Source organism: Stereum hirsutum (assembly GCF_000264905.1).
Source record: "Stereum hirsutum FP-91666 SS1 unplaced genomic scaffold STEHIscaffold_3, whole genome shotgun sequence".
NCBI classification, from domain to species: Eukaryota; Fungi; Basidiomycota; class Agaricomycetes; order Russulales; family Stereaceae; genus Stereum; species Stereum hirsutum.
This window is the reverse complement of record NW_006763133.1, coordinates 1,081,082-1,340,088: the sequence shown is the minus strand read 5'-3', so window position 1 is coordinate 1,340,088 and position 259,007 is coordinate 1,081,082. Positions and strand designations below refer to the sequence as shown.

Below are 259,007 nucleotides of genomic sequence, written 5' to 3'. Positions count from 1 at the left end.
GTATTGAACCATCTTCCTGTTGGATCCAGTTCTGCCTCTGTACGCTCCCTTCTTATCAGCACATTCAAAGATAAAACTAACACCCCGTTCAGCTCATGACTCTCGCCTGTATCAGTACGTTTTCCCTGTTCCCGCTCTCTTATCATCTGCACCCTATCTAACACAACACCCTTCAGCCCTGATTATTCCCGCAGCGTACCACTCTGCCCGCGTCGATACCAACCCGGACGACGAGTACTCAGTCATCCCGTCTACCAATTCCACTTCTGATATGGTCTCGCCCATGCAACAAGTCCACGACCTCGATAAGGTGGGCCAGAAGGGTCTGTTGACGATCTCGAGGGGAACAGCGCTCTTGCTTTTGGCGACTTATGTCGCGTACTTGGTCTTCCAGGTACGTATACCCTTTCCTGGCAATATTCAGTATAAACACTAATGTCGTGTCTGTGACGTGATTGTGGTGCTGGCGATGTGGCGTATGTGGCGTATGTGTGGCGTGGGATAATAGTTGAAGACCCACCACCGACTCTTCCAGCCTCAGGTTAAGAAGGCTCCGGCGGCCCCCACTGACGAAGAGAATGGAACTCTGTCTCCTGCTGGTGTTCAAGCTCAAGCGGAGGACGAAGCGGAGGAAGAGGAGGAGATTCCGAAGATGAGCGTTGTGGCTGCTGGCGTTGCGTGCGTGTTTTTATCCTATTCATTCTTTTCTCTGCTGTTCTGATGGTGTTCGTGAATGTGATTTTGTATAGCTTGTTGAGCGTGACGATTATTACTTCGTTCGTTGCTGACATCCGTAAGTATAATATTGATCGTAGTTTACGAGAGGAAGTAAATACTCATCTACCATTCGACAGTCGTTGCTTCCATCGAAGAGACCGCGGACAGATATAGTATCCCCAAGCCGTTCATCGGTCTTATCCTTCTTCCCATCGTCGTACGTCCATCTGCTCTCCTCTCCCGCAGTCAGGTAATGTTCATTTTGCTCTGGCTAACCACCGTCGTATCTTTTTGCAGGCTAACGCAGCGGAGCACGTCACCTCTGTCTGGATGGCCATGAAGAACAAAATGGAGCTCACAATCGGTGTCTGTGTGGGCAGTTCGATCGTACGTGGTTTCGTTGTGGCCGGTTTAAACATAATGCTGACCTGAGGTATTGTAGCAATTGGCGACGTTTGTCGTTCCGCTCTTGGTCATTGTTGGCTGGATGTACGTCGGTCTCCGTTGTTCGACTGGTGCTTCGATTTACTTACCTCTCCTCTTGCATAGTTCGGGCCACGAGCTCACCCTCTTCTTCGCCAACTTCGAGGTGCGTACTCTATGATCACATTCCTTCGTAGCAGTGAGCATTAGCTGATGATCTTTCATACTACTGTAACGCAGACCGTCGTGTTCTTCGTCTCCGTCCTGCTCGTTAACCTTCTCATCCAAGATGGGAGGTCGAACTATATGGAAGGCTTGATGTTGATCGTTTTGTATCTCATTATCGCTATCGCTTGTGCGTATCTTTCTATCCTTGCCTCCCTGCACCACTGAAACTTTTTTCTTTACAATAGTCTGGGTCTCGGGATAAATTGCTCGACACTTAAGAGATCCTCTCGCTTCGGCTGGTCGACGAAGCCACCACAAACTATCACTCACTTCCACAGCGCACCAAATATCATATCCAAGAATCGGTCTCAATCGACCTAACAAACATCACAAACGATGCGGCCCCATTGCCACATCCCTCATACCTGCCCACGCTGGCACTCCCTTTTTCGTTTTTAATCCTGCTTATAGTTCACCGATCATTACTATTCCTTTTGTTTATATCGCTCCAGCTTTGCGCTACCTTCCTCTGCGAACCTCCATCTCATTTTCGTTCCTTCTGCTCGTATCCGACGCCGCTGATGATCGATGGACTCCGGACCGTTCCTTCTTGTGCTTTCCTGTGATTATTCTTCTTGCTCCTCCATATCGTACTCGTGCTTCGCTTTCAAGCTGCTGGCAGGTACATACACGTACATACATCCGTATAAAGTCACTTACCTACTTGCCGTGCCGTCTTATTGATGTGTGGTATATGCGTACTACTTACCAGGTCGACCTTTTGATTCTTCGTCTTCGTCTTTCTACTCCTGTTTGTGTCGTGGTACTGATACTTGATACTCGTAGTCGCACTACGGGACAATTCTGCTAGAGGCTAGAACGGTTCGACGACATCAAATTCAGTAGTATGAGTAGGCTGTCGTATATCGAGCCCGTCTATTCGTCTAGCAGAGTTTTTGCTCTATTTATTCTCCGATTCTCCGATTTGGGTTGTGGCGCTGTGGCAAATTGACCGTGACTGGTTTTTGGGAGTCGGTAGGCCCGGGTAGCTCGGTAGGTCTCTTGGGGTCTTGCTGTGTCCGACGGCAATGCACTTCCTTTGACGGTTGCTGTAGTCGATGGGATGCGAAAGCAACCAAGTAGGGGCGCATTGATATTTCACGACACAGAAACCATCAAAAATTGAAGCCGGACCACAGAATCAATCACTGGCATCTACGCCTCTTCGGCCGAAAACTGGAATGGATCCATCATCTCCTCCATCTTCGCCTCCATCTCAGTATACGGAACTGGAAGAGAAGTGGACAAGCGATGGTCGAAAAGCGCGCGAAACTCCTCCTCGAAACCCTTCATGACGGGATACGTCTCTGGACCCCGACCGCGGATGCACAAGAAGAAGTTTTCCGGCTCTGGTTCGTCACCTGATGCTGTATCGCAATACCCTCTCCAGGTTGCCTCTCTCTGATTCTCTGTCAAACTCTGGTCATCGTACGGAGTCGTGGCCGCGCGCCGTGTTGACTGGACCTTGCGCTCGTTGCTGGGGTTTGCGCCAAAGTCCATGAGGATGACGATTGTTTTCTTTTTGACGCGTGTCTTTCTCCCCTCGCGCTCGACGACTATAGGTGGTATGGTGAGACCCTCTCCAACCTTCGGCGACTGAGCACCTTCCTGAGCAATCGCCTTCACTCCAGCAGCACCCAAGTAGTCAGAACTGTACGGCTCGTCGAGGGGACCAGAGTATGTGGGAAGAAGCAAGTCGATATTCTCCTGGTTCTGTGCGCATTGAAGCGCGGCACCGGCGAAGAAGGCCCACTCCAGCATGGCAATCGGTATTTCGTCTAGCGGCTTCTTGAGAACATGGAAGTGCGTCCAGTGAACGGCTAGTCCATGAGAGAGCTTGCGAAGTTCTGCGACGGTCTCCTTCGACTGTTCGTCGGGACAACCATAGTCGGGTCCAACGAGAGTCTCGAGGAAGTCGGCGAGCGTGATCGGAAGAATGTGTGTCAAGCTGGCGTCCATGAATCTTCCGTCGTGGACGGACATGGCGGCCTGGTCCCTGGCGAGGATGAGCAGGAGGCGAGTACAGAGCTCACCTTGAGCGCCGCGGTCGAGGATCACGCCCTCGAGGATTAGCTCGTCGAAGAGATACGCCAGCGCCTCCCGATAGCCTTCCATGTTCTCAGTCAGTGCGACGGCTGCAGCGAGGGCGAGCACTGGCTCCGATGGTGCTTCCGTCTTCATTTTGTCCCCAAGAATGGAGACGACCATGCGCATATGATCGCTGACTGCTTCGACCGCGAGTCGTCTGGCGGTCTCGTTGTCGGCGAGCTCGAGGGCGACGCGTGAGGCGAAGGCGGCAAAGACGTGATGTTGATTTTCGTGGTCGAAGATCGGAGCCCCCCTGCGCACGTAGAACAACTTCTCTCTCGCCATGTCCATGACGTCCTTGGCGTTCAACGTAGACCAATACTGTATGGACCAGATGTCAAGGTATGGGTAGAGTAAAGCAACAGGGAGGTTTCTAGAAAACTGACCGGGCGACCAAACATTCGAAGATGATCAGTACCTAAGACCTCCCTTGCGATGTTGACCGATATGTGACGCGCCATCTGGTTGAACCCGAGATAGACGAATGGGCACAGGAACGTTAGCGGCTTTGTTGGACCGAGAGACTCGGCATGTGTGTTCGACGGCCCTTGCAGGAAGGGTTTGTAGTTCGTATCGAGGAGCAGAAACCAGATCTCGATTTTGATGCTGAGTGAGTCCACCGCATTCAATATCCGTTGCATAGCATGGAGTGAGATGCGATTGATAGGGAGCGTCACAGCGTCGGAGCCCTCGCCAAGCGCACTACACTCGTCTATAGCAATGAAGAACCGACTTCGTTCAAGAGCGGAAACGTTGTCGTTCAATGCTTCAAAGCCTTCGGCACAGAACTCGGTGACGAGCTTCTTGTGCCAGTTTGGAGAGCGTGATCGATTCTGTTCGGTAGAAGGTGTAGAGGAACGGGAAGAGGTCGAGCGAGGCGCGGTAGGCTTAACACCAGCCATCCATGCCCGTTCCTGCTTTAGCCACGCCTTACGACTCTCTAACTTGTGATTCGCACGCTCCGTGACCCTTTGCATGTACTGTCCTCGCACGTCTTGTTGTCTGGATCCAGGTAGAACATAGTCCCAATTGGCCAGTGCGGTGGCGGCGGTGAGGTCCATTGTTTCGGCAGCAACCTCGGCGAATGCTCCTAAGAAGGCGGCCGCGAGTTCTTCACCCTGAATCACCAACATGTCCCGATGAGCTCGCAGTCCCCCAAGAATGGAATCCTGAAACTAGTAAATACCATATAGTCGCCGTCGCAGTGGTCATCGAAGAACGCTTTCGCGGCCATATCACCGGGAGGCCAGCCAGAAGTGGGATCAAGGTTGTCTCGAAAACAAACGCTGATGAGGCATTCCTAGGAGGAATGATATATATATATTTTGCGGGAAAGCATTACATCGTTGCTAGAACATAGACCGAATCTTGACTCTTGAAGTAGTGAGACACTGACCTGCTTCGCGAGCTCCTTGATTAGACGTGATTTGCCGCATGCACTAGATTGCAAGATGGGGATGACTCGACCGTAATGTTGTTTCGGGTCATATTCCTCGTGGCAATGGTGCACGACTTCTAGAAACCGCTCCAGTGCGTCTCCGACGTAGGGCTGACTGAAACCCCACTCGAGCAGGTATGCTTGTTCCTGCCTGTAAAAAGAGCGACGTTGGACGTCAGTATTCCTACAGAATATATGACTTATCGTGACTTACACGGAGACTTGCCAATTTTTCGTCTTCAAAGACTCATCGCGCTCTATGAACGCTCGAGTCAGCCGCCCGTCCTCTTATTCCGGCGTGTGATGTACGAAAGCAGAAACATACCGCACGCGAGGAGCAAGAACCTCGCTGAGGAGTCGCGGTTATTAAGGAATATGTCACAAGAATCCACCCTTATTCGTCTCGGTTCCCCATCGAGAAAGAGAGCGGACTCGAGTTTTGGAGGTGGAGTACGTTCCGCGAGCCGTTCACGAGTGAGCAATACCTGCACATCGCCAACCAGAGCTTCCAGAATCTTATGGCCATTGGAGCGGCTGTGATTCGTGACATTCAGTGCTAGATTGTAGAGTTTTTGGACGTTGGGATTAGAAGTTTGCAGCCAGCGGGACACATCCTGTTCAGCCTGCTCCGAGTCCGAAATTTCTGCGTTGAGCGGCCTTACAGTATCATTGGAGCTAGCGCTCTCGGTAGAGGCACTGCTGTGAGAAACCATGTCCTTGTATGCGAACCAGAGATGAAGATTGCGAAAAGGGGGACCAGAGGTGTGAGGAGAGGGGTGATGGTGGTTCGTTGAGAAGCGGAGTTGTAAACGGCTCGAACCTGTTTCTCGATCTGGCAACGGCCATATGCGGCAAATTATATAAGCAAAAAGTTTGAGGGCCGAGCGTTCGGGTCGCGAAAGCTTGACTTGCAGCTCGTTTCCTTTCCTCCCAGTTACTTCGTTCTCCGGCTAGTATCTTCCTCACATTATCTCCTGGGCCGAAAGCACGCACTATAAACAGACACGCTCATGGCCTCCATTCTCAAAGCTCAAAAAGTCAACGAATCAAAACGTCAAGGCAAGCGCAAGGCGGACGATCTTGATGTTGACGGTGATGTCCCCATGTCTACCACTGTCAACGGAGTGGGTGAGGAGGAAGGAGAGGGAAAGGTCGTGAAGAAGGTGAAGAGGAATAAGCAGAGGGTGTTGTTGCTCTCGTCGAGAGGCATCACGCATCGGATGAGGCACCTCATGAATGATTTGGAGGCGCTTTTGCCGCACGTTAAAAAGGGTGAGTTCGTTGGTCGTCTTTTCCTTGGTCAGGCTCTGACCATAGTTTTCTACCTTTGCACCTATGTATCTGTATAACGACGAAACACAATCACTCGTTGTACTCCATGCCTCACCCCTGCGACCACACCAGACTCAAAACTCGACTCCAAAAACCAACTCTCCCTCCTCCCCGAACTCGCAGACCTCCACAACTGCAACAATACCCTCTACTTCGAAGCCCGTCGGCACGAGGACCTCTACCTCTGGGCGGCCAAAACGCCCAACGGGCCCTCGGTGAAGATGCACGTCCAAAACGTGCACACGATGGACGAACTGAAAATGACCGGAAACTGTCTGAAGGGGAGTAGAGGGCTGTTGAGCTTCTGTGGGGGCTTCGAGGAGACGGAGTGGGGGAGGTTGATTAAGGAGATGTTCACGCATGTGAGTGACCCCTTTGTTCCTTGTTTCCCTGGTGGCGAGATGGGCTGAGTTTCTATTTTATGGCGGGATGGCACTGTGTGGATGCAGATATTCGGTGTGCCTCCTCAAGCACGCAAGGCGAAGCCGTTCATCGACCACATTCTCACCTTCTCGTTACTCGACAACAAAATCTGGTTCCGCAACTTCCAGGTACGCGAGTTCACCTCTGCCGTCAACTAGCCAACACACTGACGCATCTTACTTTGCAGATCATCGAAAAGGACCCATTACAGCCTAACGGGCCCCCACAGACCTCCCTCGTCGAGATCGGGCCCAGGTTCGTGCTGACGCCGATCCGGATATTCGAAGGCGCGTTTAGCGGCGCGACGGTTTTCTCGAACCCTGGTACGCCTTTCTTCCTTGTTCTTCTTTCCCGACGCTTTCCTGACTTGAACTATCGTGGTGACTTCCTTTGTAGAATTCGTATCACCGACTGTAGTGAGAACAGCGATGAGGAGAGAGAAGGGTGAGCGGTATAAGGACAGGAGACAGGCGAAGGAGGAGAGGACGGACAGGAAGGTGGCGAGGGCATTACCGGAGGATGAGTTGGCGGTCTCGAAGGTCTTTGCTTGAACCCTCTCTCTGTAGGTCGGGTTGCTTGCGATTCGGGTCTGGCGTTTGCTGTTGTATGACTTGCTTTCGTGTGCTACATAAATGGTGGCGCAGCACGACGTGACCTTCTACTCGCGATGTTTGAGTGTTCGATTTTGACCCAAGTCGATACAAGTTTCAGACACCGAGGGGGCTTATTCACAAGACCACGAAAATGCAGTATGTAGATTCTGCATGTATTCGCGAATGAAGACCTCAACGCGCAAGAAGACGATTCTTGTTTCAAGAAAGAAGGAAGAAAGCGACCATAAAGCCCAGATAAATCTCAAGATATAATAGTAACCCAACCCTCTGCACATTTCACCTCCTCGTCACCAAGCCAATGAGCGACTTGAACTCTCGAGATCCTCCCCTCTAGCTATCGATCTCGCCTCTCAATCGTCGAACTTGAAACTATGCGTTTTCATCTAATAATAACAAAAAAACAACCGACCCCGAAAAAGTCAAACCAGTCAGTTTGGCAATCCAAGCGTAAAGGGAGGTCAGGGAGGGGTGAAGGGTAAAGGGTCAAATAGAAAAGGGGAAAGGGGAGAAGGGAGAAGGGAGAAGAAGAGAGGATGAAACGCACAGTGATATCCCCACCCTTATAACTCCCCCTCTTCTTCTTATTCTTCTCCTTCCTGAACCCGTCGCCCCGCGTCACGATCAGATCGCTACTCGCCCGCGCCCCATAATCGTTCATGTCCGCGTTCTGTCGACGGCCGATAGAGTTTGCACACGACGGTCAGATTGTCAGCATTATAGATTATACAACATAGATACGGGCTGTGGAGAAGGGGGAGGGAGGGGACGGAGGGGTGAGGGGAGGAAAGGGGAGGAGGAAAAGGAGAAGGGGAGAAAGAAGGAGAGTAAGGAAAAAACACACACCCTCGACTCGAACGTATTATCCTTCAACCTCTCATCATGAAAAACGACCTGATCGACCTTCACCCTCTGAAACGGCGTATTCGTCTTCCTCTCTCCCTTCACCTTCCTTTCACGCCCATTCTGCGGCACTGGCGTGACTGATGCTGATACCGACGCGGACGTGACGGCGGAAGTGGCCGCGGTGGTGGGGGCGGAGGTGGCGGAGGTGGATGTGGTAGCGGTGACGGTGGCCGTCGCTTCACCGTCTTCGGTGGTTCCTGTGCGTCGTTTCTTGGTGGTGACGACTACCGGCTGTTTTTTGGAGGTGCGTTTGTCGCCTGCGGTGGGCTTTTCGGAGTCGGAGTCGGAGTCTGAAGAGCTGGAATCCGAGGAGGAGGAGGACGAGGAGGAAGAAGAGGAAGAGGAGGAAGAGGCGGGTTTCTTGGCTTTAGTTTTGGGGGTGGACGTGGTGGTGGTGGTGGCCGCAGAAGTAGTGGTAGTGGTGGCGGCACCTTTAGTTTTGGCTGGTGTGGATTTCACAGGTGTTTTCTTGGTAGGCGCGGAGGATGATGCAGAAGAGGAGGCAGAGGAAGAGGACGACGATGACGACGAAGAGTCGGAATCGGAATCAGAACCTGCGGCGGGTTTTGTGGTGGTCTTCGTGGTGGTCTTCTTAGTGGACGAGGCGGAGGAGTCAGAATCGGAATCGGTATCAGAGTCAGTGTCAGAGCTCGAGCTCGAAGAAGACGCGGTCTTTGTCGCTTTCTTTGTCTCTGTCTTCTTCTGCGCCTTCTCCGCCTTCGTCTTCACGACCTCCTTCTCCTTCGCAGCCTCCTTCTTCTCCACGGGCGTCACCTTAACCACCTTACCCTCATCCTTACCCTCAGCTTCGCTCTCGCTCTCACTCTCACTCTCACTATCCTCCGAACTAGAACCCGAACTCGACTCCTCACTAGAATCCGGTTTCTCAGCGGCAGATCCAGAAGAAAGCGTGTGGCTCGAATCTCTCGCCGGTGTTTTAGCCTTTGGCGTGGGCTTTGGCGTGGGCTTCGGGGTGGTAGCGGGCTTTGCGGGCTCTTTGAGTGTTTGCGTTTTAGGAGGGATAGGTTGTTTTTTGGCGGAGGGGGAGGGGGAGTCTGTTCGATGATGATGGAGAGGGGGTGGGGGCGTAGGTCAGAATTGGGTTCTCGAAAGGCATTACAAGATTATGATTGAGAGGCAGGGGAATGTGGTGCGGTGGAGGATGATGTTAGAGTAGATGTGGCGTACGCACCAGAGTCGGAATCGGAGGACGAGGACGCTGCGAGTGGAAGAAGGTTGTTTACAAAAGTGTTGTTGGTTATATGATGAGTGACGAAGGACGTACAGGAATCATCGGAATCCGAATCTTCGTCCGAAGAGTCGCTGGAGTCTGAGCTCGAGCTCGACGCAGCGGTGACTGCTACTGCTACTTTTGTTGGCGCAGACTTGGTGGAACTGTCATAAAAAGAAATGCGTACAAACATATCAGAATTTGACGTTATCTTCGAGGTGTACGAAGACAGAATACGAAAGAGGGAGGTAAAATATTTTGGATTTTGGACTGTACGTACGTCTTCGCCTTGAGTTCCTTCCATTCCTTCACGATAACCTCAAGGGATGGATGGTCCGCGGTCGTAACGTCGTCCTTGAGCACGACAGTATCTTTGGCGGCTTTCTTGAGGGCTTCAGCCGCCTTTTGGTGTGATTTGGAGGTGAGGAATGTATATATGAGGGAGTAGGTGGCTATAACGAACGAAGAGCAATGGGATTCAGTCAGAACAAAATCAAAATTGGTTTTGAAAACGGGGACGTACTGGCGAGGTTGCCGTCTTGCGCCTCGTTTTGTGGCTCGATTATCTTGGCCATGATTCGCAAAGGGGAGGATGAGAGGGTGGCGAGGCTGAGCGCTGAGGAGAGGAACGCGGTGAACAAAAATTGAAGTCGCGTTCGGGGTCAAAATCGAGACAAATCGGGTTTACGTACGCCACAGCACCCGTTCCTGTGGCGAAGTCAGCGCTTTGCGACTTGTATCAACTTTCAACTTCACGCACAACCACAACTACAACTACAACAAGATGGCCACAATCAAGGGTCTGCAACCCAACACCGCTCGTTTCGACGGCTCGCCGCTCCGCATCGCTATTGTGCACGCACGGTGGAACCAGACTGTGATTGATGCGCTCCTCGAGGGCGCGGTCAAGAAGCTGAAGGAGGCGGGAGTGAAGGATTCGAACATCGTCATCCAGTCTGTCCCGGGCAGCTTTGAACTTCCCCTCGCTTGTTCGCGGTGCGTCTCCTCTCTCCTCAATTATCATTCGCGTTCTTCTCTTATTTATCAAACTACACGAATACAGCGTGATCGCAGGCTCGCACGTCCAAGCGGGCGCGACGGCCACAGACCTCCTCGGCGGCCTCACCATGTCCCCCACCGCCTCTCTCTCCTCCCGCTCCAACACCCCCGCACCCACGACGCTCACGATGCCCAACCAGCCGTTCGACGCCGTGATCGCGATCGGGGTGCTCATCAAGGGCTCAACGATGCACTTTGAGTACATCTGCGACTCGGTCTCGCACGCGCTCATGCGCTGTCAGATGGATACGGGCATTCCGGTGATATTTGGGGTGTTGACGGCGTTGAATGATGATCAGGCGTTGGAGAGGGCGGGGCTGGGGAGGGGAGAGTCTAAGGGGCATAATCATGGGGAGGATTGGGGCGCTGCGGCGGTGGAGATGGCGTCGCATACGAGGAGGTGGGGACAGGGGCAGTTCTAGGTGGGATTAGGACTTGGATAAGAAGCTTAAATATGGACGCAGATGTACGAATGAGTCTGTCGAGATTATTCGATGTGTTGTAATCCAGCTGTACTTCGTTGCTGCATGGCGGTCTCTATGACTTTATCATTGAACTCGCGCCACCGCCACAATGGCCAAATGAAGTCATCTTGGACAACCGTCCACCAACCAGAATCACGACGTCCACCTTGGTATCCACGGACACCCACACCACACTCAATACGCCGCCTCGCTGATATGTATGTGCATGCTAAACATGATTTCATCCACAACATGTACTAGAACTCAACCTGTAACCTCTGATAGACCCCTTTCATCTGAGTCTCGCGCTATACAACAGGTAGCTTGCCACCGTCTGCCAATATGAAGAAGAAGGTAAGGAGATATACTGCAGAAAAACCGTGGACCCTTCCCCAGCAATGCTGATTGACTCGAAAGGTTCTCCTCATGGGGGCGTCCGGTAGCGGCAAGACCTCCATGCGCTCTCTCATCTTGTTCGTCCCCGCTCCCTCATCTCCCTCTCCCTCTCTTCCCCACTCCCCTCCTCACACACCTCCCACCTCGATGCATGCAGCTCCAATAACCCCGCGTCCCTGACCTCCCGCCTCGGCGCCACAATCGACGTCGAACAAAACCACGTCCGCTTCCTCGGCGACCTCATCCTCAACCTCTGGGACTGCGGCGGCCAAGACTCCTTCATGGACTCCTACCTCTCCACCCAGCGCTCCACCATCTTCCAGCACGTCGGCGTCCTCATTTATGTGTTTGAGGTCGAGTCGCGCGATATGCCGAAGGATTTGGTGTACTACAGGGACTGTCTCGAGGCGCTGAGGAAGTATAGCCCGCAGGCGAACGTGTTTTTGTTGGTGCATAAGATGGATCTGGTGGGTGGGGATGAGAAGGGGAGGAGGGCGATGCTGGAGAAGAAGGGGAGGGAGTTGAGGGGGGAGAGTGGTGGGATGGAGGTCACGGTGTTTGGGACGAGCATTTATGATGAGAGTTTGTACAAGGTCTGTCTCTCCCCCTTTCTCTCTTTCTATCGTCGGCTCATCGTGTTGCTAGGCATGGTCGAGGATAGTCCACACCATCATCCCCAACGCCGAAATCCTCACCCGGCACCTGACCACTTTCGCCCGCAACTGCAGCGCCACGGAAGTCATCCTCTTCGAACGCACCACCTTCCTCGTCATCGCCACCTCCGCACTCTCCCCTTCCTCGACTCCCTCTTCTCTCCTCGCTTCATCACACCCCTCCTCCGTCTCCGGCTCACGAACGCTTAACGGCAATAGCAATGGCAATGGCAATGGCAACGGGACACCAAGCCTCTCATCCCCACCGTCCACCTCACTCTCTTCCTCCGCACACAACCACGACCCAAATCGCACTGACATCGACCACGACTCCTCTCCCTCCCTCTCCCACTCCCTCTCCCCCGACTTGGACACGGACACAGACACAGATAGGGACAGGGACAAACACAAGCTCCTCGCGACGCGCTACGAGCGCACCTCAGAACTCATCAAAGCGCTCAAACACTCCTGCTCGCGCGTGCGCGGCGATCCGTTCCATTCGCTCGAGATGGAGTTGCCTGAGTTCACGGCGGTACTCGATGAGATGACGAAGAATACGTATGTGTTGGTTATTGTGCATGATACTAGGATAGGTGAGTTTTTTGTTTTGTTTTTGGGTCGTTCTTTTCGATGTTTGGATCGTTGAGCTGACGTGGTGGATTTAGAGAGAGCGGCGTTGAAGATTAATATCCGATTAGCGAGGCAGAAGTTCGAGGAGCTGCAGAGCGATTCGATCTCCTGATCACTGGCGTTGCATTTGTTTGTATCTTTCTTGGGGAGCCTAGTCTTTGTTGCTCGTTTTCGCTGTCTACATACACGCATGGTACAGTACGTTATCTTGTTTTTATCTTGCTAATTAGATGGGTCGTTTGGAACTTGGACTGCTCCTGGCATGGCATGGAATACACTGAGGGAGAAGCCCTGCCGCACCGTGTTTTCGAGCCTACCGTGTCGGTACCGAAGCGTACATAGGTATGTACGTATGGGTGTATCGCTATGTTTTGATGGTCAAATTTAGGCTGATTGACTATCGTTCATCCACAGATGCTGTTCACTGGCAGGTCGAAACTCCCGCGTTGATATTGCACGACGAGCAATCTAGCGCCTGCCATAGCCATCTCCGCAAAGCGTACAGTCGCCGAATGACACTAGTCATGCCCTTCCACTCGTGCTCGTCATCTAGTGATATCGTCTGCACTGCGACAAACGCCCGTCATGCCATCTCCACAAAGCGTACACTCGCCATGCTCTTCCACTCGTGCTTAGTGGCTTCAGTTCTGACTGCTCACGCTCGTCGTCAAGCAGTCTGCACTGTTGTTCTAGCGCGTTATCTGTTCCTGTGGCTGCAGCCTATCGTCAACAGAGTTCTTGTCGTCAGCGTCAGCGTAGTATCGACGAACGCGAGTCACTGGCAGACGCCTAGTTGACTGTTTAATTTGCACTGTCTCCACGAGCAATGACAATCTAAGGCCTCTCGCCGTGTCAGTGGCGCGTGGTCGCCGTATCTTCAGCACGGGTGAGTTGCGTGATCGCTAAAGATTTACGAGGATTGATTGCTGATTGACCATATACCAGTGTACGTGCATCTACTGGCGCTATTCGAAACACTCGCTTTAATATAGAGCACACGTCTAGCGCCTGGCCGACAGTGTCATGCTATTTCTAATGGCGCAGAATCGCTCGACGCATATATTCCTCGACCCAGTGACTTGAGCTCTGACCGGCCTTTCACTCCAACGTCTAGCCATATCTTCCATGCTACGACAAACGTATCCATCCAGCGCCGTCCCTATCCTGTGGCCGCAGTCTCGTGTCTCAACAGTCACGATATATATTGATCTATATATGCATACGTGGGCTACACCGGGCATGGGTGGTCAGATCAAGGTGTACCCCGCGGCTCGAGCACGTATGTTGTCGATGAAACGGGATTTGCGACAGATGTGGCGTCTAGCGACTCCCTTAGGCTGGCATCAAAAATCCCTTTGTGTGTCGGGCCTCGATGATCGTGATCAGCCCGGGTCTTTTCCTCTTTTTGTTGATCTTGCAGGGTCGAAGGTGAGCCGCCGCCGCCGTGGTGGTGGTGGTGGTGGTGTGCAATGTGCAATGCGCATGTCGTGTTCACTGTTTCATCTTTCATCCCGACGCGTTGATACGTTTGTCTAAGGCTGATCATTCTATGTTTTTTTTTGGGAGAACGAGGGGGCATACTAATCGTTGATTGAGTCCTAAGATAGCCACGAGTCTTTTGGGCGTTACTGCTACACTCCATATGTTCTCTAGCGTTTCGTGTTGTCAGGGTTGGAGCTACTATGAAACCACCCCCGTAGGCGAAGCGGTGCACCGACGGTTGGAGTATATCTTCCTTGTGTCTGTGCTTTCATGCCCGTGGTCTCCGTAGGTCATTAAAATCCCCACTCACTCGTTTCTCTCTCTGTCTTCCTTGGTTCTTGGTCCATACGAAGTGCAAGGCGACTCTGCATTCCTCTTCGTGAGAGCTGGGCTTTACTTTCGGTTTTCTTGTTATCGGATACTATGTCTGCGAATTCTACGGATCCAAATCTGCAGTTGGATAAGGATTTGGGCAAGGCGCATGCTACGGCACGATCGTTGGAGACTGAGATCGTTGCACTGGTGGTGGAGACTGGGCTCTATGGTTCGTGGATGCATGACGTCCGCTAAGGCTCTTGCTCATACACAATATCACTGATACAGGAGCCTTCATCGTCCTATTACTCTACGCAGCCCACATACTCCGGTTCGTTCTTCATTCCTCTCCTCTTCTTCTGAATCCCAACCACCCACTAACGCACAACTCGATATAATTGCAGACGGAAACAGCCCCGGACATGGGCCCACACGGCCATGTTCCTCACCTCCGTCCTCATGTTCTTAATGTCATCCACGCTCTGGTCGCTCGATATCGTGAACATCATCCTGCCGATGCGTCAGATATTCGATAAGACGGAAGCGGGCATCGAGAAGAGTTATTCAAATTTGAACCAGATCAGGTGGTTCTGGCAGTCGTTCGTTTTCACCCTCGAGGTGCGTACTACTTCACGCTACACAGCTGGCCTTCGGAAGTTGACTCGGATGCGTTTGGTTGAGCAGTTCGTGGTTGGAGATTCGGTGGTGACGTGGCGAGCGTGTTCGCTCTGGAACTATCAAAAACGGGTCGTTTTACCCTTCGTGATTTCATTGGTCGCTTGTACCGGTCAGTCCACCTCCCAACGCCCACATGTTATCTCAGTTTTTTCTTGTTGAAACGCCGTTCTAATCTGAGCGTGTTTCGACAGTGACGGCGTTCGTCTACGTAGGCTGCGTAGCGGACAACGACTGGAACTACCTCAAAAGACCGGCCTCGTGCCAAAACATGGAAACCGCGAGTTTTTACCTCTCCCTCGCGATCAACGGCCTCGCGACGTTCGCGATCGCGTTCAAAGCCTGGTGCGTACAATTTCCATCCATTCCCAATAACTTACTAAGTAGGCACGACGTTCTGATCACTGATAACACGGATGGTGAACAGGCAGTTCAGAAAAGACATCAGGAATTTTAATCCGGGACCGGGACGTTCGAACGAGCGGGCTCGGCGGTGGACGTTCAGCGAGAGGATCATATTGTTGCTCATCGAGTCGGGGATGATTTATCTGGCTATTTGGGTATGTTTTATATTATTCGCTCAATTATGCGTTTTATATGCATGGCTGATGTGATTACTGATGTGGATAGTTGTCTAAACTTTACACCTATATCCGCTCGCCATCGACGGGAACACTCCCAGGAGAGTTCGCCGTGTCGGTGTTGAACTCTATGGGAAACCAAGTCGTCGTACGTCTCTTTTTTCCCCTTGACACCCTCCGTGTCCCCGCTCGCATCACGACCATCTGACCAATCATTATTTGTCCACGCGGCTACAGGGACTCTACCCAACCATCATCATCGTTCTCGTCCACCAAAAACGTACCCTCTGGGACGTATCCAACATCTCCTGGACAACTCCTACCCTCGATACTACAGGCTCGCCTGGTCAAATACAAGCAGGAAGCCGGAGTTGGGCTATGCGGCAGGTTTCGGAGGTGGGGAATCAGACTTCGGTGGTGACGACGATGCGGTTCGGAGATGGAGGGGAGGGCGAGGGCGAGGGATCGGGCGAGTCGGAGCAGGATTCGGAGGTGAGGAGCGGGACTGATTATGAGGTGAGGGAGGAGGCGGAGAAGAGATTGGCTTGAGTGTGCTTTTTGTTTTCTGGGTTTGGCGGTTCTCGTACTGGGTTCAAGTTATAGGATTGTACTTCAGAGTTCGATCGAGTATGTAAGATAACGGTTGATAGTTGTGAGACTCCGGTTAGTCTCCTCCATTCAATGCGTGAGGGCGAATGAACCACCATAGAGCCCAACATCTGCTGCAAAGCACATACGGGCTAATAGCGAGTTCGGTTCTCGAAGAGGCTGCGAAAAAAGCCTCTGGTTTCAATTCCAACGAACCGTAGGCGAAATCTGACTGGCTCGTCTTGCTCACAAGCAGGGGGGGCCGAAGGTGTACATGCGCCTCGAGGGTGACGAGCGGTCTCCGACTGCAGAGTGTCCGTTCCTTTTGAAGGAAAAGGGCATATGAGTGTCCCAGACGTGCATGGATAGGAACGTTGTCGCCATATCGAAGCCGGTGGTGTCTTGCGGTGGCGCATACTGGTACACATAGATGGCTGGGTCTAGGGGGCGTAGAACTTGACAGAAGGGAAGACACTGCGCCGTGACGGTATTGGGAGGTGCTTATTATATCCCGGGCCATACTGAAGACGGTTGAGCATCTTTCAGGGAGCATCATCGGCCCAACATATAGATATTGTGCTTGTGCTCGAGGCGTTGTTTGCTGTCGAGGTGAGGAAAGAGATTAGTCTCCGCACAGGACCCGCAGCAGACCGTCCACTGACGAAGTTCGAGGTCATGAGAATAGTACCCGGTTCTGGAATGAGGCCATGACGGTGTTGTAGGAAGAGGTACTTGACGGCTTCTGAGAAGCCAGCCACTGAATGTTTAAAAAAAGCTGCACATTATGGGTAAGAGCTCACCGAAAACCGAAAATATGTCGTCAACGTCCTCCGCTCGTGTGTTTCTGTCCTCACGAACCTCTGCATGCGGCCGTAGTCAAGCTCAAACTTCCAAATTTACCATGTCATGCGGCGAATACTGACAACCTCGCACCGAAATCAATCCTATATCGAGTATTGATCAAGCTCGATGATCGTCAGATAACCGGGGAAGGCAAAACGAGCACCAATCCTCTGTACCTGAGTTCGCCTCGAAGCCCAAGATACGCTAAGACGAGAAAAAGATCGCCAAACGGAGAAGTTTGAAGGTCCAGACCTCCACCACATTCACTTGCTGCGCAACGGAGAATCAGGAAGGCAATTCATAATGTGTATTAACGCTAGAAATCCAGGCTAAGAACATGCGATGAAAGACAGACAGATGGGAAGATAGTAGAGAAATGTACACCACGCTAACGAGCCCCAGTGCCGTCAATGAGCAGCAAAAGGGAGATACGGAGGTGCAGTCTATGCCTTGCACCATAACTTCATCTCCTGCGAGGTCCTCACGCAGCAGTTCATCGTCCGTGGAAGCGAGCGAACACGACGAGTTGCCAAAGCATGAGGGGATGAAAGACGAAAAAGTCGCTCGGCGCGCGACGTCTTCCGAGAGGTTTAGGGCAGGCTTCGCCACACTACTGGGTCGTTGCAAGGTCGGTGTGGCGTTGTGGCGAACACTCTTCAGGCAGAATATTACAGGAAGCTTGGAGAAGATGTCCGAAAGCCTAGACTGGTGAGCGATCATTTCGTCCCGTATGTTCTGGACGTAGATTGGTCAATACAGTATCGGTCAATATTGGTTTGCGGTGGCGGATACAGCGGAACGCTGTCTGTTGTGAGAAAGCACCTGAAATATTTGCAGAATAAATGTATCGGCCGAGAAATATAGAATCGTGGAGTAGAACATGCGAAATAGGCTGACGGAGGAGAACTGGCGGAATAGGGGAAGGGTACGGAGAGCCAGAGGAGTGGCGCGAGTACTGGGATCTCGGCCTGGGGACAGTACTGACGCCGCCCACTCGACTTGCTCTTTCCTTCCGACCACCACATCCTCTCCCGGCCATGCCTTTCAAACTGTCAGCTACTCTACAAGGGCATCAAGACTCTGTGCGCCTTATTTCGTATCTTATTTTTCCGGCTACATGCTGACCAGAAACCAATCCATTCTATAGCCAAAGGCCGTCGCTTCGCCTTCTCCAGATCTTATCCTCTCAGCCGCTCGTGATTCGACTACGATAGCATGGTTCAGGTCATCACCACTTGCCTTCACCCCACAAATTTCCTTTCAGACTGTGAAGCAATTTGTCAACGCCGTCACTTACCTCCCAGCTACTCCGGATGTGCCACAAGGTCAGTCTCTTTACCTTGCTTTATACTCCACAGCTGATGGAGCGTGAGAGAAGGTTATGCTGTGTCGGGTGGGCAGGATGGTACAATCAACATCTGGCCTCTTGATGGCAGCTCTAAGGAGCCCTCACACGTCTTACTCGGCCACCAATCCAACATCTGCGCTCTCAATACCGGTACAGATGGTACCATCATCTCAGGATCTTGGGACGGGTGAGTGCTTGTCATCTTTCATGGTAGTCGTGGCACAGACGAAGGGTGTAAGCACTGCAAAGGTCTGGAAAGATTTCCAGCTTGTGTACAATTTGAAAGGGCACGAAGGCGCTGTATGGGCCGTACTCGCACTTGACGATGATCAATACTTGACCGGTGAGTCTTCAACCCCTATTCACCCGTATTCGGAGCAGTCGAGCTAACTTCAACTTCGAAGGCGGTGCGGATCGTAAAATCATCCTGTGGCAGAAAAACAAGGCGATAAGGATCTTCAATGGCCACAAAGATGCTGTTCGTGGTCTCGTCCTTATAACCGACATCGGTTTTGCTTCTGCCTCAAACGACACGTACGTCACGACGCCTCTTCCTATGGCGAGAGAACTAATGGCCATATAAAATAATTGCAGTGAAATACTTCTCTGGACCTTCGATGGCGATATAATACACAGCCTGAAGGCGCACACAGCTTACATATATTCTTTGGCTGCGCTGCCTTGTGGAGATATTGTCTCTGCTGGGGAGGATCGTACGGCGCGTCTATGGCGAGGTAATTGTTCTGTTTTTGCTGGGATCATATGCGCACACTTACCACAGACTACAGACGGCGAATGCGCACAGACTATCGTCCACCCCGGTATCTCGGTGTGGTCGATCTCAGCCATGCCGAATGGTGACTTCGTGACGGCCTGTAGTGACGGCCTGGTACGCGTCTTCAGCGAACATGAGGAGCGCTGGGCTTCTGCGGAGGATCTCAAGGAGTTCGAAGAACAAGTTGCCAACTCAGCTGTCCCTTCGGCGGAGGTCGCAGGTGTTGACAAGTCTAAACTGCCAGGAGAGGAGGCCTTGGCCAACCCAGGTACGCTCGCTAGATTTCTTTCAAGACAGGCCTATGTTTTAGACGCTCACTCTACTTACTTAGGCCAGAAGGATGGACAAACTATGATGGTCAGGGAGAACGGTGCCATCATGGCGTACTCGGTCGGCCCACGTCTTGTTTGACCCCACATATGTCGAACTCATCTATTTTTTGTAGTGGGACAGCATGAGCCGCAGCTGGCAGAAGATCGGCGAGGTCACAGGCACGGACAAACCAAAGGCTGGCGAGAAGGTCAACTACGAAGGCAAACAATGGGACTACGTCTTTGATGTGGCTATCGAGGACGGTGCTCCTGCTCTGAAACTACCTTACAACGTCAGCGGTATGCATCCTAATCCTCTCTTCTCATGTGACTGTTTCCTTACGATGCCGTACTGATATGGAACAGAGAACCCATACACGGCTGCTCATCGCTTCCTGGAACGGAACGGCCTGCCCATGCACCACCTCGATGACACGGCACAATTTATTGAGCGGAACACTGAAGGGTTCCGACTAGATGCACCTGGCGCCGTTTCGGATCCTTTCACTGGTGCGCACAATACATCGAGGCCTCCGCAAGACAACGGATCCCTAGCTAATTTATGTGTCACAGGTGGTTCACGATACGTGGCCTCAGGAAGTTCGGTCCCAACAGGTCCTCAGGCGAGCTACTCAGATCCATTCACTGGCGCATCTCGTTATGTCGCTCCTAGTGGCGGGGGCACATCATCTGGTGCTTCGTTTTCGGGTGGAGATCCGTTCACTGGTGCTTCGAGATATGTCAGCCCGTCGATGCAGCCGCCGACTCCAGCACCGGTGCCGGCACAACCTAAGTCTATTATTCCTCGTGTGAGTTTTCCTCTTTGACTCGAGCGATCGTGATGGCTAAATTCTGATGTATAACGGTTATTTAGACAGAGGGTGTGTCGCTGAAGACGGCGAATTTGCCCGCAATGAAGAGCAAGATCTATCAACTTAACGACGACTTGGCCCACGAAATCGTAACCTGGCTCTCCACCGTCTAGCGCCCTCGACTTTTGGCTAATCTTTTGCCATTCCTTTTCCCGAACGGTTTAGTCAACAGCTTCACTTGTCTTATACCCCGAAGAGAAGAAGCATATCGAAGATTGTTTTGCATACCTCACCGAGGCTACCGACGAGCGTACCAACAGGCCACCGATGAGGAAATTGCAAGGCGCCCACATCGAGACTTTGGTGCATGTCCTGCAACGTTGGCCTGACGTTCTACGCTTCCCAGGTTCGTTGCGCTCTTTCCTTTTGACCCTAACTCGGTCTTCCGCAACCCTCTCACTACTGTTCTGGTCGTATGTTTATAGTGATCGACCTCGCTCGCTTGCTTGTCGGTCACTGTGCTCCATTAATCCAATCGTCGGGAACCAGAGACACCCTCTTCGACGCACTCTTCAACGCCTCAGGATGGCAGAGCATTCTTCAGACGCCACGGACGAAGTCACACGACACGAACATTTTGTTGTTATTGAGGACGTTGACGAATGCGTTCCAAGAGAAGACTTTGTTCCAAGACGGGGTATGGGCGGCGAAGGTGCGTGGTCTCCATTCCTACTTTTCATCTATTCCGTCCAGGCCACTCCGAAGCTTTGAGAGGTGCGGTAACTGATCACATTTGGGCCGCAGATTTTCGATACGCTGTTTGCAGCTCCTCCAGAGAATCTGCAGAAGCAGCAGAGAGTGGCCTTTGCGTCGATCCTGTTGAAGTGAGTTTTCTTTCCTTCCCTTACCTTCTTCAATGCCTTCCAACCATTCTTGCCCACAGCTTCTCTTGCATCTCATTAGAAGAGCGCGTGGATCCTACGATTCGGGCGAACCATCTGAGGTTGATCGATAAGGTCCTGAGGGTCGAAAGACAGGAGAGCGAACCTGCATATCGGGCGTTGGTAGCGCTCGGGAACGTTGTAAGGCAAATTTCAATGATTGTGCTCTGCGAAGTGGTTGAGCTGACCGCGCTGCTTTTCCTTCCTTTGTGTACTCCTCACCTCCTCCCCTTTTCTACACCCATTCCCTCCCTCCGTCAATCCACCCAGCTCTACGCATCTAAGACACAGAACAACCCACTGGACGATGCGCTCGCTGCAGAACTTATGGACGCGGTACTGCAAGTGCCTGGAGAGCTATTAACCGAGGACAGGGAAAAAGTAAGATCTGAAGTGCTGGCTATCTTCGAGCAGTGAGGACGGTGTCCCGTGTCCTGGGTGGTCAATACGTAGGGAGAGGAGATTGGGGACCCGCCGTTCCCTCGGTTTATATGGGATACTCTACAAGAACGGACGGTAGACATCGCTTTTTACTTGTGGGCTAGGTAGTTGACTCTTATACTCCTGGGCTGGGTGATTATATCGGTGGGGATGGTGCTTGTTTCGTAGGTGTGGCAATAGGGCACTGAAGATAGGACGAGTGTATGGAATGGGTGCTGATAATTTGTATCTTGCGAGGTTTGGGCATTGTGATTTGTAGCTACATAGGGCTTGCGACGTCGCGGACAGTGAGCGGCGGATGTCGGCATAGTTCGAGTTCTCCATATATTTCATGGATGTTTTATTCGGCAGACGCCACTGTGGCACAAGTACGCGAAGTTCTGTGAACCTCGATTGAATGATTGACCAAGGATTTGGGGAGATATCAACTTCAATGAACGTGAGCAAAGGGTAGCTTTGCGGTGCTAGTCTATTCCGAACGCGCACATCAACGACTGAGTTATAGCGTGCTGTGGGTCAAGGAAGGCTCTTGCATTATTTAGTATTTCGAACTCTGTATCTTGCATGTTACAATGTCCATGAATTCGCTTGTCCAAACCATACAAAGGTCATAAGGATACAGTATTTACTTATTGATTACTTCGGCGCAGATTCTTGCTTTATCGACGACATGATCAAAGAAGGGTTTCTCCTGAAAACAAGAGTCAGTATACAACAGAGGGACAAGACTCCACCGGAAGGCTGCGTACCAAGCGCAGCGCGAACGAGTGAACAGCCGACCGCGACGGTGGCTTGCACATCCTGGGCATCCTTGAGTGACGGGTTGACCTCCTGGTGAAATTGACAGGGACGGTTAGAACCCCAATGAGTTATGCAGGATCCATACAACGCACCATCAAGTCCACGGCGACCAGCAGTCCAGTCTCAAACAACCTCTCGCAGATATAGTGACCCTCTCTGAACGTCAGCCCGCCACGGACAGGCGTTCCAGTACTCGGTGCCACGGTGGGATCCAGCGCATCGACATCAAAACTCAAATGGATAGGTTTTTCCCTTCCGGGGTTCACCCTGTCAATCGCCATCTCGACAACCTGGCCAATGCCATACCGGTCGACCTCATGCATGGAAAAGGCCGCGATGTTATGTTTACGGAGGATAGCTTTCTCGCCTGCGTCGATGTCGCGAAGGCCGATGTAGGCGAGCTTGGAAGGGTCGAGGTGGACAGAGTCAAGCCATTCGAAGGGGGTTTGTTCCGTGGAGGAGGCAATCTTGGTAGAAGACGAGTCCGCGAGGGAGCAGAGGAAGGCCAGGGGCATGCCGTGAATGTTCCCTGAGAAATGTGGCGCTCGGGGTCAATAACATGGTGGGTGGCACAGTTAGGGGTTTGCATACCTGAGTCTGTGGTCTCCGGGGTGTTGATGTCGGTGTGTGCGTCAATCCATATTACACACGCATCGGGGTACTTCCTGCAGCCCAATGAGCCTAGGAGTCTGCGAGGGAGTATTTTATAAGTAGTGGACGTACGACAAAGTTCCAGCAATGGTGCCCATCGCCAACGAGTGATCTCCTCCCAAGGTCAGAGGAAGCTGTCCTTGTTGCGCATGTCCACCGACAGCTTTCGCCACAGCTTCAGTGACCTTCGAGACTAGCCGAGGGTTCTTCAACTTTCCGATCGGAGGGTCCGACTCGGCGGAGATGTCCTCGAATTGGTGATGTCCGTCGAACTTGACTTGCCATCCAAGCTCGGTGAGCTGTTCAACGAGGCCCGCGTCGACGAGATGGATAGGACCTTCGTCGACACCAACCTTGGGCTGCATGGGAGATCAGACTGCCTGTTACATTCGTGCCGAGTTCTTTCTATATGCGCACCTGACCACCACTACGTGAGGAAAGAAGTTAGCGATGTGAGGGCCACTGAGTTAAATTCTTATGACGCACCTGAAAGGGCATCCCACAATCTTACGCCACAAATTCAGAGGATGAGCAACGAGCACGACTCTCTCACAGCAATAATTCAGTAGCACTCACGGCGACAGTCTTAGGGTCAGAGATGAACTTGAGATTCCCGAGAGAAGCCATGGATGTGTATAGAGCTACAGGTGGTTGCAAAAAAAAAAGCCAAAAAAAGGATGCGACGGGCAGGAAATAAGGGGAAAGAAATGGAAGGAGTGTAGGGACAGTCCAAGGATGGCTGTCGACTTTTATAGGGCGCTGACTGCTGGCAAGGGGTAGATCCGACAATTCCAGGATTTGTTCAGCACCGAGTTTCGGATTTTGTTTTGCGGCCACGGCCGAAGCGGGGGCGCCTAATATTCCCCACCGGGCAAACCGTTCTAACTCATACCGTCATCATCGCAGTAGTCGACTGCTCGTCCTCTGCGCAACGCTCCTCATAATATGGCTGCTCCCGAAGTCTACAACATCGCCCAAGTGCCCATCACAGGACATGCCTTCAACGCTGATCGCAGTCGTCAGTCGTCCCCCTAACCTTGCCACTCTTGTCTGTACTCACAATATCGGTGCAGAGGTTGCTGTGAGCTTGAACTCGAATGACGTCCAAATATTCTCCCGCTCTAGCCACGACTGGCAGCCCACCGAGACGCTCTCTGAAGTATGACCGTCCCTTAGCACGAAAAATCTCGCCATTGGTCCACATGTCTGACAGCTTCTTCGCCGGATTGTAGCATGACAAGATCATCACCTCCATCGATTGGGCTCCTAACTCCAACCGCATCGTGACCGCTTCTCAGGATCGCAACGCATACGTGTGGCAACAGACCCCCGACCCTCAGACCGGTCGTACCATCTGGAAGCCCACCCTCGTCCTACTGCGGATCAATCGCGCCGCAACGTTCGTTCGGTGGAGCCCCAATGAAGACAAGTTCGCCGTTGCGAGCGGTGCTAGGTACGTGCATGTTCGTGGTGGTTTTGCCAAGTGGTCGCTTCGGAGGCGCTGGTGCTGAAGCAATATCTCTTAGGGCTATCGCCATATGCTCGTTCGATCCGGACAACGATTGGTGGGTTTCGAGGCTGCTCAAGAAACCCATACGTTCTACCGTCCTCTCCGTCGACTGGCACCCGAACAATGTCTTGCTCGCTGCCGGTAGTGCAGACATGAAAGCGCGCGTTTTCTCGGCGTACATCAAGGATGTGGACAAGAGGTCAGCACGTCTGACAACTATCGTTTAAATCAGATCAACTCACTCGTCTTTACCTTAGGCCTGCTGCGACCGTCTGGGGAGAGAAGCTTCCGTTTAACACGATCTGTGGCGAATACACCAGCCCCTCAGGCGGTTGGGTTCACGCCGTCGGATTCTCTCCTTCAGGAGACGTTCTTGCCTATGCCAGTAAGTAGTTCATCACAACCTCAGAGGTCAAGGTACTAACACACTTCAATCTGCAGGTCATGACAGTACCATCACCATAGTCTACCCCGCTGGTCCTGCCTCCTTCACTATCCGTGTCAACTCTCTTCCCTATGTGACTCTGACCTGGACTTCCGAGGACGCCATCGTCGCCGCGGGTCACGATTGCCAGCCCACACTCTTTTCCGGGTCCGAGTCTGGTTGGCAGGCCGTCGGCTCTCTCGACGATACCACCGCCCCCAAATCAGCTGGAAGCGGTCGCAGTGCTCTGGGTGGTGCATCCCCTGTCGGAAGGCTCAACAGCGCTGCCTTCAACACATTCAAGAATGCAGACTCGCGCGGTATTGGCGGTGGTCCTGGTGGAATGGGTGGAGCTGGTGGTAGCGGCGATACTGAGTTGTTCACGGTGCATCAGAATACCATTACGAGCGTGAGACCGTATGAAGGCGACAGGAGTAATGTGACGAAGGTGAGTACTAGCGGAGTGGACGGAAAGTTGGTCGTTTGGAATGTGAATGCGGTAGGCGGGCTCGGTAGCAAAATGGGCGGGTTGAGGTTGTCGTAAACGAGGACTTTACTGTACGCAGTACCCGAATTCTTTGAATAGACAACTAAATCTAATTGTAGTTCACGAGGGATGTAATTGTGTGAATTTAACGTTACGACGTGTTTTCTTTTGCTACCATCAGCTTGAGAAAACTCTCATTTCTTTGAAATTGTCATTGTTCAACTGACGGCCACTGCGGGTGGCACCACCATGAATTTCAAATAGTCGGTGTCATAGACAAAGCGCGGGCCATATCTGGCGCAAAGCTCGGCACCGAAGCGCGCGCGTGACGCATAAAACGCGTGCCGAACGCGTCCTCCATTCCCTCTTTCCAACCACCACCATCTCGCACCGTTCAACATACACGCGACTCAACTTGCTCAAACGCGCATTCATGTCGGAGCATCAAGCATCAGACGCGATCTCGTCGCGTACGAGATCGCGTAAACGCGCACCCCCTGCCCAACAAGAATCTGCTTCCCCCTCTAAACGTCGTCGCCTGAACGGGAATGACGCGTCAAATCAACAACAACAGCCCGGCCCAAGCCGCCCTCCACGTTCCAACACGAGTCGCGCTCACCGTTCTTCCAAGACTCGCGCTCAAGGACCACGCTCTCCTCCTGCAGCACCTGCTGGGAATGCTACTTTCCGGTTGTTCCCTGCGGTCTGGGATCAAGCGACGAGCGGTTCAGTTACCAACCACACCTCAGATCCTGCGCTCCAGCCTGTGCCCGCTGCTCAACATCCACCCCTTCCACTGGACCCCAACCCTCCTCTCCGCCGCGTGCAGCCTTTGCGCGCTGCTAAGAAAGATATCAAAACTTCTGTGTTCCTGAAAGCAACCAAGAAGAGCATGGCTGAAAAGAAACGCGCCCCTCCTCCTCCTCCTTCATCTCCACCTGCACCTGTTCAAGATCACACGAGCGCCCGGACACAGCCCATTCCCGAGTTTCTTCCTCCACCAAACGCTGCCAAAGATGGGACCAACCACGTAAAAGCTCGATTTGCGCCAATTCCGCCTCCCTCGCGTGCAGGACGATCTGGAACGCCATCAGCTCCTCCACCCCGTACCCCCGTCCGTAGCCTTCGACCAGTACCTCAGCCCAGACGACCAGGCAAAGTTCACTTCACTCCTCCACAGGGAGACAAGGGCTTCGTCCCCCCTCCCCGCCAAGCTGGCTCTCAACGCCGCCGCGATACCGGAGTGACACCTGCTCCTCCACCCCGTACCCCCGTCCGTGCCCTTCAACAAGTCCGAACTGGCTCTAAACGCGGCCGCGATGACGCAGAGGAGCCCGAGGTACCATTGCCAACAAAGCGTACACGACTGTCTGAACGCCGTCACGATACCGGAGTGCCATTCGCTCCTCTGCCCTGTACCCCCGTTCGTGGCTTTCAAATCCAAACAGGCTTCAAACGCCCCCGCGATGTCGTAGAGGAACCCGAGTCACCATTGCCAACAAAGCGTACACGACTGTCTCCACCACTAGAGAAGTCTTCTGTACAGGCTCTCGTAAATCCGGTGCGTCTTGTTCTCTCGATCCTAGGAGATGCGAGACCTGACCAATTTGCGGCATCCTGCGTCGCTCGACGGCATGTAGGCACCAAAACAAACAGTTACTGAAGGATCAGACCTGCCCAAGAGACGCATCAACTTGAAGGAGTACGAACTCATCAAAGAACTTGGTAATTCTAATATCTTTGGGCTGCGCTATTCTGTCGTTGACTTCATTGTGTTGAAATAATAGGCAGAGGCGCCTTTGGCTGCGTTTATCAAGTTAGGCATGGCAAAAGCGGGCGACTGTACGCCGCCAAATCTATACGTATAAACAAGTTCTTGTGGGTGAGGACCTCTCTCTAGCATTCCATGTGTCTTGCTCGTAATCTTGACTTCTGCGCTATTCCAGCACAAGCACACCAAAAGGGAACCTGAATTTCTGCATGGGCTGCCTTGGAACCCCTTCGTCATGGGATACATCGACTTCTATGAGGACGGCCTCAATTTCTACCTCATGCTCGAATATGGCTCCAACGGCGACCTGTGCGATCTCATGGATTCCCCTAGATTTCAAGGTGGGATGCCCCCGGCGATTGCGACATTTTTTTTTGCCAACATCGTTTGTGGGCTGGATTTCCTCCACAGAAACGGGATCGTACACCGAGGTCAGTGTTCAGTGTCAGTGTTTCTGTCAGGTGGTGTACTCACGTCAGCTTGACGATCTTCCATTAGACATGAAGCCCGCCAATATCATTATGAACGGGAACGGCTACCTCGCGCTGACCGATTTTGGCCTTGCTCAGTACCAAGATGACAAAACCGACTGGCGCTTCGGTGGTTCCAGTACGTATATGGCACCTGAAACCCTCAGGGAACTCGTAGTAGAGCCTGCGTGCACCGCCGTCGACTGGTGGGCCTGCGGTATCATTCTCTACGAGTTGATCGCCAGGAGACACGTAAGTCGTTATCCACTCGATATGCTCGTTCTGGACATTGATGTCCTCTCTCGTAGCCATTCGGATTCGAGGGAAACCCGGACGACGTAAGTTGACATCCACCCGATATGCTCGTTCTGGACACTGATGCCATCTCTATCGGTAGCCATGGGGATATTTGAGAGACCCTGACGAGGTTGCGCTGATAGACGATATGGTCTGCCATCACGAAAAATTTCACAAGTTCACGAAGGTAGTCGTCTGGGGAAGGCATTTGAGGAACCTCATCGACAGGCTACTCAACAAATCTGCGGCTCAACGGATTGGGTTCTATGGGGCGATCGAAGTAATGGAGCACCCCTGGCTTGCAAATGTCGACTGGAAGAAGATGAAGAAGCAGAATTATGTCGTGAGTCTTTCGTATCCTTTCCTCTTTCCCTTGCTCGTCTCCTCTTCCACGAGACCCACCCATCGTCACATCATTCCAAACCTTGTTGCCGTGGCCCATCATCCTGGATGGCTTGCGAGACCGGAATATATGTAGCCTGCAGAGGACTGACGCACATCTCTCCGTTTCTTCGCAGTCGCCGTGCGTACCTGAAAGCAAACCTCCCACGGAGAATTGGCACGAATACAAGCGACCCGAGCAAAAATTCATCCCCGGTATCCCCCTTGCATCTCTGCCTCCTAAGACATTCAAATCGGACGACAACTACTTTGATCACTACTGGCCCGGTCCACGCAGCTAGATCGTCGTCGTCGCAGGGTTCACTACAGGAGGCACCCTCCACCCAGGTTTCAGCGATGTATCCCCCTCCTACCCGACGCCATTCAACTCTCATCTGCCAACACTCTCACAAACCAGACTGAATCCTCCATCATACATCCCCAGTCTCGATATACGACCATGTCCTGGCACAGTCCATCTACCGCGATCGTCTGCTGTCCAGCGTATTGCATCTGCAATGCCTGTGGTTCGTGTCGTGTACTTCATACATCCCCCCACCCTTTTCCTACATTTTTTTGCTACATTATCCTCTGCTTTGCTTTTTGCTTTCGGTTTGCAGGCTATTTTGAACATATGAGCATTACAGACACAACCGTCCCTTCACCTTTTTCTTCTCGCGACGTCATGTATTGCTGCTAGTGATACTAGCAGCATCTTTCATCCCTGTATCTCGGTTTCCGTCGCCCCTATTCTGTTTCTGATCGCTTGCACCCTGTTTTGCCATTGCTTGTATTGTGTTTTATCGCTGCTTCTGTCCTGGATTCCCGCTTGTGTCCTGGATTCTCACTTGTATCCTGTATTTTCGTTTGTATTTTGCATCCTCGCTGCTTGTATCCTGCTTTCTCGCTTGTCTCCTCTTTCCTCTCGGCTGCTAACGTTTATAACAAATCAAAGGATTTTGGGTAGCGGCCATGCATGTCGCAAACCCTATCCGACCTCATCCTCGTTTCTGTCTGGCTCTGGATTATGAGAACTAGCGAACGAGTTCAGAAACTCATCGTCGACAAGCTAGTCATACTCCGCCACCACCAGCAAAGCCTCGGCCGACGCCCTTATTGTCTTTCCAACCTGCCCTTCAACGTTCAACCATGTCACACACATGTCCACGTCGATCTCACAGGAACCATCACCGTGACCTTGCCTCACTGCACCCAGCACCACCGATCTCAATAGGATTCAGATCCACGACGTCGGAAACCCTTGACCATGGGTATCTACGGCGCATCTCCATTGGCTACAGGCGGTCATTGGTACACCATCATCACCCGGAGGTGGTGATACCCACGATGGATAGTGAACACGCCCGAACCGCCTGTCCGTCATCTCTTATTGTTCTTACCACCCGATTGTTGACTTGCAAATCAACAACGCCCGATCATGATCACCAACTGAACGAACCTAGCCTTCCTCATCCTCGTGTTATAAGCACTCCCTCAGTAACAGCACCAGCACTAGTAGAACGTCTGGAACCGAACCTGAAGAGCCTTTCGTACTATCGGTCCGTGGAGGAGGTAGAGCAAGGTCAGGATTAGTCTGCGTACAGGGTTAGCGTGGCGTGCACGACGTCGTCACGGTCGTCATGTCCTGAGGTTGTTCTTCTTTTTGCTACTCCTCCCGCTGCGCACGGTTATTGTCTGTGGTACTGCTGGTAGCAAGACGCAACGTACCGATGTCGTGATCTCGGGTCCGCGAGTGGTGCACTGGAGTAGGTTAGGTCGAGCAGGGTTAGACAGGGGCTGAAACTGAAGAATCGCAAGGGTCAAGATTGCGTGGCACTCGGACGCGAAAGCTTGAGCTACATAGCGCCCCCCGTACAGGGGCCAGGGTAAGGTAGATACATCTGAATCCACGACCTGTGATCACCAGGGAGGCGCTAGAGATATAGCGGGGGCTAAGTAAGAGAGTAGGAGTAGAAGTACAGTTCCATCACAGTCTAAAGAGCATTATCTGGCAGCTGAATAAGATACGAAGAAAAAAAGTCCAATACAGGTCGAGTCAGAAACGTCGTCGTTCGTCATAATAAGGAGAGCCAGGTCGATACAAAGCGAAATAAGCGCACCTCTGTCCGACAATGAACCAAGCTGACACAAAAAGTTGTAGAGTACAGCAACAAAAGGAGAGCACGTAGGATACCTGCAACGCGGTAGAAGCGCGCCTCGAAGAAATGCGAAATGCGAAAACGTCGGAGAGCCAGTCCCTGCGAGGGGCAACGAAGACAGAGAGTTCGATGCTCAAGAGGAAACCGGTGCCACAACCCTGCCTGTTGGACTCGCAGACTGACGGTCGCGAGAACGACCTCGTGCCGGTTGGATCTCTTCCTCCTCTTCCTCTTCTTCGTCTTCTTCCATCAGCACATCGTCGTCTTCAGACTCTTCTTCAGACTCCTCCTCTTCCTCCTCCACGACCTTACTGTCCACAATCGGGGGTATCGGACGTGCCGTCCCCGGCTGCAACCACCTCTGATAATACGTCCCCAAGAACGCTTTAATCGCCATCGGCATCCCCAAATACTCCACATTACTCGCCACTCCGGCCCAAAATATCTTCTTTTGGTGAAGCGCCTTCTCAATCTCGTCCGTACGACCGAAGTACATCCACGTTACGAGGTAGTGGAACGATGTTGGGTCGGGGACGGGGAGGAAGATCATGGGGTGGTGGGGTGGGGAAGGAAGGAGACGAGGAGGACGTGGGATGGTTTGGAGGGGATTCGTGGGGGTTCGCGAACGCGGATCGGGTGGCCCACTTCCATTTGGACGGGCGACGAGTGGTCGAGTGGTATTGATGAGGTCGAGGGGAGAGGCCCCACTGAAGAGGCCTCGGAGAAGTGTAGATTGGGCAGAGAGGTAGTCGATATGTAACTGTAGGTCCGTTGACTGGTCAGTGGCGTATCATAGTCATTATGAAAGGGAATGCGACGTACCCGCATGAGCACCCGTGGAGGCTCCATGTTCAGCGTCGGCGCCGTCACACGCCTCCCGAGGCCGGCTGGATCGTACGAGTTGGTCGCGATCTCATTAAAAGGCTCATAGAGACGGATGTTGGGGTCTTCTGTGAGTTTGCCTGCCGATATAGGATGTACAGGGAATACTGTGGGTGGCGTAACGAAGCGTCAGCCACAACTGAGAGACAAAGGTAAAAGACTTGGTTCTTCGAACGCACTAATAGAACAGTCGGACGTCTCGAGATGATTCCAATAACGAGGGGCAAGCTTGTGAAGAGAGTCGATGATGTACTCGAGTGGGACGCCAGCGAGTGCTGGGGGCGGGAACGGTCTTGGAGCGAATGTAGTTTTGTGGGGAAGAGCGGAAGCGGAAGATGGGCCTGCCATGAGCTGGGTGCAGAAAATACGCTCTGCTATCGGGTTGGAAAGTTTAAGAAGGGGGACAGGGGGCGCGGTTTATTTAATGGCAGACAACAAAGGACGGCTGGCGGGAGACAGGAAAGACAATTGGGGAGACGCATGACGGCAGGCTGGAATCGAACAAATCCAGGTCAAACAACACATTTCTGGTATCTCCGGTCCACGCAGCAGGCGACGGAGCATTCGCTGCAGCGCCTTATGCGCACACCCAAAGCGAATTTCGCGGGGGGGTGGAATGATCATCAGATCGTTGGCAGTCGAGGAAGAAAGGAACGACCGCCGGGGCTCAGCCCGCTAAACTCATTGTTCTCTCCCCCCAACAGGTTTATTGTCTTGCACCTCTCCATGCGAGCCTCGTGCTCCCCAAACCCGTTGTAGTGTCCTCGTCTGAATTACATCCCGATCGTGTTGCATGCAGGAGCAGGGCAGGTGCACTAAGCTTTACGTGGTAAGTTGTCTCCGGTCCATTCGCTCGTTGAGGAGCACCGGAGGGGTATGACACTCAGGGAGCTGGCGGAGGAATGAAGCGCTGTTCCCGGCGTTCGACTCCATCCATCACTCGCCCAAAGCACTATCACTGAGGGGCACAGCTCCCATGCACAGATAATCGGATGTTTTCTCATTCCGCGACAGTCCACTCCTATTGCTGTCCGTTCCTGGGGGACAAAGTAGCCCGTTACCGGACGAGAGAGATACATACGCGTCCCGCTCAATATGCCGTACTCTACCCAAGTTTCTCTGTCGACTTTCTTCCTCTCCTCTAGAGCTTCACACATCATTGTCTGCCATCTTAGCCTGACAACAACCATTCACTCGAACTGGGATCTGTATACCTGTGAGAACACGGTGAGAACTGGCGGACACTCTGATTCAATCAAATTACCTACCATCGTCAAGCGCCCCTTTCCTTATTGTTCGACTCCTCCTCGGCGCCTAAAAAGAACGCGTCGAACAGACTCATTCGTGAGAGTCGAGATCCGATCCCTAAAGCCTGAGGCCTGACATCTTCGGAGTTCATACAAAGTAGACTAGCAGCTGACACTGACTCGATTGGAGGCTTGTGGTCTCGAATGGGGGTTCGGTGGCATACTCTGCTAATAACAAATGAGTGAAGGGGAAAACAAAGGTGTAAGCACTCGGGAGAAGCGCACGGACCAAAGGAAAAGGCCACATGATAATTCTGCGAGAGTGGAGGCGCGAGGTGAGATGCATCTGTCTGATGGCAAGAAGAGACGAAGGGAGAAGGGAAGGGAGAAGCAAGCCCGTCTTTCGGCCACCATGGACGAGGCATAGCAACCTTTCACAAGCTCAAAGTTATGTGTTGTGTCCCTGCAATGAGGTCAGGTGTATCAAGACAATGAGTAGAGACAATTCATGAGAATTACAACGAAGATAGCTTCTTTCGAAGCCACCTGTGCGAAGTGTAATACATGAGATTCAGCATGCACTTTGCTGCAACAATCAGGGTTCGCGACTGCAGCAGACAAAGGATATTCGGCAAGAATAGAGTGGAACAAATATGAGTTTTGGTTGTGTCTACACCATGGGATGCGTGATAGCAAAGCAGACGCTATCACGTCCATTAATAGATGATGAACAGGCCAATGGCTCTGTGACGGTGGAGACGGACTGGTGCCTATCACACCCGCCGACAATCCATCGCTGAGCCCGGTTCCAGGCAAGCTTATTGATCGTTGATACTTGCGGTAGACAAAGCTTTTGTGGACCGAATATCATCAAAAGCTAGATCATGTTGGAACACGGCGGATACCAGAGGTAGGTCAGACCAGAGGTAGGTCAGATGTCGCCGTAAATGAAGAAGTGAGCTGCATTGCACGTCTCACGCACGAGACGGCAATTTTTCGTCGTGCATCATGAGTGCTGCAAGAGTAGTGCGGCAGTGATACAACGCGGTCGACGATGTCAAGAGCGCCATAGATAGTGCGGCGCGTCCTCAGTCCTGGTCCTTGCGAGATCCTAGATTCACAGTCCCAAGGTCTAAGGACTTACCTCGTGTATGGACAGTCTGATCTACCAGATATGTGTGCCATAGAGGATCTATAAAAATACACTGTACCATTGTACAAGTCCGAAGTGTGCATACATAATCATTGTGAGATGAGAGAGTCGGACGGTTCGTCGGATTGCGCCGTTCCACTGTGGTCTGCATAGGCCTGCTCGTTGACCACACCCCATACTGATGCTTTGAACTGATTCCGGCCATAAAAAACGCGCCTTCAGAGATTGGGTCGCGACGACAGAGCGAAGATACACGCACCAAAGTGAGAACCAGGCCCATCTTCCTTTCTAGCACTCGCAACCTCTTCAACATGCCCTCGTCTGGAGCTTCGCTCAGTCTGCGGGTCTGGGCCACCAGCTGTTAATATCATCCAAGAGAATAGCACAGTCGAAGACGCGATGGTCAAAAGTCAACAAAGAGCATATTTTGATAACGTGTGTTGTACGTACGTCCTTGATGTGTTGGTTTAGCTTCGCGTATTCCCAAAGGATATCAGCCTCCACCGGGCTCAAGGATGGGTGGTCCTCGTAGGGATTGACATCAAATATGGTATTTTGAGGGGCGACGGCTGTCATGTTGGTGATGGTGGCATGAAATGAGACGTGTGGCCAAAGACGACGGAGAATGGATGGGAGGAGAGAGCAAGCAGTACGGTGGTTGTGGCACTCGAGCGCCACATCACAGCTGGATCCATATCGGGGTACCTGCTTATTGTTGCTCGGTACTCGCTGACGCGGTTGAACACGAACGTCGACATCGAGAGAAAGAAAGACTTGTGACCGGTGAGAATACCCATCATCTTTCTCTACGTTGACTCATACTTACGAAAGAATTGGCTGGCGCGAAAACGAGGATAGTATCCGGCATTTAAGTATTCCCCTCGATGAACTCACAAAATATCTCAGACTCGGAAGAAGATGACACTGTCTTTACCTTTTCATCTGCGGTGCGTGAAACATTATGAGGTCCCTTCGATCAACACCGCTGCTTATGCTTGCACGCAGCCTAGGGCACTTCCTCCTGACGCACGAGCTCGAGAAGATGAGTTCCGTCTGCAGAGCCGCGGCAACGCCACAACTCCCATCCAGCATCTGCCTAACGAGATCATGTCGGAAATATTTATGTTTTGGGCCTATGGCGGTGGGCCCTCTCGAGGTCGGACTGCTCGTCATCTCAGCACTGTTTGCACGGGATGGAGAAACATCGCCATCACCGACCCCCGTCTGTGGACTCATCCCAATCTCATCTTCCGCGGATGACGCTTGACAGACGAGTCGATCACTGTCCTCGAGGAGATCTTGCTCAGGTCACAGCCCTGCAAATTTTCTTTGAGACTCAACTCTCCGGATCCACAAACGCCAGGCTTGGAACGCATATTGTTAGCGGTCATATCGAGCATGGAGAGGCTAGAGAGCCTTACGATGGTATTGCCAGAAACCGCACTCCAAACACTCAATCAATTTACACAGGAGTCGCGCTCTCTGCCAGCCCTCAAATTCTTTAAATACGAGTCCAACTTGGATTCCCCGGCCGACCTGGATGTCGTCTTTCCTGTCGCGCCGGTGCTTCAAAAGGTCAGGTTGCAGTACCGGACTCGCGGTATAGTTCGTCATTGGACCATGCCATGGCACCAACTCACCACTTTCAGATCTCACCGACTGTTCTCTTCACTCAGTGAAGCGCGCGACACCCTACTCGCCTGCTCTTCCGTCGCACATTGTACGATGTTCTACATCCCTTACCCAGATCCGGGCGAAATCACATCCCCTATCCCACTACGCACACTCCCGAACCTTCGCGTGCTGTACATCTCCTTCGACCACGCATCGGAATGGGACAGAGCCGCGCAATTTTTCCAGCCAGTGAACATGCCATCCCTCACCAAACTCGAACTCTCTATCAATGATGGTTCGAATGCGCGCGAAGTCCCGCTCCTTTGCACAAACTTGTTCTCGAGATCTGGACCTTCGTTGTCATCCCTCCGTATCGACGGCGTCATTTTCGGCGGCATCACCGAAGTCACAAATATGTTTCAGCTCCTGCCTGCCCTCGAACACTTCCATTGCGATGGGTGCCAGATTTTGGACCACAACTTTTTCGAGGCCCTCTGCTACCATGGCCCCAAGGGCCCTGTCCCATTAGTTCCGTGTCTGAAGACGCTCAGTGTCTACGAGGAGCCTGACTGGATGGAATACTCGCCAAGAGCTGTCGTGAGAATGATACAATCCCGATGGTGGTCTGACGCGGAGTCCGCGAACGCTCCCCCAAATATAGCGAGATGGGAGCGGGTGCGATTGAGCAGGGGTGGTGAGGAGCTCAAGATGGGCAAAAAGCTACAAGCGGTAATTGATAAATGTCTTGCAGAGGGTTTAGATGTAGACCTGTCATAGAGCTTTGGTGAGCGACTCGGTTATTCTTGACGTGTACATGTCCTGATTTTGAACTGTGTCAGGATTGGAGGAGTATGCAATCGTGGATTCGTAGTGCTCGATCTTTCAATGCTCAATAACGATCACGTTTTCTCAGTCGTTTGCACATAGCAAAGAAATTGCAAGTTTCTGTAAGTGCTCTGTTACTTGCGCCATAGTCCTAATGTCTGAGATCATATACGATTTCTGAATTTCCAGAGGGCGGCGACTAGCTATGAGCAGTTCATGCCAGAGAAGACCCCTATGGGGTTGTGTGTCGTGATTGCGTTTTTCGACTGTTCGCGCAAATTTGCGAAGCTGTAGCTCCAACAGAAGAGGAGGTTATAGCTTTTGATGTCATTCGTATTGTCGGCGTATATTGAAGTCAGTCTAACAAATGTGACCTTTGAGGGCATAAGTACTCCTGCAAAGACCGCGCTATTCATTGTGTGTGGTGCTTTGTGAATCGCCCCTTTTGCTGTCCCCCCTTGAAGTGGAGTCAGGTATAAAAGCTTTTATGTAGTAAACGGTTCAGAAGTACCCGCTACAGATAATGGTGACGAGTCTGGCCATGAATATGTTTGACAAAAGGTAGGAAGGAAGGAAGGAAGTTATATTCAGGGTACAAAACGGGCCCATGAGGACCAATACCCCTATCCGTAGCAACATAAGTACCGTTACACTACTTACGGAATCCACCAGGGAACCTTTACCGCTGTGATACCTACAATATGCCCTGATACATAAATATCTACGAGAGATATCAGGCCTCTCACGGGATCCAGAACCTGGGGAAAAATTCTCAAAGACAAGGTTACTGCTACTCCGACTCGATCTCCTCTATCAACGCTCTTGGCGGTACAAAAAGGGGAGTCCTCTCGAACACTCGTAACACATTACTGCAAAGCCTCCCTAGCACGCCCGCGAGCTCCGGTCTAAGAACCATGAACCTCAACTTCTGCGAATCCTCCCACAAGTCCGCACGGTGTCTGACACCCGAGGCACAGATTGGTGCCACTGTGGCAATGGTGGGAAATCTCCCACGACCAAAAGACGCGACAAAAAACGAAGGCTCCTCAAGCTTCCAAACGGCCACCTCCCGCAATATACGCGTAAGGTAGACCGCCTATGACTTCCCTAGTAGCGGATTGATAGTCTGATACTCGTGCACCCAGAAATTCGCTTTCCGGATTTATTTTCACCGAAACAACCTCCGAATGACGGAAGAAAACGATAAAACTCAACTTGAATCTGCTCAGGTATGCTTCAGTTTCAAACTTCGTCGCTCGAAAGGTCACCCTGTTCATATCCTCCTTCTGAACTGTCTGCCAGCTCTTGTCAGATTCACACGCGCGAATGGCTTTACTTTTGGCAGGAAACACCGCGCCTTCCGCAGCGGAAGTTCAGTACGTTCAAACGCTGCTTATGGACGGTGAGGCAGAGCTCGCTCAAATCCGGCGTGCAAAAACTCTGCTCGCGGCGCAAGAGCAAGCGGTACTCGAAAAGACGAAGACGTGGCGCACAATATTATCTCCTATTCGAAGACTTCCATCCGAGATTTTCTCCGAGATTTTCACATTCTGGCTCTTTTCGTATTTGTCGGACCAGCGCCGCAACCCACTCTTTTTGTGCAGCATCTGTGCACAATGGCGCAGGATCGCGTTCAATACTCCTCGTCTTTGGACCCATCCGGATCTTTGCCTTTTGCCCAAAATAGACACAGACGATGCCTTGACAATCATGGAAAGTTTCTTGTCACGATCGCATCCACACTCCCTCAACGTCTCGTTGACGTCGAAGACCCGAGGTATTCGGGGAATCCGCCTTCTCCTGCAACCTCTTTTGACCTGTACGGATCGGCTTTCCGACCTTTCCCTATGTTTCCCGCGGTCGGCTCTATACCCGTTCCACAAAAACACGCCTACCCCTCGTTCTTTCCCCAGACTAGAGACGGTCAAAATCGATACCAGCTATTGGGACCCATCGGAACTGAAATTTGTAGTCGATTTTAGCCGTTCTCCTCGACTGCGAAAGGTGACGTTGAGCTGCAAAGACAAGTCTCTGCTAAGCATGGTTGCTTTTCCATGGTCACAACTCAAGGAACTAGATTGCTCCAATATATCCAATTCGCCAATCGAGGTTCGACTCATGCTGTGTCAATGCTATTCGTTAGAACGTTGCAGCCTTGGTACCATACCCGCCTACGATCCACAGGACGCAGTGCACCTTCCCATTAGCACCTTACCACACCTTACATCCTTCTCCGTGGCCATAGACTACGGTGGCAACGACGAGCGTAGAGCAGCGCCATTATTCCAACCGATCGACATGCCGGCCCTTGCAGAGCTTGACCTCACCTTCTCCAATGAGACGGAGCCCTTCGAGAACCCACTCCTTACTCAATACCTCTACTCTCGCTCAGGAGCGACCTTGACCACCCTACGTCTCGACTCGGTGCTGTTCAACGACGGGGGTGATGTTGCCCTCGTGCTTCAGACACTACCCGCACTCCGGATCCTTTCCGCAGACCTTTGCTGGACCGCCAACGATGGTTTCTTCCACGTCGTTCGATATCGTGGCCCTCAAGGTCCTCCACCGGTTTGTCCTCGCTTAGAGGAGCTTCATCTATATGACGGGACGGACGACACAGATCATGTTTCAGTTTGGGGGTTGAGCAGTATGATAACCTCTCGTTGGTGGTCGGATGAGGAGATGGCTGCAACTCAGCCTCCGGTAGCGAGGTGGAAAAAAATCAGTATTTCCTGGGAGGGTGCAAAACTGGATGTCGACGAGGACTCTCGGGCGATACTCCTTCAGTGTCGTGAACAAGGTTTAACCCTCGATGTCAACTTTTGAGCTACACAGTGAGTGAGATCATGATCGTACGATATGCATGCTCAGATACTGAACCGATAAAACTGTTCCAGGCCCGCGACGAAGTTCGCATGAAACCAGAGCTATATTCTTTATAGACACATTCGTAGTATTACACCCCACAAACAAGCAACATCTTCTCTTGGTACTACTATTCGTTTCACGTTCACCAGGCAGCAAGCACTGTAACTACATCCGTAGACCGATATCCGAACGAAGCAGAGCACATATTGTACATTAGACCAAGCAATTACCAAGAAAACCGCAAAAGCCAACTTGAACGGGTCGAAACACGAGCAAATAAGAGAAGGTCAGGGGCCCACATTCGTACACTACAGCAGCTAAAGTAACGGAGATTCAGATGAACGAAGTGAACAGGATGAGGAATGGTGTAACAGGCATTCGAATCGGTGGGTCTGGTCGGAAGTCCGAGCAATGCGAGTCCTGCTCCTACCGTCCAAGTCCGTTCGAAGTGATGTGATGTTCCTTGTCCGTCTGAGATCTGAGGTCTGAGAGCCGGGAGCTATGACACTTCGGTATGTAGCGAGCAACGAGCGAGCACTAGTAACGCTACTATATACGTAAACCAACGAAGATCGAAAAAAACCAAACAGTTAAATGAAAAAGGCAGAAGCGAATGAATAGATAGGCAGCAGAGAAGAAGACCGGCGAGAGGGTAGTGGACGCAGATCCAGAGCTTCAATGGAGGAACGGAAGGGACAGCAACTGACGTGGAAGGGAGGCAATACTGTACCGGTACTAGTAGCGGCTGTAGCACGTAAGTAACACACAACAAACATGAAGCCCAACGCATTAAACTCTGGAAGAAAGGGAGAGAAGAGAACAGACGTTCGGTAGCGCATTGAGGGGCAGGACGAGACTGAAAATATATAGGAGAGGAGACGAAGCGAAAAGGGAGGTGCATAGTGATGTTGTACATGATTCATTCATTCGTTCATTAGACGCGAGGAGCATTTCATAACAGGACGAAGCGGCAAAGAAAAGAGACGAAGCGGGGAGAGGGAAGGGGGGCAGATAGACGACTCTATATCCAAGGCAAATTGTGAGAGAAGAGAGGGAAGAAGGACACAGTGTTGATGAACGGATGCATCGTCCTGCAAAGACAATTACACAAGAGATTACAGCATTCCACGTCCGTTTTCCTCGTACTCTTCCTGTGTCCAAAGCAGGAGGTCCGAGTCCGAGGCAGTCTGAAACGAAAAGGCACGAAACCGTCCACTCCACACCCTAGGAACGGGCAACACTCTGCGTCACACTCTTCGACCCCACCCGCTCAATACATCATCACTCCCTACCGCATCATACCAGTTAACTCTGTCACCTTATGCACCACGACACCTTACGCGTTGAATCCAGGTACACCACCCATGTTTGCGTACCCAGGCTGTCCCGACATACCAAGGCCCATGCCCGGCCCACCCATAGGCACCGGACTCGGGTTTCTCATCACGCTCTGCATCGCGTGAGGGTTCACGAACGCTGAACCCATCCCCATCTGCATCATCGGCGCCATCTGCTGCATCCCCGGCATGGGCTGCTGACCGTAGCCACCGACGAGCGCGCCCGGGTTGTTCATGGCGTAGGCATTTTGCTGGGGTGGGGAAGGCGAGCTTGGATGCGACATCGGAGGGGAACCGGGGGTCTGTTGCTGAGGCTGTTGAAGCTTCTGCATGGATTGGAGCTATACGGCAGAGAGGAAGAAAGAAAAAAAAGAGGAATATCGGAAGCGTTAACGGACGAAAAGCGTGATAAAAAAAGGAATATCGACCTCATAGAAGGCGAAATCTTGGAGAAGAGACGTCCGGGCGGGATGGGAATGGAAGATACGCAGCATCTCCTGGCCGGCGTCTGCCATGAGTTCTTGGGTATCGCGTGAGTTGGTCACAGGCTTCCTCTCTTGCGTGTTACTAAACAAGGTATGATGAGCGATTAACAACTCCCTCACTCCGAGGATGACGAGGTTATGACGGTCGTCGATAACAGAGATGAGGAGCGTATGAGCGCGAAAGAGGTAAGACTGACTTGAGCCTGATGTGGCGCAGATTGGCGTTTGGAATGTCGCGGACAAAGATCCATCGCACTTTGAAGACACCCTTCCACTTATCGGATGCCCACACGGTACTGCTCCGAGTGTAATCGACCTGTAGAAGTGAGAAAAAGAAACCGAGAGAGATATGAGTCACATCACATATTAAGGTGAACGTGGAACGGGATTTAAGTTGCGCCAACGTACCGGCGTCAGCATTTCGGCCATGCCGCAAAAGTGACCGCTAATCCGAACCCCGTGGGTCTCAGTAAAATACACGAGATGTCGAAGGCCAAGAAAGACACCGACCTCGCGTTCACACTGAAGAAGAGATAGATGGGGCCTCTCGCGGCCGTCTCCTTGAACGCCTTGTCGAGCCTCTTGTTTCCAGGATCCGTCGAGCTCCAAATCTCATACTTGAGAGATTTGTGGACGTCATCTTCGGTGTAAGACTTGATAACGAAATAGCGAGCCTGCAGGGAGGGAGAGAACAAAGTTTAGCGCGGACACGAGTAGTCAGCAGTGACGAAGGAATAAAGAGCGAAAGGACTCGTGATGACTCACATTGACGGGGCGAATATCAAAGTTAGTAGGGTTATACCCTTTCGTAGCAATGAGAGTGGGTACGTCAATAGGAGATGTAATCAACCCAGGAGCCTGCGCGCCTGGTAGAGCACCTTGGCCCTGCCCGGGACTCATGAGGCCCGCTCTTGAGTTCATACCCATACCCTGATTGACATACTGGCTTGGAATGGGCGGTACATTCGGGACATTCTTGTTCTGCTGTTGTTGTTGGTAGGCATACAGGTTCGGGTTGGACGTTCGGCCCTGCAGGACCCGCTCCTTCTGATCCCACGCGCCGGAAGCGGTGAATGCCCGGTCGTCACGGTCATTGGGGCCTCGAGATTGCTGCACGTTGTTCTGCGGTGGGACTCCGTGGCCAATGGGTGGAACGTAGGCGGAAGCACTAGCTGGACCGGAGGAACCACCTTGCGCGACGTTGTTACCGGCATTGAGATCAGTGACGAGCTGGAGCTTGCGGCCATCGGGACCCCGAGAGGCGCCATTATGGTCGTACCCGTTCGATGGGCGCATCCCGGGCATTTGCTGAGGAGGTGGCTGGTTGGGATTGAAGCGCGGAGGGTGCGTAGACTGGCCACCAGGGAATGCATTGGAGGGATAAGCTTGCTGGTTTTGGTTGTTGATGTCTAGGGATGAAAGGGCTCGCTGGACGTCATCGATAGCAGCGTTGCTGTTGGTGCTATTGGCCAAGCTCGAAGTGCCGGGAGCACGCCATTCTGTCCCTGGAGTACTCCAAGGTGAGCGGCCGCCAATAGGGCTAGTCGCGTACTGACCTTGCGTGTTAGCCGCAAAATACGAGGGCTCATCCTCCACGGAGCCCTCGACGTAAACCTCCTCCTCCGCGTTGGTCGGGCTCGGGCTCTGAGGATGTTCGCCAGGTGCTCTGATGGAGGTCTGGAGGGTGCCTGCACGCCTCAGGCCAGACGTTGCCATCTTCCTGGGACCACCGGTGGCCGCACCATAGGTTAAGCTCTGGTGCCTTCGTACGCCAGCCGAAGCTGCGGGTGGGGGTGAAGGTATGGCAGAAAAGTGCGGAGACATGGGTGACGGGCCGGAGGATGTCTGGGAGTTGCTGTCGATGCCCTGGTGTTGTGCGGGATCGACGGACTGATAAGCAGCCTTGAAGATTTCAGTAGATGGTTTCGTGCAGGTGAAAGGGATGAATAAACATACCTCTTCCTCACTTCTCAAACCTCTAAGATCTCTTTCCCAGTCGTCCTCCTCGCCCTCCTGGCCAGCGATGGCCGAAAGGCTGTTCAAGGTGCGGGGCGTCAAAGTGCCCGACTGACGGGTGGCCTGGCCATACGCTTTGTAGGAGAAGTAGTCAGCGGAGGAGAATGACCAGGGGGAGACGGCCGTCATGATGGGGAGGAAGAAAGAGGGACAGGGGAAAAGACATAAAACATAAAACGTGCCCGGTCGGGAGGAATTGGTTATATAGAAAATGCGAACCTCGACTCGGATTGTATCGTGTCGGGAGTGAGCTTTGCCGATGGAGAGAGGATCCCTTGAGTTCTCCAACGACACCGACGGCTCCAACCCAGTCCTGGTCGACGACCTCATCGTTGTTCCACCCCTCGTCGTCCTGAGGTTCCTCCGAGATAGTGCTTCTGCCTCCTGCACGCGCCCGAGAGGTCGCTGTGATGGTATGGTGGCGCCTCACGCCCGACGAAGCGGACGTCGCACCAGGCGGTGGAGAGATGGGATGAGGGGGCGCCGACATTTCCGTTGATAATTTTTGTGAATATAAAGGATGAAAGTGAAGGTGGTGGAGAAGAAGAAAGGTGATGAAGAGTGGTTTGGGAAGCAGCAGGCGTTCTCTGACGACAGAGCAACCACTTGGCGGATTCTGCCTACCACGCGACATGCCGGCCCGCAATCAAATCGATCACCCAAGCCATCCATCCCCGCACAGCTCCCACTCGCTCCCGACGTCCCTCCAGAGCCACAACATCAACCGCAGCCCGTCAAAGACTTTTTTTCGGGTCCTATTCGTATTACAGGCTCGCGTGGTTTTTCTGGGCAATTTATTCAAGTTTACCACACCATGTATTCGTCGCTATCTCCCAATCACCTCCTCGTGATTCCCCACAACCCACACAGCGGAAATTGCACTGATATATGATGCTCGCGGAGCACATCCTGAACACGCACTGGCTCCATCGATGACCTAACAATCAAGAGACATCGACCAAGCATCGTATTCTCATCCTTCTCGGGCTTCATCTTCCTCTTCCGGTGGCGCAGGCTGTAGAATCCTGTGAAACGGCACAGATGTCTGTACGACAGCCATCGCTTTGAATCCGACAAGGATCCGGTTCGCCGCAAACCGCATCAGGGTTCTGTTATAGGGGCTTCGGTCCATATACAGCTCGTCATCGCCACACGCCCTCTCCACGCCGAAAACGTGGTGTGGTCCCGAATAGCAAGGCGTTCACAGACCGCACAATACCGTGACGCATGCATCATGTTCCACAAGCATTCGAGTTGTGCTACTCGTACGCTGAGCTGTAAAAAATGTGGCGGAGTGAAAATGTACCTGGGGCTATACAGCCGTGGCACAGTTGTGCTTGCCATTTCACTTTAACTACAGCTCAAACTTAGGCATCATATCTCCTTCCGTTTGGACGATGGGCGCCGAGTAACGTTAGGGTATACGGATGCAAATCATCTGTCTCTGGCATGTGGAACAGAATTATCAGGATGAACAAGGAGGGATGCAGGCAAACAAGACCCGAGCAAGGGACTCTTCGTTGACCAAAAAAGCTTGATCATCGGAATGTTTGTAGGATAAGATCACCGCCTACTGATACAAAACAAATCTACAACCATAAATTAGCCGCATGTAAATCCTGCTCTACAACCACCCATCCACTCATACAACAAAAACTCAGCCCTTCTTCACGAAGAACTTCGCAATCCCCTCCTCAGCGACACCCTTCTTCCCGCCCTCACTTTTCTTCGCTGTCTTCGTCTTCTTCTTGGGCTGCTTTGCGCTATGATCCTTACTCTGTAAATTAGGCCTGAGGTTCGACGAGATGGTAAGACTCGGTCCGCTAGCTCTAGAGAGTTCGAGTGCGACGTGGTAGTCGTCGTGTTCGGAGCGCAGCCTAGCCAGTTTTTCTTCGCGTTCCGAGGGAGTATAGGACATATCGTCGGCGTCGCCCTCCAGAGAGATACGTTTCCGACATCGATCGCACATGAAGGAATGTGTCGAAGGCGATTCACTTGAGTTGTCCTGTGGAACGTTGATATCGTCTGTAGCATTTGACGGGGCATCGTCTTCGCTAGTCTTCAACTTGGAACTCGAACCAGATGGACCCGGCGACGACGATCGTTTCCGCTTGAGTACCGTTGCTGCCGAAGATGACGATGGCTTCGACTTGACCTCATCCTTGCTGCCTTCACCAGCACTCCCAGGCGGCCGAGCATGAAGAAACGCCTCAATGCCCTTCTGTCCATGCTCTACCGCCTCGACTCCTGTGAAGCCCATCGCGATATGACGAACATTGATGGGCACGTCCGGTTTACCGTTCGGTGATCCGACGAGCTCTTTCCAGAGTTTAGTTCCCGCGGCCACGACAACGTCAACGGTGAGGTTCTTGGTGAAAGCGAAGGCAGTTTGCCGCGATCGTGAGGGCTCCCACCCTATAAAAAATGAACAAGAAGCAATGAGCGAGCAAGTTGTAGGTGAGACATAGTGGCCTGACCACTTCGTATATGCACGACTATAGTCTTCGGCCACACGTCGTGCTCCATTCGTGCTTCGTTCAGTCGCAACGCGAGTTCTGCCGCAAGAACACGGAGCCAGTGAGGTCCTTCGGCGACGGTAGTGATCGGGCGTGGTAGGTTCTTCGACGCCATCATCGACTTTGCCATGGATGGCTTCTCTTTGACTGAACACAAATCAGGATCAAAATCACATAAAATCGATAGTGAGAAGAACGAGAGTTACCCTCAGATCTATCGATTCCTCTGTGGCCGTGTCAGTGAACAATAGATCCGCAATCCTCAACAGAACTCACCGCAGAATCTCATAGACCCATATCGACTCCTCGCCGAACTTGCGCTGCATCTCCTCTGGACGCGATGTTGGTCAGCCTGGATCCACAACGAGAGCGATAGACCCACCTAAGCTGATCGTCCTATATCGAGCAATCACAACGTAAGAACACTAAGATAGAAGCAGCGATGTGAACGAAACGTACAACAGATCGCCCACAGTAGACACGTCGTACTCGTCTGCCAGAGCTTTCCCAAGCTTTCCGCCTAGAAAACGAATCTGATCGAAGATCATGAGTTTCCTTTCGACCGTTAGATGTCACTTCAACTCCACCATACCTTCTGAAATTGCATAGGCTGTAGATAGTTGGGTATTGCGGCATTTCGGAGGACGCTCTGATCGACCCATGAGTCAATGTACGACCATGACCCGGGAATGCCTGCTTACTTGGCTGTCGTACTTCCTATATGACGCAGTCAACTATGAAAAGTAATGTTAGTTCGGTATTGAGACAGTCAACGAGTCTGCTTACCTTCGCCAGAAACTTGTTTCGAGCTATACCCTACGAAACAAGTATTCGCTGAGTGCGCTAACACGGTCGTAGTTTAATGAAGTAAGGCAAACATACTGCCGAGGTGGTATACCCAAGCTGTTCGCGGACGTCACCTCGTATTTTGTCCATCAACTCGGCCGCTATGGACAGGGCCACATCATGCCATGTCGGCGCAGGTTCCACGTCCTTGTCTTCTTTATGCGATTCAGCCTCTCTATCTGTTTCCGGAGCATCTACCACAGTTTCGGAGGACTTCGAGGGATAGATGGGTATGATATTGCTCTTGCTGTCCCAGGTTATTGGTGGTGGAGGGGGAAGGACGGTATCAAGTCCATCGGGAGCATCGGGTGGTACTGTAGCAAGGTGTGGGTATCGTTCGAGAAGGATCTTCCGTACAGGCCGGCTGAAGTCAATGAAGGCTTCATCAATGGAGGCCTTCTCTTTGAGGTGGGTTAGCTACGATGCACACTTGCAGTCGGGTGGCGGGCGTACCTATTTCTCCCTCGGGAAGGCCTTCTTTAAATATTGTAATAATCTTAGCACTCTCTCGTCGATAATGATCCAGTGAGACCTAGAGAAACACGACGATGTCGTCTAAATCTCTCATGCCGGCAAGCAGACCTATAAAACAACGAACCTGGTGGACCGGGGCCACCCTATATGAGCAAGCAACGAATAAAACCATGACACAAACACATCACTCACCTTATGTGTACGGGTATCAGGCTTGTCCCAGTACCCAGGCTCAGGATCCCCCTCCTTATATGTCGCGACGTGAACCACCACCAACTCCGGACACTTCTTCAACGCATCCGCCACCTTCGCCATTCTCGTAATCCCAAACTTCCGCGCCGGATAATTCACAGCAATGAGCGCATCCCACTGTCGCACCACGAACGGTTTCTCTGGGTCGATTCCAAGTCTGCGTCGCTCGCATGCAGCATAGAACGCGTCGCTGTCGCAGAGCGCGATGACGCGAAGGGGATCGCGAGCACCGATGGGAGGGGAATGGAGGTGGCGATAGGTTATGGGAGGGTTGAGGTCGCTGAAGTCTTCATTTGCAGAATCGGATTCTGAGGCTTTGGCCTTGCCTTTCCAGAAGGATGATGGCGGCTTGGATGATGTTGAGGTTGACATTGTTCGGTGATGCCAGTGACAAACTAACGTTATGTTGAGTACAGTGGCACGCGTGCTTCGGCTATTCCCAGGCCGGTGCCACAGTGCCACCCAGACAAGGGCCTGAACCGACTTGGATATGCCCAACTTTCCATACTACTCACCCAAGGAATACGACACAACGGGAGGGTAGTTATCACTACGATTCACTTGACCCTGGACGGCTCAGCAGGCTACTCATGAAAGTCAAGATAGTAATTAAATTCGACACGCAAAGAACTTGTACTACAACAACAGTTTGAGTACACCTCTTAAACTTGCAGAGACTTTGCAATCAATGCAACTGCTTGCTGCAATCTGTCCGCCTCCGCCGTCGCCAACGTCGCATTCCCCTCGATCGTGATCGCCTCGGTCAAAGCTGGTAGCGGTGTCGCTCCGTACCCGAGCCATTTGCCAGGTGCGATCGCGATATTCTGTCCCACAGCCAATTCAAAACACATATAAAAGGGGGGGACAGCGATCGAGTACCCAATGAGCATGATGGTAATTAATTTGTAGAACGAGACGGGAAGACGAACCTTGTACCATTCCCTGCCGACAAATCCGTCCTCGACGATGAAACCGCGCTCAAATGATGCGAGTTTATGATTGATCTTTTGGACCTCCCTCGCAGCCTTCATGAACTTCCTCCCAGGCCCCCTCCTATGTTTATGAGCATGGTACTTGAGCATCGCACCACCGTGGTTCTCGCGCTCGTGAGCGTGCACGATGTCTGGACCATGGTTTCCACCGGCATGCATTTCCGCGCACGAATGCCCAGCGAGCAGCCCTTTTCCCTCGTACTCATCCCTATGGCCCGTAAAGATCCCTTTGATCTTCCTCCACACCTTCTTCAACCAATGCTTGCGTGCTACCCTCCTACGCCACCTGCCAACGAGGTGGTCCAAGCGAGCCTCCGCCTTGACCTTGGCCTTGTCCAACTCGATACTCGCAAGCTGAAGTCCATGAATCGCCGAACGCAACGGAGCGAAATCAACCGTGACAGCGAACTCATCGGCCAAAAGTTCGACCCTGCCCGCACCGAAAGAAACGAGTCAGCAAAATATATTCTCCGGGTAAGGACGAGAGGGCAACGACGAAGAAGAAGAATAATAATAATAATAATAATAATAATAAGGGGGAAAACATACTTCTCGAGCTGAGCCTCGAGCTCGAACGCATAATGCGTAGTATTAAACGGCAAGATCGTCGAATCTGCCATCCGGAGGACCTGCAGACCAAGATGCTTCGCGATCGCGACATGGCGCGTGAATCCCGGATCGCCATAGAGCTCCAACCACCTCACGGAGTCGAAGATGGAATGGTAGTGGTATACGGCGTCGCCTGGTCCTCCCCCAAATCCGTAGTTCGTGCTCGCAACCTATGTGCAAAAGACGACCGTCGACATTAGCATGGCTAAACTCAGATGCGACACGAATTCAATGACCGGGCGAAGGAAATGCGTACCCCGATGTGCTGCAGGAACACAGTGAAGTCGCTCCCGGAACCGAGGTATCCAACACCGATGCTACCCTCCGCGGTCCTCATCCTCTCGTCGGCCTGTGCATGGACCAAATCGTCGCCGGGTTGATAGTAGGGACCGTTGTCGGTGCGTGCGTCCCAAAGAGTGCGAGTGGGGTCCGTAGGATGGGTGATCTCCTGGGCGGTCGAGCGCACAAAGTGGGCGAGAGAGGGAGACCCCTGTGCTTCGAAGCGTGAGCCACCGACCGAAACATCTGTAAGGGGCAAGACATGATAGGCTTAGTGATCCGAGTAGAGTTTTAGATCATGTGGAAAGGCGTACCAAGATTCAGGTATGCGACGACGTGCTCGTCGATCCAATCCTTGAAGTCTTCGCCCCATTCCGTACTGCCAACAAGCCCGTACTGCACAAGGGATAGGTGGCCATCAGACACACATTAGCCAGGTGAATAAAGGGGATAGCTACCTCTTCGGCATCCCAGCTCGCAAAGACTATGGTCCTCGTGGGCTTCCAGCCAGCTTTCAGAAGGACGCCGAAGCCTCGAATGATCTCAGCAACTGAGGCGGTGCCGGAGGTAGGGTCAACAGCACCAAGCACCTAACGCAGAGGCCAAAAATCAGCCAAATACTATTTGTGACGTCCCTGGAATGTTCACCGCACCCATGCATCTCGGTGGTTGCCCACAACGATCACTTCGTCCGTCAGATGTCCAGGGATCACACCCATTGTGTTCCAGATAGGCATGACCGTGTTGTTGACTGAACGCAAACCAGGTGCCGAGCATCAGTTATTCGTACTATAGGGCGGACTCGGAGGAAAGGAGTGCACATACCATGGTTAACGAGCTTCACTGTCCTGTTTGGTCCACCTTCCTCGATCTCCTTCAAGAGGACTTTTGCGTTAGCCCACGAGATCGGAATGCTCGGAATGAGAGGGATGTTTTCTCCGTCCGTACGAGTACTGTTTTCGTAGGCCGGGTATCCAGGTGTCGTCGGATCTCCGGGATACAGCTGAACGTACTGTACTGAACCACGTTGAACAGAGTTCGGGTTGCGTGCAGGGCCATAAGGATAGCTGTAATGAAGACAAAAGGTGAGTGAACGTTATGAGTGAGCTAAGATGTGTACGCACGCTTTGTAGCCGTTTTCTACGATGACCGAGCCGTCATCTCTCGGGTCTGAGTATATCAAACAGCCAACAGCACCCAGCTCTTCCGCGCCTTTGATCTAAAAGGTGGAATAGTAAGGTAAAAGACTATGCGAATAAAACGAAATAATCACCTTCAAACCACGCAGATTCGCACCGTAACGAGCGATGGCGATGGCCCCAGTAAGATTCACGCCTACAATCCGACATAATCTCATCAGTCTACGAGCAATACCCCCACGCACACATAATACTCCACACACCTTTCTCAACAAGCGCATCATAATCCGCCTTCGTCCCATAATTCACATAAACCAACTTGCCCTCCACCTCCCCGCCTCCACTGAACCCATGAAAAGCCGGAACCTCGTCCCTCGCCTCCCACGCATCCCTATCCTCCTCATCCGGCACCTCCTCCAACTCCGCACTCCACTCCACAGTCTCCCCATCCTCTCCAAGGATCTGCAAGCTCCTATCCAACGGCGTATTCATGATCGGATAATACACGTCGATCCAAGCATTGGGCTCCGTGAGGGTTGGGATTGATAACGTCGCGTTACGAGAGGCATCGGTTCCAGCAGGAAAGAGTGGGAAAGAGGCGGGCTGAGAGATGGAAAGTTCGGTTTGGAGGAGGGATAAAAAGTCTTTTGCGGTTGTGAGGTCGCCAGAGGAGCCTGCGCGGTGTGCTTTTGTAGCATATTGTCGGGCGACGGACAGTGCACTTGCTTCGTTGGGGATGGTTCTGAACAGCGTACAAGGTGAGGGTGGGAAAAGTAACAGAGTGGGATATAGACGAACAGGAAGAGTTCCTCAGCCTTCTTCCCGTGCAGCCCATGCTCGACCTTCCCTTGATGAACAAACCCATGAGACTGTCCTCTGAATGCAACTTCATCCCCAGCATGCTTGAACACCCTGGTAGTAGCATGGAAAACAAAGCCAGCGAGCGCAAGAAATACAAGAAGTCGGCGCACACGACTGCGTGGTTGTTCAGTTCTAGCCAATGTGTGTGTGATTCTTAGAGGCAGCCCCGGGGTCGCAAGGACAGAAACCCGTAGACCGCCTTCCTCGAAGTCAAGTCGTTTCTCTAGCTGGGCTTTCTCGCCGTCCATGGTTGGAAAACGGGAGGAAAGAGCGGATATCGTGAGTATGTGTGCATCATGTGAATCATGTGGGTTACCGTTGGGATGATGAAATATGATGAAATGTCTCTCAGTCCTTATCGAGACAAGGACTTCGACCGACCCGGATATTCCCAACTTTCCATGCCACTCATCCTCAAAGCAAACGAAGCAAGAAAAGTATGGCTACCCACCCAATCTACTCGACTCTGGACACCAAAACACCCTACGTGTAAACAACAATGCAGTAGTAAATTCGACGTGCGAATAACATATGATCACGACAACAGTATTTCTGCATCTTAAATTTGCAGAGACTTTGCAATCAACGCAACCGCCCGCTGAAGCCTCTCCGCCTCCGCCGTCGCCAACGTCGCATTCCCCTCAATCGTGATCGCTTCCGTCAAAGCGGGTAACGGTGCCGCTGCGTACCCATCCAATTTTGCAGGTGCGATCGCTATGTTCTGTTCCACAACCAAGAAAAAAGAAATCATTTACTGGTGAGCATATTGGCGAATTATTTGTGGAAGGAGGCGACAAGACGAACCTTGTACCATTCCCTGCCGACGAGCCCATCCTCGACGATAAACCCACGCTCAAATGACGCGAGTTTATGATTGATTTTTTGCACCTCCCTCGCAGCCTTCGCGAACTTCCTGCCAGGCACCCGCATATGCATATAAGTGTGGTCTTTCAGCATCGCGCCACCGGCATGCATGTCTTTCGCGCATGAGCGCCCAGCGAGCAGCTCCTTCCCGTCATCCTCACTGCTATCATCATCTCTGTCGCCTTTGAAGATCCCCTTGATTTTCCTCCACACCTTCTTCAACCATTGCTTGCGCGCCACTCTCCTATGCCACCTGCGAACGAGATGATCTAAACGAGCCTCCGCCTTGACCTTAGCCTTGTCCAACTCGATACTCGCAAGTTGAAGTTCATGAATCGTCGAACGCAATGGAGCAAAATCGACAGTAATAGCAAATTCGTCCGCCAAAAGCTCGACTCTGCATATACCGAAATAAAATCAGCAAAAAGGACTCTCTGGGTACGGGCGATGAAGAACAAGAGGCGAAAAACATGCCTCTCGAGCTGAGCCTCAAGGTCGAACGCATAATGCGTCGTATTGAACGGCAAGATCGTCAAATCCGCCATTCGGAGAATCTGCAGCCCGAGATACTTCGCCATCGCGACATGGCGCGAGAATCCCGGATCGCCATAAAGCTCTAGCCACCGCACAGAATCGAAGATGGAATGTAAGTGGTATACGGCGTCGCCTGGTGCACCCATGAATGCATAGTTCGTGCTCGCAACCTATGTGCTCGCAATGACCACCGGCATCAGGATGATGTACACACCACACCACACGTATTCAATGACGAGGCGAAGAGGAAATGCTTACCCCAATATGCTGCAAGAACACGATAAAATCGCTCCCGGAACCGAAGTAGCCAACACCGATGGTACCCTCCGCGGTCTTCATTCTCTCGTCGGCCTGTGCATGGACCAGTTCGTCGCCGGGTTGATAATAGGGACCGTTGTCGGTGCGTGCGTCCCAAAGAGTGCGAGTGGGGTCCGTAGGATGGGTGATCTCCTGAGCGGTGGAGCGCACAAAGTGGGCTAGAGAGGGAGATGCCTGTGCCTCAAAGCGTGAGCCAAGGACAGAAACGTCTGTGAAAGACCAAGTGTGATTAGACTTGTGACGCGGGTCAGTGTTCGATGATATCGAGATACGTGCCAAGATTTAGGTATGCGACGACATGTTCGTCGATCCAATCCTTGAAGTCTTCACCCCATTCCGTACTACCAACAGCCCCGTACTGTGCAGGGAATAGGTGGCCATTAGATGCACGTTATCCTGGTGACCAACAGAGATAGCTACCTCTTCAGCATCCCAGCTCGCGAAGACTATGGTCCTCATAGGCTTCCAGCCAGCTTTCAGAAGAACGCCGAAGCCTCGAATGATCTCAGCAACTGAGGCGGTGCCGGAAGTGGGGTCACCAGCACCAAGCACCTAAAGTAAGAATGGTAGAAGAAAAATTAGCCAAATGATCTTCGTGATGACCTTTAGAGTGTGCAACGCACCCATGCATCTCGGTGATTGCCTACAACGATCACTTCATCTGTCAAATGTCCAGGGATCACGCCCATTGTATTCCAGATAGGCATGATCGTGTTGTTTACTGGACGAAAATCAAGTGGCGAGCATCAGTTATCCGTACTGTATAGAACAAAACAAGAGATGTCACATACCATGGTTCACGAGCTTCACCGTCCTATTTGGCCCTCCTTCCTCGATCTCCTTCAAGAGGACTTTTGCGTTAGCCCACGAGATGGGAATACTATGGTGCACTCCACTTAGTCACCACCAAAAACGAACAACGGGCCCATATCGGTCACAGCCGGACTGACTTTACCGCCAGTTCTTATTCCTCTTGGGAAAAGGCTTCTTTTCATGAAAGGAAGAGATCCCCAAGACAGAATCTCAAAATAATAAAAACTGACGGACTTATAAAATCTGGGGGGACCCATTTGGCCGTTCCCTGCCAAGTAATAATATTTAACTCAATTGTTTATTGAATTAAATAATCCAATTAAAGTAACATTGTTTTTAAAGTATGCGCCAGGAATTTTCTTTCGATAAACTGGATTTTCGCCCCCGGGCCAAGGAAATTGGCCACTGTTTATTCTTGGTGGTGACTAAGTGGAGTGCACCATAGGAATGTGAGGGATGTTTTGTCCATCTATACGAGTACTGTTTTCGTAGGCCGGGTATCCAGGTGTCGTCGGATCTCCGGGATATAAGTGAATGTACTCTACTGAGCCGCGTTCGACGGAGTCCGGGTTGCGTGCAGGGCCGTGGGGATAGCTGTAATAAATATAGAAGGTAAGTGAGGATTTTGAATGAGCCAGGATGTGCACTTACGCCTTATAACCGTTTTCTACGCTGACCGAGCCGTCATCTCTCGGGTCTGTGTATATCAGACAACCAACAGCACCCAGCTCTTCCGCGCGCTTGATCTAGAAAGCGGAATATTAAAGTAAATATTAGGCAAATACTGTGAACTGCTCACCTTCATACCACGCAGATTTACACCGGCACGAGCGATAGCGATAGTCCCAGTAAGGTTCACGCCTACAACAAACCCATCAGTTTACGACCAACAACCCCCATAAACATAATACCCCACGCACCTTTCTCAACAAGTGCATCATAATCGGTCTTCGTCCCATAATTCACATAAACCAACTTTCCCTCAACCTCCCCTCCCCTACTAAACCCATGAAACGCCGGAACCTCGTCCCTTGCCCCCCAAGCATCCTCATCCGCCTCATCCGGCACCTCCTCCAACTCCGCACTCCACTCCACAGTCTCCCCATCCTCTCCAAGGATCTGCAAGCTCCTATCCAACGGCGTATTCATGATCGGATAATACACGTCGATCCAGGCATTGGGTTCCGTAAGGGTTGGGATTGATAATGTCGCGTTACGGGAGGCATCGGTCCCAGCGGGAAATATGGGAAGGGCGGCGGGCGGAGGGATGGAGAGTTCGGTTTGGAGGAGGGATAAAAAGTCTTTCGCGGTTCTGAGGTCGCCTGAGGAACCTGCGCGATGGGCTTTGGTAGCATATTGTCGGGCGACGGCCAGTGCGCTTGCTTCGTTGGGGATGGTTCTGAACAGCGTACAAAATGAGGATGGTAAAAGTGACATTGGGATAGAAACAAACAGGGATAGGTCCTCCGCTTTCTTCCCATACAGCCCATGCTCGGCATTCCCTGAATAAACAAAGGCATGAGACTGTCTTCTGAATGTAACTCCGTCCTCAGCATGCTTGAGCACCCTAGTGGTAGCATGAAAAACAAATCCAGCAATCGCAAGGAGCACAAGAAGTCGGCGCACACCACCCCGTGGTCGTTCAGTTCGAGAAACACTAGCCAAGTTTCGTGTAGGTCCTAGGGGCGGAGTCGCAGAGACAAGGGCAGACTCGGAGACTCGCAAACCCCCCTTCTCGAGATCAGTTCGCTGCTGGGCTTTTTCGCCGTCCATGGTTGAAGAACGAGAGACAAGAGAGAATGCCGTGAGTATATGTGCTCATGGGCATCATGTGGGTTCTTTGTTAGTGATGGTCGTTGGCGAGATGACTCGAGACAATGCAAGTCAGCCCAAGGCTCCGAGTCCGAGTCTGTAAGTTCGTCGAGTGCGCCACAGGAGAGGCTCGCGCCACATTGCGCCACACAAGGATCAAGACTTTAGACCTTCACATCGAAAATCTGCGCACGTCAGAAACAGTCGAGCTCAGAACCTATCGTAGCATTCATATATTTCCAAGGAGGCAGAGTGAGCCCTCTTATTATATAGTACAGTAAGAGACGTAGAACAAGGCTCGTGTGCAAAGAAACAAATAAGAAGCTAATGATACAGTCATACAGACGCGAATGCCAGTGTTCAGATGTGCCGCGTAGTACGCATTCAGAATCACAAGAAAATAGCGTAAAATAAAATTGGAGTGCGTGTGAGTCCAGCGAGATAAATCAAGATGATAACGTCCATAAAAGAAAACACCCATGCAAGACATGCAGATAGATCCCGGGCGTAGAAACGGAAGACGATAGGTGAAAGTGAGATGGTGAGCTCAAGGCGGGACGGTCTTGTCGAGGACCTTCTGCGAGGCATCGCCCCCCGCCTCGTTCGCCTCCTCGAACTTGCGGACTTTCTTAGCCCATCGCAGCCCGCAGGCGTTACATAGCGTCTTTGGTCCTTGTGGACCCTAGAAGACGATAAACAAGACAAAAGAGGAATCAGCCTTGGTCGGCGAGGCAGGATGGAAGTCAAGACGACACGAACCTTTCGCCACTCAGGTGAATCCGTACGTCCACAAGTAACACAGACATACTGGTCCGTCATATACACTTTTTTCGGCTACATCAGATATAACACACCAAGTCAGCCTCTCACCACACACAACCTCCAAAACGCCCGAAACAACCGAAACTTGAAAATCAAGCGAAGAAAAGAACTTACCCTCTTCGCCGCCCTCCTCTCGTCCGCATCATCCTCCACCTGCGGCAAATACCCCACCGCACTTGCCCCGTACCCATGCGCCGGTACCGAATGGTAATAAGACGACTGTGCGTACTCCGGGGCGGAGTCGAAGCCAAGATTGGCCGCGAGCTGGGAGGACATGGCTCCGTTGCTGAAGGTGAGCGAACCACGATTGAACTGATTTTTGGACAATTCTTGGGAGCGAACGCGGAGGGCCTGTAGACGTTCTTGGAGCCGTGCGTTCTCGACTTTCAGCTCAAGAAAGGTGTTCATCCTAAGCAATTCTGCGTGTTAGCGCTCTAAAACGTCAAGGTAGGGGGATATAGGGGGTACAAGAGAAAACGGGACGATGGGGTAGCGGGACGTACATGGCAGTATTACGACTGGGATAAGGCTTCGCAACGGCAAAGAAACACTTGCATTCTTCCTCTCCGGGTAAGAAGTGAGGATATCCCATGATCTCGAACAGAACCTCTTTCTGTGGCACCGTATAGTCTGAACCACCGTAGTACTCCGACGTGCACCTCAGTCTCGCATACGTCAGGAGATCCTTCTTCTGCGATATCGACTCCGAGAACATCTCTCTGAAGCTATCCTTGTCGTTCGCTACATCCACCACCACCGAACGCCACAATCTCAACATGCGCTCCAATGTTTCATACAGCAGAGTGGGTGGAAAAAAACGCACCATTCATAAGATCCACCAAATCCCAATCGACCAGGTCCTCATCCCTCGAACCCAACAACTCCTGAACCGCATGCCCACAAAACAAAATCTTACAACTCGTCGAAAGCACAAGTATGATCGCCTCGCTCAACTCCGAAACGAGCAAATCCGCCCATTTCTTCCTCTTCATGAACTCGAACGCAGGCGGCTGTTTCTGCTGCTGCTGTTGAACCGCGGTGGCGCTCTGTGCCTGCGCATGATTACTACTGCTGCTTCCGTGACCGCCTTCACGCTCAGCCGGCGGTGCTGAACCCGAAGAGAAATTTGACGGCCCTGCGCGGGCATTGGCGTTTGAGCTGGAGCCGGAACCCATGGCGGAGTGTAGGGAGTTGGAGGAGGACATGGTCGAGACAGGAGAGGGGGTGAGTGAGGGCATGGCGGGAGGACGGGAAGGAGGACGTGATATATGGACGCCGCAGAGTGGAAGACGCCTAAGGTTATAGGAGGCTCCCACGGCCTAATTCGCTCTCGATCGAGCGGCGTCTTCAAAAGGAAATATACGCTCAATTCAGTCCGCGCATTCCTTCACACGCCATTTGTCCTTTGCGGCGAAAGTGGTCACCGCTTGGTCGCCGCACGCGCAGGCGCTGGATGGGAAAGCGACAGAATAAACATTATTCAAGACCTATGTACTGGTGGGTACATTACCAGTTCGTAAGAAGATGGATGTGCAGTCAAAAGAGACAACCTGGACCCAACATTGTTACAGTAACATATGCATACAAGAACGAGGAGTACGGGAGAACCAAGAAAACAAACAGTCGAGACCCTTGGCTTGTGATGAACGATTCAGAGGATGGAGGTATCAAAACCAAAAAACGGATTAAAAAAGAGAGAACAGTGAACGCGCCCGCCCAGGTACCATTCTTTAAGTTATGTGTCTATCTGGCCAGAAGTACGGAAACAGAATTGGAAAATAACTTGTCTAGATGATGCAGTAACCGCCGTCGACGCGAATATCGGCACCGGTCATGAAGCGGGAAGCGTCGCTAGCGAGGAACACGACGGCACCCTGGATACGCAAAAGGGTCAGATGGGGCAAAGACGATCAATACAGTCGTGCAAAATACGCACAGCCAGATCTTCAGGGTCGCCCATCTGAAATGCGAGGCGCTATGTGAGCGCTAGAAGACGATGGGATGAAAGTTAAAAACATACCCTGCCCATGGGTGTGAGACTCTCCCAGGTTTTCTGAAGAAGGATATGCCAGGTCAGTTTCACTGTGACAAGTGTGGCCAGCGAACGCACCTTTAATTCTTGATCGTGGCTCAAGATAGTCTTCGTAAGCTTGGTCAACATGTAGCCAGGGCTAGATTCGAAGATTGTCAGTCTGAGAACATCGAGAGACGATCATTGCCTTTACCTGAGCGTGTTCACACGAACACCCTTTTTCGCCCATTCAACGCCGAGACTGGCTGCCATGTGCTTGACGGCTGTAAAGTAGAGCGACAAAATCAACACAGAATCAACACCTATGGATACAATACATACCGGCTTTGGAAGCATTGTAGGGCGTTTGCGGCTACAGTACAGTATCCGCCGGTTAGACTTTAAAAATACCCCGGAATAACCCCGGAAGATAAGATTACGTGCCTGCGGGATGTTGACGATCTACATTCCCAAAACAGATGACACGTGGGGCGGCAATTAGCGAACCACCACAACGCTGACGTCATAGATGTGGGGAAGAGGCGGGGAAGGCGGGAAATGTTGGAATGATGGAGGACATGATGCAAATGAAGACGTACGCTACCACTCATACTCGCGACGAGGACGATGCTGCCGCCTCCTTGCGGTATCATGTTGCGTGCAGCCTCGCGCGCGGTGAAGAAAGCTCCGTGCACGTTGATATCATACAGACGCTTGATGCGGTCGAAAGGGTAACTGATGAAAGCGGGCCATGGGATCAATAACTGGTTCAGGAGCTGCGCCGTGGAGCGCCTAGCGAGAGTACTCACTCAAAGGCAGAGTAGTTCTCCACGATACCTGTGGAAGACCAGCGTCACGTCATACACGCGCGCAACGTCAGAAACAGGGTGGGGACGGTAATTTTACTGGGGCACAGAACGCACCAGCAGAAGCGACGACCGAATCAAGGCGGCCGAACGTGCCCATCGTCTCCGCAAACGCTTTCTGCACCGAGCGCTCTGACGAGACATCGCACTCAAGTCCAATGAACTTGAAGTCCGACGGCTTCATATCGCTGTTAACTTGGAAAGTCTTCAAAAAATGCCCAGGCGCCACGCATTCGGTCGAGGGTTTACGCACGGCAAGCGGAAGCAACGAGTTCCTCGGCGGCGGCTTGAGCCTCTTGCTGCTTCAGGTCAACAATAGCCATGGAAGTACATCCTCTGTACGAGCAGAGAAAAAGGAAGAGAAGACGCGATGAACGTGTCGGTCAGCTGGCGACCGTCGTGATCATTGAACTGTTGATGACGCACGAGCGAACGAAAGCGCGACAGAACTCGTTCCCTAACCCACGAGCACCACCAGTGATCATGCAGACCTAAGGCAGGGATAGCAAGCCATCGCGAACGAGTCGCGTAACGGGTGAGCCGAAAATTGTTCAACGCGGGGGAAAATCGCGGTGAGGGTTGTTGAAACCGAACAGACCTTGTTCTCCATCGAGAAGTCAGAAAGAACTTTTGGGGCGGTGCTGCTGAAGCGGGTCTGGAGAGCATGGCGTTGTGAGGAACGGATGGCGAGGGGTAGGGCTCTGCGGGCAAGAATGGCAGACATTGTGGGGGTGGAGTCGGTGGGAGAGAGAGAGGGATGAGTTGGCGAAAGGCGCGGGCTGAGACCGGATTTATTGCGACGGGACGGTCCGTGCGCCCGGGTTGCTGTAAGGATGAGGATTGGACCGTGCCCACCGCTCCATGACTGTCCGCCTCCGTGCTCGGCTTTGCGGTTCTTGCCAATATCCCCAGCTGAACCAGCGCTAGCCGCACAACAATGTGCCGTGGATCAACAACCCCGACAATTTGCAGTGCAACATGCGGGGTACTGTAACGGTGTTCGAAGCGCGAAACGATCACCCTCCCGCGCTTCGCCCCCACCGTCGTCTGGGAAGATCTGTCGAAATCCGTATCGCCGTGTTTTACAAATAATACTTTGTTCATCTTGACGCTCGCGAGCCATGAGTGATATAGGTCAGTGAATAATAGTCGAGGTAGCTCCAGGTTGGTACGTAGGATGTAGCATATAGTAACAGCGCCACCATGCATGGGGGCGCCACATAGATGTAATAAGCGAGAGGCGATCATATGCAGAGGCAGAGAAAAAGAAACAGGGAACGGAAACGAACGTCGGGTATCCACGATTCAGCGCAATAGTAATCCAGGGAGAGAGAGTAAGGTGGCGGGCCATAGTCCGCGATTGATCAAAGGTCTCCAAACGAGAGTCACGATGAATTCTCATCGCGCCACAAGAGTGGTAGAAAAGAAAAGAAAAAAGGGAAACGGACCAGTAATACAAACTATCAAGTAGAATAAACGAGAGTCGTGACGGCCTAAAGGCACGCAAGTAGATCATAACGATAACGGCCAGAACACAACACCAACGAATAAAACGAAGATAAAAGAAGAAGGCAAGAACGAGCAGCAGAGGAGTACATGGCAGAGATAAAGAGAAAGCATGAAAAGAACAAGCGATGGATCATAGACAGACAAACTTGGACTTGCGTTTCTGCAACTCTTCCATTCGACTGTCGAGCTGTTGTCGCACACGATCCTTCGCACGGCGTTCTTCCTCCAAGCGACTCTCAAGTGATTGCTTCTCCTCCACGACCGACCGCCGCACGTTCGCAACCTCGCGCTTGCTATCTTGAAGCTCTTTACGCAAACCATCGATCTGGTTGTTCAGCGTATCACGCTCTCGGGCGAGCTCGGTTGCTTGCATGCGAGCTTTGCGGACTAAGAGGGAATACGAGTTAATATATGATGTTATCCTGACGTCAAACAAAGGACACATACGATTCTTCTCAGAGTCACCCAACGAGGTCTCCAGCGTGGTGACGAGATCCATATGAGCCTGCAGGTCACCCTCACAGTGTGTGAGCTGCTTGTTCAGCGTCTTGATCATCGCCTCCTGCTCGCTGATCTGCTTCGTCTGCTCCTCGAGCTGTTGCACCATCTTCTGGTCAGGGCCGGGCTGAGGGGTACCGAGCGAAGGCGTGAGCGACGTCGCCGGCGAATCAAGCTGCGACTCCCGAGATGAACTGATGGACGAAAGCGAAGGGTGGGCGTTGTCGTTGTTAAACGACGAGAGCCGGGGAGCAGGGGGTGGAGGTACTGAGGGAGGGGGCGTGGGTGGAGGAAGCTTGGAAGGTGAGATACCGTTGAGACGACTCGTGAACGACATCCCACGCTCGTTGTGGGGACGAGGCGCCGACTCCGGCGCCGGAGGAGGAACGGCCGCAAGCTTTTCTTGGAGCTCTCGTACAGCCTGCTCCTGTCGTGTCTTCTCCTCCTGTATGGCATCTTTCTCGTCCCGGACTCGCTGAAGAAGATTCTGAGTCTCGGCGAGGACGGACCGATGCTTTTCGAGCTCGTCGACGAGCGACTCGCGTTTGGAGGCCTCCTTGGCGAGGACCGTGTGCTCCGTCTGTCCGCGTTCGACCTCGGCCTTAAGTTGCTCGATCTGCTTGGCCAGTTCCTCGCGCTCGTTGTGCGCCTCGGAGAGATCATGCTGAAGATTGGTCATGATCTCGGACTGTTTGCTGAGAGCGGACTCATGAGCCGTGCGTGTCTCTTCCTGGGCCAGAACATGTTCCTCGACGGCGGCCTTGTACGAAACGAGCTCATTGGCTATGAGATCGTGGTCCTTCTTCATAGTCTCGCGTTCGCGGGCATGTTCCTCCTCCATGGTCGCAATGACGGATTTGACCCGTTCCTGCTCGTCCTTGAGAAGCTGCTCATTCTGGGCTCGCGCGTCCTCCAAAGCCTGTCGGTGAGCGTCCTGTTCGGCAACGAGCATAGCGTTCAAGTCGGCCATAGCCTGTTCATGCGTCGACCTGAGCTTCGCAGTCTCCTCTGCATGTGCCTGTGCGAGAGCTGAGCGCTCCGACTCAGCCTGGGACAAGGCTGCCTCGAGAGCCGCCTCGTTAGAAGCCTTGAGCTGGGCGATCTCGTCTTGGTGACTGGCCTCGACCTCCTTGAAGATGATCTCCTGCTGCTCCTTCACCGCCAACAACGCTGCCTCAGCCTCCTCCTTAGCCTTCGACGACTGGGAAGAATGGTCCTCTTCCGCCTTCGACAATGCCTCGGTCAAACGGCCAAGCTCCTTCTCAGCCTCTTCCTTCGCTTTCGACAACGCCGCCTCATGTTCCGCCCTCAGTTTCTCCAATGCAGTGCCATGTTCCTCCATCGCAGACGACAAAGCCCTCGCGTGCTCCGCATGTGCCCGCTCGAGATCTTGAGCGAACGCAGCCTCCTTCTTGGCGAGAGAAGCGGCATGCTCGTCCTGGAGGCCCTTGATAGCCGAAAACTGCGAGGACTCACTAGCCGCGAGCGAACCTTCCCTCGCCATCTCCGCCTGCCTCATTGCGTCCGCATGTTCATCCTTCAGACGTTCCATCGCTATCGACGAGTCCTCGATCTGTCGCTGCAGCGCCTCAGCGTGCTCGGTACGAAGCTTCGTGAGACCATTATAGTATTCCTCCTCTGTCGAAGTGGTGCGCGCGGCGGCCTCATCGTCCTTCTGCTTCAAAGCCTCCTCGTGCTTCGCAGCGGCATCCTGGAGAGCGGCTTCGTGCTCCTGACGGAGTTGGTCCAACGTCGCAGTGGCCTCCTCCAGACGACGACGAAGCTCCTCTTCGTGCTCGGCCTTGAGTGCACCGAACGCCTCGGAATGCTCCTGGTGTGACTTCTCCAAATCGGTCGAGGCCTGTTCGAGCTGCGAACGAAGCGTACCGAGCTCAGAGTCGTGCTCCTCTGTCATGCGCGCGATGAGCTCGTCGACTTGCTGCTCCCTGACGCGAAGAGCCTCTTCATGTTCGGAGCGAAGCTGCTCGACGGAAGCAGCATGCGATTCCTCCAGCTGCTTCAACGTATCCTGTAGCTCGGCTTCACGAGTTTCGATCTCCTGGAGCTTCTCGAGGTCGGCTTCGTGTTTGACCGTGAGGCTCTCCATCTCGCTCGACATATTGAGGGCCTGTAAAGACAGTGGTTCGAAAAGAATGGCAGAGCAAAATCAAGCCAGGAGCATCAAGGAACAGGAGGAGGTGAACAGACGACCAGCAATTTAGGTGAAAAAACGGTCTGTTAGTGCCGGGTGTATATAACAAGCCAGGAATAAGCGGCCGGATAACTGAATAACCGTACCTGGTCGCGAGAAAGCGCGCTTAGGTCGTCATGCTGACGTCGAAGTCCAGTGAGCTCATCATTCAGAGTGTCGACGACCTCTCGATGCTGTGATTCCTTCTGGGCCATCGCTCTGCAACCGGAGTTGTACGTTAGTCAGGCGTATCACTGTCAATAAAACAACCATGGAAATGAATGCGTACCTCATAAGCTCGTTCAACCGTTCCATCGTCTCTTCAGCTTCAGATGCAGAAACAGAGTCCAAATCACTACCAATCTTCATACTTGACTTGATCTCGTCGAAATGGGACATCGTCTTCGGGGACAAAAAGACGGTGTTACCATCGCCGTTGACCGACTCAGAAGCTTCGTCAGGTGTGGATGGTACTGTTGGCGCCGACATCGAGTCGGATGAGGCGGCGACAGAAGCCCCGTTCTTCTCTTTAAGCGAGATCTCGAGATGCGCGATTTCCTGCTCGCGCTCGCGAAGGACATCCTGGAGGCGCATGATCTCCTTCTCGAGGCTAGGTACGGAACGCTCGTGGGGGCTGACGGTGAGGGAAGGTAGGGAGATGGAAAGGTTCGGACGGAGCGCAGAAGTCATCGAGTTGGTAGGGGAGTGCGCGCTACTTGTGCCAGTACTTGACAAGGAGGCTTTGCGCGAACGCGCTGAGGAGAGCTCCTGCGAAAGCGATTGAGATTGCGAGAGCGACCTGTGACAATAGATGGCTCAAAGGTCAACAATGTTTGAGATAATGTCGTTTAGTAAGATAAGGCAAAATTTACCTCGAGTGGAGCGACTCTGTCGAGGCCGCCTGTCGGAAAAAAAGCCTCCTTCCGGCGGAGTTGGTGGAACCTTCTGAGCTCTCCCTTATCCGCCCTCCAGTCATCCTCCTCCGATGCGCACCAAAGTCCACCGAATTACGATCCGGCGTCTCCAAAGACGCAGAAGGCGGAGCAGCACCGCTCAACTTCAACTCCTGGATTTGCGCCGCCAAGTCTGAAATCTCGCGCAACGCGTCGCGGTATTTCCCAGAGACCGAGGAAAGGTCGGCGAGAGTGGCCGTATGAGTCTGCTGCAGAGCAATCATCTGTTCCTCGAGAGAAGAGTCCTTAGGTGTCGTTGATCCCGAAATGAGGCTGGTGGTGCTAGCCCCGTTGACTGTAAGATTCGCCTTGAGATCCTTCTGAGCTTGAGTGACCTCGTCGACGACGCCTCCGAGTCTCTCTCTCGCCTCTCCAGCTTCCTTCTTCTTGGCCTCCCACTCCTGCATCTTCTTCTCCAATTCCAAGACACGCCTTTCGCGCTCTTCGAGGTCCGTACGCCAGGCTTCTCCGTCCTTTTGAAGGTGCTCTAAACGTTCTTGGAGAACTTCGACCTCGAGTCTTCGGCGTTCGGATTCGTCCTCGAGCCTTTCCACGGTATGACGAAGAGAAAGGACAGACTCATCTGCACGGGCTAGACGAGACTCGAGATCGGCGATGTACTTGGTGGAGTGAGATTCAGTGTCCTTGAAGCGAGCGAGCTCGCGCTTGAGGTCGCTGATGGAGCCGCTGGACGACATGTTGGATTCGTCATACTGCTTGATTTTCTCTTCGAGGTCGTGCACGTAAGCCTGTAAAATGTCTGCTGTTAGTAAACGCGGAAGAAAAGTGAACAACCATCGCATACCTCGGTCGAAGCCTCGCGTTCGGTGAGCTTCGCCACACGAGTCCTCAGCTCCTCGACATAAAGCTCTGTGGCCGCCTTCCTCTCCGTGATCTGGTTCAGCTCTTCCTCCTTCTCCTCCACCAACTCGTTCGTATGCCTCAGTGCCGCTCTATTGAGACTCAGCTCGGCCTCCATGGCACTGATCGTCTTCTCGTACTCCTCGATGACAGGGCCAACGATCTCCTCGTACTTGCTCATACCGGGGACAGCCCCAGTAGTGGAAGAACGATGGTGCTCGCCATGCTCCTTCCTCAGCCTATTCAGCTCCTCGTTCCTCGCCACATACTTCTCCCTCAACTCCTCGTAGTTGTGCTGGACCTCATTGAAGTTCGCGAGAGCCTTCTTCAAAGCCTCGCCGGATCCTTCAGAGTTACCGGCGCTCGTGCTGACGGTGATCGATCCCCCATCTTTGATCGTCTTCATCTCCTTCCTCAGCCTCGTCACCATGCCCTGCAACCACTCGACGTCATCCCAACCTTCCTCCTTCTCATTGATGACCGCCCTATTCTTGATGTTCCTCGCGCGATTCGCATACTTTAGCGTGTTGACCGTCTCTGCGGCGTTCCACTCCGCGGCACTGACACAGGCAATCATGAGTGTATGGGCGTTGCCTCCGAGCGAATCTTGCAGTAGTCGAGTGAGTTTGGAGTCGCGATAAGGGACGTATGATGCGGTATGGGATTTAGCCCGTGAGGGGTCTCCAAGGGCAGAGATAACGTTTCCGAGGGCGAGGAGCCCGCTGTTGATAGAAATGCCCTCTTTAATACGGTCTCCAGCCGCTGCAGTCCGTTTTAACTGCAAAAGGGGTCAAAGGACAAAAAAAGATTCCCGAAGCCCCATCAGTCATTCGCTTAAACTTTCATGGCGGAATGGATGGCGTACCCGCTCAGAACCTGCCAGGTCAACGAAATGGAACTTAGAAACAACGGTCGTCCACTCGCCCGCATCTTCATCGACAGAAGCTCGAGAATCGGTCGCAGAGTGCCCAAGAGCGCTGGATGGTCTCAGGCCCCCTCTCCCCATCGCGGATGCAAAACTGGGGGTTCCGGGGCGGCCAAAAGTAGGAGAACTAACTCTGTTGCCGGACGAAGAGCTAGTCCCGCCGAGCACTGATCCGGGGCGGCCAATGCGAGAAGGCGAGCGGCCAGTGGGCGGAAGAGGGGAAGGAGAACGCCCAGATTGGGCGGAAGCGCCGGTATATTTACGCTGAACGAGGGTGAGGGAGAAGATGGCATGGGAGCGAGAGGACTGAGCGTTCATGTCTGTTTCGTTCGTCCGTCGGATGGAGGTTCCCTGACGAATCAGACTAGGATAGATATGATAATAAAGAACATAAGTCAGCAAGGACAATCTCGTATGCGGGAGGTAGGAGAAATAACGCACGTCATGACCTCGCTGGGGCTCCGGACGGTAATCTCGCGAAGACCATCCCAGATGATAGAGCCGTCCTTATTCTCACGAATTTGAACCTCGCGTCTACCGCCGCTAGTGTCGCTGAGGAGGTCGATGAGGTCCTCATTATATACTTCGATGAAGGAGCCCTTTATGGTATAATTCCAGGTGTTTCCGCGCTCCTCCTTGACCTCGCGCGCGCGTTGAAAGATTGTGGAGACGGCTCTGGGGATGATGCCCATGCCGTTATTAGGGTCTGACGGGTCGGCGTCAAGGTCGATGCCGGTCATGGTGAAAGTCTTGCCAGAGCTAGTCTGGCCGTATGCAAGAATTGTACAGTTGAAACCTTCTACGAAGCGGGACAAGAGAGGGAGGGCCGTAGTGGTGAAAAGGGCATGCTGATTCGATTCAGGGCCGTGTACCTGGTCGAAAGTAAAGACCTGCTTTTTGGCGTTCGCGGCGGAAGATGCTTGGGGGGAAGCAGAGGATGCGCCTGTGCCAGAGGGTGCACTGGCAGTAGGGTCTACGGTGACCTGAGTATGAGAAGCAGCATGAATGACGGTGCGTTGAAAACGAGCGGGAATGGATATCGCGTCCTGGCTTGTAGGCGGCCGTATACGCAGCGCTGGAGGCAAAGGGCGTGCGTGAGCGATGTAGAAAACTGCTTTAATGTGGGGGAAAATACTGACCGACTTGGACAGATGTTGCCGCCGCTGAGCTGGACGACGACGGCGCCATGGTAGGATTGGCGGGGACGGTGGGGGTGGCTAAGGAGAGCGTTCGAACGTCGCCAGTCGAGATGCAGACGGCCACTTCCGGTCGTTGCCGTCACAGAACGCGATCCTGGCCCGGGTGGCCGGCGTGCCCTTCCTCCCCGGAACCGTTTCCGCCGTTCCCCTGCTTTCTTCCCTTCACCGTCGTCCCTTTCATCGTGCATCATGTCTCTTTTCACACACCCCAACTTGTTCTTTCTTCCCGCTTTCAGATACGTTCCTCGTCATTGCTCGTTATGTCTTTCTTGGTTCTCCTACTGTCCCCGGACGCCATTCGCCAATGGCATCATTACTTCCCATGTTTGCGGATGCATTTCCATGGAAAACGTCTCTATCGGAGTCTACACCGCCTACAGTTTTATCTCGGTCAGCAAGCAAGTCGCTATATGTCTTCGTTGTCATGGGCACACGACACTCAAACTCAGCAGCTACTTTGGCGACTGCCTAGTAGGACCAGCTAGTCGACTTCTTTTTCTCTCAAACATAGCCTTCTGGTGCTTTTACTCCCTTGGCGACTCTTCTTGTGGGAGGAATCATCACATCGGCCTCCTTCGGCTTTGTTGATAGCTATCAGGAGTGTCACTTCGGAAAGGTCACTCTTCGAATTCTCATTTATCCGTTGATGAACTTGCTTTGAGACCGTGATGATCATCGACGAGGATAATTATACCGACATCAGTGCCTGCCTGATTCTATTGACGGAACTTGAACCTCGTCGGCTTCAGATCAACGAAGTTAATGAAGTCCGAGGCCTTGTTTTGAAGGGTTGCGTTGAGGGCCACAACGGTACATACATGCACAAATTTTACTATACTTACACGTACCGCCCTCGAGGATCAGCCGGCTTGTCAAATAGAATACAAAACGTCAACGATGTTCATCACACTGATCCGATAGATGCTGTCGTCGAACAACATGCAAGTCTCGAGAGCTGAGCGCCTCAAACCGTTTCAAAGCGAAGGTCACATTCCGTTGCGGAGGGTGGCGTGTTGTACTAGCACCATGCAGGCAAGCTTGAAGCTACTTACGAACCCACTCCCATCAGCGAGTGACTTGCTCCTGAACGTTGAACTCTACGGTACCCGTGGCGACTATACCACAAGTAAGGTGCTGTCGATCCTAGTGAATATGGTGACCATAACGGTGCTAGCACCGCCATGACGGGCGTCCATTTGACTTGGGATTTCGAGGCCTGATGGGTCTGCGCAACCTCTAACTTGGCTTCCTTATACTTCCTGCTCTCATTCCCTATTTGCGTCATTTTCTACCATCGACCAGAAATGACAGGAACCGTCCCGACCAACCTCGATATCTCGGACACCAAGGTAACAGACTGGAAATACGTTGCCGAAGGCGGCGCCACCATCGTCTTTGCCTACATTGGACCTCTGCACCCATTCTTCACTGGAACAGTCCTTCGTCTCCGAAAGATCAAGCATCATAAATCCCATCCCAATGATCCTGAGAAACCAACTGTATCTCCGAGTTCGTTTCATGGGAGAGGTGAAGAGGGAATAGGGGCAGAGGGAGAGGGAGCTGGAGCGCAGCATGCAGAAGACGAAGAGCCGGATGATCCAATGATTGCATTCCAGGAGCAAGTTATCGGAAGGCTTATACCTGAGCAGTTCTTGGTAAACCTCAGAGTCGTGAAGTTGGATCGAGAGTGGTTAACAGGGTTTGCCGACTATCATGATGGACCAGGAATCGAAGAATCCGGTGAGGAAGGCGGAGGAGGTGCACGTCCCGCATCGAGGAAGAACGTCGACGGTATTGATGTAGGCAGGCAGAAGGGTGTGTTGGCGGATAATTTGGTTGGTGGAGAGGGGATGTGCACGATTGAGATCAAGGTGAGCTCTCTGTTGCGTTCCGCCTCGTAGTCAACCTGCCGAGTCTCGTTTCGGAACCAGTTTCTTGTTTCTGATGGACTCAATATTCTGGAGGAATGCGATCTTGGCCACTTGAACTTGGGCAAGAGAGTGCTATGTGGCCCGGTACTTTTCTATTTGAATGGACATTATTTCTCTTTTACCGGCACCTTCCAAAATCATCCCACTCGCATCGCTATATCTTCCCTTCTCTCGCTGACGCGCCATCTCTCTTTCTCTAGCCAAAATGGGGTTTCCTTCCCTCTCCGACTCACCTCTCCGATACAACTCTTCCCATCAAATCTCAAACCTGCCGCACCTGCATGCACAACTCCCTCCGCCTCTACAAGGGCCACCCCGCCGCATCCAACTTCTGTCCTCTCGACCTCTATTCCGGCGACGAAAGCCGCGCGAGGAGAGCGCTGGAGGGGTTATGGGACGATTGGATGCGGAGCGAAGGGAAGATCAATAATCTGAGGGTGTTTGCTGAGGGTAGAGTTGTCAGGCCTGGGGTGGAGGATGACATGAGAAAGTGGGCGGAAAATATGATTGGTTGGGCAGGTATGGGCTATGGTGCCAGCGGCAGGATGGACATCTGGACCATGAAGGAGCAGTTCATGAATCTTTTACTTCCCGTTATACTGGCCACACCGGTCTTCCGACTTCTCGCCACACTCCAGCGCACACTGGATCCGCTAGACCGCGAAGGCTACGTCGCCCTCCGCCAATTCGTTCAATCGACCACCTCCACTGAGGCTTCCGCCTCGCCTACTTCACCGGAGTATTCTGCTCTTCAGGCTACGGAGACCGAGCCCGATCTCAACGAATGGAGGTCATTCGTGGATGCTTACCTTTCCGCTCATGATGCGATGGATCTTCACTCGCCAACGTCGTCAATGGAGTCGCTGAGATATTATACGTTGGCGTATATGCTTTCTGCGACTTTCAAAGATTGCTCGGTCGTCGTCCGGATCCTTCCGCCCTCTCAATCAGTCTCTCTTCCTTCTTCGGCGACGCTCTCTCCACCTCTACAATCCTCGAATACCACGGAGGCCTCTGAGAAGACTATCGGTGGTAATGGGGGCATGGAGAGAATGGTGCAGGTGAAAGTGATTGATTTGGACCCGAAGACGGTGAAGAAGATCACGCAATGGGAAAGGTTGGACGAGGAGATCGTGGAGGCATATGCGAATGTGCCGGTCGATGAGCGGAAGGTTTGTCAGGACTTCATTCGGTGAGGTCTGCATGGTATAGCTTTATCCAACGATGTATTATGTTCACATTTTTGTATCTCTCATTGACTTCAGAGGCTTATTTATGAGTATCTACGAGACTTTGCAACTGATCCGTGTCCCTGTGTGCATGTGTGCGATCGTTTCCATGGGCCACAAAGTTCCAGAGCGTGCATGTGGCGGCGAGCTTGCGAATCTAAGCGCCGCTTCTAACCATCATATAGGCGCGACACCCGTTCCATGTCTTCTCCCAAACCGACTCCACCAGTACTTCACCCTCTAGTAGCATGTCTACTGCTCAAAGCGTTCAACTGGAGACGGTCCCTCGCCTTGACCCATCTAGTAATCCCATGCCAGCCGTGCGTAACTATTTCGTTATTGGCGCATTCTTCTTAGACTGCTCTCCATGACTAAACCATTTTATCACATAGTATTTCAAACCAATAGAGGACAGCTGTCCGGAGACAAAGGCTCTTCCCCAAGACTATAGACCCAACCACAAACTACTCGCAAAGAAGTCGAAAACCTATCGACCACCGGGCAAGCTCGTCTACGGCTTCGGGGTTGACTACCAGGACCTCATCGATTATGCTGCTAAACACCAACTCATACCCTCGGATGTCACGGATGTTTTCCGGAAGTACACCATCGCTGCCACCGCTGGCATCGACCACCTGCGAAAACTGTGCAGATTCTACGACATTCGGTTAGATCTGCCGGTCTCCGTGCAGTACCAGCTTGTACTCACGATGTATGACAACTACTCGATCGACGATCGCGAGCTCGAATCTGAGGAGGAAGCGGATCTTATTCGAATCCTGCAAGAGCAGTTGCCTATTTGCTGCACACAAAATCCGAGATGGTTTTTCGACCGAATGGATAGCAGGAACGGCGTTTGATGAATGCTCCGTACGGCTTTTACTCATGCGGACTCTGTGGTTCACTAAAGTATTTGCTCTTAGTCACACGGAGGACCATGCAATACCATATACTATAGAGGGGCCCATCTAGAAATGACACCCTTCCGTGACCCCTCCCGCCAGTTTTACGCTACTTAGATCTAAGATAACAACGTACATATTCAATTGCGGCGGAATTGGCCATAAAATGCTCTAAAACTTGCTCTAAATATCTCTACGGTTACTGCCAGCCATGCGAAAGGGGTTCCACAAAAAGAGGATTTCGATGCGTCCCCCTTGCAATAACTTGGTAGAGTGTGTCACGTGAGCGCGTTGCCTCTGCCTGTTACTGCGCGACGCGTCCTGGCGCGGTCCTTCCGAAACCACCTTGACCACTAACTACTATGTAGCACCATGTCTGCCGCTCAAACCACTCAACTGGAGCCTGTCCCTCGTCCTTGCCCATCCTATCCCATGCCACCTGTGCGTAGCTATCTCGTTATTGACGCGTCCTTTCTAAAATATCTCCACAACTAATCCCATTTTATCAAACAGTATTTTAAACCCATAGAGGACAGCTGTCCAAAGACAAAGAATCTTCCACAGGATTATAGAGTCGACTACAAGTTGCTACAGTCCAAAACCTATCGACCACCGGGAAGGCTCTTCTACGGGTTCGGTATCAACTACCAGGACATCATCGATTACGCTGATAAGCACCAACTCATTCCCTCGGGTGTTACGGAAATGGTGGACAGGTACAGCATTGCTAGCAACGTTGGCCTCAACCACCTGCGAATGCTTTGCAACTTCTACGACCTCCGGTTAGAATTGCCTGTCTCCGTGCACTATCAGCAAATGCTTGCATTGTACGAAAACTACACTATCGACGATCGCGAGCTCGATCCTGAGGAGGAAGCGGACGTCGTTCGAATTCTGCAGGAGCAGTTTCCTGTTTGCTGCACGCAGAATCCGACGTGGTTCCTTGACAGGATGGATGGCAGGAACGGTGCTTGATCACTGGTGCGTATGGCACTCATTCTGGCGGATCCTGTGGCTCACCAAAGTCCTTGTACTTAGACATCCGAACGACCATACCATACCGATATACGGCCAAGATTCAGCCCCCTTCAATTTCCTATTACGCCCGTTCTGTAGTGTTATGCTTTGTTTCTTGTTTTCGTGAGACGTCGACTCGCCATTGCGCCAAGATACCTGTGTATTATAGCCTACCTCCATTACTTGTGCCTTACTTCCCCAAACCGTGCGACAGATCTGGTGCATGGGTTCTTGGAGTGATCTTAGAGACAGGAGATCCAAGCGCGAGCGCCTTTCATCAGCTCGCAGGTACGCATCCGGTGGACGTCCTTGCTGCAGCGTCGATGGTCGGAGGGCTCTTCGAATTTGATCCGTACATTGTACGAGCTGTCCATCATTCTGTCCTGACATTTGCTCCCGAAATATCTGTTCCGTTCTTCACAGTCGTTCCGGTAAATAATGAGAATCGGGTTTTTGTGAGTTGTCCGTTTTGCTCAAAGGTCTCTGGGCCACACCCCTAGTGCCACCCAACGGAAACAAACAGTGCGGGGTAATATGAAATTAGTCAGATCGAGACGAACTTCAACAAGATCCGGACGCGGGGTACTAACCGAAGCCCCTGGCTCTCATCCTGTCCATCCTCAGCTCGGCATACTCGCATACAATATTGCTTGTCTCTCAGCATCACCTTTAAACCCCGTTATCTTGAACCTGAAGATGCTAGCATCACTTCGTCGGCGAACTTCTACTCACCATCGTCTGACAAGCCCAAGCCTTTCGAATCGGACACTTGGGGCTCGGATACCTAGGCGTTTCGCATCGACGTCAACTTATAATGTCCACATAGCTGGATTATACGAGGAGCAGACCGAGGTGTGTCGCAGACTCTTGCTCCGAATATACACCCTCTCATTCTTCAATATTCTGGGTTAGTTCCGAGAAGCTGTTGCTGAGTTTGCGCAGAAAGAAGTTGCTCCGCGAGCTGGTGAGATTGACAAGACGAATAACTCTCCTATGGTATGTTTCAGATTATAAGCGTGGTGTACTACTCTGTCTACTATCATGAACACCATTCACAGGATATATGGCCCAAGCTCGGCGACATGGGTCTTCTCGGTGTCACTGTATCTCCCGAGTACGGCGGACTCGGCCTGGGTTACTTCGCTCACACTCTCGCGATGGAAGAGCTCTCTCGGGCCTCAGGTTCAGTTGCTCTTTCTTACGGCGCCCACTCCAATCTCTGCGTCAACCAGATTCACAGACATGGGACGGAAGAGCAGAAGAGGAGGTATCTACCACCATTGGTGAGCGGGGAGAAGGTGGGAGCGTTGGCGATGAGTGAGCCCGGCGCGGGGAGTGATGTTGTCAGTATGAAGTTAAGGGCAGATAAGGTGGATGGTGGATGGAGGTTGAACGGGAATAAGTTCTGGTGAGTATTTATCCCTGAGCCTACGTCTCTGGTTTATGACGAGTGAGCGGCGTCTGACTGACTGCAATGTTATGTGATTCCAGGATTACTAACGGGCCTATCGCCTCGACATTGGTGGTATACGGGAAGACTTCACCGGAGAAAGGTTCTAAAGGAATTACAGCCTTTATCATCGAAAATACGTTCAAGGGCTTCTCGACACACCAGAAGTTGGACAAGGTTGGTATGCGAGGGAGCGACACCTGTGAGCTGGTATTTGAGAATTGTGAAGTTCCAGAGGGTGAGTTCTAATTTTATTAGCGACCTTCTACAGTCTAAGTCATATATTTTCAGAGAACGTGCTCGGTAAGCTCGACAAAGGCGCTGCTGTACTGATGTCTGGGCTTGATCTCGAACGCCTTGTTCTCAGCGGTGGGCCACTGGGGTATGTTCGCTTTTGAGCTCAATTTACTGTGCGACGTACTTGCTCACGACGATCTCTGGTCTCCCGTGCCCACAGTCTCATGCAAGCAGCGTTTGACTACGCTGTTGAGTATGTCCATGACCGCAAACAGTTCGATCAACCAATTGGGACGTTCCAGCTCATGCAAGGTATGTGTCTTCTCACGTCCTGTCCTACTTCATCGACTGACTCTAATTCGCCTTCTTCTGGTAATCCAAAATATCTCAAAATACTCACTCTCATAACTCCACAGCCAAGATTGCGGACATGTATACGAGCTTGAATGCTAGTCGATCGTACGTGTACGCCGTGGCGCGAGCTTGCGACAAGGGCCAGATCAGCCGACGGGTGAGTACTGAACTTCCCTATGTTTACTTGTACATACGTATATCTGCTCTCGTATCTACGTACTGACAGTTGTCATGCCTGTAGGATTGTGCTGGTGCAATACTCTACTCTACCGAGAAGGCAATCGAAGTGGCTCTCGAGGCAATGCAATGTCTAGGAGGAAATGGATACATAAATGGTGGGTACTGATCATAGCCCATAAATTTTGAAACCTAGGAGCCCTTAACCTTTTGGTATATTATAGACTATCCTATGGGGAGAATATTGCGGGACTCCAGGTTGTACGCCGTCGGTGCAGGTACTCAGGAGATCAGAAGGATGCTCATTGGGAGAGAGTTTAACCAAGAGTTTTTGCGGCAATGATGGGGCGTTTCATGTCGAGGCCTACCAGAAATACTCATACACTCTTTTTCTGGACGTCCTTGTATACCATGCATAGTATAGACTGTACCATCCTCACCGTCCCATGCTAGAACGCAGTGGCACCAATTCAAGAGCTCTCGATCATTTAGGTCAATTCAGCGTGTGGTATGTCAAAGAGTAGACCCGTTTCAATGCTCGGTTCCAGTTTTTTAGATGTGAAAGAGCTAACGAAGAGTTACTCAATAGAGCATGTTCATGGAAACTCCGTAGGAAATCCAGATGTGAAAAGATGTGCGCCACAGTGGCCCAACTCAAGAAGGTGATCAGTTTTATACTCCGCTAAGTTACAAGCCATTTACAGCCACATCGCCCTCTTCGATGCGAACTGCCAAGTGCTCAGTACATTTTCCACGCCTCCTACTGCACTCACAACTGAGCAAACCTGGACTAACCGACAGCGCGACGTTCTAGTAAGTAATATGAATGCTTGTACTCCAGCGAATAGCTCTCCTCAGAACTCCTCAGAATGATGTTAAGTACTTGTGCAAAATAGTGTTACAAATCCACCGGGAAGTACAGTATACGTAGGTGCCGACGAGTCCTTGACTGGCGTCAATATCCCTCGAGTGTGTATTGGTTCCCGATATCCGCCGCAGGCTACTAATTGGCGACATGCTATCGTTGGGTTTCTGGCGCCTACTCCAGTTCCCGGAACGCTCAGGTACTGCTAGATGGGGCTTTCCATCTGATCCTGCGACGTAGTATCGTTACGCCTCACCTCATGTGAACAGGCACACAGTCAACAGTAATGGACGAATGGTGTTGTACTTCCCGGTCGCGATTTTGTCCGACTGTCTCCTGGCGGTAACAAGGACGAATCTCGTTGTTATCCTCTATAACGTCGGTTATGGCCAGCGCTGGATATTGCTAAGCCAACTCCTTCGGCGACTTCTTGATGGTGAGTGTCTTCATTCGCCGTACCCATTCACCCGCAATAGTTGACAAATTCAATGTGTGTGTGCTCCCTGTTCTCAGAGAATCTGCGTGCAAAAGTTACTGGTGAGGTTGTCTACTTCATGCCTCGAGCTACAGACACAATGGCAGACTGAATCGTCTCTATCATTTTTAGGATGCAATTCTGGACATGCGTTGCCTCACCCGCAGTGACAAGTCTTGCCTTCTCTGTTCTTCCATTGTGCGACTGCCGGCTCACGTCTTCCTCCGTGCTTACTCGGAAATCTAACTCATCACGGGTCGAGCACTTATAACTGCTCGGGGCCGCTGAAGATTTCTGTGATGGGCGTGGTCTTGAGAATGTAAGCTCCAACATATTTTTACACTTCTCACTTCTGTGAACTTGAAGCCATTCTCCAATGTGATAGGGTCAGGAGACGAAAACTTCCGCTCAGCGATTGGTCCAGGCTATACTTCGGCAAACAAATAACCCCAGTACGATACGTCTAGCCTATGGTGAAGCAGCCTGGTATGGTCTCTGGCGAGAGAAAATAACAACCGAATACTTCAGACAGCGCTTACACGTTCAGAGTAACCAGTTTTTTCATGCTCTGCCCGCGGAACTACAGGCTCTCAGCGCCAGTGAAGTCAAGACCAATCGAGGAGATCGGCAGTAACAGAAAGGATTTTCTCGACACGCACAGATTTGTTATCGATGTATGTGCCGAACGGAAAGCATCGATAGTTTACTCGGACGAGTCAATCGTTCGGAGGTGGCTGCGCGCTACCAGTTCTGAAGGGGAACAGCTATGAATAACCACAAGTGTATCTAATTTGGGAACACTGGTACGTGGTTGTCTGGTGAAACATACTAGTAAGTTACTATGAATAGCTTCTTAGCCGCTTTCACGATAACTTAGTGCTCCTCCTTGTAGTGTCCACTACAGAAAACACCCGACTCGCAACGAACTCCTATCGAGCAGCTCCCGAGTGGCGCTGCGCTGGTCTAGGAGACATTCGGACGATGTGGTAATTCATGAAAATTGTAGGGGTTTGTTTCGCTAAGACTCTGATGGTCCAGCAGTCTCCCGGGACATCTCGGGATTTCCTTGGGCTTTGTTCAAGAACCCTGATCACATTATGGTAATTAAAGGTATCGTAGCGCTGGGGGTGGAGCGGGCTCTGTCTCCCGACTTCAACCCAATGACTGTAGTAGTTGGGCCTAATTGTTCGGTGTTCGTTCTCCTCCGTAGCACCTACTTGTGACATAGTCACGAATGAACCACCCAGCAACGCCGGCTTGGACCGTGTACCATTATTTCGCCTAAAATCCAGTTCCATAGCCCCTGGACGTATAAAAGTCAGCATCGGATTCTCAGAATTTTACTTCAGTCACCCCACTCCCTCCTCTACGATGTTGACCCTCTCCCACCAGCTCTTCTGCGTCGTCTCCCTCGCCATAGGAGCTTATACTGCCCCGGCAGCTACTTCGTCGGACGCGTCGCTCTCCATCTCCGTCGAATCTTCCTCGACGGAGACCGCTAGTGCGTCGGCTGCTGCAGAAAGTCCTAGTACCACAGTGTCTCTTGCACCTACGGCCCCTAATGGGCCTCTGTACACGCCTGGGGCAGACATCCAACCAGAGCCTATCAGGGGAACTCTCGGTGGTACTATCCTAGGGCCACAGAACGCAAGTTTTTTGAATCGTCGATCTTATTGTTTATTCATTATGAATTTATCTCTAGATTGCTATCGACCAGCAGAATCCCGACATGCTTGCGCCTCCTACGACCGATCATGGGGACGTGTAAGTGGTGAATCGTCATGAATATATCAGGACCTCACTAACATCCGAGTATTCAGGCCGAACGCCAAATGGCCATTTAGTCTCAGTCACAATCGACTCCAAACTGGAGGATGGGCTCGACAGCAGAACAGTAAGGTCTACATTCTCGGTACCGTCGTATCAACTCTGACACATATACTTTCTACAGTTGAAGTAATGCCTATCGCAACTCGTGAGTCTTGACTCTTGAATAGCTCTCAAGACTCTGCATGATCTCATATCACCATGTGTAGAGATGGCCGGCGTGGATATGCGATTGGAACCAGGCGCAATTCGGTATGGTATCTGAGTCCATTTAGATGACAGCCACTGAACAACTTGTTCTTTCTCGCAGAGAGTTGCACTGGCACACAAGCTCTGAGGTGAGTCCGTTAGCTGACACATTAGAATGAGATATTGTGTTGCTACAATTTTTGTGTACTAGTGGGCTTATGTCCTCAAGGTTCGCCGCTGTCCCCATCTTTCTTCTTACCCATATATTAAATGATACAAGCCAGGGATCCACCCAAGTCACCGCGGTAGATCAAAATGGCAAGAACTTTCTGGCCACGGTGGTAAATAAAGATTCCTCGAGCCAGGCGTCCTCCTGTAGATCTGATGAATAATGTATCATTTGCAGGAACCTGGAGACCTTTGGTACTTCCCACCCGGTATCCCGCACTCTCTCCAGGCCACGAACGAGTCGACCGAAGGCAGCGAGTTTTTGCTGGTATTCGATGATGGTGCCTTCAGGCAAGGCATCACTTCGTCATTTGTTTGAGATGTGATACTGATCAGAATACATGGGTATATGATAATTAGTGAAGACGACACCTTTTTAGTACGCACCAAGTCACCCAATTCCCAACAGTTCTCGTCCTCACCTTTCCCTTTTTTTAGCTTACCGACTGGTTAGCTCATGTCCCGAAAGAGGTCATAGCCAAGAACTTTCAGCTCGATATTTCCGACTTCAATTCCCTGCCAGGCGAAGAACTGTACATCTTCCCAGCAGGTACGAGCACTTTCTCCCCCTTGAATACCGTTTTCTGACTTTGGACCTTGTAGAGCCTCCTTCCCCCGATGCAGTAGCGCCTTCGGACCCGTTGGGCCAAGTACCTCAAGCCTTTTCCTTCGCCATGTCTAAGATGAATGCTACGCAGCTGAGCGGTGGGACCGTCAAGATCGTGGACTCTACAGTCTTCTCCGTTTCAACTACCATTGCCGCCGCGGATGTTACAGTCGAACCCGGCGCCATGCGGGAGCTGCACGTAAGGACTCGTATATTACTTTCCCCGAGTGCAGAGATGATTTATATTTTGTACAGTGGCACCCCACGCAGGACGAGTGGTCATTCTTCATGTGAGCTGCCATCTTCTTCGGCGTCCTCCTTTGACTCAAATTTTCTACTATAGCGAGGGCACTGGACGTATGACCATCTTCGCATCCGACAGCAACGCTCAAACCTTCGACTACGAGGTGAGTGGCGAGACCCCTGGAATCTTGTCGCTCTGCTCTCTTATGCTTTGGTTCATGCACAGGCCGGGGATATTGGCTACGTGCCGGCTACATATGGTGAGCACCTTTCGCAGTACTAGGTTTCACAGTTACCATCATGAGCTTATGCTTCATGCTCTGCTCAGGCCACTACGTGGAGAACGTCGGGAACACTACTCTCCATTATTTGGAAATATTCAAGACTGGTATGACGCTCCCCGCTTCCTTGAAAAACAATAATATGCTGACAGTGGCCATTCGATAGATCGCTTCCAGGACGTTAGTCTCGCCCAGGTGAGCCCTAGCATCATCATTAATATCCTGACATGAATCGCAATAGCTGACCAGAACTCTATATAGTGGTTGGCACTTACACCTCCGGCTCTAGTCAAGGCTCACCTTGGGCTGTCGGACGAGGTCATCGCGCAGTTCAACAAGACCAAGCAGGTCGTCGTCGGGCCTCGCCACTGAGGATTGGGACTCGCCGTCTTGTTCACTGGTGCTTCACGCGAGGATGACGTGAACGGTGAGGCTTGTGACCTCAGACGCGAAGCATAGAATATTTCTGTTTAGACCATTCAAGTTCCTTCGTCATGTTGCAGATCTTTACTTTTATGCCATTTGATGTCCCTCACATGAAGTGAGAAATGTCGATTGTGTAAGAAGAACTTGACGGTTGACGGTTATGGAACTTTTGAGAAAGTAGAACGGTCGTTGCGGGGAGAGATGCGTGGAAAGATGGGTTCGAGACTGAGGACAAGGCGTTCAACTTCTGAATATATCGACATCTCTAAGAATAGCTCAGGCCCTTGAATGGCAGCACGATTCCCTTAGAAAGTGGCCCGGGACCGGAAAGCCATCGCGCGGTGTTCAAGAGCACTAGCATGTGCCCGTGCGTCCGCACGGCTGCTTGACAATGACAATATTTTGATAGATAACGAAATGTCTGAGTGTGATAATTTTACGCTACCACAAACCATCGAGTACTGTGACCCGAAGGTTTTTGGCTCCCGTGCTCAAAGTAATGCACAGTTGTTTTATGCGCCACGAAATGTTAAGCACTTTGGCCCGAAGGTATTTTAATGGTTTGGCCCCCGTGCACCGTTGACAGAGATGCATTTGGCTCCCGTGCTTGAAGCTGTTTGACTCTTATGCTCGAAGGTTTTTGTCCCCATACTCAGGGATGTTTGACTCCCCGTCTTTCATCTGCAGTATGTACAGAGACTTGAATTATTTTGAGGCCCGAGTCTCGGAGCCACACTGGAGGCACAGCAATGTTCGCCACACAGTTACTTGTTTATACCGCCACGTTTCGGCCACGTGGTTTGTCTCCACGTGGTTTGTCTCGAGACAACTGCCTCCACATCAAGTATTAGATTTACGAGACATACCGTAAGTATAAGCAGTGAAGCAACTTTGATTGCAAATATTTCAGAATCGACTTGTGCTACATATGTAACTCGTATACTACTCCAGACCCAGTAAACACAGTTTTCCCTACTTTAAACAACAGACTACGTACCACCCTTCTTCTTGACCACGTTAATCACATAAAGACACAGGGGAGGTAAGGGGAGGGGAGAGAGCAGAGCAGAGGGCAAGAGACGTAAGACGTGAGTCGTGACAACGTACGAGAAAGAGATGGAAATCATTATGGATACAGTAGCCAGAGGCGGACGAGCGAGACGAGACGAGAAAGGAGCCGAGAAGAGCCGAGGAGAAGAGAAGTAGGAAAAGTGAAGACGAAACATCATAAGGTATAGTAAGCAAAACAGAAGAGATCCGAAAGAAAGACCAAGCACAGAACGAAGTCAATGTCCGGGTCTTCGAATGATTAGAGTGGCTGTCATGCCGTTTGAAAGTGGGATGAAAAAGACGTAGACCGTAACAGGGGGAAGAAACGGAACAACGGCAATATGTCGAACTAATAAAAACTTGCGTAAGATGAGGACAACGATGAAGACACAAAAGACGCCAATTAGACCAATAGACAATGCAAGACGTATACTGTACCTATATCCATACCTGGACCCATACCGGCGAGTCGCGACGCACCACATATTTTCGGTGGTCAACCCCCGAGCTTCACCTGACTATCAGATCCACGATATCAGATATCGTAAACCTGATAATCATACAACAGCTTATCCCCCCAAAAGTCAACCGTACAAGCCCCCGCGTCCGCCGTGCTCCCATTCCCGCCGAGCAAAAGCGCAGGGATATCGGTCGTCGTCGCGGGCGCCCAGGTGGCGTAGGAGCCGGAGGTGGGATTGGGGTTGCCCGTGTTGAGGAAGGCTTTGTAGCGCGCTTGCATCTCTGTGATGAGCGCGGACTGTGCGGATGTCGGGGACGTGACGGTGCCGAACTACAGTCCCAGAAGAATAATCAGCATACCAAGAATTTAAATACGGCAGGAAGACTCAGAATGAGAGGAAATGGGGGAAACATACCACGATCTCGATGTCGTCCTGATGACACACCACACCGTCCTCCGTACAGAAGCTCACGTCCTCATTCCCGGGATACGTTGCGCCGACGACATAAACGCCCACATACGCACTCGCCCCATTGCCCACCCAATTCCTCGCCATCGTCCAAGTCGCGCACCTCCATATCTGATCCGTGCCCAACGTCTGCAACGTGCTCCTCGCGTCCGCTTGCTGCCCATCCGCCAGCACCGGGACCGTATACTCGCTCGCACTGAGAACCGTGTCCGTCCTGCTCGTGAACGTGCCCTCGACGACTAAATCGTACGTCGACGCGGTCATGCTGTCGTCAAAGCTGCCGTAGATGGTGAGACCGGCTTCGTCGAGGACAGTGGTGAGGAGGATGGGCTTGGAGACGGAGGGAAAGGTGGCGGTTAGGTCGAGGGGGGTGGTTATCAGCGTTCCATCGTGCACGGGACGCATGGGTTCGGAGGCGGTGGCGGATTCGTCGAGGTTGACGGCTTCGGAGAAGAGGGAGCCGGAGGCGCTGAGGATGTCGGAGGTGGAGAGGGAAGAGAGGCAGGATGTGTCGGTGCTGGAGCAGTTGAGTTGGGAGTTGAAGTAGCTTTGGAGCGTCGTTTGTGTGCTCGTGGACAGGAAACCGTAGTCCTGTGGCGAGATGTTAACAAGTGTGATATTGAGCAGTGTAGCACCGGATAGGGGCTTACCATGGGATCAGATTGGAGGATAGCCGACTGGAACAGGGAGTCGGCTGAGGGGGTCGCGAGGAGAGCCCTGACCATGTTCGCTCCGCTGCTCTGACCGGCAGCCGTGATCTTGGATGCAGAGCCTCCAAAGCTAGGAACGACCGTCTGGAGGAATTTCAACGCGTTTATGACGTCCCCGAGGGCCATATTGGTGCTTCCATCAGGTGCGTTCCATCCGAACTGCGGACAAGAGAATACGAAGCAACATCGAAGTCGTGATATCAGCACCAGCAACGACTTCTTCCGAAGACAAAAAACAAGAAGACATCAGAAATGTAAGAGAACGAGACGTACCGCTCCGAGACGATACTGAATGACCGCGACAATTGAACCCGTTGCCGCAGCGAGATTGGAGCCGTCGATACCAGCCTGCGTAGCAGATCCCTGGATGAAAGAGCCTCCGTGGATCCTGCACACAATTGTGCATGAGACCCTAGAATGAATAGGATGGAGACGGCTGTACGTACCACATGAAGGTCGGTACATCGCCCCCGGAGCTCAATACCGACGAGGGAACGTAGAGGAGCATGGACAAGCAATCCTCCGAGTAATCAGACGCATCCACGCCCGACTGGGGGCAAACCAATGGTGAAGCCGACGCGTCCGTCGAGTTATTGCTGTATCAAACGTGAATAAATCGCAGGCAACCAGAAAATATGGAGTTCACGTACGGAAGCTCCCAAGTCGTCACGACGGACGAATCCTGCCACCTCTCCGCCGAAGCGTACTTGACGGCAAACCTAACAGCAGACGAGGACACCGTGCCGGTCGCGGTACCGAGTGGAGTCGTGACGGTCGTTCCGGACGAACTCGAGCTGCTCGTCGCGCGCGTACAAAGCTTGGTGTACCTTTCGACAAGAGGAAATAGACAGAGAAAGTCCAAGCCTTCAGAGACCGTCGGTAGGGACAAGATATCTGTCTTCTTGCTACTGCTGCTGCTACCACCAGTATTCCCATATTTGTGTACGGGTGATGCGACCGTGGCCGAGAGGAGCAGGAGAGCAGCGAAACAAGGTGTTAGGGCGACCATGACGAAGTACGGAATCCGTGCTGGTTGACCAGATGACAGTGTCTTCTCGGGTGCTGGGGCTGAGTCTTCTAATGGAGCGCGTGCTGAACACTTTATATCGGACTGGAAGGAGTGGCGGCGGCAGTCTCGTGCCTGCGAGAGTCTGGAAGAGGAGCGAGAATAGGACAGGTGAGGAGAGAAGATGCGGCGATAGCCAGCCTCATTACGAGCTCAAGTAGCCTCCATCAACAAGTCTGCACGCGTTCGCCACTCGGAGCAACAATGGCATCCGCCAGAAACGGTGAGCGCTCTCACGCTCCCTCTCCTTTGTTCCCCAAACGGCAACCCGCACAGGAACAGTTCCTCCTTTCCGCTAAGCCTTTTCCGTCAATATGTTCAACTTCCACACTCCAGGGCCCCCACAGCTCGTTTTATCTTGACAGCGTGTTCGTCCTGTGGGTCCGCGGCGGGGGCGAGGCACGTGAAGGCACGCACCGTGCATCGTGCTCGTTCCTGCAGCTCTCCCAAAGCTGCCACATTCGAGAGGCACGCAGAGTCGGGTGGAATCTTTCGCGGTGAAACGCTGCGGTGAGTGGCAAAAGAGCGTCCGTCGGTCTCGGACGGCGGATGTAATTTCCATTTTTATTGCGCTCAATGAAAACCAAAATTACTTCCGCTCTTACAGCGGTTTGCAGAATCGTAGTCGCACCCAGATTTCTCGCAGAGAAGTTTGTGCTCCACTCGGAGCTGTCTCCGGCCATTCCGACGGGCCACTCTACACGGGGCCACAGTGCTCGTCCTCGAGCCAGCCTCGATGCTGCCACTTAAATATTGGGTTTTAGGACTGTGAGTGTGTCAACAACACACTAGAATCACTTGTACAATTTTTGAGATGTAGATATCTCGAAACATTGCTTTACAGTGGAGGGTGGCCCGCCGCCAGAGGACGGTGGTCGTGGCGCTCACAACCTGTTATGGGAGTCGGTTGCGTCAGAAGAAGCCGCAAGCGCCATCGCAGAAAAAAGCGACTGCGACTACGATTCTGCAAATTGCTGTAACTCCTTCTGTCGCTCTTCCCCTCCTCCGAAGCCCCGTTGTCTATGCGTTATGCACTAATCCGAGTGTTCTATAAAATGGTATATAAATAGTAGAGATTATCTTCAGCCAGTGGTACCAGGCCATCACGATTTTAGCCAAATGAAAAAGCAAATCATGCCGATAGAGAACTTTCAATCAATCATCACTCCTGACATACCCCTCCCAGAAGCATCTCACAGTCCAACATACCCATATGAAGCATTATTTATGACTATACCCTCTCACCTTCAGAGGCACATAGGCTTCTCGTACTTATGCAATTATAGCCCCTGAGGACGAGGCACACGGGTGAACGTTTTGAAAGTCTGAAGGCCCGAGCATCGCCAGAACTGTCCGACAAACATCTTTGTTGAGTTCACAGTCGTGAGGAGCCACCACGTCCAGGGCGACAAACATCAAGCGTCAACTTGGACATGGCCAAGGATGCTTTAATTCAGGCATAAGGAGTCGATGGTTACCTAAGAGCTGGGGCCATGTCGTCGATCCTTACAACCAGCTTGCTAAAAGGAGAAGACAGCAGTTGGTCGTAATGTACCAGTTTTCAGGTCCCAGCACCTACCTCAGGCCCTCGGATTTCCCCATGGCTTTTGTGAAAGCAATCCCTAGGATGCGGGAAAACCTCAGGAGCACACGAACAAGACCAGATGTGTAGGTCGACATGGTGACTCCGAGTCTTAAGCTTAACTTTGACTTCGAAGCCTAAGTTAGAGAAGTTATTCGAGGGAAAGATGAAATCACGATGAATGCGACGGGCGCTCCACAAATGGCCATTTCCTCACCCTGGGGTTGTTTGTTAGTGAATGGTAGAACAAACAAGGCTGAATGAGCGGTATGTCACACCACAGGAACGGGAGTTGAGGTACTTACCACAGCCCCTATGTCTCGGAAACTCATGTTTTTACCAGGCGTACGCCGAAGCTTTACCGCCAGCGAGAGTTGATGGGAGACGCTCCTCGAGGTCGCCACTGAACTTCTCAGGTATTAGCATCCAGAAAGACACACAAGAGCGCCCTCGGGGACATCATGATCGTCCAACTCGCCACCGTATTCGGCTATGTTTACAGTCTTGTACTCCCAGCCATCGACGTCGACGCTGGAATTCATGGGTACCTGCATCTGCTTCCACGCCCGAAGACTCCGAGAGACGATCAACTGGTATTGATGTCCCGTTTCAGGGAGTGATTGTTCTGTTATTGGTGGCGGAAAGAAATGATATATCGAGGAAAGAAAGATGTCATATCTGCCATCGTAGCTCTAAAATATCAGTGGCGTGGTGGCACAGCGTCAGTGGCATGTGTATATGTGACATTGGATGTCCAAAGTTGATGTCCAATCTGTTCGGGCGGCTGCCGAGACGTCTACGAGTATGTCCAGCGTAAACCTCCGAGTTTCTACCACCTGCCCATAAGCAATCACAGGAGGTAGTAGAAAACCGGGATTTCTGACGACTCGGAGAGCGGGATCGTGCCCCTCATGAGACAGACATATCTGACGCTCGCAGAGGGTATTGCATGTAATTACACAACTTGTGTGGCCGTCAAGACGTCCTGAGAAGTCATGGTGGTTGAGCGCGAGCGACAGAGTATCTGTTTGTGGCACAAAGCAGTGACATCCAGTACGACTGGCGGCCTGCCAGGCGTCGCGAGCCTGAGTCTGAGGACTGATGTGTGCATATGGGGGACATGGGTATGCTATTCGGGAGGGCGTATGGTATGAGAAGGTCGGTGTTTTGTTCTGTATCCAGCTGCTGGAAGGAAATGAGCCAAAGGTGCGTACCACGGAGGTCAAGCCTGTTCCAACTCAGTGAACCTGAGGATTAGTGACGAACGACAAGGCAACGCAAGAGTATTACACGGACAGCCCGGATAAACAGAGGTCTAGTATGTGCTGAGCCCAACAAGCGACAGTTACAGACAGTCACTGCTGCAGACTCATGCACGAAACCTTGACGAAACCTGTACTAGTTGGACAGGGCTCGTCGCGGTGTGGCGGGAACAAGAATGCCTGAAAATGCCCAACAAACCCCTCTCGCTGGCCACCCGGCGTTTCCCGAACACACTATGGCCGGCCCTCCACAACCTTCGACTCTCAAAATGTGCGTTTGTCTCCTCTTACCCTCACAACCTCCCAGAATAACATGAACATGAACAACCTGGCTCGTTTGCTATGGAGATAGCCTGACGGTGGGCTCGGTGCTGGGCTCGATACGTGACTTGTTTGCGAAAGTCAAATCCATTGACGCGAAGCATGGCAAGTTCGACCTCGTCTTGTGCACGGGCGATTTCTTCGGCGCCGTGAAGGAGGGTGAGGCAGATGATGAGGAAACTGAAACGAAACAGCTTCTGGAGGGGAAGCTTGAAGGTCTGTCTCGTCCGGCTATAGTCCCTCGCGACCACGTCTGACGAGTGTGTGATATCATGCGTAGCTCCTCTGCCATGTTATATCATGCAGGGAGAGCTGCCTCTTCCTACCTCCGTAATCGAAAAGTTTGCAAAGACTAGTGGAGAGCTGTGTCACAACGTGTTCTTACTTGGTGAGTATTGTCTTCTGAACTACGAACGCTACGGACTGACATGCGAAAGTACAGGCAAGTCTGCCACATTTACCACGGCGGAAGGTCTCCGCATAGCTTGCCTAGGCGGAACGTACGATCCCAAGATCTTTGAGGCCTCCGAAATACCTCACGTATGTCTCCGTTCTGCTTCTACACTAGTTGGATCCTGACTCTCGCCACAGGGTTTCACCTCGCCCTACTTTACCTCCCAAACCGTCTCCAAGCTCCTCTCCAACACCATCTCTTCCTCCTCCGCTAAATCAAAAGGCGGAAACTCCTCCCTCGCATCCATCATGTCTTCTGCCGCCACATCTTCCACTGTCGACATCCTCATCTCCCACGTCTGGCCTTCATGTATCACAACTTTCTCGTCCGCTCCGCTCCCCTCGCCACAAATAGCTCAAGGGGGCGCACCGCCCGTAGACGAGCTCATAAAGAAGATCAAGCCAAGGTACCTTTTCAGCAGCTGTAGTAATGGTACTGGTGGTCCGCCCATGTTTTGGGAGAGGGAACCATTCGTGTGGGATGATGAAGGTGGGAGAGTCTCGAGGTTCGTGAGTCTAGGTGCGTTTGGAGGCGAGGCCCCTACGTCAGGGAAGAAACAACGGGTACGTTTAATCTGTTCCTCGTTTTCATGGAATGGACGTGTTGACAAGCTTGGTCTGTATTTGGAATCCAGTGGTTCTACGCCTTTTCAATACCGCTCCAGTCTGCAACGGCGACGGCGAGACCGGCCAATGCTACTCTGAACCCGTTCACAGAGGGGCCGTCTCGGCCGCATAAACGACCTTTAGATATGGGCGATGGAGAGAACTTCCGGTGGGGAAACAATGTCCAGAAACGAACGAGAACGGGTGGGTTGTTGTGCTTGTTGCTCTGGCAGTCTCATCTTCTCATTGCTGAAATATACATCTATTAGGGGAACAAGGGCAGGGACAGAACGGTAAACCTCCGCCTGGATATGTCTGTAAAAGGTGTGAATCCACGGATGTGAGTTCCTTTCTCTGGTCTTTTGCTCTTGCGCTCGGCCTGGGAATACGAGGCGGTACTGACTCTCAGACCTGTGCTTGTTGTTATAGCATTTCATCAACGACTGTCCGGAAAGGTCCAAACCTCCAGAAGGTTACATTTGCAAGATCTGTAACACGGTACGTCCAAATCCCGTGCCTAACGCGTGCTCGTGCCTTGTTCCGCATCCAGATTTGACAACTCGTCCTCCCTTTCCATGCATGCTTTCTTCCTTACCTCGTATGCTCACTAATTCTACGTTGAAACTCTTAGGCAGGCCATCTGGTCCGAGACTGTCCCACACGCCACAACCCAGGAGACACAGGCGGCCGCAAACCTCGCGAAGGCTACGTCTGTCGCGCCTGTGGGAGCGAAGCCCACTACATCGAAGACTGTCCCGTCATCTCCGAGCGTCGGGCAACTCAACACCAACACGGTCATCATCAGCACGGACAAAGAAGAGGACCGCCGAAAGAGATAGGTCCATCGGAGTGTTGGTTCTGTCTCAGTAACCCGAGCCTCGCGAAGCATCTGATCGTGGCGATTGGGAATGAATGTTATGTGACGTTGCCGAAGGGGCAGATCATTCCTACTCACAATCGTGGGGGTGGAGGTGCAAGCGGTGGTGTGCCGGGAGGAGGGCATGTGCTTATTGTGCCCATTGCGCATTTCGCGACGTTGAGCTCTATACCGGGGGAACTTAAACAGCCTGTGTTGAACGAGATCGGGAAGTACGTATTAGTTACTTGCACTATCTTCGCACTCTTGTGGCTGACGGCTGCACCGTCTATCGACGTTTAGGTACAAATCCGCTCTATGGACCTTCTATGCGAAACATAACTCTGTCCCAGTCTTCTTCGAGGTCGGTCGAATTTCCGCAAAAGGTGGCCACTCGCACATACAAGTTATCCCCGTTCCGCTATCGCTCAAGAACGAGGTCGAAGCGGCTTTCATCGACGAGGGTAAACCGGTGGGGATTGAGTTCGAAGTGGAGCAGGCAGATGCGCCCACGCCAGGAGAAGAGAGGGGCAGCTACTTCAGAGTGGAGTTGCCTGCTGGTGATGGAGAGAATGGAGAGAGGAGGTTGGTGTATTGGATGAGAGACGGCGTGCCGTTCAGCGTGCAATTTGGAAGGTTAGTCATTCGATCTCGCTCTGGTTATTGATATTCAAGGCGCTGATCGATGTGAATGCTGATGTGAACAGGCAAGTGCTGGCAAAATTGCTGAAGATGGAGGAGAGGGTGGACTGGAAAGCATGCATACAGTCTGAGACGGAGGACAGGGAAGACGTTCAGGCTTTCAAGACTGCGTTTGCACCGTTTGACCCATCTATGTAAAAGTCGATGATTACTTTCAATTGCATCTTGTTTCGGCCCTGCGAAGAGCTGGGTAGGATTTTGTATTAGTTGTCGGTTTTCTCAATTATAAGTTAAGTTTGCGTACTCGAGGACGATATGTTGAATATCAAAGCCCCCGCTAGTGGCCACAGCGTCAGAGACCTCCCAGTGCCGTTGGATTTTGAATGAGCTGTCTCCGACAGGTTGGCCCACATCTAAGCTGAAATCGGCCAGGTTTTGTTCCTCCTCGGTTCCGTTTTGTGGCCCAGCAGTGCTTTAAAACGCAGAGTACCTAGTGCGTTGAAGATAGTCAATTTATCTTGAACCTACGCATTTATGGGTGTTATATGGCCCTGTTGATCACCTAAGTAGGCATATCGATGACTTGGTAGTATTTTTACAGTAAGATATACAGCCGGAACAACAGCATCTTGTCCGAGTGTGGCGCAAAGACCTCGTCCACCATGCAAGCTATTCTTCCACGGGCTCTTCATCCCCTTCAGGCACTGAGCCCTCATCCTCTTCCATATTTTCGTCTTCATTCTCGTCATTATCCTCCTCACCATCTTCATCATCTGCTTCATCTTCATCCATGGTCGTATTCATAGGTTGTGGAGGGGGGATTTGCTGCTGCTGTTGCTGCTGCTGTGGAGGCACTTGCTGTTGCCCACCTTGGTGTTGATTCGCCGTCGCACCGCTAGCCATCTTCCGTGCTTGTGCTGCTCTTTCAGCCTCCTCTTTCTCGCGATCTATGGGAAGAAGGATATCCAGGGCGAGGTCTTTCCATCTCAGAGTACCGTTTGCACCCCCTCCGCCATACCCCATATCTTCAAATAATGCGCGCGAAGTCGGGTCGTACGGCACCCGAGGACGAGAAGCGGGGTGCTTAATGTGGGTAGGATCGCCATAGGGGTATGATGGATGCACATGTGAAGGCAGAACTAGAAAAGTACGAATATGCTGAGAGTGCCACCTTCACGTTCAGGTTGTCGAAGAGACTCACCATCCGAATCGTCAGGGTTTGGTGGTATCATGTGCGAGGGGATATCCATCTCTGATGTATTGTGAGCTCTCAGCGTCTGCAGAGAGGGCATGTATATTATATCTACCTTCGTCAGAAAGGTCACCTTTGAGATACTCGGGTGTACCGACGGTGTCTATGACTTTGAGCTCATTTGGTGTCATGTGCAGGTAGCAGTATGTTAAGTCCTAGGATACATATAAACGAGTCAGCTAATGTGCTGGAACAGTGATACTACACCTGACCGTCATGGTTTGTAGTGAGGCGAAACGCGACCTTGCTCCAAGTGGCGTCACGGTACGCGAAGTTCAAGTTGATGGTCGGTGTTCCGCTTATCGCCGGCGACAGTGGAAGGCGGAGACTGAAATGAGTTTGAACGACTTGCCCCGCCGGGCTCAATAAAAGTCGAAATCCAGCTAAGTAATTGAGCTGACCAGCAACCATAGGGTCTTCGACCAATCAATTTTGAACTCGTATGGTACTATATGAAAGAGAACGTTCTGATATGCTAGGTGTACTTTGATACATACAGATAATGTAGGGGTGGTGAGGTAGTATGTAAAAGAATAATAGTCAAGGTGTCCATGCCGCTTGCAAATCTCAATCGAGCGATGGTGAGGGAACAATGGTGTTCACCGTCGATCGTGCATGTAGACAGGTAGGTTCGTCAAACCCCTCCGGGTACTGGAGCACCATATCACCTTCTCTTCCGGCTTGGTACTCCCCACTCTGGCTGCCCTGAGAGCCTACACCCCGTTCATCCTCCCGAACGCATGTGTCCAGTCCTCCAGGCCTGTCTGCCTTGATAGTCTCGGACGACGTGATGGTTCGGCCATCCTTGTGCGAAAGTGGCGGCGGGGACGTATGATCGAAGGGAGAGGGTGCTCGAGAGGGCCATGGGTGCGACTGTGGCGCCGAATCGAGGGTGTTGTCGTGCGAGGGATCGTGGACTCGGATCAGGGTGGGATCAGCCTTCATAATGACAGCGCTAAGGGCACTTTCAAGGGCTTTCATCGTTTCCGGAGAAGTCGGCCTGGAGTACTCAGAGGAGTGTTCGGACGAGAAACTGAAATGAGACTCGGTGGTCGAGGAGGGGCTAGATATCTTATGTTAGTTCTCTGCGGTATGAACGGCAGGTAAGAAAGACTTACCAGGAGCTGGCAGAGCTCTCACTGCTACTCGTCCGTCGCACATTGAGATCGGTCGTTATGATAGGGTGGAGCATCTTCGCTACTGGGTGATCGCTTGCGGCAGCGGTCTGAGAGACGTCGATAATGTCGTTGAACATGGAGCTATACGAGTGGGAGTCACTAAGTCCGCGTAATGCGGGGTCGATCACCGACTCTACCCAATCCATGTTCTGCCCTTTCGGTTCAGGGAGCGCCAATGCTGCGTCCTGAGGGGGTTCGACTACGGCGGAGAAAGTGGGGATTTGGTGATGAACGAAAGCTTGGCCGATAATTGGCGGTGCCGGGGGTGGCACGGGTTCGAAGGAACGACCTAGCGAAGCGTTCGTAGGGACAGCATCCGTGGACGCCCACCGTGCGAAGAGTACTGGAGGGGCGGCGTACGGGTGGTGTTCGGTCTTGGTCTTACGAAGACGAGGTCGTTTCTCACCGCCAACACCCCTAGTACTACGAGTACTCTTGCCAGATGTGTAAGTGCAGGGAAGACCGCGAGACTTGCACCGATCGCAGAGGGGGTGGCCGCCAGAACACTGTATACCACGCCGAAAGAAATAAACATGGGTGCAAGAAGGTAAGAAGAACCGGAAGACGCAGCGACGCACCCTCACTTTGCGCTCGCGGCACTTGTCGCAAGCTTGATTGACCCTGATGACGGCGGGTGGGCGACGGAAGTATGAATCGACCGCAGAGGCATCGTCGTTTAGTGCATTTGTCATGGAGGCAGGTTCTGGGGGTGTAGTACCGTCGGCGGGTTGGCTGTGCAGGAATAAGTAGGATTGCTCTGCAGAGGGCGGCTGATGAATGGTGTGGGAGATATTTGTGAAGTAAGAGTGTCGAGCGAGATGCGGCGGCTGGGGCCCGTCCATAGTGTGAGGGTCTGGTATGAGATGCTGGCCATGCTGATGCTGAGGAGCAGGCTGAATGTCTCTGAAACGATTGGAAGGAAACCAGGTGATGTCCGGTTCAGAGGAAGGCTGGCTGTTGTCGTATGTGATAGATTTCCACCCGCCAGGTTCCACGCCAAATGCAGCGTCAGGCGAAGGGTACGGGATGGGTTCGTAGACAGCTTCAGACGCAGCCCGCTGCGTAGTGGATGCATCGTTAGACGGCGACATGGTGTGGATGGGAAATACGCAAGGTGATCGAGTATCTCGTCGCGACAGACTCGATGATAGCCGAAGAAAACTATTATTGCGATTACGCAGGGGCCAGCGAGAGGTAGGGTGTGTGCACCGTGAAACTTGAAACTGAAATGGACGAAGACTGGAAGGTGTGTTACGAGAAACGCTACAAGGCAAGGTCTTTGCCGAGTTGAAATGCAAGTTGAACAGCGCTTCCATCGCAGCTCGAACGGGCGTGATCTTGTCGATCACGGATTCCTAATAAAGTGTCCAGGGATAGCTTCCCCATTCAATTTCGCAAGACAGTGGAGTCCAAAAAAGCAAGTTGAGTTTCTCGAGTTGTTAGAGTATGTATGCCTGAACATCGCGCGACGGAGCACTTGTCCATCAATCGTAGGTGTAGCAGGAGACAGGAGGACACAAGAAAAAGCACTGAACGCTTGAGTTCTTGAAAGTCCGTGGTGAAGAGCGCCATGTGGCTGACCGCCAGCTGTTGTGTAGCGGAGTGATGCGGAGTATGAAATCTGCCTTTTGTTGATTTCAGCCACTGTGGCACTCCTCTCTTTCTGCGTTTGTATCTGAGCTCACCATATCATAAGGCCATATACACTGGGATGTCATGTCATGATTCAGATCAATGGCTTGCTACATCTTTTCTAGATATCATCGTTCCCGTCACGGCGCGGACTGCAACCATCTTCAGACTTGACAGATGCAAACGAAGACCTCGGACAAGTTGCTCATCCAGAAGATCAGGATTTCGCATTGAGAGTTATTGCCGTTGGGCATACATACTTTTCAGAGCCAGTGAGAGTTCAAGAGGGGTGAGCAAAATGTATATTTGGCACCAGTAACGAGAGCCACAATATTAGTCGGAGCGCTTTGAATGTGGCCAAGCGCGTCATAGCTGAGCTAAAAATAGGTTGCTGTGGAATCAAATCGCGATGGAGGATGCAGCAACGGGGCCGGCAGCTCGCTCAAGTTCAAGCTTCATTTATATTCCACGCTCTCATCATATATAAACATCCAAAGTTGAACGTCTGCCCTCAACCCATCCATCTTTCTCTCCTCCCTTCTGCCCCCAACCACCACCGCCAACAATAAATCAGCTTAAATCCCGACATCAGTGCCCAAGCCCGCCAAGCCTGCACCATGTCTCAGAGACCGACGCCGATCTCTTCTCGTTCCGGGACACCACTTCACTTTAAGGATGTCGTATGTCCAACTTCCGTTTATCCTCGGCAGTCGATTGAATGCTCACGATCTCCGACTCTACTGTATCGCGCTGCACGCTCGTTGACTTTGAATCCCACCTTGTCCTCATACCACTGGCAAACCAATAATGCGTGGTTTAAACAACCTCATCCGCCGACGCTCGACCGCGACTCCCAATGGCAATAAAACCACGAAAAATCAAACCGCCAACAACTCTGCGGAAAATGTGGTGACGCCAACGATGTCAACGACGACGACGACGCCTGCTCCAAAGGTGCTGGACGTGATCAAGCAGTTCAAGGAAGACAAGGACTCGGAGGCTCATCGGGTATGTATACACTCATTCACTTCCCTGCAGTCGTTCAACTTGAGAGAAGGACTTCGGTGCTCACGCCAAGCCACACCGAACTCACCACGCTAACTACTTGCCCGCCATGATCTATTTCACTTCGCTTAGATCTTCCGTGAATCTGCGGGCCACAAAGCGAAGGCGACTCTCCCTCAGACGATCAACCCAGTGCGTCTTGCCCGCCGTCAATTTGCAGCATTTCTATTGATACCATCATTATTGTAGGATGAGGAGACCGTTCCGGGGATCTTGCATCCTGGTTCGACAGGGGTCATCTATTGCTCTGACCGAGCCATGGCCAATGGTTTTAGCTACGCAAAGTCAGTCTTGGTATTTCTCCATAATGTATCATGTAGCACCTGCTTAGTACGCTGTCGCTTCGTGAAATCTAAATATAGCGCACACGAGTGGGCTAATATGGGACAGGGCGCCCCGGAAGTTGGACCTATTCCTGGTGCTGCTGAACGCCCGACGCATATCGACTATCCTCTCGACGCGCTGGAATATGGTATGTCTCAGCGCTGCATTGGTTTCGAAAGGAGTAAATAGCTGATCTCGACTTCATCTAGCTCCCACGACCGGTGTAAAAGGTTGGGATTCCTCGTTCCGATATTTCTGTTCCCCATCGTTAACGTTCCTTTTCTCTGCAGAGTTAAGGGTTAAAGTGGCGGAGATGTACAACCACACCTATCGTCAAGGCAAAGGTCAGTCAACTCTTTATCTCAACTTCGCTGGACGTGATGTCTGACCATCCGTGCTTCTGTCTTGTCTCCAGCATCCCAATATACCTACGAAAATGTGTGCATCGTCCCCGGTGGACGTGCTGGCCTTTCTCGTGTTGCCGCGGTGATCGGCGATGTATATACCGTGAGCATCAGTGTTTGGTACAACGAATGGGTCACTCTAATGTCTTTGTTGCCGCCCATAGTCATACCAAATCCCAGATTATACGGCCTATGACCAGGTTCTCTCGGCGTTCAGAAGGCTCGTTCCTGTCCCGACTGCGTAGGTGTTTACTCTTCTATTGTCGTTTGGGCGTGGTTGGTTGATCAGATCCCCGTGGATATGTCTACAGATTGGAGGCAGAGGTAGGCTATCGTAGCTCACGAAATTTAGTCTGATTCTAACGAACCTTCCATAGAACTTCTATCAGCTGGATATCGAGCAGACAAAGGTCGGTTTTGACAAAAATGTTCTTTGAGGTGGGAAATATGTCGCTGATGCCCATCCGTCCCAACAGAAAGATATCAGGGTCCAAGGACTCGCGGTCCTCATCGCCTCGAACCCTAGAAATCCCACCGGCCAAGTCATCAGGTTTGTCCATCCTTCTCCACTGTTGATTGATAGAAGAACTCATGAGGTGTTGTAGGGATGACAATCTCAAGAACCTTGTCGCTATCAGCCGCGAAGGCGGCACGACTTTGATTCTGGACGAGGTCAGTCTAAACCTTCTCTGGCCGCTACAGCACTCTTTCTGGGAACCACTGTGTGAGCGCGATGCTGACTGAGGGCCCACCATTTCTTATACAGTTCTATTCCTGGTACATCTATCCCGAGAGGGAAGAGGATCTGGGCAAGTCTGTGTCCTCGGCCGCGTACATCGAGGATGTAAACCAGGTCCGTCTCTGCCATCCTTTCGATCTTCAATCCACGTTGCTGACTATACTTTCGTTCGGCACAGGACTCGGTCGTGATCATCGACGGTCTGACCAAGAACTGGCGGCTTCCTGGCTGGCGTGTGTGCTGGGTTGTGGGACCGAAGAACCTCGTCACTGCGTTGTCGCAGTCAGGTACGTGGAGATGCGCGCTTGCTTGATACCTTTCTTCCGTATTTTTATAGTCTTGTTGACCGATCTTGCTTTCCCAAGGCTCTTTCCTCGACGGAGGTGCTAGCCACCCGTAAGTCACTCCCCGCTCTCATGGACTGAAACCTCACTGACGGGATCGTTGTCTATCAGGCTGCAGCTCGCTGCTCTCCCCCTGTTGGACCCAGACCATATCCAGAGCGAGAAGATCGCGCTACAGAAGCATTTCAAGGCAAAGAGGGACCACGTACTTGCGCGGCTGCATGATTTGGGCATGGACGTCAAAGTACCGCCTGTCAGCACGTTTTATGTGAGTAAACCTTCATTCACTCTGCTAGTAACGTTCAGAACAAGCGATTGATGGGATGTTGGTACTGTAGATCTGGCTCAACTTGGAGCATCTGCCATCGCCTTTGAACAACGGTTTGGTGAGTATCTATACTCTTCTGTGTGGGTGGACGGGCTCGTGACTCTTGATTTCGTAGACATTCTTCGAGGAACTCCTGAAGGAGAAGACGATCGTCATCCCTGGGGTGCGTCCTCTTCATGTTCTCGCCTCTCCATCTTGCTTTATTGACGACTTAATCTGTCGTGTGTAGATCTTCTTCGATATCAACCCGTCGCACAGGAGGAACTTGTTCAGTTCGCCGTGTCACCACTTTGTTCGTCTGTCGTTCGGGCCGCCAATGGAGGATTTGGATAAGGGTGCGTCCTTGCTTTTACCATTTTCCCTGATGCATCTTCTCGAGCTCTGCTTGGATGGCTATTCTTCTCCATATGGGGCGTTTACTCATTTTTGTGGGGGCTATTCAGGTCTCGACGCGATTGGCCGTGTCCTGCGCAAGGCGAAGAAGGAAGGCATGCGCACGTTCGGACATAGCTACAAGAAGAGCGAGAGTGACATCGCAGGGCTGTCCGACCACGTTTGAACTCGGAGTGTGCGACCGTTGGACGCTGTCACCTCGATGCCTCGATACCACGCTAAGGCCTAGGGCAGGTGCTATAATGACTGGGAAAAGTATAGGATAGTGGTGTTGGACGCATACATTGGATTGGGTGTTGAGTATGGTGAAGAAAGAAGAAGTGTATGGATGTTGTATGATCCCGTATGGGTTTTGTTTCAAGGTCGAGTCTGCGTGTGTTGGGTTCGTGTCGTTTGGATGTTTTGGATGTCGACGATGCATGGACGCTCGCGTTATAATGATCACTCAGTATGCATGTGCATGAGTTCTGTCCCGTTTATGATATGTTTTAGGAAGGGGCGAGGCCATTGGGAGCGATGCATACGGGTTCGAGGCTGGCGGCGTTGTTCCTGGGCCACAACTTCCTCAAATTGTATGCGACCCTGGATCAGCGCAGGCGAGGAAGACAGATTGCCGACACATAAATTGGTTCAAGTTCAACGTAGTCCGAGTCGCGATCATGATGCAGGGTTGGGCCCTGGTGGGACTCATCGTCGGGTGTCGCTGGGCACACAATTCTGGGAGATGGCGAAAAAAAGCGATGTATCTCGAGTCGTCACTTGATAAACTATGCCTAGACAGGTATCGTACAGAAGGTGAGTTGTGTATGTGGTAGGGTATCGTAATGGGTGTAAAGTGGACATCAGCACTGGTGTCATGAAGGAGAAGAGTGCCAGACGAATCGTCGTGCGTCGAGCTCCGTCTATCATCTAGCAGACGAGTCGACCAGCGAGAGACGTCGTGGGTCTTCTCCGTGGTGTATCGTATCGTACCAAGGCCCATGAAGAGATGACGGCTAGCCACAAAATGAGGCATAATTTATGCATGTGTGGAAGGAGGATGATGATCAAGACGAGGAATGGAGGAGCATGAGAGAGGAGTCGAGAGATTGGAGAGCGGGATAGCGTCGGTATGGTAAAACTGCAGATTCGTCCTGACATATGAACAAAACAATATGAAAGCGAGAATCGAGGATAGATAATGATAGCGCAAGATATGTTGAACGGGTGGTGAGATTCTGAGAAACAAGCGCGCAAGGAGAGATCATAGATACGGGTGAGAGAACAGGGCATTCGTGAAGAGGAGGATACCGATGAGGTGTGAGGAAGGAAAACAAGTAACAAGGAGACGAGCCGCGACATGATGGACGGTGCCGCTGACGGAGAGCGGGTAGATGAAAGTGACACAAGGGCTGCATCGGATCAGTCTATTGTCCCGAGGCTTTGCACATATTCTAGATCATGCTCCAAGCCATGCACATTTTCGAGATGACGACAAAGCGACTGATCTCGGTAGAAGGCTGCCTCGATATCCGGCGCGTTTTGGCGGCTGCGGAATAGAATCGGAATAATTAATGAGATGAGAATGGACATCACTAGCGGTGAATACAACGCACCTCTTTCTGCAAGCTGTTATCGGGCACCAAAATTTTAGTGCCGTCAAGCGCTCATGTGGGAAATGAGCGAAGTGATCTTTGGTCGTTTTATGTCTTGACAGTGCACTCGAACTTTTGCACTTGGCGCAGCATTTTGGGAGGCTAGGCGGAGGGCGCCACACGCCACGGGAGTTCTTCTTATGTGCCTTCTTGGCCGCCGCTTTCACCTTGGTCATCGTGTTGGCCCTCCCCTTGGTTGTGTTGTTTGTCCTTTTCGTCTTGGTCGGGCTGAGTGGCGTGGGCTTCTTGGTCGGTTTCTTTTTAATCAGAGCTGAAGCAGGCACATGCATTTCCTCGTCCTCGTCCTCGTCCTCATCCTCTTCCTCCGTGGAGTCGTCAGAGTTTTCGATGGGAGGGGACACCACCACCAGCTTCGGGTTGACGGTCGGTTCGGTGAACGAAGGGTGGTCATAGCCAGAGATGTCAGCGCCAATAGTCCACCCTGGCTGCATAGTAAGTACCGAGAAGGAGTGAAGCGGAGCATAGGTGCTGTCGCCAAGGGTAGGATCATAGCTGAAAGAGTAGCCGGGGGCGGGATAGAATTCCTCGGAAGATGACAACCGAGACTCTGGAGAGCCTGATGATGCCGACGACGACGGCGAGAGGTTAGAGGGACTGGGGCATGAAGACATGTGGACGGGAATGGGTTCGTCGAGAAGCTCCCGCATTTTCCGGTGGTCCATGTTGGATGGAAAAGATGTGGGGGTGGTGATGGCAGGGGAGGCCGAAGGGAGAGGGATTAAACTGCGTAGGGAATCTACTGAATGCCCATGAAGAGACATGAGCTGAAAGGGACAGGCTGCGAGCAGATAAATGACGCACCTTCAACACCAAACACACTGTCAAAGCGACCCTCCGAGATATCCTGCGCGCCCTCGAACGTGGCGAGCGGGGGAAGAAATGGTAGGTCCCAGCGGTCCTCAGGATGTATACCTATACGGTCTTCTTCCGACGCGTTCGGAGGAGCGATGGTATTGGACGCGATACCAAGGGAAGCGGAACGGTTCATCGTGAAAAAGGTATTTGTGGGGTGAAGCCGAGGCTGGGTGTGGAGGGGCGAGCGGGAGATGAGATGACGGGGAACGAAGAACGAGGAGGGTGTGTATTTATATGTAGGCGCGTATTGTTGATAGTTGAACTTTGAAACGTGACTGACAAAACTTTTAAGCGACTCGCGCCGCGGGCCGATAGAACGCGTTGTCCGAAAGCGGAAGGCAGGCAAAGACAGTGTCCGATCCAGTGGGGAAATTTCCCAGGAGTGGCTCAGTCCCGGAGATGCCGAAAAATTTTCGGGTGCAGGATGCCTAAGGATTGGGAGATTAAAAGAAACCGTTTTCGATATAGGCCTCTTCGTCACGCAGTCCCGTTTAGTCCATTCGTTTGAACGGGGCCTGGTAGGACATTCGGCGCCACAGATGCCTTCCATTCGTTGCGCAGGACGCCACGTTGTGGACCAGAGAACCACCGCTCTTTCCTCACCATTTAAGCCTGAGCCTGGCACAATGGCCACGTGACGATCCTGATAATTTAACAACGACACCGGATCCGATCGATATGAGGGTCTTGATGTCTGCCGCCAATGATCTAGAGACGATTGATGGACCCATGAAAAGTGGGAGCCTCTGCGTCATTGTGTTCGTTACTAGGGAGAGGTACTTGATCAGAGAGTTCAGAGAAGCCATGAGGCCCAGAGGGGAGAAATGGGGCCTTACGGTGAGAAGTTTTGTTGGATAAATCCACCTTTGTGCCTCCACAAGACCCAAAAAGTGGCCAAACGACATATGTCAACGGTCCCTCCCTTACTATTTATTTGATGGAAACATATTTCTCTGTCCAATCAAGAGGTCAATATTCTGGTGCGTCCCCTTGGGAATACAAAAGGGATCAAGACGGTACGTCGCGTGTCAGATCTAAGGGCTAAACAGTATTTAGTATTGATCAGTGAAACCACGCGTAAGGCTCTGAGATGAATATCGTACGCAGACATCATGGCATAACTTATTCGAGAGTGTGCACAGAAAAACAAATTTTAATAGGTCCTGAAACTCACAATTGACGGCACATGCTCCTCCTGTCAAAAGTCTGACCGCTCGCCTAGCTTATTAATCAATGGCTCGTTGTGCTTTGGACATCGCTTTCACGGCTATCCTATACTTACGCACCTCTCAGAGTCATGCGGCATCCCTGGTTTGTGTCTCAAGTCAAAAAAGTATATTGATCTTGTGAGTGATGTGAGCATTTTGTACATAAATTAAAACGCGCGAAAATGACCTGGCCTGTGACATCCTTGTGGACCTTCAAGTTGCCACGCAGCGTTCAGCCTATGCAGAAACGTAAGCCTGACAGCGAGTTTTCTGCCGGCCACACCCCGTCTATCTGTTCGTTCTTATCTATGCTAGAGACATTTGTCTTGTAAAAAAAACGAAGATGTATTGGACTCATCAGAGCAAGTATTCGCCAGTGTACTACTAGCCTAGCTGGAGAGTGCAAATTGTGCTTGACGCCAGCCGCGGTCGACGGTCGAGTATTATACGATGATAAGCAGCGACCCACAGCTCAATGAACTGAATTTTACCCAGTCGACGGGCAAAGCAAGGCTTCAAGTAGACCGCGAGCGGTTTCAGTGAAAACATCCGAGTTGCACCAGGTTGTACCACTTGCCAACAGAACCCGTCGAAAGTGACCGGAGAAGATCGGAGCCTTCAAATGACGGTTGACATCGCGCCATCGTATCCCACGTTCCTTGCGTGTCGCCACAACTTCGCCACAACTTTGCCACAACTTCGCCAAAATCACAACCACGACCTCTTCCGCCTACATTTTACTAGCCTTTGTTCCCTTCATATCCATTCAACTTCCCCGTCTTCCGATTAGTATGCTCAACACCCACGACATCTATTTGTTTTGCTGAATGAGAAGCACAAGCTCTGTGGTCACTTCAACAAACTTGGGCTACGAGTTGCGACCTTCGGTGCGTGGCCTGCTACATTCAATTGAGACTTATTACTGAAAAAGCGCCCAGCAACTTGAAGTGAAATGCACGGCTGTGATTCCTGTGTATACAACAATCGTGACCGCTGGACGCTTTTACCGCTTGTATGGTCTCCGTGGATGAATTTGTTCAATGTTTTGGGATGACATTCGGTGTGTTTCGCGATTCTGGAGCTATCATTCTCACGACTACTAGTAACAGGCATTCGGTTACAAAATATGGCAAATACAGACCCTAAACTACATAAACCAGCCTCTTGTCCCTAGCTGACGCCGTCTTTCTGGACGGCAAGGTTGGTGCCGTGTGCATTAGGTCTCGATGTATCGTGAGAAAGTTGACGATGACCATCTGGGAGGATAGGTCGCGAGATAGTGATGTGTTCGTACGGCCACTGGTTACCAGCAAGAGCCGTGTTGCTCATTGCATTTCGCCGTGATTGTCTCGCGATTCTTGCCTTTCGGGCAACATCGCTCTCTATGTATGTTTCGAAGGTGCGTCCGAACTTAGTGGACCATTTGAGCAGTCGAGGAATTTTGTGTTTTTTATAGTGCCATGGCCATCCATTCCCGTGCTCCGTCTAAGGGTCATAGTCAGTTCTACCAACGAGACTTCTTTTTCATACGAAGACCAAGCAGGATGGTGAAGAGCTTACCTGGACCCTGTTCCCCTTTTGCTTGTCTGCTTTCAGACCTGACGTGTCGTTGACCGAAGCGTCAGAAGTCTGTCCGGATATCGATGAACCGTGGCCTGAGTCGTCCGGAATTTCGTTGGAGGTAGTGGACGATTCGGTCGGGGAGATCAAATTGGACGAATGGCGATCTGAAAGGGGGATGTTGACTCGTGTACGAATATCGCTGTAGCCGAATGTATCCATGCTAATATCTAGTAATACAACTTGAGACAAACGTCCGGCTAAACATGGAGAAGATACTTGCCGAACAATCTTATTATTGTTGGGCTGGTTGTGGTGCTTTCTCGGTCGCAGAGATGGGCAGCTGGAAGGGTAGACGTGGTAGTATGTTGAAAGTTTGGTTGCGAAACCCTGCATTGTTCAAGATCGCGCTCTCATCTAACGCGTAAAGTCACCATCGCGAACGGTCACACTCACCGTCGGGTCTTTCCAGGACTTTCTTTTGTTTGACCGACGTGATCGTGGCCAGGCCTTTGTGCCCCCGATTCGGTGTACTATGAGTGACATGCCATTCAGCACGAACCTTGGTGTTTTCTTGTTAGACTACAGGCAAGTGGACCATCATATAAATTGTCGTATGTATTCAGCCCGGAAATTCCTTGTGGCATGCCTCTGGAGAATTTATTCGCGATCGCGACATAGTAGGTGGCTTTTGTTGTTCTTTCAAATTCCTTTCAGATTTTAGGTGGCGTCAGTACAGTGGCGTCAGAGTCTTGTGGGCTATCCCTCGAGGTTTCTAACAAGTCGCGGCTTTCAACTGCACGGCCACCCTGACACGACGTCACTCTAGGTACACCAGTGCCACCAAAAGAAGGATCACGCGGCGCGTTAGACGAAGGGATGCTTCACCGCACACGACATTGGATGATATTAATGTAGCAGCAGTCCTTTATGTTAGTATGATTTACTACCTCGCAGTGGAGGTACACCGACAATATAACGTTAAAAAAAAAGTACAGCTACAACTTCGATTGCACGTTTGCAGGGTCCGCAACAAAAGCCTCGATCTCCACCTCTGCAAAAATATCCCAGTTCCGGAGCAGCGAAATTTCCAGAGGTACCTGATGATTCCATCACCATCAGCATTACAGAAATCCACCAGTTCGTGATGCATGCAAAGAGATGTGAACAAGATTCCATCAGCATTTCATCCCGCCCCAGTGACAGGCAGTTTATCTCCGACAGCGTGCAAGGATGAATGAGGGAAGAGAAGGAAGTGCTTACCCCGCGGTTATCGAACTTCACTAGCGCTCTGTGCAGCCTCCCTGTACTCCCGCCCCGCGTCTCATCGCCTTCGAACGTCAAGACCGTCCTGCCATCTTGGTCTTCCACTCTCCCGCCAGGATGCGGCCCCGGATGAATGACCATCCTCCCAAAATGACCTGCTGATAACTCGCGGACTCGGGAGATTTGGTAAGGTGTAGTCGCACGGCCGTGAATGGCTGAAGCGAGAGTGGAAAGTAGGTAGAACTGAGGAGGCATCATTGGCAACTTTCCGGATCGGTGTTGGGAGAGAATGGAGAGAGGGTGGGAGAAGGTGCAGGAGATGATTTCGTGGGCGCCATCGGGGGTGGGGCGTCGGTGTTGTATTTGCCCTTGGGTGAGTAAGCCAGCAGAGTCCGAGGCCGGGATGATTGATGACGGAGAGGTTCGAAGTAGGAAATAGACGAAGAAGTAGGCGTGGAAGCGACTGGCTCATACATTGTATATCTGTGTTAGCTGACTGCTCGGGTTTGTAAGAGAGAGGACGAATACATACCGGAGGACGGGTGGAGGAGTGACCCACTGCGTAAACGGCAAGAGTGAGCTTACGTCTGGTGTTAAACCGTGCTTGTGCAGGAAGTCCTTGAACAACAATCGTCCGGAATGAATCTCTTCGCGCACCCTCTCCATCTCCTCGTTAGTCAGACGAAAATGGGTGGGTGACGATGCGGATGCCGAAGCAAGCAGGACGCCCGTTTCTTCGAAGGTTTCTCGAATGGCAGTCATCTCGTAAGATTCGTCTTGCTTAGCGTCATAGTTCCCACCCGGGAATACCTGACGTGTTTCGTCAGAAAAGACGGCGACGCGAGAGAGATGGAGGAAGAGTAAGGCGTACATGCATCCCTCCGAAAGAGTGGGTTTTGTTGCGCTGGACCAAAAGGACCTCATTTGCTGAGTTGATGAGAATTATGCTTGCAGATGGACGTGGTATGCTCTTTGCTGAAGACGCAGACCGTGTCACGGAAGACATTGGGTGCGACTCAGTCGATAATGAAGCAAGGATACGTAGAGAGCAGTGGGAGCGACGGTCACCCCAGAGGTAGAGTGAGATGTTTGAGCTGAAGGCAGGTATGTCTTCCAGATAGAGACAAGATCCGGTTTATAAAGCGATCACAGCAGAGAAATGGAGTAGCCTGACTCTGTCTGACTTGTTCATCCAGGTACAACAGCCCGCAAAGATCGGTGACTTAGCATCGGGCTTTGGCCCACCTATGACGAGTACCACAGTACGCCCAGTGCCCTAGGTTTTACGGGTCGATAGGCGCTGCCGAGTGAGGCTGTGGACGGACATCCCCTTTCTGGAAGCAAGATGATAGGAAAGAGGCAATTGGCGTCTATGTTTTGTTCTGCGTTATTGCCCGGTATCCTTTCGGCGAGGCGAGACCACCGATAGTATGAAGTAAGAGGCATCGATATGAGTGATGAGGGATTGCAAGAATTGGTGCGGGTTGAGAACGTAGCACCGAGAGCGGAGAGAAGGCAGAGACAACGCAAGGGACCTTCGGCCTGTTTGGAAATCGGGGGCAAAAAGGCTCTACACGGTGTTGAGTCCAAAACATGTAAGGTGCAGAGAAGGGTATGACGGTAGATTCAGCGCTTACCCATGTACTTATCTTGAGGCTCCTCATATCGACGGCCCTGTGAGCTGTGTACCATCCACAACACTAGTTTAGGGACTTCTAGAGTATGTGGCTTTAAGAGCGAATACCTTTTGTGTTGTCGCGTCAAGTCGGTTTACGAACAGCGAAAGAGCCCCACCTCAGCTGAGCCACCTACAGTGAGTCATGCTGTACTTCGGGGTTAGTCCGAGACTTGACGCTGAGTTCTGCGAAAACAACATGGTCCCGCGTCGGTATAGTTGCTACAAGAAGTGACCGACCCTGCTGACCGGCAGCGTCGAAACCAAAGTCTAAAAGTCTGCCTAAGAATAACAAATCCATATGGAGGTATCGTCCCAAGATGAAGAACACAGAAGGCCCGATGAGCCATATTCGTGGGATTTCAACTCATGTTCGCGCCACAAGCGCGCTGATTACGTAAGCGTATCACTTCAAGGCGCGTATCACCCAAAGTGTGGCACCAACACAGGTTGTACGCCTTCCACTCACTGACTCACTGCTCTCTTCGGTTTACGGAGCGAGTATCCCCATCGACTGTGCCATAACTACTACGGTGATGGATATAGAAATGGAACGTGCTGCGAAGAAACTGAAGCAAGACACAGACATGGATGTTGCTTCCGCTTCGACCGGCAAGCAATCATCACTCCCAGATGGAACGAAAGCCACTATAGTGTCAACTACTCTGGTGCGCCACATTGCTAGGGGACTCTGTAAACTCATTCATGATTCATTGCGTAGGCTCAGGAACCTCCCAGCACCGAAGAGAGATGGATCTCCTTTAAGTTCTCATGGTCAGGGAAGCAGTTCACTCTCGATATCGCGGAGTCAGATCGGTGTGTTCTACCTGGTTTGCTCATTGCAAACTCCCGGCTATTCTAACTGATATACATGCTACTGGATCCATCGCATGACATAGAGTGTTTGACTTGAAGGCGGCACTGTACAGCTTGACGAATGTTCCTCCAGAACGACAGAAGATCGTGGGTTTGGTGAAGGGCAAGTTGCCACCCGAGGAAGAATGCATGTACGTCGCTTCACTGCATCTAATCCTTCCATCATTCCTCTCTGAAATGGTACCTTTATCATGAAGAGGCAATCTTTTGTCCGTTTCGGGGAAGAAACTGGGAGCGTCCAGTAAATTTACCCTCATCGGCACACCTGAGGGAGCCGAGATCAAGGACCCTTCTCGTACGTTTGTCCCATGTCTCTTGCTGCCTCTGCCACGGTTCCTCTCTTTTTTTTTTCTTGGAAAAACATAACGCAAATCGAGGACGCTTGGATGACTTACAAACCGTTTATGTATTTTCCAGAGGTCGAATTTCTCCCCGATGTCCTGAACGACCTCGATGTCGACTTCACAGCCGATCCTGCCGCGGCCGTAGCCTACCAGAACGACCTACGCAATATCCGCAAGGTCAAAGAATATACGAAGAAACTCAAGTTGAATATCATCAATCCCCCGAGGGAAGGCAAGAGGCTTCTTGTGCTCGATATCGACTATAGTGAAGTTCATTCCGGCTTTGATCTACTCCCTCGAAGAATATTTGCTGACGTGTCTCCCGTGCCATGTTATATGATATCGCTGTATGCAGCAATCCTCGACACAAAACCGCTCACGAGTGGTGCCCTTCCCCCAGCAGAGTGTGCGCGTCCCGGGCTGCACGAATTCTTGAGCGCTGTCTATCCTTACTACGACATCTGTATATGGTTAGCATACTGCGCTTCGTTTTTTTTTTACCTCATTCCCAGGTCGACTCATGCTCGTTTCTCTTGTCGCAATATCGCAGGTCTCAGACGAGCTGGATATGGCTGGAAACGAAGCTGGTTGAACTTGGAATGCTCGGGTCTAATCAGCCTTACAAGGTCTGCTTTGCTGCCACCTTTTTCTGCAGTTATACCTTCATGATCTCATGTCCATGTCCATGTCCACGTCCACGTCCAGATCTCCTTTGGTATAGACATTGTGTGCTTTCTCTAGAGTTCACCTTGCTAACCTTTAGTCTCGGCTGGCATTCAACAGTGCTGGACAAAACCTCTATGTTCACAGTCTTCTCGCAACGGGAAGGCGAGACGTATAGACATTCTGTTAAACCGCTGCAGATTATCTGGAATCACTTCAAGGAGTTGTATGTCTATTTACACTTTCATATCGAACGCCCAAGCAGTGTCTGACTCTACAACTGGTCGACATTACGCATCTTAGCAACGCAAAAAACACAATCCACATCGACGATCTCGTACGTGTGCCTACTACTCACTGTCCAGCTCTCTCCCCCTTCTCGTCTACCCCATCGTTTTTCAGAAATCGGTCCCCATATCATGACCCCGACTCGCGAGCCAATTGACTGACCGACACTCATCCACATAGGGAAGGAATTTCGCTCTTAATCCCAAACAAGGCCTCAAGATCTCAGCCTTCAAAGAAGCACACACCCCTGCCGCACAGGCTGACCGCGAGCTGAGCAAGCTCGCGAGGTATATGGTCCACATCGCCAACTCGACAGACGACTTTGGGAGCTTCAACCACAAGGTGCGGTGGCATCTGAATCTTGTCCTCTTCGTCCCTCTGCATATTTCTCTTTCGTCTCCGACCGTGCAGATGATCTGAGAGCATGCTGACACCCAGGCGTTCTTCTTGGTTTTAGGACTGGAAGAAAGTCGTCCGAGCGCTGCCTCCGTCATCTGAGGGTACACTAGCGCCGAATGGTGCATGACCCGTCTCATACGACTGAAGTTCTAGGGTAGTATCGATCGACCGTCAACTTAGATCGGACCTTGGCTTCCGTCCTTCACGCTCCAATTCATGACTTTTTCTCGTCAACATCATCGTCAAATCCCGTTCTGGATCGTATCGTCAACTCGCTGTCCATCATTGTCTACTGTCTATTATCCATTATCGTTGTGTATCATTACTTTCCCCACGCATTCTACGCAATAAGCATCGTTGAAGTCACCGGGCTGTTTCCAGAAATCATGAGGGAGCTTGTTTGGTAGCCCGGGGCAACTGCCTGTACAATGTGTCGACATGAGGTGTACATTTGCGTTGCATTATGTTTTATGTAAGAGAGATACAGGTAAGTATGGTACAAGATGCGACATTTGACTGGTGCTTTTCGAGACACAAGCTTGCTGTTCATAGCATCTAAGCTTCCAGCCGCGCGACACTATTCGTGACAAGATCAAGGGCGGAGAGACTCGATGGGGCTATTAAAGGGAACAACGACCAGGAATGAGCATGCCACACGTATGTAGTTTCGTTTTGTGGACGAAGGGGTACACACCAGAGATGAAGCCATTCACCCGTGGCCGTTGCGCGCGAGCAGAAGGGGGAGCAGGCGTGAGGATCTGAGTAGAGGCGTTGTATGTCCATCCGTTGGTTTGAGCCGCTATGAAGGAGGAAGACGCATCAGTATAGTATAACAATATAAAAAGGAAAGCACTTACCGGATAGAAGCTGGCCTTGTGGAAGACCGAGGTAGGTTTGGGCGAGGGCTATGGGAATGGAAGTGTACGCTCTCGATATCAAAGCGAACGTTCGTGTCCTGAACGCCTCTACAAAGTGCATCCCATCATATCAGACAATGTCAGTCCCCTGCTGACATTATATGGCCACGAAGCACATACCAAGGAATGCGGTGACCAATCCCGCCACGACACCTAATGAGACCTCGTCCGCTCCCAATAAACCATCTTTCCGCGCTTCGGCCAACACATTTTCGGCGCGTGGGAAGACTCTGTCATGTTTGCGTTCCCAGGTCGAGGCGAGAAGGTTGAAGAGGGCTTGCAGAATAGGACGATGGGTGAGGTCTCGAGGGAGGCGAATGAGGGCTTGTTGAGCTGGGGGTCTGTCGACGCGTGGCGTAAGTCAGAGATTGGCATGAGGACCAAGACATCATAAACGATATATTCCGTGAGAGCTATGGTCCAGTCAAAGAGTAGAAAAGAGACGTACAGATCATCAAGGATGAGATATCCTAGGACGAGTGGCACCGTTACAAGTAGATGAGTCGGGTGGCTCTCGTGCACCTCCTGGGCAACGCGTACACGGTCAGTATGCCACACACAACAAAACAGCAGATGATGAAGAGACCTCAAGTTCAGCACGTTCGCAAGTTTCAACCAAAGGCCCGAAGTGTCCGCTAGCAGCAAGAGTGGATATCCGAGCAAATGCAATATAGTAGGATGTATTGTTTCCTTGGACACTCGAAGTGGCCTGGGGAGATGGAAGAGATTCGGCAGGCGGTGCGCTGCTGGTGGGTTCAGCAGCTGGCTCAGTAGTGGATGTAGTGGAAATCGGTGGCGCTGGAATGGGATCTGAAGGCAATTCGCCTGGAGCAAGAGGGGGTGTCGGTGGACCGTTCATGGTGGTTGCGGATAATGCGTTGATATAGGCGCGCAAAGCAGATCACGGTTCGAGCTGTGGCGCTGGTTGCCCGTTGCGGCGGCGTCCAAGAGTCCTTCATCCCCATCATCTTCATCTGTGGGCTCGCATCTAGGACTATCTAGAAGATGGATAACGAAGAGATCGAGTCTATCTTGTATATTGCCAGGGAGATATCAGGTCTAGTGTCACCATCACTATGTGTCACGTCTCGCCCTAACGCATGGTCTCGTGCAGTTTACAGGATTCCACCGTTGTCGAAGAACGAAGGGCACCGCGCGAATGACTGGGGAAATTTGGCAGAGCCTCTCTGGAAGGGGCGCATGCGCATCGTAGAGAAGGGCACAGATCCAGCCAATATCTTGTTTGAGGATGCTTCTACCGGTGCGCAAAGTCGACAACACAGTTGAATGTGTCGATGCTTTACTGATTGTGGCGATGATCTGTTCAGGCGAATGTGAGGGAACTGTTTCTCCTCCATTTGTACACATCTCGTCCCCGCTGAACCGAGGTTCTGATGCGTAGTGTTTGCCAAGGCTGCATATGATCCCACAAAGCCCTCCGTGGAGGCCGTCCTCGATTCCTCGCGTTACTTCGTTGTCCGCGTAGAAGACAGCGGCAAGAAGGCCTACATTGGAATGGGATTTGCGGAGCGCACGGATAGCTTTGACTTCAGTGCGTCACATCGTCCCGTAGATGTACAAGGGGAAAGGCTAACCTTGATCTGAACAGATGTGGCCCTACAAGATTACACGAAGTACACCTCCTGTTCCAGATCCACCTCACTTATTGTCATTACTAACCTGATCACTCCCCTCCCAATCCCTACTCCATCGATGATAGACGCTACAAGGCCCGTCTCAACCCACCCTCCCCTACTGAAACCGACAAACCATCACCTCACGTCCCAACCGGCCCCAAGAAAGACTACTCCCTCAAAGAAGGCCAGACATTCTCCATCTCCATCCCCGGGCGTGAGAAGAAGACCGATTCTCTGTCGACATCTGGTCTACTCGGTGGCACGACCGATCTTTTGGGCGGCACATCGACAGCGGGAGGCGTAGGCGCGAAAGGCGGCTCAAGCGGTGGTGCCTTCCCGCTGTTGCCACCACCTCCTAGCGCACCGAGGAGGCGTTGATTTTATTGCCTGACTCGTTGACTACTTTCTGGAATCTTATGTGCGGTGCTGTGATTGGGTGTCAAAGGATGGATTGATGAGTTATGAGTAGGTATTGAGAACCTCTATTCGTCGGACTGACTGTCGAGACCTGCGGAAATGGGAATGTATAACATGTTTAGGATTCATCTGAGCACTGCGTATCATTTGCTCTTCTTGCACTTGATTGAGTATGGCCTATACTCGCTGCACTGCCAGCTCGCGTTTTCGCCACATCTTTCACCACTCGAACCATCCCTCCTGGTAAGTTCCTCCACGTTCGCCGTTCTCATAAACTTTGACTGGGCATCATGTTCTGATCCTTTGGTTGAATTTATCAGATCCCGCTTTCTAAAACGAACAACAGAGAACCTTAGTGTTGATCCGCCTGAACAGTAGGCCTCTTTCCTGTACCTGTTCATGATGAACAGCTGGACCACATGTTGCACGCTCAAACTCGATGAGTGACATCCGCTTTTGTGGTGTTTCTTGCCCCGAGGTCATCATAACATCCTCTGTGGATGGGCGTAACTCGGCTCCACTGGGAGGAGTTCGGTGTGGCTACCCATATTTGTAAGTGCTACCGCCACTTTGTTGTTATAGCTTGGGAAATGATGTTTGACGACCACAAAGTCCAACAGGTTTTGTGTCCTTGAATGTTTGTTGTTTCTTTCTTGTGCTCGGAGGGAGGGCACAACAAGTACGAAGCCCGTATATCGGAAGTCTCAAGTCCGGTATCGGCGAAGGGCTAATATGTGCTCTCAGTTCCCCATGTTCTCATTTGTCACGAAGTTTGGAGCTTTTTTTTGCAGTCTAGGCATTCTCCGTCCCTTCAAAGCCTCCGCCGTTGTTACGGGGTGTTTCTCCTCCACCTCGCACGGGATCCATCCAAAACCTAGACCCGCCGCTGTTCCGTCGAGGTAGCGACTTCTCTCCGCATGAGCGAGGAAGCTCAAGAAATACCAAGGTTACAACCGTCAAGCGTGCTTGTCACTTAGAACGTATGCTCGGAGGCTATCTGTACGGCGTGATTCCGTGCGCGTTTCGGTCTCATGACTGTGTATAGACAATTCTTGACCTCGGAAGCTCACCATCATCGCGTTCTGCCCGACGTAAAAAGGCTTCGACCTCCTGCCGAATACGTCTGCCGAATTATATCCGTTTTCGTGATGTGGACCATCAATCACCGCTATGGGCTTTCGTTCCTCTTTCAGGCTTCCAATGCTTCTTGACCTTTGGCAGCCGGAATAATCTCTATGCCTCGTGATCTTCATCTCTTGACCGTTGCAGGCAGTCGACGCGTGCTACCGACGTCTATCCGCCTTGCTTTTATTCGGGATATATCCGGTTATTCTCTCCGCTGTTGCAGATCCTACGACCCAAGAGTATGACCGCTATCAGCGTGCTTCTTTTATTTTTGCGCTCTCGTGGATATATAAGAACGCCTGAGCGAGGTTAATATCCTCAGGTCTGCTGCTCCTCTTGGTCCCCATCGTCGCCACAGGCTTTGTTATTCAACCCCTCTCCCCAAATCAAAGATGTTCAAGTTCGCGTCTCTCTTGGCTTTCGTGACGCTTGCGTCGTCTGTCGCCGCACAGGCTCCTATATACGGTACGCCTTGGTCACACCTGTTTCTTGTCCCTTTTTCCTTATACTGAGGTGAACCTCTCTCCCCGGTGCTGCATCGTCGACCAGGTCAGTGCGGAGGTCAGGGATGGAGTGGGGCGACGGCTTGCGCTGCCGGCTCCGTTTGCACGTACTCGAACGACTACTACTCCCAGTGCCTGTACGTCTATGATTTCTATCATAGTAAAATTCCGATCGTATTCACTGACGGACCTGGCCACGCTTAGCCCCGGCGCTGCCTCGTCGACCACGGCTCCTGCATCCACCGTCTCCGTCCCGACATCCACTGCCTCCGGCACCTCCTCCGCTCCCTCCTCGACTTCCACCGCTGCTGCCGGCAACCCCTTCGAGGGCTACGAGATCTTCGCTTCGCCGTACTATGCTGCTGAGGTCGCCGCTGCTGCCGCCAACATCACAGACTCTACTTTGGCGGGCAAGGCAGCTTCTGTGGCGAACATCCCAACGTTCACTTGGTTCGACCAGGTCGCGAAGGTGCCGACTTTGGGGACATACCTCGCCAATGCTACGGCGTTGCAGACGTCTTCAGGATCGAAGCAGATTGTCCCGATTGTGGTTTACGATCTTCCGGACCGTGACTGTGCTGTGAGTTGTATAATTACTCATGATTGAGTGCACCTCTCAAGGACTGTTATGGCACAGGCTTCCGCTTCGAACGGAGAGTTCTCCATCGCCGACAACGGTGAAGCCAACTACAAGGACTACATTGACCAGCTCGTCGCCCAGATCAAGCGTGAGTTCACATACACCTTATCCACCCCGAGGCCTCTGTGCTGATATATTTACCCGATCGTGTCTTGCTACAGAGTACCCCGATGTCCGTGTCGTTGCGGTCATTGAGCCCGACTCCCTTGCGAACTTGGTCACCAACTTGTCCGTCGAGAAGTGTGCTAACGCTCAGACGACTTACCTCGCCTGCGTGAACTACGCTATCGAGCAGCTCGCCACCGTCAATGTTTACATGTACCTCGATGCCGTAAGTAATCTGCGTCTCTTCAGCAGCGCTATCGATGCTGAATACTTTCATCGCTCACAGGGACATGCTGGATGGCTCGGGTGGCCCGCTAACCTCGTACGTCTTGCTCGCTGCTATCAGGGAAACGAATACTGATAATCTTGATCATGTTTCTTAGTCGCCCGCCGCCACCCTCTTCACCCAAGTTTACCAAAACGCTGGATCATCCCCCTTCGTTAGGGGTCTCGCCACCAACGTTGCCAACTACAATGCCCTCGTCGCCGCCTCTCCCGATCCCATTACCCAGGGCAACCCTAACTACGACGAGAGCCTCTACATCAACGTAAGTTCTTTCGTACCCCATATACATCCTCGACCCTCACCTCATTCACCTCGAACATCCAACTAACGTTATTCACTTCTACGACTTTAGGCCCTTGCCCCCGTCATCCACTCCGCTGGCTTCCCCGCCCAGTTCATCGTCGACCAAGGCCGTGCCGGTGTGCAGAACATCCGTGCCGCCTGGGGTGACTGGTGCAACGTCAAGGGTGCCGGGTTCGGTACTCAGCCCACTACGGACACTGGCGACTCTTTGATTGATGCCATCGTCTGGGTCAAGCCTGGAGGAGAATGTGACGGAACGAGCAACAGCTCTTCGCCACGTTATGACCCTCACTGCTCTCTCGTGCGTCTGGCTTCCTTCCTTACTCCTCTCCGTTATTCCAATGTCTCCCAATACTGACTGATGGTCGTATTGATTCTAATAGTCCGATGCTACCATCCCTGCTCCGGAGGCCGGTACCTGGTTCCAGACGTACTTCGAGACGTTGGTCAGCGCTGCGAACCCCGCGTTGTAAGTCAGAGAAGTCGCGCGTTAGTTAGAGCCAGTTCTACTTCTGTATGATTTTACTCCTGCGTGTCTTGGTGCTTCGGCATTAAAAGGGTCCATTTCTGGGCTGTTATGTATTGGGCCGTGTATGCGTGTATTGTCTATCGTAGAAAATGTCATGGTCTTTTGTGGTCCTTCATTTTAGGGTGATTCCGTCCCCTGTGTCCTACAGGGTGAAGTTGGTTATAGTAAAGAGTACTGGAACTTCAGTTTCATGTTGGGATCCGCAACGGAGCCTGTTGTTAATGCACATCTTTTGAGGTCTGTGAAAACAATTTGCGTACTCCCCTTTTTTTTTAAAAAAATCGATTGTATTTGTATAGCGCCGACGCGAGTCAGGGGCGCTGGGTGTGTACGCTACTAGTCAACTAACTAAGTATGTAAAGTTGGTAAATACTGTAGATCTCTATGAAAAGAGTGAGGAAGGAGTGTCGGAGCACGTCTATTCAACGAAGGCACGAGTGATGCAAACGCTGTAGATCGTTTGATCAATCTGGGGGCCGTGGAACGTTCGGAGTATGTAGATTAGATGAATTGAAGGTAAAAGAAAGAGGATTGTTCGTCAAGAAGTCCTTCAGTAGCGAAAGGGGACGTCGTGATGATGCAATGAAGGATACCATTCCAGCTCTACGCTTGCGGCGGTACACGGGGCAGTTTTACAGGATGTGGTGTCGCGTCTCAAGGACTCAGGATCATCTGTCTCGATAGGGGCGTGACCTAGGACCCAATTCGCGTAAGTACTCGTGGATATATATATCTTTCGAAAAGCGATTGCGAAGGTGTTTGTACTAAGTACCAGTGCTGGCACTTTTGCCCCGCGACCGAATGAATGTTGACCGTCACAGATCAATCCACATATGCTGTATATAGAAGCGTGTACAGCGTGCTCATGTTCTGGGTACCCGTTTTTACCAAGTTTTTACCCTGTCGTTCAGGGTGCTTGGGTGCGAAACCGGTCACCCGACAAGGCGGGTGTGGCGCGTTTTGGTACCGATCTCGGCAATTGCCGTGCGTTCTTGACGCGCCACTTTCAAGAGTCGCTCTCGGAGAATATTCACTGAGCACGAGGAAGTCGACGATAGTTAACAAATAAATTTCAGAGTACTGAGAACATGTCTAGTTACTCATGTGCATCATTTATTTTGTAGAAATAAGGAAGAAAATATAATGAATGGCTGAGAAAGCCCAGCTGTCCAGGACCTTGATCTACCACATCATATATGAGCTTTTAATCTGGGTAATAAGGCCCAATGGTCTAGTGGTAAGATACTTGCTTTGGGTGTACACCGGGTTCGAACCGGATAATTTAAATGCAAGGGATCCCCAGTTCGAACCTGGGTTGGGCCCATGGATGACTTTTTGCGGAAGACACCCCCCTTTTTCTCGGTGACTAAGACTGTTCGACAACGCGCGCGGTCCGACTTAGCGATCCGTCGCTCTCTCCTGTCGCTCACAGTCGCTCACACCAGCGCAGTATCGCGGCAGCTCTTACTCTGCTACTGCTTGATTCCAGCTCACTCTCTAGAAGTTGAAACTTGGTTGAAACTCTGCTTGACGTTGTCTTTGGCTGTAGATTTAGGCTGATTATGCTCGTCGAGCATAGCAACCCGTCGCAAGCTTAGCGCTTAATAATACTAGGATCCGGCCCACCCGTTCGAGTTGTAAGTGCTTCTAAAAATACTCTCGGTGAGAGTATACTTGCGTCCGGTTTCCTGCATCTCTTGTTCAATACGAAGCGCGTCTGTCCGTCTTCAATCACCTCTCTTCTCTTGCCCATGAATAACGCCCCTCGGTGAAGAAAGCCCAAACGCGCCCATTTGACTTTCAACGCTGTCCGATCGCATGGCAACATATGCACGTTACGTGATTGTCTGATGGCCGTCCCGCGATGCGTTTACATTCGACTTTGCGCTCGTCTGCCCACCTCTCATCTTTGCACTCACTTGTGATGTTAGCGACTCGAGTCTTCACCACTTGCTGTTATGCAGGCCCTGGCCCTGCAACACGTTGGGATTGCTGGATAGACAACGGTAATGCAGCCGTTTCCTTACTTGCGATTCCGTAACGCTAAATCCGATATTCTTCGACATTTAGTAAATTTCGGACCAATCAAATGGCACGGCGATGACACCTCACCGCCCCATCCCAAAAAATAAGGTTGCCCGTCTCCGTGGTTCTCTGGGGCACCTATAAATACTGGGCTATTGCGACAAAACTGGGACAGCCCCAATCTCCCCTTTCCACGGTGAGTGACTCTGCATACTTTTACCTTCCATGTCTCCTGCAGTAATACACTGCCTTGCTACTGCCACTCGTGTGCATGCGACGTGACGCGCACGCGCTGGGGCATTTCTATCTGCCTGACATTTTGTTATCTTCCGCAACCACTCACACCTTGTTTTCTTCCATCACAGCTTCTCTTCGTCATCCATCTTCCAACTTGTCTCTCCCAATATATTGTTCAATCACCAATCTGTGAGTCGTCTTGTCTTAGCTTGTGGAAAGACGCGTCTTTCGTGGCCACGGACATCACACCCATCCACTCAATGCCTCATCCGTGTTTGACATACGCTAACGACTGTCATAGTCCCTTTTCCGAAATAGATTCGCAGCACACCGGGTTTTGAGGGTCAGTAGAAAGGCAGCATTCTCCAACGCTCAGGCCTGAAGCATCCCGTCTTACAACGTGCGTTTTCCCTTTTCATGTCGATCGTTGATTGTATGAGCCGCCGTCTTCATTGTCGAGTGGTGAGCCATGGTGCCCGTCAGTGGGGAACAACGGCATTCCAAAAATGAGAAACTATGGTCGAGACGATCTGGCTATCTGAGGAATGTTCGTGGTGGCTTTGGCGATGTCCAATGGCGCCTGTTCTCCGGCTGACGCGTGCTGAAGTGGCTCCCCTTGATTTTTAGGTGGCTCCCAATCTACAGCTTTTGCCTTGACTGCGAAAGTGGCGTAGTATCACTGACTTGGCTTAATCCCAGATGCCGCCGGAGACACGACGCCAAGCGAAGATTCGGGCTGTCGATGTCCTCGACTCTGTGGGCTGGCCCGGCGACGAGCCCGACGATGGCAGCGATCCTCAGGTTTTCGACGCCCGTGATATGCGCGCAGAGATCAGTGATGCTTTGCACGCACTGTCAAGCTCTACACCACCGTCAGAGCACTCTACTGGGCCTGAGAGAACGGCCCGAGAGACAAGCCGCATATTCCCGTATCCCATGGACCTGGAAAACAGTAGGAAGTACCGCTCCGCCCGTCGTATGTACGTCTACGGGCTCTCGCGCCTCATGGAGGCAGATATAGTTGATGTCGAGGTTTCGGCGGCGGATAACTTAAAGACGAACGCGTATGTCGGCTATCGTGCGCCCAAGCGGCCGGCGGTCAAGGCTGCCAACGTACGTATCCCGATGGGTGAAGGGTGCGTGATTCTTTATATCCTGTCTATAGACGCCTGACCTTTCCTCTTCGCTTGTAGGGAGGCTGCCAGGGTGTACGACGCCGACGGACGCCTTGTTTTATACAGGGCTTGGTCTCCCAAAGGGCCGGTGTGGACCTCCATCAACGAAACCCTTATGCGCGTCGCCGATATGCTCCGGAACATAAAGCCCACCTTCACGAATGGTACGCGTGGCGACTTTGCGGCCTACTTCTTCTCCCTTCATCGCGGGTCTCAATCGGTTCGTACAGTGTCTTATTCTTTCACAGTTCGAGTGTCTAACCTCTTCGCATCGCACAGGATCCAATCATGTCCGCCTATTACCGAAAGCATCAGCAGCTAGCTGAAGAAATCCTCGAGATCCTCGAGCCTGTACAGGCCATTGTGGCACGTAAGTCTTGTCTCTTGTAAATTTTCCAGGGCACCTTACTCACCCATGCTCTCCTAGGCATCTTCAAAGCAACCGCCCCTCGACTATACCAGCGTTACTGCGCCGCGATCGACTACGTTCAGAAGAAGCGACCGGGCACCCGAGCGTGCTTTTATCCGTGGGCGAGCTTTTCTTTCAACCTCGGGACGGTCGTTAGCCGTTGGCACAAGGACCTTTTGAATCTACTGTTTGGCTGGTGCCTCATCATCCCCTTCAATCTTTTCAACTATCGAACTTCGTGCCGTCTTGTCGTAGAAGAACTAGATTGCGAGTTTGAGATCGGAGCTGGAATCCCGATGTTCGTCCCGTCGGCGATGTACCCCCACTATAATACCATCTTACGTGGTAAAGGCGTCCGGGAGTCATTTGTGGCATGGACGGGTGGGCCGGTTTTTCAATGGGTCGATTTAGACGGTCGTCCAATCTCCAGCCTCTCTGCAGCCGAGAAGAAGGAGTATTTGGCCAGCATGCCCCGTCATATAGCAGAGGGGCTTTCACTTTCTCCTCACGAGTCTGAGCTTTGATGTAATTTTATTCGCCTCTAATAGAATCACATATAGCCTTTGATTTTCTGGTACGGGCCACACTGCTTAGTGACAAGGACAAGAGAATGTTACAAGAGAGTGAATACATTAGGTTTCGGTGGCCATCTCTGAGTCCTCCGCCCCTTCTTCACCGTCTGAATCTTCCGCTGTGATGGCCTCGAAATTTCGCTCAACCTCACCCATGTCCATGCTCATCAAAGCAGCCAAGTCAGCCTCGGCGACCGCATCGTACCGATCAAGGAGGAATGCGCGGTCGGACATTGAAGGAAACACAATCGAGCGCTGGGGGGTCTCATCAGTGAATGTCACGCAAAAAGGGAAGGCGAGGAGACGAACGTTTTGAGCTTGCTCTTCGACGGCGTCCATACCTAGATGTCTGAGCTGCTGAGCCACTGCTCGAACGGAGTTGGGATCGTCGAACTGGTCAATGGGAATTAGCATTAGTGAGGCTCACATAAAGATACAGAGGCAGAATGTACCTCGAGTGGCGGATCAGTCGTGAGCGTCTCCATAATCTCAGGTTGGTCGGCGGCGGCGGCCTCGTCTTCGAGTTCTGAGGGGTCAACAAAGTTTCGGAACCCCTTTCCTTGAGCGTACGCGGGCCATCGTTCACGAGCAACAAGATACTCGTCGTGCATGTCGTTATGGGCGATGTGGCTCGCGCACTCCTTGGACAGACAGTGGGCGATGATCTCATCCTTGTCGTGGAATACACTGTAGGAGAGAGCGAATGATTACTATGGATCCGCGGTGAAACTAAGGGTGGCGAAAGGGCGTACGTTCGGTCAACAGGGCAGCGGAAAACACTGCGCTGGCGTTTATTTGCGCGTTTTTGGACGAGGAGGCTAGCGGTGAACTGTCGCCACCGGGAATGCCCGATGCTGGATTATGGGGGGCTTTGCGTCAACAAAGTATGTGGGATGAAGCAAACAGAAACTTACGCAAGGTGGCGCTCGAAATTACTACGGCTTCGAGTTGAGACAGTAAAAGGGCAGCCATCTTTGGGGCAGACCAAAGTGCTACCGTCGTCCTGAGAAAAAGGGAGCGTGAGGGAGATTTGTCGATGAGCAAGAACAAAAAGACAAACTGTCACTGCAGCCTTGAGATCCCGTTTGCGCTCCCGCTCCTCGATGATGGGCTGGACAAGACCGCAAAGGTAGTAAAACGCGAGTTGGTCTATGGGGACGTTGAGCATCTCGGTCTCGCCAGCATCATACCCAGCTTCAGCGAAGCGAGTCCCTGGAGCTTCGTCATCGACCAGCCAGTCGCTATCGCTGACAGGATCCTTCTTATTACTGTCCGAAGCCGGTTTAGGTGCAGAAGAGGTACTGGGCTGGACTGGGCGAGTGTATTTTGTACGAAAGAGTGGATTGAGGCTGTTCCATAATGTGGCGCTGGTAGCGGTGGTCTCAATCTCATCTTCTGGTTCCTCCTCGGCATATTCGGCGGCTGGAACACTGTCGGACCAGCTAATCCAGTCGTCAGGGTTGAGTGTGGAAGGGGTCATGGGATACAGCCGAATTTCCGACTCTGGAAGAGCGTCGCTGGGCCCTGCGCATGGCCCAAGGCAGATGGGATGATGAATGACGGTGTGGAGAAAAAGAAAGAGAAACGCACCGGAGAAAGCAGGTTCAGTGGGCTGTGCAGTCGGAGCAGCAGCAGGCTTAGGGAGAGGGAACGCACTGGCGCCCGCCTTGGAGGTCTCGGCGATGATGGATGAGGGGGCATCGGCGCGTGCCATCATCTCTTGACGGCGTTCGTAGGTATCCTCTTCACCGAGACCTTCGACCATGCGCGAAGACCGATCGTGTTGCTTTGCGCGGTTTGCAGTCTTGGTCAACGCCCGCCGCTTCCTGGTAATTCTGTCAAAAAGACCATCAAAGATCGCCCTTTGCTGTCGACGAACGAGACATCAGAAAATGGTAATTCAATAATAACCATAGACCGGTACGTCACCTTGTTGGCCTGCTCAGTGTTCACGACGCGGAACTTTTCCGACTTCTTGAAGATGGTGGTGATGTTGCCTTTCGTCATGGCGTACTTGGTCGGTGATGGTTCAAAGCAGGCGATGAAGGTCGACCATTCGTGTTGAATTTGCCTCTGGATGGCCTTCATGTCCGGATGATTCTTCAAAAGGCCGCTGTCAGTTCGGAAAAAGGAAGAAGGGGGTAGGCGGTGCAAACCTCGATGCTCTCGCGATCGTCTTTGTCAAGATTCTTCTTCGTCGCCTTCGTGTTCTTGACGGCTGGCCTGGGCTTCTCTTCGTCTGTATCCTCTGCTTGGGCTGCCTTCTCCACGTCGATGTCCTTGAAGAGTAGGGCGGTGACGGCAACCCTCATCAGCTCGTGCATGGCGAAGGTTGTCTAGATGGGGGCGTGATTCAGGATCAAACACCAACAGAGGATGGAAGGAGTAGTGATACCTTGGCGAGTGGGTCCTCTATTTCGAGCTCGAAGGTCCGTATGGCGCTGAGAGGAATGTTGGCCAGGTTCCTCGAATAGTGGGTGCTGTAGACGCCAGTGGATTGGTCTTGATGGCCGATTGCCTGGGCGGCGATCGCTTTGCCAAGAAGGATACCCAGCTATACTCGGTGAGCCTAAATATACAGCAAAAAAAAAAAAGAAAACTTGGCGACGTACAAAGTTTGCAAAATCTCTGCGCAAGGTGGCAGCTCCTCCCGAGGGGAGTCCAGCACTCACAGATAGGGCTCGGATCGCCTCGGATATCTTTATGCCCAAGGTAGGCTCGTCGGTAAGTTCGTGACCGCCGTAAGTGGCCTTGAGGAATCTGCAATGGACACGATTAAGTAGCGGATAAAATGGGTGGGTGTGGGGACTCTTACAAAGGTTGATCACGCATGGTCTCGATGATCTTGAGGTCGGTAGCCTTGCTTTTGTAAATGTCTGCAATTGACTGTGTACGGCTGTGAGCAACTTTGCGGAAATTGGGAGTGAATGAGGAGATGACAGACGATGTCTCCAAAAGCGCCTCGAGCCCACAAGAATGCTATGAGGACGAGAACGACGTCGAAGGAGAGGTTGTGGCTCTTCGTGACGGTCTCGAGAACGAAATTCTCTTCTTTGCCTTTAGGACCTTCGGACTGTGCCTATATGCGGGTCCGAGTCAGCGGGGTGAGATGGGAGCAAGAGCGGGGAATATAAGCTACCTTCCATTCGGTGATATGGAATCGCGCTTGGAAGCGCATCGACCCTATCCGAAGAATCTTGATATGCTTAAGTTTGAGGTACTGGAGATCAGGTCAGTTGGCGAGCCGGTGTAACGATAGATATACGTACACGGCCCTTGTCTCTAAACTCCGCGTAGGGTGCGGCGAGGCTACTGGTCCGCAGGCCGGTCTGGAAAATGAGGAGCATGCCGAGCATCGACTGCAACTTGGCGATGCGACCGTTCCGGAGGGACGTGGTGAGCGCCACCTGGTTCATCAGTCTGACTTCGGCATGGCCGAAGAAAAGGACGGGCATCCGGGTCCGCTCCAAGCCGAAATCGTCAACGACTATGAACCAGTCAGGATGTGTAGCGAGACACGGCGAGAAGAGAGGCTTACGCTGGTTCACTTCGTTGTTGAGGGTATGGAAAAAGTCCTCTAGGACGAGGAGTTTCATGCCGGTCGCCTCGTTAGTCTCGCGATCACGACAATACTTTAGTATGCAGTGGAGAAGGGCGGTTAACCAGCTGCCGACGGTGGTCGCTCTGACGTGTGGCGCTCCATCACGGCCTTTCGTCCATTGAACCTGGCGATGGACTGGTTGAGCGAGCGAAAGGCAAGGAAAGAGAAAGAGATGCGCACCCGTAGCCGCAGAAATGTCCTCGCAAATTCACGGACAAATTTTGTCGACCAGTGATCGGCGACAGAGACCTTTTTGCAAAACCGGAGAGCGTAGGAGTTCCAGTTGACGAGTAAAGCTCTGCGCCCCTTTTTCGTCGAGGGGTTTTCGCGGTCCTTTGGCAAGAGGGCTTCTTCGTGGACCTGCTGAAAATACAAATCGATCCCGGTTTCGCCATGGCCCGCGAACCGGCCGATGTTAGCAAGAAGCTTCTGTTTAGTTCTCTCTACGGCGCGCTCGTCAAATTTGGGAAGAGGTGCGGCTTGTCGGAAGGAAGAGATGCGATCAGGATTACGGTCATCATCGGCGGGAGCGGTAGCAGTTGAGCTGGGTCCGGCGGAAAGAGCAACGTTGGCCGCATGCTCCGCGGTGGTAGCGGCGATCGAAGCACCCGACATCCAAGAATATTTGTCAGTGTGAGAGGAAGCTTGATGCGTGCCACATTGTACGCCGGAGCTGGTAGGATTGTGACGGAGGGCGGTGTTTGCAATGCCGGTGACGGAGGTGGCAGCTTGAACGGCGTTAAAGAACGCATGAGAGGGAGGAGGCGGCCGAGGAGGCGGAGGGCCCGGTTCGTCGTCCAAACGGGGAGGCATGCCGTTTCGAGCGATCACAAAGCCCATGCTTATATGCGTCCGAAACCCAGTGAATTACAAGGGGGCGAATAGGACCCGTACAGACATGACAGAGAAGAAAGCGGTGGATCACTTCTTCGCCTTGAGCTGATGCACTTTGAGCTCCAACTCTAGCTTCTTAACCTCCAGCTGAGTGCGCTCGAGTTCGTATTTGTGCATGCTGGTCTCTTCTTCAGCCTTGCGAGCTTCGTCTTTAGCGCGGGAGGCTTCAGCCTGTGCGAGTTGCAGCTTGATGCGCTGTCGAACGATGTCGGCTCGATATTGTATCATGAGGAGCTTTTGGGCGTTCTCGGCGAGAAGTTGGAGGGACTGGTGAGAAAGGGTAACGCTGTCGCCGAGTGAGGAAGGAAGACGGTCAGTAAACATCAATGACACGAAGAAGGAAGCAATGGTGTGATCTGTTGGGGCCACCCAAACCTTTTGGCAGGAGCGTCACCGTCAGCAAGACGAGCTCGTTTGCGAGCATTTGGAGTAGACGGGGGAGAAACAGCGAGGGTGACAATGGGCTGAGACATGGTGCAGATGATGATGGTGGTGGTGGTACGAGAGCAAGAGATGAGGACAAGGGAAGAGGCGAGGGCGAGGTCCTTATGCGCCAACGGAGGCAAAACCGTGAGAGATCTCGAACCTCGAGCCATTCCAGACGAGGTTCAGGGATCCGCATGTATTCTATTTTGAGCGCGCGCATACACCGAGGTTCTCAAACTGCAAACACGAAACGAGCGAGAAATACATCGAGGTAGTGAGCAACAGAGGGTCCGCCGACAAAGCTCGCAAGCGCACATAGAGTCTCGGTTGTGGCCTGTACATTCGCAACAAGGCGTGCACGTGCGGTGTCAGGCGCATGAAGCTCGGCATATACAGGCTGAAAGTAGTCCGAGCGAAACGCGTAGCAGTCGTCAAGAGTGAAGAATGGGTCGAGAACGATGGCGGGGCCAAACTGTTTATACTACTGTTAAATGCGGAACAAACACGAGAGACGGACACTGACCTTTTCGTAGAGATCAGCGAGCCGGGAGCGAGAACGTTTGAGGCTCTCGAGCTCCCTGTCGAAGGTCTTGCGATGTGATTTGTAGAGTTCGGACGATGGGCGATCGTCTTCAGGGATAGCGAGAATGTCGGGCCAGCGAGGTTGATGCTTGAGCCATTCCGTGAACTCCTTCTCCCTCCAGCCAGAAAGCCAGCGCTTGGAGCCGTGGCCATGAGTGTGGTTGGAGTAGTCGCGCTGGAAATACAGACACTCGATCTTGACGAGGACGGTCTGAAGCCACCGGCTGAGCGTTGGGTCTGCAGTGAGGTTGGCGAGACGTTGGGAGAGGCGATCTTCGATGGAATGATGAAGGAGGTCGAGGGAGTCCTCGCAAAACTGTGCGAGCGTGGGTGCGATGCCTTGAGGGCGAAGCGCCGTTTGCTGAGGAGAGTACTGGGTATATGCGTATAACTGCCGATAGCGGCACTCACCCATTGCGTCAGATCTCCAGCCCGACAACTATAGCCCTTATGCGCACGCAGGAGGGCTGCATCTTCGTGAACGGCGTGCTGGCCACGGGAAGGAGCGCCTCGGAGAAGGTATGCGCAGAGCTCGTCGACTGAGACCGGGTGTGGTTGTGAATCGAGAGCGGCGAGGATGCTCGGAAGGCGAGTTGACACCGCCTGCGCCGTTTTCTCTGCAGGCGTGCGCTTTCGAGATGGTGTGGGCATCGTTGGTGATACCGTGGACGTCGTTCGTGACGGTGTCGTGTCGATCCGACGGACGACTTCTGCCGTGTCAAAGACGGTTTTCCGGAGAGCATCCCACGAACTGCCGGGCTGGGAACGGCGGTTGATGAGGTAGTCGTGGAGAGCGCCAGCAAGCTCTGAAGCTTCATCGTCGTTCGAGATGTCGACAAAGTCGAGGAGGACAGGAGGCTCGTAGTCTCCTTCGTCGGCGATGCGCCACTCGTCGTCCATGCTCAAGCTGCAGTGGCGTGTGCAAATTCATGGCCTCGCAGATGGAGGCGGTGCGCTGGGCGGAACGGACCGGCTTTCCTGATTACTAATCATTGTGCAGCTCACGCATGAGCTTGTTCTCTAGAATCTCTACGGCTTATGTTCTCAAGAACTCTGTTTCGTGCTCACTAGCACTGCTAACTCTGCTTGGTGCATCAACAGGATCTATGCTTCTTTTCTTCCATATGTGGACTTGCCACACGACCACGTGGTGATCTGAGCAGCGATTTTAAGCTCGAGGCCATTCCTGGCCAGTAGTATAAAATGTCCCGATAAACATGGTGCGTAGTTCGTCCACACTGTCATGTCCTCATCATCTGCAATAATTCTCAATCGTCCCTTTGATGCCCACATTCAAGTCCGTATAGAAGCAATTGTCAACATTGCAGCAGACTCGGTACGTTTCGACCTCCTCGGTCCGCAGGCCGTCCATGCTCACTCGAATCGCAGAACGAAGCCGTTATCTATTACCGGTACAGTTTCATCCTCCATCACCAAGAGACTGTCACTCCGGCGGGTGCAAATGCCGCTCGGCGGGGCCTTGGTGCTTTAAGGAGAGATGTCGGGGTGAGTGTTCTTATCGGCTCCGATTCTGCATTTGCTCGGCCATCTGACTTTACATCCCAAGCGTCACCGTCTTCCAGCGAGCATCCTCGGACACCAGATGCATGGCAGGGTATTCGAATCGCCGTACGAGCGGGGTCGAGAGCTCTGAGCCTGACGTGCCGCTTCACCTGAACGGCCTTCTCCATGCCAGTCTTAGCTTTGCAACTGGTAGATGTACATATACATATATTTTGGGCACAAAGAGTGGATAAATACATGTATGGCAACAAGGAACAGGGATGACCATGACAGTTTAGAGAAAGATGATAGGGGTTTGAGCTGTACATGGGACCACCTACGTGAGACGGAGACACTCCTGTCCGCACCGCGAGTGGCACGATGACGGTGTCTGGGCCACATCGTGGCGGCGTCGGCCGCGAGTTGCGCAGTGAAGAGGGCCGTTCGTTGCAGTACACCACCAACCCGCGCGAAGCTTTCCTAAACATCAACGCGGGTGTCTCCGGACATCCTTCGGGTAAGCTCCACGAAGTGCCAATGAAGTCTTCCTTGAGCGTGACTTCTCAAATCAACCAGGTCTTTTTGAAGAGTAGTCTCTAGGGAGATGCGCAGAAGACTTCGATGAGGTTCATGGAATGTGCGCAAAAGGGTCAATCAAGTCTCGCTGATTAGGCCTTTTTTGGTTTTTTCTTTTCTTTTGGTTTTACTTTCACTTTTGCTTTCTTTCTTCCTTTCGGTACGAGACTCTCAATCACTGCAGTTGGTAGACAAAAACATGTATATTGTATGTACTTATACATGAGGATGAACAGAGATGTCGAATACCGAGAAATTACTTCACAAGAAGAGAGGTTGAGGGAATACAGGTGCACGAACTTAGCGACAAGACACAATTTATCATCGGGACCTGACAAGACAGGTGGGACTCTGCAGCTGGCCGCCGGGCCCGTGAGCGCACCTGAACAGCAGACTCCTCCACATACCGGCTGCTGGCACTACTGATCCTGTTGAGCGAAGACTGTTAATAGACGATGGGCACACGCACCAGTGCCAGATCGTCAAGTTGCACAAGTGAGAAGGAGAGGGGGAAAGAGAAAGGAAAGAACGCACCTTGCTGTTCGCTTCGAACTGTGGCTGGGGGCTTATAAGGAAACCCCATCTTTGATGTGCCAGTGGGGCCACCATCATCGATGACGCGCGTCGACAGGTTTGCTCAGAGAGATGCTGAAGTATCGTTGAGTCTTTTGCCCTTCGTGGATGTTGACCGTGGCTCTCCAGAGAAGATTCAGTGTCAAGACTTCACAGGATCTTTTTCTGGAACGGGGGTGTAGGCGGCAGGTGCGAGACAGGAGGGCGCGTGAATTGCTCGAAGGAGGCACCAAAAGGGGACACCCGGGTTCGAACCGGTCCAACGGAATCGGATCCCCGGTTCGAACCCGGTTGGGCCCATTTTGCTAAGCTTTTGTCACCCTGAGCAGTATATCTGTGGCTGAATGCTTCATTCTCATCCAACAGGCAGTCGTCAAAGTAGTTTTCCACCAATCCTACAAAGTACCCCCACATCTGGCTCTGACAGAGAGCTTAGATAGGTGTTGGATAGTGTGATGTACTTTCACCCTCAAAGCAGGCTCGTCGGTAAGTAAGTGTGACGACTGGGAGTAGCCTGGAAGAATCAATATAGACATGATGAAGTACAGACAAGACAATATGAGTGTCCGTAGGGACTCACACCAGGTTGATCTCACATAGGTGGTCTTGAGTTCAGTGGCCTTGCTTTTATAGACATACCCAGTTGACTTTGTACAGTCATGAGCATGGAGGTTGAAACAAGATGAGGAAAGGACAAACAATGTTTCTGAAAGCACCTCGGGCCCACAAGAACCATATGAGGACGAGAACAGAGGTTGTGGCTCTTCGTCTCAAGAATGAAGGACTCTTCTCCATCTTTAGGACCTTTAGACTGTACCTATAGTATGCGGGTTAGTAGAGCAATCAAGGGGCAAACTGGGAGTACACTTGCCTTGATGATATGAAAGTTCACTTGAAAGCACATTGACCCTATGTGAAGAATCTTGATGTCCTTGAGTTTGAGGTACTGGAGGTGAGTATGGTTAGTTTACAAAGCGGTGTAGTAGACGGCAAGAGAGATACATGCAGAACCCTTGTCTCTAAACTCTGCATAATGTATAAGGTGTGGCAAGGCTGCCGGTCTGGAAGATGAGGAGCATGTCAAGGATTGCCTGCACATTGACGATATGACCGACACATAGGGATGTGGTTGGTACCACTTGGTTCATCGCTCTAACCTCAGCATGACCAAAGAGACAAACAAGGAGCCAAGTCTGATCCAAGTCAAGGCTGTCAATAACTAGAACAAGCCGAGATAGTCAGTGTGTGCAGTGAAGACAGGCAGGACAAGGCTCAATACCCGTTATCAGTACGACAGAAAGACATGTCATGACAGCGTACTTTTCGTTGAGCACCTCAGTATCGTCCAACAGACAGTAAAAGCTAGTCAAAAATATTTTATTCCACTGACAGCGATGATACATACAGACTACACAGACACCACGAGTGGAACCAAATGAAAAGCATACGCAAAAAAGACGCGAACGCACTGCAGAGCTGCTCATCGGAGAACCACCATCGTTGGGAATGCTTCTATGATGTCGAAGAGCTTCGCTGATCCAACCGTTCGCCGTAGAATCGCAAGGCCACCACGCAAGCCGCCACAGAAACAGATGCCACGCGTAGTGGCCAACCAAGAAGGCAACCCTAGACCGAAGGACAGCGTAACCCGGCAGCATGACTAGGGACCCACCTTCACCCACAGCGAATAGACGGCTGCTGCGATAAGTTCCCGTCCGCGCGTGCACGCATTTTGATGGTTCCTATCCCTGCAAGAGCGACATTTGTCCCTTGACCATACCCGGGTAGGCCAGTACAGCCGCGTCCCACGGTTACGTTGTTCCCAATGCTTCGACGAGTACAACCAAGGGCATCGCGGACGCTGAACGGTGAGAACGTTTGCTTTCAATGGGCTGTCCAGTTCCAACTCGCCCACTCACGAGGGCGAATGGCGCTTGCGAGGATCCTATCGCCATTGTCCTTTCCTGTATTCGCCTAGCACCTACCTGGGGACGATTAGATGAATTTCGTGGGCAGACTCGGACCGAGGCCGTTTTTTCCTTCCTAGGGCACGTACACCATCGACCGATCCGGCCAAATTCCGACAAACGACTCCTGTGGGAACGTTGGACTAGGGATACCAATAAACAGCGCAGGACACTGGAGAGGGGCCATTAACTTGTACAGAGGGAGGATCCTTTCCCGAAAACACGAACGATGCCCACACAACCAACCATATTCGCGATCCGCCACCGCGGCAGGGCTTCCCGACATGGACCAACGAAGAAGGATGACCGGTCGCACGCCACATAAACGGAGGATTGGATGGAGGAATGGGGCAAGAGGCAGAATAAAAGTGACAGCATAGGGCACATGATGGAAACACGTTTGGTGAAAGCAAGCAAGAAATTCGACAATCGACCGCGGTCCGGATTGGAGGGGAATGTAGGAAAACCGTAGGATGGAAACCATTGTCAGTCCGGTCCATCTGTACTGTGTGGGAACGTTGGGGCATAACGGTGGCGTTCCCGCGAACCAAGTCCTTTTCAGTTACGCCTCGCCGTCCCGCGCTTTAGCGCCAGCCTCCGTCTCCGCCGCCACCACGACGGTCCTCATAGCGGTCGTCGCGCCTGTCGTCCCTCCTGGGCCTGTCATGGTCGCGGTCGCGATCAGGGACGTCAGCGGGTCGGCGGTCATCAATTATGGCAGCAGACCTCTTGTCATCATAATCCCGACGAGGTGGCGGGGACCGAGCACGACGGTCATCGTCGTAGTGGCGGCGTGGGGGAGGGGACCGGCTCCTTCCACGGTAAGAAGGCCTTTCGTCGCGGTAGGAAGGACGTTCGTAGCGGTCACGTCGCTCATAACGGTCATCACGGCGAGAATAGCTGTCGGCGCCCCTCTAAAGTGACTATGAGCAAACGGACAGTAGAGAGAAGATCAAAAAAACGTACATCCTCAGAGAGGGCGACACGGACGGGCTGGCCACGAAGATCCTTGCCGTCGAGATCCTTGACGGCACGCTCAGCATCTTCTCGGGCAAGATATTCTAGGACACTGCAGATTACGGATGAGATGAAGTCATCGACACCATATTGGTGAACAAGTACGACTCACCCCTGGCCTGGAACGTCACGCTCGATATCAGCGAAGGAGACGCTACCAGCTTCGCGACCGAAGTCTTTGAGATCCTGAAGGAAGTAAAATAAACGTCAGAATTGGAGTAGACCGAGAAAGGAAGGAGAAGGTCGATATATCCATATTTGGTTATACGAAGGGATGGTGCTATTAGAGTGTGAGAAATAGATCGCGTACCTGCCAACTAGTATCCCTGGAAATGCCGGAGACAATGATGCGGATACCGGGAGGTCTTCTCGCACGAGGAGCCCTGCTAGTCAGATTAGCAGCTGTTATAATACGAAGACCTGTCGTAAGGCTGAGACGCACCCGTACCTATCATCGTACGGGTCGCGGCGAGGGCGGGACTCCTTCGCGAACTCGACGACGAGGTTGGTACCCATGAAGGGCTTGCCATTGAAGTGGTTCAACGCATCCTCGGCGTCTCTGGAGCTCTCAAACTCAACGAAACCGAAGCCTAGCAATTGCAATATATATTATGAACCAACTGTGAGCAGTATATGCGGAAACACGCACCAGTCATCACTCTGCAGTCAACGATCTTCCCGTAACCTTCGAAAAACTTGGACACGTCGTCCGTCCTAGCATCAGTGGGCAATCCTGCATCGTAATCACCACTGTCAGATCTATCTCAAAACAGGAATAACGCTTTCATACGCACTTCCTAAGTACAAACGGCGAGACATGGATGCTGGTGGGGTGGGGAGGGGAGATGGAGGTAAGGACGAAAAGTTTGATCGAACCGTCACAGTGTGGGAAGCAACAACCCGGCAGATTCAGACTCCGATCGGTGTCGTTCAACTCCCGCCACCGCACGGACCCCTTACCCAATCAACAAATATTTTCCCTCTTTTGTTCTATTCTAACGACTCCATAGAGCCCTCTTTTCAGACAATGTTGTATGGTCCAATATAGATTTCGCTCATGACAGAAGTACGTGGACTACTAATACCGGCATCCGTGCGAAGGCGCAAGTCAAAAGAAAACAGCAGTGCACAAGAAAATAACTCTCAGAACAACAGAGACGAGTCAAGAAAAAGACGAGAGCACGACGTGAAAGCCAAGAAACAGAAAAATATTATGATGAAGGTGATGTACGGCACAGACTAGTGCTGTGACCAATCGATAGTGCTGATGTCGATACCCTCTTGTACCATCTCCCACAGGGGGCTCATATCACGAAGCTTCGTCACGGTCGCAACGATCTTCTCCACAACGTAGTCAATTTCTGCTTCAGTTGTGAAACGGCCCATACCGAAGCGAAGGGACGAGTGAGCCATGTCCTCAGCAGCACCTAGTACACCGCAAGATGATCAGTATCACGGAAGAGATACATGGGAACGAAGCATTGCCGGCTTACCAAGTGCACGGAGTACATATGAAGGCTCAAGAGAGGCGGACGTGCACGCACTACCGGATGATAGAGCGATGTCCTATATCATGGCGGAATCAGCATCAGATTGCTTTTGAATGACTTTGCGGGACAAACCTTCAAGGCCATCAACAAGCTCTCTCCCTCCACATAGGCAAAGCTGAGGTTGACGCAGCCAGGATAGCCGTTCACATCTCCATTCCTGACAACATGCTCAACTTGTGAGTTGATCTTGGTGATCAATCTCTCCGCCAGCTGCGACACTCGAGCATGATCCCTCTAGAAAAGACAACATATTCAGCGTCAAGATCACGGGACGCAGATAGACAGGTTATGATGGCGCTCAGTACCCCTGCACGATGGTCACAGCCGAGCCGACAGACAGCTCAATACATGGAAAGATCCCTGACGAGCGTCACAGCGTCGCCCAGCTCTTCAGCCTCGAAGGCTGACGTGCGTTTTCTCGTCACCACGCCGCACATAACAAGAGAGGTACTCACTGTCATCTCCAACCGTGCGATCCGCGCAGCCTCTCCCATTCCTACCGCCAACGACGCCGGCAAAGTCCCACTCCGTAACCCTCTCTCCTGACCACCACCATTCAGAATTGGCTCCAAACGCACGCGTGGCCGTCTCCTGACGTAGCACGCGCCCACACCCTTCGGTCCATAGATCTTGTGTCCCGAAATGCTCATCAAGTCGACGTTCATCTCATTCACGTCCAGTGGGATCTTCCCGACAGCTTGCGCCGCATCGGTGTGCAGATAGACGCCACGATGCTTGCGGACGATCTCTCCTATCTCCTTGATAGGCTGAATGACACCGGTCTCGTTGTTGACGGTCATGATGGAGACTAATGAGGTGTCGGGGCGAATGGCCTTTTCGAGCTCCGCAAGGTCGACGATACCGTTGGTCTGCACGGGAAGATAAGTGACGTCAAAGCCCTCTTCCTGAAGTTTCCGACATGAGTCTAGCACGCATTTGTGCTCCTGTACAGTCGTCAGCCCACGAGAATTGTAATAGCTGAGAATCCATACCGTTTGAGTAGTAATGATGTGCTTTTTCTTGTCCTTGTGGAATCGAGCTACTCCCTTGATAGACATGTTATTCGACTCCGTAGCTCCGGACGTGAACACGATATCCTTCGGGTCAGCGCCAATGAGGTCAGCGAGATGCTATACAGCAAAGGGGTTTTAGCCAATCATCACAACCAAACGGCGGAGACTCCGCAGTGGCGCACCTTTCTCGCATCCTCAACTGCTTTTTCAGCCTCCCAGCCGTACGCATGTGTTCGGCTGTGTGGGTTCCCGTACTGATCTGTCAGGTACGGCAGCATTGCGTCCAGCACTCGGGGGTCAACTGGCGTTGTAGCCTGTAACAAATCAATTACAAATCAGCAAATGTCGACGACTACAACGACGGAGCACTAGCCTGCATGTCCAGATAAATTGGACGAGTTTTGGCTTCCATGCTGCCCTCCCGACGCGGTGACTCTAGCTTGAACCCAAGCATCTCTACCACACCGAACCAGTCAGAAGTCATTCAAAGACAATCCATACAGGGCCAAACGCACCTGGACGAGGTGCAAAATGAGCATCATCCTGATAGTTCGCGGGAACATCGACGACACTCGCGCGGTCTGCTCCGGAGGGTTGAACGTAGTTTCTGACGGTGGTGGTGGAGGGCACAGTGCGTGTGCTACGCCTCAATGCCGCACGGGAAGCAGAACGAGAGACTCTAGACAACATCGTGGTCGTCGTGGGGGTCGGTGTTGAAGTTGGTGGTGGAATAAGTTAGAGAGTTATCAGATACCCGTAGTCTTTCGTCAATCCAATCGTGAAGCTTGTCCGGAGCCGGATGACAAAACGGCTCGGCATGGCGTAGCCAATCGCGTCTCTTCGGCCGTATGACGCAGCCCGGTGTGGCACCAAGAACCGTGGGAAATACGGGGAAGTTTACAGTGGCACGTCGTTCAACGTTCAAAGGTCAGTTTCAATTGGCCCCAAGTTCCGCCCGCCCTGAACGATGTTCGGAGAGGCAACGGTCGACGTTGGGTGATGAACAAACCTATGGTAAGAAACTTATCTTCGGTATGCCTGTGGATAGACCGAGAAAAAATCGCGGCGCGTCATTAGTACGCGATAAGTATTACAATCACACTCCTTCATCGGCGAAGTCCCTATTTCTTGATAAAAACAGCTAACTCCGACCCTTCCTCCAACCACCATTCTACCTCTCGAGCTTCCTCTGCACTCTCATCACCCAGACCTCCACCACCAAGCTCTGAGAATTTCCCATCCGCCATCTTCAACCACACCTCTGTTTGAGATCCCCTCGGTGCTTTGAACGACTTCAGCAACTTGAGGCGAAGGTGTCGGAGCGGGGCTGTCGGGAGGACACGGACAGCAATGGGTGTCGATAACGATGTCGGTGTCGGCGGTGATGTGGAAGTCATTGTTGCTGAAAGTTCTATTTAAAAAATCGTTATAAAACTCGCTGCGAAGGAAAGACCAAAGAGAAGAATGTAAACAGTCGATGAGTTGAGACGTACGAATGAGACGATTACTAAGTTTGTCCTCCTTGGGACCATGCGAGGCGACCGGTATCGGGGCACCATGTACTGCGCGTAGCCATATAAAAAACACGAGAATCCATATTCCGGGTGAGTAAGATCCGAGGGAGTCGCATCAGATGAAAGGTTTCGCAAGCAAAGAAATTGCACATATATAATAGGCCAAGGCACGGAAGCGAGAATAGAAAGATCAAGATGAACATCAGCAGCATGTTGGTCCACGGCCCAAAAATCGTCGTAGGCGGCAGCGAAACGGTTCCATCGTGAGGCCGTTCCGAGTTTGAGGATACAGGATGATTGACGCGTTAATTTGCAAAATAACATGAACAAAACGGCATACAATGGAAGGCACGAGAAAAACGCACAGTTGCATAATTCGTCCCATCGAGGATGTTCAGCGCGCAAAGCATCCTCGGAAGGCCATTCCGTCCGTGCGATGTACGAGAGATAGAAAAGCTCGGAGTCCATTCTAAGCCTAGAAGTTATCTGCGTATGCATCAGAAAATTGAACTATGTCAACGGACAATAGAAAAGTAGGCGAAAGAGAAATACAGTAGTGCCATCTAAATTGAGCAGTGTTGGAATTCGTGCGATGATCAATTGGCGCCACGCCCGACCAGCCTCACTATCTGAATAGAACAGTTAATATGGCTTAACCAGTACGAGGAAGGTGAACAGACATACCCTCGTCTGTGATAGGAACCTCGCTAATGTGAAACCCCTCAAGGGCCGGGCACCAGCGAGACAAGGCGTCGATAGAAGACCACGACGCGATCTTCGTAGAAGTAAGAGCGAGATGCTTGAGGCTAAGAAGTGCGGTGGATGACTTGTCTGAAGAGAGGAATGGTATCAATGCGAGAGGATTCGAGGAAAGGATAAGTCTTGTGAGCCTGGTGACTGAAAAGTCAAATCAAACTGGTCTGGCATTGTAGAAAATCGAGATATCTTACCTAGGGAAAGGCTGTAGAGCTTCCGTCACGTCGACCCAGTCGGATAGCTTGTTTTCATATAGATTCAAAACTTCCAAATTCGATGAAAAACCCGAGGGAAGGGTGAAAGGGCAAAGTTTCTCTAGATGGTTGTATCCAAACTCTAGATTCTTCAGAGAGGGTATCAAGTGGACAATTTCTAGCATGTCCTGCCAAGGCACGAGTGAACTGTTCAGTTCCAACTCAATCAAGTTTTCGAATGCGCGGCGGGCTAATTCCGGTGACTGTAGCGGTTGGAAGCGGTTATCACTACATGTCAAGCCTACGGTCAACACATCTGTGAAAGCATTGAAGGGTAGCATACTTTAGGGCCAAACGTTCGAGCTGTGGAAGTTCGTCTGCTATGAGAGCAACAACGTCCCAACTCGGTATTAGACTGTACGACAGATCAAGGGTTTTGACACCTGCAACGGAATGACTTCGGCTCAAAGAATAGATATTCAGGGTGATAAACTTACTCGTGCATTTACTTCGAATTTCTCCAGGTGGACCCACAGAGGACACGGATTCTCTATCCAGACTGATTGCTCGCAATCGCTCGAGCTGGGATAGTTTGCCACGGATCTTATCGAGGTTAACCGCCTCGACTTCGATAGCACCGTTTGAGGAGCCCAGGATGACCGTCTCCTGCGATCCTTGTGGCAACTCGATGTACTTCTCGATCAGGGCCCTGAGAAATGGCTTGCCATAGTCAATTGTAGCCGTCGGCCGGATGAAAGATCCTGAGTTCGGCACTCTAGAAGGTTTCATTGCCTTGATCTTTGGTACAGATTGATGTGGACCGTGAGTTTGAACTCACAAGCAGGTGAAGTAGCGTTTTCCGTCTTTGACACCATCGTGCCTTCCCCGAGAGGGATCGTCCCATTCGACCCCGAGCCAAGTCCCTTTGGTGCCTTCAACTTCTCCCACATACCTAATAGTACCCAGATACCCAGAGAGCGCGATCCGAGTCCCGATGGAAGGGGTCATGGTCAGTTGACAAAATGGGCTTGTGTGGTATGAGCCTAAGGTAAGGTTATGTGGCGAAGGTGGCACCAGGGTGTGGTATTGTAAAGCTATTTGTGAGCGTGGGAGCTTCAGTTGTAGTCGGACTACGACGCGTCTCAGCTGATTTCCTTTCGGCTGGAACGCGTTCCGCTCCTACCAATCCCGCGTTCGGCGTCAACGTCGAATTGCTCCAATGTGGTCTCTTACTCGACGGATGTCTTCACGCTCATTATCTGCTACTAACAGGCTAGGGGCCGTATCTAGACATATGGCTTCGTCGTCTTCGTCACTTGAACAAGCTGAACAAGTGCGTGGCAGCTACTTCCGGGTGTAAACGTCATTGACCTCTTCGTTTTCTTCAGGAGCCCGTACTTTTTGAGGAGAACCTGGCTTATCGTCGGTACCTGCTGAATCGACCTAAGAAGCTCAATGCACTGGACACAACAATGATCGAAATGTTGCACAATAAGATGAAGGTAAGCAGGCTACTTTCATACTTGCCCACGAGTACTTCATGGCTTTGCACGGGGGTACAGGAATGGAGGGAACAGACTCTGTGTAACGTGATCGTTGGATCAAGTGTACCGGGACGAGCTTTCTGTGCAGGGGGAGATGTTGCAAGTACGTGCTACGTATGTCTCTCCTTCGCATCGCCTAATTGTTTTGCACTGTGTATGTTCTGGCAGAGGTTGTGGAGTTTGCTGCGAATGAAGAGACAAGAGACAAGGCCATACAATTCTTCCGTCGCGAGTGAGTAAGGACGTTACCTCGTCAATTTATCTTACGAATGAATTTTGGGATATCATATCAGGTTCAAGCTCAACTACATCCTCGCCATTCTACCAAAACCGTATGTTGCGATCATGGACGGAATAACGAGTGCGTCGTAATCTACATCATCTCTGCATCTACGTGAAATAGATCTTGACTTTTGCACAAATCACCGGTCTCAATAATCCTGGTACTCAGTGGGCGGTGGAGTGGGCCTTGCGGCACCTGCGCCCTTCCGAGTGGCAACTGAGAAGACGGTCTACGCGATGCCTGAAACGAAAATCGGGTACTGTCCTGATGTCGGCGCATCATACTACCTCTCGCGTCTTGATGGTGAAATTGGCACCTACCTCGCACTTACAGGAAGTACTCTCACTGGGCGGGCGGTCTTGTTCGTGCACTTTCTTTGAGCTCACTGACGTTATTGGTCCCATCACTGATTCATACCTATTCGTCACTTAGTGAACACGGCATTGCAACACATTACATCCCTTCACATCGCGTTCCTATTCTGCTCCAACATCTTTCTGCGCTCGAAGAGTCGGAAGGAGCAAATCGGCGGATCATGGAGGCGCTGGAGGAGCTGTACTTCGATCCTGAGAACACGGAGCCTCCCTCACCACTCTCGGGCGATGTCCGTGATGCTCTGGACTCCGCATTCTCCCATAATGAGGTCGAGAGCATTGTCAAAGCCCTACAAGATTATGCGGAGAGCGACAACACGGCCGTATCAAGTTGGGCATCTGCTGCACTTGATGCCATGGAAGAACGGAGCCCCACTAGCATGAAAGTTGCTCTCATGGCCATCCGGAGGGGCAAAACCATGAACCTTCTACAAGCCCTGGAAATGGAACTGAATATCGCCGCTGCCTTCTGCGTACGTCCTCTTCCCACGTAATCTCACGAACCCCCGATATATCCGGTCCTCACCTAACATACTCGAGGCTAAAGCAAGTATCTCAATTGCAGCGTGGTGACACCTCTCCTGACTTCAAGACCGGAGTGACTGCTGTCCTCGTCGAAAGGGCAAAGGGCCGACCAAACTGGCAGCCTTCCACTCTGGCGGAAGTGTCCGCCTCAGATATTGAAGCAAAATTCTTCCCGTCGCCTAAGTCCCCAAGCTACGAATCCCTCACCGACCTCATTCCCAAACCTCTTCGTCCACTCGCTCAGTCCCTCTCGAGACCATCACGATGGGCTCTTCCCCTCGAGGAAGAGATCAGCCGCCTGGTCCGCGGTAGCCATGAATCAAGTGACTCCTCGGCGCTGACGGTCCAGGAGCTGGTAGAACGTGTAGAGAAGCAAAAGTTCGGCAAGCACGGCGTGGTGGCAAAGGTTATGGATACGGTTGCCCGGAGATGTGAAGAGGATGAAGAGGGTTACCTTACGTGGAGATATTGATTGATCTACCCCAAGTCATGCTGGTGGCAGACACTCTGTAACTCTTACAGGCGCTGAGGCGCTCGTCTTTCATCGCCTATCGCTCCCTAATCAAATGTTTCCGACATTCGTTGGAGTGCTTCCTTTTGACATAGCAATTGCTTGTCTGACTGGTGGAGAATCTCAGACTTACTATATGTGCCAGTCAAATCACCGACTGCTTACTGCGGGTATCTTTGCACCTGCCCCCGCCCTTGTCCTCGTTTCCTCCATACCATGCTTAACCCAGTCTATGAATGCGCAGGCCTCGTAGTGGCTACACTCGCTTTGCTATTAGTGGCACATGAGACGGGTATCATGTTTAGCATTGTCCACTCTCGAATGATTGTTTCATAGAGTCACGGTACTGAGGAGAACATGGGTGCGTGGATGTGACGCACGATGACCACTCAGTTATGAAGGGTATGCAATGTCCATACATTTCATGGCGCGCCCATCACTAAGCTAAAATATATATCTTGCTATGTTCTCGGGCGCCGGTACACTGATGAGAAAGTCCTAAATAGTGTGGACCTCATTTAAAGTCGAAGTCATAGGCTGCCAGGGCGTCGAAGTGTACGATAGACTGCATTGTCTGTGCCACATTCTAATCATCCAGGGGTGCGGCCACCGCCACCGTTTCGCATCGCTGTGATGCGCTGAGCCACATTTTATATGTACATCCACGGCCCTTCGTTGGCCGTTCGTCCATATTATTTAGACTGGCTATGACGGCGATCCTGGGGCAGACCATGAATAGGGTACTATTACGGCAGTACCAAGGCTATGTGACTTGTCCAAGCAACGGCGCCCGGAGGCGTACGTATGTGTTAGGTTACCACAATTCATTTTTTACCAGGCATACAATGAAACATCCACAGTAAACGAGCTATCGACCAGGTTCACGGAATTGAGACGATTCATCACTTCGGAGCATCGTGACTCACGAGGACCCACACCCATCCCATCGTCACGAGTCCACGACAAGATCATTGCGAGCGACAGCCGCCTCTGCGTAATTTTTTTTCTTGTTCATCTAGGTTGAAGACTGATACAGACTCTCCGTCCCGCCCCCAGAATAACCACAAAGACATGACTGACACCGAAGCACAGTACGTACGCGCACGGCTGCATGATAATACATTCCACATCTCGGTCAAACCGGAAATTGTTGATGTGGCTTCTTGTCGGCGCGCTCACAGCATTATACTTTTGTTCTTGAATCGGCCTCCCGATGCATCCAGGAAGCGCTCGTTTGTTTTGATGGTTCCACGTCTTGCACCGATGGATGGGGAACACTAGAAACTATTAATTTACCGGATATAGGTAGAAGGTTCATCATGGAGAGTAAGTTGTACTTCTGGCCCGCGCCTCGGATCAGTGGCAAGGATCCGCGGTGGTAGTCCGAGACCCTTGAGTAACTGAATCATCCCTCCATCCGGCTCACGGCGTCGGGCTATGCGGGAACCTGGTTGATGAAGGCGCTACAGGAGAAACAACATTGAAAAAAAGTTTGAACGTATGGAGTCATATGTGATATCGGAATCCTCTGTGGCAACATAGGGAAGAACTCGCGTACTTCGGACTGCTGCAGCGGTGGCCATCTCATCTAAGTCCCAGAGCCATGAGTCTCTACGTGGGATGTGTGATTGATTCGGGAATAGCGCTAAGACGCGGTTATCACCGGGCGATTTGGTTGGCGCAGTTGGCGAGAAGACAAAGAAAGATGTCAGAGAACGAATACACCACAGATCGCACTATTATTCTAGGACTGGTTCTATGCATCGGCATTGCTCACATGAGTTGTGTTACATTCAAGGCGGATACACGTTGGTATCCCCATCAGAATGGAGCGTGCAATCCGTACGACACAGTCATTGCGTCAAGAAACGCATTTGTATTTCGTCGGTGGCACCAAATGACAAAGGCCAATGTCCCCTGTTTGGGTTATAGTCGAACGCCTGCGACTCTGTGAGCCGGACAGCCTGAGAATGGGAAGTAACACAAATTATACCGAAATCGGAACAAAGACAACAATTCTGTGCATCTTGATCCCTCAGATGTCGACCAGGAGTGATCCGTCGATGGGGTTATTGACCGTTCGGATATCCGTTTCGCCCATATATATATCAGTCGGAAAGAGAATCTATCTTCATTGCTATACGTAAGCCGCTAGGACCTAGTCGAAGGTCTGTAAACGTTGTAAAATAGAAGCTCACAATCATGACGAAGACAAGCATTCAAAACAGACACAAATTCCCTACGGGGATATCGTCCGTCGTGAACCAGCAGGAGGCTGAACCAAGAGGGGTATCAGATAGACCATCAGGTTCGAAGCACATCTAGGACAGACTAGGTGCCACAGATGTTACTGAAAACACTCAGACAAAGCGGTAGCCGCCATGATCAATACTGATGGGGAAGCACAATGCAAGAGAATGTTGAGCTGTGTGCGAACAAGAACAAGAAGTTGTTTGGCTGTGATACGTACGCAACCGAAAACATTTCGGCGTGCAAACCAGCGCTGAGGTCGAGAGTGCACTCGGTTCGACATTCGCACCCGTACTGGTGTAATGTTGGATAATAACCAGCCAACTTGACTTCCGGGACCCAATGTTGGTATAAGACACTACGTGGCCTAATTGGTTCGGTTTGGTCAGACCCAGTCGCCCAACTGAGGTGATCTCTGACGGCGAATAGCCTGCCTGGCTAACCGAGGTATCCTGACTGCGATGATGGATTTGGTCCATAATCCTCGTTGATGCAAATTGGGCTCGGAGCTCCTGCGACTGAATGTGCTGTGGCATCTGAATATATCTGAAACTGAACATAGGTTACCCAAAATTCTACTATATAGAGTCCAAAGCAAAGGGGCAGACAACCTCATCACACAGTAACTCTCAACCTGTCAAACAAATTGTGCGCACTCACCTCTTTGTCTCATAGTGCCATGTCATACACACTCACAATCAACCTTCCTACACCTACATCATTCATCCGATACCTCGTCGACAGTTTATACAGCCTGTTTGGAAGAGATAGCGCAATGCCTCGCGGATATTTGAACCTTGATAACTACGACATTGATGGCGCCACAGGATTCTTCCCCCCTCAGCCGCTCCAACGCCTCGATGGAGTTTTCGAGTTGTGGGAGAGGGGTTTGGAAGAAGCCGAGGGGAATCTCAGCCTCGGAAGTGATGGGCGGGCTGAGGCGAAGGCCAAGCGTGCGAGAGGCGAAGCATGGCGAGCACAGATCAGATCTGTGAGTATCCAGCCACACAAAAGGATAGGACAATAGCTCACATTCAACTAGCTCCCGGTACTCGACATACGCTGTCTTGGGAATGACGAGCGGCGATGGCAGCGCGCGCATATGACTTTGGGGTTTCTCGTCCATTACTATGTGCACTCGCAGCCGCCTAGGAGTCAACCAGGACCCGTAACTGTTCCGAAGAGTTTGGCAATCCCTCTCGTGAAGGTGTCTCGGCTACTTGGGACAGCACCGGTGCTTACTTTTGCAGATGTCGGTGAGTCGGCGTGGGTAGAACAGCGATGTTTATACGAGATCGGCTGATGAGCGCGATCATCTCACCCATTTTGTAGTTTTGTGGAATTGGACGCCCATAGACCCCCAATTACCGATCTCAGCGCATAACTATGGTTGCACCCACACGTTGTCCGGTACTCAGACGGAAGTCGAGTTCTACCGCCTCTCAGCAAGGGTCGAGATACGAGGGGTTGAGATGTTGCGCATCATCGATCGCTATGTCCACCTTGAAGACAAGACCAGCATGATTACGATGTCAAGGCTGGCGAAAGACCTGGAACGACTTTCCACCATTATACAAGAAATGGCGGATATCATGGCAAACTCGAAGCAGACCGTCGAGCCGTACGCTTTCTACTGGCACGTCAGGCCTTGGTGGAACGGTAGGCATTTGATATGAAACTCCCACAATCGTATCTCTGACAATAAACAGGTAACACGTCAAGCGGCACGAACGTCACGGATTGGATCTACGAGGGAGTTCCAGAGACAGAGAAGCTGAATCTCGGTGGACCTTCGGCCGGACAAAGCACCGTCATGCATGCTCTCGACGCCTTTTTGGACGTCGATCACACGGCTACGAAGAGACGCTATCCGCCACCATCGGAGGATAATCAGAAGGCAGACACCGGCTTCATGGAAAGGATGAGGCAATATATGGCCGGAAAGCACAGGGCCTATCTCGCCGATCTTAGCTCCATACAGCTCCCGATACGAGAGTTGGCAAAGGAAAATGCGATGCTGCGAGAGGCATTCGACACGGCCACGCTCACGTTGAAGAAGTTGAGGGATATGCATATCCGGGTGGCCACCCTCTACGTCGTTTCGATGTCGCATACAGCACCTCCGGAGGGTAGCGAGCTGATCGTTGCACCGAGAAAGGGCCCGGTAAAAGGGACGGGTGGGAATGACCTTTCATCGCTACTCAAAGCGGGAAGAGATGCTACGAATCGCACGATGCTCGGGGGGAAGCGCGGCAGCGAATGATGCGAGTGAACAGATACTCACCTTTCTTGAGTTAGGAGAGATTGGGACATGTCTCGACCACAGACAGCGATACCGAGGGACTTTGTTCTTGCATATTACACCATGCGATACTGATATTCCCGACGTGGACATCATGCATACTCTAGATTTTTGATATCTTGTCTATCTTGTATAATCGCGTAGCACCTACACCAACGAGCAAAGCTAATATGCTAGTCAGTAATTTATATACTATACACTGATAACAGGGGAAAGCACGACGGATTCGTAAAGAACGATCATGAGGAACACGATGGGGTACTAATTCAGAGAGCGGCCTATTTGAAGCAGACAACTTCTCCAAAGAGATACGACCACTGGCGGAATCTGAGAGATGATATATCTCACCTTTTTGAGGATAGAGCTAAGAGGGTATACCAAGATGAATCCTTAAACTAAAAACAATCGCTTTTCCTGCGGGCGTGACCGTTGGGAAGTTGAAAGGATGAAGCGTGGGAATCGATCTAGTGACTAGCCAACGGCGAACGCGACACCTCGCGACGCGAAACGCGTGACTTGTGACTCACGCGTTTTGTTTATTATTTCGCGTTACCGCGCGTTCCTCCTCTCCCACATCCATCACACCACATTCCCGACTCGTTCGCTGTTCGTCTGCTCTTCACCGCCATGGACGCCATCCCACAACTTACTGAAGGTGCTTGCGCCCGTTTCCACTCTGGTGATAAAGACGACGAGCAGCTCTGGTCATCGAGCCCGATAGTCCAGCTTTTGTCTATCAAGAAGGTCTCCGCGTCCCAAGGCCACGACCGCTACCGCGTCATCATATCCGACGGCGTCAACTTCATTCAATCTATGCTTGCTACCCAGCTGAATAGTCTCGTCGAAGCGGATACGATCACGAAGAACACCATCTGTAAACTTACAAACATGTCGTGCAATGTCATCCAGAACAAACGGTCCGTCATATTGTCCTTCTATTTCATCCTCTTACTCAAATTTATCTGCATATCTGCGACACAGACTCGTTGTTGTGTTGGGGCTGAGCGTCGTTCAGAAGGATGCTGAGAAGATTGGCAACCCCGCTGCGTTCCCCACCGACGAAGCCACGACTCCCGCCGCAAGCAATATTACCCCTACATCTGCCCCCTCAGCCACCACGACTCCATCAGTACCTCAACAACCGCGCCAGCAGCAGTCGTCCCGTGGCACCCGTAATAACATCTTTCCCATCGAAGGTCTCAGTCCGTATCAGAACAACTGGACTATCAAGGCACGCGTCATTCAGAAGTCCGACATTCGGACGTACTCGAATCAACGTGGCGAGGGTAAATTCTTCAATGTCACTCTCATGGATGACTCTGGCGAGATCAAGGGCACTGGGTTCAATGCCGTGGCAGACGAACTCTACGACAAACTTGTGGAGGATAAAGTCTACTACATCTCCAAGGCTCGGGTGAACCTCTCGAAGAGGAAGTTCTCCTCTGCCCAAGAGTACGAACTCAGTTTGGAGCGTAACACTGAGATTGAGGAGGTGCGTTTGCCTTGTCCCAGCGGTGTTCCATCTCTGACCTTTCTGCAGTGTCACGACACATCTAATCTTCCTGTCGTTAAATACAACTTCATCGAACTCGGAAATCTGGAGGAGCTCCCCAAGGACTCCATTTGCGGTATGCCATCCTGTCGTGGACTCAACTTGCGGCAAACATACTGACATATTGGGCTGGTCAGACGTCATTGGGGTTGTGAAAGACGTCAGCGAAGTTTCCGAGATTCAAACAAAGACGCAACGCACTGTATGCTCTCGTTTACCGATTCATTGTTGGATGTTGTCTTATGATCCCTCTTAGCTTTCCAAACGCGAGCTTACTCTTGTCGATTCTTCGGCATTCTCTGTTCGTCTCACGCTCTGGGGAAAGCAAGCCGAGCAATACAATGCCAGTCCGAACTCTGTGATCGCGTTCAAGGGCGTCAAAGTTGGTGACTTCGGAGGTATGTTTCCTTAAATAGCTGTTCTACTCCTCGCTGACTTCGGCTACTCCATATCAGGTCGTTCCCTCTCCATGTTTAGCTCTAGCACTATGGCGATCAACCCCGATATGCCAGAGGCGCACAACATCCGGGGTTGGTACGATGATATTGGCACCTCCACGCAGTTCCAAGCCCACACCTCGAGCATGACCTCGGCGGGCACTGGCGGTACCATCAATCGCTCTGAGATGCGCACCTTAAACGATGTGAAGGAGTCGCAATTGGGCTCGAGCGATAAGGTTGAATACTTCTCGTGTCGTGCGACGGTCATGCATATCCGGGGAGAGAACATCTCGTACCCTGCTTGTGGGACCGAAGGCTGTAGCAAAAAGGTAGTGGAAGGACATGATGGATGGAGGTGCGAAAAGTGCGATAGGAGCTTCGAGACACCAACCTATCGGTGTGTAGCTGTTTGATCCCACTTGTATCCCTTTCGGTATGGCTAATGAGTTTGATTCGCAGTTACATGATTCAGATGGCCGTGGCAGACTATTCGGGCCAGGCCTGGCTGTCCGGCTTCAACGATGTTGGTCTCATCGTTTTTGGCATGACAGCGAATGAATTACATGACATCAAGGTAGGTTCTAACCTCTATAGTTTCCTTATGGGCGATGTTGATCTCACCGCGATATGCAGGAGCGGGACGATGCAATCTACACTGCCATTTTGCAGAAGGCTACTTGCAACACCTACAACTTCGCGTGTAGAGCCAAGCAGGACACTTTCAACGTATGTGCTGACGACAGATCTCGAGGGTTGGGCCGTGGCTGACTCATAATTCACAGGATACGACCAGGATTCGTTATGGGATTAGTCGCATCCAGCCCTTAAACTACGAGGAAGAAACACAGTCTTTCGTCGACTTGCTCAAGTCGCCTTGGGCTCAGTAGACGCATTGCCTCGTTGGCTCATCTCTTCATTCTTGACCTTTCGTATGTTTTCCTTGTCACTAGTATCCCCTCTCCAATTGTACTTTTAGTATGCGTTGTCGTGTCTTGGTGTTACGAATCGTACACGTATCGAACAAAAAACTTTACCAGCCGCTCTCATAATCATACGCCGGTTTGAAAGATCCAAGTCAAACGTGAGAAGCGATCATTGAATTCACTGTGGCGGCAAAGTATAGTGCTCATCATGGCGGCCATGAGGCAAGTAGAGATAGGTCGCAAATTTTCGAAATTTCGCACAGAGAATCCTCCTATAGTAGCATCTCATACCAATTCTTTTTGGCCGAAGAGTGGCTTATTCTAGCGTACAATACACTTCGAATTTTGACGCCACGCCAGCCGATGTTCGACATGCCAGACTACCCTCAGCTTCCGAGTAAATGCAAAGAAAAGACCGTAAAGAGTAGCCGTGACAAATCTACATCTCCACTGAGATCAAGCACCTGACGGTTAGCGCTCGCGTCGAGGTAAAAGCACGGCATGACTCTGACTTTCTCCCCGTTCTAACCACTTCGCTCCTCAATCTGTCCTATACCCTCAGCAGCCGTTCAACTTCGAAGACTTCTCTCAATACAAAAGGTGCGTCAGGAAAGCTCGTCGTTGAATGAAACCAACGCTTGCTCCCATTCGCATTTGTCTCCCCACTAGTACAAATCTACCCATGAAGAATAGCGCCCTGTCTGCTGCCGTCGGTGCTTGGTTGTGGTATATCAATGATCTCTCTCCTATCAGTGAAACTGAGACGAGGGATCGAAGTCTTGATGCACAAAGGGATAATTAGGTGAGTATTCCACCTCTATTGCTTATAATATTGGCAGATTGTGTCAACGATTTATCCGAACTACGAGAACGAACAATGTTGACATCTGTGCTTTGAGCCATGCCCCGTCTCGTTCGGTGGGCACCTCCCCGACATCTAGGCGCTGAGAGTATTCGGGAGCGATGTGCACTGGACGAGACACGCGATGGACATGAAGTGGCGACGAACTTCAAGGTTCGCGGGGAGCAAACCCTTCGACAACGTTATATCAGGGCGGGATGAAACCCAGACCTTCATATGGAACTGAGCCCGCAAGACGACGGATACGAAGCCAACAAGTGCACCCTCTTGACCATCGGTGTAGCACACCTTTCCACCTTGCCATGGGCGAAAATGGACATTGTCCGAAGACGACAGTCAAGGTGTTGCCATTGAAGGAAGCGTAGGAGTGGTCGTGCAGGACGGCGCTCTTCCAGCGGTTTCGGGTGACCTTGCGACTCGTCATGTATTTTTCCGACCGCTTTCCCAAATGAGCGTTACCGAAACAGGTAGTAGTAGGCAATCCAAAGAGGGAAATGGCGGCGGCAACAATGACGATTCCGAGGAGATCCTCCTCTATTTGCTTCCGTTTCTTCCTTTTCAGGCAGTGTCCTTTCGGGAAGTGCACCCAGAAAAAAACTCGACCAGTCGCAAGGTCACCCGAAACCGCTGTAATCGAAGGCTGCGCACAAAAAAAGATACTACCGTGCGATGCAGATGTATACTTTTCGTTCTTGGAGTGGATTGTAGAGTGGAGCGCATGCGGATATGGCGATGGTTGCATTGACACGGAGCAAGTACTTTATGATGCTCAAGATGAACACTAAAATTACATGCAGCATTCGATATCGCTCTAAAAATATGACAGTAACATCGAGACCGAACATCTACTTTAATAACCTCAAAGGTACGGCAGGCGGTATCGTGTCGCGCGCATGGTGCGTGAAGGTTGTCCATAAAAGGAAACGCGTCAAAGGAGTCGCCGCAAAAGTCGAAGCAAAGACTTCGCATACGGCAAATACCGGGCGCGTTGGATGATAAAGGTCCGAGTGTGCGACGCATACGACGTCCAGACTCTTCCACCATCGCGAGCTGTCCTCAACGGCCATTAGTACCGCAGCATGTCTTCTCAACAACAAAGGTGCGCTAACAAATCTAACTTGCAATCGACGCGTTGTTGCTCACATCTAGGACTAACCGGCGCCAGACCACAAGATTGCATCTCCCAGTCCCTGTCAGATGACAAAGATAGACCGATTTCTGTCCAGCCATGCTATGACCGAGCGTCTACGCGGGGTATCAGCTCAGAGTATACCTTCGCTGCATCTTACCCGGTCAATAGCCGGTCAGAACGCGGCCACGTCTGTATCCAGACAACGAGACTGTGCGAGGTGCGTCGTTGACGCCTATTACAACCTACACACAATGTCTAATAGTCGCAAAGACGTACCCCAGCAACAAATTGAAGACCTCCGTACCCAAAGAGCTCGCCTTGCAACTCTATACTCGTCAAGTCCCCCGCCTCTTACTTTGGGCTCCTACTAAACATACAGTGAGAGCAATCGGCGCGTTGAGACGCAAAATGGGTGATAGAAAGACGATCCCAAGGTCTGGAAATCTTCCAAAAACTCTTCTCTATAGCGATCAACGGGCAGGAGCCCTTTGGGACTGCAGCACCTTGATCAAGCAGCCCCAGCTCGACGATTCAACATTTGACTATGACAACTCCCCTGCCACTGGTGTGCATGACATGGGCATCGAGTACTGGATATCCTGGGAACACTGGACGTGGATATTCGATCGTCCGGAAGATACGCTTGGATTCATATCGCGACGTCGTCTTATCAGGAGTACCGTGTCCTCGATGCAGGAGTAACGGTCAGGGATTCTGGCATTGAATCAGACGTTGACAACGTCGGCATGGGGTGTACGATGGTACGCGGAGCTAATCGCATAGGGAGCACAGGATGGAACTTTCGACAAAGAGGAAATGGTCTGGTGACGATGTATCGTGTTTTGCAAAGTTCGTATAAATATGAGTATATTTGTTGTGTCGGAGAACACGTGTTGCTATTTGAGACAGAGAGGGGTACTTCAGATGCCTCAACGTTTGCTCCCACCATCATTCTACAGACTACGAGCAGGGCAGACGCATTGTGGCAAGCGCTGGTACGAGCTCGGTTCATAGCTCCTTTTTGAATAAGTCCCTCGCCTATGTGCTTTTGCTCCAAAGCATACGCTTCGTGATAATGATGCACCGGGAACAGCACAGAATGCCAAGAGTGGAAGACGGAACGACTGAGAAACAAACGAAGGGAAGGGCAGACGGAGGTCTTTGTGCACGATGCCCTGATAGAGTCTAACTGAACGCACCGATATGGGCTATTCTGTGGTGATAAAGAGCCAGTGCGACATATGAGCTTGGAGTGTTTAATTATCAAGGCTACTGCTTCAGAATCTACCAATTGCACGCACTTTGATACATGTGAAGTTTTTTGTTCCTCGCACAGCGGCCGGGTTTCGCCCGTCGACCTGGACCCCATCCCACCTCGCGCTCGACAAGTCCCCGCCTTTGACTTCGTATCCTAGAGTCAAGGTGTGCTTTGCGAGGTGTCGTGACGGTTGGGTGTCAGACGGGTGGCGTTCTCGAATCCAAGTGGTTTCCGCGATAGTCGTTTCTACCATCGAAGGGGGAGTCATTTGTATGAGATGCGTGATGACGGCGAAAGACATTAGCTGAAGGAAGGGGTGGCGAGGATATAAGTGCGGGGAAGGAGGGAGAGCGACGGACCATCCAGGGAGACGTGTTTCGCTTCGTGCAACAGAGCCTTTATAGCGTTTGGATGCGTTAGAATGGTTCGAGGATGTAGATGTATTCTGTGACAGGAGTAACAGAACGAAGTATGAATTTCCGACGTTCAGCCACTGCTTTGTACTCGCAGCAGATCGATGGCGCGTACCTATTCATGCGGCGTCTTGTGTGGCCCAGACAAAATCTCGCGGCTCAGGTCACGCTGTGAGTAGGATAAGGCTCTAGGTTGGTACTTCCAATGTTTCAAGAATAATTTATTTGAATTTCCACAATAAGGTCCGGACTATGGGATTCCTGCAGCGTTCGATGGGCTCAGAGAGACGAACTAGGAAGCAGATCGTCACCGTATCAAACAAGAGCGTACCGCAAGAAGGAAGCTGGGTTCCGGAGTGGGTGTCGGTGATGGCGGTTCCTGGCCACGCGTTCTCCGTTGAACGCTGTTGATCGCAGATTCGCAGTGGCCGCCAAATTGAGACGCGTCGGTGGCTGAACACGGCTTCCCTTCTTTTGTTGACTGTCGGCCAGAGGGTCTCTGCTTTGCGGCGCGTAACACTGCTTTTTACTCTACTTTCGTCCTTCTTGCGTGTCCTTACGACGCGCGAGTCAACGATACCGTGGGTAAACATCCCAAAACAAACTCGTGTCTCAGAAACGCGAGGTGTCGTACTTGGCTACCGGCACTACTTTGCTTTCGCACATCATCTCCAGACGCGTCTCTACCTCTGCGACACACCCATCCCTCTACAATCACTCGCGAGAAGATATCATTCGCATATTCCTTGGTCTAAAAGACGCGTCTATACCAACCTTAACGCCTTTCAGCAATGTCTACTTCTTATAGCTCGCGACATAGTCGAGCGTTTAGCCCACCGCTGTCCACCAACGGTGCTAGCACAATAAACCCTCAAATACAACGACTGCATATTGTAACACGTCTAGCCATCGAAGGGAAGGCGAGGAAGGATGAGAGCAATGTGTCGATAAAGATGTATCTTCGGGTGCGTCGCATCTCTACGTCGAATGTCAACGCCGTTACTCATCTGTAGCCCCCAGTTGACTGTACCTGCGGATAGTGTTACACCAGGAAGTGCTATTCCTCTGTTCAACGGTGAGTCATAGCTATGGGCTTGCACTCCTACTCAACTAATGGACTACAGAGGAAAACGTGAAGATACTCGATTCCGAAGTCCACCCTCTGGACACCAACTCCGTCCCATACCTCTTCTCATCATCGACATCACCCCTTCTCCACAATGCCGCTCGTGTTCTGAACCTTCCTGCACGCTCACAACAGTCCTATCTCACTCTATTTGGCCAAAGACCTGCCAGTTCATCTCGCTTCAGCTCTTCATCCTCTCCGAAAGATGCGGACATACCACGTTTGGAAGAGAAATACACCGGCCACATCCTCGTAAGCGGGTACCAAGTGTCTTTTGTCCTCCCTAAAGAGTTTCCTCCACGATCACGGATGAACGCAGACGACGCAGAGCTGCGTTCCCGGCCAAACCTGAATGCACTTGTCACACCGAGGCATCGCAGGGGGTCCATAAGCGACAAGAACGTGATACATTTCATGGCGGGCATCAGTATGATTGTGCCATACGTCTCTACGCCTCCAAGGGCGCCCTATCTCGTAAGTGACCTCTCAACATCGCGGTGGAAGCTATTTTCTGAGTATCCATACAGTTGTCTATCCCTACACCCTCCTGTCTCTCCAACCAACTCAAACTCCGTATCTTCCCACCGAACAGCCTCCCCTCAACATCCTCATCTTTCCAATCCCTCTCCTCCGCCTCCGATGTCACAGACCCTGACTCCTCTCCCTCCTGGGACATGACTGCCGACCCATACGTCACGCGTACCGTCGGTTCCCGTCGTTCTACCAACTATCAGTACCAAACCTTCGCTGATGACGAGAGCAGCGATAGTGCGAGTGCACCCGGATTCTCGGATGGCGTAGGTATCCAGGGTACATTTCCGAGCACGGAAAGGATACGTGTGAGATGGGCTATGCCTGTGAGGGGCGTGGACGATGGGGCACAGGCGCAGGGTGGGAGACGGAGGGTGGGCGTGAAGAGCGCTAAGGGTGAGATGACGTGTGCTGTGCTCGGGAGAGGACGAGAGCAGGATGGAGAGGAGAGGGAAGGAGTGCTGATGCAGTTGGACTATAAGGGGTCTTGCAAGGGCGTCTGGTTCCCGGGTGTGGCGACATTGTTGGGTATGGACGTGGCACTGGAAGCGAAGAATTGCGAGGTTGCGTGGGCGAGAGGATATCCTCAGAAATGGACGGTTACGGGAGGGACGGGATTTACTGGACATGAAGTCCTTGGAGGCTCGCGTTCACCGTCTGGGAAAGATCGCCAGGCGTCCTTGGATACGGCCCAGGCCAATGCATCTTCCGAGGCCAATCCCGCTGGTGGAAGACCGCTATCGATCGCTAGCACCAACTCGACTTCGTCTCAGCCTTCGCTGCTGCGTGGTCCCTTGCCTACAGACACTAATATACCCGACTATTCCTTCGAAGGTGGACAAAACACGCCCTCCGAATCCGGCATGTCCTCCATGCTATCTCGAAGTCGAGGTTCATCGCTTGCGGCCGATGTGGCGGAGGACGAAGAAGAAGATATTCCTGCACCACCGGGGGCACCAGTGACACTCCACCTAAACATGAACGACCTCCTCCCACCGAACAAGAACGTATTCACATTCAACATGTCCGGCGTCGTGCTCGTCGTCCCACGGTCCTCAAGCCCTCACAGCCGCGATAACTCGAACCTCGGGTCTTCCGAGTCGTCAAATGACGATCGCACACACTCACGCTCGCACCCCAATACACCTTCACGTTCTCAGTCTCACTCCCAATCCACCGTACCTAAAGAAGAACTAGCCGTCTCACTCCCCCGCTTCCGTGTCCTCGCCTCCGACAGTGAACACATCGAAACAACAGTCAAGAACGGACTGGACATTGGCATTCCGGACGACGTCGACGTCTATGCCTCTGCGGACCCTAAAGCCAAGAAATCCGAACTCTCGAAAGGAGGGAGGACAAAGATCAGCGCGGAGGGCGGGAGGGTCGTGTTGAAGGCCCCACCGCCACCAAGCGCGTTTGCGGTGGGTCCGCCTTGGTCGCAGTTCCAGCAACAGCAAGGGCAAGGGCAGCAGGCTGGGGCTGGAGATAGTACGATGACGTTTGATGAGTATGGGATACCGATACCCACTGGGGTGAGCTCGGTCCATGCGACGCCACGTATGGGGGTGCGATCGGAGCCAGAAGGTTATAACGTCGAGGGTTCGAGCACGTACCAGACGCCGAATCGGCCTCAGAGCCGGAATCGAGCACGAGCGGATTCGGACGCGAGGATGAGTGTGGCGATGACGGGGGGTTCGATGATGACAGATACGTGGGGACCGAGTTCGGGGTTGACGTCTATGATGTCGACGAGACCGAGGAGGGACGGACCGTTGATGCTCCCGACGGTCAAGGTCACTGTCACACCGTCTATTGGTTTTTCGAATGGGAGCGAAGGGTCGTATGCTGTAAGGTTTGAGTGTCCGGCGCCGGCGGACGAGGAGAACGAGTGGTTGGAGTTTTATCTCGCGCAGAGTGCTCCTAATATCCCGGCGAGGGCTAAAGGGAAGGAGAAGGAGCGTGACGACGGTGATCAGAGCTGGGCACCTCCTGCTGTCAAGGTCGTTACCGCCAGCGTTGACGGTGTACCGGTGAAGGTCGACATGTCGGCTCCGACGAAATTGGAGGATAGTTTGAAGTCGGTGATGCTCCCAGTGGTGTCTGACAGTGGCGGAACACAGTGGGTTACACGCGTGATGGTAAGAGTGGGAGATGTAAGTGGTGGAAAGGTAGAGGTGATTTATGTCGTGGATGGGGAGGATGCCAGCGGAACGGAGCAGGGGGAGGGGAAGCAGAGAGTTGTGGGTGTTGCATTACCGATGTTCATCTTGCCGGTCGGGTGGCTGCAGGTCGAGGTGGAGTCTGTCCCAGGTGAGTTATCTTGTTCATAAGCCTATAATTTCGATTTTCTGACGGAATCTCCACACAGGGTTCGGCATTCAATCTTCGTTTACCTCGCGACACGAGCAACGGGCTTCGCAATCAAGACCACACCGATTCACAAAACACTCACTTCCCGAGTACTCTCACATACCCTTTTACCTGCACCTGACGCCCTCCGATCAGCCTATCATGCCCTTCTCATTCGGCTCCTCGTCTTTCCACAAATTCTTCCGATACCTCACATACACCGTAGTCCTGTTGCTCATACTCAGCATGAACAACGACCTACGACATCTTCGAAGAGTCGTCGAGTCATATTCTGGGCCAGGGCAAAGACAAGGGGGAACGGAATGGGACGCAGCGGCTCCGACTGTTACTGTCACCGCTACGATGATCTCCAGGGGAGAAGGGTACTGGTGGAATGCGCAACCATCATCGTCCGCAGCTTCTACTTCTCCCGCTACATCCTCTGCCCCCACACTCCCACTCGACCAACCTTCCACACCTGAACCCACAGAACCCGGCATCCACGTGATCGACGTCACGAAACCGTCACCCAAAACCAAACCCAAAGCGAAGCCTCACAAAACTAAGCCTCAATCTCGCTCTTCATCGAATACCGACGCGCATGGCCAAACGACTGCTCTCCTTGACCCGCGAAATTTACCTTTCTCCCTGACGTGGCCTCTGAGAATCCCTCTCGAGGTCCCGTTTACGGCCCAGGAAGCGATGGATAGCGTCATGGATGGATTGGGCGTCTTCTGGAGGTTTGCGAGGAGGGTGTACCATTGGCCTTTGAAACCGCCGGAAGAGGAAGATGAAGATGAAGAGGAGGATGACGAAGAGTAGCTTGGTGCTTACGGTTTGAGAGGGGAGTGCTGATTGCGCATTTTGGGGGCGGTGATGTCTCTTGTTTTCTAACTGTTTCTGCTCCTAGGCTTGTGGGCCGTGTGCGCTTGGTGTTCGACTATGTCCTGTACTGCTGATTTTCTTTTACTTCGTATACCTCTGCGACGTCGTTGATAGACAATATGCTTTGTCTGGCCGTACTACATACCACTCTATAGTGCACATATACCTGTTTTATGGTTATGTATACGCGTATAATTGTAATGGATACCTTCTTGCTCTGTCTTAGCTGCAACTCTGTATTAATCTGATGTGACTGACTCGTGGCTGACGATGGGGAGTGTGCCAGTTTTCTGTTCCAGGTGTCCTCAGTCTCGAGACGCCTTGTTGCCGCGCAACAGACCGGAGCACACCGGGCCGATGTACGCGCTGGCCTCTGATCATAACAAGACCAAACAAGGACACAGCTCGCACCCTTGAGCCATTCTTTCAATATTTGCTTCCAAAATCCGTATCTTCTTCAGGCCCACAAAAAGACGCCGTGCTAATTCCTTCACCATCGGTGTGCTCTCTGAAGCTGACCTTCCTTCAAGCTAAGGCTACACCAGGTGGCGGTGGCGCCGGAGGTATTCGGAAGCAAGCGGGGCCCGGGGGCACTTTGCGCATCGATGTCTAGTTCGCATCAACCTCCACGTTCCCCCTTCCTTCTTCCCACTTCAGCTAGTCTCATCTTGCAGGACCTAGCACTCGACGCTCAACGTTTCCTCTGGATGGACGCTTGATTTGACTTTTCGTGCGGGGCTGGGCCCATCAGGAGCAAGATACGCGCTCGAGCGATCCAATACGCGTCGTATTTCAAAGAGATGAGGACGTTCCAAACGTGATACTAATGCTACAAAGGAACAGAGGATAAAGGAAAAGAGAACAAAGGTGCGTATCGCCAGCTTCTATCAGATGTCAAAGAGAACCGAAGCGACGACCAGTACATCATAGTATCGTACAATGCGCGATGACCCCGATGAAGACTACAAGAGTGGGAACAGAGAAGAAGATGTACGAGATAGCGTGCGTGCACCAGTATATAAATGTACGTCCGGCCAGACCAGCGACCCGTGTCGTCTAGACGTCCTCGTCCCTACGCAAAGGACGGTCCCCTCCCACTCCTACCCCCCGTCTTCTCATCCGCTCGCGCCCGACAATCCTCTCCTCGTCTCTCAACGCAGTGTCATTCTCCGTCAACAACAAATCTCTTTGAGTCTCCATCCGTTCATATCTGAATGGAGGGTCACCAGCGAAGATATTGATGTGGGATTCGCTGTGTTGGGATGAGTTGATGGGCTCTACAGCGAACTTTGTCGGAGCATGGGGTGGGTGGTAGGGTAACATGTCCTGGAGTCCGAGGATGTTCAGACCTTCGAGAGGCGGGAGTATACCGCACCATCGACAGAGACGTGAAACTTGAGGAGATACATCTCCTGCCATGAGCTCGTTGTATGGGGTGGGGCTGTCTGAATGTACCGAGCTGTTGGTGCTCCTCAGCTCCTCGGTGTCGAAAGTGGACGTCAAAGTCGGGGTCTGCGACGGCGTGACGCTGGCTTGGAGTTGAGAGGACATGGTGCTACAAGCAGGAGCACTCTGATGTTAGACAACCTTGCACCAACACCATTAGGGCGTGCGCCTTACCTATGGTGAGGGGCTGCTGGATAAGATTAGGTGTGAGTTGAAGTAGCGATTGCAGGGGACTCAGAGGCGATGGTAGTTTGGGGTGAAGAGGCGGTTGAAGGTCTGGAAATCTCTCCCCGTACGGCATCTATTTAACGCGTCTTGGTTGCGTCCGAAAGGCATACCTCATATCTAATGAAGGGGCTTTTGTTCGAGTTCGTTTGACAATGGTCACGGTTTACCTTTATGTTTGTTGGAGACGAATGTCACGCATGAGCTGCGTGCACTGGTCCAGGTTGCCGTGAGCCACTCATTAGCACCGTTATCGGTACTGGTGCGAAAAAAGTTTTCCTTTCTGATTCGGAGTAAAATGATACTACGTCGAGTTTGGACATCAAACTGCTCACTTCCTGTTAGATTGAAGGTGCATCATCGATGTATCGAACACACGCCACTGTGGCCCACCATCTTCCGGGGTTCGTGAGTCGGAGGGAGAACGGAAGTAGACTCCGCTCACGCCGTCAAGGTCGACTTATCCCCCTTGATCCCCATCACGGCAGTCTCGTCCATTGTACACGGATATTACGGCCTTTGATGCATACAAACGCGAGTGGAAGCTCTTCCCTATGACGATCAGACTCACTCCTATCCGACTCGAGCCCTTTGTTCGCTTCGCATATTCCCTACGAATATGATCTTTAGCCCAGCACTCCATCAATTCAAAGTCGTGTTGCTGCCTACTGTATACTTCCACTACTTGTCGCCGAATCAATGACAGCAGTCTGTGCTCCGATCTCTATGATAATCTCCAACTTTTTTTTTCTAACTTATTAGCCGCCACCTCGTCTTCTACGGTGTCCGGTCTTTGGACTGCGCCAAGCGAAGGTGTTGCCACCATCTTTCATGGTGTAACCCAACTAGGTGTCGGGCATAGTTAGAAAAAGAAAAGTTAAGATATCGTCGTAACAGCGCCGCCTTCGTCGATGTTTGAGGATGCTATTTCTTTAGAGAGATGGGACATGTGTTGTATCATCGAGCGCCATCTGCATACTGAATAACTAGTTAGCAGTCATAGTTGGCCTGCTGCCTACTCCTTCGAGGGTCGACTGAATACTTATTACAGCTTCTTTCACTTCACATATTCCCTATGAATACGATCCTTCTCTGGCCCATCACTCCATCAATTGAATGTCGTGTTACCGCATACTCTATATTTCCACTCCTTGTCAATGAAACATTGACGGCAGTCTGAGCTCCAATCTCGATGAAAATCTCCAGCTTTTTTTTTTTCTAGTACCTTACCACCTCGTCTTCTACGGTGTTCAGTCTTTCGACTGCGCCAAGGAAAGGTGTTGTCTCCATCTTTCATGGTGCAAACCAACTAGGTGTCGAGTGTTATTAGAAGAAAAAAGTTGGGATATCGTCGTCACAGCGCTGCCTTCATCGATGTTTGAGGATGCTACTTCCTCAGAGAGCTAGTCCCGCCAGGTTCGACTGACTACTTATTGTCGCATCATCTTCCTTATTGCCCTCCTTACAATAGCAGTGTTGTTTGTTTTCGGTTCGACTTACCCAATGATATTACACTGGCCATGGCATTGGCCATGTCACCGCATTTTTTTACTCGAGCTCGTCGAATAGCGTCGAACATAAAGGTGCACAGCGGTTCAAGATATTTATTCACTACCACCCACGACATCAACATCAACATCGACATCGACACCAACAGACATGTACGGCTATCAGGAAACAGGAGCATACAGGGAAAGTGTTTCATCAGGTGCCGTATACCACGCATCCCCGATGACGAGAGGGAGTTTGAACAGACGCTCTCATCATGTACTGCGATCGGTACTGCAGAGTGATGCTGAATGTCTGGGACAACGGTATCCGATCGCTGGCGGAAGAGTAACTCGACCCTGGAGCACGACTTGACAAGTTTCGGGACGTTGGACGAACGGATCAGGATGATGAGGTTGATGGAGAAGATGGGGGTTATGCGTTGTAGAGAGGATGTGCGATGCGACATCGCGGCCGAGACGGGGGACGTTCGTATCGTATCGTATCGTATCGAGAGCACCGAAACGTGCTGCCGTGAGGACGACTGAAGGGGCATGGCCGATTCAAAGCAACGCTTGGTCGCAAGCCGCGAGGCCAAGCAGCGGCAAGACAAACCCAAGGCGGCTCGCAATTGCCTCCCACTGAAGAGTAGTGGAGGGAGGGTCAGAAGCAGGATATGCGACCTTCTTGTTAGGTAGTCGTCCGCAACGAAGGGCGCTTAGAACGCCGTGACGCCGCTCTGGGTACCAGCATACTGACTCTTCATGTCGTCCATGTCTACTGCTTCGTCCTGGCTCTTGTAGTCGAAGCCCGTGGCGCCGCTTATCAAGCTCGACATTTCGCTCTGTCCGCCGACGCTCCCGAAACTGGTTCTCCTTCTGAGCCTGTCGCTCTGTGAGTACGCCACCCTCTCGGAAACAGAGGGAACGACACTGCTCCCGCTGTCCACCGGACCGTCCTGGGAGATGATGGAAGAGGCGTACGAGCCATACGCGCTACGCTTCGCACCACTTGGCCCTCCACGTCCAGATTGCACGGACATGTTGGAGCTGAAGGGGCCTGTGGTACCAAAGATGGGAAGGCCGGAGGAATATGTCGCTTGGGAACGAAGGTCTGAAGGGATGTAGTTGAGTGCGTCGTGCGTGCGATAGAACGAGGCGTCGAAACGGCTGGGGGATCCAGAGGACATGGGCGCGTTGGGGTTGCCTCCGTTGAGGTATTCGCGCGCGCTAGTGTCGTGACGGCGGTACTGGTCCATGGATTTGACCAGGGTGCGACGGGGCTTGGAGAATTGGATCATGCTGGGTTGGAGGTTGTTGAGGGGACCCTCGACGAGACAGCCCTTCTCCTTGTAGTGGGTGAGGAGGTAGTGCCAAAGAGGGTGCTGTGTGATTATAGGATCAGCATTTGTGTTCGGAAGGGAGATCATATGTCTTTACCTTGCTCAAAACCTTGGGATTACCGAGTATGACTACGCCGTACTTCGCACGAGTCAACGCGACGTTCAAACGCCTAGGGTCGTTCAAGAAACCGATGCCCTGGTGCTCGTTGCTCCTGACACAACTGAGGATGATGTAGTCCTTCTCACGACCCTGGAACGCGTCGACCGACGCGACTTCGATCTCCTTGTACAAGTCTTTCTTCAAGGAGCCGTTGTACTGCATGTAGTTGACGATGTAGGACCGCTGCCCTTCGTACGGGGTGACGACACCGATTTGTCCAGGTACGACGCCCGACTTGAAGAACTTGGTGACGATCTTCTCGACATTGGACGCTTCAGTCCTGTAATCAGAGGTATGTTCCGTCAGTCTTCCAATCCAATCGGAAAAAAATCAAAACCGACCTATTAAGGAACGAAGTTCCACTGCTCGAGATTTCCTCCTGTCCCAGGTTCTGGTAGAAGAACATAGGCGTATCAGGCACCGGCCACGGAAAGTCCACATTCTTCCTCAACCGTTCAGGTGCGGTGACACCGTTCTGAAGCGTTCCTTCATAGAACATATTGGACGGGAACTCGGACAGACACGGGTGCATGCGGTATTGGACCTGGAGTCGGATAGGCCTGTTTCCGAGGACGACAAGACGTTCAAAGAGGGACTGAGTGAGCCCGGCTCGGGCGGCCTTCTTGTTCATGATGACGGGCCCGAGCTGCTGGTGATCGCCGACGAGGACGACCTGCTTGCAACCCAAGATGAGAGGGATCATACACTCTGTTGCGTGAAATACGCGTTAGTGTATATTCATAATGAATATGGTGGCACGGAATCTTACCTGGCTCGGCCGCCTGCGTCGCTTCATCGATCAACACCGTCCTGAACTTCAACTTACTCAACCTCGGATCCCCCGCTCCCACACACGTACAACAAATCACATCCGCCGCGCTCAATATCTCCTTCTCACACTGCCTAATCAACGTCTTATACTTCCGCTCATCGTTCGAGCTCAGCTCGCCCTGCTCGTTCTTCAGCTGTATCAGCTTCTGCAACTCGACGTGGGTCGTGTTGTTCGCGACCTGCTGGTGCAGCGTGAGGAAGGAGATGGACGAGTCGAGGGCTTCGCGGGATTTGGCGGTGAGACGGACGACTTTGAGCCCGGTGATGTGGATCTTTTCGGTCAGTTGGTCGACGGCGACGTTGGAAGGCGCGCAGACGAGGACTTGGCCGGGGTTCATCTTCGCGAGGTGGTAGACGATCGAGGCGGAGGTGACGGTCTTTCCGGTACCGGGCGGTCCTTGGATGAGACTGATGGGCTTTTGGAGGATGCTCTTGACGGCGTACATCTGCGAGTGGTTCAGCTCGGGAAGGCCGGGGGCGGAGAAGCGCTTGGGCATTTGGGTGCGTAGGATCTGGGGCTCTAGCTCGTGGCCAAGGAGCTTGTGATACTGTATATAATGTTAGTTAGCCATGCTCTCCGAGATGAAAACCCGGAACCACTCACGATATAGCCGCTGACACTCTTCTCGTCCACAGCGAACGTCTTCATCGCGAGCTGCATCCTATCGAAGCTCGTCGACTTCCAAACAAAGTCGGCCGCAAAGTTATGCGTGAGCTCATGCGGCACACCCTCCGTCCTCCTCAACTCCAGTCCAATCTCGTCCGAAACATCTACGTCAAACAACGATATCAACAAAAATAATCACAGCACAAATCGACCGAGGCAAGACTCACTATTTGGCACCTTAATGACATGCCCGACGCCCTCCCAAGGCTTATGCAACTCTCCCGCATACCTCAACCTCAGCTCATCCCCCACCGCCAACCTAACCTCCCCACTCTCCAACTTCGGCAACCCAAACCACGCCACCCTCTTCTGATTCAACCCCAAATCCCACCTCACACTAATATCCGTCTGCGTCTGGCTCTCCTTCAACCTCTTATCGTAGTCCGCCTCGATCTTGACCAAAGGCCCGAAGATGTTCTGGTACTGATACGCGTCCTCGTACCGGAGCAGGATCGGCTGCGGCTCGTCGTCGACGCCGGGCTTTTCGAGGTCCTCGAGCGTCGCCGAGGCGTTGTTCCGCCAGAGATCTTCGAGGCGGTTGATCTGTGCGAACGAGATCTGGCGAGAACGGAGTTGTTCGGTTTCGGAGGGGGGCTTGACGAGCCAGGAGAGGAAGGAGCGGTCGTCGATGAGGGGCGCCCAGAGTGCGGCGTTCCAGGAGATGTCCTTCGAGATCGCCGCACAGGGTTGACTATTTCAATTACAACATCAGTATCGACGTGGCATACCGTGATGGAAGGTATGAGGTACGTACCGACAGAGTAAAACGACTACGGTGTCGCTCTTGGCCGGGATGAAACCGAGCATGAACACGTTCTTGCTCCCACAGTTATAACACTCCGGCGTCGTCTCTCCGAGCGGACTCTCAGCATGGAGAATAACCTCCTTATGTTTCGCGCGGACGAGATGGTTCACGATGTGTGACGCGGACGTGTTTCCGCGCGAGTTGCAGAACCATTTGGAGCACACGAGGCATTTGACCACGGAGGCGGGATTGTGGATGCCACAGTAGCTGGGTAGAGCAAAAAGAATGGAGTTGTATTAGTAAGGCCCAAAATATATGTTTTGAGTGCGTCGTGGACTCGAGACTTGAGAACGATAGACTCGGCCGCCACTCAAATATGCCAGACGCGTCAGCAATAGATGGTGGCGCCACAGAGGTCGCGCGACCGCCGACAGCGCAGAGAGAATACAAATTCGGTCGTGTGGACAGCAGAGGAGACAAGACGATTGATGACTCGACTCCTCGAGCGTACGAGCGGTAAAACGACCTCAGCAGCTGGCACCCAGATGTGACGAATGCCTTAACGTAAGGCGCTATTGATGGCGCCACACAGCAAAAGAACACGTCCGACCCAACGAAAAATACGATTGCAGAAGGAGCACAGAAAAGAACGAACGAACCTGCAAGCATGCGGCGGCAAATCGACCTGCCCTCCATCCTTCAAATCGTCCAAAACCGCATCGAAATCCTCCTCCGCGCCGATCCTCCCCAGTGTCGCCACGCCCGTACTATGCGCATGCGCATGCACATGTCCATTCCCATTCCCATTCCCATTGCCCGCGACGGAGGACCTATCGTCCGTGATGGAGAGCCCCTCGAGGTCGAGCGTCGTGTCGTTATCGTGCGCATCGAGGTTAGAGACGGATTGTTGGGTGTTGGAGGTGTAGATGGAGGATGTGTCGTCGACTATGCCCATCCCTCCGTAGGACGAGGCGGATTCGTATTGGAAGTTGTCGAAGGAATCCATTCCTTATTTTCTCTCGAGTTTCTTTTCTGTTCTTGCTTTTTGTTGTTGTTGTTGTTGTTGTTGTTGTTGTTGTTGTTCTAGATGAGCAGGAAAGCTGAAGATGAGGCTTGTCGGAGCCGAGGATGCAAAGAGTCAAGAACAGAGCGGTGCACGATTGGTGAGGCCATTGTTTAGCGCTTACGTAATATCGCTGTCTTGAGTTCGTGTGGCGTAGTAGCGTCATTTGACTGCCAGTGAAGCTTTCAAACCACCACCACCATGTCTCTCGCCCGAAACGGACACCTCGAATCAGAGGTCATCATCAACGTAAGTACCACCATCTCAGTACCGGATAGTAATTAATGTGCAGAACCGTGTATTGTCTAGTTCGCGGATGGCTACGCCTACTCAAAAGCCAAGATGGACGATGCCGTCCGCTCCGTGTTCGGGTCGAACCTGAAGGGCACCGCACCGAAAGCGATCAAGAGTGGCCCAGCGGCGAAGAAGGAGGATGTTGATTTCATCGTAGGCTCTCTTCTTACTTTTGACCCCGAGTTAAAGGATGCTTATGCCGTTGTTACTTTTCGCAGGTACATGAGTTCGAGACGTCTCGCGTGCATGCAGAGAAGCTGCTCTCGGCGCACGAGAACGACGTCCAAAAAACGATCCGGGCGATCGTTGGGTTGAACCCATCATAGCATGCTTGCATGGTACATACACCCAATGCCTATTTCTTGGTTTTTGATTTGTTTGTCGAGCATCGCGAATTTATGTGCCGTTGTATGAGCAGTAATATGGATCTTTAAGATATGCAACAGTGGTGTGTGTGAGTAGCTCGGAAGCAAGTGTGGCCCAAAATCTAATAGAGTATGAACGCTCAAACTACGCCTCGGAACCACCCCCCATTTTCTCCTCCTCCTCAATCTCACTCAACACCTCCCTCTGCACCGACCGCTTATCCAATATATTCTCCAACGAATGCAACAACGTCTTCCTCACCCTATCCCCATCGCTCGACTCCCTTTTAAACCCAGGCAACGAGTGCCCCGCCCCCCTCGTCATCGTCGCCGTCAACATCGACGTCCTTCCCGCCCCACTCCCACTAACCCCCCTCTTCCCCGCCCCACCCCCCGTACTCGTCTCCGCCCGAATCGCCTGCTGCACAAGATACGCCCTCGTCCCGGGCCTATAATCCACGATCCTCTCCCTAAAAAGCTCCGATACATCCACCAACTTCGTCTCCACATTCACCTCCTGCAATCCCCTAGGTGGCCCGCTCTTCACCGCCCTCGGCGCGTCGATCAACGTCGCGCTCGTCACGCGCATCGGGATCGCATTATTATTATTATTACTTGCCTGCGAATGATCCGTCCAGCTCGTATTCGTCGTATGCGAATACATCCCCGCGAACGCGACCGCGTTCATCCCGTTCTGGTCCTGCGTCCCCGTGCCGGCGATACTGATCTTTCGTCCCGGCTGCGGCTTGTTAAGGAAGAAATGCGTGAGCGGGCCTAGTTTCGTGTACGTCAGGCCGCCGTTATGATGTTTCTTCTGTTCTATCTGCCGGGAAGAGGGGGAGTGGTATTCGGTCTGGGCGAGACGCATGAGGAACCGTTTGCGTGTCATGTCGGCGGAGGACATGGTGGATTGTTCGAATATGTTGGGGGAGACGCGGGCGACGGTGGTTTGGTTGTTGTTGATGCTGTAATTGTATTTGTTGGAAGAGGAGGAAGAGGAGGGGGCTTGAGCTTTGAGTGCGGCGCGCTTCTGTTCGGTGAGAGCGGCTTCGGCGGCGAGGAAGGATTTGAATTCGGGGCGGTGCGTGCGGAGGCGGGAGATGTAGCGGTCGAAGGCTTTGGGGTTCATGGACATGACGTTCGGGACGGAGACGTAGCCTCGGAGGGATTGCACCTCGAGAGCGTAGGGTACGCCCGAATCGGGGTCGACGTCGTCCGCGTCTATATCTTCCTCCACATCATCTTCCAGCGGAATATCGTCGACTTCACCCAAAGCCTGAGCCTCCTTCTTCTCCTCCCGCGACACCAGCTCCTCCCTCCCCAACCCAAACATCTCAATCTCCTCCGTCGTCGCATCCTTCAACACCTCCCTCATCGCCTCCTCAAAATCTCCCATCTCCCACCACCTCTTCCCCCTCTCCCTTTCCCCCTCCTCCACCCCCCTCCCAAACTCCGAATCCAACTGCTCAGCCTTATCCCCTCCTCCCCCACCTTGTCCGCCCTCCCCCCACTTCGAACTAACCTCCGCCTCCGCCCCGAGCTCCTCCCACCTCCTAATCCAATGCCAAGGCTGTCTCGCACCCTGCCATTCCGTGACCTGATGTCTCGAGTCCGTCGATTGCAGCGTTATGTATTTCCCGTCTTTGCGGAGCGCGAGGGGTCGTTTGAGACCCCAGTCGCCGCGGGAGGCGTGGCCGCCGTGGGTGGTGTAGATTTGGGAGATTAGGGGGTCGTGGGAGGTGAAGCGGGAGCGGCGGAGGAGGGAGGCGAAGGGGGAGGGGGCGGTGGGGGCGGCGGAGAGGGCGGCCATTATTGGATTATTTGCCCTGTGGGGAGCAGAAAAGTATGTTAGTGTCTGGGTTTGAGAGAGAAATGGGGAGAGGAGAATGAAAAAGCGAGCCTGCCTCTGCTCTGTGGCTTTTTGCTGTCTCGACACTCGAGATGGAGACCAATACTCGCAACGTCGACGCGCCCACCCGAACGACGCACCCAAATCGGACTTCCAAACCGGAATCCCCCGACGTCTATATAAACCTCACGCGTCGCATTTTTTTACCTTCACAAAACCTCGACGTCCAAATTACTGTTCTTCCTCCTCGCAGTCCCGCGTATCGAAAGACAAGGAAGGACGGTCCAGACAAGCGTCGTAGAGGGAGTTTGCACTTGCGTGTATAGGACGTCTCAAAAACAATCTATGCTGATTGTTCCTCCCGTTGGTTGAGGGACGAGGACGCTGGATCACCTGGAGATGACTACATTTTCTTTCTCTTTCCTCTGTTTCGTTTTGTCTATAGGTCGGGGAATGTACGAGTAATGGAGATGGTCATGTAGTACTATGCTTGTGAGTGCAATATAATTTCTTTTGTCTTTGTCTTTGTCTTTCCATATATACATGCGAGAGCCGATGAAGAAAAACCTGGTAAATGGACACACCCGCCCTCCCCTCGCAGGGGAGGAACGACGAAACCTTTCGAGACTGGATGATTGAACGCATTGCTGCTGGATATCTTCGGTCTGGGTGCATCATGTCGTTTTCGCTGGGTGTGGATGGAGAGCCTAAAGGCGAGTCTGAGGCTTCTTTGCGTTCGACTTCTTTTCGTTTGAGCTGTGTTTGGGGTGAAACGAATTGCTGACGGGGTTGTGCTTATTTTTGGGCAGTTTTATGTACGTGCGGTGTGGCTAGTGGATTGCTGTGGAGAGATATCGTGACGTGGAGGGAACTAGAGGTTCTTCGAAATTGAAGGGGTTGCGACGAAGAGGGGATGTTGACTCTGTTTGTTCTATGTACCGCGAATAAGATCTGATGGCTACGTAAGGAAAGGAATGAAAAAAAAAAGGTTGCGAGGGCTAGACAGGCAAAGCTGATCGACGACGACGCCGCCCTAAAAGGCGGGAGGATCGCCAACAGCCGAGGGCGAACGCTGAGCTCCCCCGTTCGCTACGAACTCTTTAATAACCGCGCGGCGTCCCCAGAGCAGCTCTATCGCTCCCCATGGCACGCACCTACCACTCCCGCGCGTCCTCTGCGTCCCTCAACTCCCCCGGCCCCTCCGAGGTCTACCACAGACCGATGCCTGTGCTTAGGACGTCCTCTCCCGTCCCCACCCTCTCCGTCTCCGCGCCCCCAAATGGAAACGGTGCAAAGGACGACTCGCCCGTCATCTTCGGCATGCCGCTCAAATACCTCTCGTCAGTCTCCTTTTGTCTGCTTGTTATGCCCATACTAACACTACCCAGCCTCGTCACCCTCGCCGTCCAAAACGCGGCGCTCTCGATAGTCATGCACTACTCCCGAGTCTCCATCCCGCCTGCCGAGGCCTACTCGACCGCGTCCGCCGTCCTCCTCAACGAGCTCCTCAAGGGCTCCATCTCCTTCCTCATCGCCGCCTACCGCGTCTACATCTTCCACTCCCCCAAGCGCGACGCCGCCCTCTACGCCCCTTCTGCCCAACACACCCCGCTCTCCGCCCTCCGCCAGGTCCTGCGCGAGATCTTCAGCCCGGACTGCTGGAAGCTCTCCATCCCCGCCCTCCTCTACGTCGTCCAGAACTCCCTCCAGTTCGTCGCCATCTCCAACCTTCCCGTCGCCACCTTCCAGGTCACCTACCAGATGAAGATCCTCACCACCGCCGCCTTCTCCGTCGCCCTCCTCCGCAAACGGCTCAGCTCCACCAAATGGGTCTCCCTCATCTTCCTCGCCCTCGGCGTCGCCATCGTCCAGATCCAGACCACCTCTTCCACCACGACGACGACGACGACGCACCACCACCACCGCGAGTCCGCCGTCGGCAGCGCACACGACTCGGCTCCCCTCTACACCCACATCATGTCCCCCCTCAAAGGCTTCGGCGCCGTCACGGCAGCATGCTTCACCTCCGGCCTCGCAGGCGTTTACTTTGAAATGGTCCTCAAAAACTCGAAAGCAGACCTCTGGGTCCGCAACGTCCAGCTCTCCCTCTTCTCCCTCATCCCCGCCCTCCTCCCGACACTCTACCACCACCACGCCACTTCAAACCCATACTCTCCCTCTGGCAACAGTTTCTTCGGCCAGTTTTTCGCAAACTTTGGATTGTGGGCATGGGCGACCGTCGCGATTCAGGTGTTCGGAGGGTTGATCACTGCAGTCGTAATCAAATACTCAGACAACATCCTCAAAGGCTTCGCGACCTCTCTCTCCATCATCCTCTCCTTCCTCGCCTCCGTCGCCCTCTTCGATTTCCGCCTCACATCCTCATTCATGATCGGCTCTTCCGTCGTCCTCGCCGCGACATGGATGTACAACCAGCCCGCGGGGTCCGAACCGCAATTGCTCGTCAACGTCGTTAATGGGGCGACTGGGGCAACAAAATCGAGAGCGGGAGCGGGGTGGCCCGGGAGTCCGGTGGGGCCTGATGAGCCGATATTGGGGGATTTGGGAGAGAGGGATAAGAAGGAGATGTCGAGAGTTCCGACCCCCATACCGGGTCTTGGGAATGGGAGTCCGACGGGGAGTCCGACGGGGGAGATCACGCCGTTTGGACATTCGCATGAGATGGGACAGCCGGGGTTGGTCTATGGAGCGGGGCAGGGGTATGGATTGGGCGTGCAGGTGGACGGTGCTGCTGCGAATGGCACAGCGAATGGGAATGGGACGGCGAACGGGAATGGGAATGGGAATGGGGGGTGGATGGAGATGGTGGATACGCCGAGGTATTTGAGCGCGCCGTATGGATCGCCTTATAATTCGCGGACACCGTCACCTTCGCCGCCTTCACCTGGGAGTGTGCCGCCGCCTCCGCCTCTGTCGAGGTATGCCTCGAGTACTGGGTCACCGAATTTGGGGACGGGGGTGTGGATGGGCGGAAGTGGGGGTGAGAGGAGGCAATAGGAGGATTTGGGGTTTCTTGGGGAGGCTTGTAAGAAGGAGAGGAGAGAGTGAGTGGTGGTGCATGAAATTTGATTCGTTGGTTAGTTGGTCAGTTGATACCCCCCGCTTGCGTGACATTGTCAGTGAGCGAATCGATATCTATTCGAGTCGAATATTAGAGTTTTTTTTTCTTCTCACCTTTTACTTTTTTGAACTTTACTTCCGTTCGTTTTCGTTTTCGTTTTTTTATCCCCCTTGTCCTTGTCCTCTTACCCGTAGCTTACTCTATCCCATCCCCATCCCCATCCCCATCTCATGCTACACTGGCACTCCTCTGCATTTCGCCCCTCTGCCGCTACCCCCTCCCCCTCCCTCCATCTATGCATTCAACAGACACAGACACTCACGCCCACCCGCACAGACTCAGACTCAGATCGACGCCCACACGCAACGCACCCAGAATCACGACAATACAATACAATACGTTATATCTTCCTTTTGTTATACCTTTTTTTCCGTTCTCGCTACCGCTACAACTTACCGTACATAGGAGCCGCTTACTGAGATAGACGAACGTGTGTGCATGCATGCATAGGATATATGTTATTATGTTCGTTGTTCGTCGTTGTGAATGAACCGATGGCTGAACGTACATAGCTACGTATGTTTGGGTTTGGGTTCCTGTCTCGGTGATGTGTATGTACTGCGGCGGCAGGACTCACAGCACTCGGTACTCATGTTTGAATTCTATAGCTAGGTGACAGTGGTTAGTCTGACGAAGAAGGAAGGCCTTACCGTTCTTTCGTTGCTTTTCGCATTCGACTCCTTCTTCCCACCTTTTCCAGAGTCTCTCGCATTCTGAATCATTCCTCAGTCTCCACGCTCATCTTTCGCATTCGTCCTGTCTATATCCTTATCTTTATTTCTCTCTGACTCCATCTCTTTTCCACTTCGCCGGCCACTTCCACTTCCACTAGTACCTGCACCGTCACTTTCATTTTCATTTTCATTTTCATTTTCATTTTCATTTTCATTTTCACTGTCACTGCAACTACTTCACCTTCGTTTCTCGGTTCCACTTCCACTTCCGTTTTCATTTCGCATCATCACTTTCGTTTTCCATGCTCGAACATTCCCTTGCCTCCTGCCTTGATTCATCTTCGTCTTTCCTTCCTTCCTTCCTTCCTTCCTTCCTTCCATACATACATCCTCCATCTCGCTCTCGCAGTATGCACAGCACGCACGTATAATATTCTACTCTACATACACGCATTCACGCGCATTCACGCACATGCACACGCGAACAGGCATGTGCATGTGCATATGCTGCTCTCGTTGTTTGTTTGTTCGTATAGATATAGACTATGATTTGTGATTTGTGTTTTGCCAGTGGCTGGGGAACGAACGTCTTCGGTCTTTTCTTAGAACGGTGACTTGGTATTGCTGTCGGTGTTGTGGAGTATGAGCAGTCTGAGTTCTAGGAATCTGGCTCGAGTACTTGTTGGCAAGCAGCCTGTTCCGAGTCGTTATTCATCTGCTTGTTTGACGTTGTTCGTATAGACCAGACCAGACCATGGCGAACTTAAATTTTCCCCTCAAACTCCATCAGACTCCTCAGACTCAGACTCAGTACTGTCTAACTTTAAGTTGAGCTCGCCATCCGGACCCAAGGCCGCAGTACATACTAGTGCCAGTGCCAGTGACACTGCGAAGGTTGAGTTAGCTCTGAGCTCAGGCTCGCCGTTCGTGAAGACGTGATCATGGATCATGACGAGGATGAATCTGTTGCTGAAGAGAGTACTAGTGCCAGTAAGTTGGACACACGGTTGCAGCCGCTTTCACCATGATACCAGATAACCTTTTTTGTTCTCTTTTTTTTGTGGTGCCCAAACATCAACTTTATACTAAGCAAGTAGCCAAACAACTCTAGATCCCGACTCGCGGGAGAGGATCTGGCTTGAACGTTTTGGGTGCCAAAAAGAAGCATTTATGTGGGATATATAGTACGACAACGGCTTTCATATATTTATGATAGATAGCCCTCGACTCAGAGTGCCCGAGTTCTAGTACAAGTGTATCAAACATCAATATTTATAAATAGATGAACCAAACAACTCTAGATCCTGCGGGAGAGGCTAGGGGAGGATCTCGCAAGCCTTTCCGTTGCCAAAAGGAAGCATCGATATCACTGGCAAAACGTCGTTGTGTCGGATGTTCTTTGGCTGGCCTAGGGGGCTGTCTATGACAGTATATGTTTGGTTTGGTTCAGTTTTATTGGTGTTTGGTCAACTCGAAAGAAGAAAGATAGGTGGATATCATTGTTAAAGCGGCTGTGAAGATTCAAGCTGATTCAGAGACTGTCGGTAGCGGTGTTGCGGTGAACTTGAACATGAAGTACGTACCCAACGCGCCATGTTGTCGGATTGAGCTTCTAAGTGTTCATTCTCCGACCTTCTCCGACTGATTGACAACCGGTGCCGCGTGGCCGCGTGGGCCACAGGCGATGGTCATTGCGCGCGTTCAAGCGGGCGAAGTGACAGGAAGTGACCTCTCTCCTTTATAACTTTGAGCCGCTATCCCTGACTCGGGCCCATACTACTTGAACAACGAGAGTGTGCTCGTGGGTTGACATTCTGTGCTTGCTATTCTCCTGGTCCTCTTTTCTACGAGTCGGTCGTTAGGAAGCAGCTACTGAGCGTCCTTCGAAGGTTTTGAGATATCAGAGCTCACAAATAGGTAGCGAGCATCCATGTCCTTTGACTCTTGCCTGATACTGAGTCTCCACAGTGCTTCGAAGGACAATATGGAGGACATTGTTGAACATAGCCAAATTGGCGCCCTCGCCACTCAACACGACCGCGTAGACCACAGCCCAATCGAACGTGTCCCAGCCGAGATTCTCTGCGACATCTTTCTCTCTTGGATAGAAGAACACAGCTGGAATGTCGAACATCCGATTATCTTCCCCCATTCCCCCTTTCTTCTTGCCCGAGTCTGTTCCCAGTGGCGCAAGATCATCTATGGCACACCGCACCTTTGGGCGTCACCGCACGTCCGTATCCCTTCCGGTATGTACATCACGAATCAATGGATGGAGAAGTTAGTGGCGTATTTGGCCAGGTCAAAAGCCTGTCCACTTTCGGTGACGTTGGAGGCGTCACGCCATCACACGTTCGCCTCGGGATTGCAAAAAGGCCTCGAGAAGTTGATTCGGGCCCTTATACCGCACGTTGAGAGGATTTACTCGCTGCACATCAGCCTCACTCAATCTGCCTGCAAGGAGCTGCAATACTTTGCTATCGGTGAAGATGGCTGGTCCAATCTCGAGAGCCTCACCATCACTACATGGGGGCCCCCGCTCTTGGGGTCAATCGTGCTGGATCGCCCGCTCGTGTTCGCCAAAGCTCCCAAACTTCGCGAACTCACGCTGGTGGCCGACAAGAGACGAGGAAGTCGGCTCCTCCGAACCCTCACCCTCGCGCTTCCTTGGGCGCAGATCACAAAGCTCACTACCAGCGAAGTCTTCCGCACCTCAGCGGCCGCGCGTGATATCATCCTGAAATGCCCTCTCCTAGAAACCTGCTCCCTAGGACACGTCATTGTCTGGCCTGAAGGTCAAGTCGCCCCGGACCTTCCGACCCGTACCTTCCCCCACCTCCGGGCCCTTAGCGTGATTTTTGACGACAACGAACGCTTCCTCGATCACGAGGCCAGTTTCTTCCAGCCACTAGTTATGCCCGCGCTCCAACGATTAGACATACGAGCGACTGAACCTCCCGAATCGGCGGAAACGCCAACCTATATCAGCTTCATCTACTCGCACTGCGGATCGACGTTGACGCACCTATCTATCGATTCGATCCTTTTTTACGATGAAGACGCCGTCGTCGTCCTGAAGCTCCTTCCCGCGCTGGTCTCGTTCCGTGCCTCTTTGACATACGCCGCGACGAGAGACGATTTCTTCCACGCCCTCACCTACGACGCCACTTCGGCTGCCACGCCACTCGTTCCGCGCCTGGAGAGCCTCGACATCGACGAGTATCCTCCCTCAGAGGGATTAGAACCTGTCCGCACCAGTCTCGTTGTCAAAGCCATCGCATCTCGCTGGTGGTCCGACGCGGAACTGGCCAGGACACTACACACCGCCACCACCTCAGCCTCAATGCCAGCCGTGGCAAGGCTGAAACACGTCCGTCTGTCTTGGGATTTCGATGAATCTCCTTCAGAGTCGGACGCGGCGACGATTGGGAGGTGTAAGGACGAGGGGTTGGACGTTTGGATTAGTGGAATGCCGCGCAAGGATTTGACTCAGGATATTTCGGATTATGGGAGTGAAGATATTGATTACGAGGCGCTGGCTGCTCGGCTCAGTGTTGGTGATGGCGATGGCAGTATTTAGAGAGGCGAAGTCTGTGCTTTCTGCTTCCTTCCTTATTCTCAGACAGTAATACTTGGAACGAGGAAATCATGAGGTTAACAAGCAGCGCCAATATCGTCACCAGTGCTATTTCTCTCAAACGTGATACTGCCGACACTGTCAAAGACACTGAGAAAGCCTTCGGGAGGGATTAAGCAAGGATTAAGAGCCGTTGTTGACGTTGGGCCGTTGCCTGAGTAATGGACCCGGTCTAAGTTGATTGGGCGCGCCCGAGAGGCCACAGTGCAATACCATTTAAGGCCTGCCGGAACCGAATCGAAGAACTCGAGTGGACTTCCTTGGAGTCGTATATATGCTCCTCCATCCCTCCTCACAACAAAAAAAAAATTATCAACCCGAATGAATGACCCCGACCCGATTTGAACGGATGACCTTGTGGATACACATCAACTACTGGAATCACACGCTCTACCACTGAGCCACGGGGCCATAATACACATTTCATATCATAACTTATTCTGAACATCGGCGAAGACAAGAACTTTTGCGAGATATCTCCGGAATTTCTTCCCACTTTCACTGCGGGCTATGAAAGAGGGCAACCACTGGCACTGTTACCCTTCTGTATTCTATTATATTATGCACGGTCCTTGTCTTCGTAGCTCCGCTGTGATGCATTCGGAGTCTGATCTCGTCGACTTCCTTGTTCTCGAAATTCGAATGATGTGCGAGATCCTTCAAGGTACTTATGCAATACTTATGTGCCGCCTATCTACGTCAGTCAATGTCTCTAGAAGTCATCCGAGTGTCTGAGTTGCTTTCCAGCAGTGAGACATTGTCAAGTAGCTTTCGGAGTCAATAAACATCTGCTCTCGCCGTCAGGGTACGGTCACATGTGTGGAGAGCGAGCCTCACGGTTGTGGGTGAATGGCTGCGGTAGACTTGAATATCCAGATCCCATGCGTGTTCCAGACGAGAGGTAGGGAGTGTAGTAGCAGTGTAGTATCCATGGACAGAAGTGAGAAGTGTATAAGTTGGTGAATGATCACGCTACCTGACTTACAGTCCGATTATCTCTTCACAACGCGTCAGAATGTGCGAACCAGTGGGATTTCGTGCGACTGGAAGGGTGTTCAAGGTAGTCACCTTAGTGCTGCGCATCAAAACCTTCCTTTGCGTCTCGTTCCAGCTTGACTCGGAAGGCTCCGCGGTAGAAAGGTAAATGGTAGTGTGCGATCCAAATGAAGACCTCTGGGGTACGATGATAGAAGGCAAGACGCGGAAACTCTCTTCAAGAACATAATCTATCTCCCTGAACCAAGAAACGTGAACCCATCTTGTAGTGACTGAAGTAGAACACTGAAGATCACTACACTGGTAGGACACGGCGCGGTCCTCCGTTCCATCAAAGACTCCATCTGGACAGTAGCTCGAAGGAGAATTCAGAGCAGTCCATGCACGACATGCATTGCATGTCCGGGGTAGCACCACTCCGATCTATATGTCTGAAGCGTTCGCAGGCCCAAGTATGGTTAGTCTGACGGTAAAATCGTACACTTAAAATCTCACTCCGCTGCAACGGTGTAAGTTTGGACGAACTTACACTCTCAACTCAATCAGGTTCCCGTATTCTGTCCACGTAACCGGCGCAAAGAAGGCGGCTAGAGAAGAGATCTGGTTCTGAAGGTTATAAGGTCCTACCACGGAGGACACCGAGCGCGTGCGGATATGCGTTTAGGATCGCGTCTCTTCGTTCGGATGAATTGACGCATATTTTTGGATAGCACATCATATAGGACTCGCTAGAAAACATAAACGCTGGTGCTGCGTGATTGATGGATCCAGCTTTTGCGCACTGTCAGTTCTCCATCCCTGCAGCAGAAAGAAGCTTTTGTTGAGGAGGCGGCGAAACGACGCTTCGGTATTCAACACGGCCTACGGAGAGACACCCATGCGTGAGCTAGTTAGTACGATTAGAAAATTTGAGGTCGACGCACGTTGTTCGCGAAAGAGACATCGTCAGAAGACAGAAGAGGGTGATCAGAGGGTACGAGCTTTGTGTATCTTGACATCTTCCCGTGGGCTTGTGATGAAAAAGGTTCACGAATTCAGCCGAATATTTCCCAGAGATGACGAACGTTTGAATCATACCGGTCTTGCGTATCAACCGCAACAGATCCTAGACGTTGCAGCACACGCATCCCTGAGCTCACGCGCCCAAAGATGGTGTGTTTGCCGTCTAAGTAGGGTGTTGGCGCGAGCGTCAGGAAGAACTGAGAGCCTGCGAATAACAGAGTTGTTTGATGGATCAGGCAGCAAAAAGGTTCGGGACCGAGTGCAAGTAAGCTAGAATGAAGCAGAGCCCCACCAGTGGGAATTATGTGGACGGACCGTTTGAGTTGGGCCCTGAGTTGGCCATGGCAAGAATGCCTGCGCCTGTGAAACGCAACTCCGGGTGAATCTCATCCTCGCTGAACACCGAGGCAAAGGGCAGAATTTAAGTTTAAATCGTCGAGAGCAATTCAGGTTGAAAACGGACAATTTTTGTCCATAAATACTCGTGCCGCCTCGACCTGTACCCGTGGGATCTCCACCTTGGACCATAAAATCCTGAGAAGAAGTTGAGTGGTATGGACCATTGTTAGTAGTTAGACGTGATTGTTCTATAGAAGTTCTCACAGATATGATGCGGTGGAAGATGATACCATTATAATAGCCACGTTTTGCAAGCTCTGCGAAGTTGTTACATGTCTGCATAATGTCAAAGTTGATTCAGTGCAATCCGTCAAACAAGCCGGGACATTTACACAATACGTACACGAGGAGCATGGTCCCAGTAGAGCTCCAGCTGGATGTCACCCATACTCGTTTCAAGAACAACTGATTGGTTTGTTGCCATGGTCGACGCTCCTATAATCGCTCGTGCGTAGCGGGTTGACCGTTCAAGAACAAACAACGTCGTCAGTCCACTCCAAAACAGACACTTGGGTTTAGCGCCCATGTCACTCACGTGGTATGAGCCGGACTCCGGGGAAGCTTGAAATGCCTTGGACTTTGCACTCGCTGCAGCTCGCCGGTGCTTTCGAGGCTCAAGCGCTCATGTTGACTAAGGTATGGCCACGACAACTCAATATCAGTGACGCGACTGTGGCTACTGGGGACTCATAACCTCACGATATCAGCTACTCGGATACGAGAAGTCCAAGCCTGCCCTAGTGATACGCCTGTGAGCAATTTGAACATATATCATGGATTCGTCGAATTTTGTCTCGCTTTTTCTCTTTGCTACGGGAACGCAAACCTAAACACCGCCGGAAGTAAGCGAAGATGCCATGATACTTGTGGTGTCGACAACTGATGCGTGGGCCGGCGCTGCAATTAATGATCACGAGTGCTAGCGCAGACGGGTGGGGCCCGAGATCGTAATGCAATCGTGAGCACTCGTCTACCTTGCCCCTGCTCATCCTCCTTCATCATCACCATTCAGAAATTGTGTCGGACAAATGCAGGTGCGATAATTCTTTCTTTGTGACTATTCACTCCCGTCCAGAACCTCGCTACGAAATTGTTGACGCGTCTCGTTGCGATCTCAGGACCATAGATTGTTTTCTGGTCTCTCTCCTGCTATCCAATCATGCATCTTCTCCTTCCTATCTCTCCGCGACACTTTGTGCGCATCGCGTGCTTGCACTGCTTGGAACAAGGCCTTGTCGATAGATGCTATATGGGTGTCTTTACTCCACCGAGAGGGATTTTGGTTCGGGGCCGGCTCAGAATATCAATTCGTCGAAGCCCTCGCTCGCCGTGGTACCTTTGCCGTAGACTCTACCTCCATTCCTTCATCAAGCCCATACAAAGTCTTGTTCAAGTCCAGGTTCTTGACCAAAACTCGATGGATATCTAACACCCAACCCAGACACACCAGATTCAACGCCCATGGTCGCTCAGTAGTCACGTGTCTGGTTATCCATGGAGATCGAGTAATCTCAGCTTCAGACGATCATTCCATTCACGTATACTCTCTTTCCACTGGCCTTCTCATACACTCCCTTATCGGTCATCATGGCGGTATTTGGAGTTTGGCTGCCCACAAGAGCGAATTGGTCAGTGGTTCGACTGACCGTACGGTCCGAATCTGGGACCTATACACCGGTCGTTGCACCCATGTATTCGGTGGTCACACTTCGACGGTCCGCTGCATAGCTATCGTCAGGCCAGAGCGGGTAACTATGGAGAACGACAATGGGTTGGTGAAGAAGGAGAAGTGGCCAAATCGGCCGTTGATCGTCTCTGGCAGTCGGGACCATTCGTTACGCGTGTGGATGCTACCTAGACCCGGCGAGATGGAGTATAGATGTCGTGTTTTCGACGATACGGATGCTGGCCCCACAAATGTACGTCTTTGTTTCATCTCCACATAGCAATACTGACGCCAGGCTTGCACTTGTAGGAGGATGTTGATGAGAACCCTTACCACAAGTTACATCTGGAGGGGCATGACCACGCCGTTCGTGCTCTTGCAGCACGGGGACGTACACTCGTCTCTGGCAGCTATGATTCGACGGTTCGTGTATGGGATATCATAACGGGCAACTGCAAGTGGGTCCTGGTGGGCCACACGCAGAAAGGTGTGTTACATTCTTTATAGAACATGTTTACATCTTCTCATGCCCACCTGGACTACTGTAGTCTACAGCGTCGTCCTAGACTCGGCTCGCAATCAAGCGTGTTCGGGCTCAATGGATAGCACCGTCCGTGTCTGGAATCTTCAAACGGGCGAATGCCAACACACCTTGACAGGACACGCTTCTTTGGTCGGCCTTCTTGGCCTTTCTCCATCGTATCTTGTATCCGCTGCTGCCGACTCTACTCTCCGTATCTGGGACCCCGACAGTGGCGAGCTTCGAAACACGTTGGCGGCTCACACGGGCGCTATCACCTGCTTCCAGCACGACGAGTTCAAGGTCCTGAGCGGTTCTGACGGTAGTCTGAAGATGTGGGACGTCCGTGATGGATCGATTGTGCGGGATCTTTTGACTGGACTCATCGGTGTTTGGCAGGTGGTCTTCGAGGGGCGGTGGTGCGTCGCTGCCTCCAATGGTCAAGATACGACAAGGCTAGATATCTGGGACTTTGGAAATGGAATAGACGACGAGAATTGGATAGGAGAACCTCTGGGTGACGTTTATGAAAAGGATGACACAGACGACGAAGAGGGCGTGGAAGATACTAGGTAATTGTTCAGACGTCCAATCATGCCAACCAGAATCGTGTAGGGTCCATGTCCCTATGAACTTGTTCTGTTGTAATTATCGCGATAAGGGTGGAAGTCCTCAGGCTACTAGTAGGCCGGCCTCTTACATGTACACTGCGAGTGTTTGTATTAGATGTAAACTTTCCGGATATGTTTCTCTACTTGGGAAGTGCCAGTCACCGGTGCGTTCCATTGCGGCCCGTAAACGGGCGAGCTTTAACCAAGCTTCGTCCAAGGACTCGGATGTGCTTGCCTAGCCCATCTGGTACCTCTAGCTCGCTATTGGTCAGTATCACAAGAGTGGGTGGCATATCCGCGGCCAAAGAGACCTATTCAACCGCGTTCACCATTCAATATTCGCGGCGATGACGTGTAGCAATTATAGATGCATTTTTTCACCGACCGTAGAGCTCCTTTAACTACACGATCCTCTCAATAAGGAAAGTAAGAACGTCCACGTGGAAGCCACATGCCCAAGGAGACTTGTTTTGAGGAACGCACTAGTACTGTTCCCAAAATACATCGCCCCTTCTCATCTTTAATTCCTCGATGCGAGCCGTTGTTCAACGCGTTCTCAGTGCATCGGTCACAGGTGCGAACGTTATCGCCCAAACTATGTACTCGATCTCACCTGCATTCTGTAGTCGATGGTGAAACGATTTCCCATATTTCTCGAGGACTGATGGTTCTTGTGGGTATCGGTACAGGTCTGTAAAGCCAGGCGTCATCCAGTGGAGGAAAGGACCTCATTCGATGTTGCTTAAATGTAGCGCAGATGATACTGCTTCCGATGCAGAGCTTCTGACCAAAAAGATGTGTGTACCTTGAGTACGCGCCTCGGCGCTCGTCTCGCGATTTGCGTCTCCCACTTCCTTGGGTACTGACTTACGGATTTGCTGTTCACTTCGATTGGGTCTATGAAGACTCTCGCTTCGAATATTCTCCGACCCATCGGCCACTAACATGTGGAAAGCAAGCGTGAAGGATATTGGCGGAGAGGTTCTCTGCGTCTCGCAGTTTACACTCATGGCATCCACGAGCAAAGGGAGTAAGCCTGATTTCCATCGTGCCATGGTTTGTCGAGTTTTTACACCTGGTGAAATTTTCATGATCACGCTTCTATTGGCTTTCCAGGGATCCGAATCTTCGAGTGAGCTATATTCAGTATTTCTGGGCAAGATGCGCGAGGCCTACACTCCAGACAAGATAAAAGGTTCGTCTCGGGAAGTCCCTTGTGCCTTCCTGCTCTTCGTTTTCTGTTTTCTCTCCTGGGATATGCCTTTCTCCGTCAACAATTCCTGCGCACGCTCACGAGAGACTCCTTTTGTCGTTCTGTTTCCTGTCAGACGGAAAGTTTGGAGCTATGATGAACGTCTCACTTACAAACGAGGTGCGCCCATGGTTCTGCCTCAACACCTTCCCGCTGTGCTTCGAGTGCTTGGCATCTTCAACTCAACACTGAATGAATGATGCACTTGCCCGCCGCTCTACTCCAGGGCCCTGTGACCTTCACGCTCGATACACGTAAATTCGAGTATGTCGACGCTCGTCCTGGTGCCACGAAAACTCAGGTTGGTGCCGACGGCCGCGCGAAGCAGAAGACGGCGAAGGGAATGCGGGCTGGAGGAAACATCGCGGCCAACTCCGTGCCAAAAGGGAGTACGGCTGTAACATCTACTTCAAGCGTTGAGGTGCCACCGCAAGCTGATGCGGATGAGTAAACAGCTGCCGTCTATATTCTAGATATGTAGTCTTTGTCTCAGTTTCAGAAGGCCTTCCATCATACGAGGTCCCCCGAGTGTGTGCAAGGAACCCAGAACTCACTGCTACGTGAAGACCTCCGTTCGAGGTCGGTCAACGTTACTGAAATTGTTTACTTAATCACTCCACCACCAATCTGCTCCTGATGCTACGAATATGTGAGACCGTGTACAAAGGGGCTCAAGCATCCAGCACAAATCAGAGCCTAGCATCATTGTTATTACCGAGACATTGCACCATGAACAACTCGTTTCGCGCGACATGATAGACCAACGTCAAACGTTGAAAGTGTTCGTGGATGTTAGTGGACACCCCTTGTTGCAGAGGTCTTGAAGAGGGAAATTTCATCAGTTCACTGTCGTTGGCGCACCACTGCCATTCTCCGTAGGCTATGTCTCCACGTAAAGTCTTTTGTGCTTAAACAACAGAACGGCGACCGTGCGGTGCGATCATCTGGACCGGAGGTTGAATGAGGTTTCTCCGGAGTAGTCTTTCTCACATTCATGTCAGTCTGAACGATGATCATAATTATCAGAGCGTAGCTTTAGTATATCTATACCTCTAAAACCGTGGGATGCGCATCTAAGACGAAGAGAGGGCTCAGTCAATCACAACATACCGCCAACCAACCACACCAACACCCTCGTCCCAAACCTAACCTTCCTCCCACCGCCATCGTCGCCACCTTTCTCTGCCTCTCCAGGAGCAGCACCCTTCCACCTGGCCCCATCCTTCCGCAAACCCTTCACTTCTTTCGCCAGCGCTTCTCTCAGTTTCGGCGAGGAAGTGAGCATGAGGAAAGATAATTCCGTGTCGAGGTTTGCCGAGCGAGAGTTGAGGTTCGTCGATCCGAACAGTGTGAGGATGGGTGGTGATGTTTGCGTAGGTGAGAGCCAGATACCTATAACCATGGACGATGAGATTTCAGGGATAGTTACAATGCGCGCATACGCAGGAAGATGAAGGACAAAAAGGCGAACCTTTGGCGTGATACGTCCAGCCTTCTTTATGCCATTCAGTCAGCTCGACTCCTTTGCCCTCGCCTTGCGCTGCCATATCCGATACAGTAGCACCCCTCTTGTCTTTTGTATTTGACGTTGACGGTAGATGTGATGAAGACGGGACCCAGGAACGGCCAGATGCTCGAACAGCCCTCATGAAGCGTTGTTCGAGTAAAGTGTAACCTTCGGGTATCCGTCCTGAAATCCCTGAGGATCCGAAGAAGCCATTTGCCTGCAGAGCAGAACGGTCCGTCACGCGAGTGAGCATCTTTTAGTAAAACAACGGCGTACACGATTCAGATGGTGAGCCTACCTTGGGTGCAGCACAAACGATTCTAGTGTCGACATCGGAGCTCAATATGAGATCTTGATACGGCTCGTACAAGCCGAAATATCCGCTCGTTAAATTCACCAGCGGACGCTCAGTTTTGTCCTTGTCCTCTGTTTCCGTGGGAACGTTTGCAGTCGGAGTCAATGAAGGAGGCGAAGAAGATATACGGCTGTAAAGGAGCTTGAGAGCTCGTTCTTCTTCCCGAATGTTGAATTGGCCGGCCTGAATGACGGGAAAGACGTAGACTTCGTCGTCTAGATCGGCAGGTTTTGTTGTGACATCCCTCGACGAGGAACTAGTTGCGAGCGTAGATGTATCCGATGACTCAAGATCGATAGGTGCTGAGAGATGCGAAGCTTGAAATTTAGACAGAAGGGTTGAGGCTTTGTTCTCGATATGATGCGGATGGGTGTCTGGGTCCGACCAAGATACTTCCAAAGGATTAACCTGCCCTGTGACGCCAGAGACAGAAGGTGGTGGCTTATGTGGCAGCAGATGATACGAGAATTGAGATACCGTTTGCAGGAAGTCGAAGCAGTAGTTGGCGAGGGAGGGAGACGCAGTGAATTGAATGTAGCGGTCTTGTCGGTCCGTGAAGTACGACTTGTTCAAGTTGGCACTACGGTGATCAAAACAATATTTTAGCACAGCGGTCAGAGGCTACTTGGGGCATGATGTCCACAGACAAAAGCGGAGAAAAGAGAGAGACCGAACACTCACTCACCCACTGATCATGACGTCGTCATCTGCACCATATACTTTCGCGTGCCATGTACCCCAGCCTTCGTTGAACCTAGGGGGCACGATCTTCGCCATCATGCCTTTCAGCTTTGGACTCCTGAACAAACTGACATGAACGCGAGCCGGGAATGATTCCAAAAGAGGGCGAAGGAGAGTAGTCGTGGACGCCGGACCCGGTCGTGTCGATCGGTTCAAGTCAAGGACGAGGTGCAGTTGAAGAGAAGGATTTGACGAGAGTGATGAGTGCAAAGTTTGAATCTGTGCTGATGCAGCATCAAGTTCAGTCTGTGTATACACTCGGGAATAAGAAGTCGTCGAGGTACTGACTAGTTCGGTTTCTTCAGACCCGATATAAAGCGACGAGATAAATATGCGCTTTTTGGCGCGACGTATCATATCCTGCTACGCGTCAACGCCATCCTAGATCTATGTGATGAACTTCAACGTACCAGAAGAGTGCTATAGAAGTCCACAGGTTGGAAGAGAACGCGTACATTCCGTGCCGACACGGAAAAACATGGCTGGTTGTGTGCAAGCTCAGTAGCGAGCTGGCGAATGGATGGGTGTAAGTGAGCTGTCGTGAACACCGTTCGTGACGGTGAGGAGTGATTTACTGTCAGGACAGGGAGACATGAGCGGACAGCCCGACCAAGGGCAAACATCAGGGACGGAAGCAAGTGCCTGCAAACTGGGCCACAAACACGCACTAGTATACCCCGCATCCCATACCCCACACATCCACACCCCTCTTCCGCTTTCCACCATCATCACCATCGACGCCAACGACAACGAAGGCCCAAGGCCCTCTATCTCACCGTCATGAGTGTTGCTTCTTTGCTTGCGACAACGTCGGCTACTGCACTCTCTGCACTCAACACGTCCAGCTCAATCCCTGCCAATTACTCATTTAACATCTCGTTCAATCTGTCACTTGGCTCCCTCTTGACCGCATTGCCCTCTCGCATTATTCATAACCTTCGTCGTCTGGAACAAATTAATACAGAACAGACTATACGTCTTCAGGAAGAGCTCTCTCGCGCCCGGGTTGAGAGGCAGGTGGCCGCTGGTGCCGATCCCGGCACGTACATGCATCCTCCAGGTCACCCTTGGGCCTTCCTTGCGTCGGGGTATGTCATCAGTCTATTTATCATGGTAAGTAGTTCTTGGAATGTCTCGAAACTTGCCTACACGACTGTTGTTGGGTACGAAATCGAGATGGCTTTCAAATCTGTTGGTGAACCCAGGTGTCGCCAGCAGTACAACCCACACATATCTGTCGTCTCTCAAAAATCACCATGTCCCAACAATATCCTCATTTGGTTGCCTGGATACTCGTATTAAGGGTTAGAGGGCTTTGGCTTTCGTGTGCTCTCAGTTACCCCTTGTCATCAGGCCACATTCATCAGCCGCCTGACAGATGATGGTCGTAAATCGCGCGTTTTGGAACATATCCTGCCATACATTTGCAGCTTTAACATCTTGCTACCAGATGCCATGTCGTATCTCTCTTGCCCCTTCGTACGGAACCAATTTATTTCCGGTCTATCTGCACGGCCGTAATTGGCTACAATGTGTTCACCCACACCTACGCGGATACCTTACGAATCCAGATATACTGCCACTTTCAGCACGATGTACTCACATATGGATCTATAGCTGACTCATGCACATCTAGGCACTTCTGGTCAACCGGATACAACATATCGTCGTTCCCTCGCAAAATCGTCCGTCTCTACACAGACCACATCACTCCTCTCGCATCAACTTCCGTAATCCCATGTCGATCCTTCGTTCTCTCAGGTCATTAATATTCCCCGTCGATCTTTCCTCCAAACTCTCGCGTTTCGTGTTCCGTATACCCACCCTCCTACTTTTGGGGCGCTCAATATTTCTCTGGAGCATCATCTTACTGCAGACCTCCGGCTGGTTCCCCAGTGACAGTCAATGGGAATGGGTGCAGGCTCTTGATGATTGGGGTGCTCAACGGGAGATGCAACACATCTGCTGGGACACCTTCTGCGCTGTTTGTGCCACGCTGGGCGTTAGCTCTCTGACCAGGGGGCTAGAGGGGCTCGGCGCAGATGGAAACTCGCCGTTCAATCTTGTACGTCCTTTGCATAACTTCCTCTGACTGAAGAAACTGACGTTTGGTTTCCGTAGTTAGGCTACGCATTTCTTCTACATCTTTACTCCTCACCACTCACGCATACGATCAAACTCGAGAACCTCCCCTCCCGGCCGGACATGCACGTCATCATATCTATTCTACTTCCACTCCTTCAACTCACCACAATACACGCACTCGGCATTTCGCCCCGTCTGTCCTCGCACCGGCTCGTTCCAACCACGGTCTTCACTCTCCTGACCCTCCTTCACTTCAACACTGTGATATTCTTCACTTCCTCAAACTATCCGCTTATCAACTACACATCCTGCGTATTCGAGAGCATGCTGCTCGGCGTGACGGTCATGGCGTTCGGATTGAACGCGATCACGCAGCTGTTGTTAGAAGGCGAGGTCCGTAGATGGGGGCTTTTTGGGCGAAGGGACGTCATGGGCGACGGAGGCGGAAGATACTGGGAGGAAGATTTCGGTGTCGTACTCCTCCGACTCGGAAAAGCCTGTGTCGAAATCACAGCCATGGAAGGTCTTGGTAACGAAGTCGGGTCCGTCAACCTCTCACCCTCTAAACCGCGTTCCCGCTCCCGCTTTTCCGCACTCGCCGCCCCTCCTGCGACCGAATACGGAGAAGTATCTCTGAGTAGAGCTGGGGCGACTCTAGTCAGCCATACAAGGTTGATGGCACGGACGCAGGAGGGCCAGGTAAGGGTGAGAAGTAGAAAGGTTGGGTTTGAGAATGAGGTAAGGGCGGTCAGAGCCGGGAGGAAGAGTAACAGTAGAGTTGGGAGTGGGGCTGATGGGGTCACGACGAGGTTTTGGGTTTATTGGGGTTTAAGGAGGGAGTTTGGGAGGTTAGGAAGGGAGTGGGTTGGTGCGTTCGGGAGGATCGCGAGGAAGGTTTGGGGACGGGTTATGGGAGCTGCGTTTGGGGACGGAAGTCCACGCAGGTACACACGCGCCAGAGGGGAAGATGCCCAGGATATCACACCTGTTTCAGTGGACGGCTCTGACGAAGAGGAGATATTCGAAGATGAGGACTATGGGAGATTTCTGGCCGGAGAAATGCTTTCGGACGACGAAGACGAAGAGTACGTTCCGCGAGGCTCTGTACCGCCGGACTTTTCGTCTTCTGAGGACGAGGAAGGACCTACCGAGCCTGGTTCGGAGACCGCAGGTCTCTATGCAGACCTGTCTTCCTCCACCGGGATAACGCCCCATTTACTGGCGCACGTCACCAGTGAGGGAGGCTCGCCATTGACGCGGAGACGGTATCAGAGTGTGGTGTTCCCGCCTACCACAGACATTATTCACGCTGCTAGAGAGAGTACTGTGGAGGTGGAAGATAGGAACTGGAATGAGTTCGTAGATGATATGCGAGTAGCAGCCGGCCCTCCGAGGGACGATAGCGACGATGAACGCAGGCGGTACTGTGTCATCTGCACGGTGGAGGAAAGGCAGATTATTTGCTGGCCTTGTCGGTAAGTCTCGTTCATGTCAGTGGCTCGAGTATGAGTTGTTTATGATTTGTTTGTGGAGCAGATGTCTAGCTCTTTGCAACGAGTGTAGGGAGAACCTTGCCTCTCGCTTCGCTCCTTCGGAACATTCTTGTCCTTGCTGCAGACAACCGTGAGTACCGTCGTCAACCCCGTCCCTTTGAGCTGCCACTGACGAGGCTCACTTCCTTTCAGCGTGGAGGGGTTCTCCAGGATCTACATCCCTTAGTCTGTCTTACCTCGAACACGGCGGTCAGTCGAATTGCTATTTATTTCGAGTACCGGCGTGTGAAACGGATGGATCAGGCTTGCTTGACCGCTAGGCCGTGCTTTGTAATATATTTATTGTACTTGCTATGAGTTGTTTTGGACCAACCTCTGGACAGGCAAGCATATGGTAATGACGGAGCCCGTCGGATGTGAGTTCCGTGCTGAAGACATGAGTGGAGAACGATTGGAAAATTACAGCAATGTGTGTTCCGAGAGACCTATGGATTCCGTGCAAGGATAGCGCAAAATGGTGCCATAGAATCAAAAAAAAGACTTGATTGCGAAGCCGCAAACAAAACCATGAACTTCAAAACATGAGAGAATAATAGCTACGACGATGCATGAGGGGGTAACAAGAATGTACAACTGTGGTGAATGGATAGAGTCATTATGACGAGACGATTGAGACCGTGTAGTGAGAGCGTAGACGCTGAGATAGGGGATGAGATGGATGGATGAGTGATGTAGAGTGAAAGGAGATACAATATATAGCACGAAGAACAAAGAAAAGAGAGATGGGAGTGAAGTAATCAAGACTAGCGTTTACGACTGCCTGCCGGCCTAATCCTAGGACGCGTGGGCGTTTCATCGTTCGTAGGCAACGGCCTTGCTCGTGTAGATGATGATGGACCGGCAGCAGCTCCGGAACTGGAGCTTGCACCAGCACGTCCTAGTGGACCGACCATCATGCCCTGGGTGTGGACTCCAGCTCTGGACATTCTTGTCATGAGCGAGTTTGTAGATGTCGTACCAGATCGACGATTGCTCCCGCTGCCAGAAGCGTATGGCGGCGACCTGGAAGACCTGGAATGATGCTGGTAGGAAGACGCTCCGGAGCCTGAGGCTGAACGACGTGCTGCGTGATCATCCCAGGTGCGGTCTGACCGTCCAACAGTAGCAGCGGTAGGAAGTTCATCCCCCACTTCTTCCTCAACGTAGCCATCATTGTCCATGCCGTATTCCTCCTCTCCATCGCCCATCTCAGCCTCCGAAGGCGCTACTTCCAAATCCTGATCCATGGCATCAACGTCGGCTTGCTCCATATCTTCATCTTCGTCTTCTTCGTCTTCTGTCTCATCCTCGTCATATATACCTCCTGCAGGTTCGCCCACCCAGTCGTCATCATCTTCTCCATTACCGAAGTCCCAAACATCTAACACTGTCGCATCTTGCCTATTGGAGGCAGCGACGCACCACCGTCCCTCAAAGACCACCTGCCAAACACCGATGATTCCCGTCAAAAGATCCCGCACAATCGATCCATCACGGACGTCCCACATCTTCAAAGTACCGTCAGAACCGCTCAGCACCTTGAACTCGTCGTGCTGGAAGCAGGTGATAGCGCCCGTGTGAGCGGCTAGCGTATTTCGAAGCTCACCACTGTCGGGGTCCCAGATGCGGAGAGTAGAGTCGGCGGCCGCAGATACAAGATACGACGGGGAAAGGCCAAGAAGGCCGACCAAAGAAGCGTGTCCTGTCAAGGTGTGTTGGCATTCGCCCGTTTGAAGATTCCAGACACGGACGGTGCTATCCATTGAACCCGAACACGCTTGATTGCGAGCCGAGTCTAGGACGACGCTGTAGACTACAGTAATCCAGGTGCCAGGCATGAGAAGATGTAAACATGTTCTATAAAGGATGGAACACACCTTTCTGCGTGTGGCCCACCAGGACCCACTTGCAGTTGCCCGTTATGATATCCCATACACGAACCGTCGAGTCATAGCTGCCAGAGACGAGTGTACGTCCCCGTGCTGCAAGAGCACGAACGGCGTGGTCATGCCCCTCGAGATGTAACTTGTGGTAAGGGTTCTCATCAACATCCTCCTACAAGTGCAAGCCTAGCGTCAGTTGTTATGTAGACATGAAACAGATTGTTAGCACGTACATCCGCAGGGTCGACGTCCGTATCGTCAGCACCGCAACACCTATACTCCATCTCGCCGGGCTTAGGTAGCATCCAGACGCGCAACGAATGATCCCTACTGCCAGTCACGATTAACGATCGCTTTGGCCACTTCTCCTTCCTCAATAGCCCATGATCGTCCTCCACATCCACCCATTCGGGCTTGACGATGGCAAGGCAGCGAACTGTCGAAGTGTGGCCCCCGAATACATGGGTGCAGCGGCCGGTGGACAGGTCCCATATTCGAACTGTACGGTCCGTGGAGCCGCTGACGAGCATATCTTTGGTTGCAGCAAGCGCCCATACACCGCCTTCATGGCCGACGAGCGAGCGAATAAGTTGACCGGTTGTTGGAGAGTATACATGGATAGAATGGTCGTCAGACGCGGAGATGATGCGTCCTTGCGAGAATAGTAGACACGTAACGACGGAGCGACCATGAGCAGTAAACGTGATGTGTTTAGGGTCCTGGTTGGTGATCCATTGCGAATGAGTGAGATATCGTGACTTGAAGAGGACTTTGTAGGGGCTGGGAAGAGGTAGACTGTTCGGACCAGGTAAGCCAAGACGGTTTCTTCTGCGAAGTAACGCTGCGGCAAAGGAGGATTCTGATTCGCCTCCAAACCAAAGCCTCTGGTTCTTCAGAAGGTCTCGCCATAGGATAGGGTCAGTGTCGATAGTTTCACGCCATGCCTTGGAGACACGCGAAGCGCGCGCGATGTATTGGAAGGGAAGGAAACTGAGTATATGGGAGACGAGCTCTGGGGGAAGTAGTGTGAGGAAGTCGCGGGCGAGAATAGGCGTCAAAACAGTATGCACGTTCCGCAGGACCGGGAGCGGTGAATGTCGGAGTAGAGTCACGAGGAGATGCGACTGAAGTGGAGGAGGTAGACCTGAGAAATGGGAGACGAGGGAAGGTAGAGACATGAGAGTGGCAAGCGAAGAATCTGGTTGAATGGGAAGCTGAGAAGGTTGAGGAGAAGAGGCGCCGCTGGGAGGTGCTGAAGGCCATATATTCTGCGGTTGTGGGGAGCCATGCGGGGACGGTAAGGGCGATGGAGGTGCAGCGCCGTTCGCTGTGGATATCTGGGTCAAAGGAGCTGCCTTGGCCTTCTTGCGGGGAGGAGTGCTTGCAGCGACCTCTAATGTTGATTCCACGCCTTCCATCATGTTCTCGCTCGAGTAAGACCGCTTCCTGCCATACCTCTCCACCGCGTCTGTAAGGCCTACTACCTTCTGCTGGTTAACCCGCTCATCATGTTTCACCATTCTCCAGCCCTTGCCGCCGACAAACTCTTCGTCTTCAGTCATCGAGTCCTCAGCCAGATCGGAGTCGTGGAAGGTAGCACGTGCACCGTTCGGAAACACGAGAGGAAATTGGCGAAGCGACTTAGGGAGGTCTGCATTGAGCAACGGATACTTCTGGGGGTCCTTTGGCAATGCTGGAGGAGGTAATGGAGGTAAGGTAATGGGAGCGTAGGTCGTCGTCGTTGTAGTAGTTGTCACAACTCTAGGAAGTTCAACGAACGCGCACGTCAGCGATCAAGTGTGTCATGGGCGCGTAAATCGCTCTTGCCTAGTTGTGTTAATGGATGGCGCAAGCACCAGCGATGGTCTTTGATTCGTGCTCATCGTCAATGACGGTGGCGAGGAGGGTGAGGAGGGCGTGGAGGATGATGGCGGCAGTGGGGAAACGTAGGGAAACGTCGAGCGCGATGTCACAGCCAAGCGCTCGCGGCTCAAAGGAAGCATTTCCATTTTCGGCCATATTTGTAACCCCGCTTCTCACCGTTCCCTCAGCCTCGTCCATCAAATCTCTTGCTAGCAGAGCCTTGACTGGACCCCCTGCGTCATGGCCAAATTATTTCATCTGAAGCCCACGAAACTTGTCCCCAATAGCGTCTATCCTTTGATATATTATCAGTCAGCTTTTTCCGCTGGAACCTCACCAGATGCTATCTCTGCTCATTTCGCAAAGCACCGCTGGGACGAGCAACACAGGGGCGGAATGTCATATCAATCCCATTATCATTCAACTACGCATGAGGTGATGGGGGTTTACAAGGGGAAGGCTCAGCTGCAGTTTGGGATGTCCGATCAGGACACAGAACTGGAGCAAAGGAACAAGGTCGTTCTCGAGGTCTCCGAAGGGGATGTGATCATAATCCCGAGTGGTGTCGCCCATCGGTGTCTCAAAGATGACGGAGGTTTAAGCACTGTTGGATCGTATCCAAGAGGTGGGAAACAGTGGGATATGAATTACGGAGGAGAAGGCGGGCAGATTGAGGTATCGGTGCCGGACATGGACCCTTTCTACGGCAGGGATAAGGAGGGCCTAACAGGTGTATGGGTCCCTGAATCTCAGTAGGGTGAACTGAACCTTGGCCATCCAGTATACACGATGCTTGGTGAGGTCGTTCTGATCTTTCTTCATCAGTTTTTCCACAATTTCTGACTCATATATATACTTTGCTGTACTTCCACCGGTAGCTTTAGCGCAAATGCAAAACCGAGGACGTCTTTCGAGCCTGTAACGTGATAAATGTACGATATATTGATGGACAAGAGTATGAGTCCAGACGCCGTGCACGAACCTCAGTTATGTGTGTATTCTACTACTGATTCTCACCGATTCATCATGACCGGGCAGTGACCTTGCATCACCGCTTGCATGAGGATTGCCATGTCCAGAATGTTTGCCAACAAGTCAAAAAAAAAAGACAATCCTCACCTGATGTGATCGTTACTTTCCAATTAATTGCACTCGTGCATATTGCGAAAATAACAAGGATAAAACGGCACCTGTACCAGGTTCACCTCCATCCACAGCAATTCTCGATATTACGCGAACGTCTCACAAGCATCTGGCATCATCGGTATCTGTCGACTATTCTTCAAGATTTCTGTCCTCTTCTTCTCCCAAGAGATGACCGCGGAATCCCGGAGCCTTTCTTGGGTGGTCAATGCTTATTGGCCTCTGGCTCATACATGGACCGTCCCTTCGCCTTTCCTTCCAATCGTGAGCTCAGCCTCTACCCAATCATGAAGGTGAGAAGACTTGGGCTCCACCTATCACGGCCTGACGAACAACAGCTGCCACAACTATCCTCGTCGAGCGACCCAGACGTACTATCACCTGCCAAGTCATTACTCTTCCTTGTCCCCTAATGGATTCTGCCAAGAAATTATTTTGAAACCCAGGACTCACTGCAACCACGATAGAGTGTGCAGCGGTGTACAGCTATCTGCGGGCATCACAGTTAGTGTTGGTTCTTCTTACTCTTTTCCCTCCATGCGGCGGCTAACTATTCTCATCAGAATACCGACCTCGGAGATAAGCATGACGTTCTCTTTGTGAATGTCTGCATTTTAGCTAGTAAGTACGTCTGGTAAGTCGAGCGCATATTTGACTGACCCCTGTCAGAGCGGGAGAATTACGACTCCGACTCACCGTGGTCAGTTCAAAGACCATGATACAGAGAGCACTCTGGGCCTCTTCGTAGTCTCATTTTGACTCTCAGTTCCATCTAAGCTGACATATAATATCGTGTTAGTCGTTGATTGTGCTAGCAGAATTTACTGTTGCATCAGATTTCTTTTCTGAGTCACTCTCAACTTACCTTGGATACTGGCCACGGTATCTCCCGAGTGTCGATCCGAACCACTGAGGGCTTCGTGGCGCTCCCAACGGAACCGAGCAGCCTCGATATGGAGACGAAAGGTAGACATCACGATCCCGGGCCTTAGACTTTCTAACTTCTATGCCTCGTGATCAAAATATTTGCACTCGCCTACCGCGACATATCAATCTAGTTCGTCCTGTCTGTCTTTATTTTCCCTCGGACTGCTCGTCCGTATGTCTTTGCGATATTTATCGGGCTGCCATCATCTAGTGCGTTGAATCATGATGGTCATTCCAACGAATGATCAAAACACAAGCCACAATGCTTTCAAGTTGAATGCCGCCCAGTGACCATCCGCCCTTGTAGAGGTATACGACACTCGTTCCGGTGTCGGTGATGAACGGGCACCACATGAATCATACCATTCAGTCACTCCGTCATACGATATCTTTATAAGGACGACATTACCGCATTACCGCTCGGCCGGGATTTAGGATCGTTCGATGAACAGGGGCTTCTCTACAGTCGAGTAAGGCTAAGTCATGCTTCATTCTCCTTGGCAGGGCTTTCCCTTGTCTTCTTGACTGCGCGTTCAACAGTTCTTCGTGTTTCTATGGACGGCATACTTATTTACCACTTGCCGCGGCCTCCTCGTCTGGAATCTTGCCCTCGGGTTTGTCTATCACAGATGACCATGATGGAAAGCCTCTTCGCAGACCGTTAATTGAGACCGCACCTACGTGTATCTGTTTCGGCACTCGTATCCGATGTTTGTTGTGTGCAACAAACGCTGTCATTGCATGACTTCACCATACGTCGGACAGGAAGGGCTGACCCTCAGATCGACTTTGATATAATGGAGTTGGTCCCTCGTCCATGGATTAGGATTTAGGTATCAGTACCACTGTAACAAGCCTTACAGTACTATATTGGCAGTAGTTCGTCCTCCATAATTGACCGGTGACATTGCATCGGGTTCCTACTCCGTATATGCACCTCGATCGTATCGGAGATTGTATACTCTTCGTCCTCGATGAAAGGAAGCAACGACACGCCCCTTATCAAAGGCCAATCATGATCAGGAGCCATTTTCACCAGCAGGCAGTGCGTTACTAGGCTCGGCAATTAATACCGTGGAAAACTCTAATTGACAAAGAGGGTGAGGCCACGTCTTTGTTAGTGGACATGTGTTCGTGTTACCCCCACAGAGTACTCGCTTTTGCAGCCCCTGGTCAGTTGCTTCGTACGCCAAGCTGGACTGGCTATTGAATTGCTCTCGCATGCGTCTTGCTGCGGCTCCGACGCTCGCCCCAGTCCCTCACTTCTGACTATTGGTTCTGTGCTCGGAGCAGCGAGCAAAAATGTTTCCTTTCCTTCGTTCATTCCCTGAAGGTTGACTTCCAAGAAGAATGACGCGAGGGTTGCTCAGGACGGCCCTGGCGTTTGTTATGCTAGAACCGACTGATTCTGGGGTTGCATGCACCTTGCCCGGCGATCCCATACTTAGCTCTGAGGGCTCATAGCGAGGAAAAATATAGGAAAGGCCCGCACAACCGTTGAATAAATTTGCATGTAGAGTGTTTATTTTTTCTCGTCCTTCCTAACGGTGTTCAGTGTCCTATTTTGTGTAGCATGAAGTCATCTCGAGTTCCATCCAAATAGCCCGGCAGTTGTACCTGACTCCTTCCTTCGCTTGGCCTACTCTTTCTCGAAGGCGTCGAAGCTCAAGTACAGTCAAGTTGCTCAGGAACCCCAGTGCTTGCGTTTGAAGTGCCTCATCATCGAAGGTCGACGTTTGAAGCTTGATAGCTTAAGAGTTTCGGACCCTGTGCTGGTCATCACTTCCAACTCAGCGATTACAAAGTCCGAATACTTAGTAGAGGATACCATGCCGAGTCTCATGAACCATTTTACTTCATACTTCATCTCCTGTTGACTAATTGCTGAACATAACTGTACATCTCTCGATTCATACGTCTTCGGGCTCGAAGTCGGCGTCGCGGGTCCGAAGGTCATGGGCTAATTCTACAGTGGTTTAAAATTGCTCAAGTTGCTCAGGCAGGGCCATACCACCCGGGATTCCACGGTGGACACTTCGAGGAAGGGTCTTACAAATTTAGGGAGTAAGCATGAGCGCCATTTAGAGCCAACGCGGGCAAGTTGTGGTGCCATTCGGACTGATCATACGCGTGAAGAGCATATGCGTTCAGCAACCTGTAGGATGAGACCACGTTTCTTCTCTATCTCTATGACGAAGACGATGTTCGGAGACTGAGAGGCATGCCGCGGCCACGACTATACAGCGGAAGAGTAGATTGGGCGGCGGTGTCGAAGATCGGTGTCGAAGATGGGTGTCTATTGATACTCGTCTTCACCTCGGTCATCAAGGCCCAACATGAGATTTTCTTGTGTTCCATCATTCAGAAGAGAATGAGCAACGCTAGCAAGCTATCGAAAGCTAATATTTATTGCATTGCGCCTTCGTTGACGTGGATGATCATGATTAGGTACTATCACGGCGGAGTTCAAAATAGAAAGCGGAATACCAACCTAAGCAGGGAAGAAGGATGTTCATGAGAAAAACACGAACGCGAAAGGTGCGGCAACTCAGCACTCAAAGCAATCGCGACGAAGCACCTCAGTCCCCACATGTACACTCACTGCACCCCCAGTCACTTCGTCGGATCATCCACCACTCAGGGCTATCTGCCTCTGAATCACTACCGTCTATCATCAGAACGAGCCCAACGAACTGGGAAGCCCCTATGAAGCGTATCAGAGTCCAAGAATAGATGGACGACCTTCAGATATGACAGCGTACCACTGGGAACCCGCATACATCGATGTACAAGCCAAATCCATCTATTCTCCCACATCATCTAAGCCAAATCTAAGCCCACTTGTACCCACATAGGTCATGAGCCTCCGAGTCCGATCCCGAATATCAGTAACGACGGATGCAGAAAATAAGAATGGACGTCTCATGGGACCTTTCGCCATCAAAGGCCTCAGGTAAAATTGTACACGCTTGGTCCTATTGTAATTATTTTGTGAGAACTTCAGGCATCCTCCGACAAAGCTCACCAAAAGAGTGTGCGATGAAGGTGTCGACTTAACATTAACATTTAAGCTGTTCGTCCTGATATATTGATGGACGTTGAAGGTCGGCGTGAACTGGGAAACAGAGTACCATTACTGTGGAGGAATGGGATCGATTGTGCTTCCGCTGGGTTTCGCCGTGAGTGAGTAGAATGAGACTTTGAGACGATTCCGAGTCGGCAAATGGCAGAGATGGGGGTAAAAACAGCGGTGCCGCGGCCGGTGAACTGGACGTTTTTGGTTATTCAGTTGAGAGAACAAACGGAGTCATAATACCACCTAGCACTCCTCTTTTGTTTGAGACTCAGACTGGCCTAAACGCTGAGCAGAACGCTCCATAAATAATCCACGGTAACAGGGTTGTGGTGATGCAAACTCTGAGTGGCCAGAAAGGCATGCATAGAATATGTTACACCACGACAGCCTTTACTAAGCTCAATGGCAGGAAACCAAAATAGATCGTTCGGAGACCATAAAGAGAACATCAACCGAACGGCCCTCGGTTCCTTAGACAGAGTCCTAGTCAGCTCTTGGCGTCCGACGAGCGGCGAAGCATCTACGTACATCAAGCAACAGCCGCAGACCATCCACAGAGGGAATAACATCTAAACTTGAGCCATCTTACGAACATACCATCTCCCACCCGGCCAACCAGAACGGAGAACGCGAAATAACTTGCACGACGTAACGATATCCGTCTACCCCGAAACCGTAGGCCGCTCCCTGATGACCATCTTCAAGGGCATAGATAGATAAAGAAGGCATGATCTAATCAGTGCCAGGGTGGGTCGCGGAGTGGGGCTTTGTGGCTTCCATGGCAAGTCAGGACGTCCATCTACTCCATCCATCCACCCCTACCCCTCGGGCAGAAAATGGACCAATCGGCGTGTGTATGACGAGCCCTATTGTGAGCCTGAACCTGGGAAAGCTGAACCACAGCGCACAAGGATGGGGTCCTGAGATCGTCGTGATATCGTTACCGTGTGTAAGACGTAGTCGCAGCTCAGAGTTGGAGATAGACTAAGTGCTGTGACACAGGCTCCGAACGGCGAATCGTCCACGGGCCGCTGACAGTAGGTTGAGGATCACGGTCCGTTAGTGCCCTTGAAACTAAGATTCAAAGCGAGAGCGGAACGTACATGAAATGTGGTTTCGGTGATCATCTCTATCCAGGCAGAGTCGGCGGACGGGGTTTACTTCTCCTTCTCCAGACTGCGCATGGAGGATTAATTGAATCAATTGAGCGACAAAGGTGAAAAGAGACTCTCGGCCATTTGAGACTATAGTGAAAGCTTGAGTTTGAGCACAGCCCGAGCGATAGATATCCAGATCTGAAAATAGGCTCACCTAGCATAGATATCGGCCCCTGAGCGCTGAACGCCCCGCCAAGTCAAGCCCAGATTACAGAGTTACACCTGGGCGCCATATCATTGCAGTCCTCGAACGGAAAAATTAGGCGAGGCCAGAGCTGTTTCGAGATGTTCTCCTGTGATGATGCAATAGTATCGAAAATAAGTCATGCATTGCCAGTGGACTCTAGGGCTCCAAGGAACGAGAACGAAGTCCTGCGAGTCGTACACGTTAGTGTGAGTCTAGAGGACGATGAACGATGGCTGCGTCATATGCCCTCCCGGTGCCGCAGTTTTACTCACGTACGTCAACAGGTCTGCCAGCTCCAAGAGAAAGGAAAAGGGAAAAAAGGTGGAGTACCAAAAGAGAGTATGCAGGTACTCACTCGGTCAATCATCAGCGCTCACGCTCTGACTGCGAACTTTTCGAAGCTCCTGGTAGAGACTCAGACACGTTATCGAAGAACCCTGCCCTCGAGCACATGGTACGACCGATGGGAAGTCCTGAGAGCCGCTGAGCTTGTTCCGGGGAGTAAAACTCGCCTGCCACACGGCGAACGCCGTGCGGTATCGGTGGATTGGAAGGACGCTAGAAACGACAGAACGAGGAATCAGCGCTCCGAGCGAGTGGGTCGCCTCGAGAGCTGTGGCTAGGGTGCTGCTGCGTTTTCTGCATTCAGTCCGAGACCGAGTTGCGTCTTGGGTCGAGTCCCGAGGTGCCATGCGAGTGTATAGATCATAGGAAGAAGCGTCAGGTTTTGATCAGCCGCCGTCCGAGAGAGCGTGGCAGGAGGGTGGAGAGAGAGGGAGTGAGTTTGGATGGCGTTGGAGGAGATTCTTCGTAGATACGAATATCCCGCGGTTTGAAGAGACAGACACTTTTAGATGGCCTTGAAAGGCTGGAGCGTCAGAGAATGCATAGAGAAAGCATATAGGTCTGACCTCGGGACCGCCAAGCACTTTTGCGACAACTCACAACTACGTACGTCGTCAGTCTGTGCTATGTTTGAATTATGTTGGAGGCGCGACGCAGAGGCTCTAGATGGGACGACCGAATGACGAAGACGAAGACGTGGAGGACGGCCGTCCGTCGTCCAATGGTCATCAAGCACAGAGACGTAGCAGTTAGAGAGCACTAGAATCCTCAAAGCTAAGGTAAGCACTGAGAAGAATCCTCAGTTGGAGAGTGTGGAAGCGCAATGTTTAGGCCATAATACATAACGTTGTCTGTCGCCTGCCAGTAATTTACAGGCACTGCCTTCGCGCAGTCATGGCTTCTTCGATACATCTTGTTCGCGTTCTCTGAAACTCGGCTTCCAAAGGAGACGCTTATTCCACCAGGGTCACTGCGTATGCGCGCCATGTGTCCTCGGAGAGTCTTTCCACGGGCACGGAGGGTGAAAGGCCGTCCAAGGTTGATAACGAGGCGTTCCTTCATGATATGTAGAGGCCAGTCAGCGCTCTACATAAGCGAGATACGTATGTAGGATAGTGGCGAACCTGAGTGTATACGACTGAACAGCCAATCAAGAAGGCTGAGGCTCTGCGATGCTGATTGGCTGTTACGTCCTCGGTCAAGGTGCTTCATCAGAAAAATACTCAGAAAAAAAAGCCCCGACGGCTGTAAGTTACGAGAGCGCCAAAGATCGTACAAAGATCTGAGGTGGGGGCTCTTGACAAAAAGAGGAGCGCATACCAGCGCAGTCGAGTGTTTCTTCGAGGTAGAAGTTGAGGAGCGTTGCGGTGTATGTCGAAGTTTAATGTTTACGTGACTGCCGTGGATGCGAGACACCAGGAAAGAGCCATTTAGAGAGCTGTATTTCGGATGCGACATAGACAGAGAGAAACACGTTGTCAAGGGGTACTATGCCTTATCTGCACCGTCTCACGGACGACCCCTCCATGCGACGATGATAGATGACCGACGAACGATTCTGAGAGCTTGCTATGAGCGGTTCGGTTCGTGTCAATCCCTCGCACAACGACGGGTGGGTTTGATTGGCTTCCTTTGTGGCAGAAGCGAAGAAAAAAGCCTCTGTCAGAGGTGGTACTGTCGCAGAAAATATTCAAAGAGCGTCAGCGCCTCTGGATAATTGTCACGAGACGATAGTAGAAAGTTACCTTGACTGAGGAGAAGGCTGCATAATTCCTGGAAAATGGCCCCGCCGACGTCGTCGGGATCAAATGTACGACGTAAGTGATGTGTTCATTCTGCAGGTCTGGATATATGGCAAGATAAGAGATGTGTCAAACAGAGGAAAATCCTGGCGACCCGATCTCACCAGAACAAACTATTCTGACGATTGACTCGGTCAAGGCCGGAGCGTTAAACACCGAGAACTCGATGCGTCAGATTGCAGATCAGTATCACCGCAGAACGACTGAAGAAAAATAAACTGGCTGGTAGATAGAAGGCACTAGTGGGCTCCCAAAGACGCCCATACAGAAAAGAGAGCTGGAGAAAGAAGCTGATTGGACCCGACCCGGCCAGCCAGTGGGATTAGCTGCTGGATCGCTATGAGTAGAAGACGCTCTGTGCGCCCTGCTGAACCAGCAAAGCGGTAGCAGACAATGTGTGTGGAAGGAGCAACGTGGAGAGAGTGGTAGTCGTGAGGAGATGAAGCAAGCGAGGGAAATGCGGAGGAGGGGGAACTCGAGAATATGGCGAAAGTCGTGTTCGATGTTCACAAGACGAGCAATGTCGGTGGAAGAGTACGGAGCATGAAAAAATACGGGCTGATAACGATGTGTTGGATGCAGTTCGCTGCCGCGAGCAAAGAGTGGAAGACGTTTCCAGCGGGGCGGGCTCGGACGCAGCCGTGTCAAACAGACGTTGTGGATCCCTAGGAATGAAGATAGGATGGAGAGACAAGTCGAGCACCCCGATGGCAAGGTAGCTGGGTGTACCTGAGCTTCAAACGACTCCCAGAGATGGACTAAGAATGGATCTGAATACTCCGAAGACACGGTGTAAGGCAGTATTAATGGCTCGTTCGCCACGCGAGATAGTACATCCAGTGAACGACGGTCGTCTGCGTGGCCAGGGAGAGCTCGAGGATGGTGGTGGTCGAGGACAAAGGGGAGTGTGGCGTCGGGCCACCAGGTGTCGTTGGATATGACCAAGCGCGGGGAGCTGTGGGGGTCTGAACGCGACGCGATGGACGGTTTCTCAGCTGTCTTGCCTTCTGCCCTTGCTTGTCCTCGCCTTGTGCTCGCTCGCAGCTGTGACTCTTCGTGCCCGATTGTCCATCTCGACAGACTCACACTCTGCCCACCCCTTGCTTCTTCGGCCTGTATTGCTGACACCACGCCCTCCAACGCCCCGGTGTTCGCCCTGCTCTCCAGCCTTTTCTTGACCAGACGTTCTCAACAGTAAAAACACGTCCGTGGGAGCCGCCAGACGCCGAACAGAGCTCAGAATTAGGTCTCGAAGGAAGCGCCGCACGTGAGTTGGATCGTTTCTTCTTGCTACATCCTTATCCACAATGGGGCCCCTGCCTCGTTTATAACCCAAGAGGCTGCCTCACAGCGCACCCCTGGTCAGAGCCCCTCCAATTCCCACATCCGTCCAGATGTATGTCATGCCGACTGATCCTCCTATCTTCTCCCAGTATTACCTCCCCCACGAGCAACAAATGTCTCAACACCAACATTCATACAACCAGCAACACATCCAGCTTCTTCACCACGAACAGCACGTACCCCAGTCCATGCAGCCCCCTCCGTCGCCCAACATCCCGATCGACCCCCAACTCGCGCTTTATTCGCCCAACAACTACTACCCTCAGCAGTACCAGCAGCAGCACCACTCTCAGCACCAGCACCCCCAGCAACTATCCCTAGCCCCTAGCCTCTCCTCTCCATCGTCACAGGCTTCAGAAAGTATCAGCACTCCGCCCACCGAGCAGATGTCCTTCCCTGGCCCACACAAGCGGCCTTCATCTGCCAGCACCACCGACGCCGAGGGCAGGAAGCGCCCACGGAAGGACGAGGAGCCTGAGGCGGGACCTTCGAACGGCGCTAAACCTGGCGAACCCAAGACAAAGCCCACTCGCGGCTCGAGGTAGCTAACTCATGCTTAATCATACACTTGTTTCCCCTGACAATGCATTACTAGAGCATGCACAGTCTGCCGACGGTTGAAGATGAAATGTGTCGGGGCTGAACAGGGCCCGCCATGCAAGCGCTGTCAGGCGGGAAATCACGAGTGCATTTTCGAGGAGTCGAACAGGGGGAAACGGTCGTCCAAGTGAGTTCATACTTGCGCTCTCAGAGTCGCTAAATGAATGGCTCAGTGATAGTACTAGAAAGCATGAGATTCTCACTCGTTCGCTGCGCAAAATGGAGCGCACGCTCGACACGGTGCTCAAGTCCATAGGAAATCCTAGTATTGTTTCTGGGATGATTTCGCGTTCACCATCGCCCTCGGCTCAGTTGGACGCGACTCAGGCTTTGATGTCTCAGACTGAGTCGCCTTCGCCGACATATTACCAGCACCGCTCACAAAATCCGCCCAGTTCTCCCAAGCTGCATTCCCTTCCCGACAACAGCCTCAACCCTTTGGGTCTCTTGGCCGAGGCAAGTTTGGCTAATCGAAGGGCTCAGGTAGCTCACCCTGCGCAGCCATCACCTGGATCTGGAGGAGATCCGCCGAAGGCTATGGGTGTGGCAAGCGATGCGTATTTTAAACCAGGTATGGAGGTCATACGCTCATTGTGGTGCCCACCGCGCTAACATTCAGCCTTTATTTAGGACCCATGAACATTTTACCTCTGCGAAGGTTGTTCATTGAACGGCAAATTCAGCCTGAGATGTTGACGTTTGTGTCTACGGAGGAGGTAGTCGCTTTGTTTGACATGTGAGCTATTCTTTGTCGCTCCTCCGCGGATGAACGGGGTCTGAATTTTTATCAATTAACTAGCTACTTCAACCAACTGCATGTTAGTTCAAGAGCTTCGGCTGCTTTGATGCTCTCCGTACTAAAACGATGTTCTAGATGCATTGCAATCTATTGGACCGCGAATTCCATACACCATCGCTGGTCTGCTCGCGATCACCATTCCTGCTCACCACCAGTGAGTCTCGCTTACTATTTAGGAATTTTCCTTCCTCGTTCTGACCCAAAAATGTTTCTACCCGTCTCCATTACTCTCACTCCACAGTCTGCGCCGTCTCCTCCAAGTTCTATAGTCAACGCCCAGAACTTCATGGCAAGCTAACCGACCTCTCGAAGAAACTCGCGTTCAATGTCCCTGCGCAAGGCTACAAGTCCGTCGAGATAGTCCAAGCCTACCTCATCCTTGCGATGTGGGGTTGTGGACCGGTCGAGCGCTACGAGCAGGATAAGACGTGGATGCTTCTTGGGATGGCGATCCGGTGATTATACTTTGATGATCTACTCTCCGGCGTATCCGGATCGGCTGACCTTCCTTGTTCCTCTTTATCTGCTGTTGCCGGCCCGTTGTTCTTGCATGGAACGAACCTTCGGTCGGCGATTCAGGATGGCGGTCGACTTGAACTTGCACCGTAAGACGGCTGTGGCAGTGCCGGAGACAGAGGCGGGCAAGGCGCGCGACAAGGAGGTGCATAATCGGGAGCGAACGTGGTTACTCTGTTTTTGTCTGGACCGGAGCGTTGGTGCCCAGATGGGGAAGCCGTTCTCGATAAAGGAAGAGTAAGTTGGCGAGCGCCACTTCCTCTTTCGCTTTCCTAGGTTTCCTTTTTTGAGCTTGTGGCGTTTCGCTGACGTCGCCGCGCAACAGTGCCATCATACGCAACGCACTGTCCTGGATTCAATCGCCGCTCGCTACGAAGGGCGATTTCGCGTTGGCGGCCTATGTGGTCAGTTTATTTCGCTTGTGATGTTAGGTTACTTGCCGCTGACAGATGCTTGGGTTTTCTAGGAGCTGCAACGCATAGTGTCACGGAGTCTTGAGCAGCTGTACTCGGATACCGACACTCCTTCGGGGCTGTTGGTACACTGCGACTATCTGCTTGTTATCAAAACTATGGAACGTCAGATCCAAGGTTGGTATGCCCAAATCTGGGAAGGCGATATCCACAGTAAGTCGCTTCCCTTTTACATCCTTCGTCTTTCCATGCACAACCCGACGATTGACGCTTTTGTCCTACTTTCTCAGGAGGTTCAGCGAGTTCTGATCCGGCGGATCAGTACGCGTCGATGATGTCGTCTTTCTACGCGAACTACGCGATGCTCGTCATCAACTCCTTCGGTCTGCAGAACGCCCTTGAGCGCTCGCCCGTGAACAAGCAGCATTTCTTCACGAGGGTCCATACGTGCGCGAAGACATGTGCAATCATTATCAGGGATGAGTTGGGCCCTAGGAATTATCTGCGATTTTCGCCCGACTCGCACTTCGTGTTTGGGTCGTATGCCGTGCTGAGTTTGCTGAAGGTACGGCAAGATCACCTATAGAATCGATTACTCGGCTGACTATACGCGTTGTATCATTTTGAGCAGTTGATGCGGCCGGAATTTCTCTCGTCACCGGAGAACGAGCCAGATACCATTAGCCTAGTCAAAGCCGTCGCAGACACTTTTGATAACGTCGCTGCAGGACCCACGCACACCCCCGCACTCTACGCTATCTTCCTTCGCGCACTCATCTCCGCTCGCACCGACCCCGACGCCCAACCACAGCAACAGCAACAACAGTCCTCTCTCGACCAATCGCACAGCCACAATTCTCACAACAGAGCCGCCAACAACAACATGCATGACAGCGAGCTCGCTAATGGGCTTGGGTTCGGTGGTGGGAACCAGGGCGGAAGTGCACATGGAGAGTCAGCGTTCACGCTGCCTGACTTCCAGTTCACGGGCGAGATGGGACCCGTCGCAGATCTTTCGGTGTTCCCACCGACGATGGCGTCGAGGAGTTCGACGGATGGGGAGCTGGCAGGGTTGTCGATGGACCATATTCTCAGCGGAGGGTTCTGGGATAACGTGCTCGTTCCTGGTGCGTTCATGACCTTTCGCCTTCCCCCCAACTTTTCCGGGTTCCTTTCATTTTGCTTTCTTGACTTTCACACGTCCTTTCATCAAATGGCTTCCCGCTCTTGAGCGTCGTGTGCTCGTTGTCATCATTTAACCCTCTCCACATTCGCGCTCTTTCACCGCTTGAACTTCTTTTTCATCTCCTGGCCTTCTCTTTGACGGACATGAAGTGGTATTGACCTTAAGCTTTGTTCGACTGAATAGGCTACGCGAATCCCATGGAGGGACTCAGCGGCGGGTTCGTCTATGGTGCCGGTGGCAGCGGGTTCATCACGCCGTCTATGTCTCTGGGACTCTCGCCCGCTGCGTCTGGACAGAATAGCCCTTCGAGGCTTTCCTCGGGTCCCATGAGCGAGATCACGCAGCATGGGCTGAATGCGGCTTTCCAGACTTCACCCTCGTCGTAGGGCTCGCAAAACAATCATACTATCCACACCTCACCAGTCTACTCCATCTAGTAACATGAGATACCATGGTAGTGGGTGGTGGCGGTGAGTGGGGAGGTGGGGGAGATTGGACGGAAGGATGACCGTTTGGTGGTGGTATTCTTGTGTTTGCGGCGTCGAGGATCTCCCGGGGCAGCTTGGCGTGCGCGTCGAGAATACTCACTGACCCACTGGAATCGCCTCGGTTTCTTCTGTGTTTTGTCTCCCGGTTCTTCTGTTGTTCGCTGTGTTGTCTTACGGGTCCTACCTTGGCTGGCATCCCTCTTCTTCTTTTTTGTGTACCATATAGTCGTTCGATTCAGAGCTATTGATGGCTTCGACCCCTTCAGTGTCGCCGAACCTTACTCTGTTCTCCTCGCTCTTGTCTCTTTGCCGTCGAATCAATGCGACGTGTGTTGTGTATATTAGTAACTGAACCGCACTGCTCATCTCGTCTTGTTTTCTGCTTGGTTCGTTGTCCGTCCGTCTCGTCTGTCTCCGACTCATAGCTAACTTGGGCTCTCAATTGTTTTGCGTTCGAATGTCTGTCTTTGTAGAACCTACGGTACTTTATGATCAGAACAAATGCTATTGCTCATTCGTAGCTTGGTTTAATTCTTTGTCTTGTATTGAGTGTGATCGACCTTTGTTTGACCTGCGTGCGACGAAGATCATACTCCAAGATGGTCATATTTGGGCGCGACCGACTTGAAATCTCGGCTGGCCTTGCACGAGCCTCCCTGTAGGGATATGAACCAAGAAAATAGAGACAGTTGCGACCACACGACCGATTGAGACATGTCACCTCAAAAGGCAGTCACGGTTTCCTACTACCATGGTCAATTAACATCTGTTCCGTGTGGGGTAAGGCCGGTAGTAACGGAAGTAGAATATAGACATGTCGGTGATATGTAGGTACGGCACGTCGACCTTTTTCTCAGAACCACGGATCCCACATCATGCGTACTTCCCAGTACCACTGCTATGTCCAAGTCTATATTCAGACCACCCATTGGTCGTATGCCACACCCCTAAGTTATTATAATCATGCATGCATCCGATCCTCGATACTGGTAACCGGGCGGTACTACACGTTCGTATAAAGTACGAAGTTCCCCCATTCACACTGATGGCAGCAAAGAGGATGAACCGATGACGGTGTCGGCGGCACTGTGATGTATATATAGGTTGGCGTTCAGACGAAGAGGGCTCGATTGAGGGAAGCTGAGGCGGGAGCTATCCCATTTCCGAGTGCGAGCGCACGTTGATATATGATACGCGCGGCGGTGTGCAGGCGTTCCCAGGTTCGAACTTACTTTACGGCATCCCTTGCGCCACTGGGAGAGGGGCGGCGCGAGCAGTCGGGTCCTGTTCGTTCTCACCAGTGATCTATGTAGGTACCCCTCGGACATTTTGCGTAACGTAAATCTTTTCATTTAAAGCTCGGACGGCGGATGGTAGGTGCGTGAGATGGTCATGTCGCGTGGAACCGAGTTGGAGAGGTCGGCTCCGTAGCTTTTGTTGTGGCAATGATCTTGCTGGAGCAATGTGATAACTGCGTCATGGAATCTCTCATGCAAAGTGGTCGGGCGTATGTGTAGATTTATGTGCCGTTAACGAGATGAATACAGCATGAGGAATCAGTCTGCAAGAATCGTCATTCCTAGTGGGATAGAGGGGCGAAGATTTATATGTACACACCACGTATTGAGTTCCGAACCTCTGGCAGGTCAATTCCCTCTCGAATAAGTATATAATCTTATTTGTGGGCGCAGAGTGTAGGCCATTCCAAGTCACCGTACAAGACGTATCCCAAACCTTCTGTTATTAGCGCCCAGTACCGTGAAGCCCGAGGAACAACGAGCGAAGGATGTCGATAAACTCGTGTGATCAATTCCGAGGACAAGAAGCCTCATACATATGCGGAACAACTGGTTCTCCGCATGCGAGTTCTGGTCGTATACAAAACACGAGGATAAATCATGGCAGAGTGAAAGGTAAAGGATACGGTCACCTGCAAGAAAACATCGGATAAAAGACCCAAACGTGCGAGCGAACGAAGGAGCGCGCGGGAGTTCCGTGCGTAGTGGTCGACAACTCGGAAGCTCTATCTGAGGACGTGGACGACGAAACACGGAACGACGGAGGTCTGGTGTACAAGAGGAACGCTGGAATCAGGTCGGTCGCGTTGCGGAACGCCGTAGACACCCTAAGATCATGATATTCAGCGGTTCCATCCTGATACCTTCCATCCACGGGAGACTAATCATAGCGTTCATGAACGTCCCGAACCATGGAGAAAAACGACAACCGTTGACATGGGGCAGAGAACTCGCATAGCTCTATACGGGAAGCGTGCACAGACACACAACCGAGCCGAAGTATCTGCCCTTCGAATGACCGTCCAAAGTTCTTCTGGACATGGCACTGACAGGGAATTTCATGGTTGTCTAACCTAATGAGAGCGAGAGAGATGAAGCAGTGAATATGTATGATATCACGATGGTCGTCAGGCCGCGTTGACTCACCTCAACAGCCTAAGAACCTCGGGAACATCTCATATGATCCTACGCGAAAGACAGCCTTGACATTCGCGGCAGGAGCTGAGGGATCGTCGACGAGTGTTCGAACGAAAGTAGTCAGCAGAGTCATTCCCGTGGCTTGCAGCCTGTCCCGAATATCTTTGAAGCTCGCCGTGAGGCTATAAACGAGGAGCAGACTGAGCGACAGTGCAAAGGTCAGATGTAAAGTGAAGTGAAGAACCACATATATGAGTTAGTGGCTAACATCGTCATGTACAGGCACAATCTACTGGGGGATATGTCCACCCAACATGACGAAGAGGGTCAAGTCAACTGTCCTTATGTCGGTCGCACGCAGAGAATGGTTCAGAGTCATCCTGGCTACAAGGCAGGCCTCAGGTCTTGTCGGCCTTGTATCGCCGGCGGCACCGAGTGTCTTACTGGGCGCTAAATATATCACGGCGTGATCAGGAACACAGAAAATCAGCCACATGGTATCTAAAAGTCGCCAGATTTCCTACCACTTTTGAGGGAGCACGTTAGATAGAACTTTGTTGAAAACAATTGGAGTATATATATGCCACTATCAGGGTGAAGTGACGAAGAAATGGTATGGCGAGGTCCGAGTTGCTCTCCACATTTGTGCGGCGAACTCGAACTTGCTGCCAAGGTGCCCGATTGCCAAGGGAATATATCTCGAGGCACGCAAATCAACGTCGATTACTAGCAAACCTGTGCTCATCAGGGACACGCCAAGCATAACCGACCATAGCCTAGCCAACAAACTCCGGCCGATTGCACACAGTATAATAGCGATCAGCCAGAGTATAAAGTGCACCGAGGATCCACTGACCGCATCACCAACTCGCGTCTCCGCTACTACCAACAGTGCAGTCTGTCTTTTTTTCTTCACACTCTCTTGCAGCATTCTTTTTTCGGAACCAACTTGACTCATGACTTCCTTCCGCTTCAACACCCTCCTGGCTTGTGCGATTCTTGCCAAAAGTACGCATATTCATGACCTGTGGTAAACCTCATGGACGCTAACATAACTGGATTGATCAGTCGTCGTTGCCGATGAATCACTATACATTCCTGGTTTTGACTCTCAAGAGCTCAGCGCCAGCATCGCCGGAGTTGGCGACGACGGTCGGACAACTTACGTGATCGTCCAAGCCCCTGATGCTACCGACGGCAGCTTCCCTGCTACAGGTCAGTTTGGGATGTTCCTTGTACAATGAATGGGGCTAATTCAGACCCACTTTACCTCCATCCAGCAACCCTTGTTGAGGGCGCGAACGACGCTTTCGTCACAATGGACATCAGCGAGGAGGGCATCTCGGATCAAATTGGCGAGTCCTGCACGTTCTCCGATGGAATCGCCGTCTGTACCGTCATCGATGCCGCCTTCTCCACCACCATGGTCGAGTCGGAAACCATCAGCGGCTTCATCGTTGAGGGCGCGACCGCTGCCGGGTCTTCGACCCCAGCCGCAGGTTCCTCGAATACCATCGCCTCGAAGACCGCATCCGGGTCGTCAGTCTCCGTGACGGGCAGTTCTGCTTCTGCTAGTGCGACTGAAGCCAACACAAGTGGCGCATCGAGGGATGTGGTGTCAACGTTGGCGGCGCTGCCTGTATTTGCTGGAGTTGCGTTTCTTGTCCTGGCGTGGTAATTCCTGTCGATGGTGTCGTCTTCATTTTGGGTTCTGGGGTCAATGAAGGGCTTGTGTTGTACATTTTGACGATAATATACCCTGCACGTGCAGAAGTCCCATGGACGTTTCTGCTCAGCGAAAGCAATATCATTAGTGGGAAAACTTACCTCGTCGTTCCATCATGAACGATGCAGTCGGAAAGTAGCATTGACGCAACCTGAGTCCACCGCGCGTTTTGGCAAGTCAGGGAGATGATATCAAAGCGTTCCAGTCAACAAGGGCCACAAACAGCCACAAGCGCGTCTTCGGGTCACGGCCCGGGGCGTGAGTAAACGCGTGACAGACGCGTGACAGACGCGTATTGCGCGAAATACTCCCGCGGGGTACCGGTTGTTCTTGCTGCATACCATCTTGACACAAAACAGGCATTCTGGCTTCCTCGTTCTCGTCGCGTGCAACTCATGGCACCCACTATATCGTCTCCAGAAACAAGTAACTTCGTCCGAACTGGACGCTCAGCCGCAAATAATGCGCGACAAGCCATCAAGCGTCAAGTCTCCAGTTCTCCTGAACCAGACACACCACCACGTCGCTCGCGACCCACACCGAAGTCCTCCGTGATGAAAGCTGCATCATTATCTCGCACATTCTCCGGAAACACCTCTAGTGATAGCATCGAATTTGTGGATATGCTTTCGCCTCAACTCGCACCCACATCGATGACACGCCCCACAATTACCGAACGGGAACGGCGGGACATTCTAGCCAACATCAGCGGGGAACTGGTGTGGGTGAAGGTCAATGGACATGGAGATGTTGCCGGAACTGATGAGACTGAGACTTACTGGTGGCCTGCGGAGGTAAGGATATCAACGTTGTGTCGTGATATCCCGAGTTAATAACGTTGCGCAGCTTCGCAGTGGAAGTTTAAATAAGGGGCCAACACGCGTACGACTTATCCGGTTTACACCATCCCATCCTGCCGAGGATATGATTATTGGGAGACCCAATGAAAGCACTATCCTCTCCATGACAGTTCAAGGCCACCCGCGCTTCACTTCCTCTACTTTTCGCGATCTTAGTGGTGAGCGGGGACCGCCGGCCAAGAAGCCGAAGACCGCCCTCCAAGACCGCTTCCAGATCGCTCTTGACCTGATGGTCGAGGCAGACGAGGCAGAAAATGATGGTCTTCCTTGTTTTGTCTCTACTAGTCTTCCGAGCAGTCAACCTGTGCCACATACCTCGAGCCAGGACTCTGTCTCCGCCTCTCGATCCCCAGTCAAAGGTATGTCCTAATACTACCTCAGCTTCTATGGCTAATCGATGAATTGCAGACTTTGGGCCTGATCCCAGCTTCCTTATCGGGAGGGAGCTTGTATTCGCGCGAGTAAAGAGAGAACACACCGCTACAACAGAATACTGGCCAGCCAAGATTTTGGAGTACGTCGGCCCGACTGAACGACAACGGAGGCCGAAATACAAGATCAAATTTATGGACGACATCGAGCTCCTGGCCGATAGGGACATGTTTTATAGTCAGGACCAGAACGAATTCTTTACGTGCAAGGTATGTGGCAGTTGGTTGTGCAATCGAACCTCAAGATTTGACGATCGAAATAGCTCGGCCAGTTCGAAAGCAATACGGACTTGAACGAGGATGACGTGGAAGGGGACGGCCCAACAGTGGATATTGACCACGAAGAAAGCCCCGCCCCCGCTGAATCACCTCCTTCTCCCAATTCGTTCTGTGAGCTCGGAATCCGAGAACAGTTTGCCTACGTCAAACCTGTCATGCGCGCCATTATCGATGACGTGTATGAACCAGCACGTCAACGCCACAAGGACTTCATGAACCAGAAGTCGCGTCAAAATCTGCGCACCCAGTCTGGTGGAATCGGTGACCTCAGTGCCAAAGAATTTGACCAGCTGGGGAAAGTCTTGCGGCGCTGGCTCATGCCTCAAGGTACGAACGTTCAGGAAACGGATACCAGCTCTGGCGACAAAGATGATGGCGATGTATTTGCGGTAAACTCTGCTAGTTTTGTCAGCTTGCTGAGCGGCAGCTAACATACGTTCTGCAGGAGGCTGCAAGCGATAGTGCGACAGTTCGTAATCCATCGTCAAGGGCCTCATCCGTTCTCTCCGACCTTCCAGACGACCTAGAGGTCAGTCAACTTCCAGGATTTGCGACGCTATGTTGCTAAATGTCTGCCGCATAGCCTGACCTCCCCCAAACTCTATCCCAGGCGACTACATCTATCACCTCTGTGTCCAACAGTGATTCTGTGAGTTGCCCCTTGCCACTCTTAACTATACTTCTCAACTTAATGTTACTCTAGAACGATTCACCGCCCCAGCGATTGCCCAAGTACAGAGACCTGCATGAGAACGACAAGCTTGATTATTGCATGCTGGTCCTCCAACATGAAGCGCTCCTGCAGCTATTGCTCTGGCGCCATGGAAAACGACGGTCGGTCGAGCTACTCGATCCAGCAGAAGAGGAGTCGTTGCACGAGCTGGCTGCTGAGGATGCAGAAGAGACTGACATGGTCAAGACGGTGCGGCACATTCGAGAGCTGGGTCGCCGGACGAGGGGATTGGGCCCAGAGCGAAGCTCGGGGACTGCAGCCGCCATATCTCAGCCGCAGGTCCTCAGTCGGACGCGGTCGAAGCAGACGCTCCGTCCCGCTCGTCAATAGTTGCTTCCTATTCGAACTCGTTGTACGATTGCTGCATAATGTCATGACGGTACGTTTTCTATTGCGTAGCTTGTGGTCATACGCAATACGGGCCGCGTGCTAGTGCGGCGCGCTCAGTCTTCCATGAGTGATTGTCAAGAACAGCGAGCCTTGTATGGTTTATCTTGGAACACGTTGGTGGCTTCTCGGCAGACGGTGTGGTGTACGAGGGCTCAAGATGGTGGAGGATCGATTGTACGCTGTGGCAAGAATATACACCTCGTGACCTGCAATTTTTCATGCACCTTGTCACAATCCTTGTGCGCTCATCTCACTTCCCTAGCAACATACCGGGGTACCGCGAATCTGGAGTCTTGGCCAGAGGATCTTGGTAAAGACCCTTCCACCTACCAACCACACACCCTCGAGTTATCGCCGTATACGAGACCGAGCCATTCTAACCATACTTTCCAAATCCTACCTCTCCAATCTTGACGTTACGGCAATCTCAACCTACAAACGGTACAGACTCTCCCTGACACCTATGGCATCTCCTGAGAACCTCTCTCTCACGAAACGATCATCAAGACTTCGGGCCCATGTGCTACACACCGTGAACGAAACTCGAAACCGACTCGCTCCAGCAATCCTCGGAAGGCCATATCCTGTCCCTAGCTTCTGCGTGGGCGGATTGACGAGATGAAGCCTGCGGGTGGAGCTTGAGCCTGAGCTTCTGGATTTGACAGAGCCATTGAGCGGGTTAGGCCATCGCTTTCGTTATCTACTCTTCGGATGGCGGTAGTTGGAAGTAGTTGGAGCCCACCGTGCCCGTGCCCGTGCCCGATGAGACGCTGGGTGGAAGCCCATCCCATTCGCCAGGCTGTGTCAACTCCCAAGGACCAGAACCGTTCGTATCTGATAGATCCAGAGTGAAGCGCATGCTTTTCATTATGAACGCGGGTCGCTATCAGACTTGCGAAGGCACGAATGCGTCCTCGAGAGCAGCCGTGTCGTCGGTGACTTTACATTCACCATTCGCATTAGGACACGCAAACTTCATGGAGGTCGAAACAACACGTATGGAATCGTTCGAACGGGTGCTGTGCTTTGTACGGCCAGTGCTGCATATGCATATTCCTGCTCTTCCTCAGAACGGTTGTTCGTTCTTTGTTCCTCGGTGTAAAGATGAAGCATGAATGAGAGTTTTCAGACGCACAGATGCCACTCGTGGCGTATGTTTGGATATAGCGTGTAGACGCCCTGGCCGCATTTTGCTCAGAACGAGGGCCTTGTGTGCTCACAAAACTCCTTTTTGGCCATTGAGCTATCTTTGACACCGAGGTTGGGCTTGATCTGCTCGCAACCTCTAGCGCATCAAGTTTTTGCCCGGTCGAAGGGTTCAATATCACGTCGTCGGAAAAGAAAAAATTGTGTATAAATATGCATGGACTGTAGGGTGGGGTCAGAGTCAATGAAACATATCTACTGCGTTGCGTGGAGCATATGTTATAGATAAATCAAGGGTAAGTATCCATATGAGAACATTCAGAATCCATAGCAGACTGCTCCGCAGAAAATCCGCGTGAGTGATAGTGAACAGTCGTGAAAACGTAAGGTAAAAGAATATAGCACAAGGCGAAGGTGACCATGGAAAGTCTAAGACATGTGGGGAAAAAGTAAGGGACATGAGGTCGTACAGTGTAACGCGGTATAAGTAAGAGGAGATGCTAACAATCATAAACGATACCTATTTTAGTCATCACGAGCCATACCATTCAGATGCATTGCGCTAGCTGTCCGAGAGATGGTGCCACGAGGAACGAGCGTCGAGAGGCTGATGGTGGAAGAGTTACGCGATCGAGAGTAGGACGAGAGCGAAGCGACCCCCATACCATCGCTGTTCGGCTTCGAAAAGACGTCGTTGAATGTGGCCGTCGTGGGCGAAGGTGTCACCGAATTTGGACCTTGCACCGTGTAGCCGTTGGGCGGAGTAGCTGGAGGGTATGTCATGCCGCGCGATGGAGAGAAGCCCGCAGGCGACGTTTGCATGTGTCGAACAGGCGGCCTCGACCACGTCGTATTGAGCGTCGGTGGCCGACTACGCCAGAAAGGATTATATTTCCGTAAGGAACGGAGCCATTTACGCGACGTGGGCGAGGACGGGCGAGAGGAGTAGGGTGAAGGGTACTTGCCGTTCCCGTTCAAGAACTGCCCCTCCTCGAGCGAATAGGCCGTCAGATCGTGGTCTCGTTTGTGAGACAATCGTGATAAACGACCTAAGCAGACTCGGAGATGATGCCGGAGGCGGTACGCCACGGAGAGGACGAAGAGAACGATGATAAGATAAAACAAGAATCCGATGAGCGAGAAACCTAACGACTCTCGAGTGAGAGATGGCGGGAGATGGGGCGATAGGTGGTCCTCAATCACATCGATGAAAGGCGGGCGTATGGGTTGAATAAGGGAGTGGTCAAGATCAGGGATGTCTTCTATCGGGTCGACAATCGGTTTGTCGTCCACAAATAGAGGCGGCACCTCTCTGCTTGCCTCGAGCACCATCTTGCCAAGTGTCCAGCTTATCGCAATGTCGCCGACTGTGTCCATGGACTGGAAAGTCGGCCGCCCTAAGCCCTTCTGTTCCGCCTGCTTCTTCAGATCGTCACCGTGTGTCGAGTGATTGCCACCAGGATCTACGATGCGAGGCATGCCGAGACCATCGTGGAGGACGTTAACGATCCACGCGGCTTTGAAACATTGCATCTCAAGCCGCGAGATCTCAACCTTGTCACCCCACTTGTCCAAGCCGACGACCTCTCCCTTCTCTTGTACCTCTCCGTCACCCCCAAGATGTCCCTTCTCCTTCGACTCCTCGTGCATTCGCAGAACCTCTGACCAAGGTTTGCCACAGTACTCCTGGGCGGCCCGCTCGTATTGGACGAAGTCGTATGCTCCACCCAAGCCAAAAATATGCTCGGAGGAGTACCAATACTCGGAGACTCCTATGAAATGTGAGACAGAGAAGTCGATAGGAGGAACGTGGACGCCATTGAACAAGCACGGAGAATCGGGACAAGGAACCGTCTTGTTGAGCAATGGGGTAACTTCGCTCAGGCACTGACTGAACGAGCCAGTGCCAACCAGAGTGTGAGGTTTGCGGGTGTGAGAAGTGGAAGGACCGACGTGGATTGGCTGTTCTGTCAGTGTCAGGTCCTTCGGAAGACAAGGATCCTCAATGAGTTCAACGTCAGAAGGTTCGCCGTGTGACGGAGTGGGTCTCGTCATTTCATAGGCGTCGATAGCTTGCGCAACATATCGTTCGCGGGCCTGGTTTGTGCCGTATCCAAGCCAGGTAGTGACAAAGACCGAATGGCGAATCTCCTCTCCTCCGAGCAGCCGTAGTCGCACGTCTATGAGATTACCGGCCTTCTCCCGCTCCTCTGGGCTAGGTTCGAATGCGATCTGAGTCGAGGCACCTCCCATGTCAAGGAAGCCATAGGTAGTGCGATCATCGTCGGAACGACCGAAGCCATCCATCAGGTAGTTGACCGCAATCCATCCAAACAGTCCCTCCTCCTCTCCCGTGATGATGCGAACGCTTGAGCCACAAGGACCCACGACAGACGGGTCGTCAATGCGAAATTCGGAGTGAAATTTTAGAAATTGACATGTTGACTGCAGTACAGAAGCCTGATGCTCCGGTGAAAGGAGACGCATGCCCGCAGTGGCGAGGAGAAAGAGGGGCGTCTCGGAGTGAAGTGACGGCGGGATATGAGAACGTGCGTGTTCGAGCAGCGGCCTGAGATAGGATGCTACCCCATCGGGGTTCTCAGCAAATGAAGAGAGGCCTACATATTATGTGGGTGTGTGCATAGAATGGGTCAATATACTTTAACCATTTGGTGTGGCGAGAGGTCACGCACCGGGTTCCACTTTACTTACCCATTCGTCTGCATCCTGGGTTCCCTTCTCAACCTTTGGGAGGTTATAGGCCACCTTCTGCCCCCCTTCATCTCTCGCAACGCGCGGGTCTCTCCAGCTGTAGATTTGCAGACGCGAGCCGGACGAGCCTGCATCTATGACGATACCGAAGCGGCGTGCAGTGAGCCACGAATCAGCTGCTGTCGGTGGGGGCATAACTGGCCAGCGAGAACGTTTGGAGGGCGGCCGTTCTTGATGAATATAGAAGTCGTTTGTCCCCGAAGTCTAGGAGTTGTTTGGGGATGAGGGGCGTCCTCGCGCGACTACTAGCAATTCTCCACGTCAGGCCAAATTTGAAACTTCCGAATATTTGGTACGTTAAATTAGGTAGGTAGGTCTCACGCTCATTCGCAGAATTGGAAATACAAAGATCGGCAACAACATCTTCAGCGCTTCAACCCGAATGCCTCCCCGAGTCCGTACCTCGAGCCCCGAAAGTCTCCATGATTATTTTAGCTCATTTTGCGCCTTCATGCTCCATGAAACGCTGGCTGTTCTAACCGGCTCGTCCGTTTTATCCTGTCACGGCGGGCTTTACCCGAGGCTAGTCGTAAACCTTGGGATCGCTGGACAATTATTCAGTCAGTCTTAGACGACTTACAGTAAACAGGTATCATCACTCCTTTTCACCCTCTGAATAACTTGTCATTATGAAGGATGATCGCGGTTTATCCTTGAATGTTTTTCTGGCATCAGAAACCGCACTGTCGGGCTAAGGCTGGTTCCGTACCCGTTTGCGACCTGAATCCAACGTTCGTTTCTCCTGTCATAACGATAGTCTCTGCGGGGCTCCGTCACTGCTCACCTTCTCGTCGACGCCCTATGCTTTGTATGGATATCAGCAGCTAGGCTTTACTTATCAGTCTCTCACTCGGCGCTCCTTGTCTCTTGTCGGCCGTCTTGATTCCAGCGAGATCCAGCGACATACTCGGGTGCAGTGCTCCGTGCGGCACGCTATATCCTCGCAGCGCACTGAAAAGCCGAAAGAAATATACAGATTTAAGGGTTACAAGTCCAATGTGAGCGTGGAGTGGGAGTGGTGATGAGCCGAAGCTCATCGTTGTAACGCTAGGTGAGTCTCTTCAGCTACCATGAGAAAGATGCCGTTGCGTCGTTCTTCGACAAAGAATACACTCAGCTCACGAGAAGTCCACATCTCTTACCGCTTCCGATCTGTTTTCCACTTGGTACCAAATCAAGCCCCTTCTCACGAACATAACTGTATGTTTGTGCCGGCTAGGTTATATTGGGCGATGCAATTCCGCCCTTGACTGCGCTTCAAGCTTCATCCCATAGTAATACGGCGATCTGGCGCGCTAAAAGCCCAATGCCACGGTAGCTGTGGTACTAAGTTCATCTTTCATCGCTGACTCTGGATGTACAGTGTAACAGTGCTCTTGACCAGGCCAATTCTGTTCAGGGGCATCACAGTATGCGTCCAATACTATTTTGGACGGTCGTCAGCAAAGGAACGGTGCTGATGAACTTGGTGAGCAATCAATCTATCCGTGAATTATTGCTCTTCACCGTCATAACGCTCGACGTGTGATGCCTTTTCTTGCTCTTAGATTTTTGCACATCTTATTTTATTTTGACATTTGTATGCAGATCGATACATTGCTCTTGGCGCATACCGTCAGCTTTTGAGCTTGTCAGACCAGCCGCTATTAAACTTGTTCGTTGCGCTGCCTGCGTCGTGAGTGGTGGGGCTGTGTCAAGACGAGGTATAACACAGATATCTTCATAGCCTTCGTCAAACGAGTGAAAATAATCTGAAGGTACGCTTATACGATGACAATATTTTCGGGGGTCGGGGCGGACCTTACGACTGGCGTCTGCCTATACGCTGTTGATGGTATGACAGAGACCGCCCCGGGAACGTCCTTCGAGCTTCAAGGGAAGTGACCTCAACTCGGGCCGGTGAGATTCGTCCGCCTACGCATCCCCGTATTTTGCGGCTGTTATAGAACGTTCATGGTCACATAACTTATACTGCGGTATCTCTAAGTTGAGTTTTTGAGTGAGAGTTTCGTGAGAGCTTGCAAAGATTCAAGGAAGAATGTTCGCCACTCATGCGTGGGCGCCACACAATACTCAGGTTGCACTTGTGCACATGACTTTCCCAACTGCACGGCGCACAAAGTTACTCCAATAGAGTCGTCTCACGGCCAATCTATTCCCACGAGTGGCGAGCCGCTGAATTTCATTGCAAGCAAATATTTGCTTGCCTTCTCCGCATCCGCTTGTCTTGTTTTCTATCGATCTACCCTGCTATATCACCTAGCTCAAGCTTGACCGTTATTGTTCTTATATCAGGCTCTCTCCGTGTACACTGAAGTACAATCTTGAGTTCGCCACCGGTGAAAACATTGCAAGCAGTACTCCTGTATCCTCTTCCACCCAGCGTCCAATACTATGGTACAGAAAACAAGGGTAGAAGGTACGTCTATCTCCTCGTTCACGAATACTACGTCCATGCTCATTGTCTCAATCATACCTCACTCAATTATCCTTCGAACCACCACATTTCCTCAATACCAGGCCCTTCACAGGCCGAACAACTCCTCCGTGTTACCTCCGGAATTGCTTCGGAACTCATTAAAGCCCATGATTCCAACACTTCAGTATCGCTAAATGAGTTGCGAGCGAAGATGTCGAAGAAGCATGGGTATGGAGGGGTGCCGCGCCTGGTCGACATCATCAGTGCGATCCCGGACGAGTATAAGAAGGCGTTGTTGCCGAAGTTGAAGGCGAGACCAATTCGGACGGCTAGTGGGGTGCGTTCCTCTCTGCAATATCATCTACTCCTCCTTCCGTCCATAGTTTTCAGGCTGGGCCCTTGCTCGTGTAAAAGGAGAGTGAGGAAGGAACAAGGAAAGCTGACTACCAACATCGATTTGTTCAGATTGCTGTAGTCGCAGTAATGTGCAAGCCACATCGGTGTCCACATATTGCAATGACCGGAAACATATGTGTGTATGTCGATCCATCCCATCTATCCGTTTGTCCTATTCATTTTGTTCGTGTACGTATATAGCTATTGTCCAGGTGGCCCCGACTCAGACTTCGACTACAGCACACAGAGTTATACAGGTTACGAACCAACCAGTATGCGTGCCATCCGAGCGCGTTACGATCCTTATGAACAGACGAGAGGACGGGTGGAGCAGCTGAAGGCGTTGGGCCACAGTGTTGACAAGGTGAGCAGATTCGTGTCACGAGGAAGTTCGCGTTCTGAGGACTGTATTCAGGTCGAGTTCATCATCATGGGCGGTACATTCATGAGTATGCCCGAAGAGTATCGAAGCAAGTTCGTGGCGCAGTTGCATAACGCACTGTCAGGATTTACAGGGACGGACGTCGATGAGGCCGTTAGGTACGTCGCCCTACTTTCGGTTAAAACGATGAACTCTTTTCTCATGTACAGTTATTCAGATATTCGGAGCAAAGTAAATCGAAGGCTATCGGTATCACAATCGAGACCCGACCGGATTACTGCCTCAAACCTCACCTCTCGCAAATGCTCCGCTACGGATGCACACGTCTAGAAATCGGGGTCCAATCAGTTTACGAAGATGTTGCCCGTGACACCAATCGCGGCCACACTGTTCGTGCCGTCTCCGAGTCTTTCCACCTAGCGAAAGATGCAGGATTCAAGGTCGTGGCGCACATGATGCCTGATCTGCCTAACATGGGTGTAGAACGGGATCTGGAGGGGTTCAAGGAGTATTTCGAAAATCCTGCGTTCAGGAGTGATGGACTGAAGATATATCCGACCTTGGTGATTAGGGGGACAGGGCTTTATGAACTTTGGAGGACGGGGAGATATAAGAATTATACTCCGAATGTCTTGGTGGATGTGGTGGCGAGAATATTGGCACTCGTACCACCATGGACGAGAGTATACAGGGTACAAAGGTAATAGCTTCTTCGTCATATCTTGAATTTCAATTGCTCACCATCCTCATCCAGAGATATTCCACTGCCGCTCGTAACATCTGGGTGTGAGAATTCGGGTAACCTCCGTGAATTAGCTTTGAATCGGATGAAGGACTTCGGAGCAGAGTGCAGGGATGTTCGGTTCCGCGAAGTTGGCGTACGTCTTTCCCCACCGTATTTGGCTCTAAATTGGCCCGTCTTGATCGCTTTTTCGCCACTAGATACACGAAATCCACCATAAAGTCCGCCCAGAATCCGTTGAGCTCCTCCGACGAGATTACACCGCCAACGGCGGCTGGGAAACCTTCCTCTCCTACGAAGACCCCGAACGCGATATCCTCATCGGACTTCTGCGTCTACGCAAGTGTTCCGAGGAGGGAACTTTCCGGCCAGAGCTTGTACGGCCGAGGCGGACTGGCAAGACGGATGAGGAAGAGGATGAAGATTGGGGTGGCACGAGTATAGTGAGAGAGTTGCATGTGTATGGGACGGCAGTACCGGTGCATGGAAGGGATCCTACGAAGTTCCAGCATCAGGGCTTTGGAACGTTGTTGATGGAGGAGGCAGAGCGGATAGCGAGGGAGGAGCATGGAAGCGTCAAGCTCGCTGTTATCTCTGGTATGTCGTCATACACCCGCCTTGTAACCTCAATGTCGCCGCCACAGACGCTGATAGAAATGGAACCGGGTTGCAGGTGTTGGAACTCGGGACTATTATCGACGGCTTGGATATGAGCTCGATGGTCCGTATATGAGCAAGTCGCTGCTGTAGTTGTTGTATCAAAAGTAGGTTTAGTGTTCTTTGATGTATTGCCTATGTATACATGTAGTACTCGCCCTCTGTATCATCCTGGAATCTGTCTTTGTATACAGCGGCATGTATGCAATCAAGACTAGTCCAGAGCACATCGATTGATCCCTAACATTGGTGTGAGACTTGCATGTAGGAAACTGCAGCGCACGGTTTCACGAACCGTTCTGTCTCGGTCCTCCAGCCCACAGTCGTCGGCTGTGTCAAGTTATCTCACAATTGTCCGCCACAGCGATGTGTGTGGCGTTCGATCTACGCGGCGCGACAAAATCCGCGGTTGTCCCTTCGAGACTCTCAACCGCCGCTTTCATCGTCTATAAAAACGTCCACCAGCATTCCAACCCCAATCCACTCCTTTTCCCTCTTATCTACGGTAGTCACCCATCGTAACACCTCACTCGTGTCTTGTCCTTGAAATGGCCTCGACAATCGCTTCTGCAGCTCGCAAGGTCATACCTGGGCAGGCCCAGGAAGATGCGGCCCAGAAACCGGTTAGCGTGTCAACTGCCAGCGCTTTTGGAGTGGAGGACATGTTTAAGCAGATAATGGATGTAGTGCAGAAGTCGGTACGCCAATGAGCTCAGTATTAGTATAGTCATGAACCAATTCTAAGTGGTACGTTTACTAGACCGCAGAGATTGCGGAACTTCGTCAGGAGTGCACGGAACTCAGGCAGGCGAATCATTCTCTGGAACGCCAGGTGCGGGACGGGATGCAACAGCAGCAGGTGAGGGTTTCCATTCGCATTTTTCGCGTCGGGTCATCGAAAGAGGTCATCTCGGACCATCGGGATGTTCGTCGCAGGCGGCACGTATTTGCTGCATACTTCATCACTACGTGGCAATATGTCTTGGTCGGTCTGCTCTCGGGTAGGAGGAGTCTTCCTCCTCCATATAAACACACGTTCACCGACCTCCTGACTATCCTCTTGCATCCAAAGATAACCATGATCGTGCTGTAAATGTCACGTGATCACACACGTTAATTTGGCGGGCATAGAAAGAGCTCGTCGTCCTAGAAGACGGCTGCATTGTGAAATGACACTATCTTCATACTTTTCCGATCCTTCTGCTCGCTCGTAAATTGTACTCATGGCCCACCACAGAATCAAAATGTATCCCGAGGACTCACGACGCCAGGCTTTACGACGCCGGGCTTCGTGACACCCGTTCCCGGCTCCCCTCAGCTTCGTGCCAGGTCTCCCTTCCTCTCCCCGTCAACGATACCCTCCGCTGCTACCCCTGCATCCATACATGCCCCCTCCCCCTTAGGTAATAATGCCTCTCAACCATTTAACGGTCCTATCCGTGAAATACCTGGCTTTTACGTCGTCATTCCCGCTGGTGGCGCCGGGACCCGTCTTTGGCCGCTCTCGCGCGAGAACCACCCTAAGTTCCTCCTGGACGTTACACTTCAAGGGCGCAGTCTTATCCAGGCGACATGGGACCGTCTCCTCCCTCTCACTTCCCCCGCTCGGACTACCATTGTCGCCGGCTCAGGCCACATGAAGAGCATTGCAGCGCAGCTTCCCGACCTCCTTCCCCACAACCTCTTCTGCGAGCCGGGACCGAAAGATTCTATGGCCGCCATCGGTCTGGCCGCAGCCATCCTTGTCCGCCGTGATCCCAATGCTGTTATTGGTAGTTTCGCAGCGGACCATATGATCTCCGGTGACGACGCCTTCCTTAGCGCGGTCTCAGAGGCCGTCGAGGTGGCGAAGAAGGATTACCTAGTCACCATCGGTATAGCCCCCGCACATCCATCCACTGGCTTTGGTTACATTCGTCTCGGGGAGAGGCTTGAGGTGGATGAGGCTCCCAATGCGAGGATCGTTTCCTCGTTCAAAGAGAAGCCTGATGCAAGGACAGCAGCGGCATACATCAACACTGGAAATTACCGTTGGAATGCCGGAATGTTCGTCGTGAAAGCTGCTTTCCTTATGAAGCTCCTCAAGCAATACTTGCCGGAGATGGAGGAGGGTCTAACGAATATTGCAAAGGTTTGGGATGACGAGAGCCTTAGGGCTAAGGCTTTGGAGGAGATATGGCCAGGGTTAGAGAAGATCCCCATCGATAATGCGGTGGCAGAGCCTGCTGCAGCTGAGGGAAGAGTTGCCGTCGTGCCAGCTACATTCGGTACGTCGACGCGTGTAGGTTGGTCATGAGATTATGTACTGAGCCTGTCCGTCTAGGTTGGGACGATGTTGGGGACTTTTCTTCTTTGGCAGATCTCCTTCCCGCCGAATCCAACCAATCTCGTGTTCTCGGCGATACTAGCCTCGGTACGCTCTCGCATACTCATTCATAACATTAATTATACGCTGACAACGGTCTTCAGTTCTCACCGAACAAGTTGCTGGCGGTATCATCGTCCCCGGATCAGGACGCCTGGTCGCCTGTTTGGGTGTTGACGATCTTGTCGTCGTCGACATGCCCGACACTCTTTTGATCACGACTCGCGCGCGTTCGCAAGAAGTCAAGCGTCTTGTAAAGAAGGTCAAGGATGCTGGTTGGAAGAGCTTGATCTAGTTTCAGCCATTGGATTCCGCTACCCTGCTGCAAAGAGCGTGCTTGGATTTCTTCGTTTCCTTGGACTTATTGGGATATGTTTGTTGTGGTATAGATTGACAATGTGCGAATGGACGGACAGAATCCTTTTTATTTTACCACTGTAGGGCGCAAACCTTCCATCTGTTTTCTTTATGAGGCATACCTGATATATATAGCATTCAGTGCTCAACACCGGTACCTGCATTCCATTGTCTATGAAATCTGTCGGGATCCGTTCGGATTCAACGGTATGGCGTCTGCTTTGAGACAGCCAGAGTACGTATGGTCACTTGGGCAATCATTGAGCACGAAGACCGGCCGTCGGCATGCCGTGCACACATACATCCAACCCCTCTTCTCTACATCTGACAAGCTGTGCAAGTTGAGCCTGGTCAAATATCGTCTTTTTCCTCCAGGCCAACGCTATTCTCTTCCACCTGGACACCGCAGGGTGCACGTTTGTGAGCTCCTCGTCTGACCACCATCGCGACAGTATCATGTCAATGATCACGTCCTGAGACGAGACAGAGGAAGTTTCGCGGTATCGAAGGGCGAGAAAGATTTCGTCAGTGTAAGCGATATGCGTGAGGGCGGTGCGTAAACTTTCGAGGGCAGGAAGATGTCCAAGAATTCGTGTAATCCCTCCATTCCCGAATTTAATGCCGTCAACGGACAGATGAGTTAGGGTCGAGCCGGATCGCGAATATAACAAGTATATCCATTCCTCGGCAACACCAACTTCGTGAATTCTACTCGATGTGATTTCGAGCGTCGTGAGCGCGGGCATATTCAAGGGCTAGAAAAATCGTGCTGTGCTTTCCACCGAATCATCCTCCCTCATCGCCGCATACCAGTGACACGACGAAGGTTTTCAAAGCAGGAAATGTTTGAACAGGAAGGTGTGACGTGGTCACAGGAGTATCGGTCCAGGGGAGAACAGTACGCAGAAAGCAGTGTTCGAGTGCAGGCGCTTGGAATAAAATTTTGCGACCACGATCAAACAAGCCTGTCCTATCGAGTTTCGTGATCTGTGACCACGGAAGAGCCATCTTCTGCAGGGATCGTTCGCTAACTTCGCCGTGTGCCCCCAAGTTCTACCTCTCGCAATTGGGGAGCATTTGAGAAAGTCGTGAAGGGAAGATGGGATTCGGCAACTGGCTCAGCTGTGTCCCAGATTGTGAACGATATGGTCCGCAAGACAGACCACGACACCATAGCAGTGGGAAGACTCTTCAAAATATTGTAAATTGAGATGGGAGAGGCGATTTTTAAAGACCGGATTCTGGTGATGTGTGGACGAAGAGCTTCAAAAAATCGTGGGAATCCTTTGGGTACCGCTTCAAGTAAATCCGTCGAAAGCGTCACGAAGATGGGTAAGACTTTTGAACGATCAAGATACATCTCGAACATGTCTATCCAGTCGTGTGTGATGAATTGATCAGACTTGGAGTGGCGTCTGACCAGGTGTATCTCTGTCCAGAGGGCGGGCGTGTTGTAGACCACCTTTCTCCAGGTCGAGCACACCTGCGCAAGCACGAAAGGAGTATGGAGGAGAAGACAGGATGAATAGTAATTCTGTTGTACCCATTGGAGGAAGATTTCGGCGAGAATCTCGGGGGGCAAGCGACGAGTGGGACAGAGATCATTGCGCCACTGTTTGATTTTGGATATTACAAAATCACGTTGACGGGCGATCTCTAACGAAGCGCGGTCGAGTCGTTGTACTTCGGATTCGCCAGCAGCGATGAACTCTCGCAGCTGTTCGGGTTCGAAATGGCTCGATGCTCTGTCGCATATCATCAGGAATGCCATTCGCGCAGGAGAGCTTGAAGACTGTAGCTATGCGGGTAAGATACGATTCATAACAGGAGTAAGAAAATGCTTACGCTGGAGTCAAAATCCGCTGCAGAAACGGTCGTCCTTATCTCTTTGTTTACACTCGCATCCATACCCAGCCTGAGTGCGCTTGCGAAACAGGTTCAGCGGCAATGTTTTATTGCACGATCCGCGTCTGCGATTCCAAAGTGCTGGCTAGTTAATGACAAGTTTGGAGGGAATACATACGAACGAGCAGACCGACGTACCTTCACAGATGGCAGATCGAATTGGCAGGTATCGAGGGATATGGTAGAGATTGTGTACACGGAACTCACGGCATATCGGAGTTTTCCGGAACAAGTCCGATTCGGTTGCTCGCCACACTTCCTCGTTGTGTACACCTGTAGGCTGTTGCATCCTTCCCCACTTCGACTATAGGACTCAGTTCCTCATATAACATCTGCAGCATCCTACTCATAAGATCCCTTGCATACTTCACGATGTCCGTTCTCCGACCTTTCCGCGCGACAGATATGTTTAAATTCAATAACATGTACGCCCATCTTTCTTCCGTCCGTGGCTTTACCCATCTCATCATACTGCCAATAATATTCTCTCACTGTGGTGTCTAGCAATCTTGACTTGTGGACTGAAACTGTGAGTCCGACTGCTACCTATTTCTGTCTATTCACCATTTGTCCTTTCACGACCGTTTGCTGACGGCTTCAACTATGACCATCCAATGGCTTTTACATGCTTTATTTGTGCAACAAAACCTAACAAATATATCACGCATCATGGCGGTACTCCATATATTCGAATGTCCAAACAACCAACGCGGCCATGCACGACACGGTGAATCAAACTCCGTCGACACGGCTCTACGCGATGTCTGGATTGGGAACGGCATTCAAATGGGCAGTATGGCATTGGATTCTATCTGACATACCTCGCACGCTGGCCTGATTTGTGCTGCGTGCAGGAGGCACCTTCAGGAAAGCTGATGGGATATGGTACGTCCTTGTCTGTTATCCGTCCCCCCTCTTTCCTCTATCTATTGTGCTTCGTGGGTTGTGAGGCAAACCATCCGCACAACCCGTTTTCTGAACTTGCACTACCCCTCCTAGTGCTCGGTAAAGCCGAAGGTCAATCGACAGACCATCACGGGCACGTAACCGCCCTCACTGTCGCTCCCGAATACCGCCGACTTTCCCTCGCACGCAAGATGATGTCTCTTCTCGAGCGTGTCTCGGATGAGACATATCATGGGTTCTTTGTCGACCTATACGTACGCTGTGCGAACGGGGTCGCAATTGGAATGTACGAGGGTTTGGGGTATAGTGTGTATCGGAGGGTACGAGAGTATTATGGGAGCCTAGGAATGGGCGCGAGCGGGAAGGATGAGGAGGATGCGTTTGGTGAGTTTCCCTTATCTGTTTCTTTTTGTGAATGTGTATTGAGCTATTCCTGATGATCTTTGGCATTGGTGTCGTGTAGATATGCGAAAACCACTGTCTAGGGATCCAATGAGACGATCCGTACGACCGAACGGTCGCGACATGCTCGTTAGCGCACACGACGTCTCATAGTACCCGCCAAAAGAGGCACTGACCTCGTTCACTTTTAATGTTCAGCTCTTCTCGCATTACACTGTATATACATCATTCTACAAATACACACAAGAGCGCACAAACGAAATATGAGTCCGTCGCCACGCCTTACAATCTCGCCACAGTACCCGTCAGCGACTCTAAATCGCAAGTGGCGGTGGTTCCTCCGACACGGCCTGCTGCCCTGCTCCCGCAGATACCGCCCCACTTCCATTACTCCCCGGCGGTCCCAGCGCCGCCAACTCGTCGTCCCAAAACCTATTCAATCCATCCCTATCTTTACAAAACTGATGTAACCTCTTCCTCAGCTCCTCCGCCGCCAAGGCCGGCCTCTCCTTGTTGAACTGTTTCTCGTTCATAGGATGATTCGCCGCACTGCCAGCGAACCTCCCTGGCCCCATCAACCTATTTGTCAAGAAAAGGAAACCTTGCGCGCCACCGAGGACTTGCACGAAAGCAACGCCGGAGCGATGAACGAATTGGGAGTAAGTGAAGGGTGAGCGACGGTACGAATATATTGCGTCGATGTGAGGCGGATAGAGCCCCGATGCTTCTATATCCAGGACGAAGTCGAACTTTCTGAGTAGTGCGTATTCGAAGTATCGGTCTACGTGTGTTCCCTCGGGCACCCTTGAGGCGAGGTCGAGCACGATGGGCGGTGGAACGGCCAGTCTGACGGGGAAGCAAGACTGGAAAGGGTTCGTAGTGGCGATGTCGGATATTTGGGTGACGTAGGCTTCGACGAGCTTGAGGCCGTAGCGCTCGATGGTACGCGTCCATATTCGGAGGGCGTCCTCGATCATGCGTGCAGTGGTGCCGATCCAATGCAGTTCAAAGTGGAAAACGGTGGCTGGGTTGTGGATTATATCGTGATGGAGAACAACACATTCAGCCTGGTCTGATTTCTATGAAGATATCGTGGGCAATTAGTACGACTCGACGCAAAAAAAAGGCGGTCGTGGCGAACCTTGTGAGGGTCGAGGTCGATAACGACGCGCTGACTGAGGATGAGTTGTTTCTTCTGTTTCTTAGCCACCACCTTCGGGAGACTGGAAGGGTAGTGTCCAGAGCGCGGATGAACTTCAGTCATTTCTGGTATCAATGAGGCTCGGTCTCTGAACCATAGTCTTCTTGGCGTGGACACCGCCGCATATTCGCCTTTCAACTGATAGAAGTAATGTCTGAAACCCCAATTAGTATCGCCTCTGTAGTTGACAAAGAAAAGAAGGGGCACTCACCCATCTAAAAAGCTGTGCCTCCCCGTACAATGCTCAAACAATCCCCTATCCTGCAATTTGATCCCCCATTCTGTTCCCTGCTCCCTACTCGAAACATCCCTAAACTCCCTGACCATCCAACTCACAAACTCCGACCCAATAAAGCTCTCCACATACCGCTGCCTATGCCACCTATGCTCCTTGATCGGCACCCCCCCTTCCTCCCTCATCGCCTTGGCGATCTGAGCAAGAGTCATATCCGCAATATCCCTCTCCGATTTCATTTTCTTGCGCAATGGGCCCGCGGCATGGATATCGTCGAGTTGGGCCATGAGATGTTCATCGAGGACAGAGGAAGAAGGTCCAAGGTCGGTGGGGAGGAAACGGAGGGGCGGTAGGGTCTTGTTTTGGCTTTGTTGCGAAGGAGGATGCCACCGTAGGCCGGAGAAAATGTTCGCGAGCTTTTCGATGCCGAGGATACGCATCTCTTCATCGTTGAGTTTCTCGCCTGCGGGGCCAGTGTTGTGCGGCAGAGGGTCCATGCTAGGAATGACGATGAAGCGTGTACGCCAGTAGCGTACTGATTCGTTGAACTGGTCTTCATATCCTGCCACCAACATATCCAGCCTACAACGAAAATTCAGCCAAATAACCTGTCGTCTACCATCGAAAGAATTAGCGCACCTGTTCCAACCATAACTTTCCAACCCTCTGGCCGTAAACGAAGTCTCCAACTCCGTATACCCAACCCCCAACTTCGGCCAAATCAAACACTTATAATCAAACGGCACGGCATGCGGCATCCTTCTCACATATCTCCTCACCTGTATCTGTTCCCCGTTGTACGAAATTCGATGTATTTCGTTGCTCATGCTCAGATACACCGGCTCCGCTTGCGACTTCAGAGCCTCCGACGCGCCGCCTGGTTTCGGTGTCCTGTCTTCGTCTGAGATGTACGATTTTGAGCGGTGTGAGGTGTGCGGTTGAGATGCAGAGGCGTATTCCGGGTCGATGACAGCGGTGGCCTGGTTGCTCGCTGTGGTGGAGTAGGAACCACTGACGCTACCAGTACCAGTACCGGTAGCGGTATGAATTGGGGTCGACGTGCCCGTGGAACTCGACGCTCTCAACACGAACTGAAACCCCTGTGCTAACCTCAACGCAATCATGCCCCTCATGACCACAAGCGCACACGCTCTTCTCGCCTCATCTCCCGACTGTTTCCCACCGCTGGGGCTACTGGGCTGCCTGACCAAGAAACTCTGTGTATCCGGATCGACGACGAAGTCGTACGAGAACACATCATAGCTCGTCTCTAGTTCGTTTGCAGTAGGGAACTGTTCCGTTGTTAGCGGTAGACAGCCAGGAGTGACCATCGACTTCCATTTGACGTCCTGCTTGTACATCGGTTGTGGGAACATGTGCTGCCAGCGCCGGGCGAGAGCAGCTTGGCTGTACGCGACCGACGTTCGAGGTGCAGAAGGGTTGGGATGCTGCGAGCTCTGGGTGTAAGAGGAGGATGTTGAGGCTGCATTGTAAGGGAAGGATACAGAGGTGAGAGCTGTGCTGCGACGGGAATGCATATGGGAGTCGTCCCGTGGTGGTGTGTTCTGTGGTGAGCCGGAGTATCGACCGAGAGAGCCACGATGGATGAGGATGGCATCTGGATCGTCATATGTGCGTGAGCGAGTGCTGAGCGAAGATTTCTTTATGGCCACTGGTTTGGGGGTGCGAGATGTCTCGGCAGTGGAGACGGTAGAAGTGGAGATGGAGGTAGGAGCCGGTGTGGCGGTAGATGGGATCAGGAGAGTGATTGGTCGGGTTGGTGTTTGGGTCTGCTTCACGGGAGTAGACACTCCAGAGGCAGAGACATTCGACGTTTCCGGCTCGCTTGGGCCACTCCTGAAGGGATTGAACGACCACGAAGACGTAAATTTGGACATCAAGGACGGTCGTGAAGGCGTACTTCCTCTCGACGACGACCGACGCTCAGGAGTGACACCTGCCGATGCAGCGGAGGAAACTGATCTGTTCGAGCGCGTCGACCGCACCGACCGTATAGACGACTGTGCTGGCGAGGTACTCAACCCAGAACTAGACGAGAAGTTGACCGAAAGTCGCTTGCTATCCCTATCCGAGGCCATTTCGTCCAAATCATTGATGATCTCCTTGCCACCAATTCTCGGACTTTCCGCGATGGGCGGAATCCTTGACGAGGCATTGGAGTTTCGATGCGCAGCTGCGGGCCTCTTCTCCGACGTGCTCCTGATTGACGACGCCACGTAGGTACTAGAGCTCGAAGCGGTGCCACCGGACGAGCCGCGACTGGCGATGGAGGACCTGTGTTCCCTAGCCTCTCGTCTGACCGCGAATATTTCCGAGTCGAACCTATCGGCCTCGATCTTGGCGTAAGCAGGGTCTGCGTTTTCGGAATCTTCTTGGACAGGGCTAAGGATGGAGTCGAATTGTTCCGGGAGGTAGGGTAAGTCGATGCTCGACAGTACGTCAAAATCAAGTAGGCCTAGCATCTGGATCTCGTGCATTTTGGCCCGCGGGACAAATCTGGCAAAAAAAAAAAGCTTCCTGTGAGACTTCGCCAGCCATGAGACGGGAAACCACCAACCTGTCCTGCCTCAACGGCAAGTCCATCTGCTTATCCCAAAAGTTCATGGTAATCCAGAACGGCTCCCACCAAAACGTCCTCTTCTCCTTCCCGACACAGTCGGCCGGTCCATCATCACCACCCCACAACGGATCGAACGCCCTCGCGCCATACCTACTCACCTTCTCGCTCCTAAAGAGCTCTGGATCTACTCCGTGAAACGAGAACACCGGCGTTCTATGCAGGGGCGGTTTAGCGAGTGACACCAGATCAACGCCGAAGCCCTGATCGAGGATACGAGTGGTGGTGAGGCGAAGGAGCTGCTTCGAGACACGGTAGAAGCCTGTGCCTGGAGTAATAACGATGGTGGAGGAGCCGGTGAGCGAGAGAGAACGGTCGATATAATGCGTTTCGGTGGGATTGAGGCCCATATTGAGGGCTTCGAGGAAGGGGCCGTCGTGTGCGAAAGAAAGCCGGCCTACTAGCCGGGCTTCTTGAGGTTCCTTGTAATTGATGTGCGCGGTGGTTGAAGAGGCAGATGCGAGGTTCGCGCGGTGGTAATGGTGCGCCAGGAGAATATCGCGTTGAAATGCCCAGAAGGAATCTTTGAGGCTGACGAGGGTGGATTGCCAGTTGTAGATCACCTCGAGGTCGGTGATGACTTTGTAGAAGTCCTTGTACCAGCGACTGTCCTCGTCTTGACGGAGAGGTCCCTCGGCATAATCGATTTCTGTACGGTCATAGAAGACGCGAGAGATCAGGACGATGGTGACCGTATGATTTGCGCCAGCGTCTTTCCATCTGCCAAAGAGCGCAGGCAGGAATGAGTGTACGATCTTCTCGTTGAAGCGTTCTCCGTCTGCAGCGAATTCCCAAAGCTCACGACAGACTTGAATGAAGATAGTGACTCGGGCAGTGAGCGAGCGATAAATCGTTTTGGTCGTCGAAGTGACATAGGCGCTCGAGACCTGCATTTGAGCATCAACGGATCAGCACATCCTGCAAGTCTTGCTCCAAATATGTGCAGATGTTTACCTTCTCGCCACCAATATAGATAGCGGTCACCTTCGCCACCATTGAGCCCAAGAACGGCACCTGCTGATCCACATGAACACACTGCCCAACGAGCTGCTCTCCCAACCTCCACATGTCGTTCCGACCGAGATATTGGTCTTGGAAAGTGAATTCGACAAAGTCAGCAGAACATAGTATCTTGTCAACCTGGCCGAGACGGAGGTGATGAGGGCGCGAAGACGTCGACTTGGACTCGCGAAGACGACATTACTTTGGTCACTGTGACCTCGCCGTTGTTCCGAATGCCGAAAGCGTCTGCGACTGTCTTGGGCAGGGATATCTAAGCGTAAAAACACCACAAATAAAATCAGTAAGGTGGCTTGGTGATGGAATCATGTTGACGAACCTGGAGTTGCGCTTTCGCTGAACTATCCTCGTTCGGAACGAGGAACAAGAATCCATCCCTTTTTTCCTCCGCGTTCGCGTATGTGATTCGGAGAAGCTCTCCCTCTGAGACTCCTGGCCAGTACGACCTATTGAGTAGAACGTTGGAAGACTCTTTCTCATGTACCCAAGTGCTAAGAACCGTAGAATCGCCGACTTTCAGCGGGGTAGTTTGGGGTGGAGGCCTGAACAGAGACTGAGCAGTATTGGACCTCCGACGGCCATATTGAGACTCTGCACGAGAGACAGACATGGTTTATCCCAGTATTGTTCAGAATAACATTGAAGACAAAGTCGGCGAAGAAGTTTGGCGGGTCTACCAGACGCGTCGATGTCGAACACGAGAGATGAATTTGCAACGCGCTGGAGCAGCGGGCGCATGCTTTTCCTGTTTTGATGTCGGTCTGGTGGTGGCTTTTCCCGGTCTCTACGCTTCCTCATCGCCACCGACGTCCATGCCGCTCCTTGTCTACGTCGTCCGACATTGACACCATTTCTTTCTTTTGGGTCCTCTGCTTTGCTTGCTTGGTATATATATCTACATCTCTGCTCCGCCGCCGCTACACACCTACAACGCTCCTTTTCCCGACTCCGGCTAGATCACTTGGCCCACACAACACCAACGAAAAAATCGCTATAATTCCGACCAACGATATGGCCACCGAGGCTCAAATAATGCCTCCAAAGGCAATAATCATGCATCGCTCCCTGTCGCTCAATAAAGCAGACGGCATCCCGACACCATCAGGCACAGACGAAGATGCGAGCGTAGATGCTCCCGTCGCCTCCACCTCTACTACTACCCCTCCCGCCTCTCCTACCGTCATCACTACCACGACTACGACTACCACCACTTCTGCCGAAGACCCCAAGTCGTCGAAAACGCACAAACTGAAACCCTCGCTTTCGATGCCGAATTGCGCCGTCACTACCTCCACCACCACTACCCTTAAGCGCGTGCGCACGCAACAGACGATCCAGTTCGCTCCTCTCCCCGAGATCAGCCCACGGCGGCGAAAATCATCTGTACCACTAGGCGTGGCCGCCCGCTCACGTATGATCCAAAACCGACGGAACGCCGCGATGAATGCGCCGCGTCCTCAACCCGTATGGACCGAGCTAGACGAGGAAGCGGTGAACGGCAAGGCGACGGAGATGGAAGAGGAAGATCCGTTCGAGGTGTTTGGTCGGTACGTGATGGACAAGAGCAAGACGTTCTGGAAACGAGTGGCCTCGAAGGGGGATTCGAAGGACAAGAAGCCGGATGAGAAAGAGCGGGATGGGAAGACGAGGAGGAGACCGCGAGAGCAGCACTTCTACATCGACGCGACAGACCAAGAGCCGTTGCCGGGGATGGAAGAGGGCGAGGGGAGGGTATGGGAGGAGGATGTGACTGAGTCGGAGTTACTGGCCAGGATTGGGGGCGGGGATAAGTCAAATCCAGGCTCGACGAGAAGTTCAGACTCGAAGGACTCGGATATAGAGTCGGCGGCGGGGACGGCGGGGGCAGGAACGGCGGGTACGCTTAGTAGGAGGGCGAGTGTGATCGTGGGTGGAGCGAAATCCCTAGAGATTCCGGTTCGATAACAGGATTCTTGTCTTTGGCCTTGCTTGGATGATGGAGGCAATGGTCTCTGATGACTGCAGAAGCTCAATTGCACGTCCCTTTATTGCATTCCCCCTATCTATCTCGCGGTGGCGACGGTATCAACACGCCGCCTGTTTATATCATTTTTACTTTCGTTCTTTTTTGGGTGCACGGTTTGCGGCTTTTCTCTCTATTCCCCACTATCCTACGTCCCTTCGATCTTAATGGACCCGGGTCTACTCATTTTCAGCTGCTCCGTTCAATTTACAGCACATATCAGCATATTTTCCCCCAAGTCCTGGATCAAGTTCAGCTTCCTCTCCTTCTCTTCATTCCTCACTCGTCCATCCCTATCACAAGGACTTTCTTTCTGGTTTTTTTGATGTTGTGTCTATGACATGTTTAGGAGACACCCCCTGCCTGCTGCTGATTTCTGTCAATGTGGGATAGATGAATGATATGTTGTTCGACATTTACGCTTTTGTAGGTCTTCGGTGAATTAGGATTGCGAGTGAGACTTGCGCGGTTTCTTTGCTTCCCCGCATGAACACTCAATGCTCGAGATCCCGCTCCTTGAGGTTTCCGAGTGTCCTACTCGGGCGTTCAGGGGCTTTACGCCCGCCTGTTCTCATCCTCCTGCCATGCTCTCTCTGGTTTGATGAATGGAGTACGCCCTGTCCTGATGGCTATCCTACTAGATCACTCCTCTCCTTTTACCGGCATTCGTTGTAAATAAACTCCTCCGCGATTAAAGGTGCTTGGCGGAGGCACTCAGCAACGTATAAACGTCCCATGCAGAGTCCTACTTCGGAGATTGGCAGGGTAATTGCTTCCACACAACCCTTGAAGTTAACTAACTCGGTTCGACGGTGAGGTGAACTGATGTGTGGACACAGCAAGGATAGAACGGAAAGAGGTGCTGCGCCCGGCTGAAGACGACTCCGACATCACGTCCTTCGGTCGGCGTAACTCTCCCGCACTAGCGTTGATGTCGCGGTTCGTTCACTGGTGCTCAAGAAACAACTGGAGAGATACTGTAGTTTTTCGCGCACAAGTTCGTGTCCCGTGTCCCATGGGGGCCGAGAACGAACTTGTGCCGCGGGACAGTCCCACCCCATTGACGTGCACGGAACTTGTAAGTAGGACAAACCAAAATTTGACCCAAATTTGACGAAAATGTGAATATACTTTAGGCTCCTAAATTGACCTCAGGAAGGCCTCCGAGACACACTTTGGGCTAGATTTTGCTACTGGGTGAGCTCTTCCACCCGAATTCAGAGGGTAAATGCCTGTTGGACGGTTACGAAAGGTCGTCTCCCTGCAAAAGCGTCGATGTTCACGAACATTGTCCCTTGTCCCGGTCTGCTTGCGAACCGGGACACGAATGGATTATGTCATCTCGGCAACGGCCGAGGGGCGGTGGCGTGAACTTGTGCGCGAAAAAGTACAGTAGACTACACAAGACAGTCTAGTATACATATGTATCATCACCACGATGCTATGCTTCTCCCGACGACCTTGGGGAACTTTCAAAGCGGAACACTCTATTTATTTTGCAAATGATTTGCCTTGGTCGATAGGATGAATGTCTGACGATCTTGATATCGATTCTCACGTCGGCTATCGTTGCCCTTGAAAGCTCGAGCTCCTCTCCGTCCTTAGCAACATAAGATATACACAGAATTTTATACGCTCAGCAGCTCAGCGAGCGGGGCACAGTTGACAGTGCGGAAGGCGCGAATATTGAAGGAAAGAGCATGAGATGGACGGCGAAGTTCAAATGAAGGAACAAGTACGTTTAGCGCCAAGCCCCGGGCGCTGGACATCGTGCGAAACACGTGGATGGAGGCGGGGCATTTGGACGATGCCATTCCCGATTTCTTGTTGTCCGCAACCGTGACCCTTCTGGCCGGCGGTTTGCCCCGTCTCACCGCCTATTTTGCCAACCTAACTTTTTCTCTCACTCCATCATGTCCTCCCTGTCGTGAAATTCTTCTGTATTTCTCACTCTCTGAATTTTTTTTTGGCGCGGTTTCATGGTTCTAAAAAACGTAGACTTCTTCTACTTCGAGTCAATTTCGTCAGGATCTCTACCCACCTAAAGCCCGGCTTGGGTGATGGCTACCTGCTCCTCTGTGGCTACTGAAACACAGTACGAGACGGTGATCTCGACGAATACTATCACCACCTTCTCGCAGAGCATTCAAACCATCCCGGGAGCCACAACCACAATCGTCCAACCGTCATGCTTGTCCTCCGCAGGCGGCACCTGCGCTTCTTCAACCGACATCACCGGAGTCAGTACTCTAGCTGGTACGTCTGCTCTCTTAGACAGAATGCTGGGTCTCTTTGGGCTTGGGTCGTACGATTGGCTTCGTACAGTTTTCTTGTGTCGCGGTTGATGGCTTCGGTGGGTATCATATCTTATCGTCCGCGCTGAATGTTGCGTCTTCATGGGTTTCAGACACTGTCACGACCGTAACCCTCCCCTATATCGTGACCGTCATCGAAACAAACCTCAATCCGACCCTCACACTCTTCGCTTCGTGTACCGCCACTTCACTCTCCGCCTCAACTACCTCCGCCTCTACGTCTGCCTCCGCCTCCACTTCCGCCTCTACCTCCGGGACTCCCTCCACTACAACTAGTGTCTCGTCCATTTCCTCCACGAGCCAGACTTCGTCGTCGTTCGTGACCACGAGCACACCGTCTCCTTCCGTGCTTACCGTGGAAAGGTCGTCTGTCCTCGAAAATGGTCAGACTAGTACCATCTATAACACTATCACGATGTTCTATTCCCCTTCGGTGATCTCCGGCTCGGCGAGTACCACAGGGGCTTCTCAGTCGTCGGGAGCAGTCAGTGGTAGTTCATCAAGCTCTTCAAGCAGTAATCTGGGCGGCATATTGGGAGGGGCATTGGGTGGGTTCTTCGGCCTCATAGGCATTGTCGCGCTCTTCTGGATGCTCTGGTACGTCCTCCACTTTCACACTGTTAGTCCGAACTTATCTCTGATTCTATGTTTCCTTCCTGGCCTTGCCGTTCTGCCATCAAATAGGAGAGCGCTGAGGCGCCGAGGGCTGTTCAGGTCCAGCAACGTGTCGCTCGAAGACGATGACCAGCATCCCCGCCCCATTTCCCGCCGTAGATCAGGGCGCAACGTCGACCTCACCATTGAACCCAAGCCATACGAGTACGGCCTGGTCGGACGCCCAAATTCGTATGCTACGAATGCCTCGACCCCGCCCACCTCTCCTCCCATTCCTGGCGCTGGCCCAGTTTACGCCGGTTCACCACGGCCAGACAACGCCTCCCGCTCTTCTACCATGAATATGTCCATGGGTCGCCCGGACTCCACCACTATGCTGCTTGGCGCATCTTCGTCTCCGAGGTCCAAGGGACGACACGGCGGTACTCCAGGGCAGAGCCAGCCCGACCTAATGTACCACGGTTCCAGGAGTCCTTCTCCGACTCATTCGGCTCCTATGAATTATTCCTATAACCACCCGAACACACAAAGGAGGGGAAGCCAGGGAAGTAGTGTCCTGATTCCTTCGAGACCTGCGTCAGTCCATGCATTGGGCGGGCCCAGGGAGAGGCGTTATTCGAACAACTCGTTACTCAACTTTGGAGGCACGGGAACGCCACTTCAAGCTCAAGCTCAGCAGATGGACTACTTCGCTCCCATTGGCGCGGATCCTACTACTGGCAGCAGGCCACGCAGTCTGGCTACTCCTTTAAGCCCGGAATTGCAGACCATACCGATGCCAACTACCAGGACTTCGAACGCTCCTCAGGCTCCCTCGAGTGGCTCACCTATTGCGTTCCCGTCGGGTGCTGTGACCATGGGCTCGGGAACGTCTAATATATCAGGCCCACCTGCTCGCCCTGTTAAATCGCCGAGGAGGTCCCGTGTGGCGTCGGAGGTACTTGGTCTTGGTGGTAGTGGAGGTGGGGAAAGTAGTACCGAAGAGAGGCACTTGATTGCGCACAAGGAAGGGGGGAGGGTGCCGTCGGTTGGGACTAGTGGTGAGGGGATGACTGGGGAGTCGGGGACGGGGAATGTCACTGGAGAGGAAAGTGGCGATGGAGAAGGGTTGGCTCCGTTGGCGCACGCGTATGGTCGTGGGTGAGACCTTGGAATTACCATCATGCATTTTCACTTCTTCCTCTTCTTCCTCTGCATTTTTTTTTCCATTTCGTTTTCCGTCTGCGCCCTCATTTGTTTTGAATTCATATGCTTTCTTGGAGGCCGTCAGGCCAACGTTTCCGATTTCGTTCGATATCGTTCATCATACCTTGTCCGTTGCATCCATTTCATTCATTATTGGAGAGGTCTCGCGTCGTTTTTTATTGTCAACGGACAGGTGTCTTGCATTCATTTTCTTTGTCCCTTTGTTACCCTTCCTCTTGTTGACATACCACCCCCCTCATACACGGACCATGTATATACATATCGTTCCTCACCCTTCTTCCCGATATATCTTACTACCCTCTAGATCCTCTCGTCCTCTTTCCGTCTCTCCACTTCCTCCCATCTTACCCGTTTACTGTCCCACGGTTTGTTTTATCCCGACACACTGGCCCATATCTCAGATATTATATCTGTATATGACAATAGCAGTGACTTGCGCATATTTGCCCCGCATAGACTTTCTGTTTGCCTTCTGCGCCTTTTCTTCCAGACCCCTCGATCGTTGGCAGCGATCTATCTTCGACTTTTTCGTCTTGCGCCATCTCCGTCCTCTCTGTCTCGTGCTTGGATTGCTGCCCGAAGTTCCGGTGACCCTGTCATGATTCGCGCTCCTACTTACTCGTTTTTGTTGAATTATTGTGCATCCGACATATTCGACTCGTTGTGAGTCTCAGCGATGCTTGTGAATCGTCGAAGTATGTCGTCTCGCCGCAGTGGCGGTGGCGCGTGGCGTGTATACACGAGAAGCTGTGCGGATCGTTCACTCTTTAGTGAATGCAGGCAAGGCGATGAGCGTTCCAAAGTTCATTTCTCCACCTTTGTCTTTCTTTGTGGCTGTTTGTAGGCGTGGTGATCGAGTGGAAGGCAATTGCCACTGCCGTTATTCAACGTTCTTGTGGGCGCACATTTACGGAGTATGCAGGCGATTGTTTTGTCCGTTCATTATGCGCTTTGTTCGATATTATCGGCGACACTGCTTTATGGGCTTTTTGTTTCTATGATTGTGACGGTTACAGAAGGGTATATTACAATAAATCAGGATAAATTTATGAGGGTAATGTAGTAGGTGAAGCACAGGGTAACACAGCAAGTCTAAGCACGAAAGATGACCATAAACATAAGAACACCACGCCCGATCTCATGAACACAGCGAAAGCAGAAGCAAAAACACGACGAACACACGCCCGACTTAAATCCCCGCAGCAAACTGAACACGACGACCGTTGGTATCAAACGGGCCTGAAGCTGTGGTGGAGGGCGGATACTGAGCCTGCTGGAGCATCATCGCAGAGTCGTACGAACCCCGCCTGGCGTGGCTGTGGCTCGCGCTCCTCGAGGTTCGTGGTGGCTGTTCCGAGCGAAGTGGACTCCCGCGACCCGCCCTGTCCTTGCTCTCCCTCCTCGCTGCTCGTGCTCGTCGGTCCTCCTCCTCGTAGAGACTCTCCGCCCTCCGTCTGCCAGCCATCCGGACCTCCCCTCGATCTCGCTCGTAGGCCTCCAAATCTTGATACCTCCTCACCTCCGCCCTGAGACCGAGCAACTCGTCCTCCATATCCCTGATATCCCCCTCGTTGAACACCAGCTCTCCGGGACCAAGAGTGGCTGCACGTCCCTTCAGCGCCAGCGTCTGCTTCAACACTCTGCTCTCCTGTCTCTCTTCCCCGAGTAACCTCTCCGAACCCTTCCTCCTCTCCTTCTCCTCGCCTAACTGCTGCTTCAGCTCTTCGACGACCGCATGTGCCATCCCAAGCTCCTGTCTAAGGTCGGCCAACCCGTCGCTCGCCACCTGATACGAGTTCTCGAAGTTCTTCGCTCGCTGTCTCTCCTCAGCAACCTCAGCCACTAAACGAGCCCTCTCGTCCGTCAGCATAGCGATCCTCGAACGCTGCTGTTGCACCTCGACGACCAGTTCGTCGTATCTCCAGGCTCCTTGGGGTGGTGATTGAGATCGCAGTCCGGCTGCGCCTTGGCCAGGACCCGCGGAGATAGTTCGTTCGTCTGGAAGTGGAATAGGCTTCTTCATCACGCTCGTCGTCCTCTCGACACGGTTCTCCAACTCCTGAACATGTTCGAGTACGCGTCCCCAGGAAGATTCCTCCCATTCGACTACCGCAGCCTCTGCCCGTCTTCGTAAACTCTTCTTCAACATCTCCATCTGCTCGTGGTAGCGCCCCGTCAGTTCTTTTTCGAACTTGCTCAGGCCCTCACGGAGCTCTCGCGGGTTTATGGTGGGAGTGGCGGAGGTGGCGTTGGAGTCGGAGGAGCGTTCGAGGGAGCGGAGTGGAGCTTCGAGGAGGGAAGACCAGAGTGCAGAACGGTGTTTGGAGAGGAGGAGGGAGGTGTTTGTGAGTTCGTCAGAGAGGAGATAGGCTATCTGGTCGGGAAGCGAAGGGGCGCCGGGGGAAGGACCGCCTGTGGAGAGGGTGGATTGAAGCCATTGTGAGGAAGCTACAGCGTCGGTGATAGTGGAGGAAGACGAGGCTGGAGAGGCGTGAGACGTGAAAGAGTCGTTGGTGGGAGTATTCGGAGGGACGCCGGACACCATGGATGACGAGCCTCGACGACGGGGAATGGAATGAGATCGCGAATTGTGGTGGGGAGGAGAGGTAGCGTTAGGCTGAGAGTGAAGGTCAGACTTGCGCCCTCGAGGTGACTTCATCATCTTTGGTTGGTTTCGAAGCGGAGTGTAAAGCGGGGGAAAATAGATCGGGGCTGGGGCCGGGAAGGGAGCTAAGCCGAATGCGTGTGGGTAATACTGCTAGCTCGTGTGGGAGTGGGTCTTTATGTAGGTCGTTGGGTGGGGAGGGAGATATAACGCGTCTCCTCTCACTCGCTGCGCTTTTTGTACTGATGCAGAAAGGAGCTGATGCCTGGCACCTGGGGCAGTGGCTCGGGTGGATAGCGACCAACATGCAGGCAAAGGGACAGCGTGAACCTTCTAAGCGGGGACCGGAGAGGAGATGGCAATATCCATCCATCCATCAAGATAGATCATCGTGCGGAAGGTGTGGCCACGGATGCCTTTGAGCTGTTTCATGAAAGCATCGGAGCATAGCGACAGACTGGGAAAGGCTTTTGTTCTGATAGCACGAGGCCGGGACGCCTTTGTATGCCTCGTGTGCTTGATCGTTCCGTAGCCCCATCGTGGCTGTACCTCCAAGCTGAAAGGCGTTCCCGCTATGAGTCGTCGGCACGGAGCATCCTGCGTGTCGCCTTGTGTTCGTACAGTTGTCCGTATATGTGAACTCTGTATACGGCTGTGTGGCAACGGTTGAATGAAAGCTTGTGTGGCAGGTGCATCAGTTGCATGTGAAAGTGGGTGGCGTGGCTTACGCTCGAGTTCGGAAATGCGATCGTCTCTTTCGTTCTCCGCCTGCTTTGAGCGGAAAACAGAACAAACGAATATGTCGATTGACCTCGACTGGGCAAAGCTCGACGAGTCCCTGTCCGCTTCGCTTGTCGATATACTCAACACGCATTTACAGGCTGCGGCAGCCTCACAACCGTCTTTTATCGGTCCCATCCAGATCACATCCTTTGACTTCGGCTCGCAGCCACCCGACGTCGAGCTCATCGACCTCCGGAATATCTATCGCGACTTTCTCGACGATGATTCTGACAACGAGGGCTCGTCGTCGTCTTCTTCGCCCTCACCTTCTCGAGATCCCGTCAAGGTCACCCAACATGGTTCAGGCGCACTAGATGACGAGGACGATGACGGCTTCGAATGGGTATCGCGACGCGCGGCGGCGAAGATGGCGGGGATGCAGGATGAGTATCATTATCACCACCTACCACCACACGTTCGCTACGGACGAGGTCCTTCTTCCGCCAGCGAGGTGTTCTCTCTCGCACCTGCTCATACGGACCCGTATTCCACTTCTGCCGCGTGGAGCACAGGTCCGACAGGCCTCGCGATGAGCATGCCTAATCTTCCGCCGCGACCTTTCGTTGGAAGGACAATGTCCGCTTTAGGAACGCCCCTTGTGGGTACGCCAGGAATTGGGATGAGTATGGGCATGGGTATGGGTATGGGACTCGGGATGGGTATGGGTACGGCTTTGCCTTCGAGGTCTCAATCGTTGCACACACCATCACCCATCATTCCTACTCCTGCTTCTCAATCCCCTCAGCCAACGCCACCTTCCGCATCTGCATTACCTTCATCAATACCACCTGATGCTACTGGTGGATCAGAACAACCGGATCTGCAGATACACTTGCATATCACTTGGCCGTCGAACTTGAGGCTCACGCTTACGACTTCGCTGAGGATCAACTATCCATCTCCGATGTTCATGTCGTTGCCTATCAAGCTTTCTGTTACCGGTCTGCTGTTTACGGGAGAGGTCGCAGTGGCGTACGAGGGCAACCGAAGAAGAGTACATCTGTGCATTCTCGACGATCAAGACCCATACGGACCTGCAGTCGGTCGTCCGAAACGGGACAAAGAAGGCGACACCGGAGATGGGCTTAGCACCCATAATCACGATGGACGGGAAAACGGCGAAGGTGGGATGGACGATGATGGGTCCGGTTCGGGGAGCAGAGGATCGATAGGTGGCGGACAGAGGAGGGGAAAGCCACTGCCTATCGGTCAACGCCTGCTGCCAAATGTCTTCATAGAGAGCGAATTAGGACAGGCGGACAAGCATGTGTTGAAGAACGTGACAAGGGTGGAGAGATTCATTCAGGATGTGATTAGAAAGACGGTGGAGGAGGAGTTCGTGTTTCCGAACTTTCATACCTTGGTTTTGCCATGAAGCCGGACATTGGTGAGGTGGCAGTAGTGGCGGCGTCCCGCGACCTGTAGGGTCCGTCATTTTCTTGTCTCTTTGGATGTTCAATGCGGTCATTCCATTCCTGACGCCTTCTTTTGTTGCCCCGTCTGCTTTAGGTCCTCCTTCACGTATATTATCATTATTTTGGATCCATATCAATATTGCATCTCATCTCCGTCGAATCTACTTCCGAGTCATGAGAACGAATCAGGCCCGTTTACCGTGGTGCGATGAACTTCATCTCCACCCCACCACGTATTGTCTTGCCCCACAGTCCATAAATTCAGCGCTCCGAGGGCGCAGCTCAGGATCCCGCTTGTATAGTCGGCCTCGTGGCTTCCTCGTTCCAAATATCGTTGTCCGAGAATACCATTACAACACAGCTGACAGAACAGCCCCTCCCTCTCTAATCACTGGCATCACTGAGACCACTGACCCAAGCAGTTATTGCCTCGTTATCGATATCCACACTCCCAATATCCGAAGATACCTCATACGGCATCCCGCTAATCCAAACGTCCAATCCCTCGTCCTGACACCTCCCAATTGTCGCCGCGTCCTCATCACCCGGCTTTAAAAGCGAACCATCCCGACCACAAGACAAACGGACGTACTTCAGCCTCGCCACAGCGCGTAGTGTTGTGGCCAAACAGGCGTCGGACCACCAGCGAGATGCGATGGCCTTGACGGCGAGAGTGGTGGGGAGGATTCTTGGTCCATTTGAGGATGGATACTCGTCGATGTCGAGTCTCTCTAGGCGCGGAACAAGTGGTGTCGCAAGCGAAGTGGGATCGTAGGTGAGGGCGCGGAAGAAATCTTCTCTCGTCGTGGCATATGTGAGAGAGGCACGGAAAGAGACCAGAGCAGGAAGGAGTTCCAAGACAACGACCGCGTTTGTATCATCGAAAGGAATACAATTGATGGATAAGTGCGTTAACGTCGATCCGCAATGCGAGTAGATGAAGCTGATATAGGCTGGCGTTTCCGATGATACAGGAAGAGCGGTTGCTCGGATGTCCAGTTGTTGAAGCGTAGGCATAACCAGTGGCTGGAAGAAGCTCGCCTCGTTACCGAGGAAGTCGGTTCGAAAAACTACGCTGAGGCTGCGAAGGTGGGAGAAGGTACAAATCGGAACGTATGGGATGACTTCACCTCGAGGCGGGACAAAGATGTGTCCTAGGGAGCAGTGTTCCAGGAGAGGACATTTCAGGATGATATCACGCGCATCCGATGCGGTGTGGAAGACCCCGCTGGTGACGAGTTTCTTGATCTGCGCCCAAGGAAGCGCGAGGCTGAGGGTCCGGAGTAAGTGATCTCCCCGTCTGTCATCGGCCTCCAGCGTGACTTCACGGAGTTTTGGGGCCTTGGAGAATGCGAGAGAGTGACCGTGCGTCATTGAACGCAAGAGTGTGGGCCCCCATGTAACGATGGAGAGGTTCTCGAGGTTCGACCAGCCCTGTTCACCGATATCAAGGTGTTGTAACTCCTTGCAGACATAGCTTGGGAGGCTGATGTGTAGCGAGTAAACCCTCCCAACATGCGGGATCAGAGCCTTGACCAGCTTCTCGAGCCCCGCCTGCACGCGTTCCGCCTCCAGCGTCACCGAAAGCGGACAGGTCTTTGACCTGGCCAGATACGCCACTAACGTCTCCATCCATCCATCCGTGATGTCCATACCGGAAGGGACACGGACGTGTGGTGACGCCCAAAGGTGCGGTGTGTCATAGATGATGTTGCGCCACTGGGTACAGACTCGGGTAAGAAGGAAGGGGGAATTGAGGAAGACAAGCCGATCCCCGCCCTGCCAGCAGCTGTGTTGTTCTTCTATCCATGAGAGAAAGATGTCGCAGAGAATTTCGGCTGGGACGTGTTCGATTGTGCTGTAGCCCGCACGTTCGTGTTGCGTGGTGAGGGCGCCGATTTGGTCGTATCCAACGATATCCTCCATAACGCTCATACTCTACAGCGACGTAAGCATCTAGCATTCGAGTACACGATATGAGAGACTCGCTACCTGTGGGTGAGCTCCGTGGTCTAGGGACCCTTTGAAAAATGCTCGCTAGTTATCGCCTAAAGACCGAGGCTGACACTGCAATTTGAAGCAGATCTTCGTAGAAGAGAATTCTACCTGTCGCAGAAGAATAGTAAGTGCAATGTTATGGAAAACAGGAGAGAACAAAACGTCGATACCGAGCGTGATCTTACTGCTCCTGTATGGGTCAGAGATGGTGGAAGGAAAGAGGTTCGTAGCACCCACCCAACGCCACTGTATTAGCCAACTTATATATGCCCCCCATCGTCACACGAGATGTTGTACTGTGGGATGATTCTATTTGCGTTCGCAGCGGTCAGCGGGCTTCCATGAATAAAGTTGCCACAGCAGAGTCTCAGAATCATTTGAGTGAATGACAGGGAGTCAGCGTCCCACTGATATGCATGTAAAACAAATAAGACCAAAACACATTCGCACCCACGTTCAACTCAGGACCCACATGGCATCCACCCGGACCCACACATACCTTCCTCTCTACATAGAAAAAGCCTGTTACTCTGAGCTTCGTTCAAATTCAAACTCGCATCATTATACCATTGCAAGTCGACCCCCTTCAAGCTGGAGACAATCGTACGCACGTTCGTTATTGACCACCAACGCAAACTGATTCTGTCGACCACCACACTATAAGCTAAGGAGTTTGGTGGTAGACGTGGGCATTCGAAGATGCGGAGGATTTTTAGCCGTGGTAAGAGGGGAGGTGCAATGCTTGAGGAGGGAGTTGTTGATGGCGATGGCTCGGACTGAGGTAGTCCGCAGCAATTGAGAGCAAGGGAAAGTGCATCGGTGGAGGCGATAAAATCAGCTTGAGCAAGAGACACTGAATGAGGCAATTTGACCTTCGTTGTTTTCGAGCGCCAGGTACGTCAGAGGAGCCCGAGCGATTGTCAGATTCAAGTCGGACGACTCCCTGCCTATCCTGTCCGTGCTCGTACATCAGGGTCGCGCGAAACATATTCAGACCAGAAAAAGTCTGGAATAGAAGAGTCAGAACGATAACATTTTCCAGCCAAAGTCAGATAAAGTCGAGGGAACAGTGTTGAAGGGAAGGGCATGAAGTAGAATAAATCGAGCGATGCTGGCGGTGTCGGATATGTTCTGTATATTGGATGCGACAGTTTGTCGCGCGGAAATCTCAACTCCTGAAGCGATAGCTTGCCAGCAGGAACTTTGCGAGTAGAACCACCTCCTACAATTGTAAGGCATTGGCGAAAGTGGCGAATGGAGAGCGGGCGTCAATGTCTTGCTCGTTGGCATTTTGGACGGAAATCGACAGGCTGCGCAGGATGGGCCACAATCGTGGATCTTCCGGAAAGTCCTGCAAGACACGACAGATATAGATGGTTCCGAAGTCAAAGACCGAAGTCTAGCGAGATGAGGACGTAGATCCTCGAACATGCAAGGAATCCATGGAGAGATGCTTGACGGAAGCACGCCGTAAAACTGGCTGAGAAGAGACAAGCCTGCGATCGCGCTAGATACGTCCCAAAAATCTCCATCGATGTACCAATATCAATGATCAGTAGCTCCGTGTATGAACGACGACGTTTGTCCAGAGGGTAGGCGAACTGAGGGCAATTTTCACCAGGCAAGCATGTTGGTCTGAGTAGAAACATCACTGGGTCGTCATTCAACAAATCGCGGTGAGGATTTTATGAGGCGAGCGACGTGCAGCCTTCTGATCCTAGCCACGACAGACTCGTTAATGAGCGAGTTCTACAGAGGCGCGGTCGATCTAGTTTAACTTGCATTCCCCGGCGTCGATGGCGAAGTCGGACAGCACCTTCAACTTCAAGAGTCAAGGTGGCGGAGAGATAGAAAGTATCGGTAAACTCCGCGCATCTTTTGGCGCTGAAACAGCCGTTGTCAAGGGGCAAAAACGTGGTTGTTCTGCTCCAAAACTGACGCGTCTTGGTGTAGATCCACCAATTTCCGGGCGTCGTTTTGCCTCGAGCCAAATGAGTGACACTTGTCTCTCGTTGTGGTTCGCTCATCTGGTCTCGTTTCTACCTCAAGAGGTCTTTTGAGGCTCTATGTTCATATTGGTTTCCAGTTCATGCCTGAATAAAGAAGAATTCTGACCGGAAAAGGTAAACAACATTGTGATCGACGCCACGTGATCATCAACGGCGAACGCGTCAAAGCTTTGGAAATGCTTGGCTGACGTCAAGCTGTTGTCCTGCGCGACTCCAACGCGACTCGCTCACCTTGCACGGGTCGAATGCGTATAAAATGCGAGACCGACCGTCTCGCCAACCCTCACGCGAACACGCACCCGATCCCCTCAGGTAGTCGCCATGTCCCCGTACATCAAGTCTGCGCTCGCTGTCGTGCTCTCCCCGGTCCTTGTGGCTTCAGCCCAATTCATTGAAAATGTGGACAGAATAGGAAGCATCGCTATTCCTCATATGAAGCGTCAGGTCATCTCGGACGACACGGCGGACTCAGCATTTGACGTCTTGCATCGTCAGTCATATTTTCCTCATTTTTTGCAGGTTTTTAATTTTCCTTATTTCTTTGCGACAGATCTCTCGGGCAACTCGCCGTACTTCAATTCACCAGGTGTCGGTCTAACTCCGTCTGTTCCGTCTGGTTGCAACGTCTCTGCCGCGGCTCTTTTCATTCGCCACACGGATATCTACGCCAACGACTACGAATACGAGAACTCTCTAGCACCCTTGATATCCAAACTCGCCAACTTTTCCAGCAAGAACGCCTGGGCACGCGATGACGCGCTCGCGTTCCTGGTCAACTGGACAAGCCCCATAGATGACCCAGATGCTGAGATCGAGGAGACGACAATATATGGGAGGGAGGACGCAAAGGCACTCGGAGGGTTGGTAGCAGGACGCTATGAGAGCCTACTGAGTGGAAGCGGAGAAGGATTCAATGTCTGGACGGCGGATGCAGACAGGGACCAGGTAAAAACTCAGTCTTCTTTTTCAAACAAAGAAGACATTACACTGACTCTCCCGTCTAGGAAACAGCAAAGGCTTTCGTTGAGGGTTTAGGCTCAGTGATTACTTCCAACATTTCACTCGTCATTGTCGACGAAGGCGAAAATCAGACTGCGAATACTTTGACACCCCACGTATGTCTAATTCACTTGTTCAACCTCTTTACTGAAACTGATATCGTTTCTGGTTCTGATTATCAGGAATCTTGCGATACCTTCTCGTCCTCCGCTGGTTCTGAGGAACAGTCCACGTTCATCAGTGTCTACGCCACCCCCATCGCTTCCCGTCTCAACGGCATTGTTCCCGAATTTAACTGGACCGCCACCGATGTCTTCGCTGCGCAAGCCTTGTGCGGCTACGAGACCGTCATCAAGAACGAAAGCTCTTGGTGCAGCGTATTCGGCGAGGATGAGTGGTTGGGCTACGAATATGGTATGTACCACGGATCTATCACCCTCTCCTCTAGGACTAACTGTCCCATATGGTATAGCAAACGACTTGGAATATCATCATCAACTTGGCTTTGGCTCTGAGGTCGCACCATACCTCGGCATGCCATGGGTATCGGCCGTGACCCGACTCCTGGACGGTTCTGCTGCCACCAATGTCTCTAGCAGTGCCAACTCTAGTGCCGCCTCGCAGAATGTCTGGATCAGTTTCTCGCACCGTGAGGGTAAGTACATCATCTCTTTTAGGCATAACACAGCTAGGCAATTGATATCACATATTCAACATTCAGAACCCCCTTTCATCGTCACGGCTCTCGATCTCTTCAACACGACCAACGCTTCCATGCCCGACACCTCCATTAACTTTTCCCGTGCTTGGCGTACATCCTACATCCTGCCCTTCCTCGCAAATATTGCTCTCGAAAAGCTGACCTGCTCTATCGCCACGGGAACTTACAACGCCACCACAAACCAGACGACTAGCAGTGGAGTGCAGACAAGCGACTATGTCAGGGCGGTGGTGAATTCAGCGCCAATTCCTATCGAGGGATGTGGCGCGAGCGGTCCTGGAGGAAGTTGCACGCTGGAGGCGTTCGGGAGTTATGTTTCTGGTGCGTATACTTTTGCTTGTCCTGTAGTAGTCTCTTACTACTGGATGGATGTTGACTGATCTGCCATGAATTATAGATCGTCAAGCCCTCTACGGCGACTTCACCACCGCCTGCGGTATCGATACATCGTCAATCACAAACGCCACTAACACTCTCGGGATCTATGAGGGTGTTCTGCCCGCCAGTGGTGAGGCCGTACAGGTCATCAGCGTCAGTACGCAGGGCAACGGCTCTGTCAACACTGGCGAGGGTTCACCTTCCGCTTAGTCGTCTGCTGCCAGTGTGTAGACAATCACTCTACGCCGGTCGTAATGACGGGGTTGGGCCTGTGGCTTGTGATCATGATTCGAGGCTTGTTAGGTCGAGATGGATGTTTGGCGTCGTCCTCCCTCGACGAGATGAACTTTTACTAACGTGGACGTTACGAACATTGCTAACTCTGGCTGGACAGTATAAATGATCAAAATTTGAACCGTTACTGCAAACTATACTGGTACTTATACCTTCTGTTTTGACTTACACACATTCACGTTGTTCTTTGCTATGATCTTACGCATTCGACGCACTTGCACGCACAATATTCCATACCTCAGCAGTTTACTCATTGCTACGATTTGAAAACACACTAATATCATACATGGGACCTTGAACACCTGCTCACTAAATTATAGTTCTCCATATGTGCTCGTGAGCCGTGAGCCGTGAATAAATATTGTGAAGTGGACTCCCCGACTCATCTTGGTCGGGTGATCTCGGAAGGGTTCGGAGGCACCACGATTGGCTCTGCTCGCCACATCACACTTTCCTTCAACCGCCGAATCTAACTCTGAAACCCCTTCGGCCTGTTGAACCATGAAAATGATGGCGCACAACGAAGCGGCAGGAGAGCAGAGCAATGGTCACTCGCCGTGCAGTAGGTCTGAAGTTCAAGCGTTGGTCCACGGGGCATCAGGAGAAGCCGCGCCAATGGGACATGATTGTTTTAGGACTTTTTTTTTATATGTCTACGGCCGCATGTGGATAACTTCGATGATACGAAGGTGCCGGTGGCAGAATGAACAGACGTCAAGTCGCTGCAGCTTCAAGCTTCGAACTACGCTATTGTTCATCTCGAGCCTGAGGATGACCTGCGCGATGTTGAATGAAGATCGCCGACAAGACTCTATAAAGAACGAGCAAACTTCTATCCATCTCTCATAACCAGATTCTAGTCTGAATATCTGAATAGTCTGACAGGCTTGAGCGAACAGAAATGAGCAGCATCATGAATCGCGTAAGTATCGCCGACAGAAACGGAGTTGACGGTCACGTCGATGCTCATGCTCACGTCTGCGAGAATCGGTAATGCAACCGGTGGGTGCGGTATTGGACAACGGTGAACGCTCCGGGTGAACAAAGGCATTAGGCATGTGTCATTGCGCGATGCTCAGGTATGGAAGTACGATGTCTCAATGCGAGAAGATAGCGGCCGAGAAGAGCGGACACAAAAGAAGCCGTGGCTGTTAGCTGAGGAAGCAAGTCATGGCATGAATGTTGGATTTCCGCAAAATCTCCGCCATATCTCTTCGTCTGTGAACTCACGACGGGCCCTTCATGTGTCTCCGGAGGTTGCGCTTTTGCCACCAAGGAGAAACGCCGACCCCGGTGAGGTCGGTGTAACTCACTCGCACAAACGTCTGATCAATATTTTGTCAGCTTTGAGGTGATTTGAAATACCGTAGACCCACTTTCGTTAGCACGTAGGACACCAATGGCATCTTGATGAACCAGAATCGGTAGATCTAGTCGAATGTACAACGCTAGGTGCACACGGATACTGACCTCTGCCAGAGGCGTAGCCTGCCTGAGGAGAGATATAGGGTGGGTCAAAGTGGGAGTGGATCCTGACATGGGTCAAATATGCGGATGCAGAGTGGATAGATCTCGACGATGAGACCACGTTCTGCGTATCGGGAACCCGAGCCGCAGGAAGACCTATTGACATTGGCTTCAAGATATCCCGAATCGAACGTACGCTTGAGAAGATATTGCCACAGAGAGCATAGACGGCTGCCTAAAGTAAGACAGCACAAGTGGAAGCCGCCAGTAGATTATGATGATCTAGAAGATATAGCAAGTCCGACAGCAGAACGAGCAGCGTTGGTGCCGCTATCGCGTGTCAAGTAAGCATGCGTGGGGCATCGACGTGTCCGTCCGGCTTTATAAGACACTGAGTCACTGAGTCACTCGCCAAGGTACCTCGTGATATGATGGCGCTGACCATGGACGGAGAAGAAAGGGTCAGAACGTCTGACAAGGCGGCCAACCTTGGATTTGAATGTCAAGGAGTAAGGCCTAAGGGGTCATGATCACCACAGCATAGGATGATGGGGAGAAGCGAAACCTGCAAGACTTACAGATTAGGCGCAGAAAGCAGACTTAGATTGCAAGTGAGCAGAGTAACAATTGCATGTGAGTCCCGATTCGTAAGTCCAAGGAATGATTACCATGACACTAGATATCGGGCTACTGTCGTCTTGAACGGGATGATGGAAGCGTAGAGTATTTGAGCGGCGACGCCCAATTAGTAGGAGCCGTGATACGTACGGAGGAACTGAGGCATGGTGAAGGGAAGAAAGAGACGAAGAGTCGACGTCACAGACTCGGAGGTAGCAGCATGAAAAGGCAACCGGTGTTGTGGTTGTTCTCAAGCAGCGATGCCACAAGAGTTGCGCCACAAAGGTGCCCGCGGAGTGGGACTCCGGGAACCCAGCCACCTCAAAAATGGTGGATTCTACGCGTCCCCCGTGCACCCTAACGCTCAACCAACCATCCGTGTCGAGGAAATGGCGAGCACCACTGCTGCCGCATCCACCTCCGCTTCGGCATCTGGATCCTCGAATAAACTGCCGCAACCGACATTGATTGCGCAAGGAGATTGGACGAAGAACCTGGTGCATCTGGCGAAGACAGCGGAGCTGAAGTGAGTCCGTTCTACCTCGATTCTGCAATTGTGAGGCGGAAAGGGGAAGCGTTGTAGCTCGGTGGAACGGTGTCCCGTGTACTCGTGTGCTACATGTCTGGACGGTTGGGAATGATTGCTTATTTGTTGGTGCTGATGAGGCGGAGCTCGAGCAGTGTGAGTTATCACAGGAACTGAACTAAGTAATCTATTTGCTGTTCTCGCTAGGAAACATGCACTCACGCTGCAATTACACACCGCACACATACTGTCCGCACACGCGACCTTGGACCAGAGACAACAGGCTATCCAGGACTTGAAGGAACAGAAGAACAAGTTGAGATCCTTCCTCCCACCTGTCTTGTGCGATGTGTTACTTTTGTCCTATTAGCGGCTGACGTAAGGCTGCAATTATCAGGCTTGAAAGCGAGCGGGAAAGGTTATTGAAATGTCTTAGGGAGGTACGTGCAACGAACTCTGCCTCACATCAATATCCTATAGACATTTCATGTCATTCTCGCCGTCGTGTCTCCCTGCTATCGTTTGTAACGGGCTGCTAACCCCCGGTCTCATGCATTGCCCTTGGGCGTCTCTTTTGCACGACTGTGCCTCACGCAGGTAAACGAGGATCGAGATAAGGTGCGTTGATCCACAGAGACCTACGGCGCAGTGCCAGTGCGGAGAAGATGATTGACGTGAGACCTACAACTTGCCTTTGCGCACCGGTATACGTGTTATGCACCCAAAGGCAGACATGGAAGAAGCGCGGATACAGAGCGAGTATGTGCACTTTTCTTCTACACGACCGCCCCATTCAATTCCATTTCTCCATTCTACTCCGCAAGCTGCGGCGTGGTTCATGTCCACAGCATTTCCTGCGTTTTCGCACTCCTTTGCCAGATTGTTTCTTCTAGGCCCCTTGGCCTGTCACCTGACATCGAAATACTAACACCGTCCTTGCATCCCCTATTTTTCTTCGACAATCGAACGTTCATCAGATGCACAGACCTTCGTAATCGCATTCGGACTATCGAAGACGGGGATTACGCACTCGCCAAGCGTGATGTCGATGCACTTCGCTCAGAACTTGACGAGCCGCCACTGCCGAGTCTACAGCAGGTCCTCGAGGAGAAGTCGCAGCAGTACGTTCGATTCTTGCTACCATCCTTGGCCTACTTGGGCTCGTACTTGTCATTGCCCCTGTCATACCTTGGCTCGTACTTATCTCGTCGTGACCTTACACCATCCGCTTGTACACCACCTTCATCCGTGACCCATGCTCCTAATTGAGCTGGGCGACCCATTGTGTATAGCCTCATATCCCAACACTTCAACCTCCCATCTCCTCACCCTTTTCATACACCCCTATACTCAATCATTTAGAGTCTGACAATTCAAACTCATCAAACTGGCTGTGCTGACACGTTCGTTCCTTGCTACTCTCCTTGTCATACAGGTACCTGAACGAAAGGAGACTGTCCGCCGAGCAAAACAATAAACGAGCCGCAGATGTGATGTCTGGCGGAGGGGACGGCTCCGGGTCTGGGTCGGCACAGCCGCCGGGCAAGAGGCCGAGGGGGAGGCCGAAAGGGAGTAAGACGAGGGGTGGGAAGGCTCAGACCGGCGGGGCTGGGGCATCGGGGAGTGGATGAGCGAAATAGTTGAGAAATCGAAGTCTTCGGTTATGACTGGACGACATCTTACGATTCAACCCGGATGACCTACAGTTTACCACACTCTTGGAAAATGTGTGGTATGCTTTCCACTGGCGATGACGGAGACGACCATAGGACGATTCGATGCCGATGACGATGCTCATGTCATATATTCACTAATCTTGTTTTGTGGATCCACAGTCCTGTATGTATCTTTGTATGATTTCTTGCATCTTTGACGGACCCACAATGAGTGGCTGGGTGGACGACTTTGCCCATGGCATGATGTCGTAGTGTCCATCCAAATGATGTCGACGTGTTGCCTCGTTTCCGCGTATGTGTACCGTTCACTATGCTCGGCACGCAGTGCCCATGATCTTGCAAGATAGGTGTATACGCTTTCACATCCAGATCGGGATACTTATCCGCGACTTCAGGAATAGATTCGACTGCGGTCCATGGATCCCAGTCAGAGCGCGGTAGTCAACAGTTGTGTGGAAGATAACGATGGCGTTGCGTATGCACTGCGTGTTTCCGAGTATGTACCACACTATTATCTCTCGCACCGAGTATACACATCATCTTCACTTGTCGTCTTCCGAGCCCAACCCCTCTGCCCAAAGGTACAGGCCCTTATTGAAGTTCAACACACTGTGGCACCGCCACCCCCGCCGCGAACGTTCAAGCACCGCCGGCATTCAAAACCTTCTCCGGTGCCTGACTGATAAGATTAGATGGTCTGCTTCGATGGGCTCGGCGAGAGAAGGAGACGCCAAGGACGATCCCGGAATCTGAAGATACAGATCCGGATCGCTCACTCGTCCTCATTTAAATTTTATTTATTACATAAACATAAAATTACCACGGGTCCTTGACTTCCGAACCCGGGGATGACCATCGTTGTCTGACGCGGCTCGACTTTCCTCCGAGACAGAGTCGTCTGTTCAAAGCTAGCTCGAGCGGACGACTCAGGCTGGCTTGCCTTTACTCTCCGGAAGCGGTGCGGCGAGTCAGGGAAAGGAGAGAAAAAACTTGCGTTGTGTGCGCCAATGAGGCTGAGGCGGGATACATTTGCACCGAGGTTGGCTACGCCGCATTGCGCTCGGCAGAGAATCGTGAGTTTTTCGAGCTTCGTTGATTGAGTCGAACTTGTCGGGACGCGTATGGCGAGGCGCTGGAAGGAATATACATAATGCAACAATATATATATTCTTCTGGATCCATACAGACGCGAGCGCGAGCGCTGCGAGCGTTCAACTCATTCTACTGACATGTCTCACGATCCCTGCTCAAAGATAGAACAGTCACAAATAGGAAGCGCAAGCAGTACAGTACAATAACTCACAACCAAATCGGGATGAATGGTCTTCAACATAACACCGGAGGGCGGGGCCACCGAAACGAACACCACCAACTCGTAAACGCCGGCCGAGGAGAGGCCCCGGGGGTTCGTATAGAGTACATGCATACGCTTTTTTAGGGGCGGCGTACCGCCACGGTTTCAGAGGCGACGGTGGCGGCGTCGTTACTTGGTACCGAAACGAGCAACGTAATTGAAGGCAACGGACGACGCGCACAGATGATGCGGCGACTCACAGACGCTCGACAGGGTGAATTAGGATGGCGACGGGACAAAATGGGACCATACGCCAAAGTAAAAGCTTGAGACATATAGAACCACGCAGAGATGTCTCAAAGGTGGTCAGATTCGGCAGCGGTTCGGCTCGGGCCAAGGAAAGAAAGGCAAGTCGGGTGGGCCGACAAGGAAGCTCGAACGACATACGCGTGTCATTCGAGTATGTAGGTATTTCGGCCACCGAGTTGAGATTGGCGGTCGAAACACTTCGAGTAAGGAAGTCAGAAAATAATTACCTTGGCGCTTCCGGTGTCGGGAGCTTGTGGTGACGCGAGTGAGCCGATTCACAGAGGAATGGAAGTGGGTCGAGATTCTTTCCTGTTTTGTGTGGGGGTGGATAGGAGTCAGAGTCAGACGAGGAGGTGGGTTCCGGTGCTCGAGGACGATCCACCATAATTACAGTACATTCGGCGCTTTCGCCACCGATTGACTATTGACTCTCGGTGTTTAGTTTGGTGATTGCCAGAACGAGAACGTGGAATAGGATGTCGTCGACGCGACACTGTATTGTCAAGAAGGTGGCTGAATAACAAGCTTCAGAACCTCTCGACTCCGACCCGAATTTGGATGACAAAGGTCGCCTCGAAGCTCGAAGACGCGATTTTCGCGACACCGCGCCTCGCGTCCGACTCGTCCTGTAAAGTATCATATCATAAATCGACCGTGATGTGCTGAGAGAGAAGATATTTGGCTGACGAAGATAATGTCGGCTTAGTCACGGGCCCAAGCGAGCGTTTAACTCCTTTGGACGCTCATCGTCGACGGTGATTGGTAGGCGCCTAACCGTGACCTTATTCCCGATGGTTATACGCGCACGGGCAGGGTGCACGGCCGGTGCTTGGCAAGTAGTGCATCATGCATGATGAGTGCTCGGATGCACTGACACGGGTGGTTCGGGGACGATGTCCATGAACCATTGAAGTGATGGCCATATATCCATATTTGCAATAGAATACAGAGCTAACACCCATCGCGGCCGTCGGTACTCCACAGTAGTGCAGTGATGCGATGTAGTGTTCGTGTTCGGGGAGGGATTCACTATCACTTAGCTGAAGCCCGAGACTGCGTAGGACGCTATCATTAGCATCGTGGCACCACCGAGGTTGCTTATTCCAGGAACGTACCAGTCACGCCACCCAACCCGAACAAAAACAAAGCCAAAAATAAGTTCATAAACACGAGGAATCGGCTCCCTCGTACATGCGCACGACACGATACCTCCCGAAAATAGGTCGCTGAGAGGTAATCTGGACTACTTATCTCGAGGTCTGGACTGGAGATTGAAAGGAAGAAAGGGACGCGGAAGGAGAAGGAGAAGAGGATAGGGAGGACGGGTGTACAACGGAAGAACGTGGGACGAACAGGTCTATATTGTGAGCAGTCCCAGGGACAGATATCGATATTGCGGTCGCCAGAGATGGAAAGTGCGTTCGGCTCGGGACGTTGAAAAATGGCATGTGACAACCGTGCGGAATAGAATCAAAGCGTAAGTGAGGACTTGGATGGGTGTCGTGTTGTTCTGAGTTTGCGCGTACGTGTCGGGTACATCATGCGGCGTGAGTAGAGAGAGGGCTCGGGCTCGGAAGGTTCGAATCGAGACTGCTCGTCGCTCGAGGTAAGAGAGAAAGTTCAGCGTGACACGTCTGGCAACTTCCATGATATCGATGCGGCAGACGATACGAGTAGTACGTCGCTCGGTTGAAGGAGAAGCTATCGGGATGGACATAGATGGCCGAATACGGGAGGTGATCCTTGGCGGATGGGTTAGAGGATGGTCATGGATGGAAGACGAACATCGATACTAACTGTAACCGAATTAATTACAGTTGGGAGGATGGACCGGGTAACGCCGTAAATGCGATGTTGAGCGCGCGGAAGGGAAGAGGATGGAGAGCGAAATGGTCGGACAAAGAAATTGGATTTATTCAGGGGTAGACCAGAATAGTGCACTCACAGCTATACCTGGGCGTATAGGAAGAAGAGGTCATAGAGCAGCAGAGATCATTATAGCGATACAGTTGTCTGCGGGTTCTGATCGCGGAAGATGATTTCACAACTGTAAACGGATACGGTTGTGGGTGTGGCATCCACGGTAGTACGTGTTCTGTGGAACGCGTATCCCGAAGCCACCTGGAGAGGGGATATGATGTGTATCTACGGCTGTAAACGTGTAACGTAGGGTAATTGCGAGACTGTCAAGGGGACGAAGCTGGAGGAAAGGAGTCATCCGCTGTCATCCTGCCCGTGACTGGGATCGGGTAGGTGAAGCCAAAGTATATCCGTAATATTCCATTGAGTAGCGCTCGGTGGAGGACGGAATGAGTCCGACGGCGAGAAAACGGAAAGACAAGGAAAGGACCTACGGAGGCTTGCGTCGCAGGACGGCGGGTCTTTGGGACGCCTGAGCGTGCCCTTTGTGTTGAGGCTGCCGAGCGGATGAAGGACGAAGTGGGTGTGTCATGCAAGTGGATGTCGCTGGTGGGTTTCGATAGAGCGATGCCGGGCGGCGAGCGTGGGCCCGGCTCATTCGTCAGCTCGGGAAGGCAATGCGCGCCGATCTGGATCTCAGATCTCGCTCGGTGGCGCCAAGTGACTGAGCGCTGCGTAGCCGTACAGTCATCGCATTTCTGTCTCCTCCCCCGTCCATTGCGAACTGCCCGGAGAACACATATATAATCCGCAATGCATCCCACAGCTGTCTCCCCACTCCGCCGCCGTCCGCCCTCAGCTGCTCACTCCCTCCAACGACATATCCACCAACCCCAGCGATGTTCTTCCCAACAATTCACAAAGCAAGTCTCGTAGACGCCTCTCTTCACCCGCCTGCTCTTCTCGAGCTCGTCGATGTCAAGCTCGACCGAACTGTCACTGGTAAGTTTTATACAGACAGCATCTCATCTTGTATCGTAGCTGATCAAGCCCCATCTATCACAGAATATCTCATCGACTCTGTCGTCGAGACAGTCGACTACGCCCTCGGGCGTCCATCTCCCTCGCGCCGTGGTCGGTCTCTCCACCGCCACTCAGAAAACTCCGCATTCGCCACCTGCGTATACAACGTGATCGAACGCGCAGAGGTTGAGATGCCAGTCGTCCTCGCTACCCTTGTCTACCTCCAGCGCGCAAAGCCTCATCTCCACATCGCGCTCGAGGAGTGGGCTTGCGAACGTGTGTTCCTCGGTGCTCTCATCGTTGCTTCTAAGGTAAGTCACCGTGTATAGCAATATCTTGTTTCTTATATCGATGCTGACTTCATGATGTTTCTTTAGTACTTGAACGACTCTTCTTTGAAGAACGTCCACTGGGCAGTATGCACCGGGGTCTTCGGCAAGCGTGACATTGGCCGCATCGAGCGGGAATTCCTCGATGTCCTCGACTTCGAGCTCGGTGTCTCCGAATCAGATATCCTCTCCCTTCACGAGCCCATCATGGCCATTGTCTCGCCTCCCTCGCACCATTACCGTTCTCAGATCTCGGCGATCGTCGAGACACCGTCTTCGTTCATGGACGTCGACCTCAGTCCTTCGTCTTCGTCTTCAGATTCTTCCGAACTCGAGTCTTCCAGCCCCACGATCTCAGTCTCGCATTCGAATTCGTCAGAAGAGAGCGATCTGTCCTTGTCGCCCAGGACGCCACCCACACTCGTGGACGGACATGAACCGGAAGTCGTCAAGCCACAGATCGCACATCTCGCCGTTTCCGACTCTCACTCACATCCTCATCAGGAACACTCTGTTCCTCATTCGCATCATCCTGAGAAACGTCACAGCGTCTCAGCTTCCACGCTCCGCCTCCTCCGTTCCTTCCCCATGCCCGGTCGCCACCACACTAGCTGCTCATCACACGCGCAGTTCTCTCAAGCATCAGTGCCGCCACCACATCATCGTTCGACACATCCGAGATGCCAGAGTTCGTTGCCGCTGTTCCCGACCCAACCAACGACGAGAGTCTGCGTGTAAACGATCATACGACTAGCATCGATTTTTTTCCATCGCGTCCATCGCACCATCCATCGTGCTGACTCGGATTCACCTCCTGCTTCCGGCTTTGATGACTGAGGCGAATTCCTCAGCACTTTGCCTTTCGGGCTCGGAGCGGGGGCCGTCGGAGGCGATGAGATCTCGCGTCGGACGCGGAATCAGATTCGGAGGCGGGCTATTCACGGAGGGCACGGGCGGGAGGGACAGTACGTGATGACGTGGCGCGAGTGTGTCATCCGCCGCTTTGCAACTGCGACGCCTCTCCCCAAGCCGAGCTCCCTCCCGTGGGATGCAGTTGACGCAGTCCTGCTGCGATGACGCCCCACCCTTTCGCAGTTCTGGTCACCGTTTGTTTTTCCCTTCGCAGTTCCTTCATCATCATCGTCGTCATCGTCGATTTCTGAGCTCATCATGTTTCGTCGTCGTTTACCATGCATTTTCTCCTGCACTTCGGTTTCTTTCGTCATCGATTCCGTCATGTTCGTGTTCGCGTTACAGCTACTGTACTTCGCCTCCACCATCTTTCCATATTTGAAGTTCCCACACGTTCTTGCTTCGCATCCAATCAATCTGCTGCAGCATTCGAATTTCTCGTTCTCCCGATTTACTTATCACGATTCGCTCGTATAGCTTACTACGAAGTAGGACAGTATACGTACCACTACATTACGATCGCTGGTACAGTCCGAAAAGAATATAAACCTCATATCCAAACAAACATCCTTGTGTGAACCTAAGTGCGATTACTAAACAGTCAACATCTGCAGCGGCTCGTCATCCACGCTCTTTCTTGAAGTCGGTGAACATGTCTTCCATGCTAGCAGGCTAATAAACGCTTTCTGTATACCTCTTGAACCTGCCGAAGAGTATCAGAGAGAGGATCGCCGTTGACTCGTCCCAGCTCGTCCCTTATGCATATGTCGAACAATGAATTCAGAATTGAGGAAAATCCGGGGAGGACGGAACGTGGGCGCCACGTGGATCGCGCGTGCCTTGCGGGGTTCCCCGGAGCACAGCACTTTCATTGTGGCCGCCACAACGACTTGGCGTCGAACTTGAACATACATGTGCGTCGGACGCCGTTCATTCTCCCTGGTCTTGAGAACTTTGTCTAGGAAGTTCACTAAAGGTGAGGTACGCTAGAAGTCGTGCAATTACCGCTACTAGCTGGATGTCCAAGCTCATAGGAGTCCTGAGGTCAAGTCACAGTGCCCTGACCTTTCCGTGCGAAGAGATCTATGTCTTTCTCAGTTAACGTATAACGATCCTCTCGCGCTGACAATGACAACACTTCTCGGCCGCCGACTTTCGCGTATCTCAGGCTATCAGCGTCTTTACCCCACTTGTTCACTGCCTGCTGTCTCCGACCCTTCAATGGCACTTCTTCTCAAGGCTCTCTTGTGCCGTTCGAACTTCCTGGTCTGGTATCCTTTGGTCATAAGTTACTACTCCTCGTGAGTTGTACAAGGGGATGTTCTGATGCACGCGTCGTCGTCGTCCCTCCTGTGTGCTCGGCGGCTTATGTTCAGCCCTTGCCAACGATGACTGCGATCTCGCGATGGTATGCGGTGATCCTGGAACGGACAGTAACCTCAGGCTTGGTGGTCCGTGGAACCCGAGTGTGTTCGTTTCCGTCAGTCCTTTCTATCCGCTTTTCCATCTCTACGTGCTTTCCTGCGTTACCATTAGCTGACGGGTCACGGAATCGTCCTCAGATGATCAGACCGCCACTAATAAGTGCGCAAAGCAGGCTTACGCTTTGATCTCGCCCATCCCAGACATTCTGGAACGCCCCGGGATCGATTACTGACCACGAACTCGCGACTTGTTAAGATACTTACTGTGCGTGTGTGTATCTGCTATCGCAATCGCACGCTGTCGTTCAACGTACAGCACGTCCGTGGGAAGACTTGCTCAGTACAGCCCGGTACGGTACGGCAAGCGTGGGATCGGGTTCGATTCTGGAACTTTCATCTAGCTATGGCCCAGGGGAGTAGTATCGGACATGGTCTGCTCTGGGATATGGCGCATCGATGAGACGAGGAGGATACGGCGTTGCGGCCGCAATCAGTGGGCCCTGTCTGCTCTGTGATCTCGGGTGTTTTGTCTCGACGATTATTTCCTGAGTCTTGTCTGAGTCTTCTATCATTACAGCCTTGCAGTTACGCTGAGGTGGTTTGATCACATCATGGAGTACTTTCAAGACTACACGACCGCACATACACACGTATCTCCATGTTCCGGCTCGCGGCACCAGTCAGCCAACACCCACTCATTCGTTCCGATTATCCACACATCCACGTAGATATCCACGTATCCACCTGCTTCCTGAAAGCGCATATATATCCACCCCGGGCCAAGTCTAAGGCATCCACGTCCGCCCGCGTCTTATCCATCGGCGCCATATTCGTTGATCCACATTACTATATCGGTTCTGATTCACCTGTTGTCTCTCACCTGGATGACACTGATAAGGAGCCTAACTAGGCTGGGGTGGCAGGGTGTGGCACCCGAGCCTAGTTAGGCTTGATCGGACTTGGATCTTCGCCTCCGGGTTCGCCTCTTGTTTCGTCGCGACTTTCAGTGGCCTCGAGTCTCTTGCGGCCCCGTCTTCCGTCGTCGTTATCGGAGGCGTTCCGAGGCCTGCCCCTCGCCACATCTCCTCCCCCGCATCCCTGTCAACTTGCCCCTATAGCGCCACTCACCCTGCGACTCAGCGCCGTCCTCGACGTCGACGACGACGATTGCCTCAACTAACGGCTGCATGTGCGCTCTGACATGCTCGAGCGTTCGTCGTCGCGCAGGTTCTGCCGTGGGATTCCCACACGTTCGTGTGTTGTCGTTGTCGCGTCGTGTAGGCTGCTCGTCGCCGCTGTGCTCGACGATGAGCACGGTACTTCGGTCACCCATACATCTTTTTGCACAGATCCTTTTGTAACACCAATGTAAATACTATGCTTGGGCTCTCTCAGCCCTGGGACATGTGTTCTAATGGCAAATAAGTCGAATTCTCATTGTTTTCTCATGTGTGGCCCAAAATAAAAGCGAAAAATATAATCTGAAGGAAGTGAGGAGAGGCAAATCACAATAAAACTTGCATGAAGAGAGATGTGGGTTTATTTAAGGTATTTTTATGTGGTTTCAGTAAGTTTAGGTGGTGTGTAATGGTATGTGACAGAGGTAG

The 259,007-nt window shown here is 52.0% G+C and overlaps 78 protein-coding genes and 2 non-coding genes across 80 annotated transcripts in view; 45 read left to right on the top strand and 35 right to left on the bottom strand.

Annotated features, from left to right (window-relative positions):
• STEHIDRAFT_166136 (Calcium/proton exchanger) overlaps window positions 1–2,289 on the top strand; it is a 3,059-nt gene extending 770 nt beyond the window's left edge. Inside the window, exons 5-15 of the mRNA XM_007300868.1 lie at window positions 30–39; window positions 93–114; window positions 177–394; window positions 509–678; window positions 750–793; window positions 855–934; window positions 1,015–1,104; window positions 1,160–1,206; window positions 1,267–1,306; window positions 1,381–1,495; window positions 1,554–2,289. Coding sequence (XP_007300930.1) covers window positions 30–39; window positions 93–114; window positions 177–394; window positions 509–678; window positions 750–793; window positions 855–934; window positions 1,015–1,104; window positions 1,160–1,206; window positions 1,267–1,306; window positions 1,381–1,495; window positions 1,554–1,570 — 853 coding nt within the window. The 3' untranslated portion in view covers window positions 1,571–2,289. The remainder of the gene's footprint in view (window positions 1–29; window positions 40–92; window positions 115–176; window positions 395–508; window positions 679–749; window positions 794–854; window positions 935–1,014; window positions 1,105–1,159; window positions 1,207–1,266; window positions 1,307–1,380; window positions 1,496–1,553) is intronic.
• Window positions 2,290–2,523: 234 nt separating this feature from the next.
• On the bottom strand, window positions 2,524–5,607 carry STEHIDRAFT_153652 (uncharacterized protein; the record flags this gene model as incomplete). The annotated part of the gene is made up of 6 exons (XM_007300867.1): window positions 2,524–3,777; window positions 3,843–4,574; window positions 4,643–4,756; window positions 4,853–5,045; window positions 5,109–5,151; window positions 5,220–5,607. The coding sequence occupies 6 exons, from the start codon at window positions 5,605–5,607 to the stop codon at window positions 2,524–2,526; spliced, it is 2,724 nt and encodes a 907-aa protein (XP_007300929.1).
• A 390-nt stretch (window positions 5,608–5,997) lies between these two features.
• STEHIDRAFT_51021 (Brix-domain-containing protein) lies at window positions 5,998–7,200 on the top strand (the record flags this gene model as incomplete). Its single annotated transcript, XM_007300370.1, has 5 exons — window positions 5,998–6,166; window positions 6,299–6,588; window positions 6,676–6,777; window positions 6,837–6,972; window positions 7,046–7,200. The coding sequence occupies 5 exons, from the start codon at window positions 5,998–6,000 to the stop codon at window positions 7,198–7,200; spliced, it is 852 nt and encodes a 283-aa protein (XP_007300432.1).
• A 220-nt stretch (window positions 7,201–7,420) lies between these two features.
• On the bottom strand, window positions 7,421–9,999 carry STEHIDRAFT_166134 (uncharacterized protein). The gene is made up of 7 exons (XM_007300866.1): window positions 9,921–9,999; window positions 9,678–9,849; window positions 9,452–9,561; window positions 9,359–9,385; window positions 8,107–9,221; window positions 7,808–7,930; window positions 7,421–7,646 (listed from the first exon to the last, which is right to left on the bottom strand). Exons 1-7 carry the CDS (start codon window positions 9,970–9,972, stop codon window positions 7,614–7,616), a joined length of 1,632 nt encoding a protein of 543 aa, XP_007300928.1. The 5' UTR covers window positions 9,973–9,999; the 3' UTR covers window positions 7,421–7,613.
• A 156-nt stretch (window positions 10,000–10,155) lies between these two features.
• On the top strand, window positions 10,156–10,990 carry STEHIDRAFT_166133 (6,7-dimetjyl-8-ribityllumazine synthase). The gene is made up of 2 exons (XM_007300865.1): window positions 10,156–10,393; window positions 10,461–10,990. Exons 1-2 carry the CDS (start codon window positions 10,182–10,184, stop codon window positions 10,876–10,878), a joined length of 630 nt encoding a protein of 209 aa, XP_007300927.1. The 5' UTR covers window positions 10,156–10,181; the 3' UTR covers window positions 10,879–10,990.
• Window positions 10,991–11,262: 272 nt separating this feature from the next.
• STEHIDRAFT_153648 (uncharacterized protein) lies at window positions 11,263–12,711 on the top strand (the record flags this gene model as incomplete). The annotated part of the gene is made up of 5 exons (XM_007300864.1): window positions 11,263–11,274; window positions 11,338–11,393; window positions 11,474–11,909; window positions 11,962–12,562; window positions 12,635–12,711. The coding sequence occupies 5 exons, from the start codon at window positions 11,263–11,265 to the stop codon at window positions 12,709–12,711; spliced, it is 1,182 nt and encodes a 393-aa protein (XP_007300926.1).
• A 1,793-nt stretch (window positions 12,712–14,504) lies between these two features.
• On the top strand, window positions 14,505–16,633 carry STEHIDRAFT_137465 (uncharacterized protein; the record flags this gene model as incomplete). Its single annotated transcript, XM_007300863.1, has 8 exons — window positions 14,505–14,625; window positions 14,685–14,727; window positions 14,801–15,014; window positions 15,081–15,183; window positions 15,266–15,416; window positions 15,499–15,631; window positions 15,702–15,800; window positions 15,890–16,633. The coding sequence occupies 8 exons, from the start codon at window positions 14,505–14,507 to the stop codon at window positions 16,199–16,201; spliced, it is 1,176 nt and encodes a 391-aa protein (XP_007300925.1). The 3' UTR covers window positions 16,202–16,633.
• A 1,487-nt stretch (window positions 16,634–18,120) lies between these two features.
• On the top strand, window positions 18,121–22,060 carry STEHIDRAFT_92296 (PFU-domain-containing protein; the record flags this gene model as incomplete). The annotated part of the gene is made up of 17 exons (XM_007300862.1): window positions 18,121–18,165; window positions 18,231–18,408; window positions 18,462–18,618; window positions 18,671–18,774; window positions 18,836–18,965; window positions 19,026–19,165; window positions 19,220–19,474; window positions 19,538–19,596; window positions 19,652–19,817; window positions 19,884–20,027; window positions 20,091–20,326; window positions 20,392–20,478; window positions 20,555–20,735; window positions 20,815–21,041; window positions 21,134–21,213; window positions 21,273–21,411; window positions 21,541–22,060. 17 exons carry the CDS (start codon window positions 18,121–18,123, stop codon window positions 21,685–21,687), a joined length of 2,475 nt encoding a protein of 824 aa, XP_007300924.1. The 3' UTR covers window positions 21,688–22,060.
• A 162-nt stretch (window positions 22,061–22,222) lies between these two features.
• On the bottom strand, window positions 22,223–23,927 carry STEHIDRAFT_145036 (arginase). The gene is made up of 8 exons (XM_007300861.1): window positions 23,740–23,927; window positions 23,650–23,669; window positions 23,581–23,590; window positions 23,236–23,522; window positions 23,104–23,177; window positions 22,605–23,041; window positions 22,461–22,542; window positions 22,223–22,402 (listed from the first exon to the last, which is right to left on the bottom strand). The coding sequence occupies exons 1-8, from the start codon at window positions 23,788–23,790 to the stop codon at window positions 22,386–22,388; spliced, it is 978 nt and encodes a 325-aa protein (XP_007300923.1). The 5' UTR covers window positions 23,791–23,927; the 3' UTR covers window positions 22,223–22,385.
• Window positions 23,928–24,108: 181 nt separating this feature from the next.
• STEHIDRAFT_92292 (actin-like protein ARPC3) lies at window positions 24,109–25,784 on the top strand (the record flags this gene model as incomplete). The annotated part of the gene is made up of 6 exons (XM_007300860.1): window positions 24,109–24,181; window positions 24,237–24,322; window positions 24,396–24,616; window positions 24,690–24,872; window positions 24,931–25,058; window positions 25,115–25,784. 6 exons carry the CDS (start codon window positions 24,109–24,111, stop codon window positions 25,639–25,641), a joined length of 1,218 nt encoding a protein of 405 aa, XP_007300922.1. The 3' UTR covers window positions 25,642–25,784.
• A 233-nt stretch (window positions 25,785–26,017) lies between these two features.
• Window positions 26,018–29,050, top strand: STEHIDRAFT_137461 (kinase-like protein; the record flags this gene model as incomplete). Its single annotated transcript, XM_007300859.1, has 8 exons — window positions 26,018–27,145; window positions 27,225–27,309; window positions 27,372–27,466; window positions 27,531–27,786; window positions 27,854–28,077; window positions 28,134–28,163; window positions 28,223–28,465; window positions 28,641–29,050. 8 exons carry the CDS (start codon window positions 26,018–26,020, stop codon window positions 28,803–28,805), a joined length of 2,226 nt encoding a protein of 741 aa, XP_007300921.1. The 3' UTR covers window positions 28,806–29,050.
• A 1,745-nt stretch (window positions 29,051–30,795) lies between these two features.
• Window positions 30,796–31,985, bottom strand: STEHIDRAFT_166126 (uncharacterized protein; the record flags this gene model as incomplete). The annotated part of the gene is made up of 3 exons (XM_007300858.1): window positions 31,724–31,985; window positions 31,485–31,651; window positions 30,796–31,422 (listed from the first exon to the last, which is right to left on the bottom strand). The coding sequence occupies exons 1-3, from the start codon at window positions 31,890–31,892 to the stop codon at window positions 30,796–30,798; spliced, it is 963 nt and encodes a 320-aa protein (XP_007300920.1). The 5' UTR covers window positions 31,893–31,985.
• A 2,048-nt stretch (window positions 31,986–34,033) lies between these two features.
• On the bottom strand, window positions 34,034–34,520 carry STEHIDRAFT_50696 (uncharacterized protein; the record flags this gene model as incomplete). Its single annotated transcript, XM_007300339.1, has 3 exons — window positions 34,034–34,135; window positions 34,204–34,302; window positions 34,395–34,520. 3 exons carry the CDS (start codon window positions 34,518–34,520, stop codon window positions 34,034–34,036), a joined length of 327 nt encoding a protein of 108 aa, XP_007300401.1.
• Window positions 34,521–34,801: 281 nt separating this feature from the next.
• Window positions 34,802–35,713, top strand: STEHIDRAFT_118907 (uncharacterized protein). The gene is made up of 2 exons (XM_007300857.1): window positions 34,802–34,891; window positions 34,950–35,713. Exons 1-2 carry the CDS (start codon window positions 34,829–34,831, stop codon window positions 35,202–35,204), a joined length of 318 nt encoding a protein of 105 aa, XP_007300919.1. The 5' UTR covers window positions 34,802–34,828; the 3' UTR covers window positions 35,205–35,713.
• Window positions 35,714–37,297: 1,584 nt separating this feature from the next.
• Window positions 37,298–39,209, top strand: STEHIDRAFT_137458 (uncharacterized protein; the record flags this gene model as incomplete). Its single annotated transcript, XM_007300856.1, has 3 exons — window positions 37,298–37,465; window positions 37,529–37,612; window positions 37,686–39,209. 3 exons carry the CDS (start codon window positions 37,298–37,300, stop codon window positions 39,207–39,209), a joined length of 1,776 nt encoding a protein of 591 aa, XP_007300918.1.
• Window positions 39,210–40,587: 1,378 nt separating this feature from the next.
• Window positions 40,588–43,579, bottom strand: STEHIDRAFT_153638 (YTH-domain-containing protein; the record flags this gene model as incomplete). The annotated part of the gene is made up of 8 exons (XM_007300855.1): window positions 40,588–40,929; window positions 40,987–41,155; window positions 41,271–41,389; window positions 41,482–41,518; window positions 41,584–41,747; window positions 41,839–42,963; window positions 43,030–43,163; window positions 43,309–43,579. The coding sequence occupies 8 exons, from the start codon at window positions 43,577–43,579 to the stop codon at window positions 40,588–40,590; spliced, it is 2,361 nt and encodes a 786-aa protein (XP_007300917.1).
• Window positions 43,580–44,694: 1,115 nt separating this feature from the next.
• Window positions 44,695–47,549, bottom strand: STEHIDRAFT_166123 (DNA/RNA polymerase; the record flags this gene model as incomplete). The annotated part of the gene is made up of 12 exons (XM_007300854.1): window positions 44,695–45,504; window positions 45,567–45,752; window positions 45,812–45,831; window positions 45,882–45,936; window positions 45,988–46,001; window positions 46,065–46,138; window positions 46,198–46,254; window positions 46,307–46,339; window positions 46,392–46,421; window positions 46,488–46,852; window positions 46,905–46,983; window positions 47,118–47,549. The coding sequence occupies 12 exons, from the start codon at window positions 47,547–47,549 to the stop codon at window positions 44,747–44,749; spliced, it is 2,103 nt and encodes a 700-aa protein (XP_007300916.1). The 3' UTR covers window positions 44,695–44,746.
• Window positions 47,550–47,784: 235 nt separating this feature from the next.
• Window positions 47,785–51,305, bottom strand: STEHIDRAFT_166122 (Zn-dependent exopeptidase; the record flags this gene model as incomplete). Its single annotated transcript, XM_007300853.1, has 12 exons — window positions 47,785–48,001; window positions 48,107–48,599; window positions 48,719–48,948; window positions 49,035–49,303; window positions 49,372–49,453; window positions 49,516–49,647; window positions 49,711–49,808; window positions 49,883–50,124; window positions 50,182–50,276; window positions 50,331–50,392; window positions 50,460–50,938; window positions 50,995–51,305. The coding sequence occupies 12 exons, from the start codon at window positions 51,303–51,305 to the stop codon at window positions 47,840–47,842; spliced, it is 2,655 nt and encodes an 884-aa protein (XP_007300915.1). The 3' UTR covers window positions 47,785–47,839.
• Window positions 51,306–51,578: 273 nt separating this feature from the next.
• Window positions 51,579–55,359, bottom strand: STEHIDRAFT_166121 (Zn-dependent exopeptidase; the record flags this gene model as incomplete). Its single annotated transcript, XM_007300852.1, has 13 exons — window positions 51,579–51,778; window positions 51,862–52,318; window positions 52,378–52,625; window positions 52,714–52,982; window positions 53,050–53,131; window positions 53,194–53,325; window positions 53,397–53,494; window positions 53,565–53,653; window positions 54,127–54,180; window positions 54,238–54,332; window positions 54,386–54,447; window positions 54,507–54,985; window positions 55,040–55,359. The coding sequence occupies 13 exons, from the start codon at window positions 55,357–55,359 to the stop codon at window positions 51,617–51,619; spliced, it is 2,547 nt and encodes an 848-aa protein (XP_007300914.1). The 3' UTR covers window positions 51,579–51,616.
• A 646-nt stretch (window positions 55,360–56,005) lies between these two features.
• STEHIDRAFT_37989 (GATA-domain-containing protein) lies at window positions 56,006–57,221 on the bottom strand (the record flags this gene model as incomplete). The annotated part of the gene is made up of 5 exons (XM_007300301.1): window positions 56,006–56,080; window positions 56,158–56,232; window positions 56,335–56,629; window positions 56,724–56,961; window positions 57,044–57,221. Coding segments are annotated over 5 exons (861 nt in total), but the record flags the coding sequence as incomplete, so codon positions are not given.
• Window positions 57,222–57,675: 454 nt separating this feature from the next.
• STEHIDRAFT_74065 (NAD-P-binding protein) lies at window positions 57,676–59,826 on the bottom strand. The gene is made up of 13 exons (XM_007300506.1): window positions 59,696–59,826; window positions 59,524–59,588; window positions 59,351–59,433; window positions 59,155–59,292; window positions 59,041–59,068; window positions 58,831–58,966; window positions 58,676–58,693; window positions 58,574–58,604; window positions 58,446–58,515; window positions 58,331–58,391; window positions 58,241–58,273; window positions 58,157–58,180; window positions 57,676–58,094 (listed from the first exon to the last, which is right to left on the bottom strand). The coding sequence occupies exons 1-13, from the start codon at window positions 59,819–59,821 to the stop codon at window positions 58,008–58,010; spliced, it is 900 nt and encodes a 299-aa protein (XP_007300568.1). The 5' UTR covers window positions 59,822–59,826; the 3' UTR covers window positions 57,676–58,007.
• An 8,662-nt stretch (window positions 59,827–68,488) lies between these two features.
• Window positions 68,489–70,811, top strand: STEHIDRAFT_74060 (uncharacterized protein). The gene is made up of 3 exons (XM_007300505.1): window positions 68,489–69,104; window positions 69,365–70,713; window positions 70,786–70,811. The coding sequence occupies exons 1-2, from the start codon at window positions 68,538–68,540 to the stop codon at window positions 70,358–70,360; spliced, it is 1,563 nt and encodes a 520-aa protein (XP_007300567.1). The 5' UTR covers window positions 68,489–68,537; the 3' UTR covers window positions 70,361–70,713; window positions 70,786–70,811.
• Window positions 70,812–71,999: 1,188 nt separating this feature from the next.
• Window positions 72,000–72,490, top strand: STEHIDRAFT_145024 (uncharacterized protein; the record flags this gene model as incomplete). Its single annotated transcript, XM_007300851.1, has 2 exons — window positions 72,000–72,276; window positions 72,334–72,490. A coding segment is annotated over one exon (271 nt), but the record flags the coding sequence as incomplete, so codon positions are not given.
• Window positions 72,491–72,961: 471 nt separating this feature from the next.
• Window positions 72,962–75,005, top strand: STEHIDRAFT_92269 (acyl-CoA dehydrogenase NM domain-like protein). Its single transcript, XM_007300850.1, has 9 exons — window positions 72,962–73,164; window positions 73,225–73,308; window positions 73,371–73,720; window positions 73,804–74,000; window positions 74,054–74,144; window positions 74,220–74,311; window positions 74,416–74,510; window positions 74,595–74,688; window positions 74,755–75,005. The coding sequence occupies exons 1-9, from the start codon at window positions 73,009–73,011 to the stop codon at window positions 74,871–74,873; spliced, it is 1,278 nt and encodes a 425-aa protein (XP_007300912.1). The 5' UTR covers window positions 72,962–73,008; the 3' UTR covers window positions 74,874–75,005.
• Window positions 75,006–75,310: 305 nt separating this feature from the next.
• On the bottom strand, window positions 75,311–77,149 carry STEHIDRAFT_118894 (uncharacterized protein). The gene is made up of 7 exons (XM_007300849.1): window positions 76,763–77,149; window positions 76,256–76,701; window positions 76,003–76,189; window positions 75,909–75,932; window positions 75,579–75,831; window positions 75,399–75,499; window positions 75,311–75,343 (listed from the first exon to the last, which is right to left on the bottom strand). The coding sequence occupies exon 1, from the start codon at window positions 77,094–77,096 to the stop codon at window positions 76,800–76,802; it is 297 nt and encodes a 98-aa protein (XP_007300911.1). The 5' UTR covers window positions 77,097–77,149; the 3' UTR covers window positions 75,311–75,343; window positions 75,399–75,499; window positions 75,579–75,831; window positions 75,909–75,932; window positions 76,003–76,189; window positions 76,256–76,701; window positions 76,763–76,799.
• Window positions 77,150–77,241: 92 nt separating this feature from the next.
• STEHIDRAFT_145022 (oxalate decarboxylase) lies at window positions 77,242–79,777 on the top strand (the record flags this gene model as incomplete). Its single annotated transcript, XM_007300848.1, has 18 exons — window positions 77,242–77,517; window positions 77,573–77,634; window positions 77,691–77,764; window positions 77,822–77,845; window positions 77,907–77,949; window positions 78,008–78,035; window positions 78,098–78,115; window positions 78,171–78,227; window positions 78,293–78,405; window positions 78,475–78,493; window positions 78,553–78,664; window positions 78,718–78,920; window positions 78,977–79,011; window positions 79,065–79,128; window positions 79,191–79,224; window positions 79,293–79,352; window positions 79,412–79,440; window positions 79,507–79,777. The coding sequence occupies 18 exons, from the start codon at window positions 77,242–77,244 to the stop codon at window positions 79,615–79,617; spliced, it is 1,362 nt and encodes a 453-aa protein (XP_007300910.1). The 3' UTR covers window positions 79,618–79,777.
• An 873-nt stretch (window positions 79,778–80,650) lies between these two features.
• STEHIDRAFT_92266 (alpha/beta-hydrolase) lies at window positions 80,651–83,498 on the bottom strand. The gene is made up of 6 exons (XM_007300847.1): window positions 83,011–83,498; window positions 82,807–82,956; window positions 82,634–82,748; window positions 82,301–82,519; window positions 81,597–82,241; window positions 80,651–81,511 (listed from the first exon to the last, which is right to left on the bottom strand). The coding sequence occupies exons 1-6, from the start codon at window positions 83,367–83,369 to the stop codon at window positions 81,257–81,259; spliced, it is 1,743 nt and encodes a 580-aa protein (XP_007300909.1). The 5' UTR covers window positions 83,370–83,498; the 3' UTR covers window positions 80,651–81,256.
• Window positions 83,499–84,900: 1,402 nt separating this feature from the next.
• STEHIDRAFT_108448 (uncharacterized protein) lies at window positions 84,901–85,550 on the bottom strand (the record flags this gene model as incomplete). Its single annotated transcript, XM_007300846.1, has 4 exons — window positions 84,901–84,946; window positions 85,006–85,145; window positions 85,314–85,364; window positions 85,449–85,550. The coding sequence occupies 4 exons, from the start codon at window positions 85,548–85,550 to the stop codon at window positions 84,901–84,903; spliced, it is 339 nt and encodes a 112-aa protein (XP_007300908.1).
• An 896-nt stretch (window positions 85,551–86,446) lies between these two features.
• Window positions 86,447–89,346, top strand: STEHIDRAFT_153628 (uncharacterized protein; the record flags this gene model as incomplete). Its single annotated transcript, XM_007300845.1, has 11 exons — window positions 86,447–86,541; window positions 86,623–86,807; window positions 86,872–86,979; window positions 87,034–87,131; window positions 87,183–87,608; window positions 87,680–87,854; window positions 87,920–87,990; window positions 88,080–88,148; window positions 88,282–88,739; window positions 88,810–89,142; window positions 89,214–89,346. The coding sequence occupies 11 exons, from the start codon at window positions 86,447–86,449 to the stop codon at window positions 89,344–89,346; spliced, it is 2,151 nt and encodes a 716-aa protein (XP_007300907.1).
• Window positions 89,347–89,817: 471 nt separating this feature from the next.
• On the bottom strand, window positions 89,818–90,531 carry STEHIDRAFT_52078 (uncharacterized protein; the record flags this gene model as incomplete). The annotated part of the gene is made up of 3 exons (XM_007300455.1): window positions 89,818–90,287; window positions 90,350–90,400; window positions 90,456–90,531. The coding sequence occupies 3 exons, from the start codon at window positions 90,529–90,531 to the stop codon at window positions 89,818–89,820; spliced, it is 597 nt and encodes a 198-aa protein (XP_007300517.1).
• A 392-nt stretch (window positions 90,532–90,923) lies between these two features.
• Window positions 90,924–93,078, bottom strand: STEHIDRAFT_166112 (uncharacterized protein). The gene is made up of 3 exons (XM_007300844.1): window positions 92,157–93,078; window positions 91,519–92,084; window positions 90,924–91,463 (listed from the first exon to the last, which is right to left on the bottom strand). Exons 1-3 carry the CDS (start codon window positions 92,892–92,894, stop codon window positions 90,968–90,970), a joined length of 1,800 nt encoding a protein of 599 aa, XP_007300906.1. The 5' UTR covers window positions 92,895–93,078; the 3' UTR covers window positions 90,924–90,967.
• Window positions 93,079–94,131: 1,053 nt separating this feature from the next.
• On the top strand, window positions 94,132–96,973 carry STEHIDRAFT_50424 (PLP-dependent transferase; the record flags this gene model as incomplete). The annotated part of the gene is made up of 19 exons (XM_007300323.1): window positions 94,132–94,218; window positions 94,465–94,559; window positions 94,638–94,747; window positions 94,809–94,829; window positions 94,890–94,943; window positions 95,015–95,106; window positions 95,168–95,244; window positions 95,315–95,327; window positions 95,381–95,413; window positions 95,480–95,553; window positions 95,609–95,675; window positions 95,770–95,856; window positions 95,921–96,029; window positions 96,108–96,138; window positions 96,198–96,354; window positions 96,425–96,472; window positions 96,530–96,577; window positions 96,644–96,749; window positions 96,858–96,973. The coding sequence occupies 19 exons, from the start codon at window positions 94,132–94,134 to the stop codon at window positions 96,971–96,973; spliced, it is 1,425 nt and encodes a 474-aa protein (XP_007300385.1).
• A 932-nt stretch (window positions 96,974–97,905) lies between these two features.
• On the bottom strand, window positions 97,906–99,450 carry STEHIDRAFT_166110 (uncharacterized protein; the record flags this gene model as incomplete). Its single annotated transcript, XM_007300843.1, has 4 exons — window positions 97,906–98,335; window positions 98,403–98,452; window positions 98,515–99,201; window positions 99,264–99,450. The coding sequence occupies 4 exons, from the start codon at window positions 99,448–99,450 to the stop codon at window positions 98,246–98,248; spliced, it is 1,014 nt and encodes a 337-aa protein (XP_007300905.1). The 3' UTR covers window positions 97,906–98,245.
• A 2,080-nt stretch (window positions 99,451–101,530) lies between these two features.
• STEHIDRAFT_118887 (uncharacterized protein) lies at window positions 101,531–102,335 on the bottom strand. The gene is made up of 2 exons (XM_007300842.1): window positions 101,982–102,335; window positions 101,531–101,924 (listed from the first exon to the last, which is right to left on the bottom strand). The coding sequence occupies exon 1, from the start codon at window positions 102,305–102,307 to the stop codon at window positions 102,050–102,052; it is 258 nt and encodes an 85-aa protein (XP_007300904.1). The 5' UTR covers window positions 102,308–102,335; the 3' UTR covers window positions 101,531–101,924; window positions 101,982–102,049.
• Window positions 102,336–103,083: 748 nt separating this feature from the next.
• On the bottom strand, window positions 103,084–104,357 carry STEHIDRAFT_52074 (uncharacterized protein; the record flags this gene model as incomplete). The annotated part of the gene is made up of 4 exons (XM_007300454.1): window positions 103,084–103,185; window positions 103,349–103,814; window positions 103,884–104,161; window positions 104,223–104,357. The coding sequence occupies 4 exons, from the start codon at window positions 104,355–104,357 to the stop codon at window positions 103,084–103,086; spliced, it is 981 nt and encodes a 326-aa protein (XP_007300516.1).
• Window positions 104,358–105,771: 1,414 nt separating this feature from the next.
• STEHIDRAFT_50505 (HAD subfamily IIID h) lies at window positions 105,772–107,723 on the top strand (the record flags this gene model as incomplete). The annotated part of the gene is made up of 10 exons (XM_007300328.1): window positions 105,772–105,844; window positions 105,928–106,037; window positions 106,128–106,197; window positions 106,320–106,511; window positions 106,602–106,716; window positions 106,797–106,900; window positions 107,030–107,135; window positions 107,213–107,246; window positions 107,378–107,539; window positions 107,655–107,723. Coding segments are annotated over 10 exons (1,035 nt in total), but the record flags the coding sequence as incomplete, so codon positions are not given.
• Window positions 107,724–108,040: 317 nt separating this feature from the next.
• STEHIDRAFT_145014 (adaptin ear-binding coat-associated protein 1 NECAP-1) lies at window positions 108,041–111,834 on the top strand. Its single transcript, XM_007300841.1, has 13 exons — window positions 108,041–108,213; window positions 108,291–108,395; window positions 108,454–108,561; window positions 108,634–108,854; window positions 108,962–109,038; window positions 109,100–109,570; window positions 109,628–109,774; window positions 109,842–109,847; window positions 109,916–110,065; window positions 110,123–110,147; window positions 110,234–110,810; window positions 110,888–111,119; window positions 111,180–111,834. The coding sequence occupies exons 6-11, from the start codon at window positions 109,519–109,521 to the stop codon at window positions 110,526–110,528; spliced, it is 675 nt and encodes a 224-aa protein (XP_007300903.1). The 5' UTR covers window positions 108,041–108,213; window positions 108,291–108,395; window positions 108,454–108,561; window positions 108,634–108,854; window positions 108,962–109,038; window positions 109,100–109,518; the 3' UTR covers window positions 110,529–110,810; window positions 110,888–111,119; window positions 111,180–111,834.
• A 250-nt stretch (window positions 111,835–112,084) lies between these two features.
• STEHIDRAFT_92249 (cellulase CEL6B) lies at window positions 112,085–114,002 on the top strand (the record flags this gene model as incomplete). Its single annotated transcript, XM_007300840.1, has 9 exons — window positions 112,085–112,157; window positions 112,242–112,332; window positions 112,400–112,775; window positions 112,833–112,923; window positions 112,997–113,166; window positions 113,227–113,262; window positions 113,324–113,488; window positions 113,579–113,830; window positions 113,913–114,002. 9 exons carry the CDS (start codon window positions 112,085–112,087, stop codon window positions 114,000–114,002), a joined length of 1,344 nt encoding a protein of 447 aa, XP_007300902.1.
• Window positions 114,003–115,278: 1,276 nt separating this feature from the next.
• Window positions 115,279–115,381, top strand: STEHIDRAFT_t99. Its single transcript has one exon. It is a non-coding gene; the product is annotated as a tRNA-Pro (tRNA).
• Window positions 115,382–117,019: 1,638 nt separating this feature from the next.
• On the top strand, window positions 117,020–118,428 carry STEHIDRAFT_128673 (uncharacterized protein; the record flags this gene model as incomplete). Its single annotated transcript, XM_007300839.1, has 4 exons — window positions 117,020–117,456; window positions 117,514–117,715; window positions 117,775–117,865; window positions 117,923–118,428. 4 exons carry the CDS (start codon window positions 117,020–117,022, stop codon window positions 118,426–118,428), a joined length of 1,236 nt encoding a protein of 411 aa, XP_007300901.1.
• Window positions 118,429–122,998: 4,570 nt separating this feature from the next.
• STEHIDRAFT_153615 (uncharacterized protein) lies at window positions 122,999–123,567 on the bottom strand (the record flags this gene model as incomplete). Its single annotated transcript, XM_007300838.1, has 2 exons — window positions 122,999–123,257; window positions 123,347–123,567. The coding sequence occupies 2 exons, from the start codon at window positions 123,565–123,567 to the stop codon at window positions 122,999–123,001; spliced, it is 480 nt and encodes a 159-aa protein (XP_007300900.1).
• A 62-nt stretch (window positions 123,568–123,629) lies between these two features.
• STEHIDRAFT_153614 (uncharacterized protein) lies at window positions 123,630–124,879 on the bottom strand (the record flags this gene model as incomplete). Its single annotated transcript, XM_007300837.1, has 3 exons — window positions 123,630–123,869; window positions 123,921–124,340; window positions 124,391–124,879. 3 exons carry the CDS (start codon window positions 124,877–124,879, stop codon window positions 123,630–123,632), a joined length of 1,149 nt encoding a protein of 382 aa, XP_007300899.1.
• Window positions 124,880–125,222: 343 nt separating this feature from the next.
• STEHIDRAFT_153613 (uncharacterized protein) lies at window positions 125,223–125,633 on the top strand (the record flags this gene model as incomplete). Its single annotated transcript, XM_007300836.1, has 3 exons — window positions 125,223–125,315; window positions 125,369–125,485; window positions 125,547–125,633. The coding sequence occupies 3 exons, from the start codon at window positions 125,223–125,225 to the stop codon at window positions 125,631–125,633; spliced, it is 297 nt and encodes a 98-aa protein (XP_007300898.1).
• Window positions 125,634–129,182: 3,549 nt separating this feature from the next.
• STEHIDRAFT_128672 (uncharacterized protein) lies at window positions 129,183–130,434 on the bottom strand (the record flags this gene model as incomplete). Its single annotated transcript, XM_007300835.1, has 7 exons — window positions 129,183–129,512; window positions 129,565–129,667; window positions 129,728–129,801; window positions 129,926–129,998; window positions 130,064–130,205; window positions 130,265–130,348; window positions 130,410–130,434. The coding sequence occupies 7 exons, from the start codon at window positions 130,432–130,434 to the stop codon at window positions 129,183–129,185; spliced, it is 831 nt and encodes a 276-aa protein (XP_007300897.1).
• A 223-nt stretch (window positions 130,435–130,657) lies between these two features.
• Window positions 130,658–132,904, bottom strand: STEHIDRAFT_118882 (cysteine desulfurase NFS1). The gene is made up of 8 exons (XM_007300834.1): window positions 132,694–132,904; window positions 132,552–132,634; window positions 132,361–132,492; window positions 132,158–132,295; window positions 131,621–132,109; window positions 131,238–131,399; window positions 131,112–131,181; window positions 130,658–131,045 (listed from the first exon to the last, which is right to left on the bottom strand). The coding sequence occupies exons 1-8, from the start codon at window positions 132,866–132,868 to the stop codon at window positions 130,855–130,857; spliced, it is 1,440 nt and encodes a 479-aa protein (XP_007300896.1). The 5' UTR covers window positions 132,869–132,904; the 3' UTR covers window positions 130,658–130,854.
• Window positions 132,905–133,299: 395 nt separating this feature from the next.
• Window positions 133,300–135,761, bottom strand: STEHIDRAFT_166103 (uncharacterized protein; the record flags this gene model as incomplete). The annotated part of the gene is made up of 9 exons (XM_007300833.1): window positions 135,481–135,761; window positions 135,140–135,417; window positions 134,986–135,085; window positions 134,643–134,930; window positions 134,377–134,582; window positions 134,245–134,321; window positions 134,058–134,178; window positions 133,672–133,740; window positions 133,300–133,589 (listed from the first exon to the last, which is right to left on the bottom strand). The coding sequence occupies exons 1-9, from the start codon at window positions 135,648–135,650 to the stop codon at window positions 133,300–133,302; spliced, it is 1,599 nt and encodes a 532-aa protein (XP_007300895.1). The 5' UTR covers window positions 135,651–135,761.
• A 56-nt stretch (window positions 135,762–135,817) lies between these two features.
• Window positions 135,818–137,966, top strand: STEHIDRAFT_118881 (ClpP/crotonase). Its single transcript, XM_007300832.1, has 8 exons — window positions 135,818–135,975; window positions 136,031–136,144; window positions 136,205–136,289; window positions 136,355–136,418; window positions 136,480–136,547; window positions 136,638–136,830; window positions 136,902–137,316; window positions 137,409–137,966. The coding sequence occupies exons 1-8, from the start codon at window positions 135,937–135,939 to the stop codon at window positions 137,838–137,840; spliced, it is 1,410 nt and encodes a 469-aa protein (XP_007300894.1). The 5' UTR covers window positions 135,818–135,936; the 3' UTR covers window positions 137,841–137,966.
• A 2,938-nt stretch (window positions 137,967–140,904) lies between these two features.
• On the top strand, window positions 140,905–142,663 carry STEHIDRAFT_128669 (Indoleamine 2,3-dioxygenase; the record flags this gene model as incomplete). The annotated part of the gene is made up of 5 exons (XM_007300831.1): window positions 140,905–141,120; window positions 141,172–141,385; window positions 141,462–141,788; window positions 141,839–142,357; window positions 142,641–142,663. The coding sequence occupies 5 exons, from the start codon at window positions 140,905–140,907 to the stop codon at window positions 142,661–142,663; spliced, it is 1,299 nt and encodes a 432-aa protein (XP_007300893.1).
• A 354-nt stretch (window positions 142,664–143,017) lies between these two features.
• STEHIDRAFT_118880 (replication factor-a protein) lies at window positions 143,018–145,462 on the top strand. Its single transcript, XM_007300830.1, has 9 exons — window positions 143,018–143,348; window positions 143,413–143,923; window positions 143,972–144,059; window positions 144,121–144,185; window positions 144,240–144,381; window positions 144,439–144,820; window positions 144,883–144,997; window positions 145,057–145,149; window positions 145,206–145,462. Exons 1-9 carry the CDS (start codon window positions 143,059–143,061, stop codon window positions 145,308–145,310), a joined length of 1,791 nt encoding a protein of 596 aa, XP_007300892.1. The 5' UTR covers window positions 143,018–143,058; the 3' UTR covers window positions 145,311–145,462.
• Window positions 145,463–149,620: 4,158 nt separating this feature from the next.
• STEHIDRAFT_166100 (uncharacterized protein) lies at window positions 149,621–154,108 on the top strand. The gene is made up of 5 exons (XM_007300829.1): window positions 149,621–149,976; window positions 150,032–150,086; window positions 150,136–150,611; window positions 150,665–152,978; window positions 153,037–154,108. The coding sequence occupies exons 1-5, from the start codon at window positions 149,803–149,805 to the stop codon at window positions 153,837–153,839; spliced, it is 3,822 nt and encodes a 1,273-aa protein (XP_007300891.1). The 5' UTR covers window positions 149,621–149,802; the 3' UTR covers window positions 153,840–154,108.
• Window positions 154,109–154,958: 850 nt separating this feature from the next.
• STEHIDRAFT_153604 (uncharacterized protein) lies at window positions 154,959–155,453 on the bottom strand (the record flags this gene model as incomplete). Its single annotated transcript, XM_007300828.1, has 1 exon — window positions 154,959–155,453. One exon carries the CDS (start codon window positions 155,451–155,453, stop codon window positions 154,959–154,961), a length of 495 nt encoding a protein of 164 aa, XP_007300890.1.
• Window positions 155,454–157,163: 1,710 nt separating this feature from the next.
• STEHIDRAFT_118879 (uncharacterized protein) lies at window positions 157,164–159,082 on the bottom strand. The gene is made up of 3 exons (XM_007300827.1): window positions 158,905–159,082; window positions 158,501–158,843; window positions 157,164–158,445 (listed from the first exon to the last, which is right to left on the bottom strand). The coding sequence occupies exons 1-3, from the start codon at window positions 159,060–159,062 to the stop codon at window positions 157,780–157,782; spliced, it is 1,167 nt and encodes a 388-aa protein (XP_007300889.1). The 5' UTR covers window positions 159,063–159,082; the 3' UTR covers window positions 157,164–157,779.
• Window positions 159,083–162,070: 2,988 nt separating this feature from the next.
• STEHIDRAFT_51644 (uncharacterized protein) lies at window positions 162,071–162,489 on the top strand (the record flags this gene model as incomplete). Its single annotated transcript, XM_007300424.1, has 3 exons — window positions 162,071–162,118; window positions 162,179–162,316; window positions 162,382–162,489. The coding sequence occupies 3 exons, from the start codon at window positions 162,071–162,073 to the stop codon at window positions 162,487–162,489; spliced, it is 294 nt and encodes a 97-aa protein (XP_007300486.1).
• A 184-nt stretch (window positions 162,490–162,673) lies between these two features.
• STEHIDRAFT_137435 (uncharacterized protein) lies at window positions 162,674–164,487 on the bottom strand (the record flags this gene model as incomplete). The annotated part of the gene is made up of 2 exons (XM_007300826.1): window positions 164,433–164,487; window positions 162,674–164,354 (listed from the first exon to the last, which is right to left on the bottom strand). The coding sequence occupies exon 2, from the start codon at window positions 164,336–164,338 to the stop codon at window positions 162,674–162,676; it is 1,665 nt and encodes a 554-aa protein (XP_007300888.1). The 5' UTR covers window positions 164,339–164,354; window positions 164,433–164,487.
• A 1,054-nt stretch (window positions 164,488–165,541) lies between these two features.
• On the top strand, window positions 165,542–167,811 carry STEHIDRAFT_74020 (uncharacterized protein). Its single transcript, XM_007300504.1, has 2 exons — window positions 165,542–165,717; window positions 165,766–167,811. The coding sequence occupies exons 1-2, from the start codon at window positions 165,599–165,601 to the stop codon at window positions 167,393–167,395; spliced, it is 1,749 nt and encodes a 582-aa protein (XP_007300566.1). The 5' UTR covers window positions 165,542–165,598; the 3' UTR covers window positions 167,396–167,811.
• Window positions 167,812–169,975: 2,164 nt separating this feature from the next.
• On the top strand, window positions 169,976–171,856 carry STEHIDRAFT_166095 (uncharacterized protein). The gene is made up of 2 exons (XM_007300825.1): window positions 169,976–170,110; window positions 170,162–171,856. Exon 2 carries the CDS (start codon window positions 170,178–170,180, stop codon window positions 171,771–171,773), a length of 1,596 nt encoding a protein of 531 aa, XP_007300887.1. The 5' UTR covers window positions 169,976–170,110; window positions 170,162–170,177; the 3' UTR covers window positions 171,774–171,856.
• A 300-nt stretch (window positions 171,857–172,156) lies between these two features.
• Window positions 172,157–172,241, bottom strand: STEHIDRAFT_t87. Its single transcript has one exon. It is a non-coding gene; the product is annotated as a tRNA-Trp (tRNA).
• Window positions 172,242–173,509: 1,268 nt separating this feature from the next.
• On the bottom strand, window positions 173,510–174,685 carry STEHIDRAFT_74017 (cyclophilin-like protein). Its single transcript, XM_007300503.1, has 7 exons — window positions 174,571–174,685; window positions 174,432–174,503; window positions 174,292–174,362; window positions 174,144–174,223; window positions 173,904–174,033; window positions 173,750–173,835; window positions 173,510–173,687 (listed from the first exon to the last, which is right to left on the bottom strand). The coding sequence occupies exons 1-6, from the start codon at window positions 174,649–174,651 to the stop codon at window positions 173,793–173,795; spliced, it is 477 nt and encodes a 158-aa protein (XP_007300565.1). The 5' UTR covers window positions 174,652–174,685; the 3' UTR covers window positions 173,510–173,687; window positions 173,750–173,792.
• Window positions 174,686–175,071: 386 nt separating this feature from the next.
• STEHIDRAFT_92225 (WD40 repeat-like protein) lies at window positions 175,072–177,150 on the top strand. The gene is made up of 5 exons (XM_007300824.1): window positions 175,072–175,185; window positions 175,240–175,261; window positions 175,346–176,146; window positions 176,203–176,380; window positions 176,442–177,150. The coding sequence occupies exons 1-5, from the start codon at window positions 175,178–175,180 to the stop codon at window positions 176,987–176,989; spliced, it is 1,557 nt and encodes a 518-aa protein (XP_007300886.1). The 5' UTR covers window positions 175,072–175,177; the 3' UTR covers window positions 176,990–177,150.
• Window positions 177,151–177,555: 405 nt separating this feature from the next.
• Window positions 177,556–178,872, top strand: STEHIDRAFT_92224 (uncharacterized protein; the record flags this gene model as incomplete). Its single annotated transcript, XM_007300823.1, has 7 exons — window positions 177,556–177,598; window positions 177,651–177,713; window positions 177,782–177,821; window positions 177,930–178,080; window positions 178,141–178,219; window positions 178,353–178,396; window positions 178,503–178,872. The coding sequence occupies 7 exons, from the start codon at window positions 177,556–177,558 to the stop codon at window positions 178,725–178,727; spliced, it is 645 nt and encodes a 214-aa protein (XP_007300885.1). The 3' UTR covers window positions 178,728–178,872.
• A 503-nt stretch (window positions 178,873–179,375) lies between these two features.
• STEHIDRAFT_51513 (uncharacterized protein) lies at window positions 179,376–181,502 on the bottom strand (the record flags this gene model as incomplete). Its single annotated transcript, XM_007300414.1, has 7 exons — window positions 179,376–179,668; window positions 179,748–179,844; window positions 179,893–180,000; window positions 180,082–180,718; window positions 180,824–181,098; window positions 181,168–181,239; window positions 181,290–181,502. The coding sequence occupies 7 exons, from the start codon at window positions 181,500–181,502 to the stop codon at window positions 179,376–179,378; spliced, it is 1,695 nt and encodes a 564-aa protein (XP_007300476.1).
• Window positions 181,503–181,617: 115 nt separating this feature from the next.
• Window positions 181,618–184,822, top strand: STEHIDRAFT_145001 (uncharacterized protein). Its single transcript, XM_007300822.1, has 5 exons — window positions 181,618–181,992; window positions 182,516–182,944; window positions 183,001–184,439; window positions 184,501–184,587; window positions 184,650–184,822. Exons 1-5 carry the CDS (start codon window positions 181,660–181,662, stop codon window positions 184,681–184,683), a joined length of 2,322 nt encoding a protein of 773 aa, XP_007300884.1. The 5' UTR covers window positions 181,618–181,659; the 3' UTR covers window positions 184,684–184,822.
• Window positions 184,823–185,260: 438 nt separating this feature from the next.
• On the bottom strand, window positions 185,261–187,899 carry STEHIDRAFT_50406 (WD40 repeat-like protein; the record flags this gene model as incomplete). Its single annotated transcript, XM_007300322.1, has 3 exons — window positions 185,261–186,309; window positions 186,374–186,548; window positions 186,613–187,899. 3 exons carry the CDS (start codon window positions 187,897–187,899, stop codon window positions 185,261–185,263), a joined length of 2,511 nt encoding a protein of 836 aa, XP_007300384.1.
• A 572-nt stretch (window positions 187,900–188,471) lies between these two features.
• STEHIDRAFT_74001 (uncharacterized protein) lies at window positions 188,472–189,313 on the top strand. The gene is made up of 2 exons (XM_007300502.1): window positions 188,472–189,038; window positions 189,121–189,313. Exon 1 carries the CDS (start codon window positions 188,483–188,485, stop codon window positions 188,996–188,998), a length of 516 nt encoding a protein of 171 aa, XP_007300564.1. The 5' UTR covers window positions 188,472–188,482; the 3' UTR covers window positions 188,999–189,038; window positions 189,121–189,313.
• Window positions 189,314–198,524: 9,211 nt separating this feature from the next.
• STEHIDRAFT_166087 (uncharacterized protein) lies at window positions 198,525–202,632 on the top strand. Its single transcript, XM_007300821.1, has 13 exons — window positions 198,525–198,764; window positions 198,819–198,950; window positions 199,009–199,394; window positions 199,454–199,559; window positions 199,623–199,641; window positions 199,698–199,776; window positions 199,864–200,077; window positions 200,202–200,375; window positions 200,464–200,542; window positions 200,605–200,764; window positions 200,842–201,116; window positions 201,183–201,678; window positions 201,921–202,632. The coding sequence occupies exons 1-13, from the start codon at window positions 198,610–198,612 to the stop codon at window positions 202,121–202,123; spliced, it is 2,478 nt and encodes an 825-aa protein (XP_007300883.1). The 5' UTR covers window positions 198,525–198,609; the 3' UTR covers window positions 202,124–202,632.
• A 2,893-nt stretch (window positions 202,633–205,525) lies between these two features.
• STEHIDRAFT_166086 (uncharacterized protein) lies at window positions 205,526–206,424 on the top strand. The gene is made up of 3 exons (XM_007300820.1): window positions 205,526–205,668; window positions 205,729–205,875; window positions 205,941–206,424. Exons 1-3 carry the CDS (start codon window positions 205,617–205,619, stop codon window positions 206,336–206,338), a joined length of 597 nt encoding a protein of 198 aa, XP_007300882.1. The 5' UTR covers window positions 205,526–205,616; the 3' UTR covers window positions 206,339–206,424.
• Window positions 206,425–206,781: 357 nt separating this feature from the next.
• Window positions 206,782–209,019, top strand: STEHIDRAFT_153589 (uncharacterized protein; the record flags this gene model as incomplete). Its single annotated transcript, XM_007300819.1, has 7 exons — window positions 206,782–207,180; window positions 207,233–207,605; window positions 207,655–207,887; window positions 207,941–208,345; window positions 208,402–208,485; window positions 208,540–208,605; window positions 208,660–209,019. The coding sequence occupies 7 exons, from the start codon at window positions 206,782–206,784 to the stop codon at window positions 209,017–209,019; spliced, it is 1,920 nt and encodes a 639-aa protein (XP_007300881.1).
• A 2,505-nt stretch (window positions 209,020–211,524) lies between these two features.
• On the bottom strand, window positions 211,525–213,132 carry STEHIDRAFT_42442 (nucleoside phosphatase GDA1/CD39; the record flags this gene model as incomplete). Its single annotated transcript, XM_007300304.1, has 2 exons — window positions 211,525–212,843; window positions 212,919–213,132. Coding segments are annotated over 2 exons (1,533 nt in total), but the record flags the coding sequence as incomplete, so codon positions are not given.
• A 2,092-nt stretch (window positions 213,133–215,224) lies between these two features.
• On the top strand, window positions 215,225–217,808 carry STEHIDRAFT_118863 (histone acetyltransferase ELP3). The gene is made up of 9 exons (XM_007300818.1): window positions 215,225–215,416; window positions 215,518–215,753; window positions 215,882–215,952; window positions 216,014–216,176; window positions 216,228–216,352; window positions 216,412–216,894; window positions 216,949–217,072; window positions 217,137–217,533; window positions 217,610–217,808. Exons 1-9 carry the CDS (start codon window positions 215,392–215,394, stop codon window positions 217,684–217,686), a joined length of 1,701 nt encoding a protein of 566 aa, XP_007300880.1. The 5' UTR covers window positions 215,225–215,391; the 3' UTR covers window positions 217,687–217,808.
• Window positions 217,809–218,884: 1,076 nt separating this feature from the next.
• STEHIDRAFT_50858 (uncharacterized protein) lies at window positions 218,885–220,253 on the top strand (the record flags this gene model as incomplete). The annotated part of the gene is made up of 3 exons (XM_007300352.1): window positions 218,885–219,860; window positions 219,917–220,006; window positions 220,063–220,253. Coding segments are annotated over 3 exons (1,257 nt in total), but the record flags the coding sequence as incomplete, so codon positions are not given.
• A 1,363-nt stretch (window positions 220,254–221,616) lies between these two features.
• STEHIDRAFT_73988 (uncharacterized protein) lies at window positions 221,617–222,368 on the bottom strand (the record flags this gene model as incomplete). The annotated part of the gene is made up of 3 exons (XM_007300501.1): window positions 222,359–222,368; window positions 222,161–222,285; window positions 221,617–222,107 (listed from the first exon to the last, which is right to left on the bottom strand). Coding segments are annotated over exons 2-3 (552 nt in total), but the record flags the coding sequence as incomplete, so codon positions are not given.
• Window positions 222,369–222,592: 224 nt separating this feature from the next.
• On the top strand, window positions 222,593–223,681 carry STEHIDRAFT_51115 (N-acetyltransferase; the record flags this gene model as incomplete). Its single annotated transcript, XM_007300385.1, has 5 exons — window positions 222,593–222,645; window positions 222,725–222,749; window positions 223,015–223,105; window positions 223,220–223,510; window positions 223,590–223,681. 5 exons carry the CDS (start codon window positions 222,593–222,595, stop codon window positions 223,679–223,681), a joined length of 552 nt encoding a protein of 183 aa, XP_007300447.1.
• Window positions 223,682–223,842: 161 nt separating this feature from the next.
• On the bottom strand, window positions 223,843–229,324 carry STEHIDRAFT_144992 (uncharacterized protein; the record flags this gene model as incomplete). The annotated part of the gene is made up of 8 exons (XM_007300817.1): window positions 228,942–229,324; window positions 228,807–228,875; window positions 228,557–228,742; window positions 227,543–228,489; window positions 225,604–227,481; window positions 224,941–225,546; window positions 224,670–224,883; window positions 223,843–224,607 (listed from the first exon to the last, which is right to left on the bottom strand). Exons 1-8 carry the CDS (start codon window positions 229,230–229,232, stop codon window positions 223,843–223,845), a joined length of 4,956 nt encoding a protein of 1,651 aa, XP_007300879.1. The 5' UTR covers window positions 229,233–229,324.
• Window positions 229,325–229,654: 330 nt separating this feature from the next.
• Window positions 229,655–230,566, top strand: STEHIDRAFT_108414 (uncharacterized protein; the record flags this gene model as incomplete). Its single annotated transcript, XM_007300816.1, has 1 exon — window positions 229,655–230,566. The coding sequence occupies one exon, from the start codon at window positions 229,655–229,657 to the stop codon at window positions 230,564–230,566; it is 912 nt and encodes a 303-aa protein (XP_007300878.1).
• Window positions 230,567–232,463: 1,897 nt separating this feature from the next.
• On the top strand, window positions 232,464–235,613 carry STEHIDRAFT_137420 (uncharacterized protein; the record flags this gene model as incomplete). Its single annotated transcript, XM_007300815.1, has 7 exons — window positions 232,464–232,880; window positions 233,032–233,536; window positions 233,624–234,694; window positions 235,065–235,125; window positions 235,251–235,423; window positions 235,457–235,562; window positions 235,605–235,613. The coding sequence occupies exons 1-7, from the start codon at window positions 232,685–232,687 to the stop codon at window positions 235,611–235,613; spliced, it is 2,121 nt and encodes a 706-aa protein (XP_007300877.1). The 5' UTR covers window positions 232,464–232,684.
• A 138-nt stretch (window positions 235,614–235,751) lies between these two features.
• On the bottom strand, window positions 235,752–237,422 carry STEHIDRAFT_137419 (uncharacterized protein; the record flags this gene model as incomplete). Its single annotated transcript, XM_007300814.1, has 1 exon — window positions 235,752–237,422. One exon carries the CDS (start codon window positions 237,420–237,422, stop codon window positions 235,950–235,952), a length of 1,473 nt encoding a protein of 490 aa, XP_007300876.1. The 3' UTR covers window positions 235,752–235,949.
• Window positions 237,423–238,159: 737 nt separating this feature from the next.
• STEHIDRAFT_166077 (uncharacterized protein) lies at window positions 238,160–240,766 on the top strand. Its single transcript, XM_007300813.1, has 3 exons — window positions 238,160–239,574; window positions 239,658–240,469; window positions 240,538–240,766. Exon 1 carries the CDS (start codon window positions 238,165–238,167, stop codon window positions 239,521–239,523), a length of 1,359 nt encoding a protein of 452 aa, XP_007300875.1. The 5' UTR covers window positions 238,160–238,164; the 3' UTR covers window positions 239,524–239,574; window positions 239,658–240,469; window positions 240,538–240,766.
• Window positions 240,767–244,002: 3,236 nt separating this feature from the next.
• On the top strand, window positions 244,003–245,878 carry STEHIDRAFT_153579 (phosphoglycerate mutase-like protein; the record flags this gene model as incomplete). Its single annotated transcript, XM_007300812.1, has 7 exons — window positions 244,003–244,060; window positions 244,121–244,515; window positions 244,575–244,685; window positions 244,752–244,983; window positions 245,042–245,224; window positions 245,291–245,611; window positions 245,688–245,878. The coding sequence occupies 7 exons, from the start codon at window positions 244,003–244,005 to the stop codon at window positions 245,876–245,878; spliced, it is 1,491 nt and encodes a 496-aa protein (XP_007300874.1).
• A 2,555-nt stretch (window positions 245,879–248,433) lies between these two features.
• On the top strand, window positions 248,434–250,444 carry STEHIDRAFT_118856 (uncharacterized protein; the record flags this gene model as incomplete). The annotated part of the gene is made up of 7 exons (XM_007300811.1): window positions 248,434–248,573; window positions 248,781–248,888; window positions 248,971–249,013; window positions 249,171–249,191; window positions 249,301–249,332; window positions 249,551–249,694; window positions 250,009–250,444. The coding sequence occupies 7 exons, from the start codon at window positions 248,437–248,439 to the stop codon at window positions 250,202–250,204; spliced, it is 681 nt and encodes a 226-aa protein (XP_007300873.1). The 3' UTR covers window positions 250,205–250,444.
• A 4,115-nt stretch (window positions 250,445–254,559) lies between these two features.
• On the top strand, window positions 254,560–256,536 carry STEHIDRAFT_144986 (uncharacterized protein). The gene is made up of 3 exons (XM_007300810.1): window positions 254,560–254,714; window positions 254,778–255,046; window positions 255,113–256,536. The coding sequence occupies exons 1-3, from the start codon at window positions 254,612–254,614 to the stop codon at window positions 255,800–255,802; spliced, it is 1,062 nt and encodes a 353-aa protein (XP_007300872.1). The 5' UTR covers window positions 254,560–254,611; the 3' UTR covers window positions 255,803–256,536.
• Window positions 256,537–259,007: the final 2,471 nt, after the last annotated feature.

Bases quoted from the DNA above. Each gene is read 5' to 3' on its own strand.
- STEHIDRAFT_166134 (XM_007300866.1), bottom strand. From the start codon at position 9,972: ATGGCCAAGATAATCGAGCCACAAAACGAGGCGCAAGACGGCAACCTC. The intron at 9,386-9,451 runs GTACGTCCTTCG...TTCCACTCGCAG, and splicing joins TTCGGATTCCGATGATTCCT to CGTCCTCGTCCTCCGATTCC. The intron at 7,931-8,106 runs GTGTGTGTTTTT...GGCCGTCGACAG, and splicing joins ATAATACGTTCGAGTCGAGG to AACGCGGACATGAACGATTA.
- STEHIDRAFT_166133 (XM_007300865.1), top strand. From the start codon at position 10,182: ATGGCCACAATCAAGGGTCTGCAACCCAACACCGCTCGTTTCGACGGC. The intron at 10,394-10,460 runs GTGCGTCTCCTC...ACACGAATACAG, and splicing joins CTTCCCCTCGCTTGTTCGCG to CGTGATCGCAGGCTCGCACG.
- STEHIDRAFT_145036 (XM_007300861.1), bottom strand. From the start codon at position 23,790: ATGGCTTCTCTCGGGAATCTCAAGTTCATCTCTGACCCTAAGACTGTC. The intron at 23,670-23,739 runs GTGAGTGCTACT...TTGTGGCGTAAG, and splicing joins CTGACCCTAAGACTGTCGCC to ATTGTGGGATGCCCTTTCAG. The intron at 22,543-22,604 runs GTGCGTTGTATG...CAATTTCACCAG, and splicing joins TGGTCGCCGTGGACTTGATG to GAGGTCAACCCGTCACTCAA.
- STEHIDRAFT_118907 (XM_007300857.1), top strand. From the start codon at position 34,829: ATGAACTCACAAAATATCTCAGACTCGGAAGAAGATGACACTGTCTTT. The intron at 34,892-34,949 runs GTGCGTGAAACA...GCTTGCACGCAG, and splicing joins TCTTTACCTTTTCATCTGCG to CCTAGGGCACTTCCTCCTGA.
- STEHIDRAFT_74065 (XM_007300506.1), bottom strand. From the start codon at position 59,821: ATGTCTGCCATTCTTGCCCGCAGAGCCCTACCCCTCGCCATCCGTTCC. The intron at 58,967-59,040 runs GTGAGTACTCTC...CGCTTTCATCAG, and splicing joins GAGAACTACTCTGCCTTTGA to TTACCCTTTCGACCGCATCA. The intron at 58,392-58,445 runs GTAAAGGCAATG...CTTCGAATCTAG, and splicing joins GTTCGTGTGAACACGCTCAG to CCCTGGCTACATGTTGACCA.
- STEHIDRAFT_74060 (XM_007300505.1), top strand. From the start codon at position 68,538: ATGACAGGAACCGTCCCGACCAACCTCGATATCTCGGACACCAAGGTA. The intron at 69,105-69,364 runs GTGAGCTCTCTG...CTCTTTCTCTAG, and splicing joins TGTGCACGATTGAGATCAAG to CCAAAATGGGGTTTCCTTCC.
- STEHIDRAFT_92269 (XM_007300850.1), top strand. From the start codon at position 73,009: ATGCTAGCATCACTTCGTCGGCGAACTTCTACTCACCATCGTCTGACA. The intron at 73,165-73,224 runs GTGTGTCGCAGA...ATTCTGGGTTAG, and splicing joins TATACGAGGAGCAGACCGAG to TTCCGAGAAGCTGTTGCTGA. The intron at 73,309-73,370 runs GTATGTTTCAGA...CACCATTCACAG, and splicing joins AGACGAATAACTCTCCTATG to GATATATGGCCCAAGCTCGG.
- STEHIDRAFT_118894 (XM_007300849.1), bottom strand. From the start codon at position 77,096: ATGTCACAAGTAGGTGCTACGGAGGAGAACGAACACCGAACAATTAGG.
- STEHIDRAFT_92266 (XM_007300847.1), bottom strand. From the start codon at position 83,369: ATGGTCGCCCTAACACCTTGTTTCGCTGCTCTCCTGCTCCTCTCGGCC. The intron at 82,957-83,010 runs GTACGTGAACTC...CGTTTGATACAG, and splicing joins GTGACGACTTGGGAGCTTCC to CAATAACTCGACGGACGCGT. The intron at 82,749-82,806 runs GTACGTACAGCC...AATTGTGTGCAG, and splicing joins GATGTACCGACCTTCATGTG to GATCCACGGAGGCTCTTTCA.
- STEHIDRAFT_166112 (XM_007300844.1), bottom strand. From the start codon at position 92,894: ATGGAAGCGCTGTTCAACTTGCATTTCAACTCGGCAAAGACCTTGCCT. The intron at 92,085-92,156 runs GTGCGTCGCTGC...CGTGGTATACAG, and splicing joins GCCGCGAGCGCAAAGTGAGG to TGTTCTGGCGGCCACCCCCT. The intron at 91,464-91,518 runs GTAAGTCTTTCT...TAAGATATCTAG, and splicing joins GAGAGCTCTGCCAGCTCCTG to CCCCTCCTCGACCACCGAGT.
- STEHIDRAFT_118887 (XM_007300842.1), bottom strand. From the start codon at position 102,307: ATGGATACATTCGGCTACAGCGATATTCGTACACGAGTCAACATCCCC.
- STEHIDRAFT_145014 (XM_007300841.1), top strand. From the start codon at position 109,519: ATGGATAACGAAGAGATCGAGTCTATCTTGTATATTGCCAGGGAGATA. The intron at 109,571-109,627 runs GTCTAGTGTCAC...GGTCTCGTGCAG, and splicing joins TATTGCCAGGGAGATATCAG to TTTACAGGATTCCACCGTTG. The intron at 110,148-110,233 runs GTACACCTCCTG...CATCGATGATAG, and splicing joins GCCCTACAAGATTACACGAA to ACGCTACAAGGCCCGTCTCA.
- STEHIDRAFT_118882 (XM_007300834.1), bottom strand. From the start codon at position 132,868: ATGTTGTCTAGAGTCTCTCGTTCTGCTTCCCGTGCGGCATTGAGGCGT. The intron at 132,110-132,157 runs GTATGGATTCTC...ACGACTGTACAG, and splicing joins ACATCATTACTACTCAAACG to GAGCACAAATGCGTGCTAGA. The intron at 131,046-131,111 runs TTGGTAAGCCGG...CTTGCGGTGTAC, and splicing joins TTCATATGTACTCCGTGCAC to TAGGTGCTGCTGAGGACATG.
- STEHIDRAFT_118881 (XM_007300832.1), top strand. From the start codon at position 135,937: ATGGCTTCGTCGTCTTCGTCACTTGAACAAGCTGAACAA. The intron at 136,419-136,479 runs GTGAGTAAGGAC...ATATCATATCAG, and splicing joins ATACAATTCTTCCGTCGCGA to GTTCAAGCTCAACTACATCC. The intron at 137,317-137,408 runs GTACGTCCTCTT...TCTCAATTGCAG, and splicing joins ATATCGCCGCTGCCTTCTGC to CGTGGTGACACCTCTCCTGA.
- STEHIDRAFT_118880 (XM_007300830.1), top strand. From the start codon at position 143,059: ATGGACGCCATCCCACAACTTACTGAAGGTGCTTGCGCCCGTTTCCAC. The intron at 143,924-143,971 runs GTGCGTTTGCCT...ACCTTTCTGCAG, and splicing joins GTAACACTGAGATTGAGGAG to TGTCACGACACATCTAATCT. The intron at 144,998-145,056 runs GTAGGTTCTAAC...CGCGATATGCAG, and splicing joins ATGAATTACATGACATCAAG to GAGCGGGACGATGCAATCTA.
- STEHIDRAFT_166100 (XM_007300829.1), top strand. From the start codon at position 149,803: ATGTCTACTTCTTATAGCTCGCGACATAGTCGAGCGTTTAGCCCACCG. The intron at 150,612-150,664 runs GTAAGTGACCTC...GTATCCATACAG, and splicing joins CTCCAAGGGCGCCCTATCTC to TTGTCTATCCCTACACCCTC. The intron at 152,979-153,036 runs GTGAGTTATCTT...ATCTCCACACAG, and splicing joins CGAGGTGGAGTCTGTCCCAG to GGTTCGGCATTCAATCTTCG.
- STEHIDRAFT_118879 (XM_007300827.1), bottom strand. From the start codon at position 159,062: ATGTTCTATGAAGGAACGCTTCAGAACGGTGTCACCGCACCTGAACGG. The intron at 158,844-158,904 runs GTCGGTTTTGAT...CTCTGATTACAG, and splicing joins GGAACTTCGTTCCTTAATAG to GACTGAAGCGTCCAATGTCG. The intron at 158,446-158,500 runs GTAAAGACATAT...ATAATCACACAG, and splicing joins ATCCCAAGGTTTTGAGCAAG to CACCCTCTTTGGCACTACCT.
- STEHIDRAFT_74020 (XM_007300504.1), top strand. From the start codon at position 165,599: ATGCCTGTGCTTAGGACGTCCTCTCCCGTCCCCACCCTCTCCGTCTCC. The intron at 165,718-165,765 runs GTCAGTCTCCTT...AACACTACCCAG, and splicing joins ATGCCGCTCAAATACCTCTC to CCTCGTCACCCTCGCCGTCC.
- STEHIDRAFT_166095 (XM_007300825.1), top strand. From the start codon at position 170,178: ATGGAGGACATTGTTGAACATAGCCAAATTGGCGCCCTCGCCACTCAA.
- STEHIDRAFT_74017 (XM_007300503.1), bottom strand. From the start codon at position 174,651: ATGGCAACAAACCAATCAGTTGTTCTTGAAACGAGTATGGGTGACATC. The intron at 174,224-174,291 runs GTCCGTTTTCAA...CTCGGTGTTCAG, and splicing joins AGTATTTATGGACAAAAATT to CGAGGATGAGATTCACCCGG. The intron at 174,034-174,143 runs GTCCGTCCACAT...TGTTATTCGCAG, and splicing joins CTCAGGGCCCAACTCAAACG to GCTCTCAGTTCTTCCTGACG.
- STEHIDRAFT_92225 (XM_007300824.1), top strand. The intron at 176,147-176,202 runs GTACGTCTTTGT...TTGCACTTGTAG, and splicing joins CGGATGCTGGCCCCACAAAT to GAGGATGTTGATGAGAACCC. The intron at 176,381-176,441 runs GTGTGTTACATT...GGACTACTGTAG, and splicing joins GGTGGGCCACACGCAGAAAG to TCTACAGCGTCGTCCTAGAC.
- STEHIDRAFT_145001 (XM_007300822.1), top strand. From the start codon at position 181,660: ATGAGTGTTGCTTCTTTGCTTGCGACAACGTCGGCTACTGCACTCTCT. The intron at 182,945-183,000 runs GTACGTCCTTTG...TGGTTTCCGTAG, and splicing joins GAAACTCGCCGTTCAATCTT to TTAGGCTACGCATTTCTTCT. The intron at 184,440-184,500 runs GTAAGTCTCGTT...TTTGTGGAGCAG, and splicing joins ATTATTTGCTGGCCTTGTCG to ATGTCTAGCTCTTTGCAACG.
- STEHIDRAFT_74001 (XM_007300502.1), top strand. From the start codon at position 188,483: ATGGCCAAATTATTTCATCTGAAGCCCACGAAACTTGTCCCCAATAGC.
- STEHIDRAFT_166087 (XM_007300821.1), top strand. From the start codon at position 198,610: ATGTCCTTCCCTGGCCCACACAAGCGGCCTTCATCTGCCAGCACCACC. The intron at 200,765-200,841 runs GTAAGTCGCTTC...CTACTTTCTCAG, and splicing joins CTGGGAAGGCGATATCCACA to GAGGTTCAGCGAGTTCTGAT. The intron at 201,679-201,920 runs GTGCGTTCATGA...TCGACTGAATAG, and splicing joins GGATAACGTGCTCGTTCCTG to GCTACGCGAATCCCATGGAG.
- STEHIDRAFT_166086 (XM_007300820.1), top strand. From the start codon at position 205,617: ATGACTTCCTTCCGCTTCAACACCCTCCTGGCTTGTGCGATTCTTGCC. The intron at 205,669-205,728 runs GTACGCATATTC...TGGATTGATCAG, and splicing joins TTGTGCGATTCTTGCCAAAA to TCGTCGTTGCCGATGAATCA. The intron at 205,876-205,940 runs GTCAGTTTGGGA...ACCTCCATCCAG, and splicing joins CGGCAGCTTCCCTGCTACAG to CAACCCTTGTTGAGGGCGCG.
- STEHIDRAFT_118863 (XM_007300818.1), top strand. From the start codon at position 215,392: ATGGTACAGAAAACAAGGGTAGAAG. The intron at 215,417-215,517 runs GTACGTCTATCT...CCTCAATACCAG, and splicing joins ACAGAAAACAAGGGTAGAAG to GCCCTTCACAGGCCGAACAA. The intron at 216,177-216,227 runs GTGAGCAGATTC...GACTGTATTCAG, and splicing joins TGGGCCACAGTGTTGACAAG to GTCGAGTTCATCATCATGGG.
- STEHIDRAFT_166077 (XM_007300813.1), top strand. From the start codon at position 238,165: ATGTCGATTGACCTCGACTGGGCAAAGCTCGACGAGTCCCTGTCCGCT.
- STEHIDRAFT_144986 (XM_007300810.1), top strand. From the start codon at position 254,612: ATGTTCTTCCCAACAATTCACAAAGCAAGTCTCGTAGACGCCTCTCTT. The intron at 254,715-254,777 runs GTAAGTTTTATA...CATCTATCACAG, and splicing joins GCTCGACCGAACTGTCACTG to AATATCTCATCGACTCTGTC. The intron at 255,047-255,112 runs GTAAGTCACCGT...ATGTTTCTTTAG, and splicing joins CTCTCATCGTTGCTTCTAAG to TACTTGAACGACTCTTCTTT.